Source organism: Microtus pennsylvanicus, chromosome 11, assembly GCF_037038515.1.
Source record: "Microtus pennsylvanicus isolate mMicPen1 chromosome 11, mMicPen1.hap1, whole genome shotgun sequence".
Taxonomy (NCBI): domain Eukaryota; kingdom Metazoa; phylum Chordata; class Mammalia; order Rodentia; family Cricetidae; genus Microtus; species Microtus pennsylvanicus.
The window spans coordinates 37510681-37795815 of NC_134589.1; the positions used below are offsets into that span (position 1 = coordinate 37510681).

Sequence of the window (285135 nt, forward strand, 5' to 3'; positions counted from 1 at the left end):
GAGTTAGTTGGGGGCGTGGTGGTGCATGCATGCCTTTAATCCCAGCACTAGGGAGGCAGAGGTGCGCGGGGAGGATCTCCGTGTGTTCAAGGCCAGCCTGGTCTTTACAGTGAGACCCTTTCTCAACGAACACAACGGAGTGAGTTGGCCTTCGTCCTCGTGTCCCTACCAGGGGCTGACTCGCGCAGTGGAGAAGGCGGGGGTGGCTGAGAGTGGTAATGAGTCACGCGCTCAGACGCTCACACCTTTCATCCCTTGTTTTCCTGCAGTTACCTCTCGGCATTTGAACAGAACCCTCGAACTCCAACCCAGAAGCGGACTTGGGGGACATCGCCCCAGGAGAGTCAGCGAGCGCGTCCAGGTGAGCAGGCACCGGGTACGAGACGCCCCGCCCGCGCCGCAGCGCGCACGCGCAGCGCCCGGAACTCACGCGCGTCCTCGCCGCGGGCCCGCGCTCGGAAGAGGGCGGCGGCGCGCGGGAAGCGGGAGGCGCGCGAGGCCGGCGGGCAGAAGCCGCGAGCTGTGTAAGCTGCACAGACCCGAAAGCCGCCACCGCTGCCGGGACGCTCGGTACGAGGTACAGAGGACGCCAGAGGTACCCGGGTCCCTCGCGACCCTCGGCTCTGCAAACTTTGTGCTGGTCCCCGGCCGCCTCGAGGCGCGGGGTGGGAGAGGCTGGGACCCCCGAGCCTCATCTGGCGGGCGTGCACCCGCGACCGGCACCGCCAGCCCTTGGAAACACTTGGCTTTCTGCGACGCCAAGTACTCAACTTGAGCGTCTCTCAGCGGTTGTAGATTGCTGTGTGCGGTACTCACATATGGCTCTTATTTCTCCTAAGTCTCCTTGCTCTGGAGTGAAGTTGAACTGTATTGGGCTTGGGGTAAGGGGAGTAGCCGAGTGGTGTAGCCTCCTTACGTGTATTGTATAACTACCTTGTATTGAAGTGGATGCTGCCAGTGGCACCGGCTAGTGTGTTGTGGTAACCGGGCATCTTCGAGGCAAGGGAAGGCGGGTGGTTTACCAGTAGTCTCACTGTTTAGGGCTACTAAGAAATACACCTTGTACTTTGCACTCAGGAGAGCCTTAGGCATTTGGCTAATGTTCTTTGATTAGTTTTCAATGGGTTTATAAGTGACAGAGCTGTATTTTCCCGTTTTGCAGATGTAAAAACGAAGGCAAAGATTCGGATTCATAACCGACTTTAATGAAATGTGGTCCAAGAATTTTACGCAGATTTTTGCTCCTAAGTAGCCACTTAAAACTTTAATAAAATACCGGAACGTCCTCCCTGAGGTCAGTGAAAGGTCAGAGAGGCCAGGGTCAGTGGTCTGCAGCAGCAGGCTTCCACCACAAATCTAAGTTGTCTCTTGGACAAGATACAACTCTTTTTAATTGCTTCCTCTTTAAGAACGGGGGAACAAAGGTACTGTACGTCTTCTTTGCAAAGTTATGTGTGTTTAGGGCTGCAATTTTGCTATTGCCTTTTGTGTCGGTTCCTTTGAGAAACGGAGGAATGAGGTTCCCCCAGAAGGAGTAGCCACGTCTTCCTTCTCGCCAGAGACACCTTAAGAATTCACATCAGGGTCAGATGAGGGCCGAGAATTCCCAGGAGGAGGGAGGAAGGAGCCCTGCACAGGCGGCTTTGACACATGGGCCCGCTCCTGCCTCCAGCTCTGACTCACCTTCTGACGCTGGGGGAGGAGAAAAGCTGCTTGGTATTTTTGGCTTTCCCCCATAAAACGGGAGACAGTTGGCTTCATTTGAGTCTTCTCAGCATCCTTGTCGAGCGCGGCTGAGCCGAGTTCTCCTCGGTAATCTTTGCTACTGGCGGACTGCAGGTATGCATTCTGTGAGATGCCTTAATCGAATAGCATTCAGATCTACTCCTATCCTAAGAAATGGCTAGAGGCTCTAAGTCTGGGAAATTGAGAACTCTTGGGTGTATGCCTTTGCATGTGGGGTTTTTGTTTTAGAACAAGATGGATTCAAAATAATTTCCCCAGCGTCACAATTGAGCTTTGCTCATTCTGTATGAGAAATTAAAACTTTACAGATGAGGTCTTTGTCTCCCTTTAATCACCTCCGGAAGAACAGCTGTGTGTCTTTCTGTTGGCATCTCGTAGATTCTTCCCACCACTTTCATAGATGTGTATTTGCATAAGTGATTTAACAGAATTATTTTAAAGTTGACTGGTCCTATTTATAGGGATTTGGTTTTAGGACAGGTAGCATGCTTTTAAAGTACAGTTGATTGTAAAATTACGTTACCTCCGCCGATTCCACCTTGGTATTTCTCCCAGCAACAGGCAAATGAGCCCTTCACAAACATCTTGAGAGTAATTGACTCACGATGCCTGGGCTTTACTCTCAGGGGCAAAATGGAAACTTCCCTATTAAAACACAGGCAGGCACGACCAACAGCAGCGGACTGTCCTTCCTGAGAGAAGACACAAGAGGGAGTGGAAGGCAGGGAGGGTTGCTAAAGCAACCAAGGCAGCCTGGGTATAAACTTACAGGGCTGGCATTTAAGGTGGTAGCTTCATTATTTATATGATAGCTTCACCTGGGAGACACAACAGGAAGGAAAGCAGGAAAGAGTTAATGGGGGTCACAGCTCAAGCTGGCAATGTGAGGAAAAGGTCCCCAACAATGCATGTCAGCCTGTCAGCAGTGCATGGGTTCACCTAGCAAACAAGTTGCTGTTCCGGAGGCCTTGGGCTGAGTGCTGAGATGGAGGGCAAATGAGGACCCTGACCTTAGAGGCGGAGTAACAGTGACGTTCAGAGAGGACGGGTTCTTTCCCTGGGCTAGGAGAATGTTTGGTAGTATTTACTTAACCTTTTCAATGTGACTTATAAAGAGAAAGAAATACACTGAAAAGTTAACGATGAGTTATTTTAGAGAAAATGTAAGTGTAACTTAATCTCGTAGGCCAAGAAGTGGACTTCATCTTTCTCCCCCCTCTCCACACTACTTTTTCAGGACAGCCAATTACTACACCGGCATTAATAGAAATAATCCCCTTTTTCTATGCCTCCTAAGTACAAACCTAAACAGCACAGCTGTTCTTCTTTCACCTTTATGCAACATTCTTGTAGATCTTCTTGCTTGAGACAGGGTCTCTGTGTGTAGTCCTAGCTGTCCTGTCTGTAGACCAGGCTGGCTTTGAACTCACAGAAATCCACCTGCCTCTGCCTCCGGAGTGCTGCGCCACTATACCAGGCTTTAGATCTATATACACAGACATGGACATATAGATAATTGTGTAAATTCATGTACCATAGTGTTTACATTTTTAAAATTGGTGTATTTTTATATGTGTGGGTGTTTCAGCTGTATGTTTGTATTATATGTGTGTTTAGTGCTCAGGGAGGCCAGAAGAGGGTATCAGATCCCTAAGATTGAAGTTACAGTTGTGAGCTGTCTTGTAGGGGTTGGGAGTTGAACCTTGGTCCTCTTCATAGCAGTCAGTGCTTTTATCCATTGAGCCATTGCTCTAGCCCCTGCACTAGGGTTTTTAAAGCTTCGTCTACACTGTATATTGGTGAGTAGTGGTATACCTACTACTATAGACTGTAGTTGATTCATTTTAGGGTGAACATACCACACACTATCTGTCAAATGTTGGTGAACATCTGGATTGTTTGTGGCCTTGGGCAATTATGAATAGTTCTGGGTCAGATGTGATGCTCCTTTTACAAAGTGGTTGTCCCAATTTACATTCCTCTAGTGACATCCACCTTGAAGTCATAGGTCCCCCGTGTTTGTTGTTTAACCACAGTAGGCTTGGATGTTTCTTAAGTGAATAAGTGACATGGGGTGGGGGGTTATAATGTATATTTACCATATTGCAGTGTACATTTCTATTTCTGATTAAGATACTTATATATTGTTTATTGATATATATTTACCATATTGCAATGTATATTTGTACATTGTTCATATTTGGAGGTCATTGTCCTCATTTGTGTTTCACAGTTGTTTATTGTCTTAGTCTTTAAGTTAGATAGGTATTGAGAATTATATAGATCAATAAATAGTATTCTAAGTTTGTCATTTATAGTTAGACTAATCAGGATCTTCAACCTCTTCAAAGAGCTGTAGAAAACGGCCTTTAATCTAACTCAGAGTTTCGTGGTAGAGAGACACAATTGCTCCTGGCAACACCGATCTCTATTCCCCAGATAATGTTGAGCACCAAAGACACTCCACCTGGAGCCTTTCTTATTGGCTGAACTGGCCTTTGAGCAAAGAAATGCCCATACCTCAACCACTGACAGAGATAAAGTATCCGTGAATGGAAAAGACAGGACTGTCATATCCTTCCAAGACAGGGTAAGATAGTTTGACAACTTTCTTGCCTTTGAAAATGTTATGTCAGTTATGTTAGGCCTTAGCCAAAGTTGGTTGCTTCAATGCTGCTAACGTGACTTTGGGTGATTGCCCAGGTAGCTAGTTGTCTCTGATTTGTTGCATGTTTTGGAAGTTGTTTGATTGCACTTCCTAATTACTCGGGTAACATAATTTCCCTTCTCAGATCTTCGATGGGGTTGAAGACTATATAAATGTAGTTACTTTTCTCTCATGACTTGGCCAAGCTATTTATTATATAAGACTTAAGCTAGTTAGAATAGGATATTTGTACTTATTGTATATAATTTCATAGTAGGTTTAGAACTCTCTAACTAAATAAAAAAGGGAGGTGTTGCGGGAGCTTCTTCCACCCATTGGGATGTGGTCTCTCTGCCTTTTGGCTCTGCTTCCAGCGACTAGGCTCCTTTCCTGATTGTGCAGAGGGCTGTTGTCTGGGACGGTGATCTGTAAGTTTTCCCCATTAAATAAATAACCATTCTATTAATAATAATTCCAAACTGGTGTGGGATTGTTTGTGACTGACACCTGGTTAGTCTGGTTCCTGTTGTGAATGGTGGTTTTACCTGCATGTGTGTTTTTACGCCATGTGCTTTCAGAGGCCAGAAGGCATTGAATCCTATGGAACAAAAGTATTAGGCAGTTGTGAGCCACCAGATGGGTGCCAGGAATTCCAGCTCTTCCTCTGGAAGAGCAGCTAGTATTCTTTTTTTGTTTTTGTTTTGTTTTTCTAGACAGGATTTCAAGCCTGTCCTGGAACTAGCTCTACAATTGTAGACCAGGCTAGCCTTGAACTCAGAGATTTGCCTGCCTCAGCCTCCCAAGTGCTGGGATTAAAGGCGTGTGCCACCATGGCCTGGCAAAAAATTTAGAGAGTTTTTTTTTTTTTGATTTTTCTCTTTTTTTAAAAAAATATTATGTATACAATATTCTGTCTGTATGTAGGCCAGAAGAGAGCACCAGACCTCATTACAGACGGTTGTGAGCCACCAGTCAGTAATTGAACTCAGGACCTTTGGAAGAGCAGGCAATACTCTTAACCACTGAGCCATCTCTCCAGCTCTCCCCCCCCCCCCCCCTTTTTTTGATTTTTCAAGATCTGCCTGCCACTGCCTCCCAAGTGCTGGGATTAAAGGTGTGCACCACCACCCAGGCTTTCTATTGATTTTATTTGACAGTTTATAGTTATAGAAAATTTACCTAAATAAAACAAGGTACTAAAAATAGAAGTCTTTAAAGGCCTTAAGGGCCTCCTACTCCTGGTGAATACTTCTTTGTACCAAGCCCTAACGGTGGAACTTAAGTGTGTGAAGTGGGCATGAACTCAAACCCATCCTTGGTCAAAGACCCTGAGGACAAGGATAGACACACACGTACACACACGCGTGTGTGCATGTCCCGAAGAGACAGCTGCACACAGTGTCTGTGCTACAAGAATAATACAGTTGTCAATTCAAGTTTCTCTCTCTTCCTACATATTTAAAAGCAAATTAGGATACATTCGCTACAGAGATTTCCTGCTTTCGGAGCATACTTGTTAGGCTTTGGTTTGCCTGTGTTTGGGTTGCTCGCTGAAGTTAAAATTAGGGATGTGTGTGGGGGCGAGGAAGGAGAGAAATGAAGTCATTGTAAGACACTAAATTCTGGACTGTGAGTGCCTGTCACAGCAGCTTAGATTCTGTGACCTAAGGTTCCAGCTGACCCAGGAGACCCTTTCTCACTGCCGGAAGGATGATGCAAGAATGAGTTCAGAGCACACGAGGGCCATGGTTCCTTTCTATTTCTTCTGTAAGGCACCTTAAACACTATTATAGTCCTTTTGGTTTTTATCTACGAATGCCACAAATACTTTTCTTTTTTCAGATCTGGCTTTCAAGAAAAGATGAGTGAGAGGGAGGGAAGACTGTGCTTTGATAACCCTTGACCTTGCAGCTGCTGCCACAGTGCTTGCCAATGACTTGTCAGTGAGGCTGGCTCAGCTCCTCTGGGTACTTTAGTGGTGACGCTGACAGGGAACATTTCCCGTCCGGTTTGTCAGCTGTGGACGCCTCCTGCCATCTCACAGTCTCTGGAGGAAAGGGCCCTTTTGAAATCTATGCTCAGTCAGGACCCAGATTGATGGTTTGTGGCAAGCTTTTTTTTTTTTTTTTTTTAATTTATTTTTGAGATTATATCATTTTTCCTTTTCTTTCCTGCAAGCCCTCCCATGTACTCCTTTGCTGTCTTTCAAACTCATGACCTCCTTTTTCATTGTTGCATGTACCTGTGAATATGTATATACACATGTACTCCTAAATATATTCTGCTCAGTCTGTAGAACCTTACTTGTATGTGTGGTTTCGGGCTGCCTACTTGGCACTGGATAGCCAGTTGGTGTGCTCTTCCCTTGGAAAGACTATCTCAGGCTTTTCTGACTCCTTGGTCTTTTAGTTTGTAATTGTGTAACGAGACAACTCTAACTAGAACATTCATTTGCATAGCAGAGAAGGCCTGGCCCAGCCTTCCTCTCCTGGGAGGAGGTGGTGAGGAGGGGAGGGGAGAGGGAGGAGGTGAGTGATTAGGTGAAATAAGTTTGGGGACAGTGTTGTCCCGAAATTACATATAATTTTGAAGATGAGATTTTTTTTCTTTCCCGTGAAGAATTCAGCCAGGTCCAGGTTATATTGTTGCCACTTGGGTGGTGGAGGCTGGAGGATCAGAAGTTCAGGGTCAAGTTGGGGGGGGGGGTGCACGCCTTTAATCCCAGCACACAGGAGACAGATCTCTGTGAGTCCGAGGCCAGCCTGGAATGCGTAGTGAGTGCCAGGACAGGCTCCAAAGCTACAGACCCTGTCTAGAAAAACAAACAAAAAAATTCAAGGTCACCCTCTGGTAGAGGGTCACACCTTTCTTCATGATGATGAGATTTTTGACAGTCCTTTTTTATTTTGGGACAAGGTCTAATGTGGCCCAGGCTACCCTTAAACTCACTCTGTAGTCCAGGCCTTAAACTCCTGATCCTCCTACCTCGCCTCCCAGATGCTGTGATTATACAGCTACCACTCTCTGCTTCTGATGGAGGAAGGTCAAAATGTAACGGCGTAAACGAATGCAGACAGATTGTAAAAAAATATATATCTATAGCTTTAATGTAGAAATAGACTTACAGAACCACCGTTCCTGCGGAGACCAGGAAAGCAGAAGCGACGGCTGGGAGCAAGCTCGCCAAATTTATAGGCAAACATTAGCCCGAGGCAAACACGCCCCCTTAGGGGCGGGACTTATCCCTACATCTCCCGAAAGGTTCCTGTGAACACCCTCAAAAAATTACTTCACTCAACTGCCAACTGAGATAAGCCTGGCACACAGGTTACACCCTAAAATCATTAACTACGCCCCCATTCAGCAGGAAGCAGTTTGGAGAGAAAAAACTGCGCCCATGTTCCCAAATATAGTTTATAAATGTTCTTTTACATTTAAAGGGGGATATGATATAGGTATGAATAATTTGCATTAGTATAGATTTTGCTTTATTGATAGAGATTTAAGGTCAATTTTGTCATATGTATATGCATATTTCTGCTATTGATTAAGATATTGTGATTGTGTATAATTAAGAAATATAGATTAGTGGATAATCATCAGTAATAGTCAAGCTTGTAGTCATGTTAGTTAGATTTTCTAGATATATAGAGATACATTTCAGTTAGATAGACATCATATCTTTCAAAGACTGCAGAATATGGCCTTTAATGTTTCAATAACTTAGGACTTTTCATGACAATGAGACACTCTGCTCCTGGCAGCACCAATCTACTTCAAGAAGAAGATGGGCATCGAAGAGGATCCTTCTGGAGTTTGATAGCCATTTGGGCAAGAAACTGCTCTTGCCTGGACTATTGCATAAACTGGACACAGAGAACCCGCAGAGAAGGACTACTGAACTTGCCTAAGTGAGATGATCTTTGGGGGTTCCTGATTCATGAAAGAGTCTGCGAGACATTCTGCGGGACACAACAGATAGTGACTGAACTGACTTTGAATTTTCCTGCTTTATGGAAATGTCTGCTGGATACCGTGGGCCTGAAGGCTGAAGATGGATGCCCCAACGGTACAGAGGAACTTTGGGTTACTGTCCAGGCAGCGAGATGTCTCTGTCATTTCTAGAGTTTTAAAAGTTTCTTTTTTCTTGTTTGCTTATGTAGTATTGTATCTTTCTGGAGTCTTTGATGGAGTTAAGAATAGTTAGTTATAGTTATAGTTTTCCTTAGTTATGATAAAGATTATTGTAACTTTTACTTGATAACTGTTTCGTTATATGTAATTTTGCTATGTTAAATTTAAAGCCTTTTTTTTGTTTGTTTAAACCGAAAAAGGGGAAATGATGGAGGAAGGTCATTGGTTAAATAAAGAAACTGCTTGGTCCTCATTGGTTAGAAGATAGGTGGGAGGAGTAAACAGAACAGAACGCTGGGAGAAAGAGGAAGTGAGCTCAGACTCCACAGCTCTCCTCTCGGGAGCAGATGCCTCAGAGAGACGCCATGCTCCCCGCTCCAGGGAAGATGCACGCTATGAAGCTCCGACCCAGGGTGGATTTAGGCTAGAATCTTCCTGGTAAGACCGGTGCTACACAGATGATAAGAAATGGGCTAGTCCAGGTGCGAGAGTTAGCCTAGAAGAGGCTAGATAGAAATGAGCCAAGCAGTGTTTAAATGAATACAGTTTGTGTGTTGTTATTTCGGGCATAAGCTAGCCAAGCAGGCGGCTGGGGTGTTGGGGACGCAGCCCCGCCGCTCATATTACTACATGCTTCCTAGCACCTGTCCCCTGTACCTTTAATGATCTGTTCACAGATTCCTGTAGACCAAGAACCCAGACCTTGTGCAGTAGGGACAGCTTGTGTTTGCTTCTTAATGGCTAGGTCTTTAGCGGGCAATTCAAGTCAGGCGTGACTTGCGCTCAAGGTGTCTTCCCTATCTTTGATTGATCAGCTGGGACCTCGCTTGGGCTGCTGGTTGGAACGCCCTCAGACTGCTGTTGGACTAGTTTGGGCTTCCTCACAGCAGCACCTGAGTTCTAAGAGCAGGTCCTGGTTAGAACCTCACCTTGAGGTCTTCACAAACCTGGGTTTCCAGGGACACTAGCCCTAACCTGGGAGACAATGTGTCAATATTACACTGTATGTTAAATAATGCAGTAAACGCTGCCCTATGAATGAATGACTGCGAGGTAAGCACCACGCTGGGTAGGAGTCAGGCCTAAAACTTCAGTTCTAGGTCACGCTTGGGGGCACACACCTGTAATTCCTGTACTTGGGATGGGAGGAGCTCAAGGTCAGTGTGTAGGGGAGATCTTTAAAGATTTTAAAAGATTCCACCACATGCCTTTAAACCCAACACTCCAGAAGACAGATCTCTGAGTTCGAGGCCAGCCTGGTCTATAGAGTGAGCTCCAGGATAGGCTCCAAAGCAGAGAAACCTTGTCTCAAAAAAAACCCACAAACCCTTTTTCTCTTTAGGTCTTTCAAAACAGAGTCTCTGTGTAACAGCTCTGGCTATCCTGGAACTCATTCCAGTTGCGTTTAGCTATCCTGCAGTGGGTTTAGCAAATATGTCCACACAAGGTCAGCTGGTCCCACTATGCTATACAGGCAGTTGCTTGGTAGCTCTGTCGCACGCAGGGATTGTGATGGCTGAGCCAGTTGAACTGTCGAAAGTGTTCTGCTTTGAATTTGGAGTTTTCTGAGATGGTATCTTATACTATAATCCAGTTACTTGGTCCTCACGATAGCCTAGGCTGACCTCAAACCCACCGCATCTTCCTGTCTCAGCTTCACAAGTTCTGGGATTCCAGGTGTTTTGGTTTCACGTGTACTGGGTGTATTTGCCCTCATCCAGGAACTCTGCTGCATTGTTTCATTAATGTGGTGGCAAATGCAAAATGACCTCACCTCCTACCTTAGACTGTCAAGGTGTCCCGCTCAATCAGCTGACTTACAGTTAAAAGCAACTTGTGGATATCTTTTTTTTTTTTTTTCGAGACAGGGTTTCTCTGGTTTTAGAGCCTATCCTGGAACTAGCTCTGTAGACCAGGCTGGTCTCGAACTCAAAGAGATCCACCTGCCTCTGCCTCCCGAGTGCTGGGATTAAAGGCGTGCGCCACCACCGCCCGGCTTGTGGATATCTTTTATTTCAACATAAATATTATACCATAGTTGTTAGAATTGTATTTTTTAAAAAGAAAATTGTTATGTATTTAGTGTTTCTGTCTGCATGTATGCCTGCAGGCCAGGAGAGGACAGCAGACCTCAGCACCATGTGGTTGCTGGGAATTGAACTTAGGACCTGGAAGAGCAGCCAGTGCTCTTTTGCTGAGCCATCTCTCCAGCTCCCTACCTAGAATTGTATTCTTAATGTTCTGTCAAGTGTTTCCTTAATGAAAGATTATCAATGTTATGGTTTTTAAGCTGAAGTGTGGGAGGTAGATAAGAGGTAAGGGAATCCAGTGCTATCTTCTGGCCTCTGGCCACGTGCATATACCCAGACAGACAAATCTCGTGTGTGTGTGTGTGTGTGTGTGTGTGTGTACTTTTAATTCTATAAGGTTTCAGGGCTGATCACTTTTTTTGTACTTTATTACCGGTTATGGTGCTCATCCCTGGAAGAGATTAATTCCCTCTCAGCGGTCATTGGTTGCCATAGATCTTTGTCTAGGGATGGGCCCGTGTAAAAATTTTCCTCTTCCTCGTTAGCATGCCTATTGCTTTCATCATTGGTTATGCAGCCATTTCTAAGAGAGACAGTCACACAGCAGACTTCCTGGTTCTCTGGCTCTTAGAATTTTCCTGTCCCCTCTCTTTTGATGTTCCCAGAGCCATAGATGCAAGAGCTGTGATATGGACTGGGCTCCCTGCAGTCCACAGGTCTCCTGGGGTCCAGATGTGTTCTTCCGCAGTGAGCTCCATTTGCTGTAGAGAAGTGTCCTTGCTGAGGGGTGGTAGTCACATTTGTCTGTGGGAATAAGGGTACAATTTAGAATTGCACTGTTCTAGCAAAGCGGTTATAGGAGAGGTTAAGGTCCATGACCTCACTAGCCCCAGGAAGCTGGCTAGGTTTCCAGTACCTGGCATGATGCCCCTCCTCTTGAGTGGGTTTGATCCAATTAGACAGCTGGTTGCCACCAGCATGTGAGAGCCACTTACTTGCCATGCCGGTCATTGTTGTGATTCTTTGTCGCATCTGGGGAGGACTATGAACTGCTCCCCTCTCAGCAACCTGGGTAGGACTGTCTGGCAACGGAAGCTAGACTATGGTAAAGAGCCCTCCAGGTCAGATCCAGCTCCATAGTCTGCGTGCTGTGTTCTAAATATGTGGTATCTGAAGCAACGGGGGCTGAACTTCAACCTCCAAGAGGCACCCAAAGGCAATAGCAAGAGTCTGTATTGTTTTTAGGAGCCATTTGGACCCTGACCAACATCCTAAAAGATTCCTTGTGATTAGTACCAGTTTGTAGTCTGTGATTTGGGTTTTTTTGTTTTGTTTTGTTTTGTTTTTGAGACAGGGCTTCTGTGTAGCTTTGGAGCCTGTCCTGGAACTCACTTTATAGACCAAGTTGGCATCAAACTGCTGCTTCTGCCTCCCAAGTGCTGGGATTAAAGGTGCGCATCACCACCTCCCGACTAGTCTATGATTCTTGTGGAGAACATTGTCAGCCCAAGTGACAGAACTTTAAATACATTATGTATATTTCTGTATATATATAACATGTATATAATATATACAACATGTATATCACATGTCTATTACACACAGATACATATCTGCAGTTCTCTAGCTTTCCTGCCCCAGTGTGGCCACAGTCTGCATTTTTCACATGCTAGGATCACTGCTTCTTTAACTGCCGAGTCTAGTGGCTGTCAGCATTAGGAAGGAAAAGCATTGGTGACACTCGGGTGGATGCTCTGACCTGGCCGGAACTTCCAGTCATTTTCAACCACGTTGGCACTGATCTGGGTGTGGACTGCCAGTGTGTAACCACAGGACAGTTCTACATGCCCAGAGCTCTGCATGCCAGGAGCAAGGGCAGCTATTACTAGCTGGCATGCTACAAAGACTACAGGCCCTTGTGAGACTGACACTAAACTCTTAGTTCCTAGTGCCTGGTGCTTATTATCCCGAGGCCAGGCCTCCGATCTCCTGGCTGTTCTGAACTCGCTGCTGTCCTCCTGTGGCTCCCTTTGGGTGCCGCATTATAGGCATGCACCGTGCTTGGCATCCCGGGCATCCTTACACCTGAGTTTTCTTATGTATATAGCCCTGGCTGGTCTGAACTTGCTACATAGACCAGGCTGGTCTTGAACTCAGATCTATCTGCCTCTTCCTCCAACTACTGTCATTAAAAGTGACAGCCAAAGACACCGGGATTTTAAAATGCACCCCCCCCAGCACCCTTCCTCCCGACCTTCTGTGTTTGTTTTAGGACAGCTCTGCTTTGGTGCCTCTGGTGTCCTGTTGCTGTTTCCTTGGTCAGGAGCCATTTTTCCCTCTCAGAAGAAAATGCTACTGTACCACAGCTTGGGAAAGCTGAGGTGGACACCATGGTCAGTCAGCATCGGGATGCTCCCATAGGCCAGTGTGCAGCAGCGGAGGGACCTCTCGCTCAGCCCTGGGGCAGTCTTTGTTCCCGCACACGCAGGCCAGACTTCTTTTCTGTCTCTTAGCACACATCTGCTGTGTTGATGTTACATGCTTGTGATGTAATACCTGTGGGCTTTTGTATTCTTTACACTTAGGCTCTGCCATTCTTAGAAATGGGTCACACTAGGCTGCTTATGCCCACTCGGACAGCGCCTTGTGTCCCTATGCCATGAGGAATGCTCTGTGCCCCTGAGGGTGTGCAGGCAGGCTGCGCCAGACCTCTTGTTTTGGATACTAGGTGACCTGCAGGAGGAGTTTAACTCGTCTGTCAGTGTTTAAAGGGGTCCTGCTGCCGTCGGGATACTGACGAGGACACAGCGTCCCACACAGTTCCACAGAGAAGCAGTGTGTGGTGCAGAGCTTTTTGGGAACTTTCCTGGCTTTATTTGCCTTCTCCAAATTGCAGTCATCCCGCCCTACCCAAATGTGAGTTTTCCATCCTGTCGGGGCAAGGGGACTTGTCAGAGAAGTGTCTGTCGTACCTGCCCTCAGAGCACTCGCTGACAGAAGGTGTTTTTCTAAACCTTGTAGCCAGCTTTGGCATTTTGGAGCAGGTTTGCTGGCATAGGACTGGCGGTGGCAGCAGGAACAGAGCATCGTGTCTGCCTTGCTTGGATTCTGCCTTGAGGACACACAATCTGTCCTCCCTGTCCATGCTGAGCGCATGAGCAGTAAGGAGCGAAGCCTGGCCTCCAGCTTGGCCTCCAGCCTGGGCACCCAGTTCCCCAGCTCAGGGCTGGCAGCCTCCTGGATGGCAGGATTATTTGGGAGAACACAGGCTGAGTTCTAACTAGGCAATGAGAGCCATGTGGAAATTTGAGTAGAGAGTCGTCAGCGCTTTGAGTTTTGCATTTATTGCCACAGTGGTTTTGTTCGGGGAAGAGCTCACAGTCTGCACACCTTTACACCCACACACCTTCCACTATCGCCTCCTCTGCTTCCGCAGAGTACACTTGCCCCTGACATCCTGCAGACCCCTGGCAGCACTCTGAGCATCTTAGCCTTTGTAGGGTGTCCTGGGTGGTACCACATGGTACCCAGTGCTTCAGCGTCTCTGATTGCCCTGACCCACAGCAGCAGCACCTAGGAAATTCAAGTTTTCCAGTCCTGCTCTGAACCACAGAAACTGGGGCCAGTGGTCTGAGTCCTAACAAACCTCCCCTCCCATGGGATTCTGACAGGAAAGTCACTGCATTGTGACAGAACTGAACCTGGCTTTGGGTATAGTATAAGTTCTCACGGAACCCAGGCTGCCCTCTGGGCTGCTACATAGCTGAGGATAATCTTTTTTTTTTTTTTCCCGAGACAGGGTTTTTGGTTCCTGTCCTGGAACTAGACCAGGCTGCCCTCGAACTCACAGAGATCCGCCTGTCTCTGCCTCCCGAGGGCTGGGATTAAAGGCGTGCGCCATCAACGCCCGGCTAGCTGAGGATAATCTTGAACCTCTGATCTCCCTGCCTCCACCTCCCAACTGCTGTGATTACAGGCACGAGCCACTTACGTGTATGCTTGTTTGCCTGGATGAATGCATGTATGTATGTACTCTGTGCATCCCTGGTGGCCAGAAGAGGGCATCATATCCCTCCTAGAACTGGAGTCAGGTTTATGAGCTGCCTTGTGGGTACTGGAATGGCACCCTAATCCCTTACAAGAGCGGGGCGTGGAGCTCTTAAATGCCAACTGGGCATCTGGTTCCCTGTGGTAGAGCTGGTGTTTTTACATTGCTAACTTGTTGCGTGAGACACCACAGCTCATGTGGAGGTCAGAGGACAACAACCACCATGTGGGTTCTGGGAAAGGAACTCAGGTCCCCCAGCTCAGGGGAAGGCACCTTTACCTGCTAAGTTATCTTACCAGCCCGAGGACTAACGGTGGATCTGAGGAGTCACGCATGCCAGGCAAGCACTCCACCATAGAACTAAATCCTAGCCCCTAATTTTTCTTTTAAACTATTTTATTATATTCTCTGTTCTTTTGCTGGTTTGCAATGGAAACAAGGTATAGCTCAGGCTGTCCTTGAACTTATGATCAACTCCCTTATGATCTGCCCCAACTCCCCAGTGCTGGGATTATGGGTTTGCCTCACCATGCCCAGCTTTCAAAACCATCTGCAAGTGTGAAATCTATGTCTCATTACTTCTAGGTATTTAACCAAGGGAGACCATTCATTCACACAAAGGCCTGGCCCTGAACATTATAGTGTTTTACTCAAAATAACCTTAAGCTAGAAACAATGCAGTATTCATCAGCAGGTGAGCAGATAAGGAAACCACATGGTGTCTTTACACTGCTGAGTACCACTCAGCATCAGAAATGGAGTTCCCCCAGCATCACTGATGAGTTGCATACTCTGCTCAAATCAGCCAGACACCCCCAAATTTATAGGACTCTTATAGACAACTTCAAAGCTAAGTGTGGTGGCACATGCATGTAATCCCAGTACTCAAGAGACTGAGGCAGGAGGATTAAGAGTTTAAGGCCAGCCTAGGCTACATAGATGGTTAGTAGTTAGCTAAGCTTAGTAAGATTCTGTCTCACATATACACACAACTCAAAGTAAAATGAGGTTGAGGCCTAAGAGGAATGGATTATAAAGGAACATTATTGAGTGGGGTGCCCAGGTATTTATTATTTTGAAGATCCTGTGTCTGGAGTATTTGTGTCAAAACTGTCAAGTGGCACACTTGGTGGTTATGTCGGTTTGCACATCATTTACATGTGAGCAGAGCTGTAAGCGTGATGTTTATCTGGGTGAGGCGGGAGTCTGTGGGATCTGCATGGGGGGGGGGGAAGCCCTTTCTGGAGATGGACATGGTGCTTGTCGGGCTACAGAATGAATGGACAGAGGCTAAAACGGGAATGAGGATGAACTTGCTTACTCTCCTTGACAGCAGGGCCAGCTGGTGGCGCCGCTGCCTCTGGCGTTGCTGTGAAGCTGTTGGACCCAGGTCTGAAGATAATGCTCACTCCACACCACTTCTGTGCCCCACATCACAGCTCATTGCCACCCCGTTCTTCCTGCTGTGACTTTAGGCTCAGGTCCTCATGCTTCTGGGGTGACAGTGGGTGCCAGGGAGGTCTTACAGAGGCCTAGCGAGCATGCTGATGCCGTCAGTGGTATGTGGTGTGGTCCCTGAATCACCTTTGCCAAAACTGTGCCTAATGCTTGCAGACCGGGCTTACGTCCCCGAGACTTAGTTGGTAAATCCCTTAAGTCACAGTCAGAAATGTTCAGCAGACCCTGCTTTCAAGATCCATCGCATATTTGATTTTAGCAGCAAAAACCCAGGAGGAGCTGGGCGGTGGTGGCACACGCCTTTAATCCCAGCGCTCAGGAGGCAGAGGCAGGCGGATCTCTGAGTTTGAGGCCAGCCTGGTCTACAAGAGCTAGTTCCAGGACAGGCTCCAAAGCTACAGAGAAACAAAAACCACAGGAGGAATGGCATGCGGCTTCCTGACTCACTGCATCCTTGTCTTCCTACAGATCTGATTTGTATACACTAACCACTGTTTACCTAAGACCTTCTGGATCCAGACCAAGGGCTGCAGCTCATTGAACTCAGCACGTGAGTACCATAATGCTGCCGCTATGCAAGATGTTTGTCTGGCTGAGCAGTCAGGTTTCCCGTGGCACCACGCGGGTGTTACACACTTAATCAGGACGCACAAACTAGGAAACATGGCTTGGCAGTGAGAGTGGTGTGTCTGAAATCTCAGGAAACCTTCTTGAGGCATAGTCTCACTGAGTAGCACAGGCTGGCCTGGGACTCGCAATCCCCTGCCTGCCATATGCTACCATGCCCAGTTCAATTATTTCCTTTTTTGTTGCTATAAATATACGCCGACATTTTATAGTAAACACTTTACTAATGGGAAAACATAGACTTCAGATACTGCACTAAATTAATGTTAATGCCAGCACATCCCTGAATCCAGCAGGATTTACCAGAAGCTTCAAATTGGCAGAGGAGGGTAAGGTTATAATCACCGAGAGTCAGCTCTGCTAAATTCCTGTTTAGCTGATAGACAGTAAGAAGATTTGAAGATCGTGCCTGACCTTCAAAGGTGAGGGTTTAACTCCCTTGGTTCTTACTTGCATGTTTGAGGCAGGCCCTGATTCACTCTCCAGCACTGTGTACATAAACACACACAATGACTGTGCCTTCAAGTTGCCTGGGATTATTTTCATTGGAAGGCTACAGTACTTTACTCAAACTTAATTGGACTTGCAAAGTATTCATGGATCATAAAAATGATAAGAAATAGGTGTCTTGGGCTGGTAAGATGGCTCAGTAGGTAAGGGTATGTAATATGAGGGCCTGCTGCTTGTTGGGGTTTCTGTCCTGCCCAGTTCCCACAGCCGGTAAGCCCAAAGAAATTTCACAGAGAGTCTATGTTAATGATAAACTGATTGGCCCATTGCTCAGGCTTCGTATTAGCTCTTATAACCTATTAGCTCTTACAACTTATTAACCCATTATTCTCATCTATGTTAGCCACATGGCTCAGTACCTTTCAGCGGAGGCAGATCACATCCTGCTTCAGTGGTCTGGGAAGGACTGCAGAAAGAGCTTCCTTCTTCCCAGAATTCTGTTCTCATTGCCCCACCTCTACTTACTGTCTGGTTTTCCCACCTATACTTCCTGTCTGGCTATCAGCCAATCAGCATTTATTTAAAATATAATTGACAGAATACAGACAATTCTCCGGCACCAAGCCTGATAAAGCCAAGTTCGATCCCTGAAACCCATATGGTGGAAGGAGAGAACCAAGCTTCACAAGTTGTCCTGACCTCCACATGCCCCCTCATATATGCACAGACACCCACACAAAAAAGAAATATAAAAAAGTATTTTTAAATAGTAAAGAACAAAGATGGCTTGGCTTTTTTATTTCTGCTGGCTTCCAACTTAGTTTTGTTATTCTATAAAGGTAGTTTATCACCTACCTTGTCTGGGGCATCACTTTCAGACACCTCCCAAGGTCTCCCCGTCTAGAATTCGGTGTGGGGAGGACCTGATGCTGTGCCTCTGGAGTACAACCTGTTGGACTTCTGGGCAGGGACAGTAACTTAGTGATAAACGCACTTGCCTAGCCAGCTTCAGTCTGGGTTTGATCCCAGCCCTGAAAAATCAAGGAATGCCCTTCCTTCAGCAGGATTCTGCCAGATGGCTCTCCAGGAACCAGTTAGGCATGTTTTCTGTCTTTAACTTTCCTAAAAATAGGGTGACTATTTTCACTGAAGGGCTTTGAAGAAAAGAAAGCTTGGTTTTATATTGATTTTTACATATTGGCATTACAGGCTACATTCCCTAATAGTCAATAGAAAGGGATTTATGTACTTCCTGCCTTAGAAAATAGCTTCCTAGTTCTTTCCCTTCCCAGTACTGGAGGCAGCTGTGGCAAATGAGTAGCGTGTAAAGTTCTGACATCAGACACCCGTGTCTTGCAGGAAGGAGGCTGCAGTCTTGAATCCCCTGGTGGAGGACGGACTTCACCATTCTTCAGTCTTGCCCCTCCGATGATGAAAGTGTGACTGACTGCTGGCATCTTCATGAGCTCCAGAGGTCACAGCACGCTCCCGCGGACTCTCATGGCTCCTCGGATGAGTCCCGAGGGAGACACAGGAGGCATTGCTCAGATCACCTCCTCTCTCTTTTTGGGCAGAGGCAGTGTGGCCTCCAACCGGCACCTCCTCCAGGCCCGGGGCATCACCTGCATTGTTAATGCTACCATTGAGATCCCCAACTACAACTGGCCACAGCTTGAATATGTTAAAGTGCCTCTGGCTGACATTCCTCATGCGCCCATTGGATTGTACTTTGACAGTGTGGCTGACAAGATCCACAGTGTGAGCAAGAAGCATGGGGCAACCTTGGTGCACTGTGCTGCGGGAGTGAGCCGCTCGGCCACCCTCTGCATTGCGTACCTGATGAAATTCCACAATGTGTGTCTATTGGAGGCGTACAGGTGGGTGAAAGCCCGGAGGCCTGTCATCAGGCCCAACGTGGGCTTCTGGAAGCAGCTGATAGACTACGAGAACCAGCTTTTCGGGAAGTCGACCGTGCAGATGATAGATACACCCTATGGTGTCTTTCCAGACATCTGTGACTCCCGATACCTGAAGCCTTACTGGGGGATTTAGTGCTGCCACAGCTGGCATCCGCAGCCCCTCAGCAGCACCAGCATCCGCCGCACACAGTCTTCTCCCTCTTCCCCTCTGGTTATCCCGCCAGTGTTTCTACACTGGGTGTTCGCGTTTAAGAGATGTGGAGGGAAAACACATACACTGCTAGTAACATTTTTTAAAACTAGCATTTTGAAATAGCGAACATGAAAATCTTTAACTGGCCTTTAATCCTTTATAAGACCTGGAACAGTGTAGGTTACTGTTCCTGCTTTCTTTCTGGCTCCCAAGCCTTTTGGAGCCTTGGCAGGTGCAGGAGGAGTCCACTGCAAAGATCACCCTGGGCCCTGATTAACCCTCTAGAGACCAGATTTGCCCGTGGCTGATGGCTGGATAGATGTTTAAGGATATCAAGGCCAGCTCAGTCTCTACTGGATTAATTAGCCCGGTCCTTTCTTTTCCTCTGTTATTTAGCGATTCTATAAGTTAAGTTTAGTTGATAAGTGATTATGATGAAATCTGTTGCAAAGACCCTCTTGAAATCAGTGTGCTCTGGGATTATATTAGCATTATTTTTAATAAATCTATCTGCTTAACATAAGCCCTTCACTAATCATTTCAGGTGTGTGTGCATGTGTGTCAGTACTCAGTCACTGTTCCGCTGTGGCCATTAGGATGCTCATGGTCCCAACTTAAAATAGAAACCCTGGTGGAATCATGTCGGCATTTCACACCCTTGCAGAGAAGCAGGAATCGGTATCATCAGCATGTGGGTGTGGGTGTGTCCAACCTGCCGCTCGTGAACAGTAAGATCCCAGTGTAGCTGTAAATGTGGCCCCCACATCATAGCAGACAAAAGTCATGTCACAATGTAAAAAGGTTGGGCACTCCTGCTGGCAAGCGCACATACACACACACACACACACACACACACACACACACACACACGGTGTTGCATTCCATTTTGTCTTGTCAAGTCTACCATCAAAGAATCAGAAGACGTGCCTTTGTTCATTTAGTAACACAAAACTTCTCTATAGTATAAGCAAAGAGCAATAGCCTTCCTTAGCTTTATTCCTTGTTTCACAATGAACCAGCCGCCACAGCCCATCAGGGTAGCAGCAGAAGTCTAACAAGCTGCTGGGAGGGGGAGGCCAGGCAAGCCAGTGCTTTTTTTTTTTTTTTTTTTTTTTTGTTTTTTTGTTTTTTTTGTTTGTCGAGACAGGGTTTCTCTGTAGCTTTAGAGCCTGTCCTGGAACTCTCTTGGTAGACCAGGCTGGCCTCGAACTCACAGAGATCCGCCTGTCTCTGCCTCCCAAGTGCTGGGATTACAGGAGTGCGCCACCACCGCCCAGCAAGCCAGTGCTTTTTCATTTGACTTGTGGGGTAGTTGGTCATGTGTCCATGGAATGTCTGTTTTAACAATACAAGCATGCCAATGACATATAAATGATTTCTATCTTGCAAATTTTACCCTTTTTTTTGGTTTGTTTGTTTTTGTTTTTTCGAGACAGGGTTTCTCTGCGGCTTTGGAGCCTGTCCTGGAACTTGCTGGTCTTGAACTCACAGAGATCCGCCTGCCTCTGCCTCCCGAGTGCTGGGATTAAAGGCGTGTGCCACCATCGCCCGGCTCAAATTTTACCTTTTTATTGCAGTGCTTTTCCATCAATTTTACCTTTTCTTGTTTTATATTATTCATCCACCCTTCTTCTATGCACACATCATAAACAGGAAATTTTAAAACAATTTCTCTGGGAAATCAGGAGCATACATGTAACATTAGCACATGACCAAAAACAATGCATGCAGAGAGACTGGCTTTTCAGCATGGAGCCAAGCTTTAAGTCAGTCTCTGAATAGGAACCCCATAGTAATCACTGTACTATAGAAAGAAAATATTTGCTGATATTCTTTGTTATTAAGAAAAACTTTCCTGTGAAAACCCTGGCTAGGGTTGGGGAGATGCCTTGGTTGGTAAAATGATTGCTGTGTAACCATAGGACAGGAACATACAGACATAGAAACAGCCCCCTTCCCGCCCACTCAAAGGCATCCAGGTAAACATTAGCACTGGGAAGTAGCTAAGGTGTCCTGAGCACCTGGGAGTCTAGCGCCTTCCTAAGGTGCTTTGCTCTGTGTTCATTCCAGTGACCTCGTCTATGGAATCCTAACCCAGCAAAGAAAAGGGCCATAGTCCAGGGTGTTTCCTGTTAGAGAGGGGCTGGCTTAGAACAAGCCTGAGAAGATGAAATGCCCAGTTCTACAGCACATAAATACAGCAATCAGAGTAGTAGTTTATAAAGAGTAGACCGAGGGAAAGGCTGCACCATCCTTTACCATATGGGACCGCATTCCACATCACACACAAGGCAGTTTCATGACTTGTGACATTCACCAGATTAATTCAGCCACAGCTATGACATGAGAGGTGAGTGCTCTTTAAGTCAACTGCACTAGATTCAACACAGAAAGAATGAAACTGGTAAATTTTCATTATTATAATGAAAAGTATAAAGTTACTTTTAAAAAAACACAGTGAACTGTTTCACTAAGCCCTATTTCCTTGGCTGGACTTAAGAAGGAGGGGGCTTTGCAATATTATTTGGTGAACCCTTTTCCAGAGAAATGGTACCCAACCTAGACATAAAACCAGGCTACACACATCTTGACCTGAATTGTGACATCTGCTGGTATGTATACAGCAGGCTTCAAGGGCCCCTTCTTTGTGACAAATGACTGAAAACGTCACAGTTCATCCGTTAACAAAAGGTTTCTGATCTCGAAGGTACTTAGGAGAATTCTCAGAGCAGCCCCTGGTACAAAGCAAGCATTTCCAATTTCTGTTTTTAAGAAATCTTTTAGATGATACATAGATAGAAAAACAGGAAATAAGACCAAAAATAAAAACAAAGAAAAGCCCCAAACACCCAAAATATGTATAGCAACACAAAACATGAATTTAACAATGTGTCTCCCAGATGAAATGCTGACTAGCAGACACAGCAAAGGAAAGCAGAGATAATATCTGAGCACGCCTTGAGCCTCTGCTGTCTCGAACATGTCCAGACACAGGTCACACGCCAACCCCAGGAACAGAAAGGCAAGGCACGGCTCCCAAACCCAGCAGTGCTTATTAATCCCATTCAAGAGGCGGGTGAAGCTGCCTGACACAAAGCACAGCGTGGAGATAGGTAACCTTGGTTACTGTTTCCAAGGACACTGGGCTCGTGGCTAACAAGAGAGCTGAGGTGAAACTGAATGCAACATGAGTCATTTTAATCCATGCACACAAAGAAAATCAGTCGACTAATGTTCTCCACGCCCCCAAGTCCCGGTGTGGGGATCTAGCTGAACATCTGAAGCACTACACAGACCGTACTTTTGTCTATGTTTACTGCATTTTCCTCTGCACCTCCTAACAAGTGACTAACCCTACAGTAAGGAGTTTTAACCGAGGCATTCTGGAATAAATCTACAAGTGGAGACAACCTAGCTAACAGGTACTTAAGATGCCATGCAAACAGGCCACGGGGAGCATTCTTAGGCTAAGGTCAGTCCTATTACTGGTTTTTATGAGGGAATAATCTAGAATACAGACTGGAGGGTCTGACTGCTTACCCTCGGCTATGGCAGGACAGTAATGGGGCTGTCTGAGAGCCGGCTGAAAACCAACCCACCTGTGTGTGCCATCTTCACACTCCACCAGCCCCAGGGAGGGAACGGCCTTGTGGTCACAATGCAGACGGCTGTATAAATGTTAGTAGCTCAGATGACGTCATCTGGAACAGATGAGTAAACGGCTTGGACTCATCTGGACGCTCTTCTCCCTGCACCCTGATCTACAGCATGGCCAAGGAGAAGCTGTGCCAAGTGTTGGAAATGACCCGCATCTTGGAGAAAAGACACAAGGTACAAGATGGAACACCACAGAATCTCCTCAAGTTTTGTCCTGGAAGGGGAAATGGTGAATTATGTGGAAGCAGCAGAGAGATAGACTAAAGCCAGCATTTTAGATTTCTAAATAAAGACTAAATCAAGTCAGTGAAGCGTGTACGCCCCCAAGTCCTTCCCAAGACATAAAACCAACAGCCAGTGAGACCGAGAGACGCTGACCCAGACTGCTCAGCTTCTCCTGGAAGTTACACACCTTTTAACCACTGAAGCTTCAGGTCTCTTAGATTTATGCATTTTGTTTACATGACAAATTCCTACACCAGCCTTTTCATTTGAAAATTCAGTGCTGTTGCTAATTGCTTTTCTCTGCCACATGCATGTGTTTCTCCAACACATGTACACACATGCGCATGCACACACATACACACTAGGCCAGTGGTTCCCACCTTGAGGGTCATGATGGAGGGGCTCACAGGGTTACATATCAGGATCCAGCACAACAGATATTTACATTACAATTCATAACAGCAAAATTACACTTATGAAGTAGCGATGAAAATAATTTTGACTGGAGGTCACCACAACATGAGGAACTGTATTAAAGGTCACAGCAATAGGAAGGTTGAGAACCATGCACTAGGCCCAGAATTCCACTCTCACAGAGGGTTCATTCTCGGGTCTCTCCTGAAATACTGCAAAGTCCAGCACTGCTGGCCCCTATGCAGTCATCTTTGGGAATGTGGAGAGAGGTCAATATGAAGAGATTTCATTTCATGGCTCTTACAGATTTTGTTTGGAGGAAAAATACCATGCTTTGTGTTAGTCCTGACGCTGAGATAAAACAGTGGGATCTCAGTAAACAGTTGTGCAGCCAGACACAGGCCCTGGGCTCTGTCAAAGCGGGAGGGTCTCCTTGAGAGTTGCCTTTCAGGGAAGGAGAAGAGGGTGAGGGTTGACAGGAGGTGGAGACAGGTACAGAGCGTCAGGTTAATCACAATCCCCTTTTATTCATTTCAAGCATCTACAAGCTAAATGCAGAAAAATGTGTCCTGCTTCATGGGACCTGGAGACAAACTTGTGGATTCCAGTCCTAGGATAATTTATTTTTTCTTTTGTTAATTTTTCACATTTTAAACACTTCAGCAGCAGATTACTCCTCACAGAAACTGTGATCCACACTGTAAAATATCTTACAGGAATAAGAGAAACAGAGTAGGGGGCACACATCTATGACCCAGCACTTGGGAGGCAGAGACAGGATTTCTACAAATTCAAAGTCAGCCAGGGGCATGCTTCAAAACCCTATCCTAAAAAAAATCAGACCAACATTAACGTCAACAAAAATCAGAAAATCAGAGGAGAAAGTAAACAAGCGTCCAGTGCCACATGTGGTTTAGGTCTAGCACTTCACCTCAAGTCTCAACGGGAGCAGGGGGACGTGCTGGTCAAAGGCTGCCTCTCCATTGCAGTCTCTCCGCCCCACCTCTTGGGGAAGGAACTGTGCAGCGCTTGCATTCTGTTTATTGATCCCTGTCACCCCAAGTCATGCGACAGAAACAACCAAAAATCAGCTGGAGCTTCACTGAGCAGCTTTTCAGAGCAGGTCTGGCAGGAGGAGGCCGGGAGGCTTGGGTTCAACACAGTTGATCCAGAAGTTGGCACAGCTGGCGTGGTACTGGTGTCCTCCATAGGCCAGCTTGAAACTGTCTGTTTCCGAGTTGAATGCCTGCCAGAAATAGACACGGGTCAAGTCAGGTTCTCCTTTCATCTAAGTGCTTGTTAGCAGCCAGTGCAGGCCATCCCCAGGTTCACAGAGGCTGAGCCCCGAATGGCACAAAAGCTGAGCGGGTAGCTACAGGATTCAAGTAGAAAAGTCTTATTTATTTATTTATTTTTACTGCTAATTAAAGGTATAAAAGTCAGTACCATTCAGCCTAGTTTCAGCAAAGGGCCCAGTCTTCACAGAAAAGGTGGGTGGTGGTTACAGGAGAGATGGATGAGCAAGACACAGAATTAAAATAGCCAAGGGCTGTGGGTAATTGATTCCCTCACTTTAAAGGCCACCCTCCCTGGAGGCTGCCATGACTGTAACATGTGGCCCCTTAGAGTTCCATGGCTGATTACAGTCCTATCAGGACTGAAAACATTTAAAAGAACTAGAGATCAACCTGTGGTCCACGACCCACTCTGGGGTCGCATATCAAATATTTACATTATGGTTCACGAATTAGCAAAATTACAGTTCCGAAGTAGACAGGAAATGATTGTATGGTTGGGGGTCACCACAGCATGAGGAAATTGCATTAGGAAGGTTGAGAACCAATGGTCCGATGCCGCTGGGAGCTGACAACGGAGTGAGCGACAGCCGTCCCTCTCAGCCGTAGCTCCGGTTAAACATTCTGCAGTTTGTTTTCTTAAACGCCACGGAGAAAATCTTAAAACCAGAATGATTTGTTTCTATCTGTCATCCTCTAAAGCCTGAAGCTCTCCCATCTCATTCTGTACGTCACTACAACTTCTAGTCTTCCAGAAGGTGCTAGTTCGTGGCAGAGAAAGATAATGACAACACCAGAAGCTGATTAGCAGCTACAAGCATGCAAGCAAGACAGCAGTGGCTCCACAGAGACACGTTAGTTGATTTGATCAAACATTATGGGGACAAAAACGAGTCAGTAGAGGATTCACGATCGGCACAGCCCAGGACGACAACAGAATCGTTTGTTGACCTCTTAACACACAAGACTGAGATGGAGACACTAAGGTAACCTGTAACTGGCTCATACTTTTTTAGGCTGTTCTTCTGCAGGCTTCTCTTCTTTCTGAAATGTTGAAACCATATGGTAAGAAAGAAAGAAAGAAAGAAAGAAAGAAAGAAAGAAAGAAAGAAAGAAAGAAAGAAAGAAAGAAAGGAAGAAAGAAAGAAAGAAAGAGAAAAGAAAAAGAAAAAGGCCCTAGAACAGGCCTGTTGCCTCCAGGTAAATCCACACAGCATGGCATTTTTCCCCCACCCAGTGCATGGCGTGCTGTGGAGACCCTGGGAACTGCAGGCTCTGCAGGGAGGGAAGGACTCCATCCACTCCCTCAGCAGCTTCTCCACTGCCCTGTAGAAAAGACCACATCTGCTTCCATAGAACTTTCTAGACTTCGAAATCCCCAGCTCTGGTCACAGAGCTTGCTGTAAAGTGGGCTCGCTGTGGCTGTCCCTCAGATCACGTGAGGGATGAACCTTGTCACTTGAAGGGGAAAGGCAAGAACTTACCCGGCTCCTGGAGTCCACATTTAAGAGACACACCCCACAGGCCAGCTCCTGAGCGTTTTTAATCCCAGGCCGTAACATACAGGAGGAAAAATCCAGTGAATTTTCATCCGGCTGAGGATGACAGGAAAGACTGGGTAAGGACATAGCAGTTTCAAATGCTGTGTAGGTCAACTATAAAAGAAGTCAGCTAGTAACACAACTGCTCACTTTCCCAGATCTGCCAAGCAGCTGCTATATCCTGGCTGCTAGCAATGCCATTGGGAAGAAAACCACTCCCTATTCTTGGGGACTTCACTGTCTGCAGTGGAGCTGGGGGGTGTCAAGCAGTGCAAGGCTTTTAATGCTACAGTGCTTACTTTGGGATAAGTACTGGGTATCCAGGCACTCGACAGGGCACTTAAGAGAATGCTTCCTGGAACTCACAATCATTCTGCCTGAGTATTGATGACACTATGGAAGGTGATGGGTCAATGGGGTGATGAGCTGGAGGCAGTGGAGAGGGGAAGGATGTCTCACACACAAGCAGCACAAAGCAGACATCTAAGCAAAGTCCAGCTATGAGGAGAAATTGAGGGTGGGAGCCAAGCCAAGGTGGGCATGAGGCTAGAATACCAAGAACCAACCAGAAAGGAATAGAAGGAGGTGGGACAGCATCATGGGCACAACCCTGTCTTCTGTGGCAGTGTCAGCAAGAGACTGGGGTGGCGGTCCTCAAGGCACGGCTTCAGTAGGATGACTGCTAAGACAGCAAAGGGAGAGGGCAGGAGGGCCCACGGAAGGGCTGAGAAGGGGTGGACTCTACAGGCTGTGGGCATGTGCAGGACAGGAAGGACGAGGCTTGGGTAGCTGAGAAGATCCACTTTAGGCGCAAGGACAGAAGAGAGCATAGTTTGGTTCAGGCTGAGTTGCAGCTGCTCAGGTCAGAAGTGCAGGTGGTGGCCACAGAGCCCAGCTAAGGCTGAGAGAGACAGCAGATGGAGTAACTGTCCGCAGGCCTGTGCTAAGCAATATGCTCAGCTCTTTACAGGTATCATCCAGTTATTCTTCCCCAATCTATGAAATATGGGGAACGCTGTGAAGTGATTAAAGGCGCAGGTCTCAATTTGGAAAAAAAGCTGTCCATTTCTTAAAGATTAAATACGCATTTGCTATATGTGCCTGCAACTTTATTCCTGGATATTTATCTAAGAAAAGGCAAAATATGTCAACAAAAAAGCATTCATAGCAACTGTATCCATATTAGCCAAATCTGGCACTAACATGTGTCTGGTAATCAGAAGATGGGTAAACAAGTTGTGGGCATTAATGGACTTCTACTCAGCAGGGAGCAAAGTGACATCTCATCAACAGGACTGCATGTCAACACTGTGCTAAGCTCTGGGAAGCAGGTCTGTGGCGGCACTGGGCACCAGAACGGGGGTTGACTATGAAAGCCCTACAGTGAACTTTAGGCAGGGACAGAAACAGTCTGAATATTTTCCAGGCCTTCAGGTCCTTGTGGCCCAGGACCTTAATTACAGCACTTGGGAGGCAGAGGCAGGCAGGCCTCGGTGACTTGGAGGCCAGTCTGGTTTATACAGCAAGTTCCAGGAAAGCCAGCACTGTATGGTGAGACCCAGTCTTAAAAAACCAAAGCAAACCAAACAAACAAAACCCCTTGAAAACCAAAACAGCAGGAGAGAATGAATATCTGTTCACCTTATTAAAAATTCCCTGTCAGGGGCTGGAGAGATGGCTCAGAGGTTAAGAGCATTGCCTGCTCTTCCAAAGGTCCTGAGTTCAATTCCCAGCAACCACATGGTGGCTCACAACCATCTGTAATGGGGTCTGGTGCCCTCTTCTGGCCTGCAGACATACACACAGACAGAATATTGTATACATAATAAATAAATAAATTTTAAAAAAATCCCTGTCAAACGATTTTCACAGAATAATTTTTTTTCATTTTTGCCCATCCTTTGGATTCATGGTCAACTTTTGTTTTCATAAGTAAGTATAACAATTGCATGAATATTGGTGATTTTTAATAATTTTATTTTAGACATTTCGTAATTCATTTATATGTGAAGTGTTCTCAGCACTGACAATTACAAAATCAAAATATCAATGAACTCTGAAAAATAAAGATGTTCTTTATCCTATAAAATCAGATATTAAGCCAACATTGATTTTTTTGTTTGTTTGTTTGTTTGTTTGTTTTTGTTCTTGTTTTTTGAGACAGGGTTTCTCTGTGTAACGAACAGCTCTGGATGTCCTGGAGATCAGGCTGGCCTCACAGCGGCTAACTCAGTAACCCCGCTTCTGAAGTTCTTACTGCCCTGAGATAGCACAGGAGACAGAGCAGGCTCTAAGGGGCCTGTGCAGGGGTGAGAGTTTCATTTGAGGACAGGTAAGGATGCTGTCTTTAAAGTATGGTGCTTGCAAGATGAGCAGGGGTGGGGAGATGCTATCATCAGAACCACACTGTTCCTTCTATCTGGCAGCATTGAGGAAGAAAACACTGGGAGAAATCACCCAGGGGCAATGGAATCGAAAGACCAACTTCCAGTTGGCCACCAATCTGGAGAAAAAAGTCCTTTTTCTTTCATTAGGTTTTAAATGCCAAAATCTTGTTTCCCAGGGTTGATTTGTTTCTTTGATCCAACAGATCTGCAAGATAAAAGCTTAGCTGACCTTCACTTGGGGCCTGATATCAGAGCAACCATAAGTCACTGAAGCAGATAGCTTTTCTTGCTTCTACCACAAGAGGGTGTTCAGCCCACAGTCACCCAGAGCTTTAAAGGGTTTTTGCTATGTAACATTCAGGGTTTTTTAAAATTATTTACTTATTTAGTTTATGTGTACTGGTGTTTTGCCTGCATGTATGCCTGTGTGAGGGTGTTGATCCTCTGGGACTGGAGTTACAGACAGTTGTGAGCTGCCATGTGGGTGGTGCTGGGATCTGAACCTGGATCCTCTGGAAGAGCAGCCAGAGCTCTTAAATGCTGGGCCATCCCTCCAGCCCTGTAACATTCAGCTTAATAAAATACTAAGTTCCATTTTGGAGTTGCGACTGTGTACTCTGCTTTACTTAGCTCAGGCCTCCCCCTGTGATGCACACTACATACGGGGCACTTTGGGGTGAAAAATACAGCTGGCATTTTATTGTTTGTTTTGAGGGATCTGGGTAATATATCTAATGAAGGCTGCAAGCATACTAAGCAAGCACTCTCAAAAACATCATAAAACAAGACAAAACAGTAAACACGCTGTCTACCACTGAGCTCCAGCGCTGTTGGGTCTTTTGAACGTTAGGAATTACATAGTAGGAAGAACAAATTTTAAAATGATGATATAGATTCAAAATCTAGATTTTTTATAGTTTTAATGTTTCCACCCTGATTTCTTCCTACTACAGAAACAAACATTTCTCTAGGTCAGTGAGAGGGCGCAGCAGGTAAAAGCATTCATTTTGTGTAAGGACTGTTACAATTCTGCTGGCCTTCCCTGTCATCTGGGTACCCTGTCCCTTTAAGAGACAAGCTCCGACCACCCCCAATCGCCTTCTCCCCCCCTCCCACTGAAGCAAGCTGATTTTCTGTTTTTTCTCCTTTTCTCTTCTCCCCTCCCCTCTCTTCTCCTCATCCCTCTCATCCCCTCGACAATCCCCTTATCCTTATACCCTTCCAATACCCACTAAATAAACTCAATACCCAAGCTCTCTGCATGGCATATCTGTCTGTCTCCCACCTGCCACAGTGTCCCACCGCCAGGGTTAGCAGAGAACAGCAAAGAGACACAGCCTGGCTTGAGCATTTAAAACCTCAAAATCCACCCTCCCCAGTGACACATTAGTCCAGCAAGGTCACACCTATTTCAAGGCCATTCATCCTAATAGTGCCACTCCCTATGAACATTGGGGGCTATTTTCACAGTGTCCTAGTTGCAAACGTTACCAGCCCATATGGCCATACGGTCCCTTAAGGAGCTCATTTATTCCAAATCAAACACAGGTGCCTTTAAGAGTTCAAAGCTTCGGACCACCTCAAGCCCGCCTCTCTCTAATGACCTGTTATCTCTGAGCATCTCATCCAGGGTTGCTGGGTTTTTAGAACTGTGGTACAGCTGGACTGACGTATTCAGATGTGTTTTATGCTATTTTATGGATTTTTTGTCAGTTCTGTTACAGTTAAGGTTCATTTATGACAGCTCACACTTTAACATTTCTGTGAGATACATGCTGTTCCTCATGCAATGGGGGAATTCAAGTTAGCTTTACAGACTGAGGACCCATCTGCCCACTCTCAAGAGGAAAAGAATGTGGACAGAGAACCATCATTGCTCTGTCACAGAGCAAAAAGCAGAGCAAAACAAAACAAAAACCCCAAACAATTATAACAGAAGAATATGGCTAACTAGGAAGTGAAGACAAGTGTTCATGTACACCCTGCACGCACTCTAGCACCACGGAGGAGAGACCATGAATCTCTGTGTCCTCGTGAGTCCAGATCTGGGTACTGGGAGTGGAGGCTTGCAGACAGCATCTGAGGAGAAGGCATGACTGTAAACCCTTCTCCTTTCCCCTAACATCTTGGCCCTGCTAAGTATGTTAGAGACACCAGATATGAACGGAACAGAACATTCTAGGTAAATGATGACACAAATCGAATGCCATGGCTTCTTTGAAAAGGTCTGGACAAAAGTGATACTGGGTGTAAAACCTGCAGCCGGGCAGAGACTGGGAAGCGTACAAGGAGGCTGTCGGGAGGGTGAAACAGGCCACAGCTTGACAGGGCACAGGTGATACAGATGGGAAAGTCACAGAACTCACGGTGCGATGTTACTAAGATTTTGGCATTTTGTTGTGTGTGAACTCAAAAGTGGCCTGGAGTGACAAGGCAAGCCAACAGAAAGTCCTCTTCATGAACAATGGCAGAACCCAGGAGCCTGGGAGTTGGGGAAGATGTAGCCCAAGGAAAATGACTTCTACTGCTCCTAGTGACAGAAGCCACTTCACATAGTGAACACAGGCCAGCAACCGGGGCGGTCACTTGCCGGTTTATTCTTCACCCTAACTGGAAGGACGAATGCATAACAAGCTTGGCTCATGGCCTTGGGCTTCAGGGATATTTTCTAAGAGCTCAGGGAAAGGGAAGACGTGTCAGCTTTCTCCAGCAGCACCAGAAGAGGAGGGCTGCTGGATGACTGGAGGAAGAAGTGGGAGCTGACAGCCACCAAACAAGGAGCCTTCACACGTAAATGCAAAGTGGGAGGCCTGTAACACTCCGCCATCCTGGGAAATAAATCGAGGGGGTGAGATACAGAAAGTGACTTGATTTCAGATTTACAGTGTGCCAGGACAAGCTCCTGGTTTTGCTTGTTTGTTTTAAACTTTTCTCATTAACCTTATGCTCTGCTCCCCAGCCTTTGCACATCTTCAGTTTTGCCTGCCTGACTCACTCTTTTCAAGATAGGATGAAGCAGAGAGCAGACCAGATGCCTCTGGTCCTTCCCTGCCTCAGGACAAGATGGTGGCAGAGTGAAGATGTCAAGTTGCTGTGTAGATTTAATGCAGCTAAAGACCCTGCCACAGAGTTCAGTGGACTGGATAACCCATCAGAACGACTGAAGAAGTGACCACAGCACCAAAAGGGTTTCGAGTGTGTGAAGGCAAAGGGAAATTTCTCTACCAGAGGGAAAATTTATTTTCCATTACAAACGCAATAAATAAATAAATATTCATTAAAGAAGGTTGAAAAAAGCAAAACACTTCTAAACATGGGATTTTATCACTAAGCACAACCTAATCACCATGTGACAGCCTTCCTCCCAGCCATGTGGCAACAGATCTGTTATGTGGAGAGAGTGCCCTGACAAAATACCACAGCACCTCGTATGAAGAGCCACCACGGGTTACTTCACTAACTCTCTAGATTCCAGGGCTTTCAGGCAGTTTCCAATTTTTCTTTTACAAGAACAATGCTCTGCACACTTTGCTGGCTTCCTTTGGTGGCTGTACATTCAGAACAACTGGAAAAGCGTGCTCTGAAGTGGCATCAGCAAAACAGTGATTCTGGATGTGTGAGCCCTCGGACGCACTGGACTCTTACAGGGCTCTGTCTTGGGTGTCGGGCTCACATGGAGCCTGGAAGGTGAACCCAAGAAATCCTTTCTGGTACTCTTGCCAGCAAACCCCTCCTGACTATTAAGTTTGTTTTTATGCTGTGAACACAGTGAACCATGGAACTCAGCTGGAACACAAGAGAGAGAAAGGGGGAGGACCAGTACTCACAGATCGCCATTTCATTTCCTGTCTACCCACACAATGGGATCAGTGGTTGGGAGCTCATAAGACCACGCCTTCTCAGCCAGAATGGCTGGCACCACGAGCTGGGAGCCAAACAAACCCTTCTTCAAGCTGCTTCAGTGAGGTATTTTGTTATAATAAGATAAGTAATGAATGAGGTGAGCATTATGGGATGTGAGAGTGAGATGGTCTAAAGACAGTCACACAGAAAGGGCCTCTGATTCAGACTAAAGGGTACTGGGAATGCCCTCTGGGGAAAACTATGCTGAACTCAGAGGGAAAGCAGTCTAGTTCAGTAACAGGAAACAACACACTAAGTTTGGCTGAAGACTGTGGAGGCCCATTGCAGGAACACACACACACACACACACACACACACACACACACACACACACACACACGTTTATTTGTTTGCTTGGTTTGGGTTTTGTTTTCCAAGACAGGGTTTCTCTGTGTAACAGCGCTGGCTGTCCTGGACCTAGCTCCGTAGACCAGGCTAGCCTCAAACTCACCTGCCTCTACCTCCCAAGTGCTGGGATTAATGGCGTGAGCCACCACCACCTGGCTATTGTTATTTTTGAGACAAGATTTCTCTGTGTAGCCCAGACTGTCCTGGAACTCAAATTGTAACCAAGCTGGCCTCAAAACTCACAGAGATCTGCCTGCCTCTGCTTCTTGAGTGCCGGATTAAAGGCGTGCACCACCATGCCCAACCCACTGAAGGATTTTAAGTGGGATTTAAATGACACAATCAGCTATACAATTTATAAAGAACAACTTGGTATTGGCACAACGAATAGACTGATAAGGGCTTTTGAAAAAAGAGAAAAGAAAAGAACTAAGTAGAGGTGTATGGGCCAATAGAGGTAACTTCTCTGGCCTTCATGGATCTTGAGGTCCAGCCCTAGCACCACCAAAATAAAAACAGAAACTGAACAAGCGAGCAATGCGGCTCTCGGAAGCCATCCCTCCGGCCCCTTATTTAAACTTATTAAGAAATTAATCCAGCAAAAGGAGAAGCAATGCAACAGCTGTGAGATCTGCTGTTTAGGACACAATGCACCAGCTGGCTCTCAGGGGCTGTCAGCTGAGAGCACTGAGAACTCCTCCCTCCTGCATGAGGGGCCCAGCTGACTGGAGGAGTGGCAGCAAGCACCCTGCTGTGAAGAGACGACCACACCAGGGACTAACTGAACTGGTTTGGCCATGGAAACACAAAGGTTCTGCCCAGGGAAATGTGAGAAGACACTAGTAACTGTAGCATGAATTCTAATTGTTCTTAATAATAAAAACCCAGAATTAACTGTGGGGGGTGAATGCTGAAGGATCAGAGAAAAGCAGAGTGGTCAGTCACTAGAGAGACCTTTACCTCTACCGATGCTCAGACTGAAGGGGAGATCTTGGCCTCAGACTGCAATGAGCTCCTGTCTCCTCTCTCCACCCAGTCATAATCCCAGTCCCAGCCCCCTAGTGCTGGGATTAAAGGTGTGAACCACTACCACCTGGCCTCCAGTGGCTTAGCTCTTCACTCTGATCTTTAGGCAAGCTTTATTTGTGAAAATACAAACAAAATATCACCACAAATAACAGCAGGAAACTGGCATGTTTCCTAGGATATGTATTATGACTAGAAACACGTCGACAGCTGTATTCCATCAAAAGAATGCTGAAATGGCCCAAAGAAGTGATTAGCTTCTGGGAGATGGAAAGAGAACCAGTCAGTTATGGTTTAGAATACAGCAGGCCTTAAACGCTACCCGGAAAGTGTTGCAGCAGCCATGCAGGCTACATGCATGTGCACACACTCTGGCCTTCGCCATCCACTTGGAGAGATTGTAACCACTCTGTTTATTCAGAGTAGAGCTATTCATAACATGAAAAAAGATGAACCCAAGAAAAGTAATAACAGCGGTGAGTGTCGGACAGCAATATGGTCTACCACACATCTTCCTAAGGAACATCAGGGGCATAAAAACATGCAAAGGGATGAATTCAAACCATTACATTTTGGTAAAATTTGCAATTAAAGGTGGTGGTGCACACCTTTAATCCCAGCACTTGGGAGGCAGAGGCAGGCAGATCTCTGTGAGTTCAAGGTCCGCCTGATCTACAGAGTGAGTTTCAGGACAGGTTCCAAAGCTACAGATGAAATCCTGTCTGAAAAAACAAAGACAAAAACAAACAAACAAAAAACCTTGCATGGTAAGAATCAAGAATGATGGATGCTGGGAGACGGTTTTCTGCGCAAGCGTGGGGACATAAATTCAATTTCCCAGAACCTGTATAAAGTCAGGGGTGGTAAAGTCACATGTCTGTACTGCTAGTGCTACGAAGGCAGACAGAAGCTCCAGAAGCCTGTGGGTTATCCGGTCTGTGTGCACAGAGGCTGACAACAGAGACCCTGTCTCACACAGGGAGAAAGTGAGAACACATATCCAGGGTTGTCCCCTGGCCTTCACACACAAACACAAATACACACATTAAGAACTATGGATAAAGATTTTGTTGTACACTTCATTTTGCCAAGTTCCAGTGTGCCTTGGAACTCCAAAGTCATTCTGGGACTGCTACCTCGGACCTCCATCACCACAAGGCGGTCAGCCGGCACACTCATCCTCTAATGAGTGCATCTTATTCAAAACAGGCTTCTGGAAAGAAGAGGGGCTGCTGCAGGCTCACCGTGAGTGTGGCGAGTGACATGAAGCCGATCAGGTTGTTCCATACTTTATCGATGTCCTTTAGCAATTGCTGGAGTTTCTCACTGCACACAGCAGTGGCTTTTATCCCCAGCTCCACACGTCTGGTTACTCGGTACACTTCCACGACGCCTGATGGGGAGAGGAGAGAGTTAGGCATGGGAAAGACAGGCAGGACAAAGCAGTACTGCGGTTTGCTGATGTTGATTAGGAGGAACACGGCTGCATGGAGACGGGTCTGCGAGCACAGACGTGCACTACTTACTTTTCTCGTGCAGTGATAAACATCCTGACCTAGGCAACATCATGACCTAGGCAATTTAGAGACAAAGGTGTTGCCTGGGCTTCTGGATCTAAACTCCACAACCGCAGAGTGAAGGTGTGGTAGCGGGAAGAGCTGAGAGCTCACATCTCAAACTGCAAGTTGGAGGCACATGTGCCCCTCTGGAGTTCAGAGGGCAAGCTGTATCAACTGGCTCTTTCCTTCCCCCAAGTAGGTCTTGTCACTAAACTTAGGTCATCAGTCTCGGCAGCAAGGGCATTGATTTGGGGGGTTTTAATTTTGTTTGCTTTTTTGTAGTCCAAGATGGTTTGGGATCCATTATGTAACCTACTGGTCTTTAAGTAGTAGCAATCCTCCTGCCTTAGCATCCTTAGTGCTAGGATTATGGGCATGAGCCTGGCTAGAGACTGTTCTTTTCCTATGGTTTCTTATGAGGTTGAATTATTTTTCTCTGAGTAGTCTTGGCTGTTCTAGAACCTGCTTTGTAGACCAGGTTGGCCTTAAACTCACAGAGATCCACCTGCCTCTGCCTCCTGAGTGTTGGGATTAAAGATGTGTGTGTGCCACTATGCCTGGCAGAGGCTTTTTTTGCTTTTTGTTTTGTTTTGTCTTATTTATGTGCATTGATATTTTGCCTGCATGAGGCTGTCAGGTACCCAGGAACTGGAGTTACAGACATCAGTGAGTTGCCATTTGGGTTCTGGGAATTGAACCTGAGTCCTCTGAAATGACAGCCAGTGCTCTTAACTACTGAGACATCTCTCCAGCCCTCAAAGGCTGAATTCTTTTTTTTTTTTTTTTGGTTTTTCGGTTTCTCTGTGGTTTTGGAGCCTGTCCTGGAACTAGCTCTTGTAGACCAGACTTGGTCTCGAACTCACAGAGATCCGCCCGCCTCTGCCTCCCAAGTGCTGGGATAAAGGCGTGCGCCACCAGCGCCCGACTCAGAGGCTGAATTCTTAAGCAAGGAGGAGAGGTACAAAGTTCCTCCTCATCCTAAGGGCAGCTAACTGGCACACGCTCCAGACTCGGTTAGTGAATACTGGAGAATTCCAGGCCTCATCACCTTGCACAACAGCATGGCTTTTCCTCCTCTCCTCCAAAGGAAGGGCAGGAATGGCTAAGAAGTAAGGGCTGCTCCAATCAAACGTCCATGGTTATGTTAGGAAAGCTCCTAGAAGGAAAGCCACCACTTCCCGGTGGGAGAACTATGGCTGTGGAGTCAAGGTGCCCGGCCCTTAAGCCCTTCACCAGCAGTTCATCAGTCAGCACACAGTGTGCTCTCTGGGCCAGGCCCCAGGTCAGGGACTGGAGGTGTGGGGATGAACAAAACAAGCCCCAGTTCTTTTCCTCTTAGAGGTTCACCCTAGTGAAGGGAGGTAGTGTAAACAGAAAGAAATGTAAGATGCTCAAAGTGACAGGGCTAAGGAGAAGAGATGGGATTTTGAGAAAGAGGAAGCAGAAGCCTTACTGACAAGGGGACAGGTGCGGGAAGGTCTGAAAGATGTCAGGCTCCTGTGCTTGTGGCCCAGGCCAAAGGGCAGCCTGAGCTTGCGGAGGAGGAACACTGGATCAGACTGAAGCTCCAAGTTCAATGTTAACAGCTGAAGAAGCCAGGAAGGTAAGGAATCTGCTTATGTCACTGACAGAAAGGAGAATGCCACTTAAACGTCTTACCAGTTAAGACTCGTTGACAAAAATAAATGAATTACTGGTTTAAGATGTTAACTCTTATTCAGGTGTGTGTGCAGATCTGTGTCAATGCGTGTGCAGGGTCTGGTGGAAACCAGAAAAGTACATTGGGTCCCCTGGGGTTGAACTTACAGCAGTTGTGAGACAAGTAACATGGGTGTGGGGAACTGAACTCTGGTCCTCTGCAAAAGCAGTAGGCTCTCAGAACCACTGAGCTTATCTCGTCAACCACCACAGACTTGAAAACTTCACCACAGAGACCTTAAGTAGAATAGCTGCTGCCCGTGACCTCAGCGTTTTACTTAGGAAGGCAGCTGCTGGTGAGGCTGCAGATGGTGGCGTGCAGCCCTGAAATGCTCGGAGCGAGTGAACACTGATACTAATGCGGCATGTCACGGCTCACTGCGTGAAATACCAAAGACATACCGAGAAGATATTCCATGCCTTGGGCTGACTGGATAACTTCCGTGCAAACAGCACTGCTGCTAATGCCATTTAAGGTGTCATTTGCTTTCTTGATGACCTACAAGAAATGAAATCGCATTATCTGATACAGCCAAAAAAGGTCACTGCAAATCAATCTCTCATTAGTAGAAAACCCAACCAGTGTGAAAAGTTGTGCCCGACCAGAGTGTGCAAGAGCCTATACAGAGACAAATCTAAGAATTTAACTTTGAAGAAACCAGTCTTCACATCTATGGAGGGAGAGATGGGAGGGGGAAGAGAAGAAGGTTCATATTGTTTTCACGCAGGCCAGAGGTGATGCTATCACTTTGCCATGTCTTAAACACAGCGACAGGCCAGGACAGCTGGCCAATGAGCAGTGTCTACACTGCAAACTGGAAGTGCACGGTTTCCTTTTCTTTTTAAAATTTATTTACTTTTATGTTGTATACATTGGTGTTTTGCCTGCATGTATGTCTGTATAAGGGTGCTGGATCCTCTGGAACTGGAGTCACAGAGAGTTGTGAGCTGCCATGTAGATGCTGGGAATTGAACCCAGGTCCTCTGGAAGAGCAGCCACTACTCTCAAATACTGAGCCAGCTCACTGAGAGCCCTGCCTGATTTCCATGCTGTGTGTGGAGAAGGAAGTAAGGCATCCCTTGTGTTTTCCTGCATTCATTCAGAAGAACCAAGGAGGAGACAAAACAGTGCAAGAGAGAGCGCAGGTGCAGAGAAGTGACATACTCACATCCAAGGCGCTCCCCAGGCATCTCTGCCACTCATACGCGTATCTCTCATTTTCCTGTGGGTTTTATAAAAGGAACTGAGATCAACAAGGCAGGCTTGAGGGTGCTCTGTTTATGACTTCACTCAATACAAGGCTTGGAAGATTCCTTTCTACTGAAAGCATGCTTGCAAAAGACAGTTATCATTCAAAATCCACTGAGATAAGAAATATGAACTTGAAGGACCTATTTTACTGCCACCTCTCTGTGTAAACACCGCCTCATTTGCTCCCGTCAGTAACAGTGTAAGCTTCTACCGGTCACCATGGAGGTCTCTAGTATATGAGCTTGTGCCATCCTACAGCTTGATCACTGAGTTTAAGGCTAGCCTGGTCAACATAGAGAGTTCTAAGCCAACCAGGGCTACATGAGAATGTCCCAAAACAACAATAAAATTGGGTGGTGGTAGTGCAGGCGTTTAATCCCAGCACTCGGGAGGCAGAGGCAGGCGGATCTCTGTGAGTTCAGGCCAGCCTGGTCTATAGAGTGAGTTCCAGGACAGACTCCAAACCTATACAAAATCAAAATCAAAACAACAACAACAACCCTCCCCCCCCGCAAAAGCCCCCAAACTAAAGACAACAATAAAAACTCCACAGAATAGAACCTCAGCTTTCCATTCTCCAGTTCATTACTCTGTGTGTGTGTGTGTGTGTGTGTGTGTGTGTGTGTGTGTGTGTGTGTGTGTGTGGTGTATGTGTACACTCGTATGTATCACAAGGAACAGGAATGGAATTAAGATACCATACACAGAAATAGAAATTCCAAAACATTTTTTTCCTTTTCTTTATGTTGATGTTTTAAAATTCAGTAGGATGATAAAGTATAAGTTTTGGAAAAGATTTTCTTAAACGCTTCTGTCCTTACAAAGTCCCAGCAACAACTTCAACTTTAGCCAGGACTTCAGTAGCTATCACGCAGGGAGCATGCTCATTCTGGTGTCCAGAGTCGCCTCCTCACCCCTCCCTTCTCCCTCCCCCGGGACAATGGAAAAGCACTCTTTCTTGGAGTGCTCTTCCAGGAGGCTGCACAGCTTACCTCCACCTCGCCAGTCAGGTCTTTGTACTTGTCTCGGATGACGGGCAGCGCTGTCTTCTCACTCAGAGTGTTAGACCGGTCTCTGAAAGGCTGCTCCAGGGCCGGAGAAGGAGAGGACCGGCTTATTTCTTTATCTCCGAGGCTTAAGCTCCTCTTGTGTGATCCTGGGTCGGGGAGAACAGTAGACACAAAGGTTCTGTTATTCAGCCTGGCTGGAGCAGGGTCTGTTTGCTAACGTGACCATCATTACAGGTGGCCATGTCGGGAGGCATTCTGAAACACAGTCTCCTCACTCTGTCTGGGAGGTTCCCTTCCTCTGGTTCCTCCATTCTTCTCTGATCTATCACCACACTACATAATCCTAAGGTCTGAATCACTGGCATTCTAGATGCAAAGGGACTTTCTAAATATGGGTGTCTAGGAGCCACGAGACCCGTCCTGTCACTGGCTGTGGGCTTGTGTCTAGGAGCCACGAGACCCATCCTGTCACTGGCTGTGGGCTTGTGTCTAGGAGCCACGAGACCCGTCCTGTCACTGGCTGTGGGCTTGTGTCTAGGAGCCACGAGACCCGTCCTGTCACTGGCTGTGGGCTTGTGCCTAGGAGCCACGAGACCCGTCCTGTCACTGGCTGAATGCAGGCCTTGCACTGCCAGATATTACAACTTTGCAAGAAAAACCAGAAATCCAGATTGAGAAATCTAATTTTATTTTATTTTTAAATATTTATTTATTTATTTATTATGTATACAATATTCTGTCTGTATGTATTCCTGCAGGCCAGAAGAGGGCATCAGACCCCATTACAGATGGTTGTGAGCCACCATGTGGTTGCTGGGAAATGAACTCAGGACCTTTGGAAGAGCAGATAATGCTCTTAACAGCTGAGCCATCTCTCCAGCCCGAGAAATCTAATTTTAAAATGTTTGCTATTACTTCAGGTTTTATGGATCAATTGAAACAGATACCTTTTTTAAAGGCACTGATTTTTGTGACTTCTAATTACGAATGTGTGCTATATGTTATTTGGACACGTTATATGAGTGCAGGTGTCCATAGAGGCCAAAGTTATCAGATTCCCTGGAACCAGAGCTATAGGTAGTTGTGAGCTGCCAGATGTGGGTGCTGGGAACCAAACTCAAGTCCCTTGCAGGAGCACTGCTTGTTCTTTTAGTTTGTTTTGAGATAGGGTCAACTGGCTGTCCTGGGAATTCACTCTGTAGACCAGGCTGGCCTTGAACTCACAGAGATCCACCTGCCTTTGTCTCCCAAGTGCAGGCGTTTGCCACCACGCCTGGCTTACAGCACACTTCTAAGCAAACTAGAGTGAAGAAAAGCCACACGCTCTTTGTCCTTCTCCAATAAGCAGTTACGAGGGACAGCGGCCTGAACTGAGCTCCAGGGAAACTGCAGTCCTACAAGCTGGAACATCTATCTCCTGTTAAACAAAGAATCATCATTTTACTTTTTCTTTGAAATTACTTTTTAGTTTTTAAGGTAGTGTCTCATCATGTAGCCTAGGCTGGCCTGAAGCTTACTATATAACCTAGCTGACCTCAAACTCATGATCCTCCTGCCGCCGCAGCCTCTTGAATGCGAGGGTTACAGACAGGTGTCACCATGCCTGGTTTTAAAATCACTGTGGCATTCTCAGGAAAGAACGTAACACCTCAGTGGGACGCGCCTAAGAGAAGAAGGCTTACCTTGAACAGAAAGGTCAAAGGTTGCCAGCTCACTTTTGATCATTTCTTCACTGGACTTCATTTTGCTTTGTGAATTGGCTACTAAAAAGTCAAATTTGCTGATTTTGGGCTTTTCGCTTTGAAATTCTCCAAAGTCGTCTGCACACTCCCTGGGGGTTTCGTGGGAGGCGACACTGGAGGCCGGGCTTGGACATGCCGTCTCGTGGCTCCGTGCCGCTGTGGGCAGGTCCTGCCTTGTGAAGTCCTGGTAGTCCTCGCTTTCGCACTCTTTCTGCTCAGCGTTCTGGGGCATCATGTCTTTAAAGCTGGCGAAGGCTGCGAAGGGAGTCTCTGGGAGAGCATCCTCGCTCACCAAGGCTGTTCCTTTGGAGAGAGATGACATGGTGATGTTTTCAGAACTGCCAAATGAGGTCTCTTTCTTTTGAAGATCTGAGGTGGCTGAGAAGGACCCATTTCCTGCTGAGGGGACAAATGGAGAGAGTTTTCTGCCCTGAGATGCATCACCCCTGTCTGGCCAGTCACAGCTCCTAAGTGTGCTCACTGCAGAATGGCTACTATAGCTTCCAAAAGTATCTCAGTCTAAATCCTCTATATCTGAAAGGAAAGGAAGGTCCCACAATTCGAGCCAAGCTCCTAAGTTAGGCAAAATGCCTAGAACATTTCGTCAGTCCCATGCTATGCTGCAGGAACTGCAGTCAAAGCTTGTACTAAAATTAAAGGAGTTGGGCTGTGACATTTGATCTTTCAGAAACCATATTCGTTTTCAGCTAGCATTTATATTTGATTTTAAAGAAAACCTGGGCACGGTGGTACACAGCTTTAACCTCAACATTTGGGAGGCAGCTTTCTATGAGTTTGAGGTCAGCCCAATCTCCAGTTTCAGGACAGTCAGGTCTACAAAGAGACCGTGTCTCAAACAAAACAAAACGAAACAACAAATACTTTCTGTTATATGTGAAAAATTACTACAAAGATAGGTTGCGCAGCCATGACTACAAAGATAGGTTGCGCAGCCATGTCCCTACTGATCATTTAATGAATTATTCCTTTTTAAGCTCGAAGGCATTCTTACATATTCCGTACCAAAACCACATCTCCTTTTCTCTAGACTGCGTGGACACTGTTCTTCTTAACCCCAGTTATAGGAAATGAGACGAACCAAAAATCCAGTTTCTCAAAACAAAAGCAAAAGCCTTCTCATCTAACTTTTAATAAATTACTAGAAATTTCTGTGTCAGGCAAAGACACATAAAGGATTTTAATCAAGCAGTCACTTACCTTGTTTTTATTTTGGTCAGTTTGGTTATCCTATTGCTGGGATAGAATGTGAGAAAAACAAAAATCAGCCCGAATTACATTAGTCCTTAAAAAATAGAATGGAGGGCCTGGATGTGGTGGCGCCTGCCTTTAATCCCAGGAGGCAGAGGCAGGCAGATCTCTGTGAGTCCCAGGCCAGCACACAAAAAGTCTGAGGTTCTTCTGGGCTGTTTCTGCTTCAGTAATGCACCTCCCTTCCCACACTCTCTGAAAGTGGAAGAAGTGAAAGAGAGATGTGCTGGGCTAGAAGACTCACTTCTTCTTCATCTATAGTTAAATAAGTTCGATGAGGTGGGGCCAGCACTTGGGAGGCAGAAGCAGGCTGATCTCCTTCGCCAGCCTAGTCTATGAATGAATGAATGAATGAATGAATGAATGAACGCATGACGAGATAGCAGAAGACAGCAGAAAGAATGCAGCTTTTCAGTCTGGAAAGATCCAAGTTTGAGTCTGCCACCTACTTACTTGGTTAGCATGGACACTACCCTTCTAGTTCAGTCTGGCCTTGAACTCCTGGCAGCCCTCCCACCTCAGCCCCCAAGTGTCCTTTTCTGAACTCTGGTACGCTCATCTATGAAGTGGAGGTGTGAGACAATCAGCTGTGATAATGTCGGTGGAAGATTGTTCAGAGCCTGGAGGGCAATACGTGCAACAGCTTGAATCCTTTCAGAGTAAACCTGCAAAGGTCACTTGCCATCTTAGTGATTTACTGGGAAAAGCTATTCTGCTCATTGTCTTCCTACGTCATGCAGGGGACTGAACCAGGGCCTTGGCACACTAGGCAAGTGCCTGGCCACTGACCCACATCTCCAGCTCTGTTTTTAACACAGGCTCTTACTAACTTGCCTAGACTAGCCTTGAATTCAAAATCCTCCTGCCTCAGTCTCTTGAGTAGCTAGAATTGCAGGCCTGGTTTTCCAGCTAGTTTTCAAGGAGCAAACTCGAGAGGGCTGCCTATGGCTGGCGTGGAGATGCTCCTTTCAGAAGGGCACTGGGGCAGGCTGGAGGCCTCTTATTTCACTTAGCTGCATCTGAGAGAGAAGGCCAACCGCCTCTGATAACCACATACACACAACCACTCCTGATAACCATACACACAAGCCCCTGATAATCACACACAACCTCCATGATAACCACACAAACAACCCCCTTGATAACCACACACAACCCCCTGATAACTACACACAAACCCCCCCTGATAACCACACACAACCACCCTGATAACCACACACAACCCCCCTGATAACCACACACAACCCCCTGATAACTACACAAAACCCCCTGATAACCACACACAACCACCCTGATAACCACACACACAACCCCCCAATAACCATACACATTCTTTCCCGGATAACCACACACACAGCCTCCCTAACAATACACACACAACCCCCTGATAACCACACACACAGCCTTCTAACAATACACACACAACCCCCTGATAACCACACACACAACCCCCGATAACCACACACACAACTCACAAAGAACCCAGAGTTCTGTGACTGGATTTTCATAATGAAGCCAATGGGTGAAACAACACTGGTCCTTGCCCCTCCTTTCACAACAACAGCACGTAGTTTAGAACAGGTTCGAGGTTCTGGACGCTCCCACAGCTATCCCATCACCACTCCACTCAACTCCCTATGCTCCAATAAGAGCGTTCAATGAATGAGAAAAGTGCTAGTCAACTGGCAAAGCAAATCTCCTTGGCTAAAAGATGGAACACCTTCAAATTCTGCAGCGCAAACCGTACCCTCACATGTGGCTTGCTTAATAAGAAGAAAAACAATTTAGGCGACAAATTTATAGTTTAGAAAGAGTGAAGCAAGCTGTTAGACAAAGCACTTTCTTAGTATCTCACTGTAGTGTTCAGGACACAGATGTGGTTGAACACCAGACTAGTCTGTCAGGCGAACACTGAGCAGAATGCTTCACCACACAGGTACGTTTATTATTAGACCTTTCTGGAAGGCTCTTTGGGGAAACCATATCAGGAACTGCTTCTAGCGTCTCCTTTATTAAAAAGTAGCAATTTGGTGTTTATTCGGGGGGGGGGGGCAGGCCAAAGATAAATTTATGGAATGACAGCTCTAGCTCAAACACTGCAACCAAGTTGCTATGGTAATAAAAAGACCTTTTTGTGCAATTATGCAACAAGAAGACAAGCCTTTTTTTAAAAAAATCAAGAATGACTCGCATTGTAAGCGAGGTAAAAGGCATTGTGAGCAAAAAGGATTACCTTAGCAGAAGAGCTCTTAAGACTTTATACCTACGAAGGCCTTCAATGCAATCATGGAACATTTCACCTTCTGGAGCTACTTACTGAGGTGACCAAATGACTAAATGAAGAACCAAAGGAAAGACATAAAAGGAAATGTTTGAGATATATATTTTAACCAGAGAGTAAACATGTTATGAGTCACTAAATGCAAACTTTGAAACTGAATGTAGGTGAAAACGCAAGTTACTAAAGAGTAATTAATTCAAACCCATAAGCACTAAACTGGCATTACATAAAAGCCAAAACCCAAACGGTTACATAATGTCTGTCCCTGAGCCTCAGCAGCTATACACAGTATAAATACCAAGTGTGCTTTTTTTTGGTATAGTGAACACTGGTAAACCATTTTCTGAGAAAAATCTGACACATAAGTAGATTGGAGGTAAAGAACAAACAAAGAAACTCCCCATTTTTCCATGTTAACAACTCTCTATTTGCTTAGCAACCCAGTTCTTTGTATTATTGTATAAAGATCTTAAAAACAATAAAGAACAAGGCCTCCAGCTTGAAAGACAGGAGCCCTGTCTGGAAAAAATGATACCAGATGTTATAAGCACCAAAGTGGCTAGAGATGGCCTTGCAATTTAGTAGCTGAATTCTGAAAATTACAAGAGAAAAGAAAAAAGAAAATGGGGAATGACCGTACTAAAAGAAGAGTCATTACTGTATCTCCAATCTTTCCAGCTCCTGGGCAGTGTTAGAAAGAGCTGCAACTGGGCACAGGTAGTAAGCCAAATTGTGTGCTTTCACACACGGACTGTTTGTAACGGGAACTCACTATGACAAAGGACAAGAGAATAAACAGTACGACCCGCTTCCCGTTGTGGATCAAATCAAGACATGGCTTTCTCTCCTACAGGCAGCTAACCCTACCAGGCTCTTCCATAACCTCTATTCAGATCCACTCTGAATGCATGCTGTACATGAAAACAAGGTATCTCCAGGCATGGAAGCCACCACCACAGGACACAGAAGGTGAAACCCACACCTGTGGGTGTTTTCTAAAGCTGTGGGCATATGCCCAAGAGATTAAGAGTTACTGGCTTTTAAGAAGGAGCTTAGAGGAAGAAAAAACAAAAGGGAATTACAAGCACAATTCCACTATTCTTGAGTGTTCTGCAATAGCAGTAGCAACGTCTGCTGGCCCAAAGAGGGAACAACTGCTAATGTCTAATGCGGAGTTAACCCAGCCTTCATTCACCAACACAAACCACGAAGTATTTGTATATCTCCACATCTCCTCCTTTTGGGCCCAATTCTCCTTTAGAGAATATTCTCTACTAACTGTAAAGCCTGGTCTGATTATGTCCTGTTAAGTCTCAAGCATCCTGATAGGCATTGTTGTAGAGAATAGGGAAAGTGACCCCACTGAGCAACAGGCTACAAAATACTGCTGTTTGGCTTCCTTCCTGCGCCTTCTAATCTGTGCAGACACTTCCCATTCTGCATGTTTGCACCAGCTCCTGTGACGCTATGGTTTAAATTGTGCCTACACTGTAAGCATCTCAGGTTTCTATGTCAGTGCTTTATGGTCAATAAAGAAAAGCGGCAAGCACAAGAATACTAGACTCAGAGGAGGCTAGAAGGCAAGAGACAGGAAGATTGTCCAAGGTGAGTCAGGGAAACCCAGGCTGGAGACGGGGCTCAGAGTTGAAGAGCACGTACCAATCTACCAACAGCCGCATCAGGCACCTCACAGCCACCTGGAACTCCAGCTCTAGGAGGCCCAATATTTCTGGCTGCCGCGGCACCTGCACTTAAATGCACACTTCTACACATAATATAATTAAAAATAGTAAAAATAATAGAAATCCCATCAAAATGATACCAAATGAGCACAAAAGATGGTAATCAAATGAAGGCCTTCTGGCTATCAAAAGGGAGAGAGCAGACTTAGGGGGCAGAGCCTCCAGGATATATGTCCTCTTATGTTCTCAGAATCACTTAGCTGGCATTTCCCAAACACCTTATCAAAAGTCCTCAGATGATAGCCACTCAAGAAAGACAATAAAGTGATTCTGGCTGAGAGTGCAGCTTGGGGGTAGGGCACTTGTTTAGCATGCAATAAATAAATAAATATACATAAATAAAAATAGCTGGGCACGATGACGTGTACCTGGAACCCTAGGTACTCTGAAATCTGAGGCAGGGGGATAACTTGAACTCAGGAGTTTAAGAGTAGCCTAGATAGCATAGTGAGCCCTTGAGGCAAATAAAACAAAAGAAGTATAAATAAAAACCAGCACCAGGTGGTGGTGGCACACATCTTAATCCCAGCACACAGGAGGCAGAGGCAGGAGTATCTCTGTGAGTTCAAGGCCAGCCTGTTCCAGGACAGCCAGGGCCACATAGAGGAACCCTGGTTCAAACAGCAACAGATAATAGCAATCAATTCCTTCAACTATTTTAGAAGCTAGCACATCTTGTACGACATGGCCAGTGTTCTCTGTTCTCACCTTACCCTCTGGTAATCAGCACAGATTCTAACAGGAACAACACAGTGCCGGCAGAACACCAGAATATCTGTGGGAAGTCTCATGCACTGACAGAGACAAGCATTAGCCAACCGTATCTTACCTGGCATCAGGACAAACACCACAGAGTTATTTGTTTGAACCTACAGCACAGAATGCAAATCTTTATCACAAAAAAGGGATGCTGTGTTGTACTATTAAAACTACCTCGCCAGGCGGTGGTGGTGGTGGTGGTGCACGCCTTTAATCCCAGCACTCGAGGCAGAGGCAGACAAATCTCTGTGAGTTCCAGGCCAGCCTGGTCTACAAAGCTAGCTCCAGGACAGCTAGGGCTGTTGCACAGAGAAACTCTGTCTCAAAAAATCAATAACAACAACAACAACAAAAAACTACCTCCCTAAAAATAATATGCTATCTAGACACAATGAGCTGTTCAGTGAATGATAGTTAGACACAGGGATGGTCACTTCTGCTCACAAGGGAGTTAAAGCAAACCTAGTAGACTGTCCTGGTTTTAGAGAATCTACTGATAGAAGAAGCCACAGCCCCATGAGGTCGTTCTCGCAGTGGAGAGTGCAGCTGCTGGAATCACTAGCTGGAGGCTTTTCTCCCAAGGTTGTTAGCAGTCCACATAGTTAAAATGCAGAGCACCTGTACAAGGTTCTAACAGCGACTTCTCAACTTTCAGCACATTATACATCTTGAGTGGAAGGCCTGGCTTCTCCGGGTGAATTTCAACCCCAACACCCAGCTTTTTTCTTTCTTGGATGGCACATGAAAGTGATTTCTGGAATTCTACTCAAAATTCCCATTTTCAGGAGTTCAATATCCTTTTTTCCCCACAACTTCTAAAAATGAACAAAAACTTAAAACCTTCAAATCATGAATAAAAACTAAAAACATTGAAATGATTCTTTCCCCGAAATCTTTATGTAGCTTGGGCTTGGGACTTGAAAAGACTATCGCCAGAGTTCCTCCCTCTTACCCTATCCTAAAATAGAGCAAATAGTTTCCATGGCTGGCTACTCATTGCTAACTTTCACTGGTCTTTGTGATTTTTATTAATTTATTGATTGATTTATTGCAATGCTGGGATCAAGTTTAGTGCCTGGCAAATACTCTACCACTGAGTCAGCCCAGAAACTGTTTTCTTAAAAATGAAAATAGTTTAAAGCTTAGCTCTTTTGTTTTGAGGATTGTCTTAGCTTTTAACGTTTATTACTGCTGTGTGTAGAGTGTCTATGTGTGAGCACACATGCGCCATGTGCGGGTGTCCAGGTCAGAGTGTCCAGGTCATTTCCACGTTTATATATATGTGTATATATTTTACTTTGTCTAGTGAGACACAGTAGTATTCTCAGGCTGGCCTTGAAGTTACAATTCTGTCTCAGCCTCACAAGTGCGAAGATCACTGGTGTGTGTCTCACATCTGGCTGAGCTTTATTTTCGCATCGTTGAGGAGTGTGCTTACTATATGTCTACATACATTGATTTATTCATGCTGAGGATTAAATAAGTACTTTGCAGATGCTGGCAAACATGCTGCCAACTGAGCTCAGGAGCCTAACCCTACACATGAGCTCAATGCCACATTAGTGACTTCTGTCAATGGGTATACAAGGGGCAAAGGCAACCACACCTCTGCCTTCTTAGGAGGAAAAAGAAAACCCAGTCTCAAGGGACATGACTTCAATTTTATACCGTCCAGGTTATTTCTTTGTTCTAATTCTCAAAAACACAAATTACACACATCCCCACACTTTCAAAATATGCCAAAGAATCGTTTATTAACACAGGACTTACAGGTCGCAAAAGAGAATGGTACAGAAGAGCTGGGAAGGAGCCATCAGAGTAAGCATGCAGGCCAGTGTTCGCAGAGAAAGAGAATAATAAAGCAAGTTCCAAAGGGCACATCCACACACAAGTGTCTGTGTTGAAAAAAGACATCAGAAAAGCAGCCAAAAAAATAATAAGGCGCTGATTAAAATACAAAGATTTTCCATGTCAAAAAGAGCTACTTCACAGGTAGGTAGCCACAGAGGTCTTGCTGACCCTTTGAGAAAGTCGCAAATCAAAGTAAGCTCTTGCTGCCATAGAAACAAAGGACCTTAAAGACTGAACATCAAGACGCTGCTGTGCCAGAGAGAGTATATTTAGGGGGTGGGAGAGCAGCCTCATTGAAATTATACGCAGCAAGGGCTAAAGGGTAAATGCAATGATGTGCAGAGAGAACCAGGCAATGTTATTAGTATATCTACCATCCATACAAAGAATTAACAGCGTGGGTGAGAGACAGTATCCCCTTCAGAGTTAAGTTAGGGTTTCCAAACAAGACCATGTCCATAGACAGTAATCATCCAAGTTCTTTTTGCTCCATCAGCCCACTTCTTTCTCTAGAATGTCCTTTCAACCCTCAGACTAAGAGAGCAAGTTCATCACTCCATGGCGAGCAGAAGGGTAGAATAAAGTCCCAGTGCACTGAAGCAATGCCTACCGCTTTCCTTCTCTAATATATTTATTTATACAGCAGTCTTGCTCAACGGACACACAGGCATGACTCCTGGTCAGCCATCAACCCTCTTAACAACCGCTCTGAAGGGTTACTACTCTGTTCCCACCAGAGGTTTACAGATCAACAGAAGGAGACAATCTGCTTTTCAGGTCTCCTCCCTCTGAAGAGAGTGGGCTTGAACATGGCAGGTTCCATTCTGAGAGTGGTCCAAACATACAGAGAGAGCACGGGCACAGATTATTCAACAGGTCCATTGGAATGAGCTCAGTCAAAAGCCAACCTCTCCTTCCCAAATAAAAGGCGGGAAAAAGACATCCCAAACCTGGATTAACTCATTTCACAGATTTGTGGTTTGGCACTGTGAAAGAATATAGATTCATTTTCAGAAAAATAGCCTCTAATTAATAACTTCAAAGTCCAAAAGGCTAGTATACATGTTGTGAAATTGTTTTTTAAATAAAAATCAAATGCTGTTGCTTAAAAAAGAATGCCCCTTGCAACCAAGTGTTGTGGCTCACACAGCTCATACAAAAAAGAAGAATAAAATCATCCATCAAACAAACAGCAGCAAAGGAAAAAAGGAAAAACAGGAAAAAAAATGAGGAAATAACAGCAAAGGGCAGAAGGAGCTCAGATAGCCAGCTGCACCTAGGAAACCCCTTGGCTGGCAGCAGGCGAAACACGCTGATCTTTGATAACTTTGCTTTCCATTCAAAACCCAGCATAAGAAACCCATTTCAGTAGCAAAGGACAGACACCATTTGCCAGTTTGAAATCTGTGGACTCTACAGCACTTCACAATGTCTGCTGAGCCTGTAAACTTGGAAGTGTCTTACCTGTCCCTCCCAGGTAAAGAAACAAACCCTGCATGTGCACACTACCTTTTCTAGAATAATACAGTAATGCTGAGATAGTTCTCATTATTAAAGGCCACAAAATAGGTTTATCTTTCTATATACATATTAAAAAACAAAATGAAATAAAAACTAGGACACTTGGGAATCTAGTTCTTGTGACAGGAAGCTGGACCAGAGAACAAACTGCTATATGTGAATCCACACAGGGTTTAAAGAGGGCTCCCTTGTGAAAGGCTTTCACACATCTTATCAGAAGTTAGTAGTTACCCTACCCTAGCATCTACAGGGTTAATACAACTTAATACTCGCAGTCACGCTGCCAAACAGTAACACTGAAAACAGGCCTGCTCCCCGCCAGGTCCTGACACACCGAGCATCCCTAAGTGACCTCTTTACCTCTTCTCAAGGAAGCTGACAAACTGCATTCCAAGTGGGAAGAGGTTTTTACTTTCTTGGCCTAGGAAGAGTCAGTTTCTGTAAACCAAACCAATACTGTCTTAGCAACTCTAAATGTACTCAAGAGAAGACAAAGGAGAGCGGGAGCATTGATCCCACTCACAGGGATGAAGAAACACTGTGACACTGCGAAAGTTTTTATAAAATTCCTGGCTATGTGGGCTTCACTGAGCAGTGGGTTTGTATGGGCCTCTGACACCAAGTGAGTATTAGGTTTCAAAAATAAAAAGATTTCGGCTCTCCAATCTAAGTTCTGGAGCAGTCAGAGTACCCACAGATTGTTTCCATAACATCATGTTGAACACTGCTTCACGCAGACAGACAACAGGAGGCTAATTACTAGATATCCGCAAGGTAACGAGCCAGCGCCTCAGTCTGTCAGTCAGACAGAACCCACAGAATCATCTTTGAAATCTACATCACCATCACCAGAGCAATCTCACCAATTCCTCACCTGCGGCAGGAGGATGTTGGCCACTAACTGTTGGCAAATCCAAAGAGCTATCAGACATGACATGCTTAAGATCTCCTCCCACATCAGCCAGTTTCATGTCAAACTGAACAGAAAGCGCATCTTCCGAGTCCTCCTTGCCAACGCTGCTGCCACCGATGGAGGGGAGATCTAATGATTTCACCGAAGCAGAGTCTTCCTTGGCGTGTCTGAAAGCCACCGCTTTCTCTCCCAGGGATTTGTCTGAGCTTGTGGATGAAAACTTACTGGAGTGGAAGTCAGCAAAGTCATCGTCACTCTTGGCAGAAGGAGTGTTCTCTTTGAACTCCTCGATGGCCAGTCCAGCTCCCTCTAGGGAAAGCTGTTTGAAGACATCGTACTTGGAAGATGCAGCAGGTGGATTCTGTGCACTCTCCACTGTGCTGCTGGCCAAGGGGCTGGGACTCACTTCCTCTCTGAGGACGTCGTATTTGTCGTCTGCTTTTGCCTCAGATGAAATAGAGCTGTTACCGAAAGCCATGAAATCTGCAAAGTCGTCCTGCTCCCCAACAGATGCAGGATTCGAGTATTCCCCGAAGAGGTTGAACTCTCCAAAATCATCTACCAAACTAGAAGTTTTAGTGGATGCCAGCGCTGCTGGGGCTGCCACAGAGCCGGCCGGCGGAGGTCTGGTGGAAACTGACTTGGACGTGCTAAACGCAGCTGAAAAGGGCACCAGTTTTTCGCCACTGCAATTGACTGAGGAGAACATATCTAGGTCTGCTAAATTCAGAGGGGTTTTCGCTGGTGTCTGTTTCTGTTGTGCTGCTCCGGAGGGAAAGGCTGCTGGAAAAGTGTCCTTTGTTGGTGGCTCTAGGGGTGACACACTATCGGCGGTCTTGAAGTCGGTGAAGCCGTCATCGGTTCCTGTGGATCTGAACTCGGCAAAGTTCTCTCCTGAAAGAAAGAGCATGCAGTGAAGGAAAGCCGCAGAGTTAAGCCCACACAGAACAATGCGTACTGAACTGGTAAGGTTTTATAGGTTTCTCCCCTGGCTTGACAGTAACCACAGTCCACACTCTCATCAGACAACTTGTTTCTTCATTACAGCCAGTGTGATATGGAACCAGGCAAGCACTGCCCTCAAAACTCCTCCCCTGTCCAGACTGAAAGAGAAGCTGGAGGCTCCAGAGAGGCACACTGAGCAGCCCTTTAAAGATGAAACATGCCATACGGTTTTAAACAGAATCAAAAGCATCAACGAAGTATTGAGAAGAAGTCTTCTGCTTCTGATGTTCAGAATGCACAACTGAACAACAAGACTTCCAAAAGATTTAGAGCTGGATGTTGTGGCACACACCTTCCCAGAACTTGGGAAACTGAGGCAGAAGGATCACAAGTTGAGGCCAACTTGGGCTACTTAACAAGACCAGGTTTCAAACATACCAACCAACTAACCAAACAACCAATGAACTAACCACCATGAAAAACAAAAAACCCAATTACTAAAGGCTAGCATTGTAGCTTAGTATTCAGTGGTAAAGCTCATGCATGAAACAACCATGACCTAGTTTCAATGCTGAGCACACATGCACACATACACACATGCACACACAGGAACACAAATTATTAGATGATAGGATATAATGAGATCTTGCTAAGTACACAGACATATTAATTTGAAGATATTTTGGCAAAGAAAATCTTTGAAAAAAGAACTAGTTATTTGGAAAGCAAGTTAAGTGCCATAGATAAGAGCCCTATAAAAATGTAAAAACCTATGATTACTGTTGCTATCTATGTGTGTGAGTGTGGTGCGCACTGGGCACTGACTAGCTCTTCTCCTTCCTATGGAGTCTGAGGACTGAACTCAGGAAACTGGGCTTCTGTGGCAAACATTTTTATCCTCTGAGCCACTTTTTTCAGCCCCCGAGAACTGATTATTTAAACTCTGGGGCCATAATTCTCTTTTTGTTTGTTTGGGTTTTTATTGTTGCTGGCATTGTTGTTTTGAGACAGGGTTTCTCTGTGTTGCCCTGACTACCCTGGGACTTGCTCTGCAGACCAGGCAAGCCAGGACTCTTACTAAGGCTTGTGTTCTTCATTAGGATCTAATCTTGTCTCTCACAATTACAAGGACAGGATGCAGATGACCTCACTTTCCTTCCAGCGTCTGGAGCTCTACAGTGACACCCGCTAGGACATGCCATTTAATGAAATCCAGATATATACCAAACATGAATATTGCTATGCAACCAACATCACTGATTATTTAAAAAATAATGACTGTCACTTCTAGAGAGTTAAAAGTAAAAACCCTAAATTTCTTTACTAATTCACACCCACTTATTATTATTATTATTATTTTTTTTTTTTTTTTTTTTTCGAGACAGGGTTTCTCTGTGGTTTTGGAGCCTGTCCTGGAACTAGCTCTTGTAGACCAGGCTGGTCTCGAACTCACAGAGATCCGCCTGCCTCTGCCTCCCGAGTGCTGGGATTAAAGGCGTGCGCCACCACCGCCCGGCTTATTATTATTATTTTTAAAGACAGTCTACCTTTGTAGTTCTGGCTGGCCTAGAATTCACTAGGTAGAGTAAACTGGCCTTGAATTTGTGGCAGTCTCCTGTCTCTACCTGCTGATGTTATAGGCATGCACTACCATGTCCAGCTTCTCACCCATTTTTTTTTTATTGATAAAAGAAGAATAAAAAAAAAAAACAAATTTCCACCTTCTCCCAGCCTCCCCTTTCCCTCCCCCTCCTCCCACTCTTCTCCCTCTCCTCCCACTCTTCTCCCCCTCCTCCCACCCCTCTCCCCTTCCCCCCACTCCTCTCCCCCTCTCTCTCCAGTCCAAAGAGCAGTCAGGGTTCCCTGCCCTGTGGTAAGTCCTAGGTCCTCCCCCCTCCGTCCATATCTAGGAAGGTGAACATCCAAACTGGCTAGGCTCCCACCAAGCCAGCAGATTGCGTAGGATCAAAACTGCGTGCCATTGTCCTTGGCGTCTCATCAGCCCTCATTGTTCGTCATGATCAGAGAGTTCAGTTTTATCCCATGCTTTTTTTGGTAATAGTCCAGCTGGCCTTGGCCATTTTTTTAAAAAAAATATTTTTTCTAAAAAATGAAACACAGATACGTATGAGCCATAAAATGTACTTAAAACCAAAACCATAAAATCAGTTTCTAATATTGACACCATGGACAGCAGGTTTTACACCATCGTGCCTGATGCCTGATCTGCACTCTGACTTTCCAAATGGAAAAAGCACTGGAAACAGTGTGATTTTTCTTCTTAATCTGATACTGAACCGATTTATTAGTAAAAGTCATCAAGACAATACACCCACAGTACTACACTAATCTGAGAAAAAGGAGCAGCCTTCAAGTTTCCTATAATTGTTTTCAAGATATAACATTAAAAGTCATAACATAGGCAGAGGCAGGTGGATCCTCTTGAGTTCGAGGCCAGCCTGGTCTACCGAGCTAGTTCCAGGACAGACTCCATAGCTACTGGAAAACTCTGTCTTAGAAAACCAAGAGAGAGAGAGAGAGAGAGAGAGAGAGAGAGAGAGAGAGAGAGAGAGAGAGAGAGAGAGAGAGAGAAATATAAAAAACTCAATTTCACAAATTGACAGAAAATACAAATATGAAAATTACCCTAGGATTTTACAGACACGTTGATGACACTGTGTTATTTCTATACATGAAAATGTAATTAGTAGTAATTTTTTTTGTCATTTTGGTTTTTTGAGGCAATGTCTCACATGGTAGCCCAGGCTGATCTTTAACTCATGGGAATTCTCCTGCCTCAGCCTCATGAATGCTATAATTAAAGGCGTGAGTTACAATGTCCAGATCATATCCCAAATATACTTATGATTATTGCTTTGAAATATCTGTGAAATTGACAGGTTTTGATTTCTAAACACAAACCACACAGAAACTAAACTTACTGAGGACGAATTGTAAATTTTTCCATCAGGAATGTAAACTGGGTAAAAGGGTTAGAAGGAAATGAGAACGGGGTTTATAACTTCAGAACCAAAGCATGTTTCAGTGAATAAGCTGGCTGGGAGTGACCTGCTGGTCCACTGGCAGCTTTTTACTTCACCTTAGATTCTTGCAAGCTCCTCCTTTGATTTTTGTAACTTTTTAGGCCCTAAGAAAAAATTTTTTTTTTCTTTTCGAGACAGGGTTCCTCTGTAGCTTTGGAGCCTGTCCTGGCACTAGCTCTTATAGACCAGGCTGGCCTCGAACTCACAGAGATCTGCCTGCCTCTGCCTCCCGAGTGCTGGGATAAAGGCATGCGCCACCACCGTCCGGCCCCTGAGAAAATTTAAAAGAGTATTTGGCTAAAGCTCTACAAAGAAGTGTCCTTTTTTATGTAGAATATTTTTTAGAACTTATGTGGAACTTCTGGCTAAGCCTGTGAGTACTGATTAAACTGGCTCAGTACCGCAAGAAGCTCCGCTCTGAACTGCGGCCCTGCAGAGGCTCTAAGGTTTAACATTAAACATCCCATTCCTCCTATCTTTTGGCTCAAATTTGCTACGTAGCCAAGTATGACTTTGTGCTCCTCATCCTCCTGTCTCCACTTTCCAAGTGCTGCGATGAAAGGTCTGTAGTACAAATGGCCCAGACCAAGGAAAGTTTTAAAGAAGTTTAGAATAAAACATTCAACATAACTAATTACAGTAACTCGAAGGCTTTAAACTGGGTGAAGCAGAGGGAAACGAAAACCAGTAAATCAAAAGACAAAAACTGAGCCTCAGTTCAGGCTGAGAAAACAGGACCAAGGCACCACTTACATTTTGGGCACCACTACCTTTTCCTATTGACTCTAATAAGAATAACGCAAATGGCCCAGCAGTTAAATGCACTGGCTATTCTTTCAGAGGACCTGGGTTCAGTTCCTAGTACTCACACGGCCGCTCATAACTGTCTATAACTCTAGTCTTTGGAGGTCCAATGCTCTCTTCTGGGCTCTGTGGGCACTAGGTTCCCATGTGGTACATAGACATACATGCAGGCAAAAACAATTACATACATAAAATAAAAAAAATTAAAGTAACATTTATATCATGATCATTAACACCAAAGAATCCTGACATTAAACCAGGCTCTACTTGAAGCTCTCCTAGGACAGAATGAAGTCAGGATTCCTCTAAGGTTCACATTTGAACACCAAGTACCTAACACAAGTATGGAGAAAGAAATAGCTTTCATATCTTCAAGCTATTTGGATGAATCACAAGAAAATATTGCTAGAAGCTAAGATCTATTCTAAGAGGTGGCCCTTCCTGTGGAGAGATGCTGGTGCAGTGGAATATCCACTGCACCTCCCTTACACTTAGAGACTACCCCACCCCAAGCAAAAGTGGAGAAGTCAGCTTTGAGCGCTGAGTACAGAAAGGCAGAATGTGATTGCATTCTCAGGAGGAAACCCTCATGAGAGCCGACACACTTCACAATGTGCAGAATTAAGGTTAGGATACAATCTAAGGATTACTCAAACTACATGCCATGTTTAACCACACATACTAACTTCTCTCTCTCTCTCTCTCTCTCTCTCTCTCTCTCTCTCTCTCTCTCTCTCTCTCTCTCACACACACACACACACTCTCTCTCTCTCTCTCTCTCTCTCTCTCTCTCTCTCTCTCTCTCTCTCACACACACACACACACACACACACAAACACACACACCTCTTCGTTTTTAAAATCACAAGTCAATTCTTGAAAATTCTGAACAATGGTGATTTGAATCAAGTACAGCACAGCACAGTAACTGACTTCTCCTTCTTCTTGGATACATAAGCTGACTTGGATACGTAACACTGACTGACTGACTCATTCATTCATTCATTCATTCATTCATTCATTCATTCAATTAACTGATCAATTTAGCAGTGTTGAGGATGGAAACCAGGAGCCTGCCCATGCATGCTAAATAGTCACTCTACACTGAACTACATCTCAGCCCTAAAGCTTTGGAAGGCTACTTGGTATCCACTAGGTGCCATATTGCACTCCCTGTGCCAAGAAGGTATGCTGTGGGATAATGCTCTTGTACACTGTAATGATTTGTCACCCGTATTGGTTTAATAAAACACTGACTGACCAGTAGCCAGTCAGGAAGTATAGGTAGGGCAACCAGACTAGGAGAATTCTGTGAAGAGGAAAGGCAGAGAGTCAGTCAGAAGCCAGATGTAGGGGAAACAAGATGAGAATGCCTTACTGAGAAAAGGTACCAAGCCACATGGCTAAACATAGATAAGAATTATGGGTTAATTTAAGTTGTAAGAACTAGTTAGTAATAAGCATGAGCAATAGGCCAAACAGTTTATAACTAATATAAGCCTCTGTGTGTTTATTTGGGACTGAATGGCTGTGGGACCAAGTGGGACAGAAACTCTGTCTACAAAGGTCGATTTGGTAAAATACTAATTAGGTCAAGTCTTGCTCATCTCTAGTTTGTCATTTTGTAAAAATACAATACTTCCTTTTTTTTTTTTGGTTTTTCGAGACAGGGTTTCTCTGTGGTTTTGGAGCCTGGAACTAGCTCTTGCAGACCAGGCTGGTCTCGAACTCACAGAGATCCACCTGCCTCTGCCTTTTTCTAATGATCTTTAGTTCCTGAAGAGTATTAAGCAGACAGGATTGTGTCAATAATGAGGAAAAATCTGAAGAAGGTGTATTTCTCTTTCTTTCTTTCTTTCTTTCTTTCTTTCTTTCTTTCTTTCTTTCTTTCTTCCTTTTTTCAAGACAGAGTTTCTCTGTGTAACAGTCTTAGCTGTCTTGGAACTAGCTCTTGTAGGCCAGGCTTGCCCTAAACTCACAGAGATCCGCCTGCCTCTGCCTCCCGAGTGCTGGGATTAAATGTGCGCCAGCACCTCAGGCTTAAGGTATATTTCTTTATTAGCCTACTGTACCACACTTAGGCTCTCTTTGGGAAAATCAGATAAATTAGATCAACTCTCACATGATGAGAAAATCAGATAGATCAGATCAATCTCTCACTTCAAAGTAAGCTGTGGCTGGTGGTTCTCCAGCTGGAGCACCACACCCTACCTCTGCGAATGTGAAATGCTGATTCCTGTCTTATGATACTCTCTGCTGTGTCACAGATGTTTGCTGCTGTGTTCCATGCTGGTTTTGAACTTGCTATGCACCGAGGACGAACATGAGTTCCTGCTCTGGAGGGGCCATGCTGAAGTTTACAGGCTCTACTTGCCTGGCTCATCAAAGCAGCCTTTTTTTAAATTAATAAAAATTAGGTTTACTGATGTATTTTTTGTGTGCTCGCACCCATACATACATACACACACAAGGGCGCATAAGTCCAAACATGCTACAACATGCATATGTGTCAAGTTCACCGATGACTTGCAGAGCTGTTCTCTCCTTTCACCATGTGGATTCTGGGACAGAACTCAGGGTGTCGGGGTTGGCAGCAAGTGTCCTTATCCAGAGTCATTTCCCCAGCCCCAGAGCTGTTTTGAATAATGTTATTCTACAATGCTTTTCTCTCCAGATGATGGATGAGAAGCCAAGAAAACAATGCCAAGTACCATACCAGGAACTGATTTAAAAGTCCTGATTAAGACTGGCGGCTACTTTCTGCACAGTCCACAAGGGCACTGTCAGCAGCCCTGGGGCATGTTAGGATAGAGCAATCACAGCTATCTTTTTTTTTTTAAAGATTTATTTATTTATTATGTATACAGTATTCTCAGTATTCTGTCTACAGGCCAGAAGAGGGCACCAGATCTCATTACAGATGGTTGTGAGCCACCATGTGGTTGCTGGGAATTGAACTCAGGACCTTTGGAAGAGCAGGCAGTGCTCTTAACCGCTGAGCCATCTCTCCAGCCCAATCACAGCTATCTTTGACACAGGATCTAAGTTGCCTGGCAGATGCCAGTGAAAGGCAACATACTGTTTTCAGAGAAAATTGTATTGCTATGACATTTACCTGAAATTTTAAAAGTACTGCCTGGAAACCTGAGCCACACTGCTTTCCTGTCACTTCAAGGCCCCCCATAAGATGGTGCTCTACTTAGCCCATGACAAGACTAGCTAAGCATTGCAACAACCACTAAGGGCTTCTGAATTAAAGCCCTGCAGTCTGAGTATGTATCACAACAATTATATAATATGCCAGTTATCTTTTAAACTGTGCATGTTGGTACACATCGTTAATCCCAGTACTTAAAGAGCAGACACAAGCGAATCTCAATAAATTCTCAGCCAGTGGGGCCTACCAAGTGACTGGTAGGCTCTCACTAGGTAGGCCAGGCTGGCCTGGAACTAGCTATGTTTCCCAGATTTGTCCCAGATTTGTGATCCCCCTGTCTATACTCCACAAGTGCTACAATTCTGTAATTCTGTGTGTGCTAGAACATCTTGCTTGCCATTCTTTAAAAAAATCTTTTTTTTCTTTTAAAACACATATGCAATAAAATAAATGAATGATTATGGATGCCACTAAAACAAAAACACCAAAACTTCTTAAAGGGTTAGAGGATGTAGCTCAGTGGTAAAGCACTTGTCTAGCACGCACAAGGCACAGGGTTTCCCACAATGCAGCCAAAGGAAAAGAGGAAATGGAATCCAAACTCACCTAGAGGCTTGCTCTCTGCCGTTTGTTCAAGTTCCCTGAACGCACTGTATTTGTCACCAGACTCTACAACAGAGACAGAAACTCATTACAGTGAGGAACCCAGAGATCACAGACTGGGCTGAGCAAACATATTTAACACGTGGAACAGCACCTGATACATTCAATAAAAAACCTGCCACTTAAAGATTTATACAACTTAATTAAAAGTTACAGTCACAGATTTATCAACTGATAAACTGCTTTTACCTCCAAATGAAGCCGGGCTTTCAGAGGGCTTGTCAGCAGAAATTCCTTTAAACACCGAGTATTTATCTGTGGAGGCTTTAGTTCCAGGAAGTGGTATCAGCAGAGAAGGAGCACTATGAGGAAGGAGAGAAGTACGTTATCCAGCAGACCACCACGTGGGGCTAAGTCACAGCTGGAGGTCAACAGTTCTCTGCCAATTCTTTTCTCTTCTCTCTCTTTTCTCTCTCTCTCTCTCTCTCTCTCTCTCTCTCTCTCTCTCTCTCTCTCTCTCTCTCTCTCTCTCTCTCTCTCTGTTTTGTTTTTTTGAGACAGGGTTTCTCTGTGTACAGCCCTGGCTATCTTGAAACTCACTCTGTAGACCAGGTTGACTTCAAACTAGGCAATTTACCTGCTTCTGCCTTCCAAGTCTGGGATTAAAGACCTGTACCACCACTGACTGACTTCCTTTCTTAAAAAAAAAATGTTTTAAAATTACTCATGTGTATCAGGCATAGTGGCACACACCTTGAATTCCTGCATTCAGGAGGCAGAGGCAGGCGCGGATCTCTGTGTGTTCAAGGCCAGCTTGGTCTACATAGTGAATTCCAGGACATCCAGAGCTACATAGTGAGACCCTGTGTAAAAAACAAACAAATAAAATGAGTATGCTATGTGTGTTTAGGTAACAACAGCCCCAGGAGCTGCTGTTACAAGCAGATGTGGGCTGCCTGACACAGGTGCTGGGAATGGGACTTATCCTGGTGTTAGTTGTATTCATTCTGTGGGGCAGGAAGACTGACTGCCTGTGGAAAAGACCACAGACAGAAACACAGAGAGAGCTAAGGAACCAACAACCCCAAAATGCAGGCTGACATCTGTGGGGATGGGTGGGGACTCAGGGCTAGGCATTTTATGAGACACCCCCCCACACCCCCCAGCCCTTCTGCTTTCTTAGCCTTTCACCCAGATGTTTGTCCCCGGCACGCCTTTCCTTCCCTGCTGCCTTTGCCACAAGGAAGGAAGTGTTCCCAACTCCCCTTCACTATGGAAGAGCAGCAAGTGCTTTTAATGGTTACCACTGAGTCATCTCTCCAGCCATTCCAACCATTAAAAAACAAACAAAAAACCCCAAAACAGCTGGTGATAGTTCAGTGGATAAAGGTTCCATGTCAGAATCCACACAGTGGAAAGAGAGAAGTGACCCCCAAAAGTAGTCCTTTGACCTCCACATGCACACTGTGACCCCCAAAAGTAGTCCTTTGACCTCCACATGCACACTGTGACCCCAAAAGTAGTCCTTGGGCCTCCACATGCACACTGTGACCCCAAAAGTAGTCCTTGGGCCTCCACATGCACACTGTGACCCCAAAAGTAGTCCTTGGGCCTCCACATGCACTCTGTGGCACACAAGCACCCACCTGCCACCTCACAAAAACTAAAGAATGTAATTTTTCTTTTTCAAAGGAGAGAGACTGTCTCATGTATCCTTCATGTAGTTGAGGAAGACACTGAATTCCTGACCCTCCTGCCTCTACCTCCTGAATGCTGGGACTATAGTAGTGTGATGGAGGATTGAGCCCAGGGCTTGTGTATGTAGGCTGCCAACTGGGCCCTATAGTTCCAAAGGTTAGAAACTATATATAAACTCCACAAACAACTAAAAACAATGCCCTTTTCTTGAAAATAAACATTAACACTCAAGTAATATTTTTTTGACTGAGGAGGGTGACATCTACACCAATGATCTAATTGCCTGTTTAAACCATAAAAGCACTGAAAACAGATTAAAGAATGAGAACTTCCTGCCATTTCAACTTACAGTTCACAATAATTTAACAGTGAATTTCACTGTTTTTATACTTAAAGATAAATTACAACCTAAGACTTCTCTAAAATGGGTTCAGGTTGTAAAAGTCTATGTGTAAAATGTTGTTCAAGCCAGAGGTGTAAATTCTGCTTTGATCATTGTGTGGGAGTACAGACATCTGATAAGCAACCACAGAGGAAAGAGAATGCATATTTTTACCAGGATCACAACCGCGGTCCCAGACAGCTATCTTTGTAACAAAACAACAATCACTTCAAAATTAGATTAAGATAGTTTTATCTGTGGACATACTTTTTTCATGGAAAAATAGTGCAATGAGTAGCATCTACGTGGGCAATTCTTAGAAAGCTTAACCGCTCTACAGAGCATTGCTTTTTTTCTGCTATCAGACCCAAGCAGCTCCCTGGAAGAACAAGCTTTCCATATGAATGACTGCATTTCGCCACCAGCGAGTGTCATTCAACACAGCAGCACAAGGCACAGAAATGGATTTCTACTGAGGTCTCTGCCCTGGAGCAAAAGTCTTTTCACAGGCATTTAAATCTTCTTATCAGTGGCCCACAACCAAGGCAAAAACCAGGCTGTCCCGCATGCATGGCAATGGGGTCCACCGTGTCTCAAGACTTACAGGCATTGAATATTAAAATTTCACTTCACTGCCACACAGCTGCTGCTATCTGATTTTAACAAATGTAATGGCTTATCATCTATACATGTAGGTGGATGCTTTCACAGTTTCATAAATAATTAAACTGTAGCTCAATGACCAGAATGTTACACAGGAATACAGGTAATTGCCCCGTATTTAAGGACAAAAAGCCCAGGAAGCTGGATGGCTTGCCTGCTTTTCGTAACCCTCCAATTTTAGCTATGGTCTTTTAAAGCTCAGTGACAAAATCTTTCTACTAAATGTGACATTTAATTGAAAGTAATTAATTTTAAAATTATATTCACAGGATTGGACAAAAAGAGACCCTGCAGGGTAATGAAATAGCACTGATGAAAATCAACAGAATTCAGTTCCATTCGAGAAAGCTGACACACACTAATTATATGTGCACCACAAATCAGTGTTTCATTTCGGTCCCTTCTCTGGAGCTATTACTTTTTAAAAGAAGCCTATAATCACCATCAGAGTGTTTATGCAAGTTATATATAGCAGTTATTATCAGTTCTATACATGAAAACAGTCATTTCTGTTTCTTAAGGGAAATACTCAAGTGAGAGGGCCACATTGTTTTAAAATATAAGAATCCTCATCCCACTGGAAGGCAAGACTGAGAACCTGGTCATCAGAGAGCATGTTTTGTCTCCCCTGCCCAGAGACTCTACTTCCATATGGCTATGACAGATGTTAGAAATAGGAGACCACCATTCCAACCCAAGTGTCTGGGCAAGGGAGACTTTCCTCTTGATCACGAGGGTTTGGAGAGCACACACGGGCTGGAAGTGCATTTGGTTTTTATTCTAACTTGGGTAGTGACTGTATCTTTTCCTCAATCACTGGGGTCTGAACTCACAGTAATCTGTAAAGAACTGGTGCTAGTGAGGAAATGAAGGAAGAAGAGAAGGGTGACTGCTCCAGGAATTCTATGCAGTGAATTTGAGATGTCTTGTCTGAGTCCTTCAGATAGGAATGCCCAGATTGTAATGTGTAAATTTTGTTTGAAGGGAGAGATCTGGGTAGACAGACAGGCAATGTAATGCTTGTCTAGGAGATGTGTGGTGTACATGCTGACATTACAGTACTAGGCACTACACGTTGCTTACATATATTTGGTACACATATTAACATATGTTTCTGTTGTTTTTGGAGACAGGGTCTCATGCTGTAGCCCAGACTGGCTTCTTATTCATGGTACATCTCCTCCTTAGCATCCTAAGTGTTGGGATTGAAGTGTGAGACCCATGTCCAACTGTGTGTGATGAATTCTTTTTTGTTTTTTTGAGGCAGGGTTTCTCTGTGTAGACCAGGCTGTCCTGAAACTCACAGAGATCCGCCTGCCTCTGTCTCTTAAGTGCTGGGATTAAAGGCGTGCGCCACCTCTGCTCAGTTTGTACGAGATATTCTTATACTCAGAAGGATAATTTCTGTTCCTGATCTGAAAATCCTCTGTCCTGCCTATCTTTAGTTCTAGGGTTTGCAGGGAGTTACAATGGAAGTGATGGCACTGACTATATAAACAGGAACACAAGAGAAGCACAGATGTGTTGTCTCACAGAAACCATCCTTCTGTGTGCTCTGCCTGCTCTCCCATCTCAACAGAAAGAGAGCATGGGAGGAAAGGACAAATACTGACTGAACCAATGGCCATCTCTAGAGCAATGGTTCTCAACTTGTGGGTCGCAACCCCTTTGGGGGAGCTAGCAATCCTTTCACAGGGGTTACCTAAGATCACTAGAAAACAGATACTTACAATTCATAACAGTAGCAAAATTACAGTTATGAAATATCAACAAACACAATTCTATGGTTGGGGTCCCCACAACATAAGGAACTATATTAAAGGGCTATAGCATTGGGAAGATTGAGAACCACTGCACTAGGGTAAAATCTAAGTGAAATGTTTGTGTATCTGTATGCAAACAAACAAGTCTGGAGGTCAAAAGCCACTGATGAAAAAAATTATACATGAATAATAAAAATCCACAGTCCTGAGTTATGAATTTTGTGTAAAATCAGGAGTACATCATACTTGTAAAAAAAGTACAAAATTACATGTTCCTGCTTCAACCTTTTTTTCAATAGTTGAAGACTAGATCTAATAAAAGGACCCAAAGCCATTGTGGCACAGGCAGTCAGCTGACACAAGTTAGGTTTGCTGTGATTTTTTCCTTGCTTGCTCGCTTCCTTCCTTTCTTCTTTCCTTCTCACTCCCTTTCTCCTTCTTTCCCTCCCTTCCTTTTTCCCTCTCTTGCCTCCCCTGCCTCTTTCTTTCCTCCTTTTAAGACATGGTATCTCTATGTAACCCTGGCTGTTCTGAAACTCACTAGGTAGACCAGGATGGCCTTGAACTCACAAAGATCCACCTGCCTCGCCTCTGCCTCCCTTAAAGTGGTGCATCACAACACCCAGCCCCACAAATCAGGCTTAAAAACAAATATGACAAGCATATATACACTGGAAGGAAGGGGAGGAGCCAGAGTGTTGTGGAAGATTCCTTTACACTGTGTGAAGATATGTCACTGTGACTGGTTTAATAAAGAGCAGAACAGACAATAGCTAGGCAGATTTCCAGGCACAGAGGAAGCTGGGAAGAAGGGTAGAGTTGTGAAGAGATACCAAGCCCCACGCCAAGCAACATTGGCATTACAAAACAAAGGTAACGTTTATAATGTAAAAGAAAGTAGATTAAAAGATTTGGGTTAATTTAAGTTCTAAGAAGTAGTTAAAAACAAGCCTAAGCTATTGGCCGAGTTTTCATAATAAGGAGTCTCCATGTCATGATCTGGGAGCTGGCTGGTGGGATAGAGAAAGACTTGTTACATCAAAGTTCAAGTGGACACAGAGAGCTGCAGCAGAGACTAACAGTATGAAGGCAGAGGATGGCCCAGGGTCATGAGAGAAACAGTACGTTAACTGTTCTTTGGACAGGGCATTTGTTTTCAGGCTTCTTATGCCATGGATGCTCTTTCCCTAATGATAAAATGCAATGTTAAATATATTCAACTCATTTCTACCTGTTTCCGGGCTGGGAATTACTTGTTTTTGAGGACGCAGGCACCTCTTGGAAGTCAGTGAAAGAATCATCAAGGGATCCTGATTTGGAAGCATCTTGAAAATCTTGGAAGTCATCTTCTTCTGTCTTTCCCACCTAGATTTAGAAAGTGTCTTAGAGTTAGAGTGACTAGTGCAGAGATGAAACACCATGACCAAAGCAACTTAGGGAGGAAAGAGTTTATCTGGCTTATACTTTCACATATCACTGTTCATCACTGAGGAAGTCAGGATAGGAACTCACGCAGGTCAGGAACCTGGAGGTAGGAGCTGATGCAGAGACCATGGAGGAGTGCTGCTTACTGGCTTATTCATCACAGCCTGCTTAGACTGCTTTCTTATAGAACCCAGGACCACCAGCCCAGGGATGCCACCACCCACAATGGGCTGGGCCCTCCCACATCAGTGTCCTTTAACCAGGTCTTATGGAGGCGTTTTCTCAATTGAGGTTCCCTCTTTCAGATAACTCTAGCTTGTGTCAGGTTGATGTAAACCTAGACAGCACAATTGACTCCTTGCTACCTTGACACACAAACACATCACTACCAAGCCACAGCCTTTTCTTTCTTGTTTTGCCTCAAGATCACACATTACCACCAACAGTACAATATAAACAATCCAAAATTTAAAAGTCCCAGAGTCTTTAAAAATTCAGTCTCTTTAAGACAGCCAAGTCTTTTTTTTTTTAAAAAAATCCAAAGCCTGTCTACTGTGTAATGTGGGATTCCTCTCTGTATGCTGTGAATACATTGGTTAATAAAGAAGCTGTTTTCAGCCTGTAATAGGGTAGAGCAGAGCTGGGTGGGGGGCGGTAAGAAACTAAACTGAATGCTGGGAGAAGGAAGGCAGAGTTTAGGGGAAGCCATGGAGTTGCCACCAGAGACAGATATGCTGAAACTTTGCCAGTAAGCCACTGCCACGTGGCAATACACAGGTTAATGGAGATGGGTTAAATTAATATGCAAGAGTTAGCCAATAAGAAGCTAGAGCTAATAGGTCAAGCAGTGATTTAATTAATACAGTTTCTGTTTGGTTATTTTGGGAGTTTGTGCATCCAGAAAATGAATAAGCGGCCTCCTTACTACAACTGTGGACTCCTGTAAAATCAAATATAAATGAAATACTTTCTCACTTAAAGAGAGAAGAACTAGGGCATAGTTACAATCTGAACCAAGCAAAGCCAAACGTCAACAGTGTAAATAACTCAATGTCCAAATATCTGGGATTTAAGGGGCTCCACCCCCTGCAGCACACACAGCTTGTCTTCTCGGCTCAGGCTGGCTCCACTCCACTGCCACTGGCATCCCCAAAACTGCTGAGGCACTTTGTTGCAACTGGGCTGCACTTTCACCAGTCAGCCTCTCCAGGGCTCTCGTGTCAGGGACTCCAGCCCTATCACATAGTGCCAAGCCTCAGCTGCTCTCCATGACCCCCTTACACCTTCAAAACCAGATCAGCTGCAAGCACAAGGTACAACCTTGGCCATATCTGTATCCCAGCTTCTGTGTGCTGACTCCCTGGAAACACTTCCCAGAGAACTTCACCTCAATGATGCTTCTTCAATCACAGCTGATTCTTTAGCTCCAGCTGAAGACTCTTCACAACAAAAGGCCCAGCAGAGTCTTCACTTTCCTCAGAAACCTACAAGCCAGGCCTCCATCATCTACACTGCTCTCAACAACACTCCCATCTTCCGAGCTCCTACACAAGAGCTCACTGAGCTCTCAACCCTCAATTGCTTTTCTAGCCCAAAGTCCCAAAGACCTTCCACAGTCCTCCCCAAAACAACATGGTCAGATCAGTCACAGCAATACTCTCCTACCCTGGTACCAGCTTGTCTACTGCTGTAATGAAACACCGTGACCAAAATAACCTGGAGAGGAGAGGATTTATTCGGCTTACACTTCCACATCACTGTTCATCATTGAAGGGAGTCAGGACAAGAACTCCAACAGGGCCAGGCAGTGATGGTGCACACTGTTAATCCCAGCACTCGGGAGGCAGAGGCAGGCAGATCTCTGTGAGTTTGAGGCCAGCCTGGCTTACAAAGGGAGTTCCAGGACAGCCAGGACTGTTACACAGAGAAACCCTGTCTTGAAAAAAAAAAAAAACCCACCTTCAAAGAGGGCAGGAACCTGAAAGCAGGAGCTGATGCAGAGACAATGGAATGGGTGCTGCTTACTGGTTTGCTCATTATGGTTTGCTCAGTCTGCTGTCTTATAGAACCCAGGATCACCAGGCCAGGGATGGCACCACCCACAATGGGCTGAGCCCTCCCTCATCAACCACTAATTATGAAAATGACCTGTAGCTAGATCTTACAGAAGCATTTTCCCAATTAGGACATTTCAGATTAATCTAGTTTATGTCACATTGACATAAGACTAGCCAGCACAGAAAGGAACATGAGATTGTCAAAACAAATAACTCTTCTCTAAGCAGCAATCTCAAAGACTATCATTTAATTGCTCAATTTAGTTACAACTGCCTAATTTCATAATGGGGTGCATGTGTGTGTGCACATGCACTGTGCTGGAGGCGAACGTGGGATCTTGTGTGCATGAGGCAAGCGCTCTACCACTGAGATATAGCTCCAGGCAAGAACATAATTGAGATATAACAACGAAAGTGCTTAAGGCAAGAATTCTATTTCGTATTTTAAGGTCTTCTCTAGCACAAATGTAAAGAGACTGGCCTAAATAGCTAACCTCTAAATATTTTTAAAGTACTTGGATTACATTTGTCGAGTTGCCGACAGAAATGTTTGTGAACAGACACACATGAGTCCCTCATGACAGTAATATACATGCATAAAGCAAACACTGGCTCCTAGGCTAACACCAGAGCAGCAGCAGACTGTTCATGGCCCATTTGCCTTATGGAATAAGCTCACACTACACTGTTCGGTACTTTAAAAATGTAATTACACAACAGGCTCATCCTTCTATGCCATAAATGCACATCTATTTTGTTAATTTTAATGATTGTCATCGACTGTATGGAGAAATGGAAATCCACTGAACATTTTCTTCATGATGAGCAGTACATTCTATTCTAACAAGCAGTGTTACTGCTGACATTCTGTCCATCTCTGCTAACATCAGTTACCATCTCTGAAGACATGGGCATGTTTTCAAACAATTGTGCCAACAGACCTACCTGCAGGGTGCAGGGTTAGACACTCTTTCCTCCATGTTCACTGACCATTGACATTAAATATTTTCACATTAAAAACAAGCTGGAGTCATCAGAGAGGAAGGGCCTCAGTTGAGGAAATGCCTCCATGAGATCCAGCCATAAGGCATTTTCTCAATTAGTAATCAGTGGGAGAGAGCCCAATCCATGATGGGTGATGCCCTCCCTGGGTTGTCGGTCCTGGGTTCTATAAGAAAATAGGCTGAGCAAGCCAGTAAGCAGCACCCCTCCATGGCCTCTGCATCAGTTCCTGCCTCCAAGGTCATGCCCTATTTGAGTTCCTGTCCTGGCTTCTTTCAATAAGGAACAGCAATATGGAAATGTAAGCCATATAAACCCTTTTTTTTTCCCCCAACTTGCTTTTGGTCATGGTGTTTCATCATAGCAATAGAAACCCTAACTAAGACACCATGCAGTTCTGGCTGGCCTGGAACTCTCTATGTAAACTAGGATGACCTCAGACACATAGATAGATCTACTGCCTCTGCCTCCTGAGAGCTGAAATCAAAGGCATACAACTACCATGTCTGGCCTTAAATCTCCCTCTTTCTCTCTGTATGTGTGTGTACACGCACACACATGCATGTGCATGAATGTACAGAAGGTCAGAGGTTGGTATCACATCTTTCTTAACTGCTTTCCATTGTAGCAAATATCTTAATTCTCAACAAATAAATATTTTGTGTATTTAAAAATAATTAAAAACAAACAAAAATAAACAAATTTTGTATTATCTTAATACTTAAAAATGATTTTATTTCTTGCAGAGCTGGGGTCAAATTTAGATTCCTGAGCATCCTAGGTGAGAGGTCATTGATGAACCACACCTCTGTTGCACACTGCTTAATTTTCACATCATGTGCCCACTATAGCCCAGCAACTGAGCCTCTGGAAGGAAAGCTGCCTACAGGTACTTCTAGAAATGATCTGGCAGACACATAGCTTCTCCACTTACCTGGTTTGAGGGGTAGGCTGGCATGAAGCCACTGGAAGCTGGTGCTGCAGCTCCACCCACTGGTCCAACAAGGTTAATGCCCATGATGGGCTGTCCAAGGCTGAGGGGCATGGAGCCTGCAGGGACAGAGGGCATCGCAGTCGGCTGGCTCACTGGGGCAGGCAGAGCCATAGGAAAGCCGCTTAAGGTAGGAATGGGAGCTGCTGGGAACTGGTTCAAAGCATCAGGGCTCATGGCAGGAACACCCCTCTACAGGGAACAGCAGGAAATGAAAACATTTTAGTTGACTGCAGATCATACTCATGGTCTGTGCACGAGACCTACACATGCTCTCCTGTTGCTTCACTCTGATCCTCAAGTACATGAACCTGACACCAGGAGAAGAGTGAAAGGGGCCGTGCAGCAGGACCTACTACTGCCCGAGACTTTCTTCTTGTTGTTGTTTGTTTTGTTTTTCGAGACAGGCTCTCTGTAGCTTCGGGGGCTGTCCTGGAACTCACTTGATAGACCAGGCTGGCCTCGAATTCACTGAGATTCGCCTGCCTCTGCCTCCCGAGTGCTGGGATGAAAGGCGTGCGCCACCACTGCCCGGCCTGACTTGTACTTCTAAAAATGCAGTTATACGCAGCCATCCTTTCACACAGCAAACATAAATGTGGACCTGTTTATTTCACCCAAACTTTCCTCACTTAAAAATCCGCTGCTAGCTGGTGGTGGTGGTGTACGCCTTTCATCCCAGCACTTGACCCTGTCTTGAAAAACAAAAACAAACACACAAACAAAAAATCCAATGCTAATACTTAGACATGGCCAGCACACATCAACTGTGACATATTCTGTCTGGTAAGCTTGGCCATTATGCTAAAATCAAGTAACTTAAACTAATTCCAAAATAAAACAGAAGTTGTTACCAGGCTAAGTATACTTTAAGAAATTCTAAACAAGGGCAGAAACTGACGTCATCAATTACTTTCAAACAAAAGGATAACTTGCTAAGATGTGCATTATATGGACAGTACATTTTTGAAACATCTTATCACAAATGATCTACATTTTAATGGACAAAGAGATCTACCTACAAGGTGGTAGTGAAAAGGGGGCTCACGCTCTTTCAACTTGTAGTAACACACTTGTTCTAACGTAGGACGCGAAGTCTACCTGTGTTACTGCTACCATGGCGAGAACAGTATAAAGCTCTTCCTTAGTAAGTTTGCCGGGTGTAGTCCGATTGGCTAAGGCCCATATCTGCCCGAGTGTTTCCCTGGGAAGTCCAGATGACATCAGAATGGGATAAAGTTTAGCAGTATCTATTCCAGTTGGAGTCATTGTCGTTTCTAAAATTTTCTTATAAGCATCTGTTAAGAGAAAGAGCAGATGACAAATGCAAACGCATTGCAGGAAAATGACTTGTTGCTGCCATCGTAGGTACAAAAGAATGACCTTAAGTTAACTGCTTTAATTTAGCTGGGATCTGGCTCAGTGGGGAAAGGCACCTGCTGCCAAGGCTAATGACCTGAGTTCAATCCTTGGGACCCGTAAGGTGGAAGGAGAGGACTGACCCCCTCAAGTTGTCCTCTGACCTCCACAGACTTGACTAGGAAAGGGGATGCATGCTTGTGTATGAAGAATGAGGGAGAAGATAAACTATCAGAAATGGACAGAACTAAAATCTAAGATCTAGTTTCTGTAGATTTGAAGAGAGGAAAGGGGAGAGATTCAAAATGGGTAGATAGAGTCTCCCATGGTTTGAGAGGTCATCTAGCCTTTGATTTGTGGTTGTATGATTACAATAAAAAGAAGACATTACTAATTCTTCTGTAGAGATCTTACATCGAGGTTGATTTACTCAAGGGTAGAACAACTTTTGTCTGTACCAACCTTGAGCACTGATGAGCTACTGGACATTACCTCCAGCTTGCAAGGCGCCGAGCAGCAAACCAAGCAGCTGTGACTTGCTAACCTTGGCACCTGCTGCTGGAAGGACCGTTGTTTCTGTGCCTATTGATCGCTATACCATCGTCTGCTACCCACCAAGGACTACCACACAATCCATCTTATCATTTCCTCAGCTCAGCACTGATACTACACATAAAAAAGAAACCACTTTCCAATGTAGAAAATGATGATACTCAATCTTGCATTTCATATAGTTTTATAGGACAATCAGAAAGAGTATTTAAAATACTCAATCCTTATGAATTGAGAAAGTATTAAACATATTAGTGTGATTTTTTAAAAAAGACATTTTTCAACTTTTATGTGTATGGGTGTTTTGCCTACACGTAGATCTGTGCACTACATGTGTACCTTGTGACCACAAAAGCCATAAGAGGGTGTCTGATGCTCTGGAACTGGAATGTAGTTGTGAATCATTATGTGGGTGCTGGGATTTGAACCCAAGTCTTCTGGAAGAGCAGCTATACTCTTAACCACTAAGCCATCTCTTCAGCCCCAATACTGTGATTCATGATAGGTTATTAATAATCTTTGAAATAAATATCTGATAATATCATCATTTAAAACACAGTAACTCTAATTGCTTGGCCTTTGCCTCAAGAGCCATCTTGCTACTCTCAATAAAGTAGTCTTTTTAAAAAAATATGCATACACAACAGAGATACATATAATTTTTTTAATATTTATTATGTATACAATATTCTCTATGCATGTATGCCTGAAAGCCAGAAGAGGGCACCAGATCTCATTACAGATGGTTGTGAGCCACCATGTGGTTGCTGGGAATTGAACTCAGGACCTTTGGAAGAGCAGGCAATGCTTTTAACCTCTGAGCCATCTCTCCAGCCCCCTAGTCTTTTTTTTTTTTTTTTTGAAGACAAGGTCTCACTGTGTAGCCCTGGCTGTCCTGGAACTCATAGACAGCTACCTGCCTCTGCCTAAGCGCTGAGAGTAAAGGCATGCATCACCATGCCCTGCCTATAAAACAGTCTTAAACATGAGGTTTTATTTAGTTTTTTATCCTCCTGCAGAAAAAAAACTGTAACAATTCCTTCTGCATATTTTATAACCATGACAGTAAATATTTAGAAACACTTCTATAATATTTAAAGTAAAATATCCAGAGGGGAATGCTGGGTAGGGAAGCTTTACTTTACCTGGAACCAGACTCTCATTGTAAATCCAAGGAGGCATCCTGGGCTGGGCAGGATCCTGAGAGGGAAACACACCCACACCTAGAAGGAAAGGATGGTTAATGCACATATGCTCTGGAGAAGAGAAAGGCCACTCCTTTTTACAAAGAGGAGCGCTGGTTGGAGTCACTAGAAAAAAGTCACCAATATAATAAAAGTGCTTGGTTTCCAACAACTGGTAATAGTGTCTATGTATTAAAATATAAAGAGAGAGTACAGGCACCAAATCAATAATCTGAGTCACAGGAGGCATGCACCATTTAATGTGTTTGATGGGTTAAGGGAAAAACACAATAGACAGTGGCTTAAAATTCCATGTGTAAAATATCCTCCTGGGGTCTGTCTCCAGGGCTGCCCACATTCCGATTCATCTCCACAGTTAAAATCTGGATTTAGCTTTTGTGTTTTGGGAACAGGATCCAGGGCCATGTAGGTGCTGAGTGAGCATCCGACTGCAGCCCGAAGACCTGCTTGTCGTTCTCCCATGCTGTGGGCTCAAACCCAGGGCCTTGAGTGTGCAAATCTGGATCTTTCCGGCAGCTGCACATACAGTTTAGTTCAAAGAGAAAATTTGCATTCTCATTGGTGACTTTTCCAGTTACAGCTAAACTTTCTGTTTTTTGATGGAAAACCAGAAAGTGCAAGAGGAATCAAAGGGAGCTGTTGTAGAACGAGAGGGAATTTAGACCAGGAGGCTCTGATTATGAACAGGGTTATCAAAACCATTTGAAAAGAAGTAATTCAGTGCACTCAAAGAATTCAGAGCAAAATCTTAGGGGTTAATTGGAGAAAAGATTGCATAAATATTTCGTAAGCAAAATTTGAATTAGCACAATCAAGCAGTATCCATTTTAAGATTAACGCTGAAAGTGTTAGCAGTGGAGCAGCAGTTGGTTAAACAAAATTTGTGCAGAACGTAGCAGGAGCTCACCACTCTCTCCACTGGACAGGTTTTGGTCTGAAGTCTTTTCTGCCTCTGCAGTGGTGGGACCACTTACACATCCATCTACAGCACCCCCATTACGGGCCATTAAACCGGGACCGCTCTTACTGGAACCTGGGACTACGGCTTTGTGCCCAACTTCAGGAGTGTTTAATTTAATTTGTTCCTGCCCAGATGTACTTATATCACAAGATACTAGGAGCTTCTCTTCCAAGGAAGGGCCTAAACAAACAGCATGAAGGGTTACTTGTATATTACTTTCATATTCCAATCTTCTCATCATCCCTCCCACCCTCAGGGAAGAACTCCCACAGAGATGAAATTTCATAATAATTCAATTGTTACCCATTAATGTAGGGTTTGAGAGGCTTCAGATGTTTTGGGAGACTTAAAATAATTACCCTACTCTGGTTCTCAGGGATTGCATGCCAGAGTAGGTAGCATCACGAATTGGGAATGTGCACTGGGCAAGTCTGTGTCTGATGACTAGTGGGAGGCCCCTGTCTGGCCTGTTTCCACATCTGTCAAATGACAATCTTATAGATTAAGCCCAGGTCTCCCAAGACCTTTCCCAGCACACTCTGTCTCGACATAGACTGTGCCTACCCCATAATTTCACAAATGAAAAAAATGGAAATAAAGAAATGTGTAAAGACTTGTCCAAGGACAAAACATGTCACTGTAGCAGGCTGGCCTCAAGCCTGAGCAGGTCCTGCAGCCTCTATCTGCCAGGTGCTGGGATTACAGACATGGGTCACCATGTCCATATTAGATGGAGTCTATTTCTCATTCCCCCCCCCCCCCTCTGAAACAAGATCTCATATAGCCCAGACCGCTTTGAACTATATAGCAAATGACCTTGAACTCCTGATTTTTCTGCCTCTATATCTCACGGAATGGATTACAGATGTGTATATCATAGCTGGCTAGAGAGATCACACTTGAGAAGAATTACTTTACATTTATTGCTTTGTGTGTGTATGTTGGTACGTGTATGAAAGTGAGCAGACACCTCTGGGAGTCCCTTCTCTCCTTCCAGAGTGTGAGCTCTGGGGATAAATGCAGGTCATCAGACTTGGTAGCAAGTACTTTACCTAATGAGCCATCTCATTGGTACTGAACAATTACGTTTTAACCAAGTTCTCCCTAGGGCATTATTATAACATGATATCAGTGATTTTTTCCCCCAAACAAAAGCATAATTTTAGGAGGTCAGTTTGCTGTTAACGTTTTGTGCTGGTTTCACCTGTTTCTAACACAGCAGCAAAAGGTTTCAAATGAAACCTTCATTTTCTGGCAAATGAAGATGTAAAAACTTAATCTAGCCTTGCATTGGTGGCTGTTGATCATTCTCATAACATATATATATATATATATATATATATATATATGCATTTCTTTGCCAACAGCACTGTATAATTCTACATATGTAAGAGAAATAAATCATCCTAGAATATCTTAACACTCTGATAATAACACTGGAGTTACCTGCTTTCTGCATACTGGGTGAAGCTGAAGCAGTAGAGAAACAAGGGATTTGCCCAGGGCCACCATGTAAGGCAAAAGACACTGGAACCTGACCTGGAGGGAGAGGCTGTGCTCCAGCCTTCTGTGTGTGCACCTGGCCGAGTGGGGTGGTGGGAAGGAAAGACTGAAAGGGCCGGGCCATGGGAGAGGGCCCACAAGCAGACACCTCAACAGGCCCCTGCATAAAGTCACTGAATTCGTCTTCGTCAAGAAAGGCAGGTGATGGGGAGACAGTTTTGGTAGAATGAGATGATGTGGGATAATCTGCAAAATGGAAAATGGCAATGAAACATACAGGAATGAAACCCAAAGAGAAAGAAATCCAGATGTAACACAACCCTCAGAACATACTGAAATGGGAATAGTGGAAGGGAGTAAGAAACACAGTCAAATGGAACCACAGTGCTCATGGAACACGTTGATGTCTATTTTGTTCTAAAAATAAGTTCTGGAGCTATTTTATACTTGGCGAAAAAACAGACAAAATTAACTCATATTTTCTTCTTTCATTTTATTGGGTAATACTAAATATGTATCAAAGTGATAATTACTTCTGAAATCCAAGAGGTCTGTCTGATAATATTTCTTTTGTATGTCTATTTGTTTGTTTTATGAGACAGAGTCTCTCAACTAAGTCCTGGCTGTCCTGGAACTCGCTCTGTAGACCAGGCTGGCCTCAAATTCAGAGATCTGCCTGCTTCTGCTTCCCAAGTGCTGGGTTTAAAGGCATACAACACTATATTTGGCCTAGACAATCTTACTAAACAAACAAACAAATATATAAATATGAACAATATCTGAACAACACAATTGATTACTTAACATGTCTCCCTTGCTGCTAACTGCTGCCCACAGATCTGTGCTGACAAGGGAACTTGGTGTGAACACAATGTCAGACCTAACAATGGCCACTGCTCTCTAGTTTTTCTTTTCTTTTTTTTTTGATTTTTCGAGACAGGGTTTCTCCGTAGTTTTTGGTTCCTGTCCTGGAACTAGCTCTTTTTTTTTTTTTTTTTTTTTGGTTTTTTTCGAGACAGGGTTTCTCTGTGGCTTTGGAGCCTGTCCTGGAACTAGCTCTTGTAGACCAGGCTTGCCTCGAACTCACAGAGATCCGCCTGCCTCTGCCTCCCAAGTGCTGGGATTAAAGGCGTGCGCCACCACCGCCTGGTATCTAGTTTTTCTAAGTTTGGTGCCAGGTACAGTTTTAGTCTTAACTTTTAATGTTTGTATGTCGACAGGCTCAGTTATATAGCTTGAGTTGGCCTAGAACTTGCTATGTATGCACTCTAGGCTAACCTCAAACTCACAACTCCCTTATGGTAGCCTCTGGGTGTTAAGATTTTAGGGATGTACCACCACACTGCCTGGATCACTGTTGAAATAGGAGGGGTGGGCTACGTTCCTGCCGCCCGGCTGCCCACATGGCTGGCTTATGCCCCGAAATAATTACACGGAAATTGTATTCTTTTAAACACTGCTTGGCCCATTAGTTCCAGCCTCTTATTGGCTAGCTCTTACATATTGATCTAGCCCATTTCTAATAATCTGTGTAGCCCACGAGGTGGCTTACCAGGGAAGATCTTAACCTGCGTCTGTCTGGAGTGGGAGAACCATGGCGACTCCCCCACTCGGCTTCTTTCTTTCAGCATTCTGTTCTGTTTACTCCACCTACCTAATTTTCTGTTTTATTAAAGGGCCAAGGCAGTCTCTTTTCTCTTTATTTAACCAATGAAATTAACACAAGCCAGAAGACTCTCCCCCATCAGGTCACTTCATCACTAGCTTGTATGGCTGACAATTTTCAGTTTTAGATATACTTCTCCTTATCTCAAAATGGTTGATAGTATCTATTGTCCTCTCAATTTTAGTGTATACTTTAATTTGGACTTGATTTTGGTAATAGGAATCAAGGCACATAATCTAATCAGTAAAATTAATAGGACAGAGTCAAAGCTGAGTCAGAAAATCAAGAATTCATAACAGGCTGAAGAGATGGCTCAGTGTTTAAAAGCACTTATCACTCTTCCAGAGGACCCGAGTGCAGTTCCTGGCACCCATATCAGTTCCACAACAGCCTATAACTCCAGGTCAGGGGATCTGAGGGCCTTGGTGGGTACCAACACACACACACATAAATAAAAATAAATACTTAAAAAAAGAATTGGTAACAGCATCAATATTGTTTTCTCCTGATATTAACTTATAAGAGATACTAAATACAAGGATTTAAAATAAAATTTATTGATATAATATTTTCTAGCAAAATATAGTTAGTACCTTTTGATTTAAAGAATGATTTATGAAAATGGTTTATTAATGGTATATTATTGAAAGGAGCTGATAACAAAATGTCAAAATATTTAATTTCAAAGAGACAAGAAAACATTTTGTGGACAATTTCAACTGCTAAGTGTTCAAAATGATAACAAAAATCTCTTTACCCTGCTTCTTTCTCTAAAAGGCAATTTAATTTGATTACCTCAAGATTAAAAAAACTACAAGCCGGGCAGTGGTGGCACACGCCTTTAATCCCAGCATTCGGGAGGCAGAGGCAGGCGGATCTCTGTGAGTTTGAGACCAGCCTGGTCTACAAGAGCTAGTACCAGGACAGGCTCCAAAGCTACAGAGAAACCCTGTCTCGAAACCCCCCCCCCCCAAAAAAAAAACTACAAAGAAGTTTACTGAAGAAAATGAACTTCCCTGAGGGATAGTGTAGCCATGACTATTTTTAATGGGTGTTTTGAGAATTTCTAAATCTTGTCACATAAACAATGAAATTTGACCTAGCTCACAAGAGAACACATTTCATAATAATGAAGATAGATTGGTAAATTCACTACATTTCTTTGAGTCCACAGACTTTCTTTTTTCTTTCTTTCTTTTTTTGGTCAGGATCTCTCCCAGCAGACCAGGCTGGCCTCAGATTCAGAGATCCTCCTACTTCTACCTCACGAATGCTGGGATTAAAGGTGTGCACCATCATGCTGGTACAAAAGACGTCAGCATATTTGCTGTACAAATTTCCTGGGAAGTTATTAAAGTGATGTCTAAGCAGAGGACTAAGGATTTGAACCTCCAGCTTAGCTGTTAACTGGGTCAGATCCCTTACATTTTAAAATGTTCAAATCTGAATTTAGCTTGAAGGCACACAGAGGCCAATGGAACATGGGGAGATGATCAACCAACTTCCAAGGAAAGAATATTTTCGTGTTTCTTACAATGAAAACTACCTGGTTTCTTGGGGTGTGATACTGGAGTGGGGTGCATCTTAGCATCTCTGGAAAATCCATCTAAGTTCCCTTTTATGGCTTCCAAAGCGTGGTCTCTGTTCTTCTCTCCGCTCTGCAAGACAGGAAGCCTGTGTTTAGTTCTTCCCTCATCTCCCACCATCTTCCCCTCCCAAACTAACACACACAGACCTATTTCTGATGTCCTTTTTGCCTTGTTTGTTTTTGAGACGAGGTTTTAGAGTTCACTGTGTAGCCCAGACTGGCTTCAAACTCATGGTCATCCTCCTGCTTTTGACTCTCAAGTACAAGGATACAGGAATGGCTTTAGTTCCAAGATTCTTACTACATACTTCTGATAATTTTTCATGTCAGAAAGACACCAACAAGTATATAAAATAAAGGCATAAAAAGACATTCTACAGAATATAAAAACTTTAAAAGGTTCATTCTCAAATACTATGGAACAGGGCTATAATATACTAAATGTTCTATGAGAAACCTGACAAATACATTTCCTACTCTCCCATCTATGATCAATGCTTCCCAAGAAAAAGAGACATTGTCATGGTGACTGAAAAGAGAGAGAGAGAGAGAGAGAGAGAGAGAGAGAGAGAGAGAGAGAGAGAAGGAGTTGAGAAGACAGTGGCTAATACCTGTTTTCCCCAACAGAAGCATATCGATCTGTATAGAAAAAGAAAGCCCTTCCCTTTAGGACTTAGGTAAACCATGATACAAAGAAAACCCACTGCAGCCTCAGCTTGGGCTGCTGCCTGAGTGAGAGGAGGCATGCACAGGGCACACGTGTGTGCTGGAGGGTGTGGGGGGGGGGTGCACACATCACCTTGGGTTTCACGCTACTCAAAAGTCTGAGTTTCTGTTTTTGCTCTTCAAACTGACGTCTTTTCCTTTCTTCCTCTAAGAGTTTTTGTTGCTGTTCAAATCGTTTTCTAAAGAAAAAACAATCACATCAACATTCAGTCAAGTAGTAATGGCTACATTCAGATTTTATTATCAGCTTCAGCAATACCAACTTGCATTTCTAGAATTATAATCATCACTCTTGATTATATGTAATTCTCTTATGACAAGCTGTTTCTCCTGTATACTAGCTCTAAAATATTTTAAATAAATCTACAGAATTATTCACTTAATTTACATGTATGTTTTTATTTCTTACCTAATTTGCAAGGCAAAGAAAGTATTCTTTTTGTTTTTTCCGGTGGTGGGTACTGAGTATGAAAATTAGGATCTATGCTTGCCAGACATCATGCTACAATTGAGATAGCTTCGAGTGTAAAGAGAGAAATCCCCCTCTAGGTGGAAACATGCCCTGTCTCCTCCCTTAAGGATTAACCCAACCTGGCAAGGCAAAGGACTTGGCTAGGAAACCACCCCAGGATGACAGGTTCACCTTAGGAAAGAACTCCTCAGTTGGTTATCCAAAACCAAATGGTCAGCCCTGAAATTATATTCATATAAGTAAAATTATATGGGCTAAGTAGGTTGTACTTGAGAGGCCACAAATTTGAGAGAGAGAGAGAGAGAGAGAGAGAGAGAGAGAGAGAGAGAGAGAGAGAGAGCGAGCAAGGGGAGGGATATATGGAAGGAGTTCAAGGGAGAAAAGAGAAGGGGGTAGTGTAATTATATTTGATTTTAAAATATTTTTCAAATTATCAATTTAAAAAGATAACATATACCTTTCCTTTCTAGAACCCCCTCCCACTGGGGCAGTTCCTGTGAGGGGTCTACCTTTCTGAAACCTGACTCCAAAAAGTGTAATTATTTCTTTTTCTTCTTTCTGTTCTTTTTTTTCTTCTGGATATTGGCCAGAGGCTAAGTGTGCTCTTAAACTTCTAATGCTTTGGGCTTCCTTACTCTGCCTATTCCTAAGGCCCCTTTGCCCTGCCATGTGGCTGCTGTCACCATGTGGCTGACCTCCCCATCTTACCTTTTCCACCCTCCCCCTTCAGGCACCTGGGAGAGTTACCGCTTGCTGCGCTGGAGTTTTTCCTTTCAAACTCTAATAAACTGTCCATTAGCTTCTGTCTAAATCTGTTTCTTTGTCCTCAAAATTCCCTTTGTGTTCATTCTCAAATTGCATCATCAATGAGACAAAGAGCCCCAAGAGGGGACCCCGACTCCCAAGGTACCATACGATGGCTCTGTTGGGACTCCACAGATCTTCAGTATTTATTTCTTTCCTGCTTTTAATTTTTTTAATTGGCAGAGAACATGAACCCTTCTTCACCCCTAGACTTTCAGCAGTAGAGGAAACAATCTTGGTGCACTGAGCAGTAGCGAATACCAGGGAGACAGATAAACATAAAAGCACACTTTGTTCTGCATATAAGAAAATGAAACGCAGGCTGAAGGTAGCTCTGTGGTACATCACTTGCCTAGCAGCTAATGCTGTACCATCAAACAGCAGCAGCAACAACAACCAATTGTGGAAGTTGGGTGTAGAAGCAAAAACCTATAATCACAGCGTTTGGGAGGCCTGGGTACCAAGACTGCAAATCAAGACTACCCTGGGCCTTTTTCATTACTCTGATTCCAGAAATCAAAATAACAAAAAAGACAAAAACCAATCAAACAAACATGGAATTTCATGGGGAAAGAAGGCAGAATCTCCAGGAACAAGAGCCATGCTCTTAGGAGCAAGGACCTGCCAGACAACCAAGTTTGTTGGTAACTTTGTAACCTGTGCTGAAAACCACTTCATTTCAGATCCCTCTTTATTCTGTGCTTTTGTTTTGTTTTGTCTGAGATAGACTCTTGCTTTATTGGCCTCCAGTCTTAAACTCGCACTTCTCCTACCCAGCCTCCCAAAAGGCAGGCTTACAGGTAAGTGCCAGACCACGTAGTTGGCTCTAAACTTCTTACAAGAGTATTTAAAGGGTCGGGTCTCAAAATCAAACAACAAACAAACTCGTTTTTCAAGTGTGCTAAAGACAATGTATCTCTTTCAGCTTCAAACTACAGAGCATTTGGATAATCTACAGAACAGCTGCAGCTGGGTAACCCAGTTCTCCCTGGATCCTGGGAGTCCTTACTGTTGCTCTTCAGCAAACTGCTTCTGCATGTCTGGGGTGTACTGTGGACCTGGAGGACGCATGCCCAGGAATGGTGGCTGCCCCAGGAAAGGCATGCCTGTTGCTGGCATTGGTCCCATCGGTATTCCTGCCTAGAAGAAACAGGCAACAGATTAAATGATATATGAGTTTTCTTTTTAATTATTAAAAATCTTGCAAAATTATTGTACAATATTTTTACCAGTAAGATATACGATATATTCTAGTGGAAGATTAAAAAAAAAACATAAGCTGAATATTTCTGCTAGTGTCAGAGGACACCACTGGTCTAAACTCCTTCAGGCTTCATGGTAGCACAGGGTTACACGCCACTGTGCTCAATAGGCCACATGCTTTGAGGAAAGGTGTCATAACATATGTATGTATCTTTGTTTTCCCAGCGTCAGTGAAGACCCTGCCATATGGCAGTCATTTCACATGTAAAATTGAACTTGATTCCCAGTATTTATAAGACAATAAAAATTTGGAGGTAGAGAGATGGCTCAGAAGTTAAGACCACTTGTTGCTCTTACAGAGGACTGGGGTTTGATTCCCAACAACCACATGGTATCTCGAACCACCTGTAACTCCAGTTCTAGGGGATGGAGGGACTCTTCACTGTGGCTGGCTCCAGGCACACACATGGTACATATATATAAGGGCAAGCAAACATTCATACACACAAAATAAATAAAACCTAACAAAAGATAACTATTTTGATATTCATATCAAGTTGTAATAACCTAAACTTTTACAAAAAATAACATAGATCTAATCAATAGTAAATGGTATACCAATACAATAATATAAACTTAGCTCAAGCATGCAGAAATAAGAATCCCTCAGCACAACACCTCCTCACAAACTCTAACATTAAACATAGAGTAACAATAACAGCAATTTTCCCTGAGTAGAAGTTTCTCCTGATAGCTCCCATCTGAACCATGGATGCTCTTGAAGCCCACTGGAGACCACCACTTCTACTATCTTGGAAGTGGGGAGGACTTGTTCCTTTAAAACATTTCCTCTTCTCTAAAAACACCTGAACACAGTTTCTTGGTTTTGGTAACATACTCGCCATTCACCACTGCACCTGTCCACATGGTCTACCAACCCTAACTTCCTCTGGTCTGTTTCTTTATTGAGCCTGGGGTCTAGCTTTGTTGTTCAGGTGAAACTCAGGATGCTAAACCCCAGGCTCCCTCCTCTCCCCCTTCCTCCTCTTTCCCCCTCCCCTTCCACAGGCCAGCATTTAATTTGTAGGTAAAGTCAACAGTTCCACGGATGACTCGCTCAGTGCTGTGCCTTCCAAGTCTCTGGTCTTTGACTTCCTCACCTCAGCACGGCAACCATACCCAGGCTCCCAGTCCTCCTTCCCACTCTACTGTCCCATCATTAGCCCACCAGCAAAAGTCAGCGGCCCTCCCTAAACTGTTTTATTTTAAGCATGGCTTCCCCCTCCCACCCTTTCAGCTCATCTACACCAGTCACTTTATTCTTAGTACCACCCAATTCTATTAATCTCATCACTCCTACTACCCACCACCTTCCCCAAGGCCTCTCTCCTCTCACTTCTCTTCCTGTTCGCTAGGATTCCAAAGATCAACATTAAGCTGGCCTTACAGTATTCTCAATTCTCTTGTCAATTTCTTCCTTATTTTATTTTATTATCCCCAACCTGTGTGTGTGTGCGTGCGTGCGTGCATCCATGCATGTACCACGATGTTTATGGGAGGTTGGAGGCTAACTTTGTGGAGTTAGTTCTCTCTTTTCATCTTTATATGAACTCTAAGGGTCAAACTCAGGTCATCAGGCTTCAGCAGCAAGCACCTTTATCTACTGAGCCATTTTGGTGACCCTTAATTATCAATTTCCTGATCTGTTCTTCTTTTTTTTCTACGATGTGACTAGATGTGAGATTTCTACTTACGTATTCTTACTGTCGGTGTCTGTGCCCCTGCCCATAGTCCCACAGCAGTTCCTTTACTAGAGACATGACTGCATGTGGCTAGGCCTTACAAGGCACTGGAGCTTCTGTAGTTCCCTCACTTGCTCTGAAGAAGGTCATGTGAATTTAGAGGCCCATCTAGAGCAGAGGCTAACAGATGGCACCAATGCCAGCTTGTGATGGGACCCTTGGAGGTAGATGCCTTAACTTCACCAGCATCCTGCCCTCACCAAAGACTCCAAACCAGAACCACCCAGCTGACACCACACTGAATGCTGAGCTGTTGTCTACTGCTACTGCAGACACTAAGTCTTAGAGCAACCTGTGCACATCAGTAGACACTGAATATAATCCATATGTGTATTCAGTAAGCTTTCTAGTGCTATTCATCAGCATCGTCAGCAACTCAGAAGCTGTCACAGCTCTTACTTCTCATTTATTCTACTTTCCTTTCTTTCTAGGACTCCAGCTAAATGTGTCTTAGGCCTTCTCTTGGATCATCAAACTCTCACACATCTCTTTCTCCATTTTGCACATGTGCATTCTTATACCTGTGTGGGCTTGCATGGGAATGCCTCAGGTGGATGCCCAGAACACTCCTCAATTGCTCTTCTGCCTATTTACTGAGGCATGGTCTCTCATTCAAACCCAGTGCTCACTGATACATCTAGTTTGCTGCTTGCTCTGGGGATCCTCTGCCAACACTGTCTACGCCTAGATTTTTATGCAGGGCACCATGCCCACCAGACATTTAAATGAGCCTCCTTCTTGCCATCAAGCACTTTCCTCACTAAGCCAGCTCCCCGGCTCCTCTCACACGTCCTCTTCTTATTTTGTCTTCATTCTAACGAGCTTCTTCTGACCTCTCCGGCTCACTGGTTCTTTTTTTTTTTTTTCTTCTTAGTTTTTGGTTTTTTGAGAAAGGGTTTCTCTGTATAATAACCCTGGTTGTCCTGGAACTCACTTTGTAGACCATGCTGGCCTTGAACTACCTGAGATCCACTTGCCTCTGCCTCTTGAGTGCTGGGATTAAAGGCCTGTGCCACCCCCATGCAGCCAGCTCACTGATTCTTTCTTCAGTCATTTCTAATCTTCTGTAAAACCACCCATAGAATTCTTCTTTTGGTTAGTATATTTTTCAGTTCTGAAATTGCTTAAATCTACGGTGTCACTTTTTATAATTCTGAGTTCCCTACCAAGATTTTTCCACTTCAGCTTTTATTTCTTAAATCATAAAAATATAGTTCCAGAAAGAAAGAACACATAGCTCCATTGTCTATTCTACTAATTCCAATAACTAATATTTATTCTGAGTGATTACCATGGTAGTTTGAATGAAAATGGCCCCCTGCTGTCTGCTTCCCACCACACTGGCCATGGACTCCCCCTCTGAAGCTGTAAGCCCCTAACTAATTCTTTCTTTTATAAATTGCCTTCATCATGGTGTTTTATCACAGCAATAGAAAAGTAACTGAGACAGTCACCTGCATGTGTGAGTCTTTGAGTTTGAACTGCACTGTGGCATACACCCACGATTTCACCTACTTGGGAGGCTAAGGCAAAGTGGATCCCCTGAACCCAAATATAATAAAACTCTATAATGCTGGGCAGTGGTGGTGCACAACTTTAATTCTAGCACTTGGGAGGCAGAGGCAGGTGGATCTCTGTGAGTTTGAGGCCAGCCTGGTCTACAGAGTCATAGGACAGTCAGGGCTACATAGAGACCCTGTCTTGAAAACTAGGTAGATAGATAGATAGATAGATAGATAGATAGATAGATAGATAGATAGACAAAACTCCATTAAAATGTAAACATTTATAAACATAACCAAGCTCTTGACAAGCAGATGCCCAACAACAAACAAGAACTTTATACACAACCAAGAAGCAAGTACCTGCATTGCAATGGGTCCTTGGGACATTTGAGAGCTGTAATTCATTCCCATCATGCCTTGCATATTGGGCTGCATGACAGAGACCATAGGAAATCCTTGCTGCTGCATTGGCATCAGGCCTGCTGTAAAATACCAAGGTTTTATTAAGGTCATGACCTATGGTTTATTTCCTTGAAACCACATCACCCAGAGACTTGCTAATTGAAAAGCTGCACAGTACAATGGAAATATACAAGATCCTGATGAGACAGGCCTAACTAAGAATTCCATCATCTATTTAGCTATGTGATCTTGGGCAAGCTATAGAATTTCATCTGTTAAGTCAGTAGCTCTCAACCTGCAGGTCATGACCCCTTTGGGGAGACTGGAACTACCCTTTTACAGGGGTTACCTAAGACCAACAGAAAACACAAATATTTACATTATGAGTCATAACAGTAACAAAATTACAGTTATGAAGTAACAACGAAAATAATTTTATGGTTCGGTCACCACAACATGGGGAACTGTATTAGAGGGTCTGTCTTAAGTGAAAGTAATAAATACTAGTTCTGCAGAACTTGAATGTGGATATGAAATGAGTGACTTGGCCTAAATATGGTACTCAGTCTTCACCACGAGCCCCAGTGATTCCTGCCCTCTGGTATTCATAAGCTTGTATCATTTCTTCCCATGTTGAGCTCATATTACTTAATAGAATTCTGTAGTGATGACAACATGTAACTAACTGCTCAGCCTCGTTCCTTTGGGACAGATCTGGTATGACTGAAGGGCTAGCCTGATCCTCCAGCCTCCATCTCCAAAGGCTGTAATCACAGGTGTGCCCCTGCACCTTGGCTCCAAGGCTAGTCCCTAGCTTCCTTCTTGCTCTCTGGGGAGCCACTGCTGCACTATAGGAACACTCAAGCTGTCCTTTGGGGAGTCCATGTGGAGAGCTGGCCCCTCCAGAGAGGCAGCATGAGTCTGCCACCTTGGAAGCAGATCTTTCCAGGTCCTCAAACTTTCAGATGACTGCAGTTCTGCCTGACGGATGTACTGCAGCTCACAGGATGCTCTCAGCCACCCAGCAAAGCCGCTGAGATTCCTGACTCATAGGCATGTTGCAAAATAACAAAATGGTGATTTTGCCAAGTTTTGGGGTCATCAGTTATATAACAGTGGAAAATAACCCTGAAGACCATGAGCTCTGGAAGTCAAATGAGTGGGCTACATACTACCCACTTGAGTACCTTGAGTGCTCACTCCGCTCTGTCTGAATGTCTCTATGTCTGTCTCTGGGACTCTCTCTCTAGAACTCACTGTATAGCCAGACTGGCTTCTAAATCTTCTTGAGTGCTGGCACTGCAGCACTCCTGGTTTTTCTTAACTTTGTTCTGCAACTTCACTTCTCAACTGCAAAACCATTTAGTGTTTATCACGTCAAAGAAATGCTATTCTTCTTCCCTTTCCTTACATGAACATTTACTCAAAACAGCATATGGGAAGCATATGTGACATAGGAAAGTACTATGTACACTAGCATCTCCTAGGCTTCCCCAGTGAAACATTCCCAAGAGCAGAGAGGAACAAATGTACAGTCTTTGGGGTTTAGTAATCAGCAAATGTCTACCATACACAAGGAGCAGTTCCACATGCCTTGAGCATGACAGTGAATACGAACACAGATTGAGCACAAACTACACTCCAACTTTGATTTTACTGTACCCTGCAATCTCATTGACTCTAGCAGGCATGTCCAACCTGTGCGCTGCATGCAGCTGATCTGAGGATAGTCATAATTGCAGCCCAATACAAAATCACTAGCTTACTTAACACCACAGGAACCATGTAAACACGTGATTGTGTGGCTCTTAAATGCAGACAATGCAAATGCCGAGAAGCTTTGCTTTCTGCGTTGTTTTGAGACAGTCTCCCTGGATAGACAGGCTGAGGCTGGGATTAAGGGTATGTGCCATCATGCCTCACCCACTTTTTTCTTCTTTCTTTAAAAACAAACAACAACAACGAAAAACTAATATTTAACTTAAAGAAGGACAGAACTGTCAAGGTGGACACTACCTGTAGTCCAGCACTGGGTAGGTTAGGGCAGGAGGATTGCACATTCAGAGGCCAAAATACATAGTCAGATGCTATTTCAAAAAATAAACGTATACTAAGCAGCAAAGGAAAAGAACAGTGCACCGTATCTGTCTTGTTTGTTTCGCGTTCTATATTTCTTACTGCCTAGTGTCAGAAGCACGTCCGCACTTGCAGGGTGACAGCTAGCAGAGTTACACTGCTCATTTAGTTTCTCCTGATTCTCGAGGGTCTATGGGAGGCATCATCCTAAGAACACAGCAATGAATAAAACCAGAGCTTCCTGCTATGGAGATCATGCTGTAATTGGAGACAACAGATAATAAAAACAAAAACAAAGCCCTATAAGTCAGGTGATAGTAAGAGATGGGGCAAGAAAGAAAGCATAGTAATGGGAGACAATTTCAAGAAAATGCAATGGTTGTTCTTCTGTGCCACGTACCCAAAGACCCGAAGGAAGGGCGGGAGCTGAGCATCATAGCCAACTGAAAAAGGGAATCTCAAAGGACACTGAAGGCAACGGCCGAGCAGTGTCCTGGGTAACCTCAATGCAGTCACAGCTTTCCCTCTTATCTTCAGGGCCTAATGATCATTTCAGTTTTGAATGGCTGATTTGGGTATTGGAAGGATAAAAGTAAACAAAGTGAAAATTAAGTTTTCTCTCCTTGTCTCTTGATCAAGCACACAAGGCGTTGTGGGCAATACTGCTGTTTTTCCTTGTATAATTTTTAGAAATCATCTTTGCTTCAAATCTTCAAATGATCAAAAGTACACTCTAAAATACCTTTAAAACCCCTCATGCCAAACTAGGTGGTACATGACTGACCTCAGCCTGTGGGAAACGGAGGCAGGAGGATCAGGAGTTCAAGGTTATCCTCAACTACACAAAGAGTTCCAGTCCAGCCTGGGCCACGTGAAATGCTGTCTCCAAAGAAAACAAGAGCTGGTGAGGTGGCTCAGTGGGTAAAGATGCTTGCCCAAACCTGACAGTCTAAGTTCAATTCCAGGAACCTTCACGGTAGAGGGAGAGAACCGACTCCCACAAGCTATCCTCCAGCCTCACCCTGCACTCACTGTGGCTCTCACACATACATACACTATACGAGGTTTTGTTGTTGTTGTTTTTTTTAATCACTAAAACAACAACAAAACACCCCTCTAAAACAATTCCAGATGTCAGGGACTGGAGGGGATGGCTCAGCAATTAAGAGCACTTGCTGCTCTTGACAGAGGACCTGGGTTCTATTCCCAGCACCCCGCTTGGTGGCACACGACCACCGGAATCTGACAATTCTGAGCTTCATGGGCTCCAACACACAAGTGATACACTCATATACACTTGTGTGTGTTTTTAAAGACATATAAATGTCTTTTAAAAAATCCCAGTTCTAGAATTAAGAACTATCAGGCAATCCTTGGGATCTTTTTCTTGTTCAGTTTCTTTTGCTCAGTGTGTGGATTTTTACCTCAAAGAGTAAAAAAAATGCAAAGCAATGAACCACACAGTAAACACAACTTTGTCGGACAAAATACCTTAAGCCATTTGATGTAAATCTAGGACACCCAAGTAGAGAAACACATACTCATACACACAATGAAAAGAATACAACTGACCCTTGGAAAATTGGCCTGCAACTCCACCTCTTCCACTGATGGAAACGTGAGCTAATTCCCACTGCTCTGAGCTCCCTTTATCTTTTATCTCCTGGTGACCTAGGAGTTTCTGTTTCCCCAAGGAGTGTACTATAGCCAGCCAGCACTGTGAGAGGGGCCACTTTTCAAAGGTGGTGGTGGCACACGCCTTTAAACCCAGCATTTGGGAGGCAGAGGCAGGTGGATCTCTGTGAGTTCGAGACCAGCCTGGTCTACAAGAGCTAGTTCCAGGACAGGCTCCAAAACCACAGAGAAACCCTGTCTCGAAAAACCACAAAAAAAAAAAAAAAAAAAAAGTAGCTGGAGGCTGAAGGGAGTAGAGGGGAAGATAGTGGAGCTACTGAACGGAGCAGAAAAAAAAAAACAAGACAAGTGTAGGCAAACTCTTCCCTCAATTTTTGTCTATAGCAGAATGGTTCAATATTTTATCCCTAACTCCAGTTGCGTTCAAGGTATGGCCAGAACTGATGCCGGTGATGCCGGCAGGTTCCAGTTCTACAGCCAAGAGATGGGTGCACTGAACAGAGACATTTCCAGGGATAAAACGGAGACTCAAATCTTTTTATTCTTTATTGAGATAGCATCTTGCTATACAGTCCAGGTTGACTCAAACTCACAACCCTGCCTCAGTTTCGCAAATGTTAGAATTAAAGGCATATGCCCCCATATCTGTCTGAGACATAAATACTTTCTTTTCTTGAGACAGTCTCACTATGTAGCCCTAGCTGGCCTTGAACTCAGTTTGTGACTAGCCTCAAATTTAAGAGATTGGCTTACCTCTTCTTCCCAAATCCTGGGATTAAAGCTGTATATTACACTAGTTTGAGACTTAAAGACTTTTAAATTAGAATATCAGATCTCTTTCATGTGCATCATTATAATAAGACCACTACATATTGAAAAAGCATGCATGAGATATTAAAGAGGTTTGTTTATTCATTCAACAAACATCACATGGAATCTACCATAACACTCAGGCAGGGTGCTGGAGACACTGGGGAGCGAGATAACAGCTCCTGTCCTCTGGCACAAAGAAGGCAGAGACCAAATAGGAAGAGGAGAGAAGGACAGCTTGTCTCAGTGCCATCACTTGTTCTTTCTGTCCTTGCCCTGAAAAGTTTCCCTTCTTCGCCGAGGTTAAATAGCAACCTTCTGATAAAATGGGTTAGTAAGTTTGGGAAACATTAAGAGTGATTCCTTCACTCCCCAAATTAAACTTTTTTCTTTTGTTTTTTTCTTTTTTGTTTTTATTTTTCAAGATGGAGTTTCTTTGTGTAACAGCCCTAGCTGTCTTGGAACTAGCTCTTGTAGACCAGGTTGGCCTCAAACTCACAGAGATCCATCTGCCTCTGCCTCCCGAGTGCTGAGATTAAAGGCGTGTGTCACCACTTCCCGGCCAAACTTTTTTAAAAGAAATTTTAAGAGAAGGTATCATACAAAGTTAGGACTATAGGATAATTTTACCTCATTGGGCAGCAATTTAACTTATCTTCTACTTAGCCATTTAATTTCTAAGTTCAGAAACAGTGAAAAACAGCTTAGGTTTGGGGCTGAGGATGTGGTTTAGGAGCAGAGTGCTTGCTTAGAATGTGCGAGACCCTGGGTTCCATTCCAGGACTGACAGAGAAATGTTAGCTCTCACATACCTTGAGGGGGTCTCATTCCACCTGCAACAGGAAACATGAAGCTGAAACGAGAATACAAAAATACATCAGTATCTTCATCTGTTTTAGATTTCAAACAAAACCTGATTCTCACCTGAAGGAAAGAACCAGACAGAGCCTGGGATCAGGTCAGTAGCACAATGCTGACTTACTATTTAAATTTTTTACATGTATGTTTTGCCTGCATGTTTGTCTTTGCATTGCATGCATGCCTGGTGCTCACAGAGGCCATAGAGGGTGTTGGATCCCCTAGAACTGGAGTTTCAAAAAGTTGTGAGCTGTCACATGGGTGCTGGGACCTAAATCCAGGTTCTTGGCAAGAACAGCAAATGCTCTTAACTGCTGAGTCACCTTTCTAGCATGAGAATTACTAATATTAATAAAGACCAAATTTCCCTATGATACAAAGTATCGGTTTGCTAATGTGGAAGGAACTTTGTGTTAAAAAGAAAACAGACAATCCTGACATTATTCTTGACTCTGTCACCTGTGACTTCCCTGGGTTCAAAATTCTCCAGACCATGAAATGGGAGGGCTGGATTCACGTCCATTCAGTGAACATTTAATGAGCATCTACTGTGTGGAAGACTGAAGTAGTTAGCAATCTTGAATACACATCAGACCAAGAAAGGAAAACTCTCGACTGGGAAAGTCTCTCAATTTCAGAGTCAGACTTGAGAGTTTCTGTGCAGCATAGCGAGCATCAGGAACTCTGTCAAATTCAGGAGCCTTTGCGTTTTACTACATTGGTCCTCCCACTCCCAGGACAAAGCCTGAAACTCAACTTCAGAGCCCATGGTTCTAAAGCATCTTAGTGTTTTGCTTTGTTTCTTTTTAACTGCAAGGCATTACCACTCTAGCTGGCCATCCATCTGGCTGTGTATTACTTATGGCTTTTGTAGAGGGACTGGGTCACTGAGTGAATCTTGCTGCTGACAAGCAGGCCCCAAGGGTAAGCCCTCTCTATGGCATACAAGAGGCCATAAATAGCAGAGCTGTGTGTTAACTGGTTTGTGTCTGTCTGTTAAGATGTAACGTCTAGGCTCAAGCCTTCCTCCTGCCTCATCTCCTGAGCAGCTAGGACTATAGCTGTGTGCCTCCATGCTAGGCTCTGCTCACTGGACAAAATGTCTGAGGTGAAGAAGCGCTCTGGCTGTTGTCTGTTTTACAAGGCGTCACTCACACACCAAGTTGGATAAACTTGGTAGAAGGGATACAGCTGAATAGTCAACCTGTCAACTTTGTCAAACCAGTCGTGAAAATCCAAATCACCAGTATGGCGGAGCTGAGTGAAAACATGGAGTGAGTTGTATTCTCTTTTACCCAGTTGTCCCTCTGTCAAGTGAGGATACAGAACCCAACATTTGTCAAGGTCCCAACTAAGGTAACCACAGAGACAAGATATAAGATGCGTCACAGGGTGAGAGAGATTGTTAGTGAGCTGCTCTTGTGGAGGACCTGGGTTCAATTCCTAACATCCATACGTTGGCTAACAGTCACCTGTAACTACATGTCCAGGGGATCTGTCACCCTTTTCTGATCTCCGAGGGCACCAGGTTATGTGTGTGGTGTATATAAACATGCAAAAACCCTTACACATTAATAAATCTAAAAAATGATTTTTTAAAATACCTATTATAGATAAATAAAAGCTACTTAAAAATAAACACATATAAGAACAAAGCAAGTGTACTGATAAATGACTTACTCTAGTAAAAATGTAACAATCCAAAGTTGCTTAGTGACCCCTATCTTTTTATGACTGAAATATTTAAATAACTAATTTTTTTCCCTGTGATTCTGTGTGTGTAGACTCGAATTGGCCAGAGGAGGGCATCAGATCCCCTGGAGCTGGAGTCACAGCAGTTATGAGCCTTTATTCCCAGCGAGTGCTGGGAATAGAATTCGGTCTGGAAGAGCAAATGCTGTAACACAGCCATCTCTCCAGCCCCATCATTCTTTTTTGTTACATTTATGTGTGGGTAGGTGGGTGGGCGGGGTGTGTGTTCATGTGGAGGTCAAAGGACAACTTGGGTCATTTCTCTCCGTACCTTGTGAGTTCTGGGATTGAACCGAGGTTGGGAGGTTTGGCAACAAGCCCCACCCGCAGCCAGGCTCTGACGACTAATTCTAAGAATGTCTAGACAAGCAGCTAAGTGCAGATACGACAGCAAAGCTTGAGGGAAGGACAGGGCTGGGGTGGGTTACGGGGTGTGCATGACAGCAAAGCTTCCAAGAAGGCTGAGTTGCCAAGTCTTCAACCTGGAGCTCTGTTTGTCACAAGCCTTTGCTACCAACCTACCTTTGCTACCCTTGCTTTCATGTCTCAAGCCTGGCCGCTGAGGTACAGTCTTCTCTATGGATCCTCTCTACCTCAGACTCTGGTTTCTAACACATCTAAAACAGCACTGGTGAGAGGCATCTGCCTAAGCAGCCCTTCAGTAAAGAGCCTGTCAGAAGATGCACACCTGGGCTTAAAAGGGTGCGATTCCTCTGATATGTTAGCCTCATGGCCTTCTCTGACTAGGCAGACCTTTCCCTTCCTTCTTACCTCATAAAACTCTTCTTGGACCCACCAGCAGCCTACTGGCACTGCAGATGTGTTTGCTGCTCCCATAGTGCTTGCTATCCCCACCCCGCTCCACATGGACAATCTCAACTCTTTTCTCTTCCTTCCACCTCTTGCTCGGTGCAGCTGAAAATCAACTTCACTATTGCCCATTTTGGTGGAACCCACAAATATTTACATTAAAAAATACGCCAGGCTAGGCAAGAAACTGCAGAAGATGGAGAGAAAACACACTCACGGAGCTTGTAAGAGAGCAGGGAAACAGAGTGCTAAAGCTACTTGTGCACACACAGTTCAAGCACTGGGACACGCCTAGAGTCTTTTGAACCCATCAGAGCATCAAGAACAATAAGGCTTAGCTGAGTGTGGTATCGCCCACAATCCTAGCACTAGTAAGACAGAGGCAGACATATCACAAGTCTGGCTACCTTGGCTATAGGTTGAGTTCAAGATCAGCCTGAGTTAAATTAATAAGGCATTGTCTCAAAACAAAGGACATTTTCAAAACAGTACTTTACACATACAGACATTTAATGACCATAATCAGGATCACACTCATTCAGACTTTTTCAACTCTGCTGCTTTACTTGGCTAAAGGCAAATTTTGCATTTGTATGTCGCAAGTATTTACTGTAGGATAGTCTGTTTCGTGAATTGGTCAAAAGCCACAGTTTGCATGTGGCTTCCTTTGACCGGCCTTTTAGAAGACTAAGTAGCTAAAAGAAAGTATTCAAGAAGTGGCATTTAAGGCAGAAGAAAGGCTACAAAGTCAGTTCTAGTTTGTGATGTTTTTCAGCCAAAGGTTTAGAGTGTGCTAGTTTTTGGTTTTCTTCAAACATATTATGCTACAATGTTAGTTTTCTTATCAGATAACTTTAGCTCTTAGCATTGCTTTCCCAAAACCAAAGTATTCCTGAGTATACAGTTTCTCAGCCTAACAAAGTACCTAATAAACGTAGCAACACATGCCTTTCAGAGGACCATTGTAGCCGCTTTTCTGTCCCCTATGTATTTGGTACCAGCTGGAGAGCATACATGTTTGTTGTCCTTGTTCTTTCCCCAAAGACAGGATCTCAGGGTGCCAGGCTGACCTTAGACTCTCCAGGTAGCTGAGGATGTCTTTGGTCTCCTGATCCTTTTGTCTGCAACTCCTTAGAGCTGGTATTATAGGCATGCGCCAGCATACTTGGTTGGACCTGTGACGCTAAAATACTATAAATTAAACCAAGGGATGCCCTTAACTTTCTGTACTTGTGATTCCTCCTATTCTTTTTTTTTCTTTAAATAAAGAAAACATTTGTGCCTAAAATATAAAATCCTTTCAAAATTCCTAGAACTGGTCCTAATTTTTTTAAATCATACATTTGATTAGACTAAAGCCATTTAAGAACATTTTAGAAATTGTTACCATGTATATATTTATATTCCGCAGGCAAAAACAATTTATACTGACCACTCATAAAAAACCCTAATGAAACTGTTACAAAAACAAAGGAGGAAGCAAAACATTTTCAAATCAAAGACACAAAGAGGAAGTGGAAAACCCAGCCACACACAGTTGGTTTATTCAAGCGACTGCCTTTTTCCTAGCACGCATGTGTGTGGATATATATCACATATATGCACCTGTAAGGGGTGGCAACTTTAAAATCCTTTACACGTTTGGAGTGTGATTCCAAAATTAAACTACATGTGAAAAAAGAACCCAAACACTTTGCTTTCCAAAGGTAACTTGGGATATTTAAAAATGAAAATGTGTGTGCTGTATATGTTAGCTAATTGAACTCAGATTAAGTCATGATGAAAACGGGGGTGCAGACTTTCTGGAATCAAACATTTCGCTAAATTATAATAAACTTAAGTTACAAATGCCCCTTTACCACTCTGGATACAGGAAGCACAGGCTAATAATTATCTGCAATATAACAAAGGGCAGACTTTGTTTTTAAAAAAAGAGCTCAATAAAGTCTGGAAGCTTTTGTTGTAACAAGAGCATCACCGCTTTTGCTCAGTGAATTAATTCTTTGTTTCAAAATGTCTTTTTTAAAAAGGAGACAGTCAAGTGAAGAGTCAATCTACAAGACAAGCTCTATCTCAAGACAATTACTAATTCAAAGGTCTTCAGGTTTTCCTATTTGTACGTTTAGAAAAGAAAAAGGACAGGACAAGACGCTCTAGAAGAGGAAAGACAATAACTGCAGACACTCTCAGAAAGGCTTCTCCAGCTTTGTGACTAGACTGTCACAGCCTTCGCTCCAACAGTAGCTCAAGCCCAAGCCCAAAAAGCCTGGAAGGGAAACGCGGGCGCTCGAGGCCCCGCGACAGGTGCGGCGGCGCCTGCACAGGAGCGCGCTCCCCGCGGGTCCCCAGGACACCCGCGCCCGGCAACCGCCGCCCGTGAGCCCGACCCCACCTGCCCATCCCGCCGACCCACCTGCCGGCCCCGCCGGTCCCGCGCCCCGCCCCGCCCCGCCGACCCACCTGCCTGCCCCGCCGGGCCCCGCGCCCGCCCCCGCCGCGCCGCTGGCTCCGGCTCCCGGCCGCAGCGCCATCTTGCTCGGGCCGCCGCCGTGCCAGCAGCTGTCAGCCGAAGACAGGCACTTCCGGGGCAGACACCGCCCCACCAAGCCGGGGCCGACGACGGGGCGGGGCCGCGCGTCCACGTGACTCCAGAGCCCTCGGGCACGAGCGGCGCGCCCCCCGCTGCATGCTGTGGGATTCAAGCCCTGTGGACTCAGAGTCGAGTCCCTTAGCAAACGCGGGTCTGCATCAGTGCAGAGTCAAGCCCTGATTTCTGAACGGGATGACGGAGCACAGGTGCGCTTTTGCCGTTCCTTTACACAATAGGCGGCCTTTTGATGGCTTTACAGCTGTTTGCCCTGGCACTCTTTGCAGAATCCATCACAGGCACTGACGGTATTTAAAATTTCCTTTGGGAAACCAGCCAAGAACACACGAGCCCAGTACACATGAAAAGGATACCCTCCAAGGTGCACTACTCTTGTTTGAGTCTGCCATCGTGTCAAGTAGTTTTCCCTTTCCTAGCAAGGTGCAACAAGCACAAATGTGCTGAACCTACGCAGGGGATGTTTTTACCTTGACACCTCAGCCCTAATCAAGCTTCATGGAAGGAAAACGTGTTGGGAGTAAACTTTGCCAAGCTCTTGGATAATTACAGTCGGTCTCTGCCACGGCTTGCCTTACAGCTTTCACCGACAAACTCCTAATAGGCTATTTGTTACTAGACATAAACCACCAACAGGAATTTTGCAGCTATGAGTTATTACTGCTATTTTAGAAATGAGAAAAATCAGTCCTGAAAGAAGTTCATGTGATACGCCTAGATCTTAGAGCTACAAGCAGCAAGACCAGGATTCAAATCCAGGACAGCCTGACTTCAAAGTCTGCTTCTTTACCTAGTAAGTACCATGCCAAGTATTTGTGGATCTTTTTGCTTATTGTTGTTTGCTCTGAACTCTTCACTGTTTTCATTCTTCTTCTTCCTTGGACAAAGCTAACATTTGTGTAGCAGAGTCCTGGATTCTTCACTGACCCGTTGACAAAGCAAGCTGATATGTGTTATAGCTACTACAGGGATCAGGTGGTTGCTCAGCAGTGAATAAAGAGAACACAGGAGATTAGGAATTGTCCCCATCTGAGTTAGTCCTGCTCAGCTGCTTCAGGATCACAGCCTTACCACAAAATTTGTTCCTTGTACTTCATCACTGCATTCCTTCATTAATTGCAAGAATGGTGCTGTCAGCAAGCCCTGTGTTCCTAAAAAATAATGTTTGTTGAAGGAATATTTGTTGTGAGTTTACAAAGCTTCAGACACAGAGCGACTTTCAATCTTGAAATACAGGAGAAACTAAAGAACACAGTAGGTAAACAGTTCCAACGATGTAGCCACTTCCAGAAGACACACTGACTTGGAGATCTGCAAGAATAAAAACTATGTACTTTCATTTTCCACTCCCTGGAGCAGTCAGCCTATTTAAGTGAATTCTGATGAAAAAACAACAACAAAAACTTTGTCCCATCTATTCACGGTAGTCTCCTCTCATGTCTGTATTCTCAGCAGTAAAGAGGTTGAAACAGGATTGCTGTGGGTTCCAGGCCAGTCTGGGCTTCTCTAGACAAAGTCACATTAAAGAGGTCTCACGCTATGACTTTAGGATGAAGCGTCAACTGCTGAGAGTAAGGCACGAGGTTTAACTCAGACGCCGGCAGTCGTCTGCACTGTAGTCCCGCAGCAGCACGGATCCCGTGCAATTCTAGGCACCAGTTTGTGCTCCAACCGGCATCAAGTCTTTTTGAATCCCACTGTACAAAAATAGGTAATTAAGGAAAACCTGCGCATTGTGCATCACCTTGGTCTGCAAATGATCGCACTGCTTTGGCAGGGGTGGATGAAGGCTATCAATACTTAGCAAAGATAAGCCTCTGGGAAAGTGGAGCCAGGTGTATCAGTTAACAGGACTGTTCTTCCTTATCAGGATAAAGCACTGTTATCAGCTTTCATCTTGAATGGAAAGAGACAGGAAAAGAACCCGGTTAAAAGATGGAGAATGAAGTCAGAAAGGGAGAGGCCGATCATAATCTCATAGTTGGAACACTGTGACAGCTAACTATGAACTTCCTTCCCAGTGTGCTGTAAGTAAATTTCAACAGACTGAAGTTTCCAATCCTCAGGAACTTGGCTAGCCATAGGTAAGGTACCTCCTTATTGCGGTTCATACCATAAAGGCCTTAACCATAAAGAAACACTGAAGGGAGCACTAGGGTTCTTCCTAGTGCATGGCCTGTGTTGCTCTCGTCTGCATCCCACACACAACACTCTACACACACAGGGGTGGATGGTACATTCAAGCTCAAGATTTTATTTTAAAATTCCGGTCCATATGCCTCTCCACAGCATGCATCACACTGGAAGGGCAAAATCCTTAAGAGTTCACCACTTTGGGTGTTATTTTAACATCAACTCTCGTTCTTCTATAAGAAGTATCTCTCCGGCTTCAGGCAGAAAAGTCGATGCACGTTATTTCCATTGCATAAATTTCACCTACAAGGTGAAGCTTGTCCTGATGCATCAGTAAATTAGGACCACTTTCTCTTCTCACGTCTTTGTTGATTTAATACGTCTGCTAAAGATGGCTGTTAAGTAATCCATGAGAATTCATGCTGGGCTCATAAATTACACTGCGTGGATAGCCTTCTAAGCTATCTATTTTTAACTTTTCTCTTCAAGAGTTTCTTTCTTCTTGCTGTTTTGGCCAGCAACCTTTTTCCTGTGAATAGGAAGACATGCTGAGTCAGCAACTCTATATACATTTACTTCCATAACCAAGGGCATAAATGAACATGTGCTGAAAGTTAGTACACAGCAAAGCATATGAGGCACTGGGAACAAAGATATTAACCAGTTCTCTGTCCAGCATAAAAATCTCTGTCCATATGAGAAATATCACAACCAACTACACTGTTACCTAGCAAGGGACAGTCTGGTCTTGACCTGTTGGTTCAGTGTTAAGTACTAGACATTGCTGTTAAGTGTTCTTTGTGCATGCATTTGTTGTGGGATAATGCTCTTGTACACTATAAAGATTTGTCACTCATATTGGTTTAATAAAACGCTGTCCAATAGCCAGACAGGCAGTATAGGCAGGGCAGCTAGACTAGAAGAATTCTGGGAAGAGGAAAGGCAGAGACACAGTCACTAGCCAGATGCAGAGGGAGCAAGATGAGAATGCCTTACTGAGAAAAGGTACCAAGTCGCAACTGAAGTTGTAAGAGCTAGTTAATAATAAGCCTGAGCAACAGGCCAAACAGTTTGTAATTAATATCAGCTTCTGCATGTTTCTTTGGGACTGAACGGCTGCGGGATCAGGTGGGACAGAAACTTCTTCAGTCTACATGAATTAACTCAAGGGAGCTTCCTAACAACCTACTACTCTCCTTCTCCAAATGAAATAATAAGGTGGAATGGATAAAAACTTGCTGGTCACCACACATTATTAATAAATATTAGGCATAAACACTGACAGTCTGATCCTACAGCCCAGTGAATGGTGAATACATTTGCTAGTGTTAATAAAGAAAAAGGAAAAACTTTGAGACAATAAACAATACTTACACACTACAGTAAGAAGTTCTTTGGAATGTTTGCACATGTAATTCTTGGATCAACTAACACCAAGAACAAAGTCTGTACCTTGAATGAAAGCATTTCCATTATATAATGGGAATAATACTTGAAAGACAAGTAACTTGCCCAAAGTTCCCATTAGAATCGATTTTTAGGCTCCAAATCCAAATCTAGCCCTCATCACACCAGGCTGGGTTCGTAGTGCCTGAAGTGAGGCCCTCTAGACAACAGGGAATCAGGTTCCAAGTTTAATGTGGAAGCTGAGCTGAAGACAGGAACTTTTATGCCCCAAAGCAACCCATATCTGTAATGCAGAAGGAGCAGGAACTAGATCATGGTGGCTCTCTTGTTCTTATGCTAAGGACAGCCTTTAAGTTAAATTAAACAAAGAACGCCAAAGCACCTTAACTGTGTTGTTAGTATCACAAGACTGACACCAGTACCCCAAACTCCTCTTGTAGCTAAGTTAATTAGCCCAGAAGAATGCTATAAACATAGGACATTTAAAGGGCAATTACTCAAAATAGTGTTTAATCTAAATTAAAAAAAAAAGATACTGCTGCATTCTATTAAATTTCAACAGCCTCCGTCTTCTTCCCCAGCTGACCTTCAGCCTCTAGAGAAACCTCCTTCACAGCTTCTACTCAGTGCCAGTCAGCACGTGTTATCTTAGCTCTCAGCTATCCCAAGAAGTAAGACTATATATACTGCATGTCAAATAGTCCTCATGACACTCTAGACAAAGTCCATGCGCCACAAAAACTGTACACACTTGCATGATCACACACAGACACACACCTTACATTATATTAGAATTCATAAAACTGGGAAAGTACCAGTGGAATTTAAACTATTAAACTTCCAAATCTTTACAAGTTTGTAGTGTTTATTCCTCCACGTTAAATCTTAGAACACACGAAAGCTCTGGGACACTGTGAGCTGTTAACACCTGGAGTGAACATCATTTCCACAGTACTAGACTGTCATGCAAGACTCCTATTCTGTTTACAAGGGCGGTCCACATAGCTTCCTACCTAAGATCCTCTAATGTTCTCACGTGGGCCTGTTTTATAGTCTCTATAACACCACCATCACATGTTTGCCTAATGGTTTAAGGTAACGGAAGGAAGCATTAGCTTAGTTCACCACAGCATCCAGGGACACTAAGGGCACTCTCAGGAACACAACAAGAAATCACTAGTTCTAGTACCAAGAAATTTGTGAAAAGTACTATTTCTTTATCTAGAGTAACGGAGCTCAGAATATTCTGGCAAATTCATACCACAACATGTAGCTTCCTAGCACTACCAGATAAAACATACCTGTATGTATCCTATAAGACCTCTGCTAACACTCCTTTCCCCCGCAAAAAAAAAAAATCCTTAAGCTAAATAGTACTTCTTAAATGTTATAGTGCACCTCAATGTAAGCAGAGGATTATATGAACTCGTGCCCAGAAGACAGAGCTTCAACAAAGGCTCAATCAACGCTTGTCAATGATCCTAACTACTGGCCCCAGTAACATGTCCTGATACAGATGGTGCAGGGCGTGTGCGGCGCAATTCTACCTCACAGCAAACTGTAATCTATTTTCACACATGGGGGGAACCCAGATGAGTAACATAGAGATACAGTCAAATTTTAACACTAAAACGTGCAAATTCCCAAATCAGAGGCAACCTGAAACATGTCTATCACATCCTATAATGGATTACCTATCTATTTTAATTCTGAAAATGTATCTTAAGGAAAAACAATGCCCACTCAGATCATGTAGGACTTTTCTTACCATATAGATATAAATACTTACTGTTTGGCTTGCTCTAAGAAATACTTTGGAGTTGTACTAATGCTCTCCCTTTCCAATGGTTTCTTAATCATCTTTTTCTTTTGTTTGCTGTAAGTTAGAAAGTGAGAGAGAAAATTAAACACAAGCTCATTTAGAGGCTAAAGCTAGGTGATGCTATACTCATTTCAATGAACTAGATTAACTGAGAGCACTTACAACTATTTCATAAGGATCCAGGAAATCAACCTTTAAAAACACACTGGCTGTGATGAAAATACACTCTGGGACAACCTCATGGCCTATGTCAACAGACGCTAACACTCTGACTCCAGGAAATAAACCATTACTAATAAGTCTAAGCATATTTCACTCACTGAATAGTTTTTTTTTTTAAGAAACCTGAATTTCAAAGACAAAAAAGCTGACTAGGAAATAATATGTTTAACAATATCACTTACAACAGATGTACCACGGATGCAACCTAGATGACAGATGGGCAGGGTAAAACCTGACAGAGACTTTGAGGAGGAAATTCTGACTAAAAAACATTGTGCAAAGTGAACTAAGTCCACCACAAAAAGACAAACACCGTGTGATTCCACTTATATGAGCACCCAGACAATCAAAACCAGAAACAGGAAACCCAGGAAAAGGTTAAGATTGTTTAGTGGGTACAGAAGTGAGCTCTGTAAGAGGAAGAGCCCTGGCGACAGAGCGAGGGCACATGACTGTGAGTGCAGTGCGTGTGACTCAGCTACACACAAGGGAAGCCTACAACAAGGCAAGAACAGTCAGACAGCATATCAGCTGACGCTCCTACAGGAGCCACACGCTACAGCATGCTCACAGTCTTTTCACTTCAGGATGTCAAGTGATACCTGCTCAGCAAAAACCTGCTCTGCATTTGGACCTTTCCAGCATGCAGCGGGTGACACGAAATGCTTTGCCAATGCTGGATGGCAGCAGAGAGCAAAGCTCCAGTGAGTCACTCAACAATGAAGGTGACAGATACTCTAGCAAGGTGTGGTAATTTATGCCTGTAATCCCCATAGTTATGACAGTCAAGGCAGGAGGATTGCTGTGAGTTTCATACCAGCCTGAGTACAGAGTGAGACCCTGTCTCAAAAAAAAAAAAACAAAAACAAAACAAAAAATTACATAAATCCTGAAATCCTACAGTACACTGGGCTACTATACTAGGATATTTGGAAGATTAGATGCATTTAAATCCATTTTCTACTTATAATACTTTCAATTTACAATGGGTTTAGTGGACCTTAACCCTGTTTTAAGTCAAGGACCATCTGTATTAAGATTAAAAACATGTAAAGTCAGGCATAGTGGCATACGCCTTTAATTCCAGTATTAGGGAGCAGAGGCAGGCAGATTCCTTTGAGTTCAAGTTCAACCTGGTCTATAGAGTGAATTCCAGGACAACCAAAGTGACATAGCGAAACCCTGTCTTGGGGAAAAAAAAAACCAAACAAACAAAAAACCATATAAAATTCAGCAACACACCATTCTGGGATATATATTTAAACTACAAACTGAATAAAGGCAAGAGGGAAGAATCCAAATAAGCAAGAAGCAAGAATGCACGTGTAAAACCCAAAGAGAAGGCTCTGAGTAAATTCAAATGCATACCTTAATAGTTTCTGGAAACCTTTTATGTATTCAGGTACAGGACAACCAGCCTGCTGGATAACATTGGCGACACTGGAAAAGGAACCCAGGAACAGGAATGGGTGTGTTAAACTAATGCACAGACTCAGTCATGCGCAAACCCTGTGTACAGCATGAGAGGAACTGAAACTACCCAAAAGTATTCCAGCACAGTCTTCTCTGAGCGCACCAATTACTCCCAAATGAAGCACACTAGATTTCTGAGCTACACCGACGAGTAGCTTTAGGTAGCAGCTATTTCAAATCCCAATGAAACTAGAGGTAAGCCTGAATTCACTGGGCGACAGTGCTCACTAAAGGGCTGGCACTGCATCCTACATATAATAGCCTATTCAGTCGTCACAATGACTTTATATGGAAAACTCTATGATCCCCATTTCATGGATGGAATCTAATGGCCAGTTACACTGATGCTGGGGTCATCAGTCACATCCCTTAGATCCATCAAAGCCCTTGTAACATACGCCTACCCACAGACACGTGAAAGAGCAGAGGCTTTGAAGGTACGCATCTAATTCAGGGGACCTGACAAACAGAGCAGGGTACAACCCCTTTGCCCCAACTGCATTTCATCTGTTAGAAATGTGAGGTGCTACCAGTTATCCTTTAACCAAAAATTACTGCAGGCAGCCAAAGTGCAGAGAACCCTGGACCTTTATAGCTGCGGGTGGCGGCACAATCTGTAAGACTAGCACTTAGGAGGCTGAGGCAGGTAGACTAATGAGTTTCACCAGCCTAGGCTACATAGTGAAACCCCATCTCTGAAAACAAATATGCATAAAAATCTATAATGACAGGCTAAGTTAAGACCTGAGAGTCTAAAAGGAGATGGTACCCAGACTTCAAAGGGCTACAAGTAACTAAAAATAAAACGTGTCGCTAAAACACTCTTTCCTCTGTGGCAAGTGATTCTGGGACTAAATATATAACTCCATCTGGCAGCAAAGTAAGAAAAAGGATGCACCATGGGAAAAGAGTGGTGATTGGATGGAGAAGCCATGCACAATATTCGATAACTCAAAACTTTCGTAATGAAGTCAAGTGTGCTGAGACACTCCTCAAATTCCAGGATTGGGGAGGCTCAGGTTCTAAAGTCTGAGGATAGCCCATGCTACTCAGGAACACAGTAAGACCCTGTCATTCACATTCGCTCTCTCCCTCCCCTTAATACCATGCATTAAGTATCACGGCTCAACTGCTGGCTCTCAGATGAGTTCTGTTACTCTGAAATCTAAAAATGTATACTCCCACTGTCAATGCTTCCAAGTTCTAACCAGAAAGGGCAAAAACACAGACCCCATGCTCCCTCCTCTGTTTCTTGGGACCGGGTTTTACTATAGAGCCTCTAACAGAATTTGGGACATAGCCATTTTGTATTATCTAGCAATAAAATATACATATAAAAATAATGAAGCAATTTTGTCAGGTGCAACTAAAATATTAAGTTATGCTCCATAATTTACATGCTTCTTAAATGTGGGGGAGGGGTGGTGGAAAGGAGTGATGCTGGAATCAAAACATGCCAGATAAGAAGAGCATCCCAGCCCCAATTTACCTTCTTAATAACGGTTTATCATCTTCAGTGAAAAATGTAACAGCCTTTCCCCTGTTCCCTGCTCTTCCAGTTCGACCTAAGAGAAACCAGACCACGAAAAGGTTTTGTTTTTTACTAGAAGGAAACTCTCAAGGTTCACATAATGGTCACTGAGGTTTGGAGAGATGGCTCATTGGATATATCACTTGCTGCATAAACATGAAGATATGAGTTCAAATCTCCAGAATCCACGCAGAAGCCAGAAGTAGTAAGATGTGTCTACAATCCCTATGTCCCTATGTTAAGATGGGAGGTAGAGACCAGGGAACCCATGGAACTCATAGGCCAATTACCCTTATGTATACAATGAAGGACAAGAAAGTCCCTGCCTCAAATATAATGGAAATTATGTTGAGGATCAATACCATATGTTTTCCTCCAACCCTCTCCCCCTACACACACCATGGGCATCACACACATCATTAAATTAAGAAAATGTATGCACACACACACCCCTAAAAAAGTCACTGGATTTTCACAGAACCAAAAACCAAGTAATGAGTATGTTTAAAAGGAATAGCAGAGGAACTGAGAAAGACGAGTGGGCAACAGGGCATGAAAACAAAGGCTCACCTATCCTATGGATGTATTCCACTGAGCTGGTTGGAAAATCATAATTGATGACCAGGTTTACGCCTTTAAAATCAATCCCTCTTGCGAGCAAGGCTGTACAAATAAGAACCCAGATTTTACCCGCTCTGAAGCTGTGGACTGTGTTATCTCGCTGGTGAAAGAAGAAACATTAAATGTTTTAGTACATTCTAGAATGGAAAAAACAGGCAGTGCATGGTGTTTGTAGTATATAGTTGACTTTCTACCTGCTGCTGTGTTCTTTCTGCATGAATGACATCCACATTAATACCTTCATATATGAGCTCATGAAAAAGTTCTTTAGCCCTTTCAATGGACTGAACAAAAACAAGAACAGGTGGATTGAAACCCTAGGAGAAAGAAGCAAAAATTAATACATATAACTTGTAAGAAAGAACACAATCAGTATCTATCTCATAGTATATCTTCAGTTCAGTTCACAAATAACCCAATCAATTTAGTACACTGTCCTGACAAGTTTTATGTCAACCTGAGATATAAACCAGTCATCTGGGAAAAGGGACTATCAGTTGAAAAAAACACCACCATAAGATTTGGCTGTAGGCAAGTCTGAAGTGCATTTCATAATTAATGATTGATGGGCCAACCCACTGTGGGTGGGACATCTCCAGGCAGGTGGTCCCAGAGTGCCATAAGAAAGTAGGCTGAACAAGCTAGTGGGTAGCAAGACATTAAGCAGCACTCTTCCATCACCTGCACATCAGTTCCTGCCTGCAGGTGCCGGTTCTGACTTTCCTCAATGATGGACTCTGATGTGAAACTGTAAGCTGAAATAAACCCTTCCTTGAGTTGCTTTATTTTGGTCACAGTGTTTTATCACAGCAATAGAAATTCTAAGACATGCACTTCCACTGCCAGTGTCTAAATCTGCCTCCATCTTCCTCATCATCCACCCTCTACAATGGGTTCTTTTCATTGTCCTTGGACTGTATTCTTTAACTTACTACTTCCAACAAATGTGCCCTCCTACAATAATGTATGCCCATGCTAAAACCACCACCTCTTAGCCCAAGAACTTTGATTCTGCTCATAATGTAAAAATCACGTCTTTAATTCATTGCTTACCTTAACTTCAGAATTTCCCTGTATCTTAACTTTAGTTCTAGTTGTCTCAATGTAAACAGAGTTCCCAATCCCCAAGAGAATCGAGAAATGCCTGAGCATTAGCTAACAGCTCTCAGCACACTGCACACTTGCTGCCAAACACTCCCCCCCACCTCATGTTTCCAAATGTCCGTTGGGGGTTCTTTTTGTTTCGGTTTATACTTTTTTTTTGGAATCTCATGAAGAACCTTTTTAACTACAAATGCATGGCTAAAAATCTCTGATCTAATTTCACCACATGAATAATACCTGCAAAAACGTTAAATTTCCTAGGGGCAAAATGACACCTTTAAGAATATCAATAAAGGGCTAGAAAGATGGCTCAGAGGTTAAAAGCACTGGCTGTTCTTTCAGAGGTCCTAAGCAAGGACATGGTGGCTCACAACCATCTATAATGAGATCTGGTGTCCTTTTTGGCAAGCAGACATTCATGTAGGCAGAAGACAAAGGCATAAAGCTCTTTGGGGAAAAAAGGGGGTTATCAATAAAATGAGGGTGTGCATGGTAGCACACATCTATAATCCAGTACTCGGGAGGCCGAGGCAGGAGGATTCTGTTTTCAAGGCCAGCCTGAGCTTTGAGTGAGATCCTAACTCAATAAAATAAAATAATCCCAAATAAGAGCAAATACACACAGGAAAACATTATTTGAAGTACTACATGTAACACATTACACTATTACAATAGCTTTTTGAAATAGATATTGCATCATTTTACCAAAGTGAAAACTGTAGAGTTGGGGTGTATGGGAGGTGAGCTGCCCAAAGGTAGAATGGTACAGGTAGAATTTCCATGTTGTGCAGTTCAGAAGCCCATGTCCTAGCTCCTAAGGCATGTCTCTTACACAGCCCCCAGATATGCAGACACCTTTCTTTTCCATCTTACAACCACCCTAACTGCTCCCACTAAGGCAAATGCCACATTTGTGTTCACCTATTGGAACAGATTTCAAAAAGTAGCCTTACAATTTATATTTCTTTTTTGTTCCTTACCCTGAACCCACTAGCCGTTGATTTATTTTTAAATTTTGAAGATTCATCTTAAGTGAATGTATTTTGCCTACATACATGTCTGTGACTGTGTGTGTGCCTGGTGCCTAAAGAAGCCTTGGAACTCAAGTTAAGGATGGTTTTAAGACACCATGTGGGTGCTGGCAACTGAACCCAGGTTCTCCACAAAAGCAGTAAGGGCTCTTAATCACTAGGCCACTCAGCCTTTAAACTTTCTACCCAAGGCTTCTACTCAGTACTTACTTTGGGATAAAAAAGAAAACCAAACTCAAGGCATTATTCATTACTAAGTGCCCCAGGTCATCTCTAGCAAACCAGCAAAGATGAGGGAACAGAGGGATACAGACAGGCAGATGGAGAATCGAGGCACCACCAGGCAGGTCTTCTACTCAAGCAAGGAACAGAAGACTCAACACCACTGGATCGCTAAGAAAGAGTCAACACTAAGCACAATGCAGGAGGATGATAGAACATGAATGCCCTCCAGCAAAAGTCAAGAATGCAGTTCAATATACCTTCTTAACAAGTTCTCTCATGGCCAGAAGTTTTCCAGTCTCAGAGCCAACAAAGAGAAGTTCTTGTTCAACAGTCTCAACTGCAGAATTCCTGGGAAGAAAACACACCTTTTTAAGAATCAAATTTTAGGGCTGGAGAGATGGCTCAGAGGTTAAGAGTACTACTGACTGCTCTTCTGGAGGTCCTGAGTTCAATTCCCAGCAACCATGGTGGCTCACAACCATCTATAATGAGATCTGGTGCCCTCTTCTGCCCTGTACGCAGACATATAGGCAGAACATTGTATACATAATAAATCTTAAAAAAAAAAAATCAAATTTTAGCTGGGCATGCTACTGAGGACCTGTAATACAGCACCTGGGAGGCTGACCCAGGTTTCTGTGCGTTTAGGCTAATCTGTTGGAACATGTAGTAAAGCTCTGTCTCAAAAACAAAACAACAACAAAACCCAAACAGGCCACAGAGATGGCACAGAGGGTAAGGCGCTTGCTATGTAAACTGGTTAGCCAGAGATTGACTCAATTCCTGACAGTGTCCTCTGACCACATCTTAGTTTTTGCCTGCTCTAGCGATCCTTCTGAACACTGAGAGGTTTATTGGGCTTAACCACAACAAAAATCTCAATAGACTGTGTATTTATTTAGCATGAAATGCATCTCTACCTCAAACCCTTTTTTAGCACTGAAAAATGGAACAGAGATCTCACACTAAGTAACTGCTCTATCCATCACCGAATTATATCCCTGGTACTGAACAAAATCCTATTTTGTGCCAGAATTACTTATCAAGTAGTTAAATAACACCAGCTTTTTCCATACGATCCTATGTAAGCAAACAATCACAGAAACCAAGTATGGATGGCCACCTGCCTAACGGCATAGTTTGTGAATGAAATAGAGGTATGATGCTGGGAAAAGTAACATGCAAACATGGGAATCTTTCATTGTGTAATTCTGAAAAAAAAATTCCTTCATTTTGACTTTAAAAAATACATTTCTATCAGTAAAACTTTTCTTGCTCGTTGGTGTCATGTCAAACAACCTATTTTATTGAGTCAAAGCAAACAAACAAACAAACCTTACCTTAAGACAAGTGCATGGGACAACGTGAAATAACAATTATTTACCTTGCTCCAATGGATACGATAACGACGTTGTCCAGGTTGAGCTTGCACCACTGCTCAACATCATACGCAAAAGTTGCACTGAACATTGCTCTCTTGACCTTGGGGGATGTGCAGGCCAGGAAAACGGAAGCCAGCTGGTCTCTAAACCCAGTTTTGCCATCTTCAAACAGTTTGTCTGACTCGTCTACTATCAGCCATTCAACACTGAGAAATAGCAAAACAACCCGTGGTTACTGAACTGGAAGATCTGGGACACTTCACTGACCTGTCAAGGTATATGAAAAAAGTCCTATAATGATGCTGTTTTTGATTCACCTTATCAAATGAGAAAAAAATGTACATGAAAAATTAGCAGAAAAACATTATAAATGTAGCTCAGTCACCAATTATAAATCCTCAAAGACAAGCTGTATCAGCAATGACAGGATTCCACTGCACTTGCTGAAAGATGTAAAAAGGTCTGGGGAGTTATATTCTGTTTATCAAGTGTATAATTTTCTTCCTGACCAGTTCTTTTCTTCTACTAGTTAACTCAAGCTATTATATTCTCAGTATCACACTGACACAAGCTGGCAGACAGTATGCACCAAAGGACAATAATCAAAGCAACTGAGAACAAAATGGAACTGTGATGGATGATACTGACTGTCAACCTGACAGGATCCAGAATCACCAGAGACAAACCTCTGGGCTCGTTTGTAAGGATTATCTAGACAGGTTAACTGAGGTTGGAAGACCACTGTACAAAACACACCACGGGCTGAGGTCTAGCATTGAATAAAAAGGAGAAAGCAAGTTAGGGGCCGACAGCCATCATTCTCTGCTTCCTAACTGTGGCTGCAAGGAGACCTGGTGCCCCACCTTCCAGCCCCAGTGAATGACCTGTATCCATTCAAACATAAGCCTGCCCTTCCTTCCTCCTTAAATTACAGGTTCTCAAGTATTCAGTCACAGTGGCCAGAAAATTAATAAAATAAGCAGGTGAAGGAAAGCTGGAAGAATGCTGTACCTTGTCAGGTCTATCCCTGGTGGATCCTGCTTTAGCAAGTAGATCAGTCGATTTGGGGTAGTCACAAGAATGTCTACAGGGAAAACAAGGGGTGGAAACTGCAAACAAGATGCCTTCTTCTAACTACAGAATTTCAGTTATTAATCTTATTAAGTAGAAAGGGAAGAGTAGTTAAATACAAAAACTCTTGCTTGTTAGGAAGTAATGCAAATTTCTCCCTCCACCACAGCGTAAAACTCTCTAGTTCTTCTACTCTATTTGAGCAGCTTCCCCACCCTTTTGGCTGCCTGAGTCAGAGTCTTGCTGTGCAGTTGAGAATTCCTCACTCATGATCATCTCACCCCTGCCTAGTTCCAGGCTAGTTGCTGTGCTTTCTTTCCCGCCCCAGGAGCGAAAGCCAAGGCCTCCTATTACACTCGCCAGGCAAGAGCTGCAGCGCTGCACCACTCAACTGCACTGCCGTCATTCCAACTCTAAGAGCCAGCACTGGGTCATCCTAAGGCCGGGCTGGCCTAAAAACTCCTCTGATCCTCCTGCCTCAGCACTAAGACTCTAGGTGTGCTACCATACTTGGCTTGAAAAATAATCTTAAATGAAACTTTCCCAAAGAGCAAGTTAAAAGGGGAGACATGTAATCCATTGTTACCTGCCAAGGCATTTCCATGATTAGAAATCAAGGGTATGAGGCAGGATTTCCCAGGCCTAGCACTGCTGACATGCCGAGTCCCACGGCTTTCTGTAGACAGCTGTCTAGGGCATGACAGGGTCTTAATGGTATTTCTAGCCTCCATCCACAACATGCTGTTGGTTCCCCAGCTCTAACAACTACAAATACCCCTTACAGCCAAACGTCACTGTGGTAACTGGTGGGGAGAATCAGCTGGGATGCAGACACAGATCTTCTGTGTGAAAAGCTATATTTAGCTTCTTCAAAAAAACTAATTAGCCAGACAGTGGTGGTGCACACCTTTAATCTCAGTACTTGGGAGGCAGAGGCAGGTGGATCTCTGTGAGTTCAAGGCCAGCCTGGTCTAAAAGAGCTAGTTTCAGGACAGCTAGGATTGTTACACAGAGAAACCCTGTTTAGAAAACAACAACAACCCCCCCCCCCAAAAAAAACAAAAACTAATTAAAGCAAGGCAGTGGTGGCATGCGCTTTAATCTCAGCACTCAGGAGGCAGGTAGATGTTTGAGTTTGAGTCCACCCTGATTTACAAAACAAGTTCCTGGACAGCAAAGAATACACAGATTAAACCTTGTCTCAAAAAAATAAAATAACTAATTAGGAGCTTAGAGACATGCCTGAGTTGGTACAGTATCTGCCTACCATGCACAAAAATCTAGATTCCATTCTCAGCACCACATAAACCAGGTGCAGTGGTACACACCTGTGGTCCCAGCACTTAGGACTCGGAAGCAGGAGGGTGAGAGGTTCAAGTTCATTCTCAACCTTGAATTTGAAGCCAGCATGAATTATTCGAGACTCTGACTTTAAAAAAAATTACACCCCCACCCCCACTCACTCTCTCTCTGACTTGCACTGCAGCAACTCTTATTCAGTAATTAAGACCTTTATTATTTCCAATCCCTTAGATACTCTAAGCAGGAAGTTCTTACCAAACTTCTTAGATGATTTAGGTCCAAATTTCTTAGCTGCTATTGCAGCTTTGTGGATCATATGTATTCTGAATCCTGTACCCTCAGATATTTTAATTAATTCTCTATGAATCTAAAACAAAAAAGTGAGAAAACCAAAGTCGTTAAGATACTAGGCCAGGACGCACAGCTTCATTTATGCCTTTAACACATTTATTATGAACCCACGGACGAAACCTGCAGTGCTCTGTTGGCTGACCTGTAACACTGAAAAGACGCAATAGTTGCTTGAGCTAGTTCCACAACACAAAACCAAATCCTGCCATCTGCTGCAGCTTTCAGAGTGCAGTGCTGAACGCCCTACTGCAGAGCATGTGGTTACTCCACACACGGGATGTAGAGCTCATTAATGGGGAGTTTCTCCTTTCTCAGAGAACGAGGTAGTTTCTTTTATTTTCTTCTTTTCTTTCTTGAGTGACAAGGTCTCACTATGTAGCCCTGGCTGGCCTAAAGCTCACAGAGATCTATCTGCCTCTTACTCCACAGTGCTGGGACTAAAGACAGACGCCACCACACTTGGCTGTTCGCTGAGACAGAGTCTCAGAAATGATGATGACTCTGAAATATTGATCCTTTTCCTTCCACCTCCCAGTGCTAGAATCACAGGCATGAACCACCATCCCCAGCAATATTTCACTTTTCTGAATGAAGAAAACAAATTTTAGCAATGATATATCATCGGACCCTTTCAACCTCAAAGATTGTGCAGCCTTTAGAAAAGAAGGATAATTGTCAAAATCACATTTCTGAAAATTCTAGACATTTCAAAGACCAAATTACAAAGAATTCTGTATATTACGGAATACTGTCTCCAGGCCACAACAGAAGACATTCTTCTGAGAGCTTTACCAACTTAAACAAGAAACATATCAAAGCAAACATGAATGCATCCTCTCAAAACTCTGCGTCATACCTGGCTGGCAAGTTCTCGAGTTGGGGATATAACCAGGGCTCGAAAGCCTTTATTTGCAGGTTGTTTCAGCTGCATTAAAATGGGAATGCTAAAAGCCAGAGTCTTCCCAGATCCAGTAGGAGCAGAAGCCAGAAGTTCCCGACCCTAACAGAAGAGCACAGAAGTATAGGACAAGTTCAACAAGTTTTCAGAGCCTGGTTAAACAACGTGAGCAGCTATGGAAGCAACAAATAAAACTGAATGAAATAAATCCACCTGTTCACACCCTACCCACCTCTCCACACACCCCCATCTATTGTTTTCAAACACCTCAGGCTTGCCACTGCTGCCCCAAGCGTTTCTGAGCACTGCTACTAACGTACATTAGGATGGTGAGCACAGGGACAACTAAAACCCAAAGAGAAGCATAACTACTATTTTAGGTTTTCTTTCCATTAAACTCTGCTACCAAAGCGCATAACACAATTGGCCTCTTATCCCAGTATCTGTACTGTTAACTCCCCTGGGAAGATTGTGTTAAATAGCACAATGAGTGAAGATTAGAATTGAAAAGTGGTTAATGACAAGAGTATTCACAGGTGACAGTCTTCAAAGGGGTCACTGTAATTCTTAAACCTTTAAGCTGAAATAATGGCAGAAATAATCGAAGAGGAACCTAAGTGCAAATTCAATAAATGTGAGTCAGTAACACCATTCAAATACGAGTATATTCTCCTTTCAACACACAAAGCAATGTGAAGAACATAATGGGGTGAAAAGATAACACATATCTTTCATCTACCTTAAGTGAAGGCCAAGTTCATTATTTTGTAAATGGGGAAGAGGGAAGGAGGGAGAGAAAAAGGAGGAGAAAAGGGGAGAGGAGAAAAGGAGAGGAAAAGACAAAATGAGGGAAGGAGAGAGAGGGAAGTAGGAAACTTTCACCATTTGTTTATTTGGTTGATTGGTTGATTTTTCAAGACGTGGTCCTGGAACTCACTCTTTACACTGGCTGACCTTGAACTCAGAGATCAACTGCTTTCACCTCGCAAGTGCTGGGATTAAAGGTGTACACCACCACAACCCAGCTATATAATTGTTTTTTTTTCCGGGGGCGGGGGGGGGGGGAGGAGTGGTTCAACACAGAGTTTCTCTACATTGCTCTGGCTATCCTGGAACTCACTCTGTAGACCTGGCTGGCCTTGAACTCACAGAGATCCACCTGCCTCTGCCTCCGGAGGGCTGTGGTTAAAGGTGTTTGCCACCACTGCCCAGCTTCATTGTTTTTTAAAGCCATCCAAAAAAAAAAAAAACTCAGCTAATTTACATATCTATTAACAAGCAATTTGATAAGCACATTATTAATATATTCATACAACAGAATGCTGTTTAGTAACAGATGTCTTACAAGTTTCAAAAACATTAAGTAGCTGGGTGGTGGTGGCGCACGCCTTTAATCCTAGCTCTTGAGAAGCAGAGGCAGGTGGATCTCTGAGTTTGAGGCCAGTCTGATCTACAAAAGCTAGTTCCAGGGCAAGCTCCAAAGCTACAGAAAAACTTTGTCTTTAAAAAACAAAACAACAACAACAACAAAAAAGAAACAGAAACAAAAACCCCAAACAAACAAACAAAAGCCCATTAAGTAAAAGAAGTCAAGATTAGTGACAATCCCACTTGAAATCCTAGAAGCAAAACATAATATGATAATCAAAATATTGTTTGGTTTTGGTTTTTTTTCTGGGTAGAGTAAGGAATGAACAGGCAGGGCACAACCGATTTTTCTGAGGTTTATAGGAATGTACATCTCCACTGGAGAACATTACACTACGTAGGTTTCACACTGTTCAGACTCATTAAACTATCTTAAAGTCTATATGCTTTATTGTATGTCAGGAATATTTCAATAATAGAGTATTGGGGGGGAAACGAAGTTGGATTATGTATAAGAACTTTAAAAAAGCTAAGAATAAAAAGACAAAACACAATCTCCATGCTCTGAGGATTTAAATACTTCTTGACAAAGAATACTTGAGTATTCACAGAGGCAAATCCCCAAAGTCCCAGCACTCAGGAGGCTAAGGACCATGGATTCGAGGCTACGTCTACACACACATAAAGGAAATGATCACATCTTGTGAGCAGATTTTACGAGGCACGAGCACTTGAGGCAAGGGGGCTAAAGGTGGAAAGGATGTCAAGAGAACAGGAAGAGAATGAGGACACGGGAATGTTACAGACATCCTAAATCTTTGCACTCACATGCAGCATAACTGGAATGGCTTGCATCTGAATTGGTGTGGGCATTTGGAAGCCTGCATCTAGAATGTTCTGGAGCAATCGAGAACTGATTTTATACTCTTGCTCAAGCTGCTGAAATGTAGCAATTGGGTCAGGAAGATCAGTTCCTTGTACATGTATCTTGTGTTTGTTCCGAAAGAAGTTGATCTGTAAATTGAGACAAAGAAGCCACCATGGATATGACCCAACAACAACAGTCTTAGATGTTTTAAAACAGAACAGCAGTAATAGTTCTGGGATAAGCTACGGTGAGACATGAAGCATCCTGCTTAAATTCAAACCCCAGTTAGCACAGATACTAAGTACATTTTGTGGTAGTAACAGCTGGAAGACTCTCACCGATGTTGGAACCCACCTGTCTGTGCTTTCAAACTGAAGTTAAGAGATGTGTCACATACTGTAAAACGTTTGTCACACTTACAACTTATATGACTTTATAGAAACTTCTAGAAGGCAAGCACTGAAATTATGTTTTCTATCTTAGCATACAAATACCAGTGCTTTTTAATATTTCAAAACAAAAACAGCTAATCAGTCCTGTATTTCTTAAACCTGAGTGCCAAGGGTAGAGTTTAGTAATACTGACTGGACCACTTCAGCCTCCAGTCCACAGACAGCCCCATTTTGGCTTCTGGGTTACTGAAACACAGCATAATACCCCCTGAAGGAAGCACTACAGTCTCCAATAGCAAAGTAGACAGGCACAGGAAGCAACGGGGCTATAGTCATTGGTTTTCATGCCCTATACCCTCACCAAAGTATCCTCCTTAGGAATTTTAACCCTCCACAGGTATAACGGCACACACCTGTAATCCTGACAGGTGGGAGGTAGAGGCAGGAGAATCAGGAGATCCATGTAGGCTACATGAGATCCTATTTCAAACAAACAACAAAAAGAATTCTAACCATGTAATCCCCACAGGAGAAAATACTTTTACACCAGTAAATTTAACACCAAAGAGAAAGGGAGTCAGATTTCATGTTTATCAAAAGAAGTTTAAATATTTGAATTAAAAAACTTATTGCCAGGTGGTGGTGGTGCATGCCTTTAATCCCAGCACTTGGGAGACAGAGGCAGGTGGATCTCTGAGTTCAAAGCCACGCTGGTCTACAAAGCAAGTTCCAGGACAGTCAGGGCTACATAGAGAAACCCTGTCTTGAAAAACCAAAAAAACCAAACAAATAAATAAAATTTATTTTATGTATATGAATGTTTTTGCTTGTATGTATGTATGAACACCACCTGTGTACTTGACACCTACAGAGATGCCTGCAGAGGTCAGAGCGGGGCATCAAATCTCCTGGAACTGGAGTTACAGATGGTTGTGAGCTGCCACATAGGTGCTGGGAACTGAACCTGGGTCCTCTGAAAGAGAAGCCAGTGTGCTTAACCATTTAGCCACCTCTCCAGACCAAGAAATTTTAAAATTTTAATTCTAACACTATTATTCCTGAAACTTGAAGAGGTCAAAAACTGTTATATATTTGCAGTATATACCTAAAAACAACTGGAACTAAACTCTTTCTACCTGACCTATCTATAATCGTAACCAAACACTTCCAGCACTGCATAGATGGGTATGGAAACACTTCATTAAAGTAGAACCTAAACAAATTAGTCTTCCGTCTTAACAAAATGAAGTCCAGGGAAAACTCTATATGTACTTTGGGAGGTCAAAATATTTTTCAAACCTTTTCCTTTCTGAGATGTTCCAACTTTCCTGAAGTTAGTTTCTTTTCTTCTTTGGCTTTTTTCTCTTCTTGAATCTTTGCTTCTACAGAGGACGTCCACTGTATAGTAGTGTCAAAGTCTTCTTGTGGACTAAGCTCTATAATATATTTTAAAATCAAAAGTTATCAAGTACAACAGTGTTAGGTTTGCCAAACTGGCTACACTTCACACTAAACTGGAAATGTGAAGGGTTAGCAGATCCAACTGGAAAGAAAGTACAGTGCACAGAGATCTGGAAACAGGGGTTAAACTCCTGGTGTAGGCAGAGCTCTGACGCTCACCCTCTTCCCTTGGTTGGTTGTTTCAGTTCTGACCATCAAGACAACTGAATGCTTTAAACAAGAGATAAACTGAAAATTGCACAAATAATATGGCAGACAGCTTCTGTTTACCAAAAAAAAAAAAAAACCAAGATAGAAAGTATTATGGTGAAAAAAAGATTTCATGGGCAATAGCAATAAAACCACAATCCAATATTATAAAGACAGCGATTCTCTCTATATCTATAAAGAAAAGGCTCAATATTATAAAGACAGCAATTCTCTCTATATCTATAAAGAAAAGGCTCAATATTATAAAGACAGCGATTCTCTCTATATCTATAAAGAAAAGGCTCAATTAAAAGCAGACACAATTGTCTTAGAGACCAGATTAGCTGATTTTAACATTTGCATGGTAGAACAAATATGTGAGAATAATCTAAAAAATTTTTATTAGTAGTGAGTAAAGATCTTTACTGAATATCTTATATTTTAAGAGTCTCATTTAACCCAGCCTGGCCTTGAACTTGCTATGTAAGACTCACCTTGAATTGCTGATCTTCCTACCTCCACCTTCTAAATGATGAGTTACCACTATGCCTGGGTATCTAACTGATTTTTTTTAATGTAGGAAAACATAAGAGGATCTTTTACTCTGAGTTAATTTCATAATATATGAAGTTTATTAAGCTAAGAAGAAGTGATTGAGTAACCTACCAACAAAGGAATGTTTACTATGAAGAGACAAATTTACAGAAAGAGGAAACTTCCGGTATTTCTAGTAAGCACCGCAGGGAAGAACTGAGAGAGAGAGAGAGACAGAGAGAGAGAATAAGAAAAATGGGGGAAAAGAGAGAGAAGACTCCTGCATCCTGCTTGTGGAAGACAACACTTGTGCCTCGCAGTCTAAGGTAAGCCTGGTTAACAGACAGCAGTACTAATAACCCCAATCACCACTAATCCAGTCTGAACATTTCTAATTGAAAATAAATACACGCATCTAGATTTACAGCCTACATACATTTATTACTGAATGGTTACAGTATACATCTATGTATTTCTGATTGCCCAACACTTCAATCAGTTCTCTAAATTTGTGGCATTTCTTTTTTAACAGCAGGCAAAGGTTTCACCATCTTCTTTTATGTAATAGCAGAAATATGGAAACACAGTAAATGTCCCTGACAAAGGCACTAGTCAAACCAGGTATGGCATACTAACTACATAGTGTTAAAAAGAAGGCACTCTGCTTCTGAGTGATACAATGTTTCAGGTCGATCATTCTACAACATCTAAATTTAAATCGACTGACCAATTTTCTAATTCTAAGTATCTGTTGGACAGTCATACAAACACACAAAGATAAGTACAACAACATTTTTTAACATTGAAACAGCAAAAGAAAGAGATAAACTAGGCCCAGTGGTGGTTGGCCCACACCTTTAATCCCAGCACTCAGGAGGCAGGGACAGGGGCATCTCTGTGAGTTCAAGGCCAGCCTGCTCTATGAGCAAGTTCCAGGACAAGTTATAAAGCTGGGGAAACCCTGCCTCAAAAAACCAAAAAAGCACATAAAAAGATGTTCAAAAGCCAGGTGTAGTGGTGTGGGCCTTTAATCCCAGCACTTAGAAGGCAGAGGTAGGCAGATCTCTGAACTCTAGGGCAGCCTAGTCTACGTAGCAAGTTCCAAGACATCCAGAATTAAATAGAAACCCTGCCTCCAAATAAATAAACAAATCGAGGCTCAACTTCAATTATCAAGAAAACACAAAATTAAAGGGGGGGGGGCTACAGCTCAGTGAGCAGAAGCAGAGTACTTGTCCAGTGTGTATAAAGCCCTAGGTTCAAACCTCAGCACAGCTTAAAACCAGGTGATGAATCATATTTAAAAAGATGGCAGAACTTGGGAGATGGAGGTAAAATGAGCAAGTGTTCAGGGTCGCTCTTAACTATAAGAGAAAGTTAAAAGGCAACCTAGGGTACAGACTTGTCTCAATAATAACAATAATAATAAAATCTAAATTAAAAGTTTCGTTAAGTAAATGGGCAAAAAACATTAAGACAAATAATAATGCTAGGTCAGATGTGGTACTCATGCCTGTAATCCCAGCACTTGGTTTAATGAAATGTATTATTATTGGTGGTGGTGGGGGATTGTGCCACAGCATGTGTGGAGAGGTCAGAGGAAAACATCGTGGAGTCAGTTCTATCCTTCCACCTTTATGTGGGTTCTGGGGATCAAACTCGGGTCACCAGGCTTCTGTAGCAATATCTGCTGTTCCACCTTGCTGGCCTCCAACCCCAGCACCTGGGAATCGTCGTCTGAAATAAAAAACTCAGTACTGACAAAGGTGTGGAAGTCATTTTGTGGTATCTATTCAAAGCAAGTGTGCACACCCCCTCACAGAGTGCCTCCACTTGGGAATTATGACTCTACAGAGACAGAAACACCTGTACAAAAGGCTATGCCATGCGTGAGTATCATGGTAGCAATTAATAGCTAGTACCTAGATATAATCCAAATGTCATCAACAGAGGAATGGGTATGTGTTGTCTAATTTACAAGCTTGCACTATTCTGCAACTGAAAAAACAAAACAACACAACACTAACCTGAAATCGTCTTCTTTCTCTTTTTCTTCCTGGGCTCCTTACTTCTCTCCAACAGATCCCCCTCTGTCTTCTCATTTTGGAGCTCCTGGTGTGTTTGTAATGTTCCACACTCATCTGAGACAGACTTCTTGTTCCCGAAGAAGTCCAGTCCTTGGAGTACCTCCGAAGAATCAGGATCGCATTTCCTTTTTCCTACCTAAAAACCCCAAATTTTAAATGAGATCTACAGACAGAATAGTGCTGTTTTCATCCAACCACGACTATCAGTACGGAGGACATGGGTTCAGTAATTCATCATTTTAACCCTTTTGACCAAGAATCTGTTGTGTTGGGTGTTTAGGCAAATAGAATATAAATAAACAAAAATAACACTACACCCTTCTCTATCCTCCTTATAGTAACAACCATGACAGCAAGCTTACGTTCATTTACTGCATGTCAAACGTTTATTAGATATTAAACTACTTCTTCCTCACACCGACAATTTAACCACAGCACTGCAGTCAGGATGAAGAAACACAGACATCGCCCTTCACAAAGGCTCTGTTCTTTTACATTAGGTTTATGTTCAAAATGTTCCACAAATGAGCCAACTCGCTGCCTTTCTGGCTCACTACTTCTCTAAGACACTCCCCTTCCCACATCTCAACACCATTCTTCTGGTTGGGTACTTAAAATGCCGCTGTCTGGAACGCTGAAAAGAATCGTGTCCAATACATTACAGCTACCTGCACGCTAAGTCAGACCTGGGTAGGCTACTGTTTTAGAAATTCCTTTCCTCTAGCTTCTGAGAAGGGGCCTTTGAAAGGATTCTAACTTTGTAAGTAAAGAAGTCGGGCAACAGTGTCCTGGCAAGGCTCAACTGAGTCGACCAGGGCTCAGAAAACAATTATTCGGAAGTCTAGGGTAGGTCTGAGGTCAAGCTGAACCCCAAAGGAGGGAAAGGCCCGGGGTGGTCGGAGCCAGGCCTCCGGGATCCAGCGCGCCCGCTGCCCCGCTGGCAGCAGCGGTCTCCTTCTACGGACCCCGTCCCTTCCCGGGTACTTGGCTCCCCGTATACTGTAAGCACCTGGAATCGAGCAGCGTCTGCAGAGAACCGCTTCACGTCGAACTTGGCGCCGGCTCCGAGCCGGCGAAACAGATCATAGGCATCCATTTTTACCCAGAGTGCCCCGCAGCCCCACAGCGCCTGTACACACGATTTCCTGTCCGCGACTGCTTCCGGAGAGGCCGTAGGCGGAAGTAGCTCCAGGAGGCGGAGCCTGGCTACAGCAGGCGTGGCGGAAGTTTGAGTAGTAAATGCGTTCAGAGTATAGACCATTCTTGTGCGAGGGAGGATTCTAGACTTTTTAGGAATAGTTTGGTGAGCGACACGCCAAGATTCTGCACTTAAGGTCGCAGTCTAGCGGGAACAGAGATACCAACGTTACGGTAATTTAGGAAAATGAAAAGTGCTGAGAAGGAAATTAGAAGGTTTGATGGATAGAGACGGGGTGGAGGGTCGAGTTCAATCAAATGTTTGCACTGAGAAGGGGCCACTTTTCTTAAGACATGGGAACAGCATTCCAGATAAGAGGAAACCATTCTGAAGAAGGGAAAGGGTCTGAGACATTGTTAGAACAGAAGCCAGGATCTAAGTTGCTCTCCAGTACCGCAGAAAGAAGGAAAGAGAAAAAGAAAAAGGAGGAGGGGTGTGAGGCAGAGGAAGAAAAGAAAATCGCTGGAGCTAAGCTTGGAGGGGCAAACAAACCAGATCTCGAAACATTGTAACAAGATGAAGTATTTGGATTTTAGTGTAAACTTGCTACAAAACCAAAACTTTTTTTTTTTTTCTGAGACAAAGTTTCTCTGTAGCTTTAGAGCCAGTCCTGGAACTAGCTCTTGTAGACTAGGCTGGCCTCGAACTCACAGAGATCCACCTGCCTCTGCCTCCCAAGTGCTGGGATTAAAGGCGTGCGCCACCACCGCCAGGCCAAACCCAAAACTTTTATGGACAGGACAACTATCTTAGTTTATCACATTTGATTTTTAGTTTCATCCTCACAACTTTTTTACCTTTGTAGTGTTTCTCTCCTGGAATGTAAGTCCCTGGACATGAAGATCTACTGCTTTGCCTTACTATGGTATCTCTGGTTCTGTATGCTCTCAAGAAAAGTTTGTTGAATGTGTGAAAGTGTCATACATGATTACTCTAGTTATTTGGAGAAGGGACATAGAATGGGTAAAAATGGAAATGGAGACTAAAGTTGAAATGGTGTTGTCTTTGGGTTGATGTCTACATAAGTGTGGATAGATTTGGGATGAAGCTCGGAGGTAGAGTTTAATGTACCTGATGGATTTTGTGCTGGGGTGAGGAAAAAGGATGAGAGATAGACAACTAAGTACTAGAGTTTGGGCTGAGTTGATGGCATAGCATTTACTGAATTAAGAATAAAGGAAGAGGGCCAGGTGGTGGTGGCACATGCCTTTAATCCCAGCACTCGGGAGGCAGAGGCAGGCAGAATTCAAGACCAGCCCAGTCTCTACAAGAGTAAGTTCCAGAACAGGCTCCAAAGCTACAGAGAAATCCTTCCTTTTTTTTAAAAAAAAAAATGGTGGGACACGTAAAACATGGACTTGCTATGTTTTGTAGATATGAAGATTTCTAGTTGATTAAGTGAAACCATCCAAGTAGATACTTGGAATGAAGGTGAAGGCTGAAGAAACAAAATTGGGAGTCATCAGCATAAATAGTACAGTGCATCTACTCAAAGTTCATATGTCATAAGTTCTGGTGAGACCGTCACACTCGAGTAGAGCAGGTTTGGAGTGAGCATGGGCTGAGACAGGCCATGTCTTCTCTGATTTCCTCTTATAGCTTTCAGTGAGATATCTTGTTATTTTAAGTATATTTCTTCTCCAAAAATAGGACTTTGAGGGCACTGGGGAGATGCCCTCTAAGTTAGTGATTAAAGACACTAACTCTGCGAGCTTGATGATTCTACTTTGATCCTGGGAACCCATGCAAAAGACCAGATAAAGTAGCGAAGAAGTATGTAGCTTTTGGCTTAGCCAAGGCCAAAGTTTATCTAGGTAAATACAGTGGAGGTTGTCTCTCCCCCCTCCAGGTATAGCCACCTGGTATTGATGATTCACTAGAGAGAACCTCCCAGGAGCTGAGAAGGCAGAGGAAAGCCTTGCTTTCTAGGAAGTGTTCAACATTATACCAATGACCCAGCTCGTGTCCCTCCTTTCAGAGAATAGAGTTGGGCTGCACTGCACTCATAGCTCCACATTTGTTCACAGTCTTGGCAGTTTCTGAGGCCGGAGCCATGTGTCATGTCTCTTAATTTGTTTGCTAAGCATGTAGTCTGGTTCACATTAAATGATCAATAACATTTTTTTGGTGTGTGTGGGGAGGGTGGGTATGCAATGCATGCATATAAGTGCACATAAATTACAGACATCAGGTATTTCTCCTAAGTTGCACTTCACCTTTATTTATTTTATTAGATTAATTTTGTGTGCATATATGCATGCGCTACAACACGTGTGTGGAGGTCACAAGACACCTTGCAGGCGTTGGTTCTTTCTTTTCACCTTGTAAATACCAGGAATCGAACTCAGGACTTTAGGCTTGGCAGCAAGTACTTTTATTTGGTGAGCCATCTCTCTGACCCACCCACATTCTTTTTTGATTTATTTATTTATTTATTTTTGGTTTTTTCGAGACAGGGTTTCTCTGTAGCTTTGGTGCCTGTCCTGGAACTAGCTCTTGTAGACCAGGCTGGCCTCTAACCCCCAGAGATCCGCCTGTCTCTGCCTCCCAAGTGCTGGGATTAAAGGCGTGCGCCACCACAGCCCGGCCTGATTTATTTTATTATTTGAGTGTCTTGCTAGCATGTATGTATGGGCACCTGTAGCGTGAATTCGAATTGGTCTTAATAATAAAAACCTGGAGTCAGATATAGGGGTAAATACTGAAAGATCAGAGAGACAAAGGAGCAAGCCACAGCCACTTCTTACCTCACCAACTCCTCAGTCTGAAAAGGGGGGGGGGCAATTCCTCTCTCTGCTCGCCTTATATTCTTCTCTCTGCCCAGCCATATCCTTTCCTATTTCTTCCTCCCTAGTGTTGGGATTAAAGGTGTGTGCCTTCCAAGTACTGGTATCAAAGGTAGGAGATCCCAAATGCTGGGATTAAAGGTGTGTGCTACCACTGCCCAGCTTCTGTGGTTAAGTAGTGGCTAGCTCTGCACTCTGATTTCCATGCAAGCTTGACTTGTTAGAGCACAAACAAAATAACACCACAGGCACCACATGTACGCTTGGTTCCCCCAGGTCAGAAGAAGGCATCTAATCCCCCTAGAACTGGAGTTAAAAGTGGTTGTGTGCCGCTATGTAGATGTTGGGAACTGAACCTGGGGTCGCTGTAAGAGTAGTAGGTGCTCTTAACCACTGAGCCATCTTTCCAGTCCTCACATTTGACTTTTTAAACAAAATCTCTTATTAAACCTGAAACTCGTCCAATTGACGAGGCTTACAACCAACGAGCTTCCAGAATTCATCTGTCTCCAAAGCCACCTCCCACCCCTGCTCCCTCAACCCCACAGTGCTAGGACTATGGGCATATGCCACTGTGCCTGGCTTTGTGTGCGGTGTCTCTGGTTCTGAACTCAGGTCCTCATGCTTGCGTGGCCAGTCACTTGCCAACTGAGCCACCTTCCCAGTCCAGTAAATCTGAGCTAAGGAAAGGGGATGAAACACAGAATGATCTCTCTGAACTTAGCAGTGGACCTGTTTCTTTAGGCTGGTGCTTTGGATTAACAGGCTCTGGCAGACAGAAGAATGATGTCAAAGGGAGCAGACTTAGACTGCTGCCTGCCTCCACAATATCCAGCTGACTCATTGAGAGAGCACTTCCCCTTGGGAAAACAAAACAAAGCTATTTGAAAGTATCGTCAATAAAAGTGGAGAGGAAATTGAATCATGGCTCTGTAGAACTGGAATTTCTCCAAAAACTAGTATGGTGTGATTGTTGGACACACATGGTTTCTCAGCTGTAGCCAGTGAACACAAAGTCTGCACAACACCAAGGTGGCAGGTGCTTGGGGCAGCTTGTTATTGTGAACAGAGTGACCACTCCATGGCCTGAAGGTGTGTTTCGGAATCTTTTCCTCTTATACGCCCTCCTTATCGTTCGAGCAGCTTCGGCGTGAGTGTTGTTTTTACAATGTCTATCCTAGACCACAGCCTGGATATGCAGAGATGAATTAAACCGTCTTTGTTCTCAACGAGTAGAGTCTTCTAGGGATGTAGAGCTTAAACAGAGTAAGAGAATGTTCTAGGCCCAGCAGTAGAAGACAGAGGGAGTGAAGGAGTTATCACTGGCGGTTGGTGGGGGGTGATGGCAGGGGGAGGCACTGTTGAATACTAGGGTAGGTTTGGTAGAGAAGATGACATGGGCGTAGCAGGCTAAGGATACAGCTCAGTTGGTAGACTGGTTGCCTAGGATTCATAAAGCCCTAGGTTCAGTTCCCATTAACTAGTAAACTAGGCATGGTGGCACATGCCTACAGTCCCAGAACACGGAAAGTAGAGGCAGAGGGTCAGAAGTCCAAGGTATTGGAGCTGGTGAGAGTTGAGCATGCTGCCACACCTGATTATCTCAGTTCCTGATTCCTGAGAACCCACATGGTGGAAGCAGAGACTAGATTCCCACAAGTTGTCCTCTGACTGCCACGTGCATGCTGTGGCATGCACACATTCACAATAAATGCATTTCTAAAAGGTAAATTCAGGGTCATCCTTGGCTAGTTAGCCAGTTGAAGGCTAGCCTGGACATTACACGAGATGCTGTCTTAAACAAATGTTCTCCAATAGATGTGGTGGTTAAAGGTATTTAAGTAGAGTAAACATCTGTAATGAATGTACATTCACAAAAGCAACCTGGTGTGTTTGAGGGTCTAATAATGGTTCCAGAAAGCTGGAGTCAAGGATGCAGTAAGACTTGGAGCTGGATGGGGCTGTGGTTCTTCCTAGTGAGGAGCCTCATACACGTATGGAGGTACTGACAGTCGTTCAAGGATGTTAGGCCAATGATAGAAACGCTTCACAATTTTAAGATCACAGCGGTGCCAACGGGGGGTGGGGGGAGCAAGCTCAGAATCAAGGAAACCAAGGATGGTCCTCATGGAAAGGAGTGGATTCAGAGCACTAAATACCAAGCGTGGCAGCTCATGCCTGTAATACCAGCACTCAGAATGTCACGGCAGGAGGATTGCTGTGAGCTCAAGGTCAGCTTAAGCTACAGAGTGAGCCACAGCATTCATTTGGACAAAGAGGACAACTTTGGTGTCAGTCTTTGCCTTCCACCCTGTTTGCGACAGGGTCTCTGCTGGCCCGGGAGCTTCCAGATATTCTCCTGCCTCCACATCCTATTTCTCCAGAGATCCACTGGTTACAGATCTACACTGCCACCCCTGGGTTCTGGGGCTTTCAGTGAAGGTCCTCCTGCTTGCATGGCAAGCACTTTACTTACTAGGCCAGCTCCCCATCCTGAGTGGGGTTTCTAATGGTCATTTGGAGAAAGGAATTGTTATGGATCTCCAAGGACAACAGAGACACCTGAACCATAGCTCTGGAACCTCAATTAAAATCTTGTTTATGCAGAGGATGGTAGGTTATAGATAACAAACCCAGCTGCCAATAGCACAGTGAGATCACTCCTCACTTTCTTTGAAGCTAAGGTGTTAATTCCAAATTCTCAAGACATATCAAGACTTCACAACCCAGATAAAGCATTTTCTTTTTCCTATTTTTTTCTCTTCTTTACCATAAGAGTCAAGAGAAATCACTCCGTAGGTTTTACTGTAAACAGGATACAATGGAAAGTTGACTGCTCTGGTATTCCTGTCCATTAGGAAAGAATTCAAAGAAATAGCACCTGCACCAAAGCTGGCCTCACGGTGGCGCTCCAGTCTTGCTGGAGACAGACTAGACGCTTCCTAAGTGGACGTTCACAGGGAATCGCTGACACAAACTCTGGGGCCAAGGAGCTCGTGGTGTGAAGTTACACACGTGGCTTATGCTGCTTTCACCAGTTTCCACCTGCGACTGGACCAGCATCACAGTGTGTAACATGGCAGAATGTGTCTGTCTGGAAGAGAAATTACATCGGAGTTCAAAACTAATTAAAACAAATCTCTTCATAATTAATGGCTATCACTTATTGAGCACCTTCCATTTGGTGCAGTCCTGAGTACTTTTCAGAATATCTGAGCTCTCCAAATTGTTATAACTATTGATACCCTGCCCTTACCCCACCTCCCTCACAAAGAAACCAGGACTCAGAACCATTAAGTAGCTTGTCTCTCATTCCCATACATAGTAAGTAGCCACACGGGATATTGAACCCCATTTGTGTGATTTCAGGACAAAAGAAGATTTTTTTTTTGCCATTGTTGGTCAGAAACGGAAAACATGAGCGATTCCTGTCTTTGCTCTCCAGCTATGAAAACCCCACATTCCAGAGGTTCCCAAATGGAAGCTGTCTCCCTCAGGATAGATGGTCAGCAGAGCATCTCCACCCTGCATGAGGAACCCAAAAAGAAAACACAAATAATAAAACTCAGAATAGTGTCACTATACTGAGCACAGCCAGGCTGAGATGTAGCTACCCTTGATCCTCAGATGCCCAATTAAGACTGTTCAATCATAATTATAAAGCATTTTTAAATTGTAAATAAAAAATAAAATTTAAAGTAGCAGTGATAGCAGCCTAAGATAATTACTAATCTGTGTGTGTACACATACATACATACACACATGCATACACACATACATGCATACATATATACACACATGCGTGTGTGCATGCAGCATGCATACATACATATACACACATGCATACACACACGCATACATACATACATTCATACATGTATATATGTGCTCTTGTACTGAGAAAGGGGATGTATGGAGAAGCTTTTGGCTCAGCATGTCTGTGTTTTGCACGATTTACAGTACAATTTGCCAGCTCTGTGGTACCCTCCCATCAGCTCTTTCACTGTTCATCGCAAGACTCCAGCTCTGTGCGGATGAAATACCATCTCCTTGGAGCTGCAGAGATATCCTGACTCAGCTCATTCCCACAGGCAGATGCCACCTGTCCTTACCTACCACTGTTTCTCTGATTTAAGGGAACCCCCACCCCAGTATTTTTATGCAGTATTATTCTTGGGGTTAAACTAAAGGAATACATATGAGTCTAAATCTGCTTAGGAAGGGTTTGTCAGTCAGTCACCACCAGAACATCTTTGTTAAAGTGTATCTGTGCCGTATGAAAGACATACAGTGGCTGGGTATGGTGTTGAGCCTTCTTCGCCCAGCGCTCGGAAGGCTAGGGCCAGTAATTTCATAATTTCTTGAGTCGCCTGGACTATATAATGAGTTCCAGACTAACCTGGGTGATATAGTTAAGACCTTTCAGAACAAAATATGGTATACAAGGTCCAGCGATTCAAAACCTTAAACAAAAGTCCCCATCTGGACAAATATAGAGTGAACATGATTATAAAACTACTTTAAATTTATTTAAAATCTTATTGTATAGCTAGGCATACTTGGAACATGTTGACTTTCAATAAGAACTTACCCTGAGTAGATGCCTCCAGCAACGTGAAAACACACACACACGCACAAGGTTGTTTGTTGCAGTGCTTGCATTTATACCTGCAGAGTAATAAAGCCCAAGGGAAGGCGTGTGTGAGAAGGGCGGTGAGTGAATGATAGTGCAAGCACATTCTATACACCCGTAGGAAAGGACCAGGAAGAGATGTGTAAGCCAATAGGGAATGATTTCTAGGATATATGGTTTGATGGGAAAAAACGAAGGGTAAAAGAATATTTCTAGACTACTTCTATTGGGACAAATCAAAGTAAGAAAATGTGTGTGTGTGTGTGTGTGTGTGTGTGTGTCTGCTTTTGTCACCAAAACTGAAAATCTTGGAGGATGAATCAGAAAAGAATAAGGTTAATTTCCTGTAAGAAGTGAGTGGGAAAGAAATAAATAAAATGAGGGGCTGGGCTGAATAGAGTGTTGGCCATGACGTTTCCCCCTTTTCTCTTCCCCTTCCCTCTACTTCCTCCCACAACCCAGGTCTCAATAGAGTCTTGCTACATTGTCCAGTTCTCTGTGCCAATGTGATCCTCCTGCCTCAGCCTCATGAGTAACTGGTACTAAAGGTATGGGTTACTGTTCCTGGCTTATGAATGCTTCTTTTTTGTGTAATTCTGAGTTTTAGGTGATACTAAAATGGAATAGAAGTGGATAACATAATAATCGCATGGAAAAGAAACTATGTGTGTAGTGAAGAGGAATTTTATATGCAATGTTGTTTCACTCTTAGGATAAATAAAAGGAAACTATAAAAATTAATATTAAACTCTAATATGTTTTCTTGCAATAGTGGGCCTCTTATTTTTGGCGGTGGTTCATTCTGGGTATTCTGGCATTAGGTAAATAAGTAATATACTATAAATAATGAGGTTCAGTCTCCTAAGAGAGAGAAAAGAAAGTCACTGATCTGGAAAGATAGAGTAATAGAATTAATTCTATAATGGCAGTTAGAATTAGGCAGGACAGTTTAATTCATGGCTTAAAAAATTGTGTGTGAAAAAAATTGTGTGTGTATGTATGTGTGACTGTATGTATGTGTGCATATGTGTATGTCTGTATATGTGTGTGCATATGTGTATGTATAAGTATGTGTGTGTTTGTATGTGTGTGTATTAGTTAGAGTTTCTATTGCTGTGAAGAGACACTTTCAGAGGTTCGGTCCATCATCATCATGGCAGGAAGCATGGCAGCATGCAGACAGATGTGATGCTGGAGGAGTAGCAGGAAGTTGACTGAGACACTGGGTGGTGTCCTGAGCATAGGAAACCTCAAAGCCCACCCCCACAGTGACACTCTTCCTCCAACAAGGCCATAGCCACTCCAACAAAGTCATACTTCCTAATAGTGCCACTCCCTATGAGATTATGGGGGCCAATTATATTCAAGCTACCACAGTGTGTGTATTTCCTTACTCTTAGAAGCAATACTCAAACCTTCCACCCACATCTTGGCTTCTAAATTCCATTTGCTACTGAATCGTAGCTCCTTGGCAAACTGGCTACAGCCTGGTAAGAAAACTCTGGCCTCTGAACAGCTGATTAAGCCAGTAAGTTAGGAAGCACTCAGAAAAAACATCAAGATGATCAAGAGAGTTATCCTGAAGAGATTCTGACTGACAGAACTTGTAGTAATTGGTATAAAAATAGTGATAGTGATGAATCACAATCCATTGAATAAGATATGAAGCTATACAAACAAACAAATAAACGTGGAAGAGGGCAAGTGAGCCTTATTGTTAGATTGTCAAGGGGGGTGGGTGAAGGGGAAAGGGGCTTGCCGCCAAGATGGATGACCTGAGTTTGATCCTAGGGGAGTCACATGGTGAAAGGAGAGAAACAACTCTGGTAAATTGTCCTCAAACAGACAGACCGACACACACACACACACACACAATGTAACATTAATAACAAAGAATATTAATTAGTAAATGTAGAATAAGCTGGATATGCTAGCACAAATCTATAATCCTAGCACTCAGAAGATTGAGGCAGGAGAATCAGGAGTCCTAGGTCAGCATAACAAGAGCCTGTCTCCAAAGAACAGTAAATATATAAAATATAGAAAAATAGTTATGAGGTTAGAATTGGAAAATAATCTTCTGACACTCATCAGTAATGATATAGTCATCTATGAATGAGAAAACTGGTAGGTGAGATTCGGATGAAAAATAGGATTTCACATTGTCACAAAGTCTGTCCCGACAAGCTTTTCATTCACTACAAAGAGGAAATTATGCTTAGAGTAGAGCTAGCCATCAGACGCCACCGTAGCGAAATGACCAAAGTGCAAATGTGAAAACAGATATGGGACCAATATTTTAAAATTCTGGAGGAGGAGTACCCAGGGTTGGGGTACTGTTTTTACACAAGTTTGAAGTAGGAGGTCCCTCAGAAGACATTGCTAAGCCATGGAAAGACAAAGGCTGTGCGATAGGCAGTTACTTCTGTCCGCTTGCTCCGCCCAGCAGCAATGTGGCCACAGTTGAACTTTGGGAGTTGGAAGAAGAGGAAAAGCTTTATGCCTGGGGTCCCCACGTGGTAGAAAGAGAGAACTGACTCCTGCGAGTTGGGCTATAATCTCTACATGCGTTTCCTGAGATGCACACATTTGCACGCATATGTGCACCCCCCAATAATCGAACGAATGAATGAATACATAAATGAAAATATTTAAATTCCATATATTAGATTATTATTAGATCCAAATATCTCAACACATGTTTATGATTTCATAGCTTAGTAGCCATTTGAAGACACAACGCAGAATTACAAAGAAAACATCTTAATTTCATTTTAAAATATACTCACTCACTTGCTAGTGAGATGTATGAGTGTCTTGGCTGTTGAACAACCAGATGGACAGTGTCATATTTACTTATCATTCCATATTAGCACCCATATAGTTCTTTCTGTCTCATCACACAACCACAGAAAACAAGGTTTACAAAGATCTGAACATATTAAATGGAGAACAGTTGCTGGGTATGGTAGCGTACACCCTTAATGGCAGCACTCAGGAGGCAGAGGCAGCCTCTCGGCGAGACCAGCCTGTTTACAGAATGAGTTCCAGGACAGCCAGGGCTATATAGGGAGATCCTGTCTCAAAACAAAACAAGATAAACAAAAAAAAAAACAAGTAAATAAATAAATATTAGAAATGGAGATTAGCCAACCACGGAAGGTTCTGTTTTCTCAGCCAGTGATTTATACCATTCTCAGCTGACTCTACTGTGGCATCACTGACAGATTTAAAGACACTTTGCTGACACAGTGAACTTATTGCTGTGGCACCCCAGTGCGTTTGGGGACCATGATTATACAGTTACTGGGGACAAACTTCTGAGGAAAAATAATCCAAATCTGATCATGATATTACATAATAATTAGTGTTAACGCATGACTCAATACTTGTGAACTTTCACATGCATGGCCTTTGTGCCATCTGATTACTTTTGGAAAGCCTTCTATTTTGTTGCAACAAAACGGAAATGGAAACATTTGGAAGGAAAGATAAAATAGCATCCTGTAGGTCCAAGGTAAATGCCTGCACGGAAGGAGTATCTAACTTTTTTGAACTCATTGTTTTCCAAATATCTCTTTTTAAGAGATATGGCACTGGCTTAGTCAGTAAAATGCTTACTAAGCTTGGATCTTCAACATTCAGGTAAAAAGTGGTTCCTGGCAGCACCAGTCTATAACCTCAAAGTCGGGTGGAGACAGGCAGATCCTTGGAGTTCACTGGCCAGCCAGCCTAGCCATAATGAGCTCCAGGTTCAGTTAGACACCCTATCTCAGAAAATAAGGTGGACCATGGTTGAGGAAGACACTTAACATTGACCATTGGCGTCCACATGTGTACATGTGTGCTTGCAAGCCATATACACATGTGCAAACACGCATGTACACACACACACACACACACACCTGAACACACACACCTCTTGGCTGGGGTGGTAGTTCACCTGTGAGGCTGAGGCAGGAAGATTACAAGTGTAAGATCAACTTAGTCTACAGTGATGGGTCTGAGGACCACCCACGGAAACATGAAGAGACCCAGTCCAAGAAGAAGAAAAAGAAGCAGGAGAAGGAGAAGGAAAAAGGGGAGGAGGAGGAGGAAGAGGAGGAAGAGGAGAAAGAAAAAGTCTTGTTTGTGGTTCCATGGTGCATTTTGAGTTTTTTGTCTTTTAGAAAAGGAAGCAAACGTTCCCTCTGTGTGCGTATGAAGGGAAAATGAGGATGGAGAGAAACAGTGGGTTCAGTCGGCATCACTCAGTCGGAAACGAGGATGTATCATCTACTTACTGGGTTAGGAAAATTCGGGTAATTAATATCTGACGAATATAGACCTCTTTGCAATTAAGCTGGTGACATGCAGTAACCAATAAACAACTTCAAGGAGCCTAATATAAGGCAAGTTCTTACATGAGCATTCAGCAGATGTAACGTTTACCTGAGAATTTAAGTCAGCACGGGCGTTAACTATAGACAAGATACTGGCAGCAGGTACAGCCCTGCATGAGTGTCGTGTCTGAATTAGGAAGGAGGGCTAAGGAGAGGGCTCCATGGGCTCAAGCCCTGCAGTGCAAAATGCCTGAAGACCTGAGTTTGGCTCCCTGACCCACACACATAAAAGCTGGACAAGTGCTGGGTGGTCGTGGCACATGCCTTTAATCCTAGCACTTGGGAGGCAGAGGCAGGTGGATCTCTGTGTGTTCCAGACGAGCCTGGTGTACAGAGCAAATTCCAGAACAGGCTCCAAAGCTACACAGATAAACCTGTCTTTAAAAACAAAAACACAAAAGGGCTGGACACAGTGTTTTAAGCATCTGTAATCCCTGTGCTTCTGTGGGGAGATGGGAAGCTAAGACAGGAGACACCCCGAAGCCAGGGACAGCCAGTCGTAGAACACAGTGAAACAACGGCTCAGTCTGAAACAGTGGAAGACAAGGACTGATACCCGAGGGGGTTCTTCTGACCTCCATACACACGCTGTGGCAGGGACACCACCATGTTCACACACAGGGATGTAGACACACACACATGCATAAACATACACACACACAGATTGAAAGAGAAAGAGAGAGAGAGGAGTGTGCAAAAATGATGGGGGAAATGTTTATTTCTGTTTTACTCATATAGCCCTGACAAACGCTATTTTGATCAGTTTACCATCTGTTTACATAATAGAAGGAAGCCTCAAAATGTTTCACTTTGAGTTGGGGGTGTGCTGTAACTCAGCGGAAGAGTGCTTGCCTAGCATGCAGGAGGCTCTGAATTTGATCTCTAGAACTGAAAATAAAATTAACACAACAGACCTGGAGTTCCCAGAACACTGAGTAAAATATAGCTCTGGGATTTCTTTGCAAAGAGGCTTTGTTGCCTCACTGACGCAACACGGGTGCATGGTCCCGTGGACTCCGCTGTTGTGATTACAAGGCAGCTGCAGACCTCAGCTTCCAGGCCCACTGACTGCACGCCTCTCTTTTTCTTTTCGCTACTCTGGCTGTGCAATGGGTCTTGGGAACGCAGAGGGGTTTAAGATAACCCCAACAGAGAGGTGGTCTTTTTCTCTTTTAGGCCTGAATACGGGGAGTGGTCTGAGCAATTGTCCTCAGGACTGTGACCCACAGCGCACCATCCGAAGTTGTGTTGAAATAGTGTGATGAATTGGCAGCAGAATGGATGGGAAGGAATATGAAAAGATTTGTATAACAAAGCACCATAAATCATCTCTGGTACAGTGGGGCCCCCATCCTTCAGCCTGTGGGCTTGTCAGAGGAGCTGCAGGGAGGGAGAGAGAGATGAGGGAGAAAGAAAGAAAGGGGTCTTCAAGATTTGGGCTTGAAGCATCCCCTAAGCCAGCGAGGCCACTAATCAAATTCATTCACTTGCTCAGTTTGGAAATACCTATCAAGAGTCTTACTTGTGGATGGCTCTATTCTGGAGCTATTGGGGTGTGATGGATAAGGGAAAGGATAGATAATAGTGAGTCAGATACAGTTCCTGACTCACTGTGCTTAGGCATGGTTATGACAAGGACCCGGATTATTTCTTTAGCATCAGCACAGATACACAGTAGGATGTCCTTAACTTCAAGGAATAGATGCATTGCTAAGCCCTTCTGGCATTAAGGTGAATTGCGATCAAGTGAATGGATTTCTATATTCTTCATAAAGCTGTCCTTGCTGCCCTTTATGGAAATTTACCTCCTCTGCCCCTTGTTCCTGTTATCCTATGTGTATATGCTGTGTTTTCCACAAGCCTTTTGGAGGCAATTTTTATGAAATAGGAATTGGAAGAAACAAAGGATGGGGGAAGGTCAAACAGATTCAGATTAGAATCTTAGTTCCTCTACCTAGTAGCTCTGTGTGTGGCCTGTGTTAGTTTCTTTTAAAGTTTTTATAGTTTTAACTATGTGTCTATGTACACCTGTCTTTGTGAGGGTTTGTGCATGTGAGCGCAGTACCCAGGGAGGCCAGAAGAGGGCAGAGATGGTTGCAGGCTCTTGTGAACTGCCAGGTGTGGGGTCTGCAAAGAGAACTCAGGTCCTCTGCAAGAACAGTAGGAGCACTTCAGATTGGTCTCTCCACCCACCTGGGTTATTTCCCAACCCCTTGAAGTCTTAGTTTCATTGTCTATAAAATGGGGATCACAGCTCCTCTGGACGGGGAAGTTGTGAGGGTTAACCATAAGGTATGCCAGTGGCTTTGTTAGTCCTTGCTATCTGGAGCTGTACCGGGTGGTTATTCCAAAGGGAAGAAAACAGTATTCGTCAGGGTTAAAAACCTTAAGTGCTTTGTAACCTGGAGGAAGCATCACACTAGGCTTCAGAATTCTGTTACCAGCCTGCCTCATCCGTGTTCCTTTCCTACCCTTAGCGGCTTACCCAGTCCTGAGCCAGGGAGCTGGAGAGATGGCTCAGTGGTTAGGAGCACTTCCTGCTCTTCCACAGATCATGGGTTCACTCCCAGCTACACATCAGGCAGCTCACAGCCACCTGGAATTCCAGCTTCAGGGCATTTGACACCCTCTTCTGGCAGCAAAGGCTCATGTATGTATACACACACATACACACAGATAAAAAGAAACCTTAAAATACAATTCCGAAGCTGTTAATTATGAGAGACCGAGACAAGACAGTGCGTGAGAAGTGTTCTTCAGGGAACACACTCAGAAAATGGGCAGCCACTCAGCTAGCCAGGAGCAGCACTTGGATGTAAAGGGTCAAGTACTTGAATTTTTTCAGCTAGGGTGGCACTATCAGCATTTTTTGTTGTTGTTATTGTTTTGTTTTGTTTTTTTTGTTTTTCAAGACAGGGTTTCTCTGTAGCTTTGGAGCCTGTCTTGGAACTAGCTCTTGTAGACCAGGCTGGCCTTGAACTCACAGAGATCCACCTGCCTCTGCCTCCCAAGTGCTGGGATAAAGGCGTGTGCCAGCACTGCCCGGCCACTCTCAGCATCTTTTATGCCAAGCTAGAAGTCTGAGGGTTAGTAGATGCTGTGAACACTTGAAAGGTTTTCTCGAGTGTAATGCAGTGAGTCGACTTTCTTGTTTTGATGATTGCTTCATGCTTATTCACAAACTATCTGCTTATATGCATAGTCTTGAACTTTTTAATAACAATTATACATATATGAACATTATGTATAAATAAATATATCCAACCTTCATAGAAGGCTAGCCAGGATTGCAAAGGAACAATACTACTGACTTCACCCGGATACTTCAAAACATTTGCTTTTCAAAGAAATTGCCCCATTGCCCCATTGCATTACAGCATTGCAAGGAATAGGATCAAAACTTGTTGGTGGAAAGAAATTCAAGGAACAAGGAAAAGCAAGAGGTGGCTCTCATCCTCACAGCAAGCCCTCCTTGGGATACAGCCTTTCCTCAACCCCAGGAGGGTCGAGCATAGGGTCAAGGAGTGGTGAGCAGGTTAGCAACAAGGACAACAGAGGGAGGGGACAAAAGAGCAGAGAGTAGAAGCTGCATGCCCAATGCCTGAGCATGTTTCTTTGCTGCAAGAGAATGGCAGGACAACGGCTCAAACTGTGAGAGAGGAGGGTGGAAAGGGAAGGGGGCAGCTAATGGATGAGGGGGCCCAGCAGGGGTCAGAGGTCACGAGGGCACCACAGTGAACTAATTGGCCTCTCTCCATATTCACTTTCTGCTTCTAGCCTACAGCTGGGCCCCCAGAGAAAGGCCAGGGGAAAAGCTGGCTTTATTTATTTATGCTCCAGATGTGAGGCCGACTCAGCTGGTGCCGAGCAACCGAAAGGGAAAAGGGAGGCAGGAAGCCCCTTTCCTCCTCTCAGCACCTGCCCTTCTGAGAGAGAGATGCTTCTCTCTCACTCCATCGTCCATCCATCATCATCCTCATGATGTGCCAATTGGATGCCCCGAGAAACGTGGTACATACCAGATAAGGGCACTGATCTTTTTGACTTGGACGCTAGATTACCAGAGGTAAAACCTACTGATTTTGACAACTTGTGCAGGCTGATGTGGTCAGCCTCTAGCTGAGAGAGCCTGAGCTGGAATGCCAGCTGGTAGCTCTGTGGCCTCAGACTAGTGCTTTAATTTTAGTTTTTCAAATACCAGTTTTTCCCTACAGTTTAAAAAATGGGGTGATTATGTGCATTAAGTGAGGTAAGTGCATGTAAGTTAAACCGCACCTCAGTGCGTGCTAACTCTCGCTATTGCTCTAGCCCAGTGGGATAAACATGTGGCACAGGGAATACCCATTGTCTTGCCTTACGTTGTCTGTGAACTGCCCCTCCCAAGACAAAAATCTCCGTTCCTCTTTCATAAGGCTCCGGAGACTAGGAGGGAAGCCTCAGGTCCTTTCTAGGGTTTTATCTGAACTCTATAAAGATCAAGTCACATGGAACAGAACTTTTTTTATTTAATGAGGAATAAGCCAAGAACTTAAAACTGGACCAGGTAGCAATGAGGACCGGTGAGAAGTCCTTTGCCATTGCAGGGACTCACACATAAGGTCAGCTTACACTTAGCTAGGGAGGGAGAGAAAGCCACAGATCATATAGACAAGAGGAGGTCTGTGTCTGAGGCTAGCTAGCTCTTGTGCGACTTGATTCGACTCGCGGAGTGGAATCCCGAGTTTCTACCTAACATTTAATTTGGAAGTTTCCTTTTGTCATGTGTTCTTCCCGCTTCCGTTCACTCACACTCATTCATCTGTTCTTGATGCCTATTTTCTCTTTACTTTTAAAAATACTTATTTCTTTATCTATGTGTATGAGTGTTTTGTCTGCATATATGTTCTGGGGCCCACAGAGACCAGTGGAAGGTGCTGGATCCCCTAGACCTGGAGTTATAGACAATTTGTGAACCACCATTTGGATGCTGGGTCCTCTGCAAGGGCAGCAGGTCCTCTTAACTACTGAGCCATCTCTCCAGCCTTCTTTTTACTTTTTAAAAGATATCAGCTTTTATTAATTCTTTGAGACTTTCATACAGTGTATTTTCATCAAATTCACCCCCCACTTCCCCCTCTAGCTCCTATAGTCACCCCTTCACCTCTCCATCTCCTCCCAATTTCCATATCCTCCTTTGTCTAATCACTCTCTGAGTCCAATTTATGCTGTCTCTGTACTCATGTTTATAGGGCCGTATACACCGAGTGTGGCTGACCTCATCTTTATGGGCTACACCCTTAAAGAAAACTGATTCTGCCTCCTTCAGAAGCCATCAACTGTCACTAATTCCTCAGGACTAGTGGCTGGGAAGGTCTTCCCCCTTCCATACTAGGATGTTGACTGGCTTTATGGTTTCTTTAATTTTATTTCTGTGTGTCTGTGTATGCTCATGTGCATGCATGTATATGCATGTTTGTACCATAGCCCATGTGTGGGGAGGTCAATTCTTTTGAGTTGATTCTCTCCTGACACCATGTGGGATCCAGAGACTGAACTCAGGTCATCAGGCAAGAGCAGAAGTGCTCTTAGTCCCTGAACCATCTCTCCAGCCCCTGTGTTTTAGGTAATATTACTCTTATCATACATTTTCACATCATAAAGGCAATGTCATCTCCCTTCTTTCCCAAAATTGTCTTTGTAATTCTTTTGGTGTTGTTTGAGAGAGTCTCACTATGTAGCTGGCTGGTTGGCCTGGAACTCATTATGTAGACCAGGCTAGCCTCAAACTCAGAAATCAGACTGCCTCTGTCTCTCTACCTCCCAAAAGCTGGGGTTAAAGGGAGGTGCCATCTGCCTGGCTTGTCTTTAAAATTCTTGTTCCTTTTTCTATTTCATATTTTCATATTAACTTGTAAGTTTCCTATATACTGAAATCTCCAAGCTGAGATCTCTTTAGAATTACATTGAATTTATAAATTAATTTGTTTTTATATTAATGGATTGCTCCTCTTTTAAAGAGCTTCTTATTAAATATCCTTCAGTCAAGTTTTATAATTTTCTCAATTTCAGTGACTTCTTCTCTCAGTGGACCCAATGCTAATAACTTTCAGTCGGTGCATATGGGAACAGGAACTTATAAAGACCACATCTTCTGTTTGTTTTGATTAAGACTCTTCAACTCAACAACCTTGGACAACTATTTTAGTGGCTTTGATAGTCTGCCTCTAATTCTTGGATTCTGGACAGAAATCTACAGCATCTAGACCCCAGGGGCTACCAGTGACCAGAGGTTACTAGGAAGCACCCACTTGGCCAGGGGCGCATGAGGCTGGGATTGCTGTCCTGGGGCTGAGTAAACCTCTGTTCTCAGAGCACCGATTCTCTGGGAATTTTTATTGTGGAGCTGAAATTCCATTTCTTCCATGAAGTAATACCAAGTCTCACACTCTTTTCAAACCTTAATTGGTGATGGACGAGCCCTAAGAAGGGACCGTAGAAGTCAGAGGGCTGTGTTGCCCTCAGCTCACTTAAGCATTCCTACTTTAGTTGGGTGGCCTTCTACCCTTCTGCTGGCCTGGCACAACTCAACTCCCAGATGCCTCTGACACCAAGTCTAGCTACCCCTATCCTAACGACCCCTGCCCTTCTCACAAGCCACCCTGCAGATCTAGGAACATTCCCCAACTCTGACACGCGTTCTCAACATTAGCCCAATGCAGGTAATTCTGCCTGTGCCCTGCAGTGTTTCTACAGAGGCCTGGGAATCTCTCAGTGCTGTCTTTTGGCACTCTGAGGTGAAGGCACAGAGCTCAAGGGTCCTTTAGGGAAAGATTACATCATGATAGTCATGTAGCTGAATGCTAAGTCTAGAACTGTTTTACTTCTTTCGTTTTCTTGTGTGTGTGTGTGTGTGTGTGTGTGTGTGTGTGTGTGTGTGTGTCTCATGTGCATAAATCCCCTGACCTCATAGGCAGTTGTGAGTCATCCAATGTGGGAGCTGGGAACCAAACAGGTCCTACAGAAGAGCAGCAAAAGCTCTTAACTGCTGAGCCATCTCTCCAGCCCCTAGGGCTGCTTTTCAGTCCTTAAAATAAGAGTTCCCGAAAGGGTGTGCTATTTCATCAGCTGCCCAGAAGTAGCTGGAGGGTAAGTATGGCGCCTGCTTGCCCTAAAACACGTTTCTTCATCTCAAACACTGACAGGCCTCTCTCTCTCTCTCTCTCTCTCTCTCTCTCTCTCTCTCTCTCTCTCTCTCTCTCTCTCTCCCCTCCCACCCCTTTGAAAGATTTATTGCATGTATAATATGTACTTATGAGTTTATATGTGCCATATAAGCTCAGGGACTGGAGGCACAGGCAGTTGTAAGCCGCCTGATATGGATGCTGGCAATTGAACCCAGGTGTCGTCTGGAAGAGCAGTAAGTGCCCTTAACCACGGAGCCATCTCTCCAGGACCTGTTCTGCCGCACCTTTCTCCTGTTGGCTTCTGGGATGACTGGAATATGCAGGTTCTTATGCATGCTCACTGATAGAACTCAGACACCTGGCACACACATTGCCACGTCCTGGGGAGTCCCTGCAAGCAAGGAATCAGCGCGTGCATGTTGTGGTCACCATGTCTGGGTGTACTGGCAAGACCAGACACACCTTGCTTTGGAGGTTGGAGCAGCCTGTCCTCTTTGTCCTCAGCCCTGACTAGAGCCGTCTTCACTAAGATGTGGAGTTCCATTTCCCAACAGGCCTGTCTCACACATTCCCCTGTCCTTGGATCAGCAGTGCAGCCTACAGGGAATGTCTACCTCAGAGCAGGATTCCATGCTCAGGTCTGGCCTCCTGGCCAGCACTCCTCCAGCCATGATGCCAGGGATGCTTTCTCAGGTCAAAAGGGAAAGCATTGTGGCCAGGCAAACACATGGCTGGCTTTGAAGTCTCAGGGGGGATTTGCTCAGGCTGGAGTTGGGAATCTGAAGGAGAGGCCTTGCTGTGTTTGTTAACTCCAACAACACGTGAGGCCTAGTGTGTTTGATGTCTCCGGAGAGCAGGAGGAGGGAGGTACACCCTGGGGGTCCTCTTAGAGGACTCCCCTCTTGTGCTGAGCCTGCAGTCCTACCTAGGCCTGGGACACAGGAGGCCCAAGTCCAGAAGGGCTAATGGCAGGCCTTTACTAGAAGAAATAATGGTTCTCTTCCTTCAAGTTGGTCTGTGGGAGTGTGGCTCAAGGCAAATGGCTGCTTACCTTGGGCTCTGGAGACATGAAGTGAGGATGAGAACGAAGGGAAGACGGCCTCAGGCAGCCGCGGGGGGCGGTCAGGGGACAGACAGATATCTGCTCTGCCTGGAGCCCCCACGTTCAACCTCCTCTCCCTTCCCACCCTCTACCATTATCCTCTCTGACTGCTCCCTCTCTGCCATCATGGCTGCAGCACGAGTGGGGAGTTCATTTTCCAGGATCTGTCTGCTGTATTCCTGCCTCAGAAGTCCTAGGTAGTGTGAGCAGAAGCACAGCCAACAGCTGGCTCTCAGGGCTTCTCCTAGGATTTCACCAGGTGCCCAAGCCTGTTTACCACCTTTGCTGGTGGGAATGGGGCGAGAAGGAAAGCATTGTTATTAACGAGTTCAATGTCCCGTGGAACAATTGAGCCAGGAATATCTCCACCCCACCTCCAACTCTCCCACCTGTGCATCCTAACAGTACACACACTGCTACCAGAGTCTCCCCCTCCCCGCCCCCATTTCCAGGCTGCTCCGGCCTGCCTATCCCTTTACCCAGATGCTGCAATTGAGAAAGGCTTGTTTACGATAAGGCCTTGAAATCAGGAGTTATAAATCCTGCCCAGGACAGCTGCCCTATCTCTGTACTAAGTTGTGCCAAAAGGAGGCTCACCTGCTTGTGACCCATTCCCTGTTACCGTCCCCATCCACCCCCCCCCCCCCCCAGCTCCCTGCAGCTCCTCTGCAAACACAGGACAATGGGCAAATGGGAGTTACCTGTCTTAACAGGTGTCATCTGGGCCTCACTTTCCTACAGGGTGATGGGAGGGTCATCCTCAGCCCACCCACCGTGGGCATTCCTGTGATTGTGAAGATCTATCTTTGAGCATGACCTTTCTTTATGCTCGGTATCTTTAACTGCAGGAGACTGAGCCCACCTCAAGAGAGTTAAGGACTCTCACTTTGGCTACTTAATCTGAATGAGCAGACAGTTACTGTGCTGTTTGTTTCGGAAGTGTCTCTGCTGTGGCACGTTCACAAGGGGCACTGTGTTGTGCCCACTATGGTGCCTTCCCTAGTAAGATAGAAGTTCCCTGAAGACAGCAAGTCCGGTGTGTGTGTGTGTGTGCGCGCGCGCGCATGTGTGCATGTGTTGCTGGGGTCAAACCCAGGGTCTTGAGCATGCTAAACAAGTGCTCTACCCCTGAGCCATATCCCCCCAGCCTTAGACTATTTCTTATTCATCACTGACTCCCTCTGCCCAGTCGACTGCATAAAATATGATTATACCAATATTTAGGGCCAGGAGAATGCTGTTGTCTCGTTACCTACAAATGCTTGCCAAGGGCGTCTTCTGTGTAGTAAGTGATTCCACTGGGCAGTAGGGGCACACAGGTTAAGGAGACCCAGTGGCACTTTACCTGCCTGAAAAGGAGGGAGCTGCCTGGGAACCCAGGGAATCTGCTGTGATGGTCAGAAGCCTCGAGACTTGAGAACATTTGCCTTAGAGAGAACTAACTTAGTGATGCCCCCGAGCCAGAGACGACATGTCTACTCATCCCCAACCTCAGAACATTCTAGAGTAGAGCTGATTTCAATATCATTGTTTCAAAAGTGTGCATAAAAGCCATTTCTAGGGAGAGAAAAATGGCTCAGTGGTAAGAGCACTTTCTGCACCGGGGAGCAGAGACACAGATCCTGGAGCTCCCCCTAGCTAGTCTGGATGACCCCAGGTTTAGTGAGATAGGGTGTTTCAAGGGAATACGGTGGAGGGTGACAGAGGAAGACACTCAACACCCTCCTCTGGCCTCTGCATGCATGCACGCGTGCGCGCGCGCGCGCGCGCGCGCGCACACACACACACACACACACACACACACAGTCATTTCACTGCTTGGGAAGAAATTGTCCAGTCTTTTCATCTAGGAAACAAAGTAAGTGACAGCCTGGTCTATATAGTGAGTTCCAGGCCAGCCAGGCTTATATAGTGGGACCTGTCTCAAACATCAGCAGTAACAACAAAAACAACTGAACACTGCCCCTCCCCCCAGATACATACACACAAACAAAAATCCCAAAATAAGTTAAATTTGCTCCCCTGGGCCATGCTTGCTACTGTCCCTGTCATCTGTGTCCATGTTGCTTTGTTTCCTGCCACTTGGAGACCTCAGGAAGAAGGAAGGGGGCAGTGTTTGCCTAGAGCTCAGGCCATCCCAAGGCACTCTTACCCAGTGTCATCCATGTGGAGAATCGCTATGTCCACTGAGCACAGGAACTAACATAACGGTGTATGTGACATTGCACCCGAGAAACTGGGAAGAAAGGGAAAGCAATGGTCAGCTCAGATGATGGATGACTGTCGCTGGACCAATGCCCTCACTGCCCTGAGGGGACCTTTACAGTGGGAGGTGAAGCCTAGTGGTAGGTCACGTTCTCTGTGCAGCTCCTTTGAGCCAGGGCTCCTGAGTGGATGCCTACTTCTCCATGGACCTAAACTCTAGTCCCTCGAGCTTTGGAAAAAACCATAAACGAAATTCCTTTGAAGCTCCGTGATTCATTATAAAGTGAATTTAAACTTCGTGTCTTCTATCATAATCTATCAGCTTGTTTTACTTAAAAAATATAGTAAGTGGTTACTTCGCTCTGGATCAAATGGATGCTCCAGGAAGAAAAGCTGCTTTCCCTGTGGCTTCTTTTTTGTTTGTTTGGTTTCTGTTTTGTTTTTGAGAAGGTGTTGCCCTGGCTGTCCCTGGAACTCGCTCTGTAGACCAGGCTGGCCACGAACTTAGAGATCCTCCTGCCTCTGCCTCCCTCCTGAGTGCTGGGATCAATTTCTGTGGCTTCTTGGGGCCCTTGGCTCACTGCCCTGTACCCTAGCTTGAGAAGCTTGCCATTAGTGACATAAGGCCAAGCCACATGTACCACGTGCGGGAGTGACGCTCTCACTTGGGCCACTAACAACCTGCACAGTCTGCACCTTTGCTCTCAGACCGCTGTGACTTGGCCTGTGCTATCATGGTCACACACACTCCCAGCTGAAATGGACACGATTGTTCCTCTGCCTATGGGATGATCTTGGTACATTTAGCAGGGCATAGGAATCACGTGGCCTGGAACTCTATTCTCTAAGTGCCTGGGACAGTCGCTCTAATCCTTTTGGCTGGCTGGGTATGGTGGCACATGCCCACAATCCCATCTACGCAGGAAGCTAAGACAGGAGGACCTCTTGAGCTCAAGAGTTCAGCACCATCTTAGGCAACATATGAGACCTACCTCAGTACATAATGAATGAATGAACGAATGAATGAACCATTTCATGGGGTCCTTTACAGGGAATGAACAGAGCAGATTAACAACAAGTATGAGATCCAGAGGCAAGTTGCAGCAACTAAAGTGGATTCTGAATGAGATAATCATCAAAAGGATAATTATCAAAAATTATCCTTGTGCTAGGGATGGTTGTTGTTGCTGTGTCTTGTGTTGTTCTGAGTTTTGAGAGAGGTTTCTCCGTGTAGCCTCTGCCCCTCCAGTGCTGGGATTAGGGGCACATTGCCGCCTTGCCTGGCTCCTTGGTAGGCTTCTTAATGCACTAGTTTGTTTTCCCTGACATGACAGCTTGATATATAGAAGGAAATTAGGAATCCAAGCAGCCTGCTTGAAGTTTGCTATACATTTAGTGTATCAGCGCTTTAAAATATGAAATATAATTCATTTATTCATTCATGCCTCAATGAATATGCCTATCCACTCAACAAGTCTTCGCAGAGAACCTACTTTGCAGCAGGCAGCATGAGGTTGAAGAGGTAGTAAAGATGGCTTACTGTGTGGCTGGAGAGATGGCTCAGCGGTTAGAGCACTTGTTCCTCTTGCAGAGGACCCAGGTTCAATACCCAGCACCCACATGGTGGCACACAGCTATCCCTAATTCCAGTTTCAGGGGATCTAATGGCTTCATCTGACTGAAGTAGATACCAGGCGCACATGTGGTACATATCCATATCTGTGGGCAAAACACTCATACACATAAAATAAGTAATTCTGAAAAAAAGGGGGCATGGTTTATATTATATTATAACTTGCAAGGGAGAGGCAGAATGAAAAGGGTGGTCTCCAGGGAAACAGACAAAGCTTCAGCTGGGACCAGCTCAAGGCCTTCTTCAAGCAACTGCTCCTGCCCCTGGGTATTCTGCTCGATGGCAGGAGTGTGCAGAGTGTAGATCCCAGGCTAAGTCAGCGGCAGTGATAAGTTATCCATGATTAACCATACAAAGATTAAAAAAAGGAAAATCTCCCTCCAAGTTGCTCTGCCTCTCCAGCCGTCCCAAAGACCCTCAGTGTGTGTACCTCCTTACAAATGAGACTTGTCTTTCCATTTCATTCTCTGTTAGAGCTGGGAAGCACCGCAGTCCCCCTGCATTGTACATACAGGGCACAGAGCCCGAGAGACCAGAGGCACAGGAGGCACACTGCTGTAGTTCAGAGCCCAAATAGGACAGAGCTAGGGTCTGCAAACAAGGAGAGGAAGGGCGGGGTGAGGACGTGAATCTTGATTCTCCAGAAGCGTGCTGGGCTTCAGATTGCAGAGGACTTGCCAGACAGACCCCCGTGGTTCTGGAGACTCCAGCCACTGTCCTTATCTCTCCTTCCTAGAGCGTGTGCAGATTGGACATCTTCAGGTGGTGAAATCTCTGGACTCTAGAACTCAGCTATGGGCTTGCAAGGCCAATGGGACAATGGAAACAGGGGCTTCGGACCATTTCCAAACAATCCGCACCCTGTCCCCCTTTTCTAGCAACTACCAAGCTGACCGAGTGACCTCCAAACCTGGGGCTGGTCTGGCTTTTGTATTTGTCTGACGAAGGATTGCCCACTCTGGCAGAGTTTACTCTCATCTGAGCCCCCGCTGCACTAAAGGGAAATGTGGCTGAATTTGGATTGAGTTTGGTTGTGTGGCTCCTTAGGTGGAGAGTCACCTTCCTATGACATTAAGGCCTCCAGGAGGGCCACTGCAGTCCGTGCGGTCTGCTAATTCTACTGCAAGCAAGGAATGTGTTTATTCTTCCAAGGGGCAAAGATTCCCCCACTCAAAATGACGCTGCCACATTGTGCAACCAGGAACACTGGCTGCTGCTGATGTAAACAAGTGACCAGGGCAGGCTCACCCGGGGTTGGGTTCTACTTTTCCCAGAGGTGTTTCTTATGAATGGCTGTGCCCAGTGAAGCAATTTCCTGCCTTGTAAACTTCTGCCCAGCAAACCACATCTCCTATCTATCACTGCCTGGCTCAGGGTCATAAAACAATTCCCCTCAAACCAATCAGAGCTTGATCAAGAGTCCTTGAGCAGCAGGAAAATTACCTCTCCCTCTGGACATGCGAGGGCACTTTGCAACCAAGTGGCTCTGCAGTTTCTGAATGTAAACATCATGCACCTTACCGTGCGCCCTGCCTCTGCTCATTTGAGATGTGGGGCCCCTGGGCCTGATTCTCAGCCCTTGGGTTCACTCTGCCAAGGCACTGGCTGGCTAGTGACCCATTCATTACCTTGACCTGAGGACCCCACAGCTGGGACAACACATTTCACTGTGTCAGATCATGATTTACAAGAGAAGTTCATGCAGGGCTACCAGGTCCATGGGGGAAGGTGTCAATATGGACATAAGAAAACAGGTCAAAACAATTTCAGGAGTCCTTTGGTTTGGACATGCTCTTTGTAGGCTGTGATTTCTCAACCTGGAATGTCCCTTGTCTTCCTGGTGGACTGTCACTCATTCCTCATGACACAGTCCGTAATCTACCAAGGCACATTCTCAGCTCCCACCTAGGCAGGGCGCCCTCCACTATGCTGTCACTCTACTTTCTGAAGCTGACACCTTTTCTCACTCGTCTGCCTCTCTAGCCAGGCTGGGATCTCCTTCAGAGCATCTTGGACTCTGCGGCTTCTAGCGTGGTGCCTATTCAGCTCAAAGTGAGTGGGCACCAGAGGGTCACTGAACAAGCGTGTGAATGAGCACCGACTGCACACCTACAGCCCCGCCACACCTAGGTCATCTGTGTGCTGAAATGGTATAGAGAATATGCTGTAGTCAAGGAATTAAGACCTGGGTTAGGCTTGTCAACAAGGCGTAACAGGGTCTCTGTCTTTAGGAAATCTGAGATCTAGATGTTGAAAAAGTAGCTCAGTAGTTAGGAGTACTTGTTGCTCTTCCAGAGGACCCGAGTTTGGTGGCTCACGTTCTAATGCACATTTAAAGAGGCAAAACACTCATCTACAGATAAGATAAAATAAATATCTTCAAAAAACATTTTTAAAAGACCCAGTCATCTTTCTGTAATTGGTAGTAATATGGAAAGATGGAATTCAGAGAGTGGATCTGAGAGTAGGTGGGGTCGTCCCACTCCTTCCCCCTTTCCCTTCCTCCTCTGAATTGCTGAACCTCAGGCTTAGAAGCTGATGCGGATCTGAAAGAGCCCATTTTTCTCTTTGGTTCTCTGTGGTTTTGACGTTCACTTTGGGAATGCTCTGAGTGAGTCACAGTTGTTACAATACTACAGTCACCAGCAAGTACCACCCAGAGCCCCCATTCTCCTCTCTCCTGTCTCCTCATCTGCATCTACAGAGGTAACCAGGGTCTGGCTCCTCGCTTCGACTCTCAGACGCCTCCAGAGAGTAGGGATGAGGATGGCAGCTCATATGTATTTGAGTCAAACACCACCACCAACACGTTCAAAAGGTTATTCCTGAGTGTCTACTATGTTCCAGGTGCCAGGTGCTGGTGACGAAATTGAACAAAATACCCCGTCTCTGCCTCACTGAGCTTGCCTTCTAGCAAGGAGAGACACTGGCAGAGTTGGGGGCAGGGCAAGTAGGCCCTTGCTATCACAGGACCTCCCTTGGTCCTCCAAGTGCAGCAAGATGCAAGGGCATTGCAGGGCACTTTCCTGTGAGCCTGGAAATGAGTTTTATGCACTTGTGTCTCATATGTTTCCAGATGTTCAACTGCCATCTAACGATCCCTCGGCTAAGGAGTGGTAGAGCCCAGGTTGAGAAACGCCCTAGCCTAAGATTATATATTTATATCTTTAGAAGTGTTGAAGATCAGACCCAGGGTCTAGTGCGCATTGGACCAGCACCAACCACTGGGCTACTCCTGAATGAGACTCAGCTCTACGTGGCGGCAGGAAGTGTTTACTAGAGGAACAAGTGAGATGAATGGTTAACCCTAACTCCTGCGGCTGCCTGTTGCTCTGTCTCCATGGTGCAAACATGAGCGATGTCCTCTAGTTTCTCATTGACTTTCTGATTTGAACCACTCGAGTATTTTGATTCCTGAAAGTGTTTTATAAAGATTAAGAGATGAGCATTTTTCTTGTTATCAACCATGTTTTCTGAGAGAGAGAGAAAAAAAAAAGGACGAATCATAAAATGTTGTGCTAAAGAAATGAGCACCTTAGATCCTATTTCTGAGTTTGGAATTAAAGTCTCTGAATGCGGCTGAATGGTGACCCCCAAATCAATGGCTTGTAAACTTGGGACCTTCTTAAGTGCTAAGAAGAAAAAGGGTCTTTGCAAATGTGGTTAAGGAAACTTATCGCAAATAATACTACGGACCCCAAATATACTCGGATAATATATATAAAGCATGGAAGGAGGGAGACTTGACACAGAGAAGAAGGCAAGGCAATCACAGTGGGGTACTGGAGTTATGTGACCACAAGCCGAGGAATGCCAACAAGCAACTAGGCAGGCCCTGGAAGAGCGTGGAATGGCAGCTTGCTTTGAGAGCCTCTGGAGGGAGGGGTGCAGTCCTGCTGACATCCTGATATGGGCTCAGCAGCACTGATGGTGGACTTTCTGCCTCCACAAGGCTCGCTCACCGAGAGATGTGGGCACCTGGGGCAAGTTTGTAATCCCAGCTGCTCAGGAGGCGGAGGCAGTAAGACCACTAATTCAGGAGACACGGAGACTTCATCTCAGCAACAATAACAAAACCCCCAAACTGCAGGGGCTGGGGGATATAATTCAGCATAGAGTGCTTGCCTGGAGTGCACAGGGCCCTAGGTTGAAGTCCCCACAGAGCATCCCTTCTGCCTAAAATGATCTTCCCCAAATGTACAAGTAAAATATTCTCTCTCTCTCTCTCTCTCTCTGTGTGTGTGTGTGTGTGTGTGTGTGTCTATCTTTTTCCCCCGTCTCCCCCCTCTTTTTTTCTTCCTCCTTTTCTTTTAGTTTTTTCAAGCTATCATTTGACCTTTTGTCTGAAGTCATCATTCTAGCCGCTCAGAGGAGAAAGTGGCAGGGGACACATCTTCAGCTGCCCCTTCAAGGTGATCCTTTATTATTATTTAATTTATTAATTATTGCATGGGTATGCATAATGGCCAGAGGAAAACTTTCAAGAGTTGGTTCTATCCTTCAACCACGTGGGTTCCAGGGAACTGAACTAAGGTCATCAGACTTAGCGGCAAGCACCCTTACTGGCTAGACCATCTCACCAGCTATGCAAGTGAGTCTGAAATACACCCAGAAATCTCAGTCTGGTTGGATGGCCAGTGAAGCCTATGTTGGAAGACAGAGGTAAAGAGAACCACCTTCAGAAATGGATTACTCCCTTCTCTTTCTCAGCCTCCTTTCTTCTTTCAAGTTGCATTGCTGCTTGGCATGTTCACGTATTTCATATGTATTTATTATGCTGATTATCCAGTTATTGTTGGCTCCATCCCAGTCAGATGGAAGCTCCAGGGAGAAGTGGCCTATGAGGGTGTTTGCACGGACACACGTGCAGGTGACATTCAGTGATTTCCCACTCCCATCCCCTTTTTTTGAGTCAGGGTCTCTTTTATAGCCTTGACTGTTCTGTAACTCACTATGTAGACCAGGGTGGCTTCAAACTCAGAGATCTACCTACCTCTGCCTCCCACATGTTTGGATTAAAGGTGTGCACCACCAGTCGGGTGGTGGTGGCACACACCTTTAATCCCAGCACTCAGAAGGCAGAAGCAGGCAGATCTCTGTAAGTTCGAGACCAGCCTGGTCTACAAGAGCTAGTTTCAGGACAGGCTCTAAAGCTACAGAGAAACTCTTTCTTGAAAAACCAAACCAAATCAAACCAAACCAAACCAAAAACCAAAACACACCCCCACCCCCAGGAGGTGTGCACCACCATTCTGGGCTCCACTTTTTAAAAAAAGATTATTTCTGTTTTATGTATGTGTTTTGCCTGCATATGCACTGTGTATGTGCCACGCCAGCATGGGCCAGAAGAGGGTGTTGTATCCCCTGGAATTGGAGCTACAGATGGTTGGGAACAGCCATGTGGGCACTGTGAATTGAACTGGGGTCCTCTGGAAGAACAGCTGGTGCTCTTAACTGCAGAGCCATCTCTTTAGCTTTCATTTAGTTTTGAGAGTCAATCACTGAACCTGGAGCTCACTGATTGGCTAGGTCGAGAAAGCTCCAGGAATCCTCCTGTCTCTGTCTCCTTAGAACCTACATGGCTTTTTACATGAGTGCTGGGAATCCAAATTCAGGACCTCATGCTTATGTGGCAAGAACTTTACCAGCTGAGCCATCTCCCCAGCCCAGGAAATACCTTTTGAATAAATGAAGGGGGCATTTTAGATAATATGGTTTCAAAAGCAAAGCTTTTGCAGAGTCTTATGCTGACTCAAGAGTCACCCCTGAGACTCCCAGAGTCTTCCTGGGACCCCTGTTCCCTGCCCACAACCCCATGGGGCTCTCCATAGCCTCCCTGGGTCAGTTTGGTCTTTTAAAAAAATAAATGTAAGCCGGGAAGTGGTGGTGCACACCTTTAATCCCAGCACTTGCGAGGCAGAGGCAGGCAGGTCTCTGAGTTTGAGGTATGACAAAGAGAAATCTTGTCTCAAAAACCAAAAACAACTACAAAAAGCAAAACAACAACAAAAGACCAACAAACAAACAAAAACAAAACAAAAATCCTTCTAACTTTGTATATCCTTTCATAACAAATCCAGAACAACTTGTATTATTTTATTACTACTGTCAAGACAACAGGACACAGGAAAGAAATCTTTCTTTGGGATTTAATATATATACAGTGAGAAAAGAAAATACAAAAGAAACATCTTCAACTTTCTTCTGTGGTGTGTTGGCATAAATACATACATACAAGCCTTAGTCACCCGGAGTCACTTGGGTGACTCTGCTTTTGACAAAGTCCCCTCTGTGTTTGCTAGGCTTGTTTTCCCTTAGAAAGTTCCCTTAGAACGTGTTTTTTGTTGTTGTTGTTGTTGTTGTTGTTTCTTTCTTTCTTTTCTTTCTTTTTTATCTCTCTCTCTCTCTCCACCCAGGCAAGAGTTCATCCAGGTGTGTGTGTGAAGTCCTGCACACGCCAAGGATTCAGCTATAAAGCAGTTCTGCTGTTAAGTCTCAGCAGACAATTCAGTATTTGCACAGCGGAATGACCCCTGCATGGAGGAGGAAGAGAAGGAAGAGAGAGGGAGAGATAGAGAGGGGGAGGGAGGAGACAGAAGAGAGAGGGAGAGACAGAGGGGGAGGGAGGAGACAGAAGAGAGAGGGAGAGACAGAGGGGGAGGGAGGACACAGAAGAGAGAGGGAGAGACAGAGAGGGGGGAGGGAGGAGACAGAGAGGTAGTTAGTTCAGCTGATTGCTATTTGTTCTGAATGGTGGCCCTGTGATGGGTTGGGAGAAACTGTGTCTCTGAGGTTCTCCCTGCTATCTGTTGACAATTTTCCTGAGGTTTTGATTAATTTAATCCCCGATTCAAAGGGCGCTATCAGCCAGCTTTACCTCCAGCACAGCTGGCTCCTGTCTCCTCCTGACTTTGCCCTTTCCTGGCTCCCAGAGTCTTCTTGGGACCCCTGTTCCCTGCCCCCAATCCCCTGGGGCTCTCCATAGCCTCCCTCAGGTCCTGTTTTATCTTCTTTCCCTACGGGAGATGAAGCCTCCCCAGTCAAGCCCTCCCTCCTTAGATTTGCTCTTCCTAAGCCTCAGTTTACCAATCCATTTGCCTTATACCATAGGAACAAAAGCATTTTAGCCAAATACCCAGCACCACACAGGTGATAAGGAAATCTTGATTGACATGTGGAAGAATCAGCCCAGCCCAGGAAACTCTCTGAAGAAAGAAGGCATACCAACACAGTGTGCGCAGGTTTCAGAGTTTCAAGCCCTTGACGTTAACCTCAAAGGACCTTAGAAATCAGGTACGATTACTACCATAGCAGTTTTATATATCACCGCGGTGCTGATCCTAATCAAGTTATCCGGACTCCAAGAAGTCTACCAAAGGCTTGCCCCCAACCGTGAGTGGAGGGCTCAGACTCTCAACTACATTGTATTCTTATCCACCCAAATTCCGCCGCAAACAGGACTAGCTATCTGTACCTTGGGAGGGGAGACGCCACCACCACTGGGCTCAGAACAGTTTAGTGCACTTTGAGGCAGGTTTCACTAAGGATTTCATTTTCTGCCCACGGATGTTAAAATGAAGAGGGTCTAACCCAGGATGCTCCCTAGAACATGAGTGGGTCCTGGGAGGAAAAGAACCATCTGTTAGTTTGTGCTTGGTGGGTAAACAAGGAGCTTGGAGAATGTTGGTACGTAAGGGAGGAACGGGTGAGGCTTCTTCAAATCTTCAAAATGGGCAGTTTCTTTTCATACAGTGGGTGAATGGAATCCCATACAGTGGGTGCCTCTCTCCTTCCTTCATCTGGTGAAGGGATGTTAGGAAGGGCCTGCTAGTGTTGAGGGAACTGTCGTTTTCCTGCCTATATATCTTGGTTCAAATAGGGTTTTGTTAAGAAAAGTTAAGACTGTACCTAACTAAACTCCCTCCCTCTCCTTGTACAGATGACCTCCTGAGTCTCTAGGACTCAAGGTTCTCAGGGTTACTGCAATCATGCCAAACAATCTAAACTGCCAAATGCAGACATTTGCTGGTCCCCAAACAGTATGATCTGGCTACGGGATTCTAGCCAAGGTTGAGGCTTCATGCCTTTACTCCCTGGCTCTTTCTGGAACTGGACATGTCCTCTAAAAACTTTTTAACAAGCTTTTATCTCTGTGTGCATACCTGCTTGTCTGTATGTGCATACCCTGCCTCTGAGACAAGAAGAGGGTGTCGGGGCCCCTGGAGTTGTGGTTACAGGAGGTTATGAGCAGCTTGATTGGGCGCTAGGAACTAAAGCTGGGCCCTCTGCATGAGCAACAAGTGCTCTTAACAGCTGAGCCATCTCTCCGGACCCTGGACATGTCCTTTTAGGTTACCTCGAGCAGTGCAAGGGATCATTGCTATCTATGTGTATGTAGTGCTTGCCCTTGTCCTGGCTTCATCTCAACATAACTATGAACTTCCTCTTAACTTCATCAACCCCAAATCACAGTCCTGACACCCCAGAAACCAGTAATGGACCAGTATTTTATATCTGCCCCTGCTACGAGCACACAGTAGGTCCTCAGCAAGTTTTCTCAGTTCTCTGAGAATGGTCATCTCCCACTATATTGGGATATATGAAAACCCTGCCACCCAGGGACTTGTTTTCTTGCCTGTGCTTTCTCTGAGAAATACTTCGCTGGAAAGTAGAAAAAGCACAGGCCAGCGGGACTTGCTATGGAGGAGGTGGCAGAACTGAGGCCAGGGCAGGGTCCTTCCTCTCATGTCAGCATTGAGTTCATTACCCTCAACAAGCGGGTGTTGGCATCCACAAAAGCCCCTTCTCTGGCTCAGACAGTCCTATGGGAGGCCAAGAAGGCAGGAAGAAGCCTGGAGTTGATGCTTAAAATGAGATTTTAGAAATTTTCCTACCACATTTTTCTCCCCTGTACTTTTTGTCTTTAGGACCACAGGTGACCCAGACTTGGCTCTATGACCTTGTCCCTCTGATGTCTGATGGAGAAATAACTGTTTCCCACATGGAAGTGTGAGAAAGCTAACACGAACACTCGAGGAAGACGACCCGAGTGCAGACCAGCCTAGCAGACACAGTATTTTTAGTGGGCTCACTGGGGAATCTCAGAGACCAGGCTGGGGATTTTTGGTGAAACCATAGCAGGGGAAGAGGAATGAGAAACACGAGACTCTGCACAGTGACAAAATAAATTGCTTTAATGGGAGGCTTCCTGAGATGGCTGTCAGCCAGACGGCGTCCCTGTCCTGGGATTTCTTGGAGGATCCACTGGCCGAGCCCCAGGCCCGCAGAAAGCTAGGGCATCAGGCTGCCACTAATGTCTCACTCCCTAGAGATCCAGAGGTGTGTCTTAACATCAGCAGAGCAGAGCAAGCTGGCAGTCTATCCACAGTATGCCATCCCTGTGGCCGGAGGGGTGGTGAAGAGATTCATTTCCCACTGCGGGTGTTTTTCCATGGGGAGGGGGAAGGGAACAAGTTACTCTTGGAATTCCAACTCTGACCTTTACAAAGAAAAGTGACAGACACTTTAGTATTATATACAGGGTGGGGGAGATACCTGGAAGGGAAATTGCACTTAATTACAATAGTTTATAGTTTACACGCATTGGACAAATTTACTTCTTTAGAAGAAATCTCGAGATCATCTGGGATGGGGGAGGGAGGCTGTCAGTATTTACAGGGTCTGGCTCAGTTCGATAGCACACATCCTCCTTGGTCCTCCTCGTCATTTCAGTAACAGATTCAAGTTTTTGCATCAGTTTGTTCGACGGACTGCAGCGTAGACTCCACGGTTTTCTCGCTTCCTGTTGCACCGTGGTGCACCAGTCGACTCTGGGAGAAACGAGCACTCGGGAGGTGGCAAGACAATACTGCAGAGAAGGGAAGCAGGGCTTCAGGCTGCACCCCGAGAGAGCAGGTTGTTCAAGGTGTCTGTAGGGTGTCAGGTAAGTGGGAAGTCTCCTGGGCTCCCAGGTGCTCGTCGCGTCACTGAGCTTTTCTATGACAGCTGCCCAGCGAGACTTGATGGTGTAGAAAATGGGGTCCTTGCCGCTGCACATAAAGTGGGTGGTTACATAGGCATCACCAGGCTTGCAGTGGACACTGCAGAGGAAGAGAGAGGGGAGAAAGGGTTTAGCCGTGTGCACGCAGGCCATCGGTTTAGTTTCTCCAAGGGAGCAGGCACGCAACTCAGCCAGCAAAGGACCTGGAGGTGGGGGGCTGGAATGGGGTTGCTGAAACACACTCCCTGTGGGAAAGCTTTTCCCTGGAACTTGCTGGAGACCCTGAAATAGTCCTTATTTGCTGACCTTACCCCTGAAGTGGGGTTTTGTGACAATAACATTTACACAGTGCTCAGGGAGATCACACAACAGCAGGGTTGGGAGTTCTAGGCCTCTTGTGGAAGTCTTCCTAAGACCGCTAACAGCACAGCACCCTAAACCACTGTTTCCCAAACTTGGATGGAACAACCAGGACAAGGATCCTGTGAAAACATTGTTCCACTTCCAATTCTTAGGCCTGGGAGTTTGCACTTGCAGTGTGAAAATCGTTTCCACTGATTTCTTTGTGTGTGCGGGCACTCAGAGTGCACATGAAGAGGCCAGAGGACAATTCGCACGAGTCCATTCTCCCCTTCGACTATGTGAGTTCCAGGATCAAATTCAGGTTTGATGGGCTTGGCCACAAGCTCCTTCAGCAGCTGAGCCACCTTGCCAGCCCCAGGAGTGTGTATGTCTAAGAACTCCACAGGCTCTGCGACGCCGTTGAGCTACCAGAAGCAGCAAGGCCATAGCGGGTGAGGAAATGTCCCTCTACTCAAAGTTTCCACCAGGGAGAGGGCTCTGAAAATCCTAAGAACTTTCAAGGATGGGGCTAGAGAGATGGTTGAGCAGTTAAGAGCACTGGCTGTTCTTCCAGAGAACTTGGGTTCAACTCCCAGCACCCACATGGCAGCTCATAACTGCCTGTAGCTCCAGGTTCAGGTGATCTGAAACTTCACACAGACATACAGGCAGGCAAATGAGGCCATGTGAAATAAAAATAAACTAATTAAAATAGAAAGAACTTTTAAGGGCTGTGACCATTAGGAAAAGAAGTCAAGGGCTGATGGTGTTTGATGCCACACATCTGGAAGGGCCAGGGAAGGAGACCTCAGAGTGTCTGGAGCCACCCTCTGGGAGGGCCACAGGATCCATGTGAGGCAGCTTCCCCTTCTGGAGCCCAGAGCTCCCCTGTGATTATTTCAGAAAGGCAGGGCTCCTCTTTCAGACTCGTGTTTCCCCTCCCTTTCCTTCCCACCCTTTTACTTTTGTTAGCATTGATGGCTTCCTTTCGGCCTAGTGGCTTGTTTTCGCGAGATGCTCCCTTAAAACATACAGGCATCACACCCGTGAACCCATATGAACACAGCCCTATTATCCCTTTATTTTCCTAATAATCAGGGCTCTCAACTACGACCCCATGAGGTCATGACAGATTTAGAAAAATCAAGGTTCAGTGTAAGCTGGACTGGCCCGATGGTTCAGAACCGGGAAGACTGGAACCGAGCCTCAGGTTGGTTTTGGGTGACCTCCAGCATGTGTTGGGGGCTAAGAGCATTCTTTCTGCTTAGCCTTTGTTCTCAGTCACATTAGTCTTTGTGCTTCAGTTTCTTCCTCCATAGAACGGAAGCTACAGTGGGCTTGACGCATTAGCACAGGTGATGTTGCCTCCATGGTGTTTGTGTGGTCATTATTAATAACGTCCAGGACGGGCCCCTTCCTCTGTTCTTGCTGCTCTTGAGGGCCCCTAAGAGTGGGCCTGATCTATGCATTTGCGTCAGGAGCTGGGTTTCTGCTCCTCCTACATTCTTGGGGCCTCGGTCAGGATCCCCCGATACCCTTCGCCTCCTCTGCTTGCTTCTGCCCACCCCTACTCTCCAGTCTCTTTACTTCCCAATATCAGCCCCTCCCCTTTTCCTTCTAATTTTCAGATTTCAGGTGGAAGAGAGAGAAAATGGCTTGTGACCTCGCAGGTTTCGGCAGAAGCGCAAACAAGAAGGGCAGATAAGGAGACGCCAGGGAGACCCTATGGCCTGTCATTAGGGGTGGACTTTCCAGCTATCAGATGTTTGCTCACATAATAAAATGGTGGCAGAGCCCTAAATGTTGTCAAGGGAACTGGAATTATTTGCTCCCCTCGGAGTCTAAACATAAACATCTGATAAGGTGTGCGCTGGGGTCCTAGCACACCCAGTTCCATGGGGGGCCCGGCTCAGAGGAGCACCCTATGACCTGTCTGAAAGGTGTGGTGGTGAGGCCTTCGTCCCCTGAGGATTCGTTACATAATGGCGGTAGCTAAAGTGTGCTGCGGCTCCACTGCGTGCAGTCACTGCTCAGGCTCGGCTTACACAGCCTTCTATCTTGCATCAGTTTTTAGCATTAGTTTACAGCAAAGGCACAGGCTTGCACATGCCACCGCTTGTGTGTGGAGGTCAGAGGATGCCTTGCAAAAGTCAGGTCTCCCTGTCCACTGCCCGGGTGCTGGGGATCTTTACCTGCTGAGCCATCCTGCTGGCCTCTGTCTACGCTCTGAGGTGGATGGCTGTTATTTATCCATTCAGGTCATTGCTGACTGCCTGCTGTGTGTTCAGGGTGTGCAACTGCCAACAGGACCAGCCTGGCATCTCATACAGGTTACATTCTAGTGAGTTTGAACAACATGCCACTAAACATCACATGCATATATCCTAAGTCACCAGCTCTTAGGTGGAGAGGAATACTCTTCCGAAAACAAGCCTGGTAAGTTAGGCTGACGCGAGGGAAAGGGGGACTCATTGAGGGAGGCGGTGACACGTGAATTGAATTAGACGAAGGAACAAGCATGTCAAGTCCCACAAAGTGTGTTCCAGGCAGATGAGGCCAAATGCACAATACTGAGTGTGATCACTTGTCGGCTGCTGTGAGTCCCTTGTTCCAGTGAACAAAGGAGGAGCAGAAAGAAGTATGGAGATGATAGCAGCAACAGTAGCAGTAGCAGCAGCAGCAGCAGCCTGATCACCCAGAGCTTGTACCTCTCCTCTTCCTTTGGTTGCTATGGAAAGCTATTGGGGAGCTTTGACGGGGGAGGCACAGGCTTGATTTTTCTCTTGAAGAGACCACTCTGGCTGCTGCAATCGGACCACAGTGTTGTGTGGAAGAACAGAAGTGGGAACAGGGGCCATTGAAAGAGATCAGCTAGAGACAAGAGAAGCCTGAGCTTGGGCTAAGTTGATACCCATGGGAGTGGGGCAGAGCATCAGCTTCAGAGGTTAGGAGCACTTGCTGCTCTTACAAAGGACTGGAGTTCAGTTCCCAGCACCCATATGGCATCTAAGGCTCCAGTCCCAGGGAACTCAACACCTGTTTCTGGCGTCCTTGGGCACTACATGTATATGGTGCGGAGATACACATAGGCAAAACATTAACACATAAAACAAAAACGATACAGCTTTATAAAAAGATCTGAGTGAAACTATAGGGGGAAATAATTCTCGGTCATTTGTAAGTCTGATGCTCGGACTGGATGTTCCCTTGGGTCAAACACTGGGGACTTCTTGCAATCAGTCCTTGCAATGATCCCATGAAAGAGATTTCATTGTACATAGAAGGAAACTGAGGCTTGACATATTCCCCAAGGGCATATGGAGTAGAATTTTGAGTCTTGATCTGGCCAGCTCCCAGGCTAAGCACTGCTGGTCATCATCCATCTTGCTTTCCTCACCCCAATGGTGAAAATGACTGACAAGAAGGGCCAGCTTCAGAGGACCCAACATGAAGCAGCCCGCCTTCTCTTGTCAGTACCTCCGGGGATTCTCTTGACCTCTCCGTAAACTAAAAAGTGAAAGGATGGGTGGAGAGAGCTATGGGAGCAGGAGTCAGCTCACAGCCTGCACACTCTGGTTGTGACTGAAGTCATTTCTTGTGTAGTCTCTGCTATACAGGAGCCCAGACCACAAACCCTCTCAGGACAAAACTCCCAACACCCAACAGCTGAAGAGGAAGAGACAAATTCTCTGGGAGGGACAGAGGGCAGGAGCTACGGAAGGACTCATGGCAGCCAATGATTCCTGAAACTCCATCCTGGAGGGCCCCAAGGCAGGTCTGTAGTCGCAACAGTAAGTGCCAGAATCAGACAGCTACAAGTTCACAGTCCAGATTTAGCCTTCCTTATACATGTACAACCCTGCACCATTATTATGGTGCTTAAGTATGCATAGCTATCAGAAGCCAAGTATGGCAGCACATGGCCTTAAACAGCATTTGGGAAGCAGAGGAAGGAATATAGCTGCAAAACTGATGCCAGGCTTGTTTGTGCCGTGAGTTTCAAGCCACTAGGTTCCCAATCATTGTTTCCCTTCTGCTATCACAGAAACATGCTCTTTTCCATCTTCCAGGAAAGCAGCAATTGCTTCAGAGGCTACCCAAAGCACTGAAATCATCAACTCAAAAGGAGGGAAGAAAGGAAGGAAGGAAGGAAGGAAGGATGGAAGGAAGGAAGGAAGAGAGAGAGAGAGAGATATCTTGGGAGGTGAGAGCTGTGGAGTTTACAATTGTGTGAAATTATTCATCTCCCTCTTCATCTTTGAGCCTTGGATTTCTGCATAAAAATATCTACCTGGCAGGAGTAGGAGAGTTAGCCAGAGAATATATGGTAGAACAGTAGCTTGAATGTTTGTTGGAAATTGAAGGTACTAAAAAGTACCAGTTCTGAATCTATCCCCTCATTCATCGATTGCTCCATCCATCCACTGAACATATACCATGGCCCAATTTAGCAGCAAGGAAAACAGTGATCTGGAGCCTAGACCCAAGATGATGAGCCTTTGGGAGAGAGGACCATAATGTGGAAAATATGTTGTTGGCAGGGCCTCCTATAGCCACATAGAGACCAAACACTGAGGTAGATGCTGAAGAAGTCAGGAGGGGAGATGATGGGCTCATAAAGGAGCACGGACAGAAGAAGGAATAGAGAGGGAGCTTCCCTCTGCTCTTGACTACGCCCTGACACCCTGTTAGGCACTTGTGAGACAGGGTAGAGTGTCCCCATTTATAAAGCAAACAACAGTTTTAGTAGTTTTAATGGGGAAAAGCTGCCCAAGTTCACACAGCAGGGGCTGTGGAGTCTGAATTAACTCAGGTGTCCTGGCTTTTCCAGCCACTGTACAATGCCTGTAAAATAGCACGGTCCAGGGTGTGTCTCCATGGCCCAGCCACAGCAGGCACTAGTTAGTTGCTGGTTCCACACACACACCAGCCCATGGACTGTTCTGAGAAGCCCTTCCCAGCAGGCTCTGTTTAAACTAGTGTCCCTGGAACATACTTGACCCAGGACCCATTTTCTCCCATATATCTTACATGCTCTAACACCTAGGAGTGGTTTTGAAACCATCTCTCTCCTTCTGTATTCCTTCTTTCTGTCGGTGTTCCCTTATGAGAACTCTGTCTGCTCACAGAGAAGGATAATTTAAAACAAACAAAGAACAAAAGCTGCTCATGTCCCTGGTGCCTCAGGAAGAGGGGTGTGGCTTCAGTCTACCCTCTTCTGTTCTTCCTGTTGCTTTGGTTCCAAGGAAGTTTTCTGTTTGGAACTGAGCACACAAGCTTCGTTTTCCCCCTGGTTCTAAACCACTTACAACAACAAAAGCATTGCCGATTGTTATGGGCACTTCAGTAGGGAGTGTAGGTATTTAAATGGAAAGAGTCCAGGATTTGGGATCAAAACCTGAAGTCTGGGGGCTAAGTTCATCTGCATGACCTTGAGTAGGTCACTTTCCACTCTGGGTTTCAGAAATGATGATATTCACCAGAGAGAGGTATAAACTATAAAGCATTACATTTTTCTTTTGAGACAATGCTCCTCTTGCCTCAGCTTCCTGTGCCCTGCTATTACAAGCATGTACCATCATGGCCACCTGAGAATTTTTAAATAATTCTTATTAGTATTATAAGCATCTTCAGCGTTGCAGAGATGAGGGTGTGGCCACTTGTGAGACGTTCTGGACTATAGAGACAACTTCATAACAGATCAAGGAAGCTGCTCAGGCAGCTTCAAGGTTGACTAGCCACTCTGCCCAGTGGAGGGCAGAAGTCACGTGGGGGTGATGGCAGCATCTCTGGGAGCTTCTTGAGGCAGGTTAAGAGACTATTTCCTGAATCCAGAGGACTCGTTTCAACAAGCAAGCATCAAAGTCAATGTGGGAAAGACAGGGATAATTAATTACCGCCCTGTCTAGGGCTGCCCAAGCGGTAGATGGATGGATAACCCTTTAAAAGAGGAAGGCATTCCCAAGAAGGGCTGCTGCGCCTGACTGCCCCCCGATGGGATTGGTGAGCACAGATAAATGTTCTCCCTGATGGCTACAAAGAGTGGGAAATGGCACGGGAGTCAAGAGTCGAAGGGCAGGGCAACCGAGGGTTGTCTTTTAATCGTCTATTGGGTGAGAGAAGAGTGGTAGAGAGGGTCCCACACACCTCTCCTTCTAATTCCAGTTTTGGAGCCCAGCAACCCAAACCATGTGTTTGGCATCCAAGATATGCCAGGCACTTAATATACATGACCTCTCCAAATCCTTGAAACAAGTAGAAGGTACAATTGTTATTTTCAAGATGAAGAAATGAAAGCTCAAATAAAGCAGCAGAGCCCTCCCTACTTCACTCTAGGGCAGTGGTTCCCAACTTTCCTAATGCCGCAACCCTTTATACAGTCCCTCATATTATAGTGACCCCAACCGTAAGATTATTTCATTACTACTTCGTAACTAACGTTGCGGGGTATCTGATAAGCGTTCCCTGCGAAAAGGATCCTTATCCTCCAGAGGGGTCGTGTCCCACAGGTTGAGAACCACTGCTCTAGGGCCAGAAGAAGATGAGTCAAGGCTCATGAAAGAATCTGATCGGAAGCTTGTAACAGTGGGTGAGGTGTGACTTACAGGGCTCAGGAGTGGGGGGAGCCGATCGACAAGATCAAACCTTGATGGGTGCTTCTGACATGAAGTTCAAGGTTGTCACCTCCTTATCTAGCAATCGATAGAGGCCACCCAGTTCCCACAGTACATAGATCCCGTCTGCTGAAAGGTCTCATTGTGTTACTCTGGAATCCACAACTGTGTTCAGACATCTTGTCCTGTTTTCTGGTTCTCAGTGTCCTGTCCAGTTGTCTGAGCAACAGCCCTCCCTGTTGGCTCGTTGTTTGTATGACTCCGTCCCCTCTTTGGGAGGTGGGGATTACTCATCCTCTGAGGCTGTGACTAAGCTGCCAGATCCCCCCACTCTCTGTGCACCAGGAAGTTGAATTTGAGTTTCTTAATAAACCATGGAATGGGCACAGACCTCTGAAAAAGTCACACTGTCTACTGGGGAGTCGTCAAAGGGTTAGCACAATTAGGTTAGTCCTGGAGCTTATAGCCTGGGGGTAGTATGGGCCCTAGACCAAGAGAATCAGCCCCAAGGCCCCATCCACCTTTCTCTTTCCCCACTGACCACCTCTGCAAAGCTGGCAACGCAACAGATATCCTGACCTCCCATCCCCTCCTGGAAAAACCCTTTCTATGGATCATCAACCATCCCGGTCAGGAATGCTCAATTCCAGTGTCTAACGACGCTGTGTCATCCGGGCTCCACTGACTCATCCCACTCCAGTCTTCCTTTAGTACTCTTACTGGGGAGCAATGAGTATTTTTGGCCTGGGGTCCATCTGTTTTGTCCCCTGACCTCAGGGGTTCTCTTTAGCAGGTGACTGGAGAAGAGTCTCACAAGAATGAAACCGTGACTGAGTATACACTTACTCGGTTGGTACCTCACAGTCATAGTCATCATATGAACACACACACACACACACACACACACACACACACACACACACACCCTGGCGCCATTCTGTTGGCATTACCTGTTTACTGGAAGACATGCTGGTGAGGGTATTGATGCTACTGGTATCTGTGACCACCATCGCAGATGGAAACCGGGAGGTGTGGGAATACTGAGGGGGTTCCTGTTTATGGGCGTACACTGGAGAGACAGAGAAAAGACAAATTCAATGTATCCACAGTCACAATACCACCATAAGCCACACTATACCTCCTATTTCTCCTACGGAGAAATCCTGGTTTTTTTACTCAAGGTACTTAATCTCGGCTTGGTCTCCTCCCTTATAAGACAAGGATGACATCTATTGTAGGAAAATAATCACATTTAAGCTGCTTTGAGCTAAATATATACCTTGTGCACACTTCTATTTCCCTGACTTCGGGTAAACTATTCGGCACCTAAGCATCAACAGGCGACCTTGGGCATGTGGAGTACACCTCCTGGATAACACGAAGCAACTGCCCAGGTGTGCACTTACTGTTTCTGCCACAATTCAAATGTCAGGCTTCCTCCCTGAGTCGAGGACTGATTAACAACAGTAATTAGATGCACGTGTGGTTAACGGTCTCCTTCTGAGCTATTCCTGTTTCACTGCAAGGATATCAAAGCCGTATGACATCACAGAAATATGAAGGGTAAACAAAAGGAGGCTTGACTCAAATAAGACCTCCAGGAGCATGTGACTCAACATTTAGTACTGACCTACCAAATGTGGAACCTTGTGATGCATGCTAGCTATCCATAAGAATCATGTAGCTCCTAGCTCACCTGACTAACTAATGAAAGCATGTGGGTGCTTGGGCACGAGGGAGGGACGAGCATGTTCCCAAAACACGAACCCTACCAAGGAGGCCTCCAGTGTGAAACGGAGGTGAAGGTCACTGTCTTCTGGTTATTTCCTGCTCTAGCCCCTCTGAGCTCGTCTGATGGCTAGTCAGGTCTGCTGGTTCTGAGCGACCCCACGGGTCATGGTGACCATTGGGATACCGTGGTGCCATCCAGGCCTATGTGGGGAGTCGGGAACATAGTGTCAGACTCTAGAGGAAGGCAAGTGAGGCACACCTGAGTCCCAGACTCCACTGCAGGCTGCGGCAGAGTTCTAAAAGCCAAAGGTATGTGATTGGAATGTGGGGTGCTGTTTAAAAACCAGCCCTGCAGGCCTGAGTCAGGACTGAGCCCCAAGGAGAGAAGGCTGAACCACGTCATTCGTTCAACTTCAGACCTGCCGTGTGTCCACAGCAGCTGGAGGAACGACTCAGATCCCCTTTACCCTCCTTGCCTCTTAAGAGTGACTTAGTAAACACGTGTTTCCGCAACACTTTATGCTTATGAAAGGCAGGTCACTCACATTTTTATTTCATGTTCATAATTACTCCCTAACCACACTATTCCTTTATTTTTTATTTTTAGTTATTTATTTATTTATTTTGGTTTTTCGAGACAGGCTTTTTCTGTAGCTTTGGATCCTGTCCTGGAACTAGGTCTTGTAGACCAGGCTGGCCTCAAACTCACAGAGATCTGCCTGCCTCTGCCTCCTGAGTGCTGGGATTAAAAGCATGTGCCACCACTGACCTGCCACTATTCCTGTTTTATGCACAAAGAAAATGGGACTCAGAGTAGCCGGTGGCTACATAGCTGTTTAAGACTAGTCTAGTCTAGATACTTCCTAAAGCAGGCAAGATGTCCACCCCTTCTTTAATGCCCTCCTTAACTTAAAATTGGTGCTATAGCCATACTTGGCCAGAATAGTGGAAGGCCTGAGTCCAGGATGGAAGACAGGGATAGGTAAATATAGGAAGGTATAAAAGCTGAATGTGGGAACCCCCCCCCCCCCCCGTGCAAAGGACAGAGACTCTGGTGCTCCTTGACTTGGTAGAGCACAGGTGATATTTTCCATGTCGGTTGATGGCAATTTGTTTGGTTTTTATGTTCATGGATGTGTGGGCATGTGTGCCTGCCTGCATGCATGCACGTATATGCAGGTCAGAGGTGATCTTAGTTGTTGTTCCTCTGGTGTGATCTGGGTTGTTTTGGGGACAGGATCTTTCACTGGCTTGAACTCACCAAGTATGCTAAACTGTTGGCCGGTGAGCCCCAGAGATCTACTTGTCTCCACTCCCCGGAGCTAGGATTGTAGGCCCATGTCACCACATCCAGATTTTTGATGTGGGCCCCAGAGATCCAAGCTCAGATTCTCATGCTCGCTCAACAAGCGCTTTACTGACTGCGCTATCTCTCTAGCCCTTGTCTGTTTTGTCCTCAGTGCCGGGGATTGAACTGAGGGCCTTGCGCCTGTTAGGTGCATGCTCTGGCACTGAATTGTATCTCCACTCCAAGCTTCATGGATTTCCTTTAGAGATTTCCAGAGTTTGTAGGCTATGGGCACTTAAGACTCCAGAAAATGCATCTGTTTCAGAGAGGCAAATAGATCACAAGTTGCAGGCCGACTGTGACCATCGGGGCTGGGATGGGAAACTGTCCTGTCTGTTCCACGTGCTTTGCCAGTGCCCCTTTGATGGTTTTCCTCTGCAAACTTCCCCACTTGGAGTGCTGGAGCCAGGAAAGAGGACAGAAAAGCAAGAACGACACCCCAAGAGCAGAGCCAGTAATCTTCCAAGAAACTTCCGACCCTGGCACGCTTCTGTCCTTACTGTGCGAGTTCTGTAGCTGAGTCACCGCAGCCATGAAGGGCTGCTGGGCCATGTGGCTGCCTGGGCTCTGCTGCATGAGGGGTTGCTGGTGTGGGCTGTGCAGCTGTTGGGAGAACTGAACAGGCTGGAGGGCTGCCAGGCTGCTGGCCACACTGTTGATGACGGGAACACTCTGGGCTTGGGAGGTGTTGAGGCCTGTAGGAGCAAGGGAGAAGAGTCAGAGTGGTATACCAGGGATGAACAGATGTGACAGGCAGCATCAGTCACAGACGGGGCCTCGCCCTGCTCGGTGTGCCTGTCACTGGGCGGAGCCTGTGATGGAAGAGACTGCACGGAAAATGACTTTACAAACAAGGGAACCGAGACCCGAAAGATAAAAGTTTTGAAAACCTGAGGGTCTCTCCAAATCATCCGATGACCTCCCAAATTCAGCTCCTTTGAGGTCACCAGAATCCTGGGAAAACTGACTTTGTTTGCTGGCTCTACCCATTCTGGACTATGAGAAGTCTGTCCTGGTATCCTCTGGCACAGTTAAAGATATCCACTTTGGGGTATGGCTTATTACCCAGACCTGTCTTTCCAATAGAGGGCATCAGTATGCAGCAGCCCCTTTCTGCCTCCAAGGATCCCCCCCTTCCCATTCCCCTCCTCCATCCACTCCCACAACCTCAGGTTTCCACAGGCCCAGAAGGACTGAGTCTGAGGGTGCACAACAGAGCCCGCAAGGCCCCTGGAAGAGGTTGAACTGGCTCTGTTGACAGTCGCAGAGAGAGGAAGAACACATGAGAACTCAGCCTGTCTGTGAAGTAGACATATGCTAGAGCTTTTGGTACCCAAAGTACTAGGTTGGAGGAGGAAGCAGTAAGTCAAAGATGTGACAGTAGGGCAGGCCTTCTTTCTGTTCTGGGGACATGGGGACCACCTCTGTGTTCTGGTATCAGGCCTGCACCCCAAGACTTCCTTTGAACCCCAGCCACCACTGCAAGGCCTGGGTCTCCTGTCTCCATGCTCTAGTTGCTACCTGGTATGACCCTGGGGAAGACGAGATAGGATCAGAGTAGAGGCCAGAGGATGAGCAGAGAAGATCCCCCAGTCTCTGTCCCTGAGCTGCCAATGCCCCTTAGTCCTTGCTTTCTGGGAAGTCAGGGGTCGGGGATGTGATGAAGAGGGCCGGTTGTAGGTAAGTGCAGAGGGGAGATCTGGAGAGTCTTCCTGCAAGGGAGAACACTTTGAGAGGTAAGCAGTATTGTGGGAAGTCCTCCAGGGAGACAGCACAAAGTCTTCAACAATTGCCCACTTGGAGCTCGAGCAGATACTGTTATCAGAAAGTTAAAAGGCAATACCCTTGAGCAGAAAGGAAGAACAGATAATCCTCTTCCTGGCCCCCCTGGGTGGGACTTGATGGGTGGGGGGGCTTCTAATCACCCTCAGACTATCATTAGAATATTACCTTCTTGGGGGACTCAGCTTCTCCCCAAGTGTGCATCTCGCCTGACATCCCGATACTCTATTTCAATTTTCCTCCTCTTACTGTTGGCCTATGGCTCCCAGGAAATCCTATGAATTCTCTGTTTATCCAGGATCCCGTGCCCACTACTCTCGTAGGGAAATCTCTGCCCAGAAAAGGATATTAACCCTTCTAGACTGGATGAGATTGGAGAGCACAGTTCAGAAACAAGCCCGAGCCTTCGACCCACCCAGGAGATCTCTTTAAGAAACATACATTCTTGAGCCCCACCCAAGACTCAATGAGTCAAAACCTGCAGAGGTGGGGCCCAACAATCTCATTTTCGACAGTCTGAGATCCCAGTGTGCTTCTGGTCCAGGTCCGAGAACCTCTATGTCATCCTAGCTCCCCCATTGTGTGTGACACGTGGCTTCTTTCATCCGGAAGGAGCAAAGCTAGTGAGGACTTGTGAGTGACAAGCCACTTGTCCAGAGTCCCACAGTGCTAAGAGAGCCTCCACTACTACCCGTACACACGAGAAAACAAGAAACTTCTCTCTCACTGACTGGGTCTCAGCCAAACTTCCTGGCAACCCTCACCCTTCTTTATGCTCTGTCTACCCCAGTGCACATGCGCACCTGTACCTGAGGTCAGTGTGCACCCTGTCCGCATGCTGCAGGAGACACTGTGAGGAGGTTGAGATGCATGGGTGCACAGGATGGGGAGAACAAATGTGGAAAATTCAGCATGGCCCTAGGCAAACCTGTAGTTCAGACAGCACCTACGTTAATACAGCTGAGGGTGTGTCTTAGTCAGTGCTTGGTATGGGAAGAAAGGAAGTGGGGGCAATTTGTGTGTTATTTTGTTTGAAGAAATACGGAAAAGGGTAGCTCACCCACAAGCCTTTTTCTTTTTGTAGTGTGTGTGCGTGCGTGTGTGTGTGTGTGTGTGTGTGTGCGCGCGCGCGCGCACGTGCATGCTCAGGCATGTACCTGTATAGGTCAGAGGACAACTTGCAGGAGTCGGTTCTCTCCACCTTTAGGTGGGTTCTGGGGATTAAACTCAGGTCATCAGACTTGGTGGCATACGAGCACTCTTAGCTGCTGAGTCATCTCCCCCAACCCCATGAACTCTTTAGGAAGGTAAGCAAGCTGGTTTTAGGCATCTCATTCCCACCCCAACCCTCCCCACCCCACACCCCACCCCTGCTGAGACAGGGTTTTTCTGTGTAGCTTTGGTGCTTGTCCTGGAACTAGCTCTTGTAGACCAGGCTGACCTGGAACTCACAGAGATCCACCTGCCTGCCTCTGCCTCTGAGTGCTGGGATTAAAGACGTGCGCCACCACCGCCCAGACAGCATCTCATTCTTCATCCCAGTCCTGGTGTTAGTCTGGTTGCTGTAGGAGCCAGTGTACCAGAGGGTCAGCGAAATGGAAGTGATTCTGAAGTAACTTTTAACTTCGTAAATCTCCTAAAGATCTCTTTATTCCCATTTCCCTTCTGCAAAAAAAAATGCCGAGTGTGGTTCCATCCCAGCAGCTAAGGACAGGGCGAGAGCCCCACAAAGTCATTCAATAAATTCCCGTGCTTTCAACAGTCCCTGCCGCCTCTGCCCTCAGAGGAGGCCTAAGCCATTCTCCTATACGATTCCAGTTCTTAGGAGACAGGAAGGGAGGGAAGCAAAAAGCAGGCACAAGACAAGGAAGCAATTCGCACGGGGCCCTGGACCATGGGGCAGTGCAAAGTTGAAGAATTAACCAACATGCCATCTTTAGGAATCTCTGGATCCATCTGAGGAAGATCTCAGGTCACAAAGATGATTCTGAGAAACAATGGCTTTGCCTGAGTGGTCACAATGAAGCAGAAAAATGTTTAAACCTTCAGATATTCAGTGACAGTGAAGGCGAAAAACGTCCAAAACCTCTAAGAAGCCTGCCTTCCCACAGCCAGCAATGGCTCACCTCTGAGGGAGCAAGGCTGGCTACAGAACAGAGCCTTCTGGGGCTAAAGGGACCTCACCCACCACCCACCTTCAGGCATGTGTTAAACAATCTACTTCTCTTTAAAATTTAGAAAGCTCAGTCAGTGACCCTTTTTGGGTCCTCTGTATTTTTACAGGACTTGTCTACGACATGATAAGACTTCTTTAGAAACCCATCAAACCTTGCTCCATCTTCACCAACCCCACAAGACAATACACAGGGTTAGGAAAGAACAGGAAACAAACGTACAAGCCAAAGTTATGAGAGGTCTTGCTTTCTAGATTTACAAGCGTGTCTATATTCCTTATCACTGCATAGTGCTAACAACTCATTTTATAGATGAGGAACTCCAACCCCAGAAAGTATAGCAATTTGAACTAACTGCACAACTAGTAAAATGTGACCTGGATTCAAAGCCATTAGAAAAATATCTCTTGTAGGATAAATGTACGATAGGTATGGTAGAGGAGAGAAAAAGGAGTCAAAAAATAAAATCCAACCTACAAGTGTGCTGAGCACAACTGAGCATGTCTGTGGCCCCAGTCGTGAGGCAAAGGCAGGAAGATGGCCGCAGGTTCAAGGCCAGCTCGATAGGGATGCCCTGTCTCAGCCACCCTACCCTGAAAAATCCTCTAGGTGCGGTGGGAGAGGGGGTGGGGTCTCACAGGAGCCTTTTGTGCCTGTTTCTGTTGTTCTGATTTGCTTTTCATTTTTTCTCCCTGCCCGCAGGTTTACTGACAAAGAGAGGAACTTACTCTGTGCAATGGCCATGACTCCAGACAAGGGGGTCATGATGAGGTTCTGAGATTGCTGGGGATTGTGATGGGAGAGGCTATGGATATTCGTCAAGGTGCTGACGGGAGGCAGTCCTCCTCCTGAGACAGTGATCTGCTGGAAAGGAAAAAGAAAAGCAGCGTGAGTGGGGTCAAACCACCAAGGGGAGGGCTATTTCCAGAATGCTACCACTCAGCAACTGATCCATTCACATAACAACCAAAGTTAAACAGCGGGGCAGACTCCGTTCTAGAAGCGGAGGGGAGGATAGTGACAGTCAGGGCTCTGTCCTCATGGCCATGGTATCTGTCCATTCTTTGACGTGCCAGCTTGACTGACAAGTCCTTCTGTTAGTGTGCTACATGACTGTCACCTGCTCACTATTCAGGTGCCCTCCGTCCTGATTTCCTATCTTTTATGTGATGGATGCTGGAGATAGGGGACTGCTAAAAATAAAACAGAGGCAATGCCCTAGGACTCCCCAGTGAGGGTAGACTAGGAACTGGGAAGGAGTGCAGAGTGCTCCCTGTTCATGCATCAGCTCACTGCAGTCCCAAGAGTTCTGACATGCCCATTTTCCAGGTAGACATGCATCCTGCCTGAGACCCTGAAGCTCGGAAATAGTACGCCCACCTGTTCTTCAAGTCTGCCCTGGGAACCATTTTTAACCTATTTTATACGAGAATCTCCTTCTGCCTCTCCCCACACTGATTAATTACTAAGAGTATGGGGAGTTAAGATTTTTCTTGTTTCCCCAAATCTTCACCATACTTTAAAAGTGCTCCCCCTCCTCCCTCCCTCCTCCTCCATCTTCAGTCAAAGCCAACGCCACTAGGGACAACTAAACCCGTCTCTACTGTTTCACCATCACATTTTAACAGCAGATCCATAGGTGAAGCAACCAGTTCTTGCATGTGTATTGTCTACGACTGCTGTATTTAATTCTTTTATTTGTCCCGACTAATCTCTTTTCCTATTTTTCATCTTTCCTGGTGTATAGTTGTAAAAAAGTATCAAATCCTACCTGGGGCTCACCCTTGCTTTAACAAAGGTGTCTATTAGCCCACTGGCTGGAACTTTCTCAATAGTACTAAATAAAAACCACTGTGAAAATGTGTCGTTTTGATCCCAATATTAATCAAAAATATTTCTAATGTCCTCTTATAACCATATATAAAAATCAGCTTGATATGCAGGCTTTTTCAAAGTAATTTACCATACATAGTTTTGAAATAATTTCTAATTTTTGTGTTTTTGAGACAAGGTTTTTCTGCATAGTCCTGGTGTCCTGGAACTCACGCTGTAGACCAGGCTGGCTCTTGAACTCACAGAGATCTGCCTGCCTCGGCCTTCTGAGTGCTGGGATTAAAAGTGTGAGCCACCACCACCCAGCCCTATTTTTTTCTTAAGAAAAGACCTTCTCTCATCGTAAGCAGACCCAGGTATCACTGAGAGCACCAGGAAACTCCTGAAGAGGGTCCATCACACATGCAGCTCCCTCACTGACATCTTCCTGTTCCCTAGAGTCCTTCAGATTCTCAGTCTCACTCTAGTACCTGGAAGGAGGAGAGCTCCCACTGGTCCTTCTGGTCAACCCGACACTTTCCAAGGTTAACTTGGAAAAGGGAGGTAGGGGGTGGGTGGGCTCTTAAATAGGTTTGTTTGTATTTTTAAAATGAACATCAAGAAATGAGTTAGAGGTCACATGACCAATAAGGAATTTTGACCACATCAAACAAGAGGGAACCAGCCTGCTTGCTGGACTTGTTTTTCAAACTGTCAGAGTCATAAAAAAAAAAAAAAAAGAAAGAAAGAAAGAAAGAAATTGTGACCTGCCCTCAGACCAAATCCCTTGTGTAATATGGTCTTGAGGGGAAAGCCAGCGGAGGAGTCCAGGCCACCCCGCTCAGCACTTCAGTTTGAGGGTACCACAGAAATGTGGGTGTCAATGACAAAAATGATTATGTGTGGCTTTACTATTTGAAAGCCACTTTCCCAGAAGTCCTCAGTCCGCAATGGCACAAACAGGGCAAGCATTATGACTTTTGTCCCTGGGTCACATATTAAGAAGCTGACCCTCAGAAGAGACATACAGATGAGCTGTATGTCACTGGACAGTAAGCAAGGGAACCCAAGTCCATGTTAAGTTTTGCTAGATTTTCAGTATCATCTGCTTACTGTGCTTGGCAACCTTGGTCAGGTGACTTCCCACTCTAAGAAGTAACCACTACTTTCTGCTTGCTTCCAGGATGGAAGGAAGCCAGAGGGTTGCCAAAGGATGGAAGGAAGCCAGAGAGTTGCCAAAGATTCCATGATAACCCTTAACACAACAATTTAGAGAGCCTGGATTATATAATACCTTTGATACGGTAATTTCTTTATGTGCCTACAACATGTGAGGTTAGGGCTATTAGCCCTATCTTGCAGAAAAAGAAGGTGAAATCTAGCAAGTTTAAGAAATGTCTCTAAACTTTTTTCAATAAAAAGAAAGAAAGAGAGAAAGAAAGAAAAGAAAGAAAGAAAAGAAAGAAAGAAAAGAAAGATCTCAATTGGTAGCCCCATAGTTGAACACAGGTGACTTAATATTGCCAAAGTATCACATGGGTAAAACAAACAAACAAACAAAAAACAGCATACACAAATTACAGCCTTAACTAGGTCTGCTCTTTTGGCATGGGGAAGGGCCTGCTCTCAAACAGAGGTATAAGTAATCTTCACACCAACTCTAGCACACGGTATTATTTCTCCCATTTTGCAAATGAAAACACTGAAGCTAAGCAATTCTTTGACTCTATTTTGGTACATGTCAGAGCCAAGACTGCACGTTTGGATTCCCTTGCCCATGTGCCTGTGTTATTTTTTAAATCTCTCTCTCCTTCTCCCTCTTTCTCTCTCTCTCTGTGTGTTGCCACCTGGTATTACTTCAAGCACACACTCATCAGTGTAATGTGTATTCCTTACGCTTATGCAGCGCGTGTGTTACCCTCTGAGCTCTCTCTCCAACCCATCATGCTCTTTTTAAGCCGTGTTCCACTCTTGCGTTGGTGGAACACGGTCTGGGATGCACTTGTTATACATTAACAGAACAGATTCGAGTTTGAGCACCCTGCAAGAGTGACATAACATATGAACCAAGGTGTTGGAGACAAGTGAGAAGCTGGTCCCTGCAAACAAATGTGGAGATATTTGTTAACATTGAGGTGTGCTGTCTTGGTCAATCATCAATCCGGTCCACAGTGCCCAGTGAGGGCAGTGCTGAGGGAAGCACAAGAGCGTGTCTGCAGGCTGTTTATGGAGCAGCCTGGACCTGGCCAGCGTCGTGTGTGCCTTAAGGAAGAGCAAGAGAGCTCAAAGAGAGACTCCAAGGGCCTTTAAGCAATAAGAGATGAGGTAAAGAATTGTATTTTATTTCACTTTTCCAGTGCTTAGGGCTTCATTCTTCTAGGCAAAGAACCTCTACCACTGAGATATCCCTAACCCAGAACCTGGGAGATCATCATCATCATCATCATCATCATCATCATCATCATCATCATCATCTCTGTGTATGAATGCTTTGCCTGCATGTATGTCTATTCATCACATGAACATCTAGAGCTCATGGAGTCCAGAAGATGGTATCAAATCCTATAGAACTGGGGTTACGGACAGTTGTGAGCCATTGTGTGGGTACTGGGAATTGAACTCCAGTGCTCTGAAGGGACAGCCGGTTCTCTTGACCACTGAGTCACCTCTCCAGCCCCACGTAGGAGTTCTTAGTCCACTGAGAAGTGAAGACCTCTTCTGCACACCTCTTCTTCTGGGGGAAGCCTGTGTAATGCTTTAACTCTAACTTGTTTGTATTTTTACATTGACTGTTAAGAAAAGACTAAGGGCTGGAGATATGGCTCAGGGGTTAAAATCACTGGCTGCTCTTCCAGAGGACCTGGGTTCAATTCCCAGCACCAATATGGCAGCTCACAACCATCGGTAACTCCAGTCCCAGGGGGTCCAACACACACACAGTACACAGAAGTGTGTAGGCAGAATATCCATTCACATAAAATAAAAGTAAAGGTTAAAAAAACATTAAAAGATAAAAGAGACTATAAAGACTTACATATGAAACTTATATATGCATCTTACAAGGTAGCAGCACTGATTGTTGGCAGGGAGGTAAGGGTCTCTCTTAGGGGGTGAGCTGAAAAATGCTTCCTGCCAGGTTGCCCATGATTTTTGTTTACCAAGACTCCCACTAGAGGCCAGCTCAGGTCTCCTGAAACTGGAGTTGTCCAGATCAGCCCCCCTCCCCCAGGACCTTTAAGTTGTTTTTCTTCCAAGGAACTGGAGACTTGACCAGCTGTGACTCACTCCTCCTGTGTTGCCTACACAGCACACACGCCAAGGACTAAAATGGCAAGTGTTCCCTGCCACCCTCCAGCCCCCACCGGCCAAGGCCACGCGGTGGGAGGGGGGCAGACACCTTTCGGGAATGTGTGCAGCTCCACCTTCAGCTTGGAAGTCAGGAACCCTCGCTCCTCCCTCCCATGAAACAGAGCGTGACCCAGAGAATAAAGTTTTCCATTTCCTACCCTCACGGTTGGTGTTGTAATTCTCTTGTTGTCTCAAAAGCCCTCTTCCATGCCCCTGTGTTGCCAGACATGAATTGGGGGATGGGTCTAGAATGGTGGTGCTCGGGTATAAAGAGGCGTTCAGAGAGGACGGGGGTGACAAATCAGAATGCACTATATACATGTACAAAATTGTCAAAGAACAAACTCAATAAAAGTTAAATGTATATATAAAAAAAATTAGGTCGGGCGGTGGTGGAGGCAGAGGCAGGTGGATCTCTGTGAGTTCAAGGCCAGCCTGCTCTGCAAGAGCTAGTTCCAGGACAGGCTCCAAAGCTACAGAGAAACCGTGTCTGGGGGGGGGGGGGGGGAAGAATTAGAACCCTTGGAAATTCAAGTGAGCCTTACTGAGCAGGATAAGGGTTCATCTGGGTGTGGGGCTGAGGCCAGAGGTATAGAAAACTTCAGAGGAAATGGCATGGCCACAGAAGTAACAGCACTGCCATTCATGAAATATTTACGATGCTGAGTGTTTTCATATGTGTTATCACACTTCCTCCACGACACTATTGCTGTTACCTCCACTTTATAGGCGAGGAAAAGAGAACCAAAGTAGTTCCTTAATTCACCCAAGGCTGCGCCATGACCAAGTGCCAGAGCTGAGATTTCAAAGTAGGTCATTGTACCTTCAGAGCCACCACCCCCGCACCTGCCATCATGCCCTTCCTCCGGCTCCGTTCAGGAAATTTCTCCCATCTCTTGCCATCCACTACCACCCGATTCTGCCCTCAATAGAACCAAAGGAGTTGGGGAAGGAGTCTGGGGCTTGTTTCAAAGTGAGGTGCTCTCTGGGTTTAAAAAAGAAGTCTGGTTTTGGAGGCCTTGGAGGGAAGGATGAATGAACATTTTATCAACACAAATGTCATTGGCAGCCCCAAAATAAACAGTGTCCCACCCGGCTCGCTCCTTTATGAGGCATTCAATCAATAAAATGAGAGCAGAGCTCTGTCAGATTTATTGGCTGGGTTCAAACTGAACACCTCTTATACCCGCCAAAGGCTGGGTCACCAGTCTACCTTTCCGTTTTTGCTCTGGACAGCCCCCGTTTTCCCCCGTGGGGCTACAATGGTTCATTGTTTAAGGCAGGCCTTGTGAGAAGTTGTATTTGTTTTGCCTCTTATCTTATCGGCTCTGGCGCTACAATGGCCCAGGTGTACTCACCATTTTACCATCAGGTGAGAGGAGACTGTGGCCTGGGTCCAGGCTGCCGGGGGAGACTTGCTGTAAAACCGACTGGCTGGTCACCATGGCACTGTTGCCATGGTGACTGATGGTTGAAGAGGAAGTGACCTCATTGTTTCCCTGCTGGCTGTAGCGCACTCCTGCAAAAAACAACGTGAACCCAACAGGAAACATTAGTGTCACTGGGGCCCCTGAACACTGACTTGGTGCCCTTTGTTTTCAGTGGTGGGCGACAAGGAAACAAAATTGATTTCTTCTCCCCGACCACTCACAAGAACAATCAGTATCTTCCTCTGTGTGTGGCCTCTGCTTTGACCATGGAATGTTAGATCTCTGAAGGGAGGCTGGTTTGTCATTTTGGTCATGAGGCTTAGCCTGCAATGGCTGAGCCATCTCTCCAGCCCAGGAGAGGTCACTTTGACCCGTTTTAATTCGTTCTTTGTTATAGTGCCGGTGTTTTAGCACTTGGTGGTCATTCAGTCAACTTCTGTTGGAGGATGGAGGGAAGGAAAGCAGGAGAGAGTGAGCGGAACCTGCTGAGGCATCTGTCTCTCTGAAGGTGGAGGCAGATCAACCAATGAGGGTGGGACAGAGTCCCAATGTTTTCTAGCAAGAAGGGGCAGCGGGAAGACTTTAGGGTTTATAAACAGACACATGTAGGTTAAAATCCTGGCCGGGCCCTGCACCTCTACTTCCTCTCATGAAACAGAGAATGCGTCCTCTCCAGGGCTATTTGAGGATTGAAGACAACCTCTCTCCAGTTGCCAGCATAATGCCAAACACCTCAAAACTGAGGTTGAAGATGCCTGGCGGGGTGAGCTGGTAGTCGGACAGACCTCAAGACGATTGTTGAATTCTAGGACTCCTAAGGTCAGATTCCAAGCACGGATGGAATGTTCTGGTAGAGAGCAGCTTCTAGCGGCTCCTGCTTTGGCAGACTGATTGATGCATTGCCCAGGAAGCTGCTTGGCAGGAGGCCTGGCTGCCGCTCTGTAGACTCTTTCCTCCTGGAACATCTGGACTGCACTCCTGTCTCACCTGTATGTTTTGACTCCCTGACCAGCTATTTACCTCCCCAAGATGCCCTGCTCCCAAGAGAGCGGCGATAACGCTGGGAGTCGGGTGTGTGCTCACCTCCCAGCCTGTCCCCATCATCGATTGGGTCTCAAGTCAAACAGTCCCTGGACTTAGCCTATTTAATTTGGCTGAAGGAAAAGGGCCAGCCCTCTGATGATCAAATATGGGTCACAGGGAGGCTTCTCCCCTACCACAGGCCACACAATTATTTATTTAAAAATAATTAACTAAGGATATCCATGGGAAGCAAAAGCCTTGACAAGGGGTCATACTAAGAGCCCAGAGCCTCTTCTTAGAGGCTAGACAGCACAGAACGGGGCGACTGCAGCTCACAGGCTTTTACCTTCCCTAAAGAACTTTATTGTGTTGTAGCCGCTGTTCTAAGCACAGATGTGTCTCCTGACTTCCCCTTTAAGATCTCTAGCTCTCCAAACTTCCCCTTTAAGATTATTGGCTGGGAGTTAGATCACAGCTTTACCATCTCTCTACTGGTAGAAGCTGGAGGTGGTGGGCTATGGAGGGGGGCTGTTGTCAGTGCAGCATGGAGGGAATTAGGCAGGGGGCTTGTCAGCTCTGGGGCCATCTGTATCCCTTCCTCACTGATGCTCCTCTCATAGACATGACAGTCACTGGAGTTAATTCCCAGGGAAAGGGCCAGGGATGGTCAGATATCATGCAATGGTACATAGACCACACACCAGGAAGAGATGTTCTTATCAGAGGAAAAGAAAAGAGTCCTAGTCTTCGTCTATTTCATAAATTTGGAAGGACACTTGAAATGGCAACGAATGAGGAATGCAAAGTGTATAGGCACCCGGCAGGAGTGGCGCACACCTTTAATCCCAGCACTTGGGAAGCAGAGGGAGGTGGATCTCTGTGAGTTCGAGGCCAGCCTGGTCTACAAGAGCTAGTTCCAGGACAGCTAGGACTGTGACACAGAGAAACCTTGTCTCGAAAAAACAAAACAAAAAACCAAATCAAAATAAACAAGCAAGCAAACAAACAAACAAAAAACAACGTATATAGGCTCTGGAGCTAGGTGGCCTGGGCTTAAATCCTGATTTAACCACGCCATAGCCACGTAAATCAGGGAGGTTATGTGCTTTCCCTGGGCTCCATTTCCACACTGTTAACAATGTCCTCCGTTAGGTCCCTGGCAAAGAATGCAGTGAATTAATGGATGTACTGGTCCTCAGGTCATGCTGGGCATAGAAAAGTTGCTCCAAGTATCTTTCCCTCTACTTTCATCTTCATCCAAATATCTGTAGGATGGCCGAGGTCACCCAACTTTACCGAGCACCCGTTAATAACTTAAAAAACCGTGCTGGGAAACTTCATTGAGAAGTGGATGAGCTCATCTTCCTCAGTCACCATTGCTAGCTCTGGGCACAGCGATAGATGACAAAGCCTCTGGGTTAACTTTGATTTCCTGAAGACACCAGGAAAAAAAGACCCATAGGAGAAACGGCTATGGCAGATCATGACCACATATCCTCCATCACTAATTAGTCCTGTCCCCATCATGGACCCTATGAGCCACAGAAAGTTGATCCAACAGCCAAGGTGCAATCTAGAAACCTCCCCAGGGTCCTGGATGCCACTCTTCCCTGGGCATCATGGGCCTTGGGTTATGGCTGAATTCCCAAGAACCTAGGAAACAGACAGGTTTCGACTCAGCAAGACTGGCTAGAAGTGTCAAAAGCATGAAGGATGCATATGGCTCTTCATCCAGCTGTGCCCTGAGATGTTTTTCATGTACGTGTGCAAGTGGAAGCCAGGGGACAACCTTATGTAACCTTGAGTATTTGCCCTCAGGTATCACTGTGTTATCTTTGTTTTGCGAAGGTCTCTCTCTAGCCTGGATCCCCTCAGGTATGCTGGGACAGTCAGTCAGCAAACCCCAGGAATCCGGGTGTCTCTGCTTCCCCAGCACTGGGATTATAAGTCTGTGTCACCATGCTCAGCTTTAGCACGGGGTCAGGGAAGGTAACTGGGGATCCAACTCAGGTCCTCATGCTTGCATGGCAAGTTCTTCATGGACCAAGTTGCCTCTCTAGCCTCTCTGCTCAGAAACTTCTGAGGGGGGCCTTGCATCTGTGCTCTGCCTTATCTGAAATACATCATTCCTCACCGTACTCCATGCGGTCCCCTCTGTGCCTTGCCTATGCTGTTCCCTCTGTTTGGATGGTTCTTTTTCCTGTAGCATCTCTGAGAAGATGTTCTTCTAAGGCTCGAGGGCAGTGGTTCTCAACCTTCCTAATGCTGCGACCCTTTAATAGATTTCTTCATGTTGGGGTGATCCTCCCAGCCATGATATTTTTTTTGTTGCTACTTCATAATTGTAATTTTGCTACTGTTATGAATCACAATAATATGCAGAATATCTGATATGCAACCCCTGTGAAAGGGTCATTTGGCCCCCAAAGGGGTCATGACCCAGAACTGATGATCTAGAGATTTGACATCAGGGCCGGCCTCCTTGTACTCCGATATGTTTCCTTTCCTCTCCCTCTCGAAGGAAGAGATGCCGTACTCATTGTTGCTTCTCTGGGCTAGCAGAGTACTTGGCATTGTGCCTATTTACAGAATGAAGGAACGAGACCTCAGCTGCTTTAAGGACCCATGCCCCAGATCAAGGGACAAGCGGAAAGAGAAAGTAGGGTGAGTTCTGTATTGATGGTGTAAATCTGTTCCACATCTATTGCTAGGCAATGGCTGCAAAGGCACACAAATTTCACAGCTGAGAGGCACCAGTCGAATTCAGGAATTGGTACAAAGCTGAATGGGGCCACAAGGAATATAATAAGCAGCCCTGTGCCTGCATGCATGCCCCCTTGAACAGCTGCCAGCCGCCTTGGTCACTCAAGTGCTATAAGCCACATCTATGACCATCAGGAACCATAGTTCCTCCCACCTGCGGACAGTCCTCCACTTCATGACAATGACCTGCAACCCTTCCGACAGCTGCTTCCTTAGACAAACTTCAGGACCCTTCCAAGCTCAAAGGCCACATTTATTCTTGGACAGCATTCATGTTCCGTTAACCACCTAGCAGCTGTAAAACGGCTAATGTTTTGATGGAAGGCTTATCTTTTTAAAATGTGTCACCGATGGTATGATTTTTCCCATTTGTCCTGTAATGGTTCTTGTGCAACCTAGCTTCGTGTGTTGTTTTTAGACACCTGTGTTGGTTTATACAGGGCCAGCTGTGCCTTGTGTGTTCAGAGGAGAGCTGTTCAGGGTGTGCCTAACTACAGAGGTGTATCTGAAATCTGTTTCAGAGCTCCCACCTATAGCTTGTAGATCCCTCACTATGTAGCCCACCTCTCCAAGACCCTCAAAAAAACAGCAAAGATTTCGATTCTGGAAATGAACAAAGTACCAGACATTGAGGGTTCTGTCTGTCTCCCCTTATCTCCATTAAGCGTTGAATCAATCAACTTTTTAGGCTTTAGGACATATAGATTTCCTTCCTCTGGTGATAGACGGTGGATTAATAAAATAATTTAAGAGAAGCACTGGGCTTCACTGGGCGACAAAACAAACCAAAGAGCAATTTCAACCAGGAAGTCATGTCTGGAATTGCTCCTGTATCAGGAGAAGAGAGTGGGGACTCCTGGGTAACAGGAGCTCAGCTTGTCCCTCATATGGCCCTTGGCACTATAGCCTGGGGGCTCCCTTTGCTGTAAGCTGTCCCCAGCACCTGGTGGGATGCCTTCACCCTTGACAGTTCGTTTTGAAGCCAGCTCCTATTTGTGATAATGCAGGAATGTTCCTCCAGTTGGTGGCCCCGTGCCAGCTCGAGTGAGCGCCCCAGCCACCAACAGAGTAAACATTACTCAACTGGCCAGGGCTCTGTCACACACATTCTTCCTCTGTGTTCCTAACCTCATGCAGAGCACAGCCCAAACCCATTGGGTCTGAAAACTAGATATTTACACTGGGGTAGGAGGGAGCAAGTTCTCCCCAAATGAAGCCATTATGCCCGCAAATCATGCACAGACTGAACTGTGTTTCTTATGAAGCCCCAGCCTTGTACTGGGAAGGGGGAAAGGGAGTGTTATACTAGTCTTTCGTGGCCCAGTCCTGTGTCCTCATACCCGCCCCACCTGAGCACCATTCATTTTCCTTGAGGACAGAGGCAGAGAGACAGGTAGTCTGGTGAATTTCTCAGATACTCGTTTGTTATTAAAAGAATGGGAACAACTCGTTGGCTTGAAGTTGGTGACTCCAGACACCAAAGCTTTGAAATGAATTAGCACTGCTACCTCAGTTTCTCCACAGACAGCACCGATCTTTTGCTGTTCTGAATACTCTTTCTCCCTAATAAAGACCTGGGTTTGTACAGAGTTTAGGAGATTGAAAATTTTAAAGCCTACGAAGAGGAAACTCACGTAGGAAAATAAATTCAATTTAGACACTAGGGTGGGCTCCATTCTAGACCCTAAAGGCCTCAAGTAGGAGGCCCGTTCATGGCATGAAAAACACAGGCCTGTGAGGATGGCAAACATTCTTGACTCAAGGGTAAGACATTGAATGATACTTCAGGGAAGCCCACAAACTGGTTTTCTTATTAAAAAAAAAATCAAAGTAAATGCAAGCGGGGAAAGAAAGAAAGAAAGAAAGAAAGAAAGAAAGAAAGAAAGAAAGAAAAGTAGCCAAGAATGTGCATGGTGCCTTCAGATGTAACCTACAGGCGAGGTGGGAGGAGGGACGGGCAGCCTATGTCCTTCCTTCCATGGGGCTGGCCTTAGCAAGTGCGTCCTCATGTCCTTGCCAGGGAGCTGGTTTCTGCAAGCAAACATCAGGTGCTTTGCAAGATGACTTCAGCCTGGAGTCCAAGGCCAGAGCCGAAAGAGCCTCCTTGGCGCTGGAGAATTGCCACAGGCCTCACCCAGGAGACAGTTTTATTCCAGGCTTCTCAGTGGGCCACAGATGTATATGGGACTCAGTGGGCCGCAGAAGTTCTGAGGTGGTCCCCCAGCTAGTCTCCAGCTCTGAAGCTGACCCCCTTTCCTCTTCCTTCTAATCCCCAAATGGGTCCCCAATACTGACCCACTTTATCATGACCCACAAGGAGTTCGTGTTTCTCGGTTGCACCTCTCATGAGAATGTATGTACCCTGAGTGTAGGCTGTCGTCATTTGGTTGTCCATGTCATCCATCTGTCCTGCCCCCCCCCCCCAATCTCCTCAGTAACTTCTATATGGCACCTGGCCTGGGCCAGGATTTGTGGAATGAGTCAATAAGAATGACCTAACAGAGGGCTCCATGAGAAGCCACCGCAGTATATGTGTCTCAACTGAGTCTCCTACTTTTCTTTGTGAGGAGAGAAATATCGGTAAAGGACAGAAAAGGAAAGGGAAGAAGAAACTAAAACACAATTAAAATAGAGGAAACATTACTGAGAGATTTGAGCAATTTCATACCAGGAGGCATCAGAGAGGGGTGTGGAGGGGTGTGTGGGATGCGGCAGGCTGCCTTCTGTGCTTGAGATCTCACCCTGTGCTTTATTTTGGGCTGAAATGGATGCTGTGTGTGTGTGTGGGGGGGGTGTCATTCCCTAGTCTTGCAGCCCAGGGATAACATCTGTTCTAAGGAGACAAGAGCAAGTGCTCATATTAATATAGTGGGCTTTAAACGTGATAACACATACCCAGGTCATCTTACTGCTTGGCAAGGAAGATTCATTCACAGGCCTTGCAGAGTTGTGAGATGCCTAAATTTATACTTACCAAGTTAGAAACCCATTTGTGGTGCCCTGGGTTTGTTTTTGTGGTTAGGAAACGGATCGGTTAATGGGCACTTACTGTGGCAAAGTGAGTAATTTAAACACCCTTCTAAAAAAGAAACGAAGGTAAAAACCTACGAAGGGTTAATGATGGGCATCGTTAGTCTAACGCCCGCCCATGGGGGCAGACAGTGTCCTGCTGCAGTCTCCCTCCTGGGGTCACTGTCTTTTCTGAGAAGTTGCCTTTGCAGGCAGGGGTGATATGGCTGCAACAAAGGCTCCCAGGTTTGACTGACAGGGAGAATGGTGATGCTCCTAGTGGGTTGGGCAATGTGAGGAAGGCTATAAAGTCATCAGAGGACTGAGCCACTGGGTGTCCACACAAAGTAAGGACCTATAAATGGACATCTGTATTGTGACTGAAGGGCTAATAAAGTTGCCTTAGAAAAGGGAGGTTTTTCCACTGTGACCTCTTCATAAGCAATTCCCCCCACTGGGAGGGAATATCCAGGGACAAGATCCTTTAAGGCCTGACAAGTGTTAGAGCTGCCTCCTTAATGGAGGTTTGCCTGGTCAAACCCCAGCCTCTTCATCACTATCACTGGGACAGCTCCATCAGCATCATCACCATCATCATCATCACTATTATCAGCAGCAGCAGCAGCATGGCAGATTGATGCTGATCACCCAGCAAGCACCAGGTATCAGAGGCTGAGACTTTGGAGGAGGAGGATGACTGCTTCTAGCTTGCTAGAAGAGGAGCATCAGGTGAGCCCTGGGGGAACGTCATCAGAGAACTGATGGCCGCTCAGAGCCTGGCAGACTTTCTTCTGTCTCTTCAGGCAGCTCAGATGTACAGAGTCTAGGTCTCAGGCTACCCAGTGGAAACTCAGAAAGACCCCGTCTCACACTTTCCTTGTCCAAGGAATATTGGTTAGTTAAGATGATTAAAGGGTCTAAGTCAGTAGACCATGAAACTAACTAGTACAACTAGGCTAAGTGAGTGGTCTAAAACAGTAGAAACCAAGCTAGGAGAGCATTAGGGAGAAAGCCAGGCTGTGCTCTTTGAGAAGTTTCTGGGAGTACTGAATGTTGGCACTATTTTGTGAACTGCAAACTTTAAATAAGAGATGGTGCATCAGGACAATTTTTTCCCCCAAAAAGGGACGCTCGCTTTAAATAATATTTACAGATGCCATAGAAAAATGAATGTTATTATAAACTAGACGTAACTAACTTACAATCAGGAACATTTATGCATTAAGCATTTGTTCAGGAATCTCTCTATGACAGATACATTTATTCCACTATTAAGTAGAGTGGCTACCATGGTGCCAGGCCTAGCAGGAGAGACAGTGAAGAATCCAGCAGGGGCTTAGGGAGGGCTCAGCTCAGGGCTGGCTCTACCCCTCAGGCCTCCCTTCACTACAGGAACAAGGCAAAGCCTTTTGTGTTTTTCTATGATAGGAAGGGATGCTGAGCCGTGGAGTAGAATTCTACATAACAAAGAAGACAGGCTGCACGGTTCTGTTCCAATCCTCCAATCCATAAAACACCTAGAGCTCAGCAAAGCCCACTGTGCAAACTGCAGGGGTTGTTTGGAGGGGTCTCCTCCTTGCCACCCAAGTACTCACCCAGGTGTCAGGGCCATCAGAGTCCAACAGAGGTGGACCAAGAAGAGGCATCCGTGGACCAGGTCCCAAGGCACGGGCATAGAGTCTGCCACTCAAAGGCCCCGGAAGTGTTAACCTCTGGCAGTTATAGGTGTCCTGTTTATACCCAGTATAAATCTGTTTATTGTGACTCGCCCCACCCAATCTGCTGATGTTGTAAAGCCCTAATGGTCCCTAATAAAGGTGGAAGGCTTCTAGCAGCACAGAGTTCCTGACACGGGGATGGAGTGAGGGAGAGGAAAAAAAGAGGGAGCCAGACAGATGATGAACATAACAAGAAAGCTCCACCACGCCAAGCCTCTCTGCACCTCAGACAGCAGAATCCGGGGCCTCAAGGCCGGATGCAGCACACAGTCTCCAAGCAATGACAGGTCAGAATCCTCGTTAAGTTTAGTGATTTTTTTCCCCCAACATTACTCCTGTTTGTTAGCGCTTCTGGTTTCCTGAATCTAAGTCCAGGACTCCTGACACAGCTGCCTCTCCTCTTCCATCTGAGCAAAGAACCACTGTATCACTGCCGATGCTTCAGAAGGCTCCTGTGCTGCCTAGTCAAGTTACAGCCACCCCTGGTGGTGCATCCAGGTGTCCTGGGACACATCACAATGCTCTACACCCAAGTACTACTGTACCCAAGCAAATTTGATCCTATAGGGGTGTGTGTAGCCTACCGTGTCTGTGTTTAGTGAGCTCCCCAGATTACTCTGATGTGCTCTAGGAAGGAAATCTGAGAATTGCCAGTGTTTCAGTTTCATGGTTCTGGATGTCTCAAATGATGACCAAAGTTCTTAGAAACTGCAAAGCCACGTCCTTATCAAGAACCCTAGAGACCTAGAGCCCTTCCTTGGTCAGCTGAGGAGCTCTACAAGAGCCCCGAATCTTCCTCACCCAGCAGTAAGATGACCTGGGGTATGTGTTATCACTTTGAGGCCTCACGACAACCCTATGCAGGTATTAGGGTCCCAGCTGGGCCAAAGAAGCCCAAGGTACTTATTTGAAAAGACACTGCCAGGTCATGACAGAGGACAGCAAGCTGCTCAGAGGCTGCCTCCCTCAGGAAAGCACCATCCTGCTAGTTGGCAGTTTCCGCAGCCTAATCACATACAAGCAATGCATACAAGTAGGGTCCTCACGCCCTCTTTCCTTAGAGGAGAAAAATGCCCTGCTAGGTACAGGAACCGTGTGGTCATCTGCTGCCCCTGACCTAGTGTGTGGTCCTGAGTCCCATCGTCAGTCCATGCTTATCACGATTGCTTCTCACTGGCACTAAATGACGCTGCATAGATGTCCCCACGCAGTCCTAGGGAAGATGAGAAATTGCCCTACAGCCACTATGTGACAAGAAGCCAGCCTGAGTCTAGTATAGACAGCAAGATGAGATTCTAGTTGGAAATACTCCAATTCTCTAAAAATCAGGATTGAACAAGACTCCATTAGAGATAGGGAAATAAGGGGACCCCCTCCCAAGTAACGACAACAAACAACCCCTCTTCCAAATAACAAACAACAGAAGCAAGCTTCTGTGGGGAAGAACAACAGCCATCATTTATGAGAGCCTGCCACATCTGGATGCTTTCCCTATATACACAAGCATCGTACCATTTCCTCCTCCAGCTTCTGTGGGTGGTGTGCCCACTGTACACTGAGAAACCGAGGCTCAGATTCCAGAAGCCTGCCCAGGGTCACACAAAAATAAATGACTACAACGAGGTTGGAGTTTAGCTCTCTTCCACGACCCATGGCTCTGTTGTCGTGCCCACTGAATTTAGAAGAACGAGTAAAGCCTTATTAAACAGGATTGGCAGTGGTCAGTCAAAGGAAGGCTGGGGGACAGAGGGACATCAGCTGCTATAGGAGCTGCTCCAAGATGTTCACTGCTGACAGTGAGGCCACTGAGCCATCCCCTTTGCCAGCACCAAAATACAGAAACGCAGGTTCCCCTCTTCTACCCCTGACCCATAATCAAAATATGCATTTGACATGTCTTGGGTAATGGACATGCTCTTTAATACAGAGACGCTTTAGAGTCAGGTCTCAATTCTTGGTGGCACATTGGGCTCATCTGGAAAGTTTTAGTAACTACTGAAGCCTGGCTAGCTCCCTAAAGAATCTAACACAGCAGGCCTGGGTGGTATTTGAGAGTTTTGCTCTCCCAAGCAGTCTGCTTTCATATGATGTGTGAACCAAGAATGATATGTATGTGTGTGTACACACATATGTGTATGTATGTATATATGCATATATGTATGTATATATGTATGTGTATACATATATTTTTAAAAATTATGTGCATGAGTTTGTGAGCCTGCCCACAGAGGCCAGAAGTGTTGGTTGCTCCTGGAGCTGGGACTACAAGTGGTCACAAGCTGCCTGATGTGAGTACTGGGAACTTAACTGAGGTCCTCACTCTTAACCACTGAGCTAGCTCTCTGGCCCTGGTTTTTATATTTTTAAAAAGTTGGAAAAAAAACCAAAGCAGAATATGCCATGATATGTGAAAATAACATGAATCCAAACTTCAGATCCCATAAGGCTGTGTTGGGGGGGGGACAGCCACACACTCACGCACAGCCTATGGCTGCTTTTGTGATCCGCAGGCAGTGTTCAGTGGCTGTGACTGTGACCACATAGCTTGAGAAGCCAAAGCTATTGACTTTGGATCTTTACTGAAAAAGTTGCCTGACCGTGTTCTAGAGGACCTATAACAGTCCAGGGCAATTAGGGTGAATGCTTCATTTGACTTTATTTTAAAGATAGATTATATTATACTAATAAATGACATAAATATATGTAAAATGAACACATATATGTTCACATGTATGTATGCATATTACGGGTGTGGATTAGTGTGCATGCGCGCGCACACACACACACACACACACACACACACACACACACACACATGCTTCCCCCTGGCTTCCGCTTTTGTGTTTTCACTTCCTGCTGAAAAGTGGGTAGAGGCAGCAGGCCAGCTCTTGTGCCTTCTATGAAGTGGGTGGCTTCAAAGGCCCTTGCCCAGCTCTCTGCCTCTCATTGTGCCTCTAATACTTCACTCTCTCCAAGTTTCTGCTACTTCCCATCAAACATTTTACAAACAGATTCCAAGAGCACTTCTCCCATAAGCGGCAGGCTGGACTCCATGCTTCCTGGCAGCTTCCTTCCTCTTTAGAGGGGATGGGGCGGAAGGGGGGAGGGGAGGGTGGTAGCAAGGAGTCCTCGAATCCTCTAAAGATTCTTCAGAGGGATTAGACATAGCCAGTGGGCTGCCTCAGGTGATAGGAGTTCATTGTCAGCTGTGGGTCCCTTTGTACTGAGGCCAGAGCCCACCAGGGCTCTGACCTGTGTCTTTGTATGCAGACCAGAACTGGCCCCCTAAGGTGCTGACAGCAGAAGGCCTTTAAGACTAGGCCTCTTAATCTCATTAATATCCTAATTGTCTTCCCCAATCTAGTGGGAGTTGATAGGGTGTTACCCACAAGATAAAACGACCTTTAAATTCAGGAGATAAAATGACCTTCAAATTCAGGAGATCAAATGACAGTCAGATTAAGTCTCCAAGTAGTAGAACTTTAGAGCCCTGTACACCTCAGAACCACTAGAGCAAGCCAGGATTCCAGGCGATTGTCTCTCCCACTAAGGGACAATAGGGCTGGCTCATTCACTCTGGGAACCTTTGCTGCTGAGATGAATATTTTTTACAGCTGCCCTCATAAACCCCCTCCTCTTGTCTGCTGCCCAGGGAGGGGGTGGAATTCCCAGAGGTGAGCTGAGGTGCCTACCCTGTCTCACAGGCCCCCATTAAGTTGTTAAAGTTTTTAGTGCCCCAGACAGGGACGAATGCAAGGGCAGTTCAAATCCCCATACAGAGAGGGATGGGCTTGGGAAAGAGAGGTCTTTGTTTCTTTCCACAGAATTCACCTTGTTCAGGGGCAGCAGCTGGGGGAGACACAGTGAACTAGCGAGGCTGAGTCTTCTTACCTCACCTCAGTCATTCAGACAGGGACCACAGAAGTATACAAGAGGCTCTCCCTTTCTGTTTCTCTCTGCACGTGCACATACATGCACACACACACGTGTGTGTTAGTGTGTGTGTGCGCGTGCACAGAAGTATAGAAGAGGCTCTCCCTTTCTCTCTGTTTCTCTCTGCACGTGCACATGCATGCACACACAGAAGTATAGAAGAAGGGGCTCTTTCTCTCTCCTCTGTGTGTGTTAGCTTTCATGTTTAAAAGATTTTAGTGTGTGCATAGAACAAATAAAGACAGATGGACAGGGTATTACATACAGGTCAAAACCTGTTCCTGTCCCACTGCTGACTAACTCTATGAACTTGGGCAAATTGCATTCTAAACATTTTACCTTTGCTTAGTTGACAATGTGGATATCAATACAGACAGCACTCATCTTAGGTTGGGGGAAGGTTAAATGACATGAAGCACATAGGTGCCAGTCTAGGGGTCGGTACCAAACAAGTGCTGAACCAACACAGAATGTTTGTCATTTCTCATCTTCAGTCTGTCCTGCTCCTGGGGATGTTTGCAGTCTCCCTGGGTACGGTATAGTTTTGTGCCGTGGAGAAGTGTAGTTATCCAGGCCATTTTTACCTTGACCAGGAACGGATCTGCTTTGTCCAAGCTATGGGGTTGGGTTCCAGGAGCCACTGAGGAAGCTGCCACGGGAAGCTAAGTAGGGAGCAGGAGGCAAGACTCTGTTTTCAAGTTCTGACACGTGCCAGGGAAGTCTGGTCTGCTGGGCTGGGGAAGGACGGGGTAGAGGTCAAAGGCAAGAGAAGACAGCAGCCATGGAAACAATATGTCCTTTTAGGCTGTGGCCCAGAGGCCCAACACTTATCCTAGGGAGGTGTCTTCTCCCTTCTCTGACTCACTGCCTTTGCTGAAGAACAAGCACTCATTTCCTCCTGAAAAGATCATTTAAGAAAGAAGACGTGTGTGGGAGAGCCAAGGCTGACGGGGACTGTGTGTCCCTCCCTTACCTCCTTGGGGGAGGCAGCCAGGGGACTTAGACTAGAGCAAGGCGTACAATGAACAGAACCACCCAGATCAGGCTACCGATACCAGTCCTGGGCCAAGGCTAGCCCAGCTCCCATCCCACAACTTCCTCCTCTGAGCCAATCAATACAAGCACCAGTCTCCAACCAGTTCCTTTCTCTTGCCACAGCCCTGCCCTCTGACCTTTTGGGGGCCTTTTCCTTGATTCAGCTCCAGAATGGAGGTAGAGGCCATCACTCCGGCTCCGCTCAATGGCCCCAGAATAGGTTGTCACGGGGCCCTATAACTAGGGACAGCTCCTGCTGGCCAGAGCTGGAATGGGGAGGGTGACAGATAAAGGCCTTCTAGTCTGAAGATAAATAGCTGCCTGCAGCCTGCTACAGTAACTTTAGGCCCCCAAGAAGAAGAGACAAAGGTTGCCCCTGTGACACTCACTGGAAAGATGAAGGCCCGGCAGCAGCAGCCAGGCTGGTTCAAAGCCCCAGCTTAATTGTCGATTAAGCATGCATAAGGGAGACAAAGCCATGACAACCCCTGGCTGCATGCTGGTGTGTGATTGTAAAGGCAGAGAGGGGCAAGGCTGAAAACAGCTGATTCTGCTGACTGTGTTTGTAGGGTACCTTGTAACCAACCGGCCGCTGACAGAGGCAAAGTGTTCCTCCTGCCGTCCCTATTGTGTGGGACATTCCAGGACCAGGGTCACATTGTGGTCATCATGGGCAAGTGGGGCACATGCTATATGTAAGCATGGCTGGGAAGGAAGGGGCTTGCATAGGAAAAGGAGCCTCAACTCTCCAAGAAGAGGATTCTGGGAGGTTCCTCTCCTTGGTGCTGCCAGACTTCCTGGCTCAGGTGCTGTGGTTCAGAGAAGACACCGTGCAGAGCAGGGGGCTTAGATGTTGATGTCTTGTCCCTCCCCAGCTCAGCTTTGGAGACTGCCAGTGTTAGGAGCTGGGGAGATGGCTCAGAGGGTAAAAGTGCTTGCTAAGCAAGCAAAAGGACCAGAGTTCAGAGCTCCAGCACCCATGGAAATGCTGGGCAGGCACAGGGTTTGTCTATCATTCTGCATATTGGGAGATGGATATAGGGGTTCCTCAGAGGAAGAAAGCTGCCTAGAGTAAATCTAGCATAATCTCCCAAGTAAATCTAGTAAGCTCTGTGTTCAAACAAGAGACCCCGCCTTAATGCATAAGGTAGAGAGCCATCAAGACAGACACTGGGCAGCAACCTCTCACTTCTCTCTTAGCCTCCTTTGCACTGCATCTCCAGTGGCTTACAGATTCCTAACCCCATGGCTTAGAGCACACACACAAACACACACACACAGTGTGTGTGCTCATACATGAGTGTGCATACACACATGGATGCACACACCATAAACATACATGCCCATGGAGAACAAGAGAAAGTGAACAATATAGAGATAGATAGATAGATGATAGATAGATAGATAGATGATAGATAGATTATAGATAGATGATAGATTAATAGATGATAGAGAGATGATATATAGATGGATGAATAGATAGAAGGATAGATAGATAGATAGATAGATAGATAGATGATAGATAGATTATAGATAGATGATAGATTGATAGATGATAGAGAGATGATATATAGATGGATGGATAGATAGATAGAAGGATAGATAGATAGATAGATAGATAGATAGATAGATAGATAGATAGATAGATAGATAGACTGATGATAAATAGACAGATAGATAACCAGTGCGATACTGGGTGTTGGCTCCAAGTTTTAGGTTCCAGTCAGCTATGTTTACTATGGAAAGGGTACAGTAAGGCTTCACAGTCCAAATTTGAGCACTGCTGTCTCACCAGCCCTGGGGAAAGTCCTAAGAGCCATCTTGAGAGCCTCAGAAGGGCATCTAGGGTTCTAACTCCAGCATTTCAGAGCACAGTGGTCATTTCTCTGCCAGTCCCAGGAGAGAACGTGTCTGACTGCTTCTTAGGATTAATGTCCATGTGTGAAATTAAGAAGAAAACGGGCTCCTTTTGCCTGCCCTTATTGCCACTGCCTCGTCTATACCGAGGTGACAGGAGCGATCTCTCTGTGGTTTCCTGGGAAGGGTGGTTATTTACAGGTTCACCCATTTAATCCTCGCACGCACCCAGCACCCATGTGACACACGGGAAATTCAGAGCTCATGGGAATTTCTCATATGCATCACCTGCCAATTTAGAACCGTTTCAAAATGACACCCAGAGAGTCCAGTCCCTGGGTGGTCAAGGACTACCCTGATGTACCATGAGGGAAAAGGAAGGCCTAAACAGCCGCTGAAAATACCCAGTGTCCTGTAAGGACCCAACCCCCATAACAGCTGTAGGATCTTTCTCTCCCTACAAAAGCCCATGTTGCCCCCAGAGATAATCTTGAATCCAAGCTGATACTGGAGGCTCCATGTTGGTGAGTGGTCCTCCCTACAGGGTATAAATTCTGAGGCTGCAGGGCCCTGTGTCCCCGCATCTTCCTTTTCCTCCCTATTTAAACGTACTGGCTAGGCACGAACTCCACCACGGAACTGTGGCCCCAATTTATACTGTCAGGACCTGGTTAGCACTTAATGCATATTTATGTTGCAAGAATCAACAGATTCAGCATCTATCACCATTGTATGAGTTTAGACAAATTATCTCTTTCTGGGCCTCAGTTTCTTTCTTTGAAGTCCTGAGTTCTATCCTTCTCATAATATTCATTAAGATCTGGAATTTGGGGCAACCCAAGAGACTCCATTTTCAGTGGCCCATACCCTTCTCAGATGCCCATTTGAGGCTGTCTCCTGCCTTTGTCCCCACCTCTGCACTGCTTCTAATACCTGGCCCAGCTGCCCTAGCTCTCCAGCCAGCATACAGAGGGAGCCTAAGCGAGCGACCCTGTGGTGACCTCAGCACAACCCCAGCTTGTCAGAAAGCTGCTGAGCCTTTGTTTGGCTTGCCGGCTCCCTGACTTTGGTGTGGAGATCACAGGTCCCAGCACAATGGCCATTGTCTTCTCAACAATGATCCTTGCCCGGACCACGCCCCACACAGCTTCCAGATTTAGCTCCGTGGATCAATGTGGTGGGCAAAAGCTCCAGCCCTGCTCAGTATCGGCCCTAAGCCATCCACCACCTACCCGCGGAACCTTGCTTTGTATTGATGTAAGGGGGTTAAGTGACTCCGTGGTCAGGCCAAAACTGGTTCCCCTCCCTGCCCTCAGCTTTTTTGCCTCTCTTGAATAGGCCAACTTTCTTTTGGGGTATCTGAGCCCTTCCTGGTGCTCAGAGCAGGGCCTAGAGAAACTCCAGACTAGTCTTATGCTGGTCAATTTCAGGTCTCAGGCTGTGTCTCCTGTAAGTGGTAGGCTTGGAACAAGTGTCTGCATATCACCGAGCTGGTAACTCAGACCCTGTCCTGACGATTTAGATTACCCCACATATGGGTCAGCTCTCAGCTCTTAGCAGGTGCGGGGAGGAAGGGACTTCAGAGGACAGCAGATTGGGACAATGGCTAGCTTTCCTTTCTCAAGCTTTCCCCCAGATCAGGGGAAAGCAGTGCTGTTTGTTATACATGGGTACCAAACAACCATCTATAAGCACCTCCTCATTTCTGGTAAACTTTCTTAAGAGAAATAAAGCCCAGAAGAAGAAGACACAGCTGGCATAGTGTTTGGCATATAGGGGTCTCTTTCCACATGAGGATATAGGTTTGTGTTTTGACACATGCAAACCCCATGGCAGAGCCATTCTGATCCAGGCCGACATGGTACAAACTCTTTAGCCAGCTCATCACCGAAGATCTCAAGGATTGACCCCATCTTAATCCTGGCTCAGCACAGCAGAGGCTGCCACCTAAGTGGCCTTTCCCTAATAGCCACTTGACTTCTGTTGAAACCAGAGAGTGCCAGATAGGATATAGCTCAGCATGGCAGAGGGTGGCCAGAATGCCATTCTCTATCATCTTGACCAGTGATACAACACTACCATCTCACTGCCTGCAGCTCGGACCTGGCACCCCCAAAAGGCAGCCTTCTCTGGGGACAATCTGTGTGGCTGAGTCAGCAGCCACCCAGGGAGAAGGAGGACAGAGAAGAAAAGGGCAAAGGGCTCCTTGAGGGCCAAGTGGCCGAGCAAGAAGTGGGAGGAAACCTGACCAAAGGCACGTACTCATGAGAATGTTCTAGCAATGGGAGGAAAGCAGGTCTGTGGTCATCTCAGAGTATACTCCCCTCCGGGGAGGACAGCAACAGTCAGTTCCGAGACAGTGAGAAGCACCGGTCTCTACTCACCTGACAGCTTGTTGGGAGGAGAGGAGCTGGGCTGGTGGTGAGGGGAGCCGTGGGTGAGCAGGGGGTTCAGGTTGTGCGTCTGGTTGGAGCTATAGGCGTCCATGGCCAGCTTCTGCCGGAATGCTTCTTCCTTCCGGCGGTTTGCAAACCAGTTGTAGACACGGACCTCTGTGACCAAGTTGGAGCCTAGGCCATGGGCTTTGGACGGGGAGACCCCTCGTTGCAAACATTCTGCCCTGCAAAGAATGAGGGCGGGGGATGGTGAGTGAGGGTGGCTGGAGTAATTGCATGTGCTGGGTGGGCCCCAAATACACAGTCACAGTAGAGGCTGAAGGTCAGTGGGGGCTAGTGGCCTGTCCCTAGAAAGGCCATCCTCACAGTATCTGAGAGGGCTGGAGGGAAGCTTTAGAGTGGGTCTTGAGTAAGCTATGCTACCTAGAAGGCCAAGCATAGGCCCCTATGTGGTTCCGATTACGTGAGGGCAAGCCAAGGATCAGCAATTTCAACAGATGGCCTGGTGATCAGCCTCCCGACACCTTCCTTACTGCCTCAGTAAGGCTGACTCTCTGAGTCTCTTCCAAGCACTGTGAGAGGCATCTGGGCTTTGGGGGTTTGGATACTCCCCCAAAGGGTGCAGGGAATCCGGATTCCACATCCATACTCTGGGGCAAAGAGCAAGCGGAGAGGGGCAGGGTCATTAAGGAGGTAGCCAGAGAGGGCAGGTCTCTGCTTATGAGCACCAATGAAACCCCCAGCCCACTGTGAGCTATGCTCTTGGACACCACTCAGTGGAAGACCTCGTGTCAAACCCAGGCTGCTTCCCCACTCGGCTTCCCTGGCTCTGTGTTTTTACTGCCAAGGCTGCTCAGCTCAGAGGCATAGCCAAAGCCCCCCAGGCCTCTGCCAGAGCAAGGAACAAATGTTGTAGAGAGTCAAAATGGGAATGAAAGAGAATAGAGAAAGGAGGAAGCCAAAAGTGTTCTCTGAGGATTTCCAGTTTGCTTTTAAAAACTGATACACAGTTAAGACACAGAAAGGAGTCTGTCCAGTCAGTGTAGACAGAATCAACCAAAGAGATCCAACCAATTCTTTCTCTCCCGCTAAATTTCCTTAACTGGTTGCTTGAGACAGGGTCTCACTTGAAGTTCAGAGGGGCCTCAGACTCTCCAACCTCCTCCCTTAGCCTCCTGAGTGCTGGGATTCCAGGTGTGGGCCATTTTATTTATTTATTTTTTTTTTTGCCAATCATTCTCATAAAAACTGTGCCAGACCCTAGGTTTTCTCCAGTGGCATGGGGCTATAGTCAGTGGAGGCCAGAGCTAAGGGACAGTTTGGTGTTGCCTGTATGGAATGGAAACTCATCTCTCCAGCAGAGTTTTTAGAATATCTGTCCTAAAATAATCACTTGTGGGAATAATAATTTAGTATTTCACAGAAGTGAGACTTCATGATTGACAAGCAACAATGCTGTGCAGGCTCCGTAAATGCAGGGCATCTTGGATCTTTCTTTCTTTTTTAAATATTCATTGTGCACGGGTGGGGGGAGGTTTAGGGACAATTTGTAAGATTTGGTTCTCTCTCCGCCATGTGGATTCATTAAACTCAGGCCGTCAGGTTTGGCATCAAATGCCTTAACCCTCGGAGCCATCTTGCCAATCCTCCTCAGAGATTTTTTTGGGGAGGGGCGGTTCGAGACAGGGTTTCTCTGTAGCTTTGGAGTCTGTCCTGGAATTAGCTCTTGGAGTGCTGGGCTCCTCAGAGCTTGTAATATAGTAAAATAAGCCGTGGCTCCTGAAGAAGTACTCCTGTGATGTGTCTCAGACCTGTTTACTAATAAACTGAATTTGGGATTCTGTAGAACACACTTGGGGGGACCCTGATTTAGCCACACTTAGCTGGATAACCAGTGTCTCAAGGGTTGTCACAGGACCAAGGGAGATGAACCTTCCCAATTGCTCAAGAGGGCGCCTGGTATTACCTGTTACATTCCTCCACTAAGGCCTCCCTCTCCTCCTTGCTGGGATTCTTTTGCCGGTCGTAGGCCTGGTACAAAATTTGCTGGGATGCGGGCCCCCATTTGAACCGGTTACGGCGCATCTTCTTGTTGGCGGGCTCAGAGCAGGCATCCTCGGACTGCCCAGGCCCCTGGTTCTGTTGACTGAACTCTGGAAAGAGAAACAGCAGCTGATCCTGACTGCTTTTGTCTGTCATATTTCCAGAGCTCTGGACTGTCTGGTTGAACTCTGAAAAGAGAAAGGAGTAGATTTGATAGAGCCTGTAGCCTTCACTCCACAGACAGGTAGACAGACAGACAGACACAGACACGGATGGACCAATGAACCCTTGATTCCTCTCCCTTAAGCTTCACGATCTGCTCTAATTTCATGTGGGGATAGAAAGGGGTCGCCTTGTGGCAGGCTCCTCTCGCACATCCTGTGTCCCCAGCAAAGTCACCCTTTCCTTTCTTGGACAGAGCTTAGATACATACAGCCAAGTCAGTGTTTTGAGAAAATTAATTATTTTCCTTTGACTCATTGACCTTCTGACATTAAGACACTCTGAGTCCTGAATGCTTGTATTTTTATTTTTATTGGTTGTATCCCTGGCTGTCCCGGTACTTACTCTGTAGACCAGGCTAACCTTGAATTCAGAGATCTGCCTGCCTCTGCTTCCCAAGTGCTGGGATTGAAAGTGTGTATAACCACTGCCTGGCTCTGAATGCTTGTGTTTTGATGTCAAGGGGATAAGCCCAATCAAGTCTCAGCCCAGGGGAAACTGTTCAAAGGTGTAATTTACACTTACTTACCATGTTTAGAGGCAATGTGTAGCCCTCCTGCCCTTTACCCTTCCTTTCTTCTGGGCACCTGAATTCTAACTTTAGGTTCCTCTCTCCTGGGCACCTGCATTTCAATGTAAGGTTCTTTGGAAAACATGAAATCGCAAATTTTTAAAATCATGCTTTCAAATAAAGATGGAGCTTTGTATTTACAAGAGAAGATGTTCCTTAGACTTCTAGTATGGTTGCAAAGACAATAGTGTGTGCGTATGTGTTTTGTGAGGTGTATATTCTATGTGTGTGCGTGTGTGTATGCATGTGGTATGCATGTGATATGTATGTCATGTATGTGTGTGTCCCAGGGAACCTTTAATGAGGGAGATGGCTCGAGATCAGCCCACACAATTTGAAAGATGAAAGTGCAGAGTCCGGAACAGAGGAGCTTTGTACTGATGATGCTGACAGGGCTGGAGAAGGATGAAGGAAATGCCTAGCTGCTACTTTCCAGGCCCCGGCAGAGCAACCTTCAATCCGTCTTCACAGAATGAATGAGCAGTGGAGGACAGCCTGAGCTTTATAGTTGGAATGAGGTTTGATATCCACTTTATTAAGAAGGGAACTACGTTGTCTTCTACCTCCTATTTGCATGGAGCAGGGTTCGCAGAGGCGCTGGATACATAACAAAATCATTTCCCAGACCCTGCGTGCTGTTTACATCTGGAGGTCATTGTCCTCATTTATTGCACGGTTGTTTATTGTCTTAGTCTTTAAGTTATATAGGTATTAAAAATTACAGATCAATAGTCATCTACATTTGTCATACTTATAGTTAGACTAATCAGGTTCTTTAGATACATAGAGATTATATTCTGCATAGATAGATAATCTTCAACCACTTCAAAGAGCTGTACAAAATGGCATTTAAATAACTTAGACTTCTATTGAAGTGAGACATAATTGCTCCTGGCAGCACCAATCAATTCCAGAGAGAATGTTGAACACTGAAGACACTCCACTTGGAGCTTGTTTTCTTCTTGGCAAAAACTGGCCTTTGGGCAAAGAAATGGCCATGCCTCAACCATAGTATCGGAAATGGATAAGCAGGGCTGTCAAATCTTGCCAAGACAGGTAAGATGATTTTGAAAGATTTCTTGCCTTTGAAAATGGTCTGTCAGTTATTCCAGGCCTTAGCCAAAGTTGGTTGCTTCAACGTTGCAAATGAGACTTTGGGTGGTTGCCCAGGTAGTCAGTTATCTCTGTCATTTGTTGCACAATTTGCAAGTTGCTTGATTGTACTTCCTGCTTACTCAAGTAATATTGTTTCCCTTCTCAGATCTTCAATGAGGTTGAAGACTAGATAATTGTAGTTACTTCCCTTTCATGGCTTGGCCAAATTATTTATTATATAAGACTTAAACTAGTTAGAATAGGATATCTGTTTTTATTGTATATAATTTTGTATTAGGCTTAGTACTCTTTTATTTAAACAAAAGGGAGAGATGCTGTAGGAAGACCTGCAGCTTGTAATTACCCGCCTATTGGGGCATGGCCTCTTATACTATATAGCAGATACAGAACCTGCGAACCTGCGTCCCTCCCTTTTTCTACTTCCCCTTGCTCCTTTTCACCCATTGCTTGTTTGAATTGTTTGGATTCGATCTCCATCCACCATTCAAGCAGAGAATCCTGGTTTGTGAGTTTACCCCTAAATAAATAACTATCTATCTCTCAGTTCTGAGCTAGTATGGGATTTCTTTTTTTGAGACAGGGTTTCTCTGTGGCTTTGGAGCTGTCCTGGAACTAGCTCTGTAGACCAGGCTGGTCTCGAACTCACAGAGATCTGCCTGCCTCTGCCTCCCGAGTGCTGGGATTAAAGGCGTGCACCACTAGCGCCCGGCTGGGATTTCTTTTAATCATCCGTTCACCGCTTCACCTGGCCGGTTCACCGCGACACTTGCACCCCATGCTCTGGACCTGGGTGTTTCCTTTCTCAGTTCCCAGAGTCACTCATAATTCTGAGTGTCCAGCCACAACCTCCAGAGCTTCTGGGTGTGCCATAATCTCAGAAAATGGGATCACAGATCTGTGCTACTTACTATACTACTTTAAACCCTCCACAAACCTCACTAGTGTCTCCAGTCTGTATACCTGGGATTTTATGATCTGTCGTGGGCTATCCTTCTATTTTGGGCCTTTTCAAGGAAGTGATGGGCTTCTTCCCAGCCTGAACTTAGGATCCCTGCTGCAGGTGAGGATGCATTTGTTTAGCCAATGGCCAATTCGGAAGCAGCCTCCTAGGTGAATGGATGGCCTTTGTCACTGGAGACTTTGAGATGGTCCTTGAGTCACCTTAGGGCTCTGTTTGCATTGATGCCCACTGGTTTTTTTCTTTTCTCTTTCTTTCTTTCTTTCTTTCTTTCTTTCTTTCTTTCTTTTTTTTTTTTTTTTTTTTTTTTGGTTTTTCAAGACAGGATTTCTCTATAGCTTTGGAGCCTGTCCTGGAACTAGACCAGGTTGGCCTTGAACTCACAGAGATCCACCTGCCTCTGCCTCTGGAATGCTGGGATTAAAGGTGTGCATGTGCCACCACCACCGGGCACCCACTGTGTTTTTAGAAACCAGAAGCAGCCTCTACTAAATGTAAAAGTAGAATGTTATCAGCTTCCCTGGGATGATGTGGGAGAACGGTAATTCCTCCCACAGCCAGATGTTTACAGGTGTTTTCAGTCCATCACTTCACTTGAGAGTGAAGGTGGACACAGAAGTCCCCTGTGAAGGGGAGGGGACTAGTTAATGTCTCCCCTGTTCCCCATGGGCCCTGCACCACATCTGTAGAGTCCGCCGTGAGGAATGGCCAAGGCCAGTGAGGATAACCCCAAGTGTCTGGGAATCACTTGAGATTTTTTTCATCTGAAATGAACAGATGTCACTATAGTTCCCAGGAAGTGGGCTGTCTCTGCGGTTCAACACCCCGTATGTATAACCCTTCACCTAATTCTCGTAGCCTCGCTATGGGGGAAGTGTCATTATTTCCAACAGCAGATAAAAAAACTCAAGTTCAGAGTGGTTAAGTCACACGAGCCTAGGGTGCTCTCCTGTTCTTAGCCACTAGCTTGTGAGTCACCCAAACAGTAATACCCCAAGCTCCCCAGATCTCACTTAGGCGGAGGAGGCTTTTGCTGCACGCAGCCCCCAGTACGAGGCTGCTCTTTTGGGAGATAGCAGCTTACACAGGGTCTGAACCCAGAGCATCTGTGAGCCAGTCAGGGCCTCCAGGGACCTGGCCCCACTCAGCATTTGAGGAGCTAGACCCTCACAGGCACCCCCAGCTACCATCAACGCCTCTCCGCTTCATTTCAAATGAAATGGAATAGAAAACGTTTGATGCCCATTAAAACGACACTGGAACGGTTGCTCCGGTAGACTCATCCTAGACTGGGGAGCTCGTCCAGAAGGTTCTCCACGTATAGAGAAAGCCTGTGAACAGCACCGTCTATTAGTCTGGCTCTTCATGAAACTTTCATGCACTGTCTTGGTTCCATCTCCTCTTTCTCTTTCCACTCAGTCCATTCAGTTGGTCTTTCTTTTATTTATCTCTTCAATTTTTGACCCATGCTGGTATGTCTTTTTATCCTTTAAGATGGGATACAAATGCTGCCTCCTCCAGTAAGTCCTCTGGGATTTCTCCAGGTGATCTTGCAGCCACTCTGCATCCCAGTGCACGCCGTTTAAAGAGCACTTGGAGAGGGGCTGCCACTAATTACTCAAGCTTCTCAACTCCTTCAGGGAAGTAATGAGTCCCTGGAGACAAGGACCTGTATACCCTAGAGCCTAGCATAGTGCTGGGGACATGACAAGGTGTGTGTATCATAATTGAGGAATAAGCCCTTAAGTCCTGTCTCCTGGAACTTTAAACCCCAAAACAACAATAATACTGAATAAAAATGTTCCTTGCTGGCAGCCATCCCCTTGGTCAATGTCCTCTTCTTGAGCATCCGGAGACTCTTCCTGGAATTTCCGTCTTGTTAGACGGTCCAGTGTCTTTTATGTCACCCTGTCTATCCTGGGGGAGATTAGTGAATACCATCCTGACCGCTGAGCTAGTACCGGGGCTGTGTAGCCTTTGGCGACTACGGCTCCTGAGAACGGGGCCATGCAGGAACTGAAGAGTTGCTTCATGTCAGGAGGTCAATTCCTTAAATAGCACCCATGCAGCGAGGGGTCGACCTGCACTTTAAAGGACTGGGGTCCTCTGTGCAGCAGGCAGCATCACAGCCGCCTCTACTCTGTCCATACAACGTTAACCTCAGTCGGAGAGGAGACAAGGGCCCCAAACCTCTCCTCCCACCCATGGCCCTTCTGCCCACAGACACTAGCACAATAAACACAGACATGATCATTTTGGAGCAGTTTGTAGAAAAAAAAAACAACAACAAATCCAAGAGCAATTTGAAAAGCAACTGTGCAGCAACAGGGGAAAAAATTCCTACCCAGAAAATGATGGTGAGGAACATGTTGGCAAAGACACAGAGGTCCATAGCCCGGGAGAGGGGGCGGGGCATAGCCGGGGAGGGCGGGGGGGGGGGGGGGGGGGAGATGGGGATGGCAGTGGTGGTGGTCGGGCAGCGATAGGGAAAGAGTGGAAGCAAAGGCAGGTGGATTTCTGAGTTCAAGGCCAGCCTGGTCTATAGAGTGAGTTCCAGGACAGCCAGGGCTACACAGAAAAACCCTGCTTAAAAAACAAAAACAAACAAACAAAAAAACCTAAACCAAAATGCCAAGCAAAAACAAAAGCCCTGAAGTGAAGAGAATTGGATCAGCAAACCACCATGAGCCACTCTGCACCAGATAATCCTCTATAAACATTATTATTGGGGAAACTGATGGTATCTGAACAAAATCTGAGTTTTAGGGGGTAGTAGCGTTTCAGAGATAATCTGGGAAATTTGGTAGTTGCATGGAGTATGTGTGGGATAACCTGTTGGTACAACACACAAAATATAGGGGGTGTGGATTATGTGGGCAATTTGCTACAAAACGAGAATTGCTCTTTATTTTTCTTTAATAATTTCTTCCCAACTAAAAATATTTAATTAAAATTAAGTATGTAAAAAAAAAACCCTCTGGTGGGTCAGAATTTCAAGTGCAGACACTTAAACTGTGCTCTGCTTCAGACAGAAAAGATGTCTTCACCAGATGGAGTCCCTCAGCCGAGCACAAATTCTAATCTTGGTAAAAGTGGATACGTACTTTAGATTGTTTCTGGACTTAGTGCTCCACTTCCGCCACCCCACCCCCACTTCCTAGGATCAGGATCAGGTTCTGATTATCTATACAAATCTTTAGTTGTTTATCCTTTTTCCAGAGGAGAGGAAAATAATAGTAATGGTGATCGATATTGTTGACCACTATGTAATGTCTTCTTTGGTAACTCAGACCTGTGGTCATATGCCAACCAGAGACAAAGAAATGGATGCTGGAAAGAAGAACTAAAAACATTCAGGGTCCACTGCCTACACTTAAAGGATTTTCAGTGCAATGAGCTGTGTAGCAAGGGTGTGTAGCTAGGTGTGAGAAAGGAACGATACAAGATAACCCACTGTGCAGATGTAACTGTAAGGTCACATCTACCTGCCAGCTTCTTCTATTCGCCAACTACTTTTTTTTTTTGTTTTTTTTTTTTTTTCGAGACAGGGTTTCTCTGTGGTTTTGGAGCCTGTCCTGGAACTAGCTCTTGTAGACCAGGCTGGTCTCGAACTCACAGAGATCCACCTGCCTCTGCCTCCCAAGTGCTGGGATTAAAGGCGTGCGCCACCACCGCCCGGCTCGCCAACTACTTTTAAAGGCCTTCTTGATGGAGGGGAAACTGAGGCAGCCCACGGGGTCAGAGTGAGGACAACAGTCACTGCAGGTGGAGGCAGAGTTAGGTTTAAATCACTTACGTCGAAGAATCTCCCGTTGCTTTCTGACGTACCAGGTGTACAGGGCAGCTCGCTTCTGGGTCTTCATGGGGGTGCCCTTGTTGAGGTGCTGGGAGAGGTGGGATTGGTTCAGGCCTGTGACATCAACCACCTCCCTCTGGGGGATGTTGTGCTGCTGCATGTAGCCCTTGATCATCTTGGCAGCTCTCCAAGGGTCCTCACTAGATAGATACGCAGACGATTAGGGTGCTGATGGGAAATGCTCAGGGAAAACTATTCACCTTCTAGGTACAAAACTCATCCTAACATCTCTCTCCACCCGTCCAAACTCCAACCTTGAGAGACGCGTATGGCTAAAACAAAACAAAATGGGAGAGAAGACATAGCTTTTCCTTCTGAGAGAGGCACAGAAGAAGACTCATCTTTAAGGCCACCCCCATGCCATGACACTCCCCACCCTCCATGCCGTGGAAGAAAAGGCTCTGACTTTATTCTGCTTTCTTTGGTTTTTTCAAGAGACTTAAAAAAGCAAGAGTCCTACAGGAAAGAAGAGGTGCCTAGGGCCTGAGTTGGCTAAGCTGGTTCTACACGGAGCCAAATCAGTTTTTCAATCCACCACCCCCTACTTCAGTCTAAACCTCTCCAGTGCTTTTCCCCCACTCCTTCTCAAAAGGAAACCCATTCTGTCAAAAGAGGGGCGGGCTTGTGTGCCCACCTCCTGGGATGCAAAGAGTCTTTTAAAGAGTGACTGGATGTTAAAAAAAATTTTTTGTTGCTTGATGTGTTTAGAAACCTCCCTCAAACCTCAAACTGAGATAAACATTTGTATAGTTGTGATTCCTTTTGTAGTCAAATATTACATTGCTTTTGGAGTTTTTTAAAAAAAACATGTTCTCAAAATTAATGGCAACACTCCCTCTGGCTGAAGAATCAGGACACCTGCAAAATGGGTAGTTTGTTGCTGTTGTTTTTGTTTTATTGTTTTGTTTTTTTAGTTATCCACAGTCCTGCCTCCCAAATAAATGCTACTAAGGAAGAATAATTATAGTTTGGGAGTAAGACATTAATGCTCCATTTGCCTGGGTGATTGCACCTCTCTGATATGGAAAGGCCACCGGGGAGGTGACAGTTTTGGGGATTTCAAGTTTGCACTGAGAATGTAGTCAGGCTTCTCATGTCTCATAGACACAGGCACAGTTTGTCATAAAAAAGGCCAGGGATGTCTTCTAGGCTTTTTAATTTACAATGTTTCCAACTTCACTGTTACTTTTTCTGGCTTGTTAAATGGAATACTCAGAATCAGAACTGTCATTTAAATTAAGAGACTAAGTAAAACAGAGGTTACAGATCAAAAGTATTAAAGGAACAATACAAGCATGTGTACAATTTATTTAATGCAGTTACAGAAACAATTCTGCACTATTGATATAAATATACATATATGTTAGCTTAATAAAACCTGAAAAAAAACAAAAGAGAAAATTGGGTTCAAATGAAACAATAAAAAGTGGTATTAAAACTGAGACCAAATTAGGCACCTGTGCTAAAACAATGATTTTTCAATAGTTCCTGTAAAAACAATTAATTTGTTTAATGTATTAAAAAAAATCTCCAGCAACCAAGGGAGATATTTTACAGGCATTTGAATGGTGATATTTTAGCGAGTCTTGACTATTGGATTCGTGAGAAGTCAGGCTTTAAAAGAGATGTTTTTGAGAAATGTAAACTTTCATATTAATTATACGTAAGTTAAGAAATTTCTCAAGCATTTTTAAAGGCACATAAAGGAAAACAACATAGTGAGGTAACAAGAACGAAAGAAGAGGAAATACGTCTGTTCCAGTGTCATACCTGGAGAATTCACCGCGAGCCAGAGAAAAACACGGCAATCAACATTTTAGACATAACCACGTAAATACCAGCGATCGGCTAAACGCTCGTTGCTGGGGAACATTTCCGAAAATGTTTTTAGAGTGGAAAAATATTTCTAACAGGTACGAACGATAGCTTAAAAAATTAGAGAAAACAGTATTTGGGTTTAAAAGTTAATAGTATATCGCTTTAACAGATCATTTGGGCAGTTTTTCTTTGTTTAACCTCATTACCTGTTATTCTGCGCACCTAAGAAACCTGGCGAAATAGTGTTGTGTTCTATGTGTGATCGGTTCTGTGAAAAGGGGGCATTAACTCAACAATGAGACAATTAGGAAAGAAAGAAACAAAACAAAACCAACACAAAAACCATCGAGACAAAACCTTCAGGCCCGGAATTAAAAGATTTGAATTGAGGGTAAGATGGCGTAGTTACACCTTTTTTTTTTTATTTTAACCTCTCAGACCCCTTAATGTTTGCCCCGCGTGTTCGCTGAGGGAGAGAGAGAGCTCTGAAGCTCCAATAAGACTTATTGGGAAATACAGTTTCCTCACCGGGATAAACTCGGGTCGCGATTTGAGGTTGGCTTTTTTTGGAGCCAGCGCAGGTGACAAATGCCAGCCCGCGGTGGCCACACTGTCCTCCCTGCCTGCTCCTTCCTCAACAATGACTTTGCTGTCCCACCCAGAGCAGAGAAGCCCTGGGCTGCAGCCGCACGGGCCAGGAGCCTCGGTTCCAGCTTCCTAGGTGGTGGCGGGTTCTCCTAAGTGCCAGGGACGCACCAGCCTCCAGGCCGGCAGCCAGGGACCGCAGGACTCTGCAGTTTGTAACCGTCCTCTCTGGCGTCCAAGCGCACCACCGAGTGACCCTCCTCCCCCGCACACCTTTCTTTTCTTTCTGACTTACAGGGGAACAAGGAGGATGGGGGCGGGGGGGGGAGGATAGAGAATGCCTGGTACCCTGAAGTCGGCTATGCAGTGACCTGGGAGCCGCTAACAATTTCTTGAAAAATTACTTTAATAAAGTCGGAAGCTCCAGGGGGCCCAGGGGAGGGAAGGCGGCACCAGCTTGTGAAAGGGACAAAAACCTCCCGGTGTGTCCTGGGTCCTCACCCCAGTTAGAGTCTGGGCTCCCCTCCGTCTGCCCCCTACCAGCTTGAGGGAGGGAAGAAGGCCCAGGTCCTAAGACCTCCGACCTGCACGGGCCTTGCGGGTATTGGCTTCCCGGAGTGGTCCAGGGACCTGGGGGCGCGCCCTGCGGTGAAGTGCGTGTGCCGTGCTAGCGCCCCGCGAGCACCCCCTCCTGCGTTTTGATTTTCTTCCTTTTCTAAGCCGAGTTTACAACTTCACCAATGAATAACCCGCCTCTCTTTTCAACCTAATCACGGTCTTTGTGTACTTTCTGTTGATGATTTATAGGAATAAATTAATAACACCCCAACTCCACGTGCTGCAGTTTATGTTACATCTCCGCTGTGTCCAGCACAGCGTGGGGACCACAGTACAGAGGCTCACTAGGCCTCTCCTGCTTCCCTAGGTCGGCTCCGAGGCAAACTAGACGACGGCCCTGGGCCGCCAGGAGGCCAGGAGGAAGGGCCTAGGCCCCAGGGTGGGGGGGCAAGTGACGGGATGCTGGTTAGGTGAGCCAGGCCCTGTACAACCTCCCTGCCACCCTACCGCCCCAGACGCTCGGGGGAACCCTCTACACCGGATACCATCCAGGCCCCTAAATCCGACCGGAGAGAAATCACCGCCACATGTTTCCCAAGCTTGTGAATTAGAGCAAAAAACATTTTAGTGGATTAAAAAACAAAACAAAACTACAAGATTGCCTTGGCTAGAGGGCAAGTGGTCAGGTACCCAAAGCGCAAATTCAAATGCAAGGTCACCACTCCAACCTGCTCTGCGGGAGAGGGAGCCTAGCCGCTAATGATCGCATTCACTCGGGACTCTCTCTGAAACTTCGAAGCTGAGGGGTTTAAGAGTCAGGGGCTCCTTTCTGAAGCCAAGTGGCTCCCAAACAACGTGTGGCCTAAGGGAATCACTTGGCTCCTTAGATAATTAGTAACTAGCTGTCAAAGTGTAGGCCAGGGCGAGAGGACCGGCAAGTGATCCGAGCCACCGGAGAGACAGCAGCCAGTCCCCGGATCCCCCACAGAATAGCTGGGGTGCTATACGTACACACCCACCTTTCTCAGACTGGGACAAGGTTCTCTACAAAGTGGGGCAGGGGTGTCCTAGGACCACGTATCCCACACATTCGCTCCCTTCCTTTCATTATTCGTGGTTTCTTTTGGCCGGCAAGGGTCCATCGTGACACTACAGCAAACTTTCCGCTTTACAATTCTAAAGCTGCAGCTTGCACTGGCGCTGCAGAAGCAAGGACTCAAAGAACTTGCCTCCGAGGCCTCAGCCGCCAATGCTGCCAGACCGTCTCTGCAGAGAGCTTTAAGTCTCTGGGAGAAATGTGTGGCTCAAAGTTTTGGAAGTGCGTGGGGGTGCAAATCTGAGGTCCTAGGAGAATCACAGCTGTCTCTAGTCCTGTGAGGTTTAAGGTTCGGTTCTCGCGCCTGGGTACCACCAACAAGGTGCTTGAGTCCCGGGCGCCCACCTAGGTGGAGGCAGATGAAGCCTCTCTCGGATTGCAGGTCAGCCGGTTGAGGAACTAGTTCAATTGTTCTCAGAGAAGTGAAGCACCCCCGGGGGATTTTTTTCCCATGGGAAAGGGGCTTGCGGGAGAACAGTCTGCACCACACGCCTCCGCCTCCAGTGCGGGGCAGGGGACTTACTCCATGGACCCACAGGGTTAGGGGTGGTCCGGGCGTACCCAGCACCTCGCTTGCTGCCTACCTGAGCATCCGGTCCACCTCGGCCCGCTGCTCCGCGGCCTCTTCGGTGTTGAGTGCCTGCAGTTCCTTGAGGATGGGAGGAGTGTCATAGTCGTCTCCGTCCTCCGAGCCCTCGTCCCCAGACAAGCGGCCCTTGGCGTGGCCATTGGTGAGAGTATGGAAAACCGGTTTGGTGTCGAGATCTGTCCCGCTCCCGGGGGACAGAGGCAGCGTCTCCAGTTTCACCCCGAAGTTCGGGGACGGCAGTAACTCCTCTAAGGCCTGGACCAGTACTTCCTTGGTGACCCCAGAGCTCAGCAACGCGCTCAAGAGTTCTTGTTGGAGCGACGTGAGCTTGGACACCATTTTCCAAGGACGGAAAAAGAAGGGGGTGAGGGGATGGGTGGGTGTGAGAGAGGAGGGTGGAGGGGAGTTTTACAAGAGAACTCTAAGTCCTGGAACCCCTCCACCCTTTAGCCTCCAGACACCTGTTACTTCCCAGGGTCCCGGAGTCTCCTCCGAGAGGAGTCAGAAAACTTCTAACTTGCCATGATCGCCACCATTAGGCCATATAAGATATGCAAATGAGTGGGAAGGGCTCGGCTTTCGGCAAGATGCAAATGGTGGTGGGGAGGGGGAAAAACCGAGAGAGTGGGAGAGCCTAGGGGACAGTCCAACGGAGCCAGAGACTTGGGCCGGGATCGGGACTTGCCAGGGCCCATTGTACTCACCCTTGGGGGGGCTCCAAATCTTTTCTACTGGTTCTGTTTATCAGCCAAACTTTAGCTGACCTTTGGACTTGTTAAGCAAGTGGCTTGCAGCCTAGGCTGGGTGGGGGTGGGGGGCTGCTTTTCCACAGGCGGCGGGTTCATCTTTAGTGGAGAAAGAAGAAACCGCGCTTCGGGGGTTCAGGTGAGAGAGCTGGAGAAAGTTGGGGTGCCTTGGAAGACGGGAGTCGGGGGAGGATGAAGAGGGCAGAGAGTCTCGAAGATGACCACAGTAGCAAACCTGGGAATGCAGCGGGGTGATGGTGGAGAGCCCGATCCTTTGGGAATGGGCACCAGGAAGAAGAGAGTGGTTCCAGGCACCGGTAGAACGAATTGGAGGGGCCTCACTTACTTTTACCTCGTTTACTGCCCTCCAGGCCCTCCTCAGCCAGGCCTGGTTTGGATTTGAAGGACCGCCGGCCCAGACCGCGTAGTTAGAGTGCTAGAGGCCTTTAGGACCCTTGAAAGGAGGCGCCCACCGACTACTTTATGGCCGCAGGGAGTAGCGAAAGCGGAGCTGCGCTGCCGCAGGGCTGCACTAGCCCGGCCACGCCAGGGGAGAGCAACACCTGGGGCACGCTCTCTGGCCTAAACCCGGAACATAAATGCGCCTAGGCTTTCCAGGCAAAACTAGGACTGCGGGGACCCAGATGAATGCTTAGCTTGGCCTGTGGCTGGACCGACTGTTGCAGCTGCGGGTTACCCAGGCCCTCTTTTTCTGGTTTCTTAGTTGTAGGACGTCGGCGGTTCCGGTGCCGGGAGTTAGAGACCTGTTCTAGTAAACACAAGTTCACTGAGGCGGTGGTCTTAGATGCCACCTATAGTAAGCACCTCAAAGCCATTGAAGAAATTTTTCCCCACCCAGGTCTGGCCCGGAAGGAAACCATGAGCCTTTCGGTGCGGCAGGAGTTTCTGCCACAGCTCTCCTGGGACCCGGAGAGGAGAAAGGAGGCGCAGGCCGCACCCGGACCTCCAGGCTGGGACCTGAGACTGCTTCAATCCATACACAGTAATAGCTCTCCGGGGCGGAAGCCACTTTGAACCTTGGTTTCTTCCTTTGTGAAATACATTCCTAATAACCAGGAGGCAGGGAAGGTGTAGACACCGAGGAAGACCACCTGTGCAAAACTGGCTAACACTTTTGTTCACTCTTTCCAGTCCGTGAGGGTGGGAGGCCAGTTCCCAGTGGTAAAATCTAGCCCTTTAGAAGCTTGGGGTTCTCAGAATCAGGGACACTGAGGTTGGAAGAACTGGGCAAAGAAGGACAAAAGTTCAGAACTCTTGGGAGAGCAAAGGAACTTCTAAGCACATCCTCTTAACTGCCTGCACTTTCAAAAGCGGTGGATTAGGAGGAAATTGCGGTTGGGTCAGAGGTAGAGATGAATTTTCACAAGAGAGAAGAGAGTGGCCCGCAGCCTTCCTCTGCTAGGCTCAGGGTCAGACCTCCCGATGAGCCAACTCCGGTGAGTCACTCCGCAAGGGTGAAGATTCTGTGAAAGGTGGAGCAGTGACTGGTACCTGGATCACCTGTGCTTGGAGTCTGGGAGAAGGAAGGGGTGGGTGCGGGTGTGTTACACCTATCCCTGTTTATCTGAAAAAGGGGTTGTAAGTTCACAGAAGGGAGGGGGAGCTTCATTTCACCTTCTTGCTTTCTAGTTTGTTGTGACATATGACAGATCCTTGCCTCTTGTGATCCTGCCCAGTAGGAGAATTCTCTGCCTCCCAGCACCGGCTACTCAGGCAGGATGATGAAGTGTTCGAAGTAAATGTCCCTGAGCGAAGAACCTTGTTTTCCCCGCCTTTTACTCAATATAAGTAATATAATATAATAAAGTATAAGGAGCAGCAGATTCTGTCATATACCAGGGGAACCCATTAGAAAGCCACCATCACTGTCCACTCACCAGCACAGCTTTGATTTGTAGTTCTAACTAGTGTGTGCCACCAGCCACCCCAAACCTCGCTCTCAAAACTCAGGTGTTAGCACATTCTCCCCCAACACACACACACACAAACACACACACACACACACACACACACACACACACACACACACACACCAGCCACTCATGTGAATATGCAGGAAGCTACACCAAGAATTCAGGGAACAGTTTCAGTGTGTATGTGTGTGTGTGTGTATATATGTGTGTGTGCGTGCGCGTGCGCAGGTAGGTCTTCCAGGTAAACTGGCTATTCATAGCCTGAGACTGTCCTGCCCAGACTTACAGTTTATTTACTGTAATTGCAATTACAGATGTGTGAGCAGATTTTATGCCCATGAACCTGTATAGATTTTTTTTATGTGAAGAAGTGTTTTGCTTGCATGTATGTTAGTATGTGCACCATGATGTCCTTGGAGGTCAGAAGAGAATGTTGGATTTCCTGGAACTGGAGTTACAGACAGTTGTGAACTGGCATGTGGGTGCTGGGAATTGAACCTGGGTCTTCTGGAAGAGCAACAAGTGCCCTTAAGCACTGAGCCATCTCTCTAGCCCTGCCATGGAATTTCAAAAGGAAAATACAAACAGAGCAGCATGACTAAATGAGCCATCTCATGAAATCTTTCCTCTAAGGCAAAACTTCTCCCTAAAGCCGGGTGGGCAGTGGTGGAGCATGTCTTTAATCCCAGCACTCGGAAAGCAGAGGCAGGTGGATCTTTGTGAGTTCAAGGCCAGCTTGGTCTACAAGTTCTAGTTCCAGGACTGGCTCCAAAGCTACAGAGAAACCCTGTTTCAAAAAATCAAAACCAAAAAAAAAAAAAAAAACAAAAACAAAAACAAAAAAACAAAAAACAAACAAACAATAAACCCCAAGAAACCTTCTCCCTAAGAGAGGCTGGGCTTTATAGGATGAAAGAGAAGTCTCTCTAGTCTTCATTGCTTTCAGAAAAGAGAAGGTGAGGGGAGCGGGGGTCCTACGGGAGGGAAATAGGAGACCACACCACAGGGATGGAGGACAGTCTTTGAAGTCACAGACTGAGTACATCCGTGGAGTGAATGAGCAAGTGGGCATCTCGGATGGTATCCTGAAGAGTGATTCTGGTGACTTGCCGAATTCTCCTGGCCATCAGCAATGAAATTAATAACACTCTTAGGCACAAACAGATAGATGCTATGTGGTCCATTTGTATTCTGTTAACTAGGAAAGAAAACCCAGAGTGGTACAGGTTACTGGTGTAGTAGGAAGGTTCTATGTTGGTTTTTTTAAATGCTTGCTTATTTACTTCTATTAAATAACTAATTTTTATTGTTTTGTATTTAAAATTAACTTATTTGTCATTTTATGTCTAGGAGTGTTTTTCTTGCACGTATGTCTGCATACCATGTGTGTGCCTGGTGACCATGGAGGCCAGAACAAGGGCATCAATCCCCTGGTACTGGAGTTACAGATGGATTGTGCTGTCATACGGGTGCTAGGATTAGAACAGGGAACCTGTGTCCTCTGGAAGAGCAGCCAGTGTTCTTAACCACTGAGCCATCTCTCCGTGTTTTTTTTATTTTTTTATTTTTAATGTGTATGCGTGTGCCTGAATGTCTGTGCACCATTTACATGCAGTGTCTAGGGATGCCAGAAGAGGGCATCTGATACCAGACCCAGAACTGGAGTTAACAAGTGGTTGTGAGTCCCCACGTAGGTGCTGGAACTGAATCCAGGTCCTCTGCAAGAGCAGCAGGTACTCTTAAATACTGAACCATCTCTCCAGTCTCCAATTTAAAAAAAATATTTATTTTTGCCTGGTGGCGGCGCACGCCCTTAATCCCAGCAGAGGCAGGAGGATCTCTGTGAGTTCAAGGCCAGCCTGATCTACAAGAGCTAGTTTCTAGGACAGGCTCCAAAGCTACAAAGAAACCCTGTTGCGAAAACAAAACAAAACAAACATTTATTTTATTTTATGTGTAAAAGCATTTTAATTGGTACCTATAGAGCCAGAAGTGGGCAGCAGATCTCCTCGAACAGTAGTTACAAATAGTTGTGAGCCACCATATGGCTGTGCAGAATCAAGCCGGGTCTCCTGCAAGAGCAACACGTGCTTTTAAATGCTGCAGCATCTCTTGAGCCTCCGAAGAGTCTACAGCTTTGTTTTTTGGCCTGGAACTTGCTAAGTAGGCCAGGCTGGCCTTGAACGTCTAGGGATCCTTCTGCCTCTGTTTCCCTTACGCTGGGATTAAAAGCGGTCCTATGTTTTGATGGACTCGGTATGCATCTGTAGGAGCTGTGCATATTTCTCTGTGTATTTATACATATCCCTGTACGTAAGTTACAACTTAATTAGAAAAATAAAATCTATTCCAAAGTTGTGTATGGGGGCACTTGGGAAGTAGAAGCTGGAGCATTGGGAGTTCAAGGCCAGTTTGGGAGAGTTCAGGGCTTGCCTGAGCTGTAGGAAACCCTGTCTCAAAGGACAGCATGGAAACAATTCCAATGTATCAAATGTAAGCAATGATGGTCATTAACTTACCCACCAATTGTTTACAGTTGGTATATGGTCTTCTAGAATCTCTCTCTCTCTCTCTCTCTCTTTCTCTCTCTCTCTCTCTCTCTCTCTCTCTCTCTCTCTCTCTCTCTCTCTCTCTCTCTCTCTCTTCCTCTCTCTTCCTCTTTTGTTTTTTGAGTCAGGGTTTTTCTGTGTAGCCCTGGTTGTCCTGGAACTCACTTTGTAGACAGGTTGGCCTCAAGTTCAGAGATCTGCCTCTCTCTGCCTCCTGAGTACCAGCTTCGAATGTTTTCTATTTACCACATATATAACTCATTATCTTAAAATCGATAGGCTGGCAAGATGGGGCAACACATGCCTCTAGCCTCAGCAGACTAAGCAGGAGTTTTACATCAGTCTAGACCTTGTCTTAAAAATCAGAACCAGGGCTGGAGAGATGGCTCAGTGGTTAAGAGCACAGCCTGCTCTTCCAAAGGTCCTGAGTTCAATTCCCAGCAAACACATGGTGGCTCACAACCATCTGTAATGAGGTCTGGTACCCTCTTCTGGCCTGCAGGCATACATGCAGACAGAATATTGTATACATAATAAGTAAATAAATATTTTAAAAAAATCAAAACCAAAGCCAGGCGGTGGTGCACGTCTTTAATCTCAGCACTTGGGAGGCAGAGGCAAGGGGATCTCTGTGACTTTGAGGCCAGCCTGGTCTACAAAGTAAGTTTCAGGACAGCCAGGACAGTTACACAAAGAAACCCTGTCTTGAAAAACTAAAAACAAAACAAAAATCAGAACCAAGCCAAGCAAAACCCTAGATGTTAGTATGTTCTAACAGTCAACACTCTTTTTCCATAAAGAAATAGATAGTAAATATTTTAGGCTCTGTGGGCCCTCAAGTCTCTGTGACAACTACTCGATTCTGTTGCATACAATGCAAAAAAAATGAAGACCTATGGTTGTTCCATGAAAACTTTATTAAGAAAGAAACTGGCTGACAGTATATGTGCTCCATGGGTCACACTTCATCAATCCCTGGGCAAATCACTTCTGCAGGCAAAAACCTGTAGATACATAGTTACCTTAGAAGTGGTCTTATGTCCTTTGTTCCCTCCTGGGGAAAGAAGTAAAGAAATATGCAGAAGTTTTATTTGGGAGGAGAAATGACTTTCCCCGAGAGATAAAAGCCAGGACATTAGGAGGACCCAGACTTGGAGTCAAGTGTGGAGCAGCTGCTTTCTGGGAATGCCTAGTTTGACCTTGGACAACTTCCTCTGTTTCTTCTAGTTTTTATACCCGCCGTGAGCTCATGTAAACGGTGGTGACAGTGGCGCTTCTGCCTCGTTAGGTTGTTGGAAGAGTTAAAGGACTTAGCTCAGAAAAAATATCTTAAATGTATCAGCACAAGCAGGACCCAAATCAAGTGCTTGTTCAGTCATAACACGTGGCTGATGAGTTCCTCCCTCCCTCCTTCCTTCCCTCCCTCCCTCCCTCCCTCTCTCCCTCCTTCCCTTTCTCCTTCCTAACTATTCAGCCTACAGGTAAACTGGCTACCACTGTGTGACGTATTCACTATATGAAGCCCTCGGAAGGAATCACCAAATCTCAAGTCCTCACCTTTCTGGACATCACTTCCAGCTCCAAGCCCTTCTTCCCCAAGCCTGCTGCTATGAGATCTCTTAACCAGGGAAACTCCTAAGGGCAGATAGTTCTTGTCTTTTGATTCAACAACCCACATCCTCTGCTGGGACATTTTTAGAAATAGGGTGTTTCCAGCAGCTTGTAAAAGATTAAGTTAAAAACTGGCAGCCTAGTGTGATATTAAACTAATAAATACTACATCTAGCATTGAGAACCTTCATTGCAGGACAATAGCCCACGCTGCTTCCTTCCTCTGCAGCACCTGGGAGAGGTGAGACTGGTGAGGGGCACAGAGCACAGTGGATGGGCCTCGGGTGTTTATGGAATATATTGCGGGCTCCACATACAGTAGGCATGGAATCAGTGTTTATGAGGAAATGATATGAGCTAGACCAAAGTGTACAGGAAAAAAAAGCCTTTTCTTCTATTGACATTTCTTGGAATCTGCCCTCAGATTAAATTAAAACAAGTTCTGAGAGCTTGCTTGGAGGTTTTAGCAGGCAAATGCCCCTACTCGTCTACCCTTGATCCACAACTTATTCCCTGGTAGGGGAAGTCTGGATGCAGGAAGCACATTGATGAGGGAGGAAGGGACAGCTGCCTAGCCAGCCAGATCAGCCACTCAAGTCTGGCAATCAGCGGGGGACAGATGTCACAGGCAGATGGCCTTCAGACACCAAGTGGGATGTGATTTCCATATATTTTCATTTGCAAGTTTTTAATATTAAAGTTTATAAAAATACATATAAGCTGGGGGCTGGAGAGATGGCTCAACGGTTAAGAGCTCTGGCTGCTCTTGCAGAGGACCTGGGTTCAATTCCCAGCAACCACATGGCAGCTCACAACTCCAGTTCCAGGGGCCTGACACCCTCATACAGACATTCAAGCAAAGCACCAACGCACAAAAAATAAGAATAAATAAATTATTTTTAAAATGCATATAAGCCAAATCACATAGCAAATAAGGTAAGTTCTGGGCTGGTGAGATGGCTCAGTGGATAAAAGCACCTACCACAACGCCTGACGACATGAATTTGATCCCAGGGACCCACAGAGTGAAAGAAGAAAGCTGCCTCCTGCAGGCTGACCTCTGACCTCCACACTCAGGCTGTGACACATGTATGTTCCAACACACACACACACACACACACACACACACACACACACACACACAGAGAGAGAGAGAGAGAGAGAGAGAGAGAGAGAGAGAGAGAGAGAGAGGCACGCACACATAGACACATAATAAAAATGTTCACGCCAGGCGGTGGTGGCACACACCTTTAATCCCAGCACTCAGGAGGCAAAGGCAGGTGGATCTCTGTGAGTCCGAGGCCAGCCTGGTCTACAAGAGCTAGTTCCAGGACAGACACCAAAAGCTACAGAGAAACCCTATCTCGAAAATCCAAAAAATTAAAAAATTAAAAAATAAATAAAAATGTTCTCATGAGGTGGATTGTTTTGTCACCCCACACTTTTCCTTCTCATAAACTTATAAAGCTGCCTATACCATTCTCACTTTAATAGAGAGGGAACTGAAGCCCTAAGTGAGATTTGACCCAAGACCCTACACATGGCTAGGGATTGGAACCTGCGATTAGAACTCAGGACGATCAGTGACCCGTTAAGTATTTCTTTTTTAATGACGTTGTCTATATGAGAGGTTGACAAGGCACAGCCTAGATGTAGGAACAAGATCTCTGAATAAGACACAAGAAATGCCCATTTCACCTCTGATACCATGCTCTAGAAATAACTCTTTTTATTTCTCTCTAAAATATGTGCCAGGAAAAGGCCCATTCTATAAACCTGCTGGCATTTCCACCTTCTCGGCATTACCCTGTGTCTCCCTCAGAGAACTATCTTCCTTCCACCCTGGAGTTCTTAGTTCTGAGCAGTGGGCCCTACCTCTATACTCTGTCTACGGTGCCCCTTGAGGGTTCTGGCCACCACGACTTGTCCCCTGCACACACAAGTGTGGCCACTCAGCCTTGCACTAAGGGATGAGTAGGTACCCTCTTGTGCCCTCGTGACCAGATGCAGACTCAGCTCCTGGGGGTAAAGAGCTTCTGGGGATGCTGAGTCAGGGAAGCAAGCATTTCCCAAGCCTGAGAGTCACATGCAGGGCAGGGCGTTAGGGGTCTGGCATTATTAGGACAAATCAGAGCCAATTTCTGCTGTAATGAGCTGGAATGAGAGATACAGACATGTGGACCTTTTCTACTGCTAGATGGGAGCAAGCAGCCTTTTCAATGTGCATCAAGCATCCTTCTACTCCCCGTAGTTGACTTCAGGACAGTATTATTCCTTTTTCTAGTTTTTTCTTTCTTTTAATTTAATTAATTAGTTAATTAATTAATTTTATTTTTTTTGAGACAAGGCTTCTCTGTGTAGCTCAGACTAGCCTTGAACTCAGAACTCAGAGATCTGTCTGCCTCTGCCTCCCAAGTGCTGGGATTAAAAGCATGCGCGTGAATTGCAGGGATTCAAAAGCAGTTTCTCCTAGCCTCAGTTTCCACACCAGCCAAGAGGCAGGTGCCACAGAGAAGCCAGGTTGGCACCAGACAATCTGGATTTGAAATCTGTCTCTGCCTCCTCCTAGACGTGCCTCTGAGTAGCTTGCCACTCTGAACCTCGGCTTCTCCTTCTATGTAAGAAACACTATAAAAGTCAGCAGGGTGCATGCCACATGTCAACTGCCTGGCACAATCAATAAACAGAAGCAAATCTTAATGAAACTAGTGGAGGCAGGACGTGGGAGACGGCTCAGTCAATGAGTAATTGCTTTGTCAACATCAGGACCTGAACCCAAACTCCAGCTGGAGTTGTTGCCTGTGATTCTGATGCTGGGGAAGTGGAGACAGGAGGTCAGCAGGGCTTGCTGGGCAGTCTGTCTTGTCTGAGGTGGGCCCTAGGTTCAGTGAGAGATTCTGTTTCAAAAATAAATAAAAATATTCTTTATTGTAGAGAATAGAGGAAGACACTTGACATTGGCCTCTGTCTTCGACATGTACCCGCACATACGGGAATGCATGTACACACACGTGAGCACACATCCATGTACCACTGGCACACACACACCACATGTACGTATGTAGTATATATATATACACACACACACATACACACATGTGCCCACACATGCAAGTGAATACACACACATGCACACTGGGGGAAGCAGCAGAGTTCTGGGAAGACCCTGAAGGATGAAGCTTGCTGGGAAAAAAAAGCAAGGAGAGGACGGGTGTGGAGTCAGCTGACTGTGTGGACCAGGGAGTCACTGGAAACTTAGGACAGAGCTGCTATTGTCCGACCCTGGCTGCCAGGCCTGTGATTTCCTCATTCGGGCTGGGCATGGCAGCACACACCTGTAATTCCAGCACTTGGAAGGTGGAGGCTGCCAAATCAGGAGTTCAAGGCCAGCCTTGGCTACGTAGAGTTTGAGGTTAGCCTGGGTTTCACAAGTCCCTTAGAGCATCAGTAACTGTAGTAGTGACTGTCATGTGCTTCTGTCACTGTGCTAAGATTTACACCATTATCTTAAGTGAGCCTTACAATGTCCTGTGGTCCTTCCTACAAAATTAGGATGACAGAATAGGGAAATGATTTCTGATTCTTTTTCTGGAGTCAAAAATATCAGGATTTGGCACACACTTTTAATCCCAGTACTCAGGAGGCAGAGGCAGGCAGATCTCAGTGATTTCGAGGCCAGCCTAGTATGCAAAGCAAGTTCTAGGATGAACTCCAAAGCTACACATAGAAACTCTGCCTCAAAAAACAAAAACAACAACAAAAAAACCAAACCAAACAAAAATCAGGATTTGGACTTCAGTTTCTATAACTTCATGTGGAAACTTATTTAATGTCTCGGAACCTCAGTGTTTCCATCTTTAAAATGGGGTGCAGCAATGGCTCTGATGGTATAGTGCACAAGCCTAAGGCCCTGAGTTTTGATCCCCAGTACCCATGTAAAACTCTGGATTTGGAGGTGGGCATCTGTCATCACATCACGGGGGAGCCCACTAGCCAGCCAGCCTAGCCAGTCGCTGAACTCCAGTCGCTGAACTCCAGGGCCAATGAGACACTTTGTCTCAATATCAAATAAGGTGTGAGAGGAAGTCAGCTGACAGCAAACTCTAGCCTCCACAGGCTCACACACCCCACACACAAGCGCACAGGTGTACGCACACCACACACACACACAAAGTCATCATAAAACACTAAAAACTGAGGGACCCAGGGTCTTCTTAGACGTCGAGTATCCAGGGACCTCCTGCCCTTCCTCAGGCAGGCGGTGGCGAAGCTCTGTTGGCAGAGCAGTTGCAGTGAGAAAGGAGAGGCCATCTGGGCGCCCTTCCCTGGCCTTGCTACTAATTAACCCATGTCACATGTCACTGCACCGTCCTTTATGTGTAAAACTAACGCAAAAATAAAGGTGTTGGCGAACATGAGGAGACACGATTCTTCCCCTCTCTTCTGCTTGTCATTGTGCGCACTCCAGCTTGGGGACCCCAGTCTCATGCGCCACACTGGCCAAGCTTGGTGTTACTGATACTCACTTTTTCCAGGCCGGCACACAAAGCAATGGGCTTCACTCTCACACACAAGAGCCATCACATTTTGGCCAAATTTTCTTTTACTTTCAAAGACTTTTTATTTTATTGTGCTGAAGTGTTTGTTTACGTGTATGTATAACACCTGACTGCCTGGTACCCCAGGAGGTCAGAAAAGGGCATCTGATCCTCTGAAACCATAGTTACCGCAGGTTGTGAGCTACCATGCTGGTTCTGGGCACTGAACCTGGGTCCTCTGCAAGAGCAGCCAGTGCTCTTAACCACTGAGCCAACTCTCCCATTCCTTGTTTTACTTTTTGATAAACAGAAACCTAGATAGAAGTTATCAGATAGCTGCTTCTCAAGAATCTTGTAAGATCTGAAGGGATTAAAAAAAAAGTGTGTGTGTGTGTATGAGGTAAGAGAAGCAGGGAGGGGGAGGAAGACATTGAGAAAGACAAAAGTGAGAGATAAAGGAAGAAAGTGAAAGGATTAAAAGGAAGGAAGAGAGGAGAAAGATGGAGGGAGGGAGAGGAGAACGGAGAAAGTAGGAGAAAGGGAGAGAATGAGGAGAAGAGAGGGAGGGGAAGAAGAGAGGAGGGGAGGGGAGAGAAAAGGAGAGGAGGAGAGGGGAGGGGAGAGGGGAAGGAAGGGGGAGACAGGAGGGGAAGGAAGAGGGGAGGGGAGGGGAGGAAGGGGAGAGATGCCCTTAGGTGCCACTGCCCCCTTTCAGGCCAGCCTTTGCACGGAGCGCTCATCGCGGAGCCCTCATCTTTGCAGGAACACGGTCACAGTCTATAGGCTGGACCTTGGCCTCTTTCCACCAGCTCAGAACCACCGGTTAATGGAATGGACGTTGCTTTCTGGTGCACACGTCTCCTCCTATAGCTAGTCCCCCCACCCCCATGGCCTCTCTTGGCGGTTGTGTCGGCAGCGATGGAGAACTTGACCTTTCCCATCCTTGTCCCACACACCTCATTAATTTCCCCGTGCTCCTGGAGCTGGCCACGATGGAGCAGAGAAGCTGCCTGGTCTGCAGAGAGAGGAACAGTGACTGGGTTCCCAGAAGCTCGACCTGAGACTTCACAGCAGTTACAGAGTCATGCTCCAGGCGCCTGGGACCTTTGAAATTAGATCTTTGTTTAGAAAAACAATAAGAGAAGTCCCATTGATGTATAATGACTCTACAAATAGAAAGAAAATAGTGCAAAAATAAGCATAAAATAATAAAATGAAAATATACTTTGTGCTCATTGTATAAGATTTTCTTATTTGGATTTGATGGAGCCCTGGACTGAATTAGGAAAAGGTGAAATTTCACAATTTGTGGCATATGAAGTAGGCAGTGTCACTAGGCCTGGTGGCTTAGGCCTATAATCCCAGCTACCTGGGAGGCTGAGGCAGGAAGATCATGAGCTCAGTGCCTGTGTCAGCTTCAGAGTGAGTTTGAGGTTAGGCTGGGCAGCTTGGCAAAACTGCCTCAAATACAGTAAACCAGCCAACAGCTGGAGACGTATCTAATGGCAGAGCGCTCGCTCAGCACGCGCAAGGCTCCAGGTGGACATTGTCAGGAAACGAGGAGAAGACACAACGGGGCTCCAGAGTTGAAGACCGTGGTCACGCAGTGGGTATGCGGTGCCCGCCTGTCCTCGTTGCCAGCCCTGCTCCTATGTCCCTTTTGTTTCATCTGGGGAGCTCTGTCACTAGCCGAGGTGTCCTCGTGGACAATGGGATCTAGTGCAAGTTCATCAGGTACCTACAAGGAGACAGGCGTGGTTCTGGGCGTGAGGTAGACTGCTGCCCTCCGGACGCTTCCAAGCTAGCCAGTCTGTCCGGAGCTCTGAACCTGTCATTGTCGCTATTGTTTCCTTGGCTCATGACAGAAGACTTCTCTAGTCTACGCGAGCCCTCGTTAAAACAAAACAAGTCAAATAACAACAACAAAAAAAAAACTTTAAAAATTACAAATATAGGGCTGAAGAGACAGCTCAGGGGTCAAGAGCCCTTGCTGTCCTTCCGGAGCAGCTGGCAGGGTTTGGATCCCAGTGTTCGTGTCGGGCAGTTCACAGCTATCTTTCCAACTCCAGTGGGTTTGACAGCTCTGGCCTCCATGAAGGGATGTGCACGTCCCCCTCATACCAGCCCGCAACACATGCACACACACACAGGACATCCACAGAAAGAGAGATATACACACATACACATAAACAAAACAATACAAATCTTAAAAATTGCAAATGTAATAACGCATAGAAGAGATATTTGCTCATCCCTGTTCATAGCTGCTTCATTCCTACCAGCTGAAATGGGGACATATGCATCTTCAGACAAAGGGACAGATGACATGAAGCTTATGCCTGTGGTGGACATTAGTCAGCCTCAAGGGGGAGTGAAACTCTCTATCTATCTGTCTATCACACACACACACACACACACACACACACACACACACACATAAATAGTAACACCCCACCACCACACCTGACTTTAGCTACAACAAAAATTCACCTTTATTTATTTATTTTTTTAGGTTGTTTTTGAGTTTTTCTTTGAAAGACTGCTTTGAGGAAGAAACCAGCGTGAGTTTGTTTTTTTTCTTTCTGATCCCTGCTGACTGACCAAGGACTTCAGGCTGTTTACACGTGAGAGCTTTAGATACGGGTTATTTGTGTGGCATTGTATCGGGGCCTTCAAATATTTGCCGGGAGGTTCGGTGGAAAATGTCTAGACCAGTGCAAACACTGCAGGCCCCAGAGAAATCCCAGAAGCTCAAGGGGGCCATTCAAGACCCCTGCTCTATCTGACTGTCCCCACAAGGAAGGCCTCACATTCTTGTCAGATACAGTGAGCCCATCAAAGGGTCCAAGTCCATCCCACCCCCTTTCCACTCCCAAAAGTCTTGTTTTCTCCCCCCCTCCCCAGCTTCATTTATTCCTCAGCCCAGAGAGGGTACACTGGAGAGTCATTGACCCCAAGAGTCAGGAGCTCTAAATACTAACTCTCCATTGGCTCCCACCCACCGGGTCACCAGGGCACGCAAATGGCCCTCTCTGGGCTCTGGTTTTCTTGGTTTTAATGAAGGCAGTTGAGGAAAATGACCTCTAAGGCCCCTTTCTTTGATCCAATCTATCTATTCCTTAAGCACCTCTCAGACGGGGTTAAGAAAACAGGCTTGCAGTGGAAGATTAGAACAAAAGAACAAGATAGAGTCCCTTGTCTCAAGAAAGCTTCATTTGCTTTTTTGAGCTTTTAATTGTGTTCATCTTTTAGCAACTTCTTGGGCGCTCAAAGCCTACTGAGTGTAGGGCAGCCAGAGCCTGTGTACCATATTGAAGTCACTTATTGACGTCACATTCATTGCCAGGTAAAAATCTGTCACTTAAGTCTTCAGGCTTGCTGGCCACCTGAATTCCTGTACAGAGGCTCACATACATTAAGTAAACACATCACAGCAAGCCAGGCACTCTATGTGTCGTAAACACTGTCCGCACTTAACTCTCACCGGGGACCCAAGCTTGAGCTGAGAAGCCCCCAGGACATACCCGGTGAGGCTGGAGGTTTTTACCTGACACCATGAAGCTGACAAGAGACTCCAGCCCAGCCCGCCCTTCTGTCCTGGGGTCTGGATCTTTCTGCTGCACCTGCTTCTGGGTTTTGCATTTTTCAAAGCACAGAACAATTTTTGAAGTTGACAAGGTGGAAGCACAAAGCCCCGTAGATAATGTGCCCCAAATCCTCCGTGAGAGCAAGCAGAAGATGAGACTGGCAGCCTAGTGTTCTCAGGCCAAAAAAATTAGAACCCCATCCCCATCCCTCCCACCCCTCCCCCAGTCCCCCGCTTGTTGCATTGCGTGGGCAGCACACTGGGGCCCACTCTTTTGTTTGTTAGTTTGTTTATTTATTTTTGTGCTGAGACAGAACCCCTCACATGCGAAGCAGATACTAACACCGAGCTACCTCTCTGGCGCCTCAGCCCCCAGCCTGCTGGCATGTTTGTATGTAACAGTTTTGAGACCCTCAGAGTTGGGTAGAAGTGTCCGCTTGCACCCCCATCCCCTTTTTTTGTACACAGCCTTCTATTTCTTTCCTCACACACGTGTTTTTCATGCAGCCTTTGCTGGTCCCAATGACGATTCTTTCCCAGATAGAGGAGTCCATCCTCATGCCTGAAGCAAATTCTTACAAAAATGTTAATTAAATCTATTTTTCCTTTTGTGTGTTTGGGGGTCACGTGCCATAGCACACTTGTGGAGATCAGAGAGCAACCTCCAGGAGTTGGTTCTGTCCTTCTGCCGGATGGGTCCCAGGGGTCAGCCTTGGCAGCAAGCATCTTTGCCCATCGAACTATCTTGTCTGCGCCCTGTAACAAATCATTAATAAATCCTACTGACTCTTTCTTGGGTATAAGCTGAGGTCTGGCTATTCCTCGGCCCCTCATCCTTCCCATCATTTCAGTTGTATCTACACCATCTGCCATCATGTGCGGTCCTTCTTCCTCCCTTCCCACCTGCAAGGCACAGGAGTCTGAAGGACTATGTTAAATCAACGCTGGATCATGTGCAGCTGATAAATATTCTAATGGTCTCCCAAGTCACTGAGAGCAAAGGCCCGTGTGATGTGTGGACTCCGGTTTCATGACCTCTTTGCTAATCTTCAAACACGACAGACACATGTCTGCCCCTGGGCCTTTGCGTCTGCCATTTCTCAGGCCCAGGGCACTATTCCCTAGTAGCCTGAATGGTTGGTTCCTTCTTCAAGTCTACAAATCTGTAGTCCATGAGGACTCCTTCCTGCCCTTATTAAAACTTCTGCTTATTGTCTCAGTGTTTAAGTTTCGTGCCCTGGCTTTGTTTCTTACCTCTAAAACATTTATCACCACCAGCCAGAATATGAATTGAATCAGTTAATTTTGCATGTGGTCTTTCCCCTGACGATAGTACACAAGCCCCACCTAGACAGGGGCTATTTCACGGGGGAAGTGTTGTGGCTCCCAAGTTGATAGAACCCCATCTCTAGAGTTCAGTAAATGTTTGTTGACTGATTATTGGATGAAACTTCTCTGCCTCAGCAAGTATCTGAGTTTTGGCCTCTCTTCCAGGTCTGCAGACAGATGTTTCCATCTCAGTCCAAATGCCACTCCCCTGAGGCCACTCACTCTGCACCTGAGCCACTTCCTGCCGTAGGCACTCTCCAAAGAAACGTGGGCAACCAGCTGCAGAAGGCAACTTCCTGACAGCCCTGCCTTCTGGATTTTCCTGGGACCTCCACACAGGCATCACCCCCAACTCCTGGAGATCCTCCCTGTCTTCACAGACCTCACTCTCAGTTGCAGGAGTCCATCACTGTTAAAGACCAACCCTTGCTTATTGGATATTAGTTATTCAAATTGCTTCTGCTTGTATGACAAGCACCCGGTCTCAAAGAGACGAAAATGAATCATGGTGAGACAGAAAGTCCAGCCAACACCCCCATCTTCCTCCCGCTACAACAGCACATGCCCCCTAATGATCCCCTGGGATTCATGGGCAAAGACAAGACTGGGGTTCGCTTTGTAATTTCCAAGTTTCGGCCCGAGACATCTAACAATTCTTATTGTTTGTTTGTTTTGTGTGTGCTTGCACACATGTACTGTGGCTCATGTTTATGGGAGTCAGGGGCCATCTTGAGAAAGTCAGTTCTCCTCTTCCACTGTGAGGCAGCCTTGGTAGCAGTTGTCTTTCCCCGCCAAGCCAACTCCACAGCTGTGCTCGAGACATTTAATCACAGAGCTAGATAAGGCTTCTTTGGGGCAGAGGGTAATGCCGCTGACTAAGATCAAACACGTCCTCCTGTTTTGTGATGGAGGAGGCAGCTCCATGGAAAGACTGATTTTTCCAAGGAGAACAATGTCCCAGTAGATTCTCTCCCTCGTATAAGGGACAGTCACGTTCACCTGCATCCACCTGAATTTCTCAGTCACCTCCTCTGCAGGACCCTGTCATCATGAAAGTTCCCACAGTTGAGGGGACAAGAGAGAGAGAGAGAGAAGCGAAACTCAGCAGCCACTCCACCCCCAAACAATGTTGAGTCAGGATGGGGGATCTTTAGAAGTGGCAGAGGTGTCCAAGATGAACAATCCTCAGAGGTTATCTGGAACAACCCTAGAAGCCGTCTGCACTCAGAGAAGCTGAGCCACACGCAGGGTGCATGACTCCGGGGTCACCACCCATGAGGAGCCAGAATCCTCACTGCGAGCCTCCATCGGGTGCTGTGTCCAGGATCACCCTCATGTTTCAGATGAGAGAACAGAGATGCACCAGGCCAAAGGGCAAGGGGACCAAGGTGGACTTTGGAGACCAGAGAATATACTTCAAACAGACCTCTGCCCTCTGCCTCCCTTGCATCTCTCTTAGTGGCTTCTCATTCTCTCTCTCCATCTTCCCTCAGTGTCGAGTCACTTTTACATCAGTTTCATCCTGTCCCTCAGGAAATGGTCTTGTGAACTTGAAAAAAACAAAACCCACATGGCCTAAAAGCACTCAACCAAGTTGATTTCTTGTACTGTCCCTTCTGTTCCATGCCAGTGTTTCTGTCCAGGGCTAGGGTCAGTTTGGTCAGAGTCAACACATTCTCCCAGAGTCGTGTTTTAGACAGAGCAGAGGGTCATCCAGGGCAGCCTCTCCAAGCCACCTGCAGCAAACACTGTGCCAATGCATGCCAGGTCGCTTTGTCTCGCACCGTGCTGGAAGACTGGTAGGCTCTGGGTTTCACTGCAGACCAGTGGTCAAGCGACTAGATCCAGCTACTCTCGGGCTAGAATTCAAGCTGGAATTGTACTCAAGTCAAAACACATGCTTGCGTTCTTCAGTCTTTTCCTGAGGGCCTTGAAATTTCATCAGGAACCCAGTGCAATCACCCAGGACACAGATGAGACTCTAACCTTGATGGAGCAGTAAACCCTCTTCATTATTGTGGGAATGCGACAAAGGACAGCCACACTTGTCTTTCTTGGAACATTTACCATGGTTACTATTGGCAAGGCACTAGGGCCTTCACAGTTACTGTCTTGTTCAACCTGCAAAACAGCGGTTCAGTCAGCACTAACAGTATTCCTTGCTCAAGGTCACGTGATTATAGGGATAGAAGTGGAATTTGAAGCCATCCCACCCTCACTACAAAGCCATAAGCTTTTTACTCTCGTCACCCCCTGTTCAGCCTTCTGCCCCAACTCTAATCCTGTGTCCATGGTTATTCAAAACATGATTTTAACTTTTTTTTTTAAGATTTATTTATTTGTTATATACAGCATGTTTTCCTGCACACCAGAAGAGGGCATCAGACCTCATTACAGATGGTTGTGAGCCACCACGTGGTTGCTGGGAATTGAACTCAGGACCTCTGGAAAAGCAGTCAGTGCCCTTAACCTCTGAGCTATCTCTCCAGCCCCCATGACTTTAATTTTTAAACTGTTTCTTCTCATCCTCTGGCCACCAGGCTTGGGTCCAGGGCAGTGGTTCTTATATTCTCTTGTCACCTCCCCTATAATAGAGGTCTGAGATGAATGGCAGATAAAGTAGACCTTCTCATGATCTGTGACCCGTTTGCTTCCACCCCAGATGGAAGTGAGACGGCCAGTGATTGTGTCTCAGCATCTTGAGTTGGATAGAAAGGGATCGTGGCTCTCTTCCCACGTGCACACGCTCTTTCTGCGGCTAATCTTGCTTTCCTGAGCCCGTCTTAAATGCTAGGGATGAATCCCCTCAAAAGATCTGGTAGCCAGCCCTTTCTAGCAGATCAAGGAGGACTTCTCTATTTCCTCCAGGGTTCTTTCCACATCCTAATCCAGCCATTTTCCCGGGAGGAGGGTTCAGGTACCACAAGCTCCAAAGCCCTGCCCCACCTTGTGGTGGTGTCTGGGAATTGCAACCATCGTGTTCATGAGTTGGCTAAATCCTCTCTGTGAATCTGAATCCAGGTCCTACTCCCTTTCTCAGACTCCCAGAATAGAGTCCATGTCACACTGGACCATCACCCTGGTACCCCTACAGTTCCTTCTCCTTCAGCTACAGAACTCTTACCTTGTTCTTGGCTTGTAGCATCTGAGTTGCTTTATTACACTTTATTCTCATGACCGGAAAATTGGAAACAGCATTACACCTGTTTTACAGATGAGGTAATGAAGACTTGAGAACCCCGTCAATTGCCGGAGCTCCCACTGCTGGTAAGAAGTGGATTGGGAGATGGATTCAAAGCGACAGTGACATTGGGTCATGGGGTTAGCATCTCCACGTATCTAGGTAATCAATCAAGTTGATTTTGATAACGGCTTCCACTTGCACATCCGGGTTCTTCTGAGTCTTAGATGAGGTGATGCCCATGAAACACGTGATGGAAAGGCTGCACGCAGTAGGCTCATGCTCATTCCCACAGAGCCTGTCCCACTTTTCTTTTTCCTTCTGTGTGTTTGTGTCTGTCCATGTTTCTGTGTGTGCATAACTGGGGAGGCCAGAGGTCAATGTCAGATTCCCTCTCCCCCCAGCCCCCCATCGCTCTCCACCTTGTTTTCTCCAGACGGGCTTTCTCACTGAACCTAGAGCTCCCCAGCAAGTCCCTGGGATTCTTCTGTTTCTACCTTCCCAGCCGTGGGGCTCCAGGTGTGCACCCCTCAGCTTTTGATTCGGGCTCCGGACATTAAGCTCAGGTTCTCATACCTGCACAGCAAGCCCTTCATTGACTGAGCTGTCTCCCCAGCCTCACACTTCCAAGCTGTGTGTGGCTTACCACTCACCTCCTCCTCTCTAAGGCTGAAACTCTTTGCACTCGGGCCTCGTGAGCTACTTGCTAGCCATTTACTCAGTCATTCGCTTGTTAAAATCAAGATTTGTTTACTCTATTTTAGGTGTCGGTGTTTTGTCTGCGCGTATGTAAGTGCACTATGTGTGTGCCTGGCGCCCATGGAAGCCTGAAGAGGGCATAGGATCCCCTCTAAATGAAGTTATGAATTGTTGAATGTCACCATGTAGGTTCTGGGAACCAAACCCAGGTCCTCTGCAAGAGCAGCAAGTGCCCCTAACCACTGAGCTCCCATTCCTCCATTAACTCATTGAACACCCTACCGTATGTCAGACATACTGAATGTGGCTTTGGAAGTCAAGCAATTAAGGATAGTGTTGGGTTGTTCTGGAGTAAAGAAGGGAAGGAAAGGAGTGTAGAAAACCCTCCTGGCATTTTCTTGTCGGCTGAACTCGATACAAGGAATGGCGTGGAGAGTCAGAGCACATCACATGGTGTGTACTTGGAAGGGAACGTGAAACCAGGACATCAAAGGCAGACTACAATGAAGATTTGGGTAACTGCCTTAAGATTCAGATGGTTCTTAAGATTCAGATGGTCGGAAGTCAGAAAATGCCCTCCCATCAAAGGAAAGTGAAATCCCATCAGTGAATGGGTCAGGCAAAGCGGGAAGCAGAATGAAGGGGAAGGAAGTGGCCGAGGGTCATGGCCTGGGGTGCATCCCGGTACCCAGTGCCTGTTGCATGAGGCTGCTGACCTGCCCAGTCTTACTTTGCTGCTCACAGACCCTCCATTTGACCGTAGAGGTCCTTCTACAAGTGTAACTAAGTGCAAAGCTCTCATTAGAGCCAAACACAGTGTTGGATCCCAGGTTTTACCCTTGACAGTGGGTCCCCATTTCCCAGATGAGAATCTTGAAGCCAAGGCCTTCCATGACTCAGTACAGAAGTCAGAATGCAGGCCTCGCTAGCTTGACCTCCAAGGGATGCATTCTTTCTATCACAGGTCATGGTACCTCTTTTTCCCACTAACGAAGGCTGTGAAGGAGGGTTAGGTGTACAGCCGGCGTGGGGGTGGTGGTGGTGGTGGTGTGGTAATGGTGGTGATGGTGGTAATGGCACTTGGTGTGTAAGTATGAGGATCATATGATGATCGGAGCTTGAATCCTTGGCACCCATGTAAAAAGCAGAGCAGTGCTCCATGTGTCTGTCACCCAGAATTTGGGGACAGGCAGAAATCCCAATAGCTTGCCTGCCAGCCAGCCTAGCCACAAGGGCAGCTTCAAGGTCAGTGAGAGACCCTGTCTCAAAAGCGGTGGACAGGAGAGAGCAATAGAGGAATACTATGTCCTACTCTGTCCTCCGTACATACACCCAAGAGTGTGTACACTTACACATGCACATACAGCCACCATATGTACACCGCACAAGCACACATGTACACACACTATCTATCATCTCTCTCTCTCTCTCTCTCTCTCTCTCTCTCTCTCTCTCTCTCTCACACACACACACACACACACACACACACACCCATCTACCCATCGTCTGTCTATTCATTTAAAAAGGCAGAAGCCTAGAGAGCTTTCCTTCGTGTCTAGCCACGCCAGTGACGGGCTGCATGCTCCACATCAAGAAGGCAGCCTAAATGTCACATGTGGTACTGAGAGGAGCAGACAGAATTGGCATTTGGGGCATGTTGACTCCATGAGAGGCTGCAGACCAGGGCTTGAATGTGTGCCTAGCAAGAGTTTGATATCTCTTCCGTTCTCAATTTGCTCATCTGCAAACCAAGAGCATCTCCCGGGACTATCCACAGGGTTGAGTTAGCAGACGCAGGAGGAGCTCGACACAGTGCAGGGACACAGTAAGCACTCAAGGTGCAATCATCTCAGCTCAGCACTTCTTGGGGGGCGAGGGGGCAGGTTCCTTTTGTCTAGAACCTGATGAGGCCCTGACCTTGGTACCCCTAACCTATATGGTCAAGTGTGTGTTTGTGAACTTATGAATTTTTATGAGGTTCTATTTTTACAATTTCATGCAATGCTCCAGTGACCTTTCAACCTGCCGGTCACTCCCCCCCCCCCACCGGAGCCCCAAAGCCGCGGGTTTTCTCCTGGCTGGTGAGGTCTCTCCGCCCTCTCCCCCTTCTCCACCATCTGCATTGTGACGTCACTATTTCAATCTCCTCCAGCCTCTACTGAGAACGACCTGGCAGCAGCAATCCCCAACGGGGGAGTTGTGGTTTCACCAAGGTGCAGGCATCACGAAACCGAGAGAGACGTGGTGGAGTAGAGAAGTTACTCAAAGGTAGGAGAGAGAAAAACCACTCAAGTGTCTTAGTGAGTGCAGGCCACATCAACCTTTTTCCTTTGCTTTTTTTTTTTCTTAAAAAAAAAAAAGGTTTGCTGTTGATACTTCACCATAACCACATTTAAGGAAATAAAAGCATAATAAAGCCCCTACCCTTCCCCTGCCTTCCAAAATGCTTGCCCAGCAATTTCCCTTTGAGAGTACTTTCAGTTTCTAAAGGTATTTTCATGAAAATGACAAGCGACTGCTTAATCCAGATCTATCCTTTGCCCCCAAATATTTAGATACTGCTATGTCTCCTCTATGCTTGTCACTGCAGCTTCTGTGGAGACCAAAGTCTTCCACCAATCCCAGGGGTCAGGGGAGATGGAACCATCAGAGATACTGAAGGTCACTAAGCTGTACGTTCAAGCCCTGTGTCTGCTATTTGCTGTTCATGTGGCACTGTGTTTGCAGGCTGAGTCTCTTTCCCCACTGTGAAGCAGAGAAGCTGCAGACACGAGACCACAGTTGAAAGGGCTAGGAGTTGACTGTGTACACTGGCTGGGAACATCAGTGACTTATAGCTGCTATTGAAGATGAGCTGCCTCTAATAATATCACGATGGGCACCTTTTACACCTTTGACATTCTTCTTGGGAGACCAGGCCCGGGGGTGACATTATTGAGCTGAGAGGCATAAGATGTTTTTGTGGTTTTTAGGATGCATTGCCTCTGCCATCTAAGTCACTGGCAGTGTACGGAGTACTGGATCCAAAGTTAGCAGCCAGAGAAGACTTGAGGGGAGGCCAGACTTTGTGAAGACGAGCGGATCTTCAGGATCAAGGATGCAGCAGTGGGTAGAAGCAGGGATTGGAGGGCAGCAGGGAGTGATGCTGGACGGGGAAAGCTATTGAAAGATTGCCTGGATGTATGTGCATCCATGTACACCATCTGGGCCTTTAGGGGTTGCTACTTAGACAAAGCTCTTCCCAAATGGACTTCTGTTATCAGCCCATGATGTACTTTGCCCAAGTCTTGAGTTTATAGTAAATTCTCTACCTTCATATGTTTCTTTGGTTCTATTCTTGAGGAATTTGGTAAAACCAAGTTTCTAGTCAGATGTAGGTGTGGCTTATGCCTGTGCACTTGGGCACCTGAGGCAGGAGGATCATGAGTTCAAAGCTCTTGTGGGCTACAGGGTGATCCTGTGTCAAACAAAGAAAGGTTGGGGAGGTGATGCTGTAGGAGAGCATTTGTCCCGGATCCAGAATGTTCGGGGTTCAATCCCAGGCACTGAAAACAGCAAGTCCTCCAAATATCCAATCTTGGTTCTTTGTTTTGTTTTCTAAGACAGGATCTCTCTACATAACCCTGGCTGTCCTGGAACTTACTATGTAGACTAGGCTGGCCTTGAACTCACAGAGATCCGGCTACCCTTGCCTCCTGAGTGCACCACACTGGTCTAATCTTGATTCTTGTAATACATTGAAGCTTGGCTTCTCCAGTCTACCAGTGTGCATGTTTTTATGTGTTACTTAGTCACTCAGTAAGTCTTAGGGCACAACTCCCATGCCCCTCTTTGGGCTGTGGAGTTGGGACTATATTGTTTTCACGCATGCCTTGGTAGTCATGGCGCATCTTCGCAGGTGGGGAGAGAAGCGCTGGGTGGGGACTTGAGTGTTCTAGGTTCAGGGTTGGACCTCTCATCTCTTCCCGTGTAACGAAGGGCAATCTACTACTTTCGCAGATTCTGATGAGTGGGGAACCCATGCTGGGTAGCCATGTTCCTAGTGACAGATGGTTTATGGCTTTTGAGCTTTGATGAATCAGTCCTTAAGTTCTTGCAATATATACCAGGAAGATTTTAATAAAAGAATCCATCTTTCAATAGATGCATTTATGGGCCAGAGAGATGGTTCACTGGATAAAATTCCAACCAAGTTTGAGGACCTGAGTTTGATCCCCAGAACCCATGTGATTGGGAGAGAACTGACTCCCACAAGATGTCCTCTGATCTAAACATGTACACACATGCATGAGTGCATACGTGTGCACGCGCACACACACACTGTAAAAATAAACAAATAAATAAATGTACTTAAAGTACTCTGTGGGAATCTGCAAGGAAGGTATGCTTCCCCTCCCCTTGCGCCCACGCTAATGTCAAGATTGCTATAGCTCTGCAATGCTGACCACTGCTCTGCTTCTGACCTTGCATTTGGAATCTGTGGATTAGATCTCCACTTACCTTAGCTTTTTACCCCATTGGTCTTCCAGAAAGGAAGGATTAAATAAACAGAATCGGACCAGGACCCTATGAGTTAACAAAGTTTGGCTGAAGAGCCCTTTGGAGAAGTTCTTTCTCGTTTTTGTTCTGTTTCTTCCAGGAGCTATTTGGGGATCTCATGGGTAGACTGGGTGTGCCCACCCCACCTGGGACCTGTGTAGGCTCTGCACAGCTCTAACCTCTCAGGGGACCCGATCAGGAAGTTACTGCAAGCCCCGGACAGAATCTGAAGATCACATTTATTGCTAGTGAAAGAAAAATCCCTAGGGCAGTCTAGTCAAATACAGATGAAACTATTGTAAAACATTTTTTAAACTCTTTAAGATTAAAAACAAATGGGTGCATGGAGAGAGAGAGAGAGAGAGAGAGAGAGAGAGAGAGAGAGAGAGAGGTCTACACTGGGACACGACAACTTTCAGGCGTGACAACTCATGAAGACTGGGATTGCCAGCTTGATCCTTGTTAATGCCTCCTTATTTCAACACCATCCCAAGAATCCAGGCACTCACGGCTTTTATAGAATGGCTATTCAAGCAAGGGCACTTGGAGGACTCAGGGCACTGCCATGTGCTTAAATAATGTGGTGTAGTTAAGCCCATCACTTATAAGTGTTTGTAAAGATGGGGCCCCCTGACCCAGGTCACGTGATGAGGAAGGCTGCCTCTGCACACTTCGCTTGAGGACCCAGCAAGGGGAAATCTTGGCATTAGTCACCAGGGAGGGAAGTCACTAACCTGTGAAGGAATAGACGAAGGCTCCTTTTCAATGGCTCACCCAGGGAAAACAATCTGTTCTTCCTTTTGGGGGCTGCTTAGGACACCTGTATATGGAAAAGAGGTCTCCATTATCACCATACCTGTGCCCAGCCTGCATGCTCCTGAAGCCTCTTGAATTCTAAGCTTCGAGAGTCTGGATCTCTCTAAACATTGCTGCTCTTTTCTCTGCACTGCTTCTAATTCCCACTGTCTCTGCACCTGCCCCCCGTCTGGCTTGTATTAGATCACAGTTGGTCTGGGTATGGCCCATGGGTCATGGCACCAGCATCATCTGGGAGCTTGTTAGACTGCATATGCCGATCATCAGGTCCAGCCTAGACCCAAGCACGGTCGATGTTTCACCAAGCTCTCCAGGGGAGGAGTGTGAGAAGCACTGAATTAGGGAACTGATGTTTGATGAGTGTGAAAAGGGGGTTCAACAAGAGGCATGGCTCACCCAGTGGCTACCACTATCATCTATCCGCAGGAATGAGCAAGCCATAGGCCTTGCATTTTTCATGTTGACATGAGATGTATGGTCTGCACCAAACGATACAAAAATAATCTGTGAGCATTTATAACAGATGGACCGGCATGAGCCCGGCCTTCAAGGAGCTTACGGTCGAAGGCAGACAAAGGAGACAGATCAGCAATGATAATACAAGATGAAAAATGGAAGTGGCCCAGAAGAAGAGCCACTGTGGTGCTCCAAGAGCCTGAAGAGCCCTGCTCAGAAAAACAGGTTCGTGGGCTCCTGTAGAACACAACGCTTGAGACCTCCAACTGCTGCCCAGGCTGACTGTCCTAGGTGACACCGTAATTGCAGTGGGACCGGTTGAGGGGATTGTTGAGGTTTGTGTCACAGATTCTAGCCTGCTGAGTAAGTGGAAATAAAAAGAAAAATGAAAGCTCAAAAAAGCTTTCACTTTCTACCCTCGATAACCTGCAGGTAAGGAAGGCAGAGCCTCCCCCCTGCTTATCTCCATGGCCCCAGGGCATGGGCACAGGACTGGAGGATCCAGCAAGAGTGCAGTGTGTACAGAATGGACCACACTGGGAAGGGAATAGAGCTGTCTGATCATAGAGAGCTTGCCTGGGAGGCCTGGGTTCAATCTCTAATAGCATAAACAACATCAAAAATCTTTCCTAAGAATGGACCCCAAGGGATGGTTTCCATGGACAAGCCAAGTATACCCTGGGAACCTAGGGAACGCGGGCAGTTTCAGGACCCTGACAGTTTGCTACACTGTAGCAAATGGTTGGTTATCCTGGTTTCAGTTTAGCAAGCACACCTTCAGTCTGTTAAGCATGGACTTGAGCTTTCTGAGGATCATATTTCAGTCTCTCTCCAGTGGCCTAGGGCAGCGGGTGGAGGAGATGATGCTGGGATGCTAATTGTTGGGAAGAAGTTACAGGGCACAAAACTTTCATGTGGAAAGTTCTTTTAAGAAGTTATTCAGAACTAGATGCAAAGAGATCCCCAACCAAGGACCAGGCCAAGCTCTGGGAATCCAGTCAAAGAGAGGGAGGAAGGAAGGAATATCTGAGCAAGGGAGGTCAAGATCATGATGGAAAATCTACAGAGACAGCTGAACCAAGCTCGTGGAGACTCAGGAACTCTAGACCCACAGCTGTGGAGCCTCTATGGGACCGAACAAGGCCCTCTGCCTGTGGGGGACAGTTGTGCAGCTTGGTCTATCTGAGGGGCCCCAGCCAAAGGACTAGGATCTATATCCCTGGTGCATGAGTTAACTTGTTGGAGCCCATTCCCTATGGTGGGATGCCATCCTCAGCCTTGATGAAGAGGGGAGGGGCCTGGTCTTGTCTCAACTTAATGAGTCAGATTTTGTTGACTTCCCATGAGAGGCTTACCTTTTGGGAGGAGTGGATTGGGGGACTGGGGGGCATGTGAGGGAGGGTAGGAGGGAGAACTGGGGTTGGAATGTAAAATGAAATTAAAAGAAATAAAAATATTTTTTAAAAAGTTATTTGGCGGGGTTGGAGAGATGGCTCAGTGGTTAAGAGCACTGACTGCTCTTCCAAAGGAACTGGGCTCAATTCCCAGCACCCACATGGCAGCTCACAAGTGTCTGAAGATCCAATTGCAGAGGATCTGACATCTTCACACCAACGCACATTAAATAAACCATAAAAATATTTTTAGAAAAAGTCATTTGCTTCTCTTCAGCACACTATGTTCACTGTCCCCAAAACATAGTTGGAGAGGAGGTTGGTCTGCAGTGTTCCTAACGCTGTCCTCCACTCAGAGGAGCTGACCAGAATCACCGGACTGTCTGTTTCCTCAGGAAGAGAGATGTGGAAAGAAGGGCGGCTTAGGGATTTCTGTTTCTGATGTTAAGCCACCTTTTATGCACACAAGAAATATCAGATTGCAGAACTAGAAACTCATATATTAGCAAATGTCTGGAGACTTGTAACTGTGCTTACTTCTGCTATAAAAATCTGGATTAAGGAAAACAACACAAGATTTTCTTTTCCAAATACATTATTAAATGGGAGGAAAAGTGAATCTCAGATTCAGTGATAGGTCATGGGAGTTAAGTTTTTAAAATTATTTTTAAAATTTTGCACATGCACACACACATGTGTGTATGTGTGTCGGTGTTGGTGCCAGTGTGTGTGATGTGTCTGTGGAAGCCACGGAAGTCAGAGTCCCCTTGACGTTGGAGTTACAGGTGGTTGTGAGACGTGGGTGCTAGGAACTGAACTCAGGTTCCTCTGCAAGATCAGTACACACTCTTACCCGCTGAGTCATCCCTCCAGCCCTAGAAGTTAATTTTAAATACTCAGTGGGGACTCTGAAGACAGAGGGAAGTGGTGTTGAGGCCTGGATTGCAAGGATTGGGACTGGAAAACAGCTCCAGCATGAGGAACAAGGACGCAAGTAGGAAAACAGACACTGAGCAAAAAAATTCTACCTTGACTTATCTAATTTGAAGGTGTGGCATTTGAATCACAGGTGGGGTAGTAAAGCAACTTGTTTATAGGTCTAAACTCCCCAGGCCCCACGAATCAGTAACACAGGACTGAACGTGTCTGCTGAAGAAGATCCCCCAGAAAATCACCAACTGCGCTGAACCAGAAGGGTAGTCCCCCCCCCCCCCCCCTCTCTCTCTCTCTCTCTCTGCCTTGTCTCTGCTGTTAACAAAGTATATCAGGAACAAGCACTCTGGAGTCAACAGAGTATCAGTGTCCACAGAATTGTAGAAACAGAAGATTCTGAGATTATGAAGTGTTTAAAATAAGCCAAGAACAGAATAGTAAAAAAGAACAAACATGTAAAAGTGAACATTTTAAAGTGAAAATATAGTTATTGAAAGAAATATAGTTATTGGAAGAAAGAGATGGGGAGACTTTGTTGGATGTGGCAGACACGCCACTAAGCCCAGCACTGAGGATGTTGAAGCTGGAAGATTTTGCTTGACCAAACTTTTCTTAGGAAGATACAACACACAGTCCAGATAGGGAGCCCACGACAGACTACAGGAAGGACACCACCAAAGACCAATTTGGTAAACAATGAGTTTTATTGGGGGTACTTACAAGAATAGGGTGAGGGGTTATTTATAGGAGCAGAAATGACTTAGAGACAGTTGCATCACCAAGACCCACCCCAGCACGGGTGACAGCTCACAGAGCTGGGAACCTAGAACACAGTGCACAGCCTGCAGGCAGCTCAACAGGCTGGAGGGGGTCCTCTCCAGGTGACTCTTGTCTAAACCTCCTGCAGGCAGCTTGTCTCCTCCGGGAGTCTTCTTTGCAGATCAGCTCATCTGAGAGTCTTGCTGGCTGGGTGGCTCTTTTCCCTCAATCTCTAAGGGACTCTAAACTTTTCTTGCTAATTCAGACAGGGAGGGGCCTAGGGGATCTGGTCATTTTCAGGGACTTCCTGGAGGTATTTTGCGTTGTTTACCTTCCCATTTTGGAGTTTCCCTGCAGGAAGAAATGTTCATCTCAAATGAAACTGTTATGCAACACAGGTCAACCTGGGTTATAAGACGCTATCTCAAAAAAAAAATTACTTTTTAAGTCAGGGTTCCTCTGTCCTGGAACTCCCTCTGTAGACCAGGCTGGCATGGAACTTACTCTGTAAACCAGGCTGCCTTGGAACTCCATCTTACTCAACAGAGATCCACCTGACTCTGCCACTGAGTGCTGGGGTTAAAGGCGTGCATCACTACTGTCTGGCAAAAAACCAATTTTTTGTTTTTTGTTTTTTTGAGACAGGGTTTCTCTGTAGCTTTGGAGCCTGTCCCCGAACTAGCTCTTGTAGACCAGGTTGGCCTCTAACTCACAGAGATCTGTCTGCCTCTGCCTCCTGAGTGCAACAAAAGAATTTTTTTAAAAAGTGTGTCTGGTGGTGAAGGTATTTAATTACCAATAGCTGAAGAGGTTAAAGCAGAAGGATTGAAAGTTCAAGGCCTGCCTGAGCTACAGTGTGAGCTCAAGAGTGGTCCAGACAACTTGATGAGCTCCTGCCTCAGAAACAAGAGCTGGGCCTAGAGGGGGACTCAGTGGTTAAGACGGTGAGCTGATCTCGCAGAGGACCTGTGCTCTGTCCATGTCTGAGTGACTTACAATCACATCTGACTCCATCAGATGCCCCCTCCTGGTCTCCTTTGCACTCACAAGCACACATACACACACAGTCACACATACACACACACACACACACACAGTCACACATACACACACACACACACACACACACACACATTTTTATCTTAAAAAAGGATAAAACACCACTACAAGAATTGGTGATATAAAGTATGACCCTGAAGAAGCCATCTCAGATGAAACATGGGTGACTAACGAGGAGGACGTTGGGAAAAGGAGGTTAGGAGACAGGAAGGGCAGAATGAGGAGGTCCAGCATGCTTCTGAGAGATGCTCCAAGAGACAACATAGAGAAAGCGTCCAGGTGACTGTGTTAAACAAACTCTGGCTTCTAAGTGTTTGATGTGAGGCAATCAGGTAAAGAAATGGACAGGGAAAAGAAAATAACTTTATAGTTGGACACAGCACAATGAAGCAGCAGAAACAGAGATAAAACAAAAGCCCTAAAAACTAATGGTTCATGTTTATAATCCCAGCACATAGGAGACTGACGCAGGAGGATTGCCCTGAGCTCAAGACTAGCTTGTGCTATGTTGAGACACATACATACATTTTTCAAGACAGGGTTCTTCTGTGTAGCTTTGGTTGTTCTGGAACCTCCTCTGTAGACCAGGCAGGCCTTGGACTCAGAGATCCACCTGCCTCTGCCTCCTGAGTGCTGATTAACGGCGTGGGCCTCCACCACCCGGCTAGAATTTCAATATAGGATTTTGAGGTAGGATCCCACTGTGTAACCTTGGCTGGCTTGGAACTCTCTCTGTAGACCAGGCTGACCTATAGCCACAGAGATCGGCCTGCCTGTTTCTTGAGTGCTGGAATAAAGGGTGTGCTCACCACACTCAACCTCTAAACAAGTTTCTTATACAGTAATGTCAGACCGACAGCAGATTTACCAACTATCAAAGATGCTAGAAAGCAGTGGGAGCCATCTTTAAAGCGCACTAGAAGAACAGTTATTAATGTATAAATCCATGCCTAGCTAAGACATTGGTCAAGAGCAAGAGCGACATAATGGTGTTTTTCGGACAAAGAAGAGATATCTGTCATAATCCCTCAATGGGAAGATTAGTAAAGAGTGTGCTTCAAGAAGACAACTGAGCCCATATGGAGCGGCATCGTAAGAAGCAACACAAACAAAAATAAATAAGATGAGTATATAATCATACATTTAAATTTAAATAACACTGACTATAAAATGATTTCATACAAGAATTTTGTTGGATATAAAAATAAGATGAAACTGAAGAACGAAGACATGGCAGATACTTGGGGATAACTAAAGTATTCTAAGGTTTTTATATTTGGGAGGGGAAAGAGCTGGAAATATCGACTTGAGCGTTAAACATTTACGTTAATATTTCAAGGGTTCCCACCTTAGAAAACCAAAACAGGAAATGGAATGTGGAGTTTCCAAACCAAAGGAAAATAAAGGAAATAGGATTCGTTTGCTCAGGTAGAAAGAGAGACGTGGCGTGGCCAAAGAAGTAAAGATGAAAGATAAGATAAACGGAGGTTGGAGAGGTGGCGCAGTGCTTAGGAGCAATGGCTGCTCTTTCCGAGGACAAAGTTTGAATCTCAGCTCCCACAAGATGGCTCACAAAGGTCTTTAACTCAAGCCACACCCTCTTCAGGCTTCCTTGAGACCCAGGCACGAATACTGCCCACAGACAGACACGCAGGCAAAGCACTCATACACGTAAGATAACTACAAAATAAAACGGGCACCACTAATGGAGAAATGGTTGAAACCCGACATTTCTGAGCGCATTTAGTACCAGACACTATGCAGGGATAGAAGAGCTAAACAACTTCTTCAAGCTCAGTCTAGCTAGGCGCAACTGGACGTGATATGGGCTAAGTCATGAAAAGGGGAGCAGCGCCCTGAAGCTAAGGGAAAGGGCATGGGACGAGGGCCAAGGATGGCTTTCTGAAGATGGTGACCCCTTAACTGTACCCTGAAGGATGAGTGATAAAACAGGAAAAATAGAGCATCCCAGGCAGGGCTACAGCTCAGCTCATGCGAAGACACGGAACAGGGCCCAATCTGGTCGCAGTCTTCTTTGGTTACGGATGAGGAGTTTGAAGCCCCAAAGAGGTAAGGAGAATGCCCCCACGGCCACCCAGCTAATTAGTACCAGACCTGGAATCTGTCCTAAGATTCTGTGCTTCACACCCCACCTCCCCCTCCCAGGGGACCCCAGCGCCTTAGGTTTGCTCCAGAAGGGCCAGAGACTGCATGTCGTTGAGGTTCCAGACGGCTTTGAGAAGGTACTGCCTGTGGGTGTGGGAGCTGGCTCTGTCTCGGGCCTGTGCTGGGCTGGAGTTGAGCCAGGAACCGGGGCAGTTTCCAAGACGGAGCTGCCTGGTTCACCCCAAGGAAGCTTCGGCCTCCAGCCACGGCACCGGCGCTGGCATTAATCATTAATTAACTCCAAGTTCACAGGACTGGAGTGCACAGGATCTGGGGAGCAGCCTGGGTCTCTAGGGAGCCAGAGAGAGATGGCTCTGGAGGGGAAGGGGGCAAAGTTTAGACCGGACTTGCTCATCCCTGAATGGAGGCACGCTGAGCACAGGGATGAGGGTGCTGGCTGCGACTTAGTTTTGCTGGAGTTTTTAGAATGTTTTGTTAGCTAGATTGCAGGATGTCCTTTCAATGTTCACAGTTCTACTTTGGTCTGCCGCGGGCTTCATCCAATAGGATCAGGATTTACCCACCCATTTGCCCAACTAAATGGAGCCCATGGAGCGCAGGACACTCCATCTTTCCTCTCAGCAGCCTCAGTGCCTGGCACAATGGGGAATATAATTAGTGTTGATTGAATATTTGCTGATTGAATGAAGCACCAGCTCTGCCTAAAAGAGTTTTTAAAAATGTCCCCCTTTTAAAAAAGAAATGGAAACTAACTGATTTTAATTTTTGTATTACTCTTGAGACAAAGCCTGGCTCTGTAACCCTGGCTGGCTCAGAATTCAGCAATCCACCTGTTCCAGCCTTCCAAGCGCTGGGATTACAGATGTGAAATATCACCCCAGTTTGTTTTCATCTTTATTTTTTTTTTCAGGCAATGGATTACTATGTAGCCCAGCCAGCATTCAAACCTTCTTTTCTCCTGCCTCAGCCTCTTGAGTGCTGGGATTACATGCGTGCACCACCAAGACAAACAACCGATTTTATTTTAAAATTCCAATAGAGCAGGACATTGGTGGAGCATTCTTTCCATCCTAGCACCCAGGCAAAGGGAGGTGGATCTCTGAGTCCAAGGCCAGCCTAGTCTACAGAGTTCCAAGCCAGGCAGGGGCACAGTGAGAGGCTGTCTCAAACAAAGCAAAATGAAAAACAGCGGCAATAATAAAAATTTCAACAGAGGTGTGCAAATATCTCTTGGATAGTAGCAGAACCTGGGTGAAGTCCCTTGGCCTCAAATGAGGGGCAGTCTTCTCCCCTTTGTCCCTAACATCTGAACAAAGACAGCATACTCTGAAGCTGCTTTGGCCTTCTCCAGACACAGGTGTTATTCAAGCACAAGGCCACATTTGATTGAGGAAACGAAAGCCCCGTAGGGATAATAAAGGTAACTGCCCCTCATAATTTCTGCAATCTTGCAATGGGAAAAACTGTAGGCAGTGGTGTTGCTACACCCTGGGGATGCAATCTTTTCAAAAGGTATTTCTGTATCCTGCTAAAGCAAAAGTGCAAACGCAGACAAACACGACCTCCCGCTTGGGAAGGAAGATGCAGGTGGTAGGAGCGGTTTCCTTCCGGCTGATTTACCCACTTCCTGGTGGGTAGAGATCGTGAGGTCTGAGTTAATGACCAGATGGCATGGGAAGTCCTTGGTAGCTAGAAGATGCTCACACGGGGTGCAAATACCGCTGTCTGTTAAAGGTAAGACTCCTGCCTGTCATAGAGCCTGATGTGCAGATATAACCTGCACCTAGAGGCCACATCAGCCGTGGCCATCGGTTCAGAGCCCAGTTGCAAGGGAAAGGCTCACTCTGCTGATACTGGCTTCAAGGGTAAACATCTGTTGGCAGTGTGGCTGTAGGGGATCCTGGGAGAAGAAGTCCCCTTTTCAGGAATAGCCATTGTCCTGGAAGAGCCAGCCTGCCTTTTTGGAGCTGGGCCAAGAAGGCTGACTTTCCTCCCCAGCAAAATCTGTATCAGGCCCAGGTCCCAGACAGTGGGGTCACCTGGTCAATATCAGGGAGCCCCCATTTGTACCACTTCTGGATGTTTTATGTTTGCAGAGTGGTGGCGTATATAAGACAACCAATCTGCCTTCACCTCGTTCTGTCTTGGGTACTTCCTCAGAGTTCTGAAAAGTCTTTTAAGGTTCTAACCCTCTGTGGTAGTCATGTCAGGAGGTAAATTTGTTCAGAATGGACCCCAGCATCCTGCTCACCCTCGTCCCAGCTCCAGAGCTCACAGTCTTGGCGGAGAGAACTCTCTGAGCACGGGTCTCCTGCTCCTCCCCCCTTAAGTCTCACTCTCTTTCCCTAAAATCTGAGATGAAATGAAAAGTAAATTGCCAAGGGAGGTCCTCTCCTGGGGCAGAGTTCCTGTCTTTGCTTATGAGCACGGAGACCCTGAGTCGGGAGGCCAGTGGCAGGGCGCTCTCCCAGAACCAGCCCTGGGGTGACAGGTGTATTACAGATCAACTCCTTCAGTGGTGGGGGAGGGAAGAATTAAAAAAAAAAAGAGGAGGAAGAAAGATCCTAAGGGTTGCCCCTGTTTTTCTCTATGCCACCCAACTTGAAACTGCCTCCAGGAGCAGAAAGAGAGAGAGAGAGAGAGAGAGAGAGAGAGAGAGAGAGAGAGAGAGAGGTGGGAGTGGGAGTAGGAGAAAGAAAGAGACAGGGAGGGGGAAATCAAAGAAAATTACAAAAGTCAATGGCCTGGAACCAAAGACAGCCTCAGCAACTGCAGTGTGACTTTGATTCTCCTATCATAACCCTGAATTAAAAATTCAGGCAATTATCTGCATGGCTTCCTTCTGATTAGAATGACCCAGAGCCTCATTAATGCAACGGCACAGAGGAAAACCATTAGGGTCTGTGAAATGGAATGTTTCTCTGAGAACAGGTTCCGCTTGATGTAAAATGCCCAGCAAAAAGAAATTTCACACATTTTTGAGCTCAGAGTCACAGGACAGCACCCTGCGTCAGGGCTACAGATCATGCCATAGCCATCCCCTCGCAGCTGGCTCTGGGTGAAAGCCACCTTTGTCTCCCAGCCTCTCTCTGGTGCCTCCACCATGCTGTTGTGTGCAGGGAGGTGAGGGTCCTGAGACAGCGACTCAGCCTGGATCCCCGAGTCTTGAACCATGACAAGTACCTGAACTGTCTGGGAACTTACTGTCCTCCTTTGCAGAAGAACTAGAAGCCTGCCCAGGACAGTGAAGGTTCTAGACTCCAGAAAAAAAACCAAAGTATCTGCAATAGCCCCAACTATATCAGTATTTTTTTTTTTTTGATCCTTGTGATGACCTGGGCATCCCAAAGTAACCCAAGCAGAATCTGGTGAAGCTGGACTAGCACTGGAGGCTGGTGATTGAGAGAAAGTGAAGGGTTGGAGGTAAGAAAGGCATCCTTGTTCATCCCTCAGGCTGTAAGGACCGAACATCTGGATATACACAATTCTACTGCCCAGTGCCTGGTGCCTGGTGCCTGGTGCCTGAGTAGCTATCCTTTAGTCTTTAGAATGAAAAACAAAAGAACAAACAAATAAACAAACATCCACATGATCTAGTGTATGCCCGGTTGGCTTGAACTCACTTTGTTGCTAAGGCTAACCCTTAACTTTTGATAACCCCTGCCTCCACCTCCTGAGTGCTGAGATTATAGGCAAGCATTACTCTGTCTGGTTCATGAATGCTGAGGATCAACCTCTATACTCTCCCGAAAACTAGCCTATTCGTGGGAAGCACTTAGGTACATTTCTAGGGGTAGCTTTCTTTCCTGGGATTATAGGTGAAATAAGGGTAATTTTTTCAGTGTTTCCTGAGGTCATTTGGAAGGGGAGGATTTGACCCTACTTTGTCTAGATTGCTTCCAAGCTAGTGAGTGGGACTTGGGTTCCCTCATTCCTGATTGGTCCACATTCCAGCATAAGGATTCTTAGGACACCAAATGTTTGTCCTTGAGACAGATAACATCCAATAACTTCTTCAGGAGCGAGGCCAATCTTGTGTGGCAAAGTTCAAAATAAGAATGAAACAATTTTGTAGAAAGGGAGCCAGTCCTGGCCAATAGGATGCCAACCAGGAAAAGATCACCCTTCAAACTGAAAGAGCCACATTCTTCTCCTGGCATAACTACTAATTACTCAGAATAGGGACTTGCACGATGAAAACAGTCTGCCGTGCCTGTAATGGAGTCAACGGGTTACTGATATACTTTGTATCAACGGCGCCCCCTACCGCCCACCTGTGCAACGGGACAAGCACTAATAATTTATGTTTTTTGTTTTGCTTTGTCGTGAAAGCATTTTCAGCCAACTCCCATCTTAGAGGGGTGCATTCCTGGTCACCAGGGAGTTTTTTATGAAGCGTGTTTTCAATACTGCAGACAGTTTTATGGGTGAAGGCTCCCATAGTTTATCTCACTATCCAACACAAATAAGAGACTTGGTGATTTAATCATGCGCCCCCCCCCCCCCTGCCGAAAGCTCTGAGCCACATATCTCTCTAACATTTTGCTGGACCAATACACAACACAACTGGATGCACCTGAGAGCTCCTGGTGACTTCTGATGATCCCCTTGTCAAGGGCCAACTTCTAGGCACCCAAAGTCTAGAGTGGGTGGGGTTTGTCTGGTTGGGCTTACCAGTTGGAATGAAAATGAAAGGAGTCAGCCAATGGTCAGGAATGTGGACCTTCCAGACCAGGCAGTCCCTCCCCAGCTCTGCAGGACAGGCTCCCTTCTGCCTCTGGAAAACAAGAACCTTAGCCTGTCCAATGTGTCTCTCGCTATGTTAGACGGGGTTCCTCGTTCCATTTGTTTTGCTTCCGGGGAGGGCTTACTTTTTACTGCTGGACAAGCGTATCAGGCTTTATGCTGTGAAGCCCAGTGTAAAGATGGAAACTGCCTTACGAAGGGACTTGGGGAAGACCTCTCTGGAAAACTTTCCTAATACATCCTGGCAATTCACCGTTCTTTCTCAGCTTCTAAGCATGCATTTCCTCTTTGACGAAAGTGCTCCGATTACCTTTCCTACTTTCCTTGACTCACCCTTAAGCTAGCTTATCGATTTCGCCCTTCATCTCGTGCAGATCCATTCATAGCTTTGATTATAATCTTAAGGGCAAGGATCCTGTCTTTTTTATGTGATCCTGAGATGCAAGGAAGGGAAGCAAGTGTGCTAAAAGCATGAACCCTTCAGTTCACTGAATGCCCCACAAAATTCCTGCAGACTTTATTCATGAATGAAGAAAGTAAGGCTGTGTTTACCCAGGGAGGTACGATGCCGATGCTGAGCAGCGAGACTGGCTCTGGGCTATTGGGCAGCAGAGCCTCCACTCTTCTCATACGACAGAGAGTGGACCCTGAGGTCTGACGGTGTCTCAAGAGTACGAGGAAGGGATGGGCTCAAGAACAGCTGCACAAAATGACTAGACATCCCATTCTCTCTGATTTTAAGTCCTCCTTTTGCTATGAATCCGGCGACCGACAGTGCTTTATCTCCGTTTTCTGGGCTCATGAGCTTTCTCCGTAAAGGAAGGCTAGAGGGAATGATTTCCCAGGAGATCTCTGGCTTTCTAAGGGATAGATCTCATATGAGCCAGGTGTCCAGTGGGCTCTACGAGCCAGGCCCCCAAGCAGTCATGGCTTGAGCATTGTGCTTGCAGTAGCACAGAGTTGGTTCTCCCGGAGCCTGCAGGGTGACAGCATGCCGCTGTGGGTCTCAGAGCAGGCAGGAGGGGGTGGGAGAGAGGCCTCAGCCCAGAAGTTTCCCTGGAGCATAACACAGCAGCCAGTGAGATGAACACACATCTTTCTGGGAGTCTCCTGGAACAAATGGGCAGTTACTAGACCTTAGGATGGCAACAGGAGAAAAAAAAATCTGGGGGACATGGTGCCTGCAACCATGAAATGGAGGGCGCGTCTCATGGTTGCTGTAAGCAGGAAGTGGCTGGAATCAGTCAAACCAAAGCTCTTTTGGGACCTCCTTCTGCTTTCTTCACTGCTCCGTCCTGTCCACCTAGGTCAGGACACAGCAATCATTCAACATTAGGTGACTGATATTTGGTGGCAGCTCTGTCCTTGGGTCTTTGATTTTAGACTTCACTGTGCCCCTTCCTATCTCTGCAACCCTCTACTATCTCTTTGCCTCATCTGTAAAATGGGGATAAAAATGGCGCTAACTTCTCACTAAGATGGACACGTGTGGAACACTCACTTCCTGGTCTTACTAGCAGTCCGTGCCGCTGACCCCACCCTGACCCATCAATGACTTAGAGTTAGAAAGATGGGGTTCCCACTCCAGCACAACAGGGACCTGATAGAAATTAAGCCAAGGTCGTGTGTGTGTGTGTGTGTGTGTGTGTGTGATGTTAGAGGACAACTTATGGGCATCGGTTCTCTCCTCCATGTGGTTTCCAGGAATCGAACTCGGGTCTTCAGACTTGGTGGCAAACACCTTTATCTGCTTACCCATCTCAATGGTCCTCAGGCTTTAGAAAAAAAAAGTGTGTGTGTTGGTGTATATTTGTGGGTGGGTATAGAGTCCAGAAGCCAGTTTCAGGTATCATACCTCAGGAGCTGTCCACTGGGAGCTGGGGCTCACTGATTAGGGTAGGCTGGTTGGCCAGTGAGCTCCTAGCCCACAGGACTCCACTTCCCCAAGGCTGAGATCACAAGACTTTTTTATTTTATTTATTTATTATTTACTTTTTGATGAGAGTGCTTTTGGGGGATTGAGCCCAAGAGCTCACGCTTGTGAGATGTGATGGTTAGCTTTACGTTATTGCCAACTTGAGTGTGTGGGAACTAACTGGGGAGGTGGCCTCTGGGCGTGCCTGTGGGTGAGGGCTTATCTCTATGTTTAATAGATGTGGAAAGACCCGTTTCCTGGGCAGGGCATCCTGGATTTCATGAAACAGGGAAAGCAAACAGGGCCCTAGATGAGCATCCTTACTGTCCGCTTTCCCACTGTGGATTCATGCATTCAGCCCCACCAGCTGTTCCGGGTCCCAGCAGCCTCAGCTTCCTTGGACCTGGAGGCAGAATAAACTCTCTTCCCCTAAAGTTGCTTTCATCAGGGAATTCTATGGTAGGGACAGGAAACAAACTAAGCCAGGGTTAACCCTTTACCTACAGAGCTGTCTCTTCTAATCCCTTGAAACAAAACATTTACTCAACTTTGCACCATCAATTTGGTGTGATATTCGTATCCGGCAAGTCAAACCAGGTCTCCCCAGGGAAGCCTTGCTAACATTTAAAATTAAGCATCCTTCGTTCTCCCTACCAGGCATGTTTATATACACAACAACGTACTTGCTACTTGCTCAGCTTTCTAGAAAACCAAGTCCTCGGGTGACTTGTCATTTACAAGCCTGTTGACAAAGAGCTGAGCCCGCAGGCAGGGAGGCAAAGGTGAAGACGTAGGCCTTTTTCATGCTCCCCGAGGTGAGTGAGGTGAGTTTCATGCAGAGCTGTGTTTGTTGTTTAACATGGGGTTTCCTGGAGGTGAGTGGTGGTATTTAGATTTTTTTTTCATTAGCTTTTTATTTGAAAATATCAGTCTGCACTTACCTTGCTTCACAGTGATCTAAATACCATTAGGGTAAACCAGCGTCGTCCCTGTCCGAGCATGGAAAACCCCACTTCCTGGCAAGATTGGGCAAACTAAGTTGCTTCAGCTGTCCTGTCTGTCAATTAAGTGGACCTGCCAGTCCCAGCGGTGCTGGGAGAGAGGCACTGATGGGGAATGGCGTCCACTCGGGACAGCAGAAGAGCAGCGCTGTCTAGAGTGGGAAGACAAATGGCGTCAGTCTTTCCCACGCTTTCCCGTCTTCCAGGTTTGGCAGGCCTGGCCCAGAGAAGTCCAAGTTCAGGGTTTCCCTGTAGGGAATGCTTTAGTCCTTGGTGAAGAAGAGGGAGGCAGGTAAGAAGGGGACCGTCTCAAACAGGACCGTGTTCAGGGCCCGCCACGCCTGTCACACAACAAACCCCAGCGGCTTCCCCGAATCCGTATGCCTGGGCAGGGGCCCTGAGATTGGTCTCTGTGGAAACACACAACCCTTCATATTGAGGCTCCTCTCTGCACACTCACAGTGCCATCTAAACCTATGCACCTACTTCCCTCAGGACTTTAGGCTCTTGCATATTTGTGATGTCCTCAGACCTCCCCAGCGGGTGCCCTGCACGAGAAGTTTCTGGTTGCAGAGCGTGCAGGCCAGGCTGATCTGCTTCATATGGGAGCCTCAGCCATGTGGGCAGTGTGAGGTCTGAGGTTGGGTTCCTAAGGCTGTGGGTTGTTTCCACAGGCCAAGCCTAGGCAACCAGCTTCTCTACTGCCTGGGATGGAGCCGTGATGTCTCACTACAACCCTGCGCATCTCTCAGACATAGCAGAGAAGAAAGTACTACCCTTCCTTTCCTGGGAACCACTCCATTCAGACTCACAGGTTTTAAAAAACAAATTCCATGCTGTTAGGAACTGTTCTCCACAGGTGAAAATGAAAGACCCCTACTTAACAGCATTAAGTTAGCAGCAGCAATAACGCTATTTTACAAGGCTTAAAGTTTGAGTAGTATAACTAAAAGCTAAGACAGAGGAGTTCAATTTAGAGATAAGGGCGTTGGCCAGCTTAGGGGCAGGGGCATTGAGCTAGGCAAGATATCTATGGTCAACCATCTGGACTGCCAGCAGGGGACTTGGGGTCCAAAAGAAGAATTGTACCCTAGATAGGCCGAGGCAGCATGTATATCTGATTTCTTGGAAACCACGAAATTGTACTCAGTTTGAACCCGAGCCTTATTTGAATTGCCCAATCAGAACCCTGTAACTATGCATCTCGCTTCTGTTCCCGCGCTTTTGCTTCCCTACCCTATAAAAAATCCACTGTCTCAACCTAAAGGTGCGCAAGTCCTCCGAAAGACTTGTTGCCCGCAGGTACCTGTGTTTACTCAATAAACCTCTTGCTGTTGCATCCGTACGAGTGGCCTCGCTGTTCCTTGGGAGGGTCTCCCCAGACTGAAAGGCAGCCCACCTTGGGGGTCTTTCAAAATGAACAGGTGTGGCTGCATAACCCGTGAGGCTGAGCAGAAGAGGAAAAGGCAAGGGGTAAGAGCAAGCTCGCTTGCTATGCGAGCCTGGTGGCTTGAGTTCTACCCAAGGAAACCAGGTGAGAAGCTAGACCCAGTGGAGTACGCCTGTCCTCCCAGCACTCCTGAGGGAGGAAAGGAGTTGTGAACTGGAGAATGGCCTGGAAGCTTGAGAGTCATGGAGTATGGAGCTCGTCGGCACAAACGACAAGAGAGACCCTGCCTCACCACCAGAAGGAAGGAAAGAACTGATTAGTGAGCAGTTGTTCTCTAAGCTACACACATATATCATGTGTGATCACATGTACACACACACACCCCTTGCCTGATTGTTCTGGATCAACACAGGAAGCTGGCCAGATGGGGGAAAGACCCATGCTTTTGCTGAAACAGGGAGGTTGTGAAATTGAGGCTAACCTAAGCTACAGAGTGACAATTTGTCTCTAAAAGAAAAATAGTATGTTTTTAAAGTCAACAAATACTGCAAACATCACAAAATTCAGAGAAATTGTGATTTAAAATATTAAGCAAGTTGGGCAGTGGTGGTGTATGCATGCCTTTAATCCCAGCACTTGGGAGACAGAGGCAGGTGAATCTCTGTGAGTCTGGGTCCACCCTGGTCTATAAGAGCTAGTTCCAGGACAGTCACCAAAGCTACAGAGAAACCCTGTCTCAAAAAAACAAACAACAAAATAAAATAAAACAAATATTAACCAAGCGTACATACCTTTGAAACACATTCTTATGTAAACTTTGATAGCTTTTTTTTGTCTTTGTGCGGCAGAGCCTTACACAAGCCAGGCTGGCATCACTGTCTGTGTAGCTGAGCTGACCTTAGACTCCTTATCCAGCTGCTTGCATCTCCCCAGTGCTGGGATCTCAGGAGTGCACCACCCCGCCACCATGTCCAGCTCCCGCTGCATGATTTCTCAGCACGGTCCAAAATGACAATGGTTTGTACTATTTCCCATTCTTGGACTGGAAAGAGCATTCCATTTGAATTAGCATAGCTGATCACAATGTGGTTTCCACTGAGAGTTTCTCTCTCTGCACCACAGCTCATTCTCTGTCATGTCACACACACTTTTGAGGTTGTCAGCTTTGGGGACCCCGTCCCTGGAGGTGCAGTGCGGGACCTGGCATGGGGGAGGGTCTCAAGAAATGGGAGCAACTGGGGACAACCATCATCTTCCTGCTCCATTGCTTCCTTCAGGTCACTTTCTTCCTTCTCCAGCAGCGCCCTTTGGCCCCGAGGAAAGGGATCGGAATCTGCCATCGCTACAGGTGCAGAGAGAGCTCTGGACCGTCTGTGTGACTTTGGACAAATTACACCGTCTCTCTGCGGCGTTTCCTCGTCTCTGCACTAAGTTTGTGGTGTTAGGGATGACTAGCTGGATCAAATAGAAGGACTTTGAGAACTGCCAAACAATTTTACTAATATAAAGAATTTTTATTTGGGTACTGGGGAATCAGATTGGACATTATCCAACGTCTGTGAGCATCTAATGTTCTTTGTTCTTGGAGGCCTGAAGGAATTGCAAATTCAAATTTTGGACTTGAATCAAGTTTGGCCTAAGGACCCAGACAGCAAAGCAAGTCAGCTATTGCCACAGAAATATGTATAGAGCCTTAGCTATTGGCTTTAATTTGTAGGCAGAGACAGATAAGGCACAGTCTTCACCTTCGGGGAGGGTGGCTTTGGCAAGTAGAATCCCAAATAGGCATTTTGGAATGTGGGTTCAACTCCCTCTCTCCTAAACTCACAACCTGGGCATCATGGAGCCTCTGTTTCCCCTTCTGCAGAGGCCCGGCTGACTGTGAAAGACTCATGCAGACAAATGAACTGGGCTCTGCAAACCTGGGAGACCATGTGGACAGATGTCTGAGAAGACAGGCGAGGCCCAGGAAGCCCCCTGCCGAGACTGCGGTGGGGCACACTTTGAAGTGTCTCCCTGGTTAGGGAGGCTGCCCCTCTTGTAGATGCCATCACTTGTCATTTACTCCTCCATTCCAGCTTTGGAGGTGGCTCTCATAAACACAGGGCCTCACGCAGCCTGCTCTGTGCAAGGGAAGACTGATGGAGGAGGCTGGAGCCACAGGGGAGGACTCGCTGAATGAAGGAGGTCGCTGGAAGGAGTGGCCTAATGACACTACCAGACTCCCAAGCTTCTCTCCTTGGAGCGTAAATATTTCCAACTAAGATCACAGACTCCCTTTCTACAGAAATCAATGAAACCGCAAGGACAACGATCTCCGCATGGCTGCCCCGCAGCTATCTCAGACGGTCACTTCCCCTCCCCAGCTGCACCAGGGCACAGGATTTGCTCAAGCACTGTGTAGAGAGATTCTGAAGCTGTGCGGACATCAGGTGGCTTAGTCCCCACCGATCTCATTCTACTTGCAGAACAGAGCAGAAGCTCCATTGTGTGAGGGGTGGCTCTGCTCCCCTCTTTCCTGCAACACTTGCTTGGCATTGGAGACCTGGGCTTGCAGGGCATGGTGGCACGTGCCTTTAATCCTAGCACTCAGGAGGCTGAGGCAGGCGGGTCTCTGAGTTCGAGGCTAGCCGTCCTGAAACTCATTATATCTGGCCTTGAACTCAGAGAAACCCTGTCAGGAAAAACAAAAAGCAAAACAACCAAAACCCCAAGAGACCTGGATTAGGTTCTTTTTGAGTGATTACTGATTTAGTGTTTAGGACAAAACAGACCTTCTCCAAGATCAATCTCATGTATATAATGAAGACGGCTGTGTCAATCCTACCTTAGAGAAACAATGAGATCAAAAGACGTCTGTCTATGTGCGTGTCTTATAAAGCTTTTGATACATAGAAGGTTTTATGAAGAGATATTGTTAAAAGATTAAAAATAAAGTACTTAAAAGCCGAGAGGTGGTGGTGCACACCTTTAATCCCAGCACTCGGGAGGCAGAGAGGCAGGTGGATCTCTGTGAGTTCGAGGCCAGCCTGCTCTACAGAATGAGTTCCAAGACAGGCTCCAAAGCTACAGAGAAACCCTGTCTCGAAAAACAAAACAAAGAAACTAAAAGTACCTGGAATGTTCATGGTCTTGCAATACCTCCTTATGCTGGTCCGGATCCCTACTAGATCACCTTCAAAAACGTCCACTTTCTGTAGTCAACCTCTTTCCCCAGAAATATGGTCTAATTCATCTGATGGTCACAGTCTGGGTGACCTGCAGTTCCCAGAAGTGGACCTTTTTGTGGTCCTGGGAGGCTAAACGGTTGAGTCTGGTCACCAGCAATGCACTCAGCTAACAGTGGTGGAGGAGACACAGGAAGCTGTCAGTGAAAACTCTCAAGGGTTCCGGGAGCTGGCTTAGTAGATAAAGCATGAGGACCTGAGGTCATTTACTGGCACCCGTGTAAACACCAGTCTGCTGCAGTGGCCCATCTATACTCCCAGCACTCAGGAGGCTAAGACGGGGTTCAGAGCCAGCTGGCCCGCTAGACTAGTCCAATCAGAGACTCTGTAATCAAGTGAGAGGATCTGACTCAGAAAATAATATGGAGAGTGATCAAGGATGACACCCAATGTCATCTTCTGCCTCTACATGTATGGAGCACATACGCACACCCTTGAACACCTCCACATGTGTGCCCACATAGATGCAGCCCATACAACACACAGATGCCCCCAAACCCCGATCTCATTTGGGAAATGAAACCATTCCCTGCGGTCACTGGTTTGTTGCCTACTGTGTTCTTCCAGATGCCACACAGATGTCATGTTCGGACGTGAGGACATGGCTTCCCCTGTGTCTCCCCTGTAAAAGGCTCCCTTTCCCTGTGGTCCCAGCTTTTCTCTCTAGGAAAATCTCTCCTGTGGACTGTTTATCTCCTATGGGATCACACAAGGTGCACACCTGGGAGGAAATGCCCTCTGAATAGGAGACGATTCTGCTAAGTCTCTTCCTGTGCCTGTGAGTTTGGGGTCTGAAATCATTATCCCAGATCATCATGCCCCAGGCTTGAGGTTTCTTTGGCCAAATGACACTCTTAAAACATTCAGGAGATGCTGGCTTTTGGGGCTTCTGGCCAACACTGTAAATAGTCAGAGATCTTATCAGAGTCCAGCTTTGAAAGAAGAACCTCCTGCCGTCCTGCTAAGGCTGGACCAGGTGCCCTGGCATCCCCTTGTGCCTCGAGCATAATGTTCCTGTCTTGGCCTGGAGTCAAAAATATGCAAAACAATAGGCTTGGGGTGGTGAGTAGCTCACAAACTCACCCATTTTTAACAATAATAACAAAAATATTGAGGGTGGCATTGTCGATCATTTGATGTTGACTTTCCTTCTCTTAAGCCTCCTGACAACTCGGTGAGATAGGAAACTGCAGGCATCGGCAGTTTGAGAAAACTAGTTATAAAGCAATAATAAAAAAACAAAATCAGGAAACAGAGATTACATATCAGGGCCTCTTGTTTCCAATTCCTTCTGCTTGTTTGTTTTTGTTTCTGTTTTGTTTTGTTTTCAAGACAGGGTTACTCTGTTGCTTTGGAGCCTGTCCTGGAACTTATTCTGTAGACCAGGCTGGCCTTGAACTCACAGAGACCCATCTGCCTCTGCCTCCCGAGTACTGGGATTAAAGGCGTTCACCACCACCACCGAGCTCCTTCTGCTCATTTTAACCTAACGGAGAGAACGCATCTCTTCTCCCACTCCAAGACAATAACTGGCCATTGGCAAACAGGCAGCTCTCAGCCACCGTGTGTCTTCCTCTCATACTTTCAAGGCGGCCTGTTTCTTTTTATTTTTTCTTTTTTTTTTATTTTTCGAGACAGGGTTTCTCCGTAGCTTTTGGTTCCTGTCCTGGAACTAGCTCTTGTAGACCAGGCTGGCCTCTAACTCACAGAGATCCGCCTGCCTCTGCCTCCCGAGTGCTGGGATTAAAGGTGTGAGCCACTACCGCCCGGCAAGGCCGCCTGTTTCTTACTCTTCTTCTTTCTTACCCTTCTCGTTCTTTAGCACACTCTAAAATTCAACCCTTTTCTTACCATATCCTTCGATGTCACAGCCCCAGGAAGCCAGGAAAGGCTTAATAGACAATGATTCATTTGTGCATTGCAATGTAACAGAGAATGGCCAAATCCCCTTCTCCTCATCCTTCTGCTCAAATGCCAGCACTTAGCCTTGTAACACCCTACTTCTAATACCAGATCTTGCATTAACCAGGAGTCTTTGGATTGCTACTCAAAGGAACTTGAGCAAAACAGTTTATAAGACAGGCACGGTGGTGTAGCTGCTCAGATGTGGAGGGAAGAGGTTTCCTTGAGTCCAGGAATTTGAGGCCAGCTTGGGCAGTATAAGGAGAGGAGGGAGGGAGGGAAGAAAAGAGAGAAGGACACTGTAGTGGTCTGAATGAAAGTGGCTCACAGAGACTCACAGGGAGTGGCATTACTTGGAAGAATTAGGAGGTGGGGCCTTGTTATATGGTGTGGCCTTTTTGGAGGAAGTATGTCACTGGGTGTGGACTTTGAGGTTTCAAATGCTCAAGCCAGGCCTAGTGTCTTTCTATCTTCCTGCTGCCTTCAGATCCAGATGCTGATCTCCCAGCTACCTCTACAGACCATGTCTGCCCATGTGCCAACATGCTTCCCGCCACCAATAATGGACTAAACCTCTGACCCTGTAAGCCAGCTCCAATGAAATGTTTTCCCTTATAAGACTGCTGTGGTCATGCTGTCTCTTTACAGCAATAAGAACCCTAAGAAAGACAGAAATGGAGAGAGAGGATGAATGGATGGATGGATGAGTGGATGAATGAATGTGTTTCATGGCTGGCTACCAGGGGCTTAAAACATTACAGGAAGCTACAGGACGAGGCTGGGAATCTTGTCAGGAACCCAGGAGGGGGCTCTGCTTGTTAGTGCTTGCCAGAGTACCACAGCCAATGCCTGCTTATTTGTTCTTTGTTCAAATTCCAGCCCAAGAAAGGAACGTCAGATTGATCAGTCACCTCCCCAAGTTCTCAGCCAGAGATCAGTAGGACCTGGTGCAGAAGAGGAGAGTCCAGGAGAAGTGACCGAGAAGAGGGTAGGGGAGAGTGCCCAGTCAGTGATGTGCAGACATTTAAATCCCCGAGATCAGATTCCCAAAGCCTATGTTAAAAACAGATGTGGTAGTCCACATCTGTAATCCCAGCACTAGGAAGGCAGAGACAGGAGGATTCCTGGGGTTGCTGGATGGCTAGCCAGTCTGAGTGAGCTCCAGGTTCAGTGAGAGATTCTGTCTCAAAACTAAGGTCGATAGTTCAGTGAAGATAGCATACCCCACCAGAGGGCACAGGTTCGATTCCCAACATATTTTTCTGACTTCTATGGGTATCGGGCCTGCATGTGGTGTACATATGTATTAGCAGCCAAAACACTCATACACATAAAATGAAGAAAAACTGAATTAAATTAAAAACAAAAAGAAGGTGGAGGCGAGTTGAAGACACTGACATTGACCTCTGACCTCTCTACCCACATGCACACACATGCATGCACACTCTACACTTGTGCAAACACACTCAGTAGAATTAAAGTAAACAAGAATGTCATTAGATGGAAGGGGGCACAGGGCCATCAGTCGGCATGCAGCCAAGTTCTCTGGTACCTAGGACTCCTGGTCTTCTGGCAGCATTGCTGCTATCCTACAGCAGTGGTGGTTGGGGAGGATGCACGGAGGCCCAGAGGACATCAAGTAGCCAGGCAGTAAGACTTAGGTTCTTAAATGTCATAGAACGACATTTCTTTAATGCTGTCTTTTGTGAGCTATTTGTATCCAGGGAATGCTGATGGATGCATTTGTCTTTTGTTTTTCACTCACTCACCCCGTGGCTGGAATAAGCAGTCATTTAAGTGTTGAGGGTTTTCTTAGTCCCAGAACCTGACTAGGAGCTAAGGAGACACACCATGCATAGTATAATGTGTCTTCAGATGGCAGTGGGTGACAGAGAGAAGGGCTCTGAAGTCAGGTGGAGAACAGCACAGTGCTGGGTTCAAACCCTGAACACATGGCCTTGAGCAAGTTATGTAACCTCTTCAAAGCTCATTCTGTCATTTCTGCATTGGGGATGGCTCCATATGCAAACACTATGCTCTCTTCATATACATGGCTACATGAGTATGATTTCAACTGAAATATCAACTTAAAAACGTGTGTGTGTGTGTGTTCATGGTGGGGCCATATGCTCTGACACATGTGGAGACCAGAGGAGGATGTCAGGTCTGTGTGTGTGTGCGTGCGTGTGTGCATGCGTGTGTTTGCTCATGGTGGGGACATGTGCTCTGTTACATGTGGAGACCAGAGGAGGATGTCAGGTCTCTGTGTGTGTGTGTACATGTGTGCATGTGTGTGTTTGCTCATGGTGGGGACATGTGCTTTGTCACATGTGGAGACATGAGGAAGATGTCAGGTCTCTTGCTCCATCACTACTGCCTTGGTCCATTGAGACAGAGACTCTGCCTGTTTTTTTCCATAGGTGGCAGCTAGCAAACCTGTGAGCTCCCTCCCTGCTGTCCTCCCATCCCCCGAATGCATATGGCCACTCCCAGTTTTGAATGTGGGTGGTGGGGTTTTGAACTCAAGAGATCTTACTCTCTGAGCCATCTCTCCAGCCCCCTGAACATCCTTTTAATAAATATATTTTGATGAACACATGCATACATGTGCTACTGGATCTTTACTCAAAAGTATCATTATTCTTTTAAAAATTATTTATTTGTCAGGTATACAGTGTTCATTGTCTGCCTCATTAATCTTTCTTATTAATTGTGAAAATGATTTGTATATTTTAAAGGTGAGTATCTGTGTTATATATTACATAACTTGATATCTTCCTTTTACTCACCTATTTTCTTTAAATCAACATGAAATTTGATTTTAATTTTAATTTAATCTAGTCTGACTCATTAAGTTTTGTTTTAATGGTATATATTTTTTTGTGTCCTGCTTAAGATTCAGCCATCCTACATGGTTATGAAGATTACTTATATTTTATTTTAGAATGTTTAGAATAGTTTCTTTACATTAAGAGTGATAACGCATGTGGATTCGTTTTCAAATACAGGGTCAAGTAGGGATTTGAAATTCTATGTTGTTAAGGTTTTTTTGTTTATATGAATAGATAACAAAAAAGGGAGATTATGAATTTAGTATAATCTAAACACCAGTTTCCTTTTAATTCATTCCCACAAAATCCTAATAAAATTAAACTTTATTTTTAAGTTAGTTTTAAAATTTACACCTATTATTTGCTAATTTATCTCCATTGGTATATTAGTGACTTACAAAATACCTGACAGCAGCAGCCTAAGGGGGAAAGGAGTGGTCTTAGCTCACGGTTTGAAGGGGCATAGTCCAGGGGCACAGCAGTAGGAGGCGCTCAGTCTGTGTTGGTCAGGGTGAGTGAGAGGGTTGTCTGTATCTCAGCTGACCAGGAAGCCTACCTGGGACAGCACCTTGAAAGGATTGCCTCCTGTCAATCCACCAGAGTCCCACCTCCCCAGGACGTACCACCAGCTGGAATGGAGGGTTCAGCTTGTGAACCCCTGGCGGCTTTTCAGGTTCAAGGCATACCACTCTGCCTGTGGCACCTGCAGGCACATGGCCGTCTCATGACACGTGGTGCATTCAATCCTATTAAGGAGTCTCCACAGACTTGGCAGTCCCAGAACGGCTCAAAAGTCCAAAGCTTAACCCTCTTCTGAAAGACTCAGAACCCTTAGCTTTGACTCTCTCTAAAATGAAAACCAAACAAACAACAAAACAAAATACCTCACCAAGGTATTTATTTCTAATACAAGACGGCACAGAGTGAACGATTCTCGCCCAAACAGGAAGAATGGGAACAAAAGACCAGACTAAACCAAGACTGAAAGAAACCCAGCAGGGTAGACACCTGGTGCACGCCATGGCAGGATGGGAGCTACAACAGGCTTGGGGGAGCCCCATCCCTGTGGCTATGCCACCTCCGGCAATGCGTGGCCTCTCTCTTCGGCCAGTTCTGCTTGGTGCCTGCAACTTTCCCTGGTCCTGGGATTTCCAACCTCTCCAGGGCTCCGCTACAACTTGGGCCTCACTTTCAGGGCTTTGCGTAGGGGGGCCCTCTGGGTCTCCCTGCAGGGAGCCTGACCCTGCTGTGCAGCACCTGAGGGCAGGGTCTGGCTGTGCCTGCACGTCTGTGAATCCCGGTATTCAGGCGGTGGAGGCTGGAGTGCCTGATTGAGGCTAACCTAGGCTACACAGGGAAGCTCCGCTTCAGAAAGAACCAAAGAAAACAAAAGCATCTGCGGACAAATTATAGACAGTTCAGGAATTCCGAAATTTAGCCGATAAAGCAGAAGATGGGAGCTGATGCAGGGAGAGAGTGAAGCCAGATGCCACCATATGACAGGTCAGCTCGTGTCCCTGGAGAACAGCTGGAGGGGGATGGGGGCACAGCTGGAGCCAGTGTGGGAGATGTCTTTGAATAGTTTCATTTCTACTTCTGTAGCCTCCACTCCACTTCCCACAATGTGGCGCCAATGAACGCGGTCACGTTTTGGGAGACCTTCATTGCCTCTTCGTGTAAGAGCCCTAAGTGGCTCCTTTGGGGTTTCAAAATAAAATCTAATCTCCGGCGTGTATAAAAGGCCCTTTGTTGCCGACTCCTCTTCATCTCCCGCCACGGGCAGAGCCTCCGCAACCTGTCTGTTCTCCTCATCTCTACTGCTGATACAGGCTTCCTTAATTATCCACTTGGTTATCTGTTCTCGCTAGATTATGATCTCCTTGAAAAAAGGGTCTGGATTCGAATTGTTGTGGGAGTCAGCCTGCTGAGGGTAAAGTCTCTGCCTCTGCATCCTGTCTTCCCTCTTGCAAAATGGTCTGATAGTTTTATCTGAGGCATGAGGCATAGAAAAAGTACTCCACAATGCAGGTCGGCAGAGTTCCCAGGATGCAAAGGGGCTTCTCTGAGTGGGAGGGAGGACTGCCTGCTTCAGGACAGCTTCTTGAGCAGGGGTGCTTTCTGTCTGCTAGGACTGTGTGCCTTGACAGTTGAGAGGAAGATCTGAAAACTCTTGGCCCTGTTCCCTCCCATGCGTATACATGTTCATCCATGGAATGCAGATGCTCACAGAATATTCTTCAATTTTTTAAAAAAGTCCATTTGTTTATTTCTCTCTGTGTGTGCGTGTGAGTGGGTCGAATGGGACGGGCACGTGTGTCAAGGTCAGAGGACAGCTTTCAGGAGTCAGTCTTCTTCTACCACGTGGGTCTTGGAGATTGAACTCAGGCCACCAGGCGTGGCAGCAAATGCCTTTACACACAAAGCCATCTTGCTGGTTCCCCCAAAGACCATTCTTTTATTTTTTATTTTTTTAATTGATATTTGTTGAGCTCTACATTTTTCTCTGCCCCCTCTCTACTTCTCCCCTCCCCCTTTCAACCCTCCCCCCCAAGGTCCCCTCGCTCCCAATTTACTCAGGAGATCTTGTCTTTTTCTACTTTCTACTTCCCATGTAGATTAGATCTATGTAAGTCTCTTTTAGTGTCCTCATTGTTGTCTAAGTTCTCTGGGATTGTGGTTTGTAGGCTGGCTTTCTTTGCTTCATGTTTAAAAACCACCTATGAGTGAATACATGCGATAATTGTCTTTCTGGGTCTGGGTACCTCACTCAAAATGATGTTTTCTAGCTCCATCCATTTTCCTGCAAAATTCAAGATGTCGCTATTTTTTCTGTTGTGTAGTACTCCACTGTGTAAATGTACCACATCTTCCTTATCTATTCTTTGGTTGAGGGGCATTTAGGTTGTTTCCAGGTTCTGGCTATGACAAACAAAGCTGCTATGAACATAGTTGAGCATATGTCCTTGTGGCACGATTGACCCACATCCTTTGGATATATACCCAAAAGTGGTATTACTGGGTCTTAAGGAAGATTGTTTCCTAATTTTCTGAGAAATTGCCACACTGACATCTAAAGGGGTTGTACCAGCTTGCATTCCCACCAGCAATGCAGAAGTGTTCCCTTTCCCCCACAATCTCTCCAGCATAAGTTGTCATCAGTGTTTTTGATCTTGGTCATTCTTACAGGTGTAAGATGGAATCTCAGAGTTGTTTTGATTTGCATTTCTCTGATGACTAAGGATGTTGAACATTTCCTTGTGTCTTTTAGCCATTTTAGATTCCTCTGTTGAGAGTTCTCTGTTTAGGTCCGTATTCCATTGTTTTTATTAGATTATGTGTTCTTTTTGTGTCCAATTTCTTGAGTTCCCAAAGACCATTCTTATGAGGTTGTCAAGCAGGGTATTTATTTAGGACCCATTTTTTTTCCGAGTGTGAGTATACTGATTAACAGTCCCTGAGTGGGGATGAGGGATAGCCCAACAGTAGAGCACTTGCCCAGCATATGAAAGGCCCTGGGTTTGTTTCCCAGATCTATGCTGAAAAAGAAAGCAGCCGCTAGGGAACGCACAGGGGTGTGCACCAATCCTGGTGGGGGGGGGGGGACCTTGCGATCCTCTCTAAACACCTCAGAGCCTGAAACCTTACACAGCTTGTCAGGGATCTACCGGAGGTCCCTGACTCCATGCACCCTGTCCCCTGGTTAAATGGTTGTTGTCTTTCTTCAAGTCCTGATAGTGGAGACAGCACCCTGTGGGGCTGTTCCACTTTGAATGAGATTCAGGACACAAGTGAGTGGATTCCTCTCAATCTGCCAGCAGATGTGCGGAGTGAGGGGTGGGTTGAACTGTCTGGTGCTCTACCATGCATCCTGCAAGAAAGCAGGGATAGAGGCTTGAAGCTGAGGAGTCTGACCCTCAGGCCTTCCTTTTCCTCAGAGGAGAGTAGCCCTGTAGCAGAGTTGGCATGACTGCATGATCTCCAAGGCCCACTTCACTCAGAATTTTCTCAACTCCCTTCCATCTCCTCCTTCTCCTCTCTCCAGGGACACAGTATTCATACAGAAAGAGCCACGGACTGCACTTGGAGTCACAGATGCGACATGCTTGTGTGGGCAGTATAGTGAGCGTGATGCTGATTTGCGGGGGAGTGCTATGATTTTGAGGCTGTGTTCGAGCTTTGGTCTTTTCTAAAGACCCAGTAGGGATCCCGTGGTCAAGCAGAGAGAGAGGCCAATGCCTGTGGAGAAAGTCAAGGATTCAGGTCACTTTCCTACTGTTCTCTTCCCCCCATGAAGTGTTAAACTTGAGGTTGCCCAAGGGATAGCAGCTAAAGGCAGGGGTGAGACAGAAAGATTTACATCGTGTGCCGTTTACAGTTTTGATTAACAAATAAACCCTTTCTTACACATGGCCTATCTGTCTGTGCTGCTCCGTCAAACTGAACACTGAGGTCCTGGGCTCACACTAGTGCGGGAGGTGTAAATTACACCCAGCCATTGCCAAAGAAAGCAAAGGAGGTCAGTGGAACATTCCAGACCTTTGTCTTGATTTTATAAGAGGTGTGGTCAGGCAGGGGCATGGTGACAGGAGGCAAGCCAGGGGACCAAGGGTCAGGCCATGTTCAGGCTTTTGGGCATTCTAAATGTCACACAGTAGATGTGACTGCGTTGTCATAGTTGCTGGCTGATTCATGTCACTATGAATGTGTTTCAAGCATGCCATACCCAAACCCCAGTATTGGAAAAAGCTAACAGCCATTTACATCCGTAAGTCACCAGCTGAATTCAAATTCCAAAGAACATTGAGTAATATTTTTTAGTATACATAAGCTCTGTATTACTTTAAAACTTCGTATTAAATTAATTCTAATTTAATTAGGAGTTGTATATTTTCATTTGCTAAATCTGGTGCACAGCCCCACCCCCACCTCCACACTCACTAACTTCTAGTACTGAAAACTGACCAAAGGAGACCCACAAAGGGCTAACTTTTGGACCGTGCGCCCCCTAGTGACTGCAGGAGCAAGGAGGCGAGCAAGAGACCCAAAACCAACTATAAACGGCAATAGAAAGGTTAAGAAGAAACAATTACTCTCTAATTTAAAACAATTTTTAACATTCTTTTTTACTTTCTTCTTTGGATATATATTTTCTCTATTTTGTTTTTATTTATTCATTTATTTTTAATACAAAGTCTCACTCTGTAGCCCTGGCTGGCCTAGAATTTTCTATGTGGACCAAACAGGCCTTGAACTAGCAGAGGTCCACTGGCAGAGATTAAAGGCATGCTTATCTGGCTTTGGGTGGTTAGAGCAACCGCTTAGATTGAGCAGTGAATATACAAATCCCTTAGGAGCCAAGCCTTTGAGCAGCCACAGGCCTTGGGCTTTTCTATTAGCACGTAAAGTCTGGCACACAGCCTTGCCCTTGTTCTGCCAGGGTTCCTCGGGTTCTTAGTGATTATCTTTCAAGAAGTATATGACAGACATCCCTGCTGTAGTGGTCACACACAGTGCCAGGCAGGTGTGATATTATTAAATCCACCGAGGAGGCCGGGAGGGACGCAGAAGAAGCAAGTGTTTCCAGTTTACTGTTTGCTGGACTGGTGTGGAGTTCATTGTCAAAGGCCGTGTCTCTGGTTCATAATTATTATCACCTAGGGCTATTTCCTATGGGAAATCGATGCTGGGAAGTGCCTCGGGGATGGTGGGAGACAATGTCACTGATTTTCACACTTAGAGTGTGAAAACTCTTCCTTCCTTCCTTCCTTCCTTCCTTCCTTCCTTCCTTCCTTCCTTTCTTTCTTTTCTTTTCTTTTGGGCAGTGTCTCTCTACGTAGCCCTGTTGTCCTGGAATTCAATATGTAGACCATGCTGGGTTTGAACTCACAGAAATCTGCCCAGAAATAATTCCCTGGAGTGCTGGGATTAAACGCCTGCATCACCCTGCTGACGTCTTTCTTTTTAAAAAGGCGTCCCAGAAATGGAACCAGGTTGAATGATTCTACTAATTGGAGTGTCACTGTCGGAAAGAGAGGTGTGATCTTTGAACAAGTTACTCACCCTTCTGAGTTGCCATTTGCTCATTTAACTCACCTGCTAGGGTCTTCGATGTGACTGCTGTGTTCAATAGTTAGCCTGAGAGCACAGGGCAGGCGCTCAGAAAATGGGGCTGTGCCTTCACACTAAGGTGAAGGGGTAGAGTCCTCCAGGAAACCTGTCCCCCCGGGGCAGAAGTGAGACCTGCCTTGGGCAACCAGGAGGCAGAATTGGCTCTGAGGCTTAGAAGGAGCCCCAGCAGGAACCTGAAGTTTGGCTGCTTGTCTAAGCAGCCGGCAACAGAATCTGCAAACAGCCTGCTAAGGAACCCACTCCCAGTCACCAGAGGCTTTTCAGCAGCAGGCCACGGATGGCATGGGAATTCTGCAGAATGTGAGGGTGGGTTAGAAACCACAACCACCAGCCACCCATTTCCTGAGTTAACCTCGAGGTTAAACCAAAGCGTGATGGGTGTCCTCTACAGACCAAGGGGAGAGAGGGTCAGATCCAGAAGGCAGGCAAAAGACAACTTCAAACTTGTGGGGATTTGTGGAGAAGTGTATGCAACCTGGCTTCTGGAATTCTGCTTGTGACAGACACAGCATCCTCGATCTTCTGGAAACATCCAATATTATCTAGGTTTTCTTCACAAGGGATGGCCTGGGCTTACCCTCACGGCCGCTCCCTCTTTTTCTACTTTAAACCATGAGCATTTCCACATAGTTAAGGTGCTGCTTCATGCAATGTTGAAGACATAAGAATGAACATTGAGGAGCTGGAGAGATGGTTCAGTGGTTAAGAGCACTGGCTGTTCTTCCAGAGGACCTGGGTTCAATTCCCAGCACCCACACAGCAGCTCATAACTATCTGTAATCTCAATTCCAGGACATCTGACTGACACCTTCACATAGACAGACATGCAGGCAAAACACCAATGCACATCAAATAAAAATAAATCAATCATTTAACAAGTATAGAAAAAGAAATGAACATGAAAATCAGATTTTGCTTTGAAACTTTAGGTATTTGAGTGTCAGCATCTCTCACCCCCATCATATCCACCAAGACTGGCAGGATTTGCTTCATTTCTTAATTATTTAATTTTTGAGACAGTCTCTTGTAGCCCTGAAAATAGCTATGTAGCCAAAGATAGCCTTGCACTGATCCTCCTGCATCCACCTCACTGGGTTTGTGTATCCACTTCCTCATTTATGCAGGGCCAACGCAGGGCTTCACGCATGCTAGACAAACCCTTTCTACTGAACTACACTTCCAGCCTCACTTTGTTTTATAGACAAAGGTAAAGGGGTTTAAGTACCTAAAATTCAGCCCTGACAGTTTCGGGCTTTTCTTACAACTTACCCAATACAAAACGGTCCAGAAACTCCATTTGCTATTTTAGTCGAGGATTTAAAAAAAATAATCTCATTTTTTTCTATGAATAGGTTTTATAATAAATTAGAGAGGACTTAAAGTTTGTTATTATGTTTTTATTTAGTTTGTGTGTGCATGTGAGGCCCACATGTGTGAGGCACGTATGTGGCACCGTGCTGGTGTGGAGGCCAAAGGACAGCCCGGGGGAATTCTCGTCTTCTGCCGTGTGGGCCCTGGTGACTGAGCTCAGCTTGTCAGGCTAGGCAGCAAGCACCCTTGCCCACCAAGCCATCTCACTGGCCCCAGAGAGGGTTTTCTATGACATAGATTTATTTTCATTCTGGATTTTTGTTTTGACACAGGATTTTACTACATGGCTGAGACGGACTAGAATTCTCTATGCCGCCCAGACTGGTCTTGAATTCAGTTTCTCCTGTAGGAGTGTACCACCAAGCCCAGCGTGAAAATTTATTTTTAAATGATCCAAACTTACAAAGTGCCTTTATAATTGCAATACTGATGATAAATATGCCCATAGCATACCGAGTCTTTCACTTGGCCAGCATCAATGAGGATGATTTTTATACATCCTTTCTATCTCTCCCCTCTCTCCCTCCCTCTCGATCTCTGAAGCAGGCTCGTTCTATGTAGCCTCAGTTGTTCACAAGATGAATGAACGAGTCTCTAATTGACACACAAGTGTGACTTGTTCCCTTCACTGTCTCTTTGGGGTGACGTTGGGCCACTCCAGCCCTCTGTCCTGGTCTCTATAGGATGGGAGGTTGGCTCTAGCCCTAAGTTAGGCCTATCTCCCTTTCCACTGTGCGGCTGGAAATGATCCCAGCCTCCCTCCATATCCAGTGACTGCCTCAGCCTGGGTTCCCTTTTCTTCCATATCAAGCCAGGCTGTTGTGTTCAGGCGACACACCCTCTACTCCAATCTCATGTCACAAGGGAAACAAGCCCCAGAATGTCACAATGTGTGGCTCCCCACCTCCAGGAACCCAGTGAGCGTCCCAGGGTGGCAGCACCCAGATTAGGACCCTTGTCTCGGCTGTCTCCACACCCCTGCTGACAGAGCACAAAGGCCAGAATGATGAGGGTCACAGACAAATCCACACACGCGGTGCACCCACAGTGGGGACTCTTTCACCCCAAGGGACTGTTTTGGTTCAGCAGCTCCTGTGGCTTGAATAAGTTAATCACTGATGACAAGAGATTAATTTATAACTGGACAGCAGACAAGATAGTTCAGGTCTTAGCGGGCGGCACTGAACTGTGGCGGGGCACGGCTAGGAAGACACCTGGGCGTGCAGGCGGGTGCTGAGGCTGGGAACTCCCAGATCCTAGCTGTTTCCTCACAGGCACCTGCTGAGGCCTCTCCCTCTCCCTAAGGTAGCCGGTTGTCTTAGAAAACCTGCCCAGGCAATAGTCAAGTCTGCTAGGCTAGAATGCTAGCCCAGCCAGGCCTGGGGGCCACTTGTGTGGGACTGAAGGTGGGAAGAAAGGAGGTGACTAGCAGATGTGGAGGGGGGGATGGGAGGCAGCCAACTTGTAAGATCTCCAGGAGAGCAGGTCTTTGAGGACACGTTTCCCCATCCTACAGACCTCCCTTCTGCCGCTCCCTGCCTCAGCTGCCTTATTCCCCAAAGACCGAAGTGAGAACAGATACGCAGGTCCATCTGTGGCCTGCTCCCATATTGCATAAAATGACTCTTCCAGCCACACCGGAGCTGTGCAGCTGTGGGTGTCAGGAATGGCGACCACCACACTGCCAGCTGCAGGCACGTCAGGTTCACTCACTCTCCATCCTGGCTGGCCTCAAACTCACAGAGATCTGCCTGCCTCTGTCTTCCTTCTGTGTGCTGGGATTAAAGGCGGGTGCCACATCTGGTGGGGTTGGGATTTTTAAATCAAGCTTGACCTGTAATGAGGGTGCCAGGTCAGGCTGGGCCAGGGGGCCAGGCTGATCCTCGGGTGAGAGGGAGCTCCTTTTGTTATCTACATGGGAGGCATGGGGGTGGGGGAGAGTGAATCCCTCTAGTCAACCGAGACCATTTTGAAACAGCAGCCCCTTGGTGTGCCCTACCCCACAGCCTGTGCGTCCTCATTTCCCGTCTCTGCTCTGGTTCAAGCTTTTGGAAAAGAGCACGGATATAATAGGCAAAGGCCCATTTGTCCATGCCGGAGCCTGCTAGGACACAAAGGTGCCCCCGTGAGTTCCACCAGGACCTCCATCTGAATTGACAGAATGAGATGTAGGACTTGGTTCCTGTTCGTGTTCTCCAACCTGCCCTCCTCAGCCCGACACCCCTGTGTAGCAAACAGTGTGGACAACTTCTAGGGGGGCTCTGACAGGGTGCCTCTTAAGCAGAGTGGGTTGTCTCTCGGCCCTTCCCCGCTGCCCGAGAGTTCCTTTATCTTACATCCTCTACCGGCATACATTGGTTTGGCTCTTTAGAGAGCATTTGTATGTGTTTTCCTAGAAATCGTTGTTTTTCTTGACTAAGTTGAAATGATGATTTTTAACTAGGGTTCAACTAAGTTCCTTCATATGGTAATTCATGCACGTGCTGGCTGATAAGTCTTAGACTTGACGTAAGGGTCAAAGCAGAAATTGAGTTCAGATGAGGAAGGGGGATTCTTATAGTCACTGGCATTGGGACCAGTTTGGTCTCTGTGGTCGGTGCAGGGTTGGGGGGTATGGAAAACCTGGTAAAACCACATCTTGTAGAAGAGAACCCCAAACATAGCACTTAGAAAGTATAGAGGAGGTGTTAGGGTTTGGGAGAGCTGGACAAGGAAACACTGTCTGGAGAAAGAGGACACTCTCATATGGTCACCAAATCTGAGACTTCACAAGGGTGACCCTCAAGAGACACCATCATCTAACGGTGGAGAAACTGTGGCTCAGAGAGAAAGGGTTTTGGCTTAGGTCACGCGGTGAGCGGTAGAACCAGGCAGGTGCTTGCTTCTACACCTGAACATGGTGCTGGTGACTTCTTCAGAGAGAGGCCATGGTGCCCATGGTCAGGGTGGTAGGAGCTAAGGGAATGATGGCTTACAAGTCACAGTGTGGCATCAGGGACAGTGACCACCAGGAGGGAGGGAGAGAAAGACAGAGGCTATGATCGCAGAGCATCTGGGACTTAAACACTACAACCATCCCCATTTCCCAAGGGAATGGAATAATTGATTTTGGGGTGTTGGAGGGTTGGGGGAATCAAGACGGCACCCATCCTTGGGTACTATTCCTTTCCATATCGGACGCCCAGAGAAACATCTTCAGTGATGTGCACGCACTTGGCACCTAGGGGTACTAGACAAAGGGTAGCCTCTCTCCATAGACCCTGCTAGAAAAGAGGCAGAGGAGGGGAGCTGCATATGGTAATCCTCTCAACAGTGCTTTAAAAAGTATTATTTCCCATATCTCACAGGGGAGAAGACAGGCCACAGCCCCTGTCTGGAGTCAGCCCGCCTCTCCTGGTTTCATGCCGCTTCTTTAGGGCCGGGCCAGTGTCTTTTAGACTCAACTTCTGCTTCCCACTCCCCAGGGACCTCCATGCATTTGCATAAAAGGGTGGGTCAGGGAGCCAGTCACCCAAATGGCTCCAGTACACGGGAGTCCCTTCCTTAGAGCTGTGAGGTCTAGGACCACTGTAGGATGCATCCAGGCAGGCATCTGTTTTACACCGAGACCACCCTGTTTTCATAGGCCTGTGCCCCAGTGGCGAGCCAGGACCCTTTCTGGGTCATACTTTGAAGTCAGTGTAGGGACTGAGGGAGTGGCTCAGTGGTGGAGTTCTTGTCTACATTGCCCAGGGCGCTGGGTCCAATGTCCAGGACCACACAGGACACCCTCCGAGTCAGCAGTCTTCTTAGAGGCTGCTTCCTGTTGGCGAATGTCACTGTCCTTTGTTGCGGGCCTCTTCCTTCCCTTGTCTCCTGGTTACTGGATGTACCAGGGAGGCACAACTTCAAGTGAAGACCACTAGAATTTCTTCAGTAAAGCTGTCTGGTAGAAAAGGCAAGGACCTAAAGCCCTGCCGGCAGTATTTCCAGTCTGGTTAAGTGTGCGCATAGACACGGACGGATCAGTGCAGAAGGGCTCAGATAGGAGCGCCACAGCCTCAGAGGGAAGAGGCTTGCACTGTGGGATTGGTTGAGCAAGTTGCTTAACTTCTCTGGGCCCGAATGCCTGCTAAGGATCCTTCTTGGACAAACATAGATTATAAACACTGTGATATCTGCGATACCAAGTTTCATAATTCCTTACTAATTTTTTTGTTTTTGTTTGTTTGTTCATTTGCTTTTGCTTGTTTATTTTAGGGCAGGGTCTCACTATGTGAGACTCACTTTGTAGACCAGAATAGGCTTGGACTCCACTTGCCTCTGCTTCCCTTGTGCTGGGATTAAAGGTGTCTGCCATTATTCCAGCCTTAGACTCTTCTTTGATTGGAGTAAAGCATATAAACCATGGCCTCTTTCTAACCACAGCTCCGAACCTGAGGCAGGCTGGTTGGCTGCAGTCACAAGCCTTATACTGCAAAAGCATCTCCCGGTTGTTTAAAGTCAAATCCTGCAGACACACAGGCGGGCCCTCTGAACTGGAGAGCGGGCCCAGGTCATCAGAAGTTTCCTCTGCTCAGTTTACCAACCCGGAGACCCAGAATTAAAGGGAAGAGGCCCTCAAAATCCAGGAGAGTGCGGGACAGACCTACCATGTCCCGTCCCTGCCTGTGATGGCTTCTCTGCATGAACGACATCTGGCGGGAGGGACAAAGGATTCCCGGGGCCACCTTACCACGTGTAAACAGAGGCCCCAAGAGTTTGAGTCGCAGTTTCGGCTTAACACACATCTTCGAATATCACTCTGGACGCTTGATTTGCATTTCCTGAAACCTCCAGGTGAGCAACTGTGAAACAGCGCTAAAGAGAATCAGGTCAAGGCTGAATGCCCACGGAGGTTTCCTTGTGCCTCACTCAGCAAGTTCAGCTCCGACCCCTACAGAGCGTGGACTCTGGACAGCACCGGCATTCTCTGCGTTCCGTGACCATTCCGCACAACGAACTCACCTGTGCGTTTGTGCTTAGCTGTCCGGGATTAGCTCTGTGTTTGCATGAAGATCAAAATGCTCGGTCGCCTTCGATGGCTGTCTTATCTGGGAAGGCATTCCCGCCTGGAATTTCCTGGACTATTTTTTTTTTAATCTCTTGGAAAGTTGGAGCGTGTGAGGGCAGAGGTGGAGGGGTGGGGTGCTTTCACTCTTATTGTTCTGTCCCCCACCAAACAGCAATTGTCAATCATTCTTCACTCTCCTGTTGTTTTCTCTGGAGAGTTGGGATCTTACAGTGGTCATAGCTTTCTTGCTTGACCTAACCCAAATCCTGCCTTGCTTAGAATATGGCCTTGGTTCTGCCTTCATGTTTTTCTTTTGAATTATGATTGACATGCATAGAAAGGTTCATACACACAGCACTCATATGGGGATCAGAAGACAATTTGTGGGGTCAGTTCTTGCCTTCCACCATGGATCTTGAGGATCGGGCTCAGGCCCAACAGTTTGCTAGCCAATGTCTTTACTCACTGAACCAAGCCACTGGCACAGTACACATATATTGCTGCTTCAGTTGCATCTTCAAGTTCATAGCTACCGGGTCTGGGCTTTTCCAAGGGTAGGCATAGGTTAGGGAGGAGGTAGACACGCCATACGGCCCATACGGCACGGCAGTAGCACGATCCGTCACTTCTGCTCCAGTCGTTGGGAAAACACTGGCAGGTGCATGGTACCTGGGCTCTCAGTGGTGCTCTGTAGGGAAAAGGGAGCCTTACTGAATGGGCTAGACTTAATCATTACACTGCTGACACCAATGAAAAGCAAGGAATGCATGGCCCCAGCGCAGGACCCACAATGAGCGGAAAGAAGGACAGATTCTGAGTAAGAGCTGGGGGCAGAGGCTGGGGAGGCAGTGTGGCGTGAACCGCAGCCTCGCCTGCAGTCATCTTCATGGTTAAAGGTTGCAAATGGCCCTGGCCATTTCCAAACCCCAGCAGGAGAGCAGAAGTGTGCTCCCAGAGGGTGAGCAGAACTCAAGGCAGCCTGGAGAACAAACACGTCTTTCCTCCAAATAGGAAGCCAGCTGTTTACTTATGCTTACGGGATGCTATAAAAAGGCTGTAGACGAGGAGTCATGGCTCCTGAGCTTTGGACTGACCCCTAGATAGGTTTCCAGAGGACGAAGAATGCTGGGCTCTTGGGTTGAGTGCTGGCCCGGTGAATTAAGTGGAAGTGGCCCAGCAAATGCCATGAAGACAGCTTTCTTAGCAGGTGATAAGGATAGCTGGGGACCTGTCAAACTACAAAATCACCAGTCTGAAGCAGCCCAAGCAAAGTAGAGGCCATTATAATGTGGTTTCAGAATTCATTTTGATTCTGAATTCTGAATTTTGTGATGTGTTAAAAATTGGATGCGGGGCCGGGCAGTGGTAGCGCACGCCTTTAATACCAGCACTTGGGAGGCAGAGGCAGGCGGATCTTTGTGAGTTCGAGGCCAGCCTGGTCTAGAAGAGCTAGTTCCAGGACAGGCTCCAAAGCAACAGAGAAACCCTGTCTTGAAAAACCAAAAAAAAAAAAAAAAAATTGGACGCGGGGACTGGAGAGATGGCTTGCTCGTTAGGAGCACTGTGCTTTTCCAGAGGACCCTGGTTCAGTTCCCGCACCCACACGGTGCCTCACAAAGGTCTGTAACTCCAGTTCAAGGAGATCCAATGCCCTCTTGTGGCCTCTGAGGTCCACGACATGCACTTGGCAATATATTATGAAATAAAAAATAAAATAAAATAAGTTGGGCGGTGATAGCACACACCTTTAATCCCAGCACTCAGGAGGCAGAGGCAGGCGGACCTCTGTGAGTTCAGGGGCAATCTGGTCTACAAATTGAGTTCCAGAGCAGCCAGGGATGTTACATACAAAAACTCTGTCTCAGGAAACAAAACAGAATGGGGGCTGGTGGGGATGGGGGAAGCAGGGGCAGCCAAGATGGCTCAGTGGGTAAAGGTGCTTGTTGCTCAGCTGACAACCTGAGCTCAATCCCTGGGCCCTACACGTGGAATAAGGGAACTGACTCCTCTGGGTTCTCACTGGACCTATACCTGCCCCTCCCCAGAGAATACTAAATAAGATAGAATCTGAAAACCTTAGACAAGCAGAACAGGAGCATGGACAGGATCCTCAAGTCAATGACGCTGGGTGGAACCAGGTCATGTGACCTGCCTAGGGATGTGGAGCCCGCTGGCCTAAGGGCCCAGGTTGGGAGTTTAAAGTGAGAGCAGCCAGCACAGATCTTGTTCAGCAACATGGAGGAGGTGTGAGTAGAGAGGAGGCTTAACCAGGATTGTGCACTGTGCTGAAGGGAAAGGGGAGAGGGACCCGAAAGTTGTGATCTGACCTCCATGTGTGTCAAACATCACACAGAGGGAGGGAGGAAGGGAGGGAGGGAGGGAGGGAGAAGGGAAGGAGGGGATCATGGTCTTTAAAAGTAACCTTTATTCTTTTTGAAAGTTACATTTGTTTAGTGTGTGTGTGTGTGTGTGTGTGTGTGTGTGTATGTGTGCACCCTCATGTCACAAGTCTTGTGTGGAGGTCAGAGGACAATTTGCGGGAGTCGTTTCTTTCCTTCAGCTGGGTCAACGGGCTGGGTGGCAAGTGCCTTTACCCACTGAGCCATCTGGACAACCCCAGCCTCTTTTCTTTTTAAATGAACACCAACCTTGCATTCCAGTCCTTGCGTGGCTGATTCACAGCCAGAGGAGAGGCTGGTCCTGCTTCCCCTTGGTCCTCCATCCTCTGTCTAAGATGAGATCCCTTATCATCTTACAGGGAGAGAGATGGCCTGTGTAGATATGTCCAGATGAGTGCTACAGAGATCCTCCCCACCCCCTGCTGCACATGGCCACCGCTGAAGTCCATGTCCCCACAGCGGACACAGTGGACACATCCCTGATGTGTCAAGAACCTGGAGAGAAACACTCCCAGGACAGCTGGTCTCTGCTGTGCGTGCCTTAGATTGCAGGTTTTGATCTTGCAGAGAGAAAAGTGTAAAAAGGACTCCTCGGCTGGCTGAGGAGGAGGGAAGACATCAGACTGGGAGTGAGACCTGGATTCTAACCCAACCAGGGTCACATCACTAATCGTCCCTTTCTGTCCTCAGTTTCCTCATCTGTGTCCTGGGTAGATGCAAACTCACTCAATTAAAAAATACTTATTTTATTTTATGTTTATGTGAGCATGTGCCTGAGTGTATGTAGGTAAATCACATGTGTGCGAGAGTTTGCAGATGTCAGAAGAGGCATAGGATCCCTGGAATTGGAGTTAAAGATGACTGTGAGCCACCATGTCAGTGCTGGGTCCTCTGTGGCAACAGTAAGCGCTCTTAACCATCGCAGAACTTGCTAGCCTCTCACCTTTTTTTTTATAACTTTTTTTTAAAAAAATAATTATGTGTGTAGGACTAGAGAGATAGCTCAGCAGTTAAGAGAACTGGCTGTTCTTCCAGAGTTCCTGAGTTTAATTCTCAGTACCCACATGGTAGCTCACAACCATCTGTAATGAGATCTAGCGTCCTCTTCTGGCTTAGAGGCATACATGCAGGCAGAACACTGTATACATAATAAATAAACACATCTTTAAACAAATTACTTGTGTAAACTGTGGGGAAGGGAGGAGATGCCATGGTGTATGTAGATGTCCAAGAACAACTTGCACAAAATTCTGTCTTTCCCCATATGGGTATCAGGGATTGAACTCACGTCATGAGGCTTGACTGCGAGCTCCTTTTCCTGCTGAGCCATTTTCTTGACATCCCCCCCCCCCCCCCCCCCCCGCCGCTACTGCTTGATCTGGCCTCCACCATCTCCTGAACTGGTGGCCTCCCTTTGTCCTTCTTTAACTTGCCCGGCCTGTTTCAGACTCAGAATGGGCACAGCCCTGACAACGTTATGGGTTTACAGGCCCCGAAATGTAAATACAAGGCCAGGACGCTGACAACAATCACAGACAAACACCTGGTTCTTGGACAAGGAGGCCCTTTGGGACTGCAGGAGGAAGGGAAAGTGCTGGCAGTAGAAACGCCTGTCCCTGAGTGTGAAACCAGGACGGCAAGGATCGTAGACCAGACCGTGAACCCCACAGGGGCCGGAATAATGAACAGCGCTTGCCAGGACGCCGCGTTTGCACGGCAGGCGGGCAAAGCATTGGAAAACAGCTCTAAGTCAGGCTTAGTGGTGCACACCTTTAATTCCAGCACTTGAGAGGGAGAGACAGGTGGAGCTCTGTGAGCTAACCTGGTCTATATAATGAGTTCCAGGCCAGCCAAGGCTTCATATAATAAGATCCTGTCTCAAACAAACAAACAAACAAAAACAATGACTGCTCTTGCAGAGGACTTGACATCCACATGCAGAGGAGCTCACGATCAGCCGTGGCTCCATTCCCAGGGGCTCTGATGCCCTCTTCTGGACTTCACGGACTCACACACAGGGCACATATACACATGCAGGCAAACACCTATACACATAAAATTTAAAAAGGAAACACAAAAATCACCCATTGTCTCAGCTCTCAGAAATAGCCACTTCTAACATGTTGGGAAAATCTCTGTGTCAGAACTGTTGTTACTATATGCATGTAAATATGTATATGCACATGTATGTGTGCATGTGTGCAGCTTATTCTATTTCCTTAGCACTATAGCCCAAGCACATTCCCCATTATTTTCCCAAGGTGGTTTTGTTTGCTTATTTTATTTAGAGACAAGGTCTCTCTATGTAGCTCTGTCTGTCCTGGGATTCACTATGCAGCCCAGGCTGCTCTGCAACTCATAGAGATCCTGCCTGCCTCTGCCTCCAGAGTACTGGGATTTAAGGCGAGCACCCGCATGCCTGGCCATTTAAAAGTTTTTTCTAAATAGTTCTAACATATTTAAAGTAGAAAAACCTCCTACATAACGAGTTTAACCTCAGCTGTCGGACTGCCTTTGAAATCATCCATAAATGTCATGAAGTGTGTGTGTTCACGCACACACCTCGGTCTTCATTTCTGGAAGATGCTGGAAGAAGCGTTTCTGAGTGGGAGGATTGATTTTTTAAGCACTGGGATACATGTTGGCAGGCTTTTCTCGTAGTATGGGACCTGAGGTTTCTCAGACCTGAAGGTCGTGGTAGGACACAGTCTGTGTGCAGGTGGGGCTGGTACTGAAAATGAATTGGACCCGGTGACTTTGGCGAGTCCATCACCTTCACCATCTCCTGCTGGTGAAAAACCAGCTGCCCCCTTCTCAGAAGCCCTAGAGTGAGCATACGCACTGCCTGTGCCTCCTGTCACAGCTGGGAAGTGCATAAACCATCAGCCACACCCTGAGAAACTTTCCCTTCGTGTAAAGGGATCAAAAGAATCTTCTGGAAAAGACCTGCCATGGCCCAAGATGCTTTGTTGTCAGCTGGAGGTGGGGAGGTTTGGAAAAGCCTCCCGTTTCAGGAGAAAAGTTCAAAAAGAGCTCACACTAGCTGATGCCCACTGTGCATTTGTCAGGGGCTGGAGCTGTGCCGCCTGCACCGTGCTTAGTGACCTATCGGTCCCCAAACAGCGTCCCTGCCCTGTGTTACAGAGAACACTATTATTTGGGTCATGAATTAGACACGCACACACACACACACACACACACACACACACACAGAGAGAGAGAGAGAGAGAGAGAGCAGAGATGAAACAGAGACACAGAGAGAGACAGGGAGAGACAGAGAAAAAGAGAGACACGGAGAGTTGCTTGGAAAAAACTGTGGGTATGATCCCTCGGATTCACATGGTGGAAGGAGAGAACCATCTCCTATACGCTGTCCTCAGACCTGTGCAGGCATACTGTGACATTTGCTCCCCCCACCAGTCAAGTAAAATTGATATTGACAAGCTCTATGATTTAAGAAATAGCCCCGCCCCAAGTTGCAGTAATTTCCTCCTCATCCAAGCTCCATCCAAGCAGCTGTGACATCTGCCTCATTTCCCAAGCCCACTTCCACCTGCACGAACTTCAATGCTCAACATAAACCACACTTGGACCTTCAGCATCGGGCATGGGAGTTAAGGAGCATGCCTCCCAGCAGTGATCTGAGACTGTTATTCAGAAGTTTCCCAATCAGTGAGTCGTGGAACAGGAAGGGTGATATGTGCCCTCGCTATTACATTTTGTTTTCAGACGACACCGTGTTGGTGAAACTGGCTCACACATAGAAGATAGTCACAAGTGCCCCATGAGCCTCCTCCCAGACAACCGGGACTCCCTCTCCATTTCTCCCGCCTCCTCCCACTCACTTCCCTATACCGTTGTCTTTCTATGCTTGTGAGGTAGGACCGAAAGCTCAAGCGATTCTTCTGGTAGCTTCTCCAGCACCTTATATGCAATCCTTGTTCGAGGAATTAAACTTAACCAAGCCTTTGGGTGTTGCTCTTTTTTTTCCCCTCCTGTGACATTCACCCCAGGGTGTGGAAGTTGCTGAATTCTGTCTCACTGCTTGAGAGACATCTTGTCCTACAGGTCTCGTGGCCACCTCAAATCCAGCCTTTCAGACCAGAGCTTCCTGGGCCCATGCCCCCTATGACCTAGAGAAATGGTTCGTCACTGTGTGTATCTTAGCTCTCCAGAGAACATTTGGCAAGGTGTGAGACACTTCGGGTTGTCGTACCTGCATCTGAGGTCTGGGATGTTGCCAAGCATCCCACAGTGCATCACAAGGAACTAACCTGCCCCAGGTGTCAATAGTGTGTCCTGGCTGAAAACCCTGTCTTGGAGGGCCTTCCATAAGGAGGGGTCTGGTCATAGCCCATGGTTCCCATATTTCTCCTTTTGGCAGTGGGGGACAGGGCCAGTAGGGTCCTGTGGGAGTGTCATATATCAATCTGTTGATTTCATTGATTAAGCAATAAAGAAACTGCTAGGCCCATTTGATAGGCCCACCCTTAGGTGGGTGGAGTAAACAGAACAGAATGCTGGGAGAAAGAAGCTGAGTCAGGGAGTCGCCATGGTTCTCCCACTCCAGACAGATGCAGGTTATGATCATTCCTGGTAAGCCAGCTCGTGGGCTACATACATTATTAGAAATGGGCTAGTCCAGGTGCGAGAGTTAACCGAGAAAAGGCTAGATATAATAGGCCAAGCGGTGTTTAATTATTACCCGTGTAATTATTTCGGGTAAAGCTAGCAATGGGGGCGGCCGGGTGCCGGGGACGCAGCATGCGCCCTTGTTTCAACAGGGTCCCACATCCCGGTTGCCATGTCTGCCCTCTCCTTCCCCTCATGCCCATTTGCAGATTTGCCTGCTGTCCCTCTAACGAGCCCCATGTGCCCTGCATGCCACCTGCCTGTACTACTCTTCCCTGGTCACCCCCGAGTTCAGCTCCTGCCCGTTTCTACTCGGAGCTCATCTTCTCAGAGAGGCCTTCCCTAACACTCACGCCGAGCTACAATCTGCCCAGCGTTTTTCAGCCTCCCTTGACCTGTTTTTCCATTGACACCCAGGTCACGATTGTGTTATTTCTTTGTCTTGCTGAAGTGTGAGATCTATGGGGAAGGATTATATTTTTTCATCTTGTTCTCCTGCCTGGTTCTCACAATATGTTTGCTAAGTTTGGTATCTTCTCCAGTGAAAGAATAAATGAAAACCATACTGTTCCCAAGCTGCTCCTCTGGCCACCAAGTGTCACGTGACTACAGTTACCCTCAGAGTCCACAAGAGGGCACTGGATCCCTGGGAGCTAGAGTGACAGGTGGCTTCGAACCTCGTTCAGGTACTTCCCCCTATCATCCCCAACACCTGTTTCTCCTAGTCTCAGGCAGGCAATCGCTTATCTGTTTCCGCCTGTGGGGTTTGCCAATTCTGGACTTCTCATGTAAATGAAAACCTACAATCTATGTGACCGGCTTCTTTGACTTAGCATAGCGTTTCAAGTCTCACCCACGATGTGGGGTTTATTCGTATGTCATCACCTTTTCTACAGCTTAACATTATCCCGTTGAGTAGCCGTGCAGCGTGCCGTTCTCCAGCCGTCAGCTTTCCAGTTCGTTCCTGTCCTGTGTGATGCCGCTATGGGGCTCTCTGCTTGTCCACACCCTCATTTCTCGGGGAGTCATCTGGAGTTGCTAAGTCACCTGGTGACTGCGTGGAAACCTTGGGGGTACTGCCAGCTGCACTTTCTTCCTAGTTTTATGAATCCACGTCCAGCCAGGGGCTGGGTTTCTTCCGTCCATGTTGCCTTTAGCTCCACCTAACCTCCTCTGTGGTTCCCACCTGGGAGGCTCCTGTGCCTTCTGAGGGGATCCCTCTATGGCCAACACCTCAGTCACGAGGGAGGGAGTTTCAATATCCCTGGGTCACGCCTGCAGCAGGTGACAGCCACTGGAGCTTCCTCACACTTTGAGTGACACAGTGCAGCCTTGGGTGGGAACACCCCCTCCCCCACCCCGCCATGTTCCACCTGTTATCTGGGTGTTTCCTAAAGCAAACCTATTCAAGGTGCTTCAGAAAGCCTCCCCACACCACCGTGAAGTCTACCCTCTCACCACGCCCAGCACACCAGCACACGTGCTTACCCCGCAGTTCCTGTCAGCTAGGCCACACCTCCTCGCCTTGGGGTAGGCCACTCCCTCCTCCTTCCTTCCACCCTTAGGCAGGAAGAACTGCCTGGCTGGCTCTCCTCCTTGGTCCTATCCTGGCCTCTGTCCAGCCCTCACTGCCCTCATCTGGGAGTGCCTCTGGCCTCACACTGGCTTAACACGAACCTTTGAATCTGCAAAACCCTGCACCTGCCTGGATTTTACTGGTTTGCTCTGGCTGTGAGTTAGGGGAAGTAACAAGTGTTGGGATGGAGGAGGCTGAGTGTCTGCTTAAGTAGGAGAGGGGCCATCAAGGCAACCCTGCCAGCTGCCCCATGTCCCGATGACAATGCCAGGGTGGGGCAAACACGCCCTGACTGAGTTCCACATATTTCCACGCCACAGGGAAACCTGCCTGCATTTTTCCAGGTGTGTGTCTGGCGTGTGGCCCTTCTCTAGCCACGAGTACACGTGCCAAGCAAGTGTTGCAGGGTCAGGGAGGACAGTTCTTGAAATTCGGGGTTAAAATCCCAACCTGAAGATACAGGCCATAAATCTACATTGAGTGGAAGGTTCCTTGTCCTCCGTCACCATCAGTCTCTACATTTGGAAAGGCGATGCCCTCCTCTTGCCAAAGCAGACCACAGGAAAGATGGTTCAGTGGCTAAGAGCTCTGGCTGCTCTTCCAGAGGACCCAGGTTCAATTCCCAGCACCCACATGGCAGCTCACAACCATCAGTAATTCCAGCTCCAGTGCCCTCTTCTGGCCTCTGCATGCACTGAACGCGTGTGATAGTCATGTATCAGGCAAAACACGCATACACATAAAATAAAGTGTGTGTGTGCATGCGTGCACGTGTGTCTTCCCCTCTCAAGGTTTGCTTTGTGGTGAAGGGAGGCCAGGGAGACTAGAAGCCCCCAGAAGCTGCACCCGGGCTTTATTTCAGCACTTAACCCTTCTGACAGTTTTAAAAACAGGTCCCGAGTACTCGGAAAAGCCGTGTTTGGGTAGACCGTAGTCAGTGTGGTAAAAACAAAATAAAACCCCAACCTTCATATGTTGAATTCCCTCATGTCAGGGTTTCACACGTGTGCAGGACTGTGTAGGAGACAGTATCTCTGAGATCTGAATTCCATTCCTGCTGCCCCCTGGTGAGCCTGGACATGGGAGCCACCATTTCTCCCTCTGAGGCGTTAGTGCTCATCTGTATTTGATACCTTACAGCTCACTCAACAGGCTCTTCCAAGAACCTGCTCAGTGCCTGGCTGGGCTGGCCAGGCAAGAAAGGTCAACAAGACACAAAGCAGCTTATACCCAGCAGGAAGACAACAGGAGCATTAACACACCAGGATGGTAAATGACGTTCTTGAAAATGGGAGCTGGGGGTAGCGAGGAGAATAAGTTATTGGTTGATGAATAAAGCTGTTTTGGCCAATGGCTTAGCAGAGTAAAGTCAGGCGGAACATCTGAACAGAGATATATAGAGGCAGGAGGCAGAGTCAAGGAGACGCCAGCCAGCAGCTGAGGAAATAAGATATGTAGGAAATGAGGTGATACCACGGCCATGTGGCAATACATTGACTGATAGAGATGAGTTAATTTAAGATGTAAGAGTTAACTAGGAATACACCTGAGTCGTTGGTCAAATAGCGTTGTAATTAATATAATAGTTTCTGTGTAATTATTTGGGTCTAGGCAGCCAGAAAAAAAAATGCAGTCTCTGTTTATAAATGGGGCCCGAACGTTTGGCAAGAATTTCTGCATAAAGCCTGAGAAAGCTTTTAAAAAGGATTCTAGACAGACAAGAACAGAGTCAAACACAGCTTCTTGGTAACCATCTTTTCTCAGGTAGGCTCTGATTGCTAGAGGCAAGCGGAGGCACAGCTTCTTTAAGAGAGGCTTCCTGACTCAGTTTTAGCCACAAAAACCTCGCAGCTCTTTGAAGAGGTCCTGCCACCAGACACTTAAATGGTGTTTATGAGCAGCCAGAAGCAGACTTCTTGGTGGTGACACAGACCTTGAAACTCCACAGAGTTGTGACAATAAACATGACTCTGGCCAGTACCTCCACCATGAAGCTAGATCCTCAGAGAGCTGAGGAATAGGGTGGAGCCAGCAGCCAAAGCCACAGCTTTAACCCTAGCCATGCTGCTGAGCAAATTTAAGACTTTTGTGCTCAGAAAAAGATAAAAATATGCAGTAAAGACAGACTCAGACAAGAAAAAAAAACCCCTCTAAATGGTTTACAATGTGTTTAAAAATATACGTAGGCTTGGGAGAGAAAAGAAAAAGGGTGGAGAAAGTCCTTAGAAAAAAGAAATAGAGTAGTCAGGTGTGGTGGCGCACACCTTTTAATCCCAGCACTTGGGAGGCAGAGACAGGCGGATCTCTGTGAGTTCAAGGCCAGCCAAAGATTTACAGAGAAACCCTGTTTCAAAAAATCAATAATTAAAAATAAAAGAAATAGAATAAGAAGAAAAAGCCATGTAAAGATGGAAAATACACAGAGAGTCTAGACACTGTATGTTATTGTGTTGTCTTTGAATTGTTTGACTGCCAAGGAAGGAGCAACAGCTGCTAAATGACATTCAATTATAAATGCAGCTGGGTTAATCTATAATTAATTAACCTATATATTTTGAAAATACCTTGACTTCAAAATTAAATGTTCAAAAGATATATTACTTTGGCAAAGAGGTTTTGCTTTTGTTTTCACAGGAAATGAGAGGCTGTGGATTCATTCTTGGTTAAGAAAAATAAGGTTTGTTCAAAGAAGATCTGCTTGCCTCTTCCTTCTGAGTGCTGGGGTTAAAAGCATGGGCCACCGGCCTATCCTGATTATGCTACTAACTCAGGTTTACTCTATTAACGCCTTGGAATGCTCTGATTTTTGAGAATAAAGATTACAACAGTCAGGGTTTCATAAATCTTCCAGGAGATAATGCAGCATACCAACTTGAGACCCGTCACTGCTGCATGTTCTGACATCTTAGACTTTGCTGGAAGTAGAGGCAATAACACAGTTGATAAAACAGAACAGAACAAAATAAAACAAAACAAAAACCTCGTAAAGGCAACGTCATGAATACTTCAGACCACTAAACTCAGAATCTGGACTGACATAAGTTACTAACGTTTTCCCAGTTGATTTCAATGTAAAGTTCGGTCCCGCCATTGTTTCTAAGGCGAGAAACCTGATACCCACACCCATCCCACCCCAACACTCGGGCAGTCTCAGTGACTTTGTGTTCTCTGTCTCCATCTGCTGGCCATTACGCCAAACTGCAGGCATTCAACTGTGCTATTTGTATATGAATGAATGAAATTTATGCCCTGGCAAAGCATGCATAGGTAGCCTGTATATGGCGGTTCATATATGTCCATATTGGGTTTTATGGTATAAGTTGATGAGGACAACTGACCAGGTCTCTTCCTCAAGAGGGCACCAGCTATTGTATATATTCCATGTATATTTGCTACATGGTTTCTCTATGTAGTCCTGACTGTCAGTCCTGGAACTTGCTTTGTATACCAGGCTGGCCTCAAACCCAGAGATCTGCCTGCCTCTGCTTCCTGAGTGCTGGGATTAAAGATGTGTGCTGCTATTTGTATTTAAAAAAGTTTGTTAAACGGATAAAACACAAACAAAAAAAAGAGTCGAAAATCTTAGGTAATAAAAATATGTACAAAATATATCCTTTCCTACAACGAGGTTGCCTGTGTTTTAATACATTAGTATAAAGCATGTAGGAGTCTAGGGAGTATTTGAAAATAAAAAGCCACCAGTGTCACTTAACTGCCACTGTAACTAAGCATAGGTTATGCTTCCTCTGTTGGATACCTTTTCAGTGAATTGTTTTAATGTACTCAAAGTATATTTAGCCCAATTTTCTCTCATATATTGTTATGGGTACTTAGTGGCGAGGGGCGGTGCTGAATACAGGTCTTGGGGCTAGAGAGATAGCTTAGTCGTTAAAAGTATTTGGTCTCTTGCAGAGCCCAGATTTGGTACCCAGCCCGGACAAGGCGGCTCACAACCTCCTGTAACTTCTGCGGGGGAAATCTGATGCCCTCTTCTGGCTGCTACAGGTACTGCAGTGCTGGGCACAGGCATACAAGCCCACAAAACATCCACATTCGTACAAAAAAAAAAAAAATGAAAGAAAAAAATCTAATTTGGGTGGCTGGGGAGACGGCTCAGTGGGTACGAGCACTTGGTATGCAGGCTTGAGGATCTGAGTTCAGATCCCCAGCACCATGATCAAGTACATGTGAGGGGTGGGAACTGGAGGAGGATGGGTCACTGGGGGCTTGCTGGCTGCCAGCCTAGCTCAGTTCAGCAGGAGACTCAGTTTCAAAGGAATAGAATAAGGCAGAGAGAGGGGAGAGCGCCAGACACCTTTCTCTGACCAGTGTCTACAGATGCACCACACAGGTACACAACCACCACACACGGATACACACCTACCAGTACACACCCAGACACATCCACCACATCCATAGACACCCACAGACACACCCACCACACCCACAGACACACCCACCACACCCACAGACACACCCACCACACCCATAGACACACCCACCACACCCACAGACACACCCACCACACCCACAGACACACCCGACACACCCATCACACCCACAGACACACCCATCACACCCAGACACACCCACCACACCCACAGACACACCCATCACACCCACAGACATACCCATCACACCCACAGACACACCCATCACACCCACAGACACACCCATCACACCCACAGACACACCCATCACACCCAGACACATCCACCACATCCATAGTCACCCACAGACACACCCACCACACCCATAGACACACCCATCACACCCACAGACACACCCACCACACCCACGGACACACCCATCACACCCACAGACACACCCACAGACACACCCACCACACCCATAGACACACCCATCACACCCATAGACACACCCACCACACCCACGGACACACGCACAAACACACCTGCCACACCCCACAGACACCCATAGACACACATAACACGCACATACACATACAGACACATCTACCATAGCCACAGACACACCTACTACACACACCTACCATATACACACATCTACCACACACATACACAACCACTACACACACAGAGACACCTACTACATACACACATACAGACACACTTAATACATGTACAGACACCCACAGACACAACTACTACACCCACAGACACAGCTACCACACACATACACACCTACCACACACACACTTACACACACATATACAACCACCACACACACACTCACCTACCACATACACAATACAGTCACACATAACACAGACACCCACAGACACACCACACACACATACACAGATACACCCATCACATAACGCATACACAACCACCACACATACAGACACACCTAACACAAACACACACCTACCACACATATACACAACCACCACACACAGCTCTCTCTCACACACACACACCATACAAACATATGTACACACAAAATCTAATTTCGACCCTGATAAAATACAAATTATATATTTTTTTATACTATTGAGTTCTTCAGTCTGGGAACATGATGTATTTTTCTCTTCTTGTGTCTTTTTTTGTGACCTTCAGTAACATTTTTTATTTCTATCATAAAATACATGCAGGGACTTTCATTGTATTTATTCCTGGGTATTTTATTATTCATGTTGCCACTGTGAATATTAACACAAAAAATGAAATTGATTATTGCTGATATATAGAAAGGCTGGCATATTTACTTTTTAGCTTACTGCCTTGTGAGCCCTTATATAGTCCGTTATTTTTCTGAGTTCATTTTCTTGGTATTCTGTAGATGTTGTACCTCACACCGGCTTTATTCAAGAAATGATCATTTAGAATCTTTTGCAAAATGTTTCTTAAATGTTGTTTTGTTTTAATCTCATTAGCCATTAATTCTTACACAATGTCAGCTGATGGCGTTGAGTCAGGCTTGTCTGGTTCCTATTAAATGAAAACATTTTATTGTGTTAATGGATACCTTTTGTTTTATTTTTGGAGATAGGGTCTCACAATGCAGTCCTGGCTGCCCTGGAACTCACTCTGTAGACCAGGCTGGCTTCAAACTCACAGAGATTTGCCTGCCTCGGCCTCCCAAGTGCTGGGATAAAAAGTGTGTACAACTACACCCAGCTAATGGACTTTTAATTCTTCCTATTTTTACATTTATTAAAAATAGATTCCAACAAAAAAATTTAAAATAAGTGTGTGTGTGGGTTTGTGTGCAAGAGTGAGTGCCCGCAGAGCCGGAAGAGAGTACTGGCTTCATCTCCTGGAGCTGGAGTTACAGGAGGCTGTGAACGGTCAGATGTGTATGCTGGGAACCCAGCTCATGTTCTCTACAAGAACACACAGCATTCCACTGCTAAGTCATCTCTCCACCCCTCCTCTTTATTTGCAGAGGGTTTCTGAGTGGAAAAGGATGCTGCATTTTACTGTTTTTTCATCCACAGAGATGAGCATTCAGTTCTCCTACTGTTCACACTAATATGAGGCTTACTGATAGAACTGTCTGCAATCCCACAGTCAGGCCTTCCTGCCAGGCTTAGACTAGAGCAGGAGCTCACGTGAGTCTGCCCTCCTCTTCTCACCCCGCCCATGGCCACTGTCACCGAGAGCCATGCGGTGGTCCTCTGCTGTGTGAAAAGAGATGGCAAACACACGGTGAGCACTGATACCCATTCCATAGACCCAGGAACCAAAGGGCCACAAAGAAACGTGAAATTTCATTCAAGACAGGAGTAGATCATCAGACGAACCGGTAAGATCCTGTTTCACAAATATTTTCACCAGATACACATCGGCAAAAACTCAAAGAACCAAAGCAGTCTCGCTCTTATGAAAATATGTTAAAGAAGTCGTTGCAAGAATGCATGGAGGAGAAGGGAGTCCCAAGAATGTGTAAGTCATGGAAGGCCAGGGCAGATTTAACTTGAACCCTGGAGCCCTCTGTGGCAATCCATTTCAAAATCACCCCTGCAGAGATGCAAGGTCACAGGATGGTCTACACGGGCACCTCACATGATGGGGACCCCTTTAGAGAGGCTAGCCCTCTACCAATGGAACGCGAAGACTTTAGTCAGTGAGTGCTATGTTCCCCAACCCCTGTCTACACAGCAGTCTGAACCACTGTGACAGAAGAAAAAAAAAAAGCAATTTAGGGGCAAAGGAAAAAAATGTGTGCATGCCCTTCCTTAAGTATGTAAATTAAGCTAAATAACAAGTTTGGTTTTTGTCACATTTCTCATGTGTGTGTGTGTGCACCTGAGGTGGATGTCAGGACTCTTCCTCCATTGGTCTCCACCATATTCACTGAGGAAGACAGTCTCTCAGCCGAACCCAGAGCTTGCTATGGGGATCCTGTCTCTGCTAACATCATGCCCACCTGGCTTTCTGGTGGTTTCTAGGGATTCAGACTTTAGTTCTCATGCTTGCACAAGCGCTTTTACTGGTGAGCCATCTCCCCAGTCTCTGTCAGGTATTTTTATTTGTTGAGACAGGTTCTCACGGGACCTGAAGTCCTGGCCCTCCTGCCTTAGCCTCCTCAGTGCGGGGGTCTCAGCTGTGGACACCACAGCCAGCATCACTTTAGTTTTTGGAGACAGGGTCTTGCTATATATACAGCCCAGGTTGGCCTCAAGCTCGCCATTCTTCTACCTCAGCCTCCAGAGTGCGGGGTTACAGAAATGTGCAACCATACCCAGCTTCGGTCTCAATAATTAAACATATTGCCAGAACTAAATCTCTGCATCTTTTAAAATTTTCTGCCTATATGGCTAGCTTTAGTCATAAAGAAAGGAAACTCTATACAGAGTTGCTTCAATGCCCATCATCTTCTCTGAAGTAGATTGGTGCTGTCAGGAGCAGACATGTCTCACTGTCATGAAAAGCCTTAAGTTATTAAACATAATACATACCACATTCTGTAGGTCTTTGAAGATCATCTATCTATTTAAATGTTTATGACCATAAAAACATATCTAA

General features: G+C 45.9%; 4 protein-coding genes and 1 long non-coding RNA gene across 28 annotated transcripts; 2 read left to right on the top strand and 3 right to left on the bottom strand.

Moving 5' to 3' along the window:
* The first annotated feature begins 265 nt into the window (after nucleotides 1-265).
* Nucleotides 266-19775, top strand: Dusp14 (dual specificity phosphatase 14). 4 transcript variants are annotated; one of them, XM_075991316.1, is made up of 3 exons: nucleotides 266-361; nucleotides 16532-16613; nucleotides 18500-19775. In XM_075991316.1, the coding sequence occupies exon 3, from the start codon at nucleotides 18602-18604 to the stop codon at nucleotides 19190-19192; it is 591 nt and encodes a 196-aa protein (XP_075847431.1). In that variant the 5' UTR covers nucleotides 266-361; nucleotides 16532-16613; nucleotides 18500-18601; the 3' UTR covers nucleotides 19193-19775. The 4 variants fall into 4 exon arrangements, with proteins under 4 accessions (XP_075847431.1, XP_075847427.1, XP_075847430.1 ...); XM_075991312.1 differs by lacking the exon at nucleotides 266-361 and adding an exon at nucleotides 467-595; XM_075991315.1 differs by lacking the exon at nucleotides 266-361 and adding an exon at nucleotides 467-570.
* A 4275-nt stretch (nucleotides 19776-24050) lies between these two features.
* Nucleotides 24051-96426, bottom strand: Synrg (synergin gamma). Of its 18 annotated transcripts, none has more exons than XM_075991284.1 (23): nucleotides 96328-96426; nucleotides 91260-91300; nucleotides 85885-86003; nucleotides 82024-82154; nucleotides 79812-79917; nucleotides 78971-79082; nucleotides 75702-76004; nucleotides 74202-74435; nucleotides 73235-73312; nucleotides 71280-71476; nucleotides 70122-70370; nucleotides 65935-66068; nucleotides 60447-60559; nucleotides 60201-60263; nucleotides 51607-52539; nucleotides 41250-41612; nucleotides 39550-39713; nucleotides 38475-38528; nucleotides 37708-37804; nucleotides 35293-35441; nucleotides 26328-26438; nucleotides 25852-25887; nucleotides 24051-24794 (listed from the first exon to the last, which is right to left on the bottom strand). In XM_075991284.1, exons 1-23 carry the CDS (start codon nucleotides 96396-96398, stop codon nucleotides 24663-24665), a joined length of 3990 nt encoding a protein of 1329 aa, XP_075847399.1. In that variant the 5' UTR covers nucleotides 96399-96426; the 3' UTR covers nucleotides 24051-24662. The 18 variants fall into 18 exon arrangements, with proteins under 18 accessions (XP_075847399.1, XP_075847395.1, XP_075847398.1 ...); XM_075991280.1 differs by having other exon boundaries at nucleotides 41250-41708; XM_075991283.1 differs by having other exon boundaries at nucleotides 85885-86006.
* A 2273-nt stretch (nucleotides 96427-98699) lies between these two features.
* On the bottom strand, nucleotides 98700-121098 carry Ddx52 (DExD-box helicase 52). The gene is made up of 15 exons (XM_075991298.1): nucleotides 120954-121098; nucleotides 119885-120080; nucleotides 116973-117109; nucleotides 115242-115427; nucleotides 113004-113147; nucleotides 112052-112163; nucleotides 110435-110507; nucleotides 109426-109629; nucleotides 108299-108389; nucleotides 105876-105998; nucleotides 105631-105781; nucleotides 105019-105094; nucleotides 103425-103496; nucleotides 101802-101888; nucleotides 98700-99134 (listed from the first exon to the last, which is right to left on the bottom strand). Exons 1-15 carry the CDS (start codon nucleotides 121038-121040, stop codon nucleotides 99077-99079), a joined length of 1797 nt encoding a protein of 598 aa, XP_075847413.1. The 5' UTR covers nucleotides 121041-121098; the 3' UTR covers nucleotides 98700-99076.
* A 33119-nt stretch (nucleotides 121099-154217) lies between these two features.
* Hnf1b (HNF1 homeobox B) lies at nucleotides 154218-207242 on the bottom strand. Of its 4 annotated transcripts, none has more exons than XM_075991307.1 (9): nucleotides 206769-207242; nucleotides 202068-202267; nucleotides 195328-195514; nucleotides 193350-193585; nucleotides 175556-175716; nucleotides 169766-169901; nucleotides 165582-165776; nucleotides 162953-163071; nucleotides 154218-155146 (listed from the first exon to the last, which is right to left on the bottom strand). In XM_075991307.1, exons 1-9 carry the CDS (start codon nucleotides 207110-207112, stop codon nucleotides 155126-155128), a joined length of 1599 nt encoding a protein of 532 aa, XP_075847422.1. In that variant the 5' UTR covers nucleotides 207113-207242; the 3' UTR covers nucleotides 154218-155125. The 4 variants fall into 4 exon arrangements, with proteins under 4 accessions (XP_075847422.1, XP_075847420.1, XP_075847423.1 ...); XM_075991305.1 differs by having other exon boundaries at nucleotides 195328-195592; XM_075991308.1 differs by having other exon boundaries at nucleotides 154980-155146; nucleotides 169766-169898.
* A 33365-nt stretch (nucleotides 207243-240607) lies between these two features.
* LOC142831867 (uncharacterized) lies at nucleotides 240608-251026 on the top strand. Its single transcript, XR_012907082.1, has 3 exons — nucleotides 240608-240763; nucleotides 248930-249098; nucleotides 249359-251026. It is a non-coding gene; the product is annotated as an uncharacterized LOC142831867 (long non-coding RNA).
* Nucleotides 251027-285135: the final 34109 nt, after the last annotated feature.

Bases quoted from the DNA above. Each gene is read 5' to 3' on its own strand.
- Ddx52 (XM_075991298.1), bottom strand. From the start codon at position 121,040: ATGGATGCCTATGATCTGTTTCGCCGGCTCGGAGCCGGCGCCAAGTTC. The intron at 109,630-110,434 runs GTACAGCATTCT...GCTATTTCTCAG, and splicing joins CCAGGGATAGACCTGACAAG to TGTTGAATGGCTGATAGTAG. The intron at 108,390-109,425 runs GTAAATAATTGT...TTTTCTTCCCAG, and splicing joins ATCGTATCCATTGGAGCAAG to GAATTCTGCAGTTGAGACTG.
- Dusp14 (XM_075991316.1), top strand. From the start codon at position 18,602: ATGAGCTCCAGAGGTCACAGCACGCTCCCGCGGACTCTCATGGCTCCT.
- Hnf1b (XM_075991305.1), bottom strand. From the start codon at position 207,112: ATGGTGTCCAAGCTCACGTCGCTCCAACAAGAACTCTTGAGCGCGTTG. The intron at 193,586-195,327 runs GTAATACCAGGC...CATTCTTTGCAG, and splicing joins TTAGTGGAGGAATGTAACAG to GGCAGAATGTTTGCAACGAG. The intron at 175,717-193,349 runs GTGAGTAGAGAC...TGTTTTTTGCAG, and splicing joins TCCTCCCAACAAGCTGTCAG to GAGTGCGCTACAGCCAGCAG.
- Synrg (XM_075991278.1), bottom strand. From the start codon at position 96,398: ATGGCGCTGCGGCCGGGAGCCGGAGCCAGCGGCGCGGCGGGGGCGGGC. The intron at 76,005-78,970 runs GTAGTTTTCATT...TCCATTTTGCAG, and splicing joins ATCACACCCCAAGAAACCAG to ATTATCCCACATCATCTCAT. The intron at 25,888-26,327 runs GTAAGTTCTTGC...TCAACATTTCAG, and splicing joins ATGTGGACTCCAGGAGCCGG to AAAGAAGAGAAGCCTGCAGA.